The sequence below is a fragment of the Narcine bancroftii genome, chromosome 12, assembly GCF_036971445.1.
Source record: "Narcine bancroftii isolate sNarBan1 chromosome 12, sNarBan1.hap1, whole genome shotgun sequence".
NCBI classification, from domain to species: domain Eukaryota; kingdom Metazoa; phylum Chordata; class Chondrichthyes; order Torpediniformes; family Narcinidae; genus Narcine; species Narcine bancroftii.
The window spans coordinates 41,049,591-41,311,537 of NC_091480.1; the positions used below are offsets into that span (position 1 = coordinate 41,049,591).

Here is a 261,947-nt window from a genome sequence, read left to right on the forward strand (position 1 = left end):
AAATTAGGAGATGGGTCTTATTAGCGTAGTTGGGCACCCACTTCGCATAGTACGAGAACAGCCCCAGGCACCTTTTTAGTGTCTTCAGGGTGTTTGGGACAGGGAGCTCCAAAAGTGGATGCATGCGGTCAGGGGCAATGACACCATGTGCCATGATGCATCCAAGAAGGGCCAGGCGCTCCATGTTGATCATGCATTTGTCCTTGTATGTCAAGTTGAGTAACTTGGCTGTACGCAAGAACTTTGCGAGATTTGCGTTGTGGTCCTGCTGGTCATGGCCGCAGATGGTGACATTGTTCAGGTATGGGAACGTTGCCATCAGCCCGTGTTCCTCCACCATTCGGTCCATTACTCTCTGAAAAGCAGAAACACTGTAAGTAATGCCAGAGTACCCACGGGAAATGGAAGGGTTTCCCGTCGGCTCCGAATCCAGTATGGATTCGATCGCTCGGATGGAGGGGGAGTTGATGATAAGCTGACTTGAGGTCAATAGTCAAAAAAATTCTGTATTTGGTGACCTTATTGACCAAGTCGGCTGTACGGGGGAGTGGGTATGCATCCAGCTGGGTGAAGCGGTTGATGGTTTGACTGTAACCAATTACCATCCGGGGCTTGCCCGCCCCTCTGACCATGAGGATCTGTGCTCTCCAGGGACTGGTACTAGGGGCTATGATCCCCTCCGCCAGAAGTCGCTGAACCTCAGCCCGGATAAATTGCATATCCTCCGAACTATAGCGCCAACTTTTGGTGGCGATAGGTTTGCAATCCGGGTTGAGGTTCGCGAACAGCAACGGAGGGGGCACCCTTAAGGTGGTGAGACCATAGGTCGGTGCTGGGCACTAAGTGCCAGGTCCGCTGGATGGTGCCAGAGATTGGGTGCTGGGGCCATAGGACGGTACCAGGGGCTTGTTATCCGGTCGGGGATGGTCGTCTGAATGCTGTGGGCTGTGGATGGTCAATGGTGGTTGGGGACTTCTGAACGCCATCGTCATGCTCCTAAACTGACTCTGAAAGTCAAGGCCTAGGAGGATTGGCATGGAGAGCCAGGACATAATTAATAACACAAAGTCTTTATAACATTCCCCCCCACCATCAGCGATGCTACACAATACCCCCGGATACTCATCTGTTGGTCCCTTGCTGCCATTGAAACCATCCTGGACTGGGAGGGAGAGTCTCTGGACCATGTCAGGGTGTACAAAACTTTCCATACTGCCGCTGTTGAAAAGACACTTTGTTTTATGCCCATTCACCTCGATCTGCATCATTGAGTTTGAGATCAGGTGAGGACTGGCTTGATTCAGTGTCACTGAAGCAAGGACTGGCGTTTCTTCATCGTCGTCATTGGTGGGGAGGCCCGCTCAAGATAGCGACCTCCATGTTGACCACGCAGCATCGGATGAAGAAGAAGGCGGAAGTGGAGTCGTGGTGGTCAGAAGTGACGTTAATGGAGTGGTAGGCCGAGGTGCCGAGGTTGGGACCGGTGGCTGGTAAGATGGCGCTCCCCTCACCGCACATGTGGTCAGCGCCGGAAGCTCTTCAGGAACGCACACCACGCTGCTCACAGGCTCCGATTGGGACCTGCAGACCTTTTGATAGTGGCCCTTCTTTCCACAGCCCGAGCACGTTGCTCCTTTCGTGGGGCAGAGGTGCCTCACGTGCTTGGCCTGTCCGCAGAAGTTGCATCTCGACGATGTAATCAGTGTGATTGCAGCTGTGGTCGGGTCGCTGATGCCCAACGCTGAGTCCCAGGCCGATGGCCCTCATGGTGGAAGGTACATAGTTGGCCCACTTCTGCCCATGATCGACACCGCGTGGCGCTGGACAAAGTCCAGAGTTCTGATCAAGTCGATAGCCTTTTTGAGCGGGAGAGAGTCCTCCTAGAGGAGTCTTTGCTGGATGTAGTCCGACCTCAACCACGTCTCTGATCAGCTCTTCCACGCACTGGGTCAGCAATATCATGCCCGGGCCCGTGGGATCCCCCAAACAGTCTTTTCCCAGTGTGACCAGGGACTGGACGAACTCTTCAGTGGACTCACCAGGTTGTTGTTTCTGGGACGGCAGCAGGTAACGGGAGTAAACCACGTTCACTTTCGGCTTATACAACACCTCGGTGTAGGTCGCGCAGCCTTGGATGGTCAGGTAGGATCTTAAGCTTCTTTTCGTCCGAGTCAACCACCTCCGCAGCGGCGTCGAGGAAGTTGTTAAAACAGTTCACCCACTGCTCGAAGAGTACCAATGCACCGGGACTTGGGGGTCTACTTCCAGCCGTTCGGGGCGCAGCAATTTCTCCATAACCAGAGAGTTCCAAAATCTAGCTCAATAAATTATTGGGAGCTATCGGTAGCCCCAATAATGACACAGGCAGAAGACTGAGGGGAAACGAAAGGTTTTATTGAGCAAGAGACTGCTGGCCCGGGTTCAGGCTAGGAAAATGAGCGGAAAGGAGAGGGGACTCGACCTTTATGGCCCGGGGTCACATGGGCAGGACTAAGGGAGGAGCTAAGGCAGGGAGACACCCGTAGGGCGAGCCAGCTAATGCATACAATCATATCACCACACCACGAATGCTATATTTTTGCAGACATTTTCTTTCTCATTATAATATAACTTCGCTGAGATTAAAAAAAAACTCCTTAAAGTGTTTTGCTACTGTGCATCTTTCCCTTTAATCCAGTTTTCCTTTTTCTACTTTAGCAACTCTGTTCTCATACTCTTTACATGTTTAAATCAGCAATGATTAATGCAGTAGTTTTCTTACTTATTTCTAGCTTTTTAGCTTGTCCTTCTGGGTAGCTTCTCTTGGAAGATTTGTACACTGCTCCCAGGGATGTCACACCCTTAACATTTCTGTCTCAAGTGATTCTACATCCTGCACTTCTGGCCCAATATCAGGCCTCACCACTATAGTGATCTCATAATTTATTAACAGAGCAGCTGTGGGCCAGGAAGCATCTATTGGAGGGAAATGAACAGTCAACGTTTTGAGTTGAAACCAGGTCAGAGAAAGGTGAGGGAATGCCGGCAGGATTTAGGAGCAGAGGTGGTGGGGAGGGGGAAGGGTAAGTGGAACAAGGAGGGGAGAAGGATAACATTCAGATGGCAGAAGGGGGAAGTAAGAAGGCTGGTTGGGAGCCAGAGGCAGGAGAGTCATTGGTAGCAGCAAACAATGGGGGAGATAAAGCTGGGGGTGGGGTGTGAAGGTGGACAACTACACAGCTGATGAAGGAAGGAGATGGGTGGGTCAATGGCGAGATACAGGAGGAAATGAGATTGTAGGAAGTGGGAGATCAGGTGGAGAAAGTGGTGAAGAGCAAAAGAACTGGGTAACAAGAGCACAGAATCTCTGGAAACTCTTCATTTCTCATGTTTGTTCCCATTGCTACCACATCTCTGTAATGGCGAACAGATCATGGTAATTTATTTCTAAACGTGCCATCAGCCATTCTTCCACCCTTTCGCATTAACTGCCTAAATTCCAACATCTACATTTCTTCCTTCTGATGCTCCCTTCAAAACTGCATTCTGCACCCAAGCTAGTTTAAGTTTCCTCTTGTCAATCCACCACCTCCCCCAGTTTTAAATTTAATTTTAAAAAATTTAAATTGTTTACATTTAGACATGCAACACGGTAACAGGTCCTTTGGGCTCATGAGCTGCCCAATTACATTCTATTATCCTCCAACCATGTTTTTGAATGGTGGGAGGAAACGGGAGCACCCAGAAGAAACCTCGGTAGGTGGCGCTGTAATTTCTCTTTGGCTTGGCTTCGCGGACGAAGATTTATGGAGGGGGTAAAAAGTCCACGTCAGCTGCAGGCTCGTTTGTGGCTGACCAGTCCGATGCGGGACAGGCAGACACGATTGCAGCGGTTGCAAGGGAAAATTGGTTGGTTGGGGTTGGGTGTTGGGTTTTTCCTCCTTTGCCTTTTGTCAGTGAGGTGGGCTCTGCGGTCTTCTTCAAAGGAGGCTGCTGCCCGCCAAACTGTGAGGCGCCAAGATGCACGGTTTGAGGCGTTATCAGCCCACTGGCGGTGGTCAATGTGGCAGGCACCAAGAGATTTCTTTAGGCAGTCCTTGTACCTTTTCTTTGGTGCACCTCTGTCACGGTGGCCAGTGGAGAGCTCGCCATATAATACGATCTTGGGAAGGCGATGGTCCTCCATTCTGGAGACGTGACCCATCCAGCGCAGCTGGATCTTCAGCAGCGTGGACTCGATGCTGTCGACCTCTGCCATCTCGAGTACCTCGACGTTAGGGGTGTGAGCGCTCCAATGGATGTTGAGGATGGAGCGGAGACAACGCTGGTGGAAGCGTTCTAGGAGCCGTAGGTGGTGCCGGTAGAGGACCCATGATTCGGAGCCGAACAGGAGTGTGGGTATGACAACGGCTCTGTATACGCTTATCTTTGTGAGGTTTTTCAGTTGGTTGTTTTTCCAGACTCTTTTGTGTAGTCTTCCAAAGGCGCTATTTGCCTTGGCGAGTCTGTTGTCTATCTCATTGTCGATCCTTGAATCTGATGAAATGGTGCTGTAATAGAGCTTTGCTAACTGCTACGCTAACCGTGCCACAGGAATATTGGTCCATTTTCCGGTGAGTTGCAGCTCCTCTGGTTCACAGAGATCCCACCTTCCCCAGAAACATTCTCACTTCCTCAGGGACCTAAAACCCCATCGAACACTTATCCGGTCAGACATAATACTCACTAGCACATGACACTTGTTGTAATATGGTGATTACTGCCTTACAGCTGGGTTTCAAGCTAATTACATCATTTTTATATAGAATGATAAAAAATATAGAACCATACAAACACAGTAAATCAGTCCATCTCGTCCATGCATACCACAATGGCCATTTATGATCATTCCATTTGCCTCATATCTACGCCTCAATAAAATGGCAGCACAGCTGTAACTGCCTAGTCCAACTGCCAAAGGCTCCCTTAAACGACCTGTCAAAGGAACTGACAGTGTTTTATTTAAAATCCCAAAACCATGGGTTCTGGGCCCAAGGTGGCAATGCCTGTGTTCAGTAGCAGCGTCAAGGGGTTGTAGTCTCCAGGGGAGCAGCAGACTGGTGCAGGGCACCAGTTCCCACATTCCCCTCCACCCCCTCCCCCACATTCCCCTCCACCCCCTCCCCCACAGTGGAGAAGGAGATGCAAAGGAAACAACCATAAGAATGGTCTGGTATGGGGACACTAATACCCCAGAGTGTAAAGCCCTGCAAAAGATAGTAGACACAGCCCAGGACATCACATGCAAATTCCTCCCCACCATTGAGTACATCTACAAGGAATGCTGCCATTGAGCAGCAGCAGAATTGACACCACCCAGCCCATGCTCTGTTTTCACTGCTACCATCAGAAAAGAGGTCTAGGTGCCACATACCAGCAGGTTCAGGAACAGGTGCTCCCCCCTCCACTATTAAACTCCTCCAGAACAAACTCAGTTAGGGACTCATTTATAAGGACTCTTAATTTTGCTCTGATTTTTTTTATTTTGCACAGTTTATTTGTTTACGTGTACATTGAGTACAGTTTTTCTGCACTCCTAATAAATGTTAATTCCGCCTCATCTGCAGGAAAAAGAATCTCAGGGTTGTATGTGATGTCATGTATGTAGTCTGACAATAAATCTGAATTCTGAATCTGACCATGGTGGCGGACCAGCAAGGGGCTTGGCGGATGGAGGACACATGCTGGCTGTGGGCTGTTGGTGACTTGAGGGCAAAGGACTCCCACCAGGCTGCTGGAGACTGGTACATGAGAACCAAGTTTAGGAACTGGGATTGAGAGGCTGCTAAGGGCAAGAAGGGCTCTTGGTGCTGAACCCTTCCTTATCATGTCAGAGGTTTGGAACTGGGCTCGGGTTGCTGATGGTTTGAACTGAACTGGAGTCTTGTGCGGCTGCTCGAGGCAAAAAACCCATGGAGGTTTTGGGCTGCCACAGATTGTGTCCAGAAGACTCGCCCAAGGCTGCAAACAAGCTGATTGGCTCAAAACTGGCTGAAGGGGTATGGAAATGGGATGCGAGAGGGTGCCGAGGACACTGAAGGGTTCCTAATCGTATTGGAGGTTCGGATCTGGAGCTTGGGTTGCTGATGGTTGGACTGATCTCTGTGTAGCTGTGGAAGTGGTGGAGGGGAATCGATGGACACTCGGTGACTTTTGGGGTACTCTCTTTTACTTTTCTTTCTCTGAATGTAAGGGACCCTGGAAAATGCTAATAGTGAATCTTTGCTTGTCTTAAGGCAGTCGGAAGGCAATTTTGTGCAATATTACATTTCTGTTTTATCACTTAACAATAAATTGTATCTGATCTTACACCTTTCCTATCTAAGTACCTGACCAAATGTTTTTAAATGCTGTAATTATACCAGTAATACCTCCTCTAGCAATTTCTTTTCCCAGATAATTACCAGCCTCTGAGTGGGAAAACCTTTCTCTTGGATTTCCTTTAAATTTGTCTCATTTAATCATAAAATTTTTATTCCAGATTCCTCTGCCTTAAGGGGGAAAAACACTATTAACCTTATATAACCTACGATGGCCCCAATAGCTCAGCAGTTAGAGCACTGGTCTTGTAAACAGGGGTCGCAAGTTCGTTCCTTGCTGGAGCCTCATTTCTGGACAAAGTGGAGACACTCAGTCTTCCTTATGGTAGACAAAGTTAAGTATTTCATGTATGTTACATTTTAAATGTAGTGTTACATGACAATAATAGAAACTTTACCTTTACCTGTGTGGCCAGGCACAATTCCAATACTATCTTCTTTGGCTTGGCTTCGCGGACGAAGATTTATGGAGGGGTATGTCCACGTCTGCTGCAGGCTCGTTGGTGACTGACAAGTCCGATGCGGGACAGACAGGCATGGTTGCAGCGGTTGCAAGGGAAAAAATGGTTGGTTGGGGTTGGGTGTTGGGTTTTTCCTCCTTTGTCTTTTGTCAGTGAAGTAGGCTCTGCGGTCTTCTTCAAAGGAGGTTGCAGCCCGCCGAACTGTGAGGCGCCAAGATGCAAGGCTGGAGGCGATATCAGCCCACTGACGGTGGTCAATGTGGCAGGCACCAAGAGATTTCTTTAAGCAGTCCTTGTACCTCTTCTTTGGTACACCTCTGTCTCGGTAGCCAGTGGAGAGCTCGCCATATAACACGATCTTGGGAAGGCGATGGTCCTCCATTCTGGAGATGTGACCCACCCAGCGCAGTTGGGTCTTCAGCAGCGTGGATTCGATGCTTGCGGACTCTGCCAGCTTGAGTACTTACATGTTGGTGATGAAGTCTACACATCTACACATTTGCCGATGACACCACAGTTGTTGGCAGAATCGCAAACGACAATGAGGAAGCATACAGGAGGGAGATAGATCAGCTCATTGAGTGGTGTCACATCAACAACCTTGTGCTCAACATCAGCAAGACCAAGGAGATGATTGTGCACTTCAGGAAGGAGTTAGGGAAACATGACTCAGTCCGCATCGAGGGCTCAGTAGTGGAGAGTGTCAAGAACTTCAAATTCCTGGGTGTCAGCATCTCCAAGGATCTGTCCTGGAGCCTCCACATTGATGCAATCATGAAGAAGGCTCGCCAGCAGCTATATTTTGTGAGGTGTTTGAGGAGATTTGGTTTGTCATTGAAGACTCCCAAAATCTTCTACAGGTGCACCATGGAGAGTATTCTGGCTGGTTGCATCACTGTCTGGTATGGAGGTGCCAACTCTCAGGACAAGGAAAAACTCGACCTGCGACATCACAGGCACCAGACTTCACTCCATCAGGACATTAACATGAGGCGATATCTTAAAAAAAGCAGCCTCTATCCTTAAAGACCCCCACCACCCAGGCCATGCCCTCTTCACTCTGCTACCATCGGGAAAAAGGTGCAGGAGCCTAAAGACAAGCACTCGTGGCAGCTTCTTCCCCACTGCCATCTGATTCCTGAATGATCATTGAACCAAAGACACACTCTTACTTTTAGTGCATTACTTTTTTTATATATATTATTGTTGTAAGATGGTTCATGAGTGTTTGCACAGAGATGCTGTGGCAAAACACCAAATTTTGTGACTTGTTCATGACAATAAATTATTATTATTCTTCGCAACGGACGTTGGTTCACCAACGTGAGATCCCATCCGCGCATGCGCAGTCATTACATCCATGACTTGCAGAGGAGCAGTATGAGTTTTCGTGTGGGAGCGGAAAAAGCACTAAAACATTGTTAGATCGCAGGAAGAGCGATCTACAAATAGAATCAAAACCTCGAACTAGCACTCCAGAGATGGAGGTGAGCGGAAAAAATTCTGGGACGACCGGAGGGGGAGGTGTATAGAAAAAGATCCGGGTCGACCAGCGGGAGATTCCCAGGTCCCAAAGAAAGGCTGGGGTGGAGAGCCAGAGGAGGAAGGCCTCCAAGAAGAGCCCCTGTAGTATTCGACAGTGCCAAAAGTCCAGCAGGGCGCAGTGACCCAGCTGAGGAGCAGCAAGGCCGATCTACCTCTGCTGAGGGTAGGATCAGGCAGCAAAGGGCTACCTTCACTGAAGGTGGGGCCCAAGGCTGGCTGCCCTGACCTGGTGAAGGTGAAGGTGGGGGCTGAAATTGATAGCAGCAAGGCCGATCTACATTTGCTGGGGGTGGGATCAGGCGACAGAGATCTACCTTCACTGAAGGTGGGGTCCAAGTCTGGCTGCACCGACCTGGCTTCGTGGAAGTCGAATTCTCAAAAAACAAGCAGTGATACCATTATGGCACCGCATGAGGCGATTGGATCTCAGTACATCGAGTGGCAGTGAAGGGGAGTACCCCACACAAGAGCAGGTAGAACCTGGTTTTTAAACTTCACTAATTGCGTAGTGAAGCCACCCGCTCAATGGGCGAGATTAACCGACAGCCACAGAAAAAGCCTGAGGAAGGGCATGGTGTCTGCATGACGGGCACCCACTCGATTGGGGTTCAAGAGTAAGGCCTGCCTGAGAGCAGAGCCCTTGACCAGCGACAAAATTGTAAGTTGTCTGGATAAGTAAATGTCATGGTGAGTAAATTTCCAACACCATTGGAGCAGGGGGAGAACCTCTATGATTATACATGGGACGATGATGAAGGGCCAGTAATGGAGGCTGAGTCACCAAAATCCTCAGGCCAGTCAGGATGAGAGCTATATACCAGCGATTGCTGCAAAGTTTGCAGTACCGAAGGATGATATTGCAGGGTCAATAACTTGTATTGTATCAAGTGCTTTTCAGGAGACGGTACTAGGAGTCTATTAAGAAATGGAGCCTAAGGTAAACCCTGCGATATGGGACAATTTGAACGTTCCCACAAGGACAAAAGACATGAAATTGCAAAGATTACAGGGGTCACTGCATTCGCACAAATGCTCTCACATGGTCTATCTGAGACACAAGACACTGGGGCTGTTATCCCATGCAAAATGCCTTAGGGAAGGAGCAGATTAAGCCCAACCTAAATGTAAGATACACTCATTTGTGCTGACCATCTAACCCTGTAATGAAATTTCTATTTGGTGACAATCTCAGCAAACAGATGAAAGATTTGAATGAGCAGCCGAAGGCAGCGGCTGGTGTGGCCAGAGCTTCTAGAGCACAGGTAAGAGAACCTGTGATGTTTCACCACTATTGCAGGTATGCGGGGGAAGTTAAGCGGGCAACCCGAGGTGGCTTCCCGCTCCAAGTAGCCTTTTTTAGGGCAACGCCTTCCGTGGAGACAGCGGCAGTAGAACTTTCCTGCTCAAAGTCCTTCACGGAGGTGGGCCCAGAATGCACCAGCCCACAGACAAGGCGGGTCGAGGAAGTGAATGCTACACAAAAACAGTTGAGTGCCCTTGATAATTACAAGGTTTTAACAGTTGGCGGTCAGTTAACTATTCTATGATAGATGGTGTAATATTACCATTATTCAGCAGACTTTGAAGGGCTATAAAATCGAATTTGATCCCCAGAAACCCCCTCCAATAAGGAGGAAGGGTCTATATACATATACATGCAGCTCGCAACTGACGGAAGCTATATATGCCAAGATCATGGCATTAAAAAAGAAAAATGTTATTGAACGTTGTAGTCATGAAAAACATGAATTTGTATTGAATATCTTCACGTGACCTAAAAGAAGTGGCAGCACTAGAGTGATACTGGATCTATCAGATCTTAATGTCTTGTACAGACATTTTAAAATAGGTAACTTATTTTCGATGATGCCGCTGTTACGTAAGGGCTTTTACATGGCCTCGAGAGATTTGCAAAACGCGTACTATTCGGTCGCAATCTGTCAATTATACAGGAAATTCTTGAAATTTACCTGGAAGCAAGAGCTATGGCAGTATAAGGCTTTGCCGAATGGGCTGAGCTCCGCGCCCAGGGCAATTACCAAGTTATTGAAGCCAGTGTTTGCAAGGCTCAGGAAAGAGGAGTGCATGGTAATGGGTTACCGAAATGATACCCTTATTATTGGCAGGTCGTTCAAGGAAACAAAAAGGGCAGTAGTTGCCACCTCAAGATTATTAAGCCACGTGGGGTGTCTTATTCACTCTGGGAGATCTGTGCTAGTACCTGCTAAGAAGCTAAAATTTCTTGGGTTCATTACTGATACAGAAGCCATGTAAGTTACGCTGCCCAAGGATAAAGTGGCAGTGATTAGGACAGCCTGCAGAGGGCTCATGACAGAGACTCATCCCTCCATAAGAGAGGTGGCCAGGTTGATTTGGAAATTGGTGGTGGCTTTCCCGGAAGTACATTACAGGTTCCTCAAAAGGGGCAAAATATCAGCTCTTAAGGCAGCTAGGGGACATTTTGACAGGCCTGTGAGATTAACCAGAGAGGCCACATCCAATCTTGTATGGCAGATTAACGATATCTCGCTGGCTTATGTGAGGATCGAGCTCAGAAAGGTGGACCTGGAGGTAGGTCAGACACTAGTGGTGAAGTTTGGGGAGCCACAAATCTAAAGGTCTCTGCTGGAGGCAGATGGATGGACAGAGAGCTCAGGGAGGCCTCAAAATCCCATATCAATTATTTGGAAATGCTGACGGGCTTATTAGAACTAAAGTAATTCTGAGCAAGGGAAGCTGACATTCGTGTATTGCTGAGGTTGGATAACACTTCAGCAGTAGCCTACCTCAAATAATATGGGAGGTCTTAAATCCGCCTCCTGTAACAAGCGAGCCATTGAGACTTTGCACTGGTGCATTCAGAGAAATATTTGGGTTACAGCTGGGCCGGATAAACACCCAGGTGGACCTGATATCCAGGAAATTCAATGATAGCACTGAGTGGATTCTGGGGAAGAAATACTTTAAACTGCTAGCAGACACCTTTGGCATGCTGGAGATAGATTTGTTCGCATCCCGGCTGAATGCTCAGGTTCTGAGGTTCATATCCTGGCTGCCGGATCCCCAAGCGGCAGTCATTGATGCCTTTACCCTAGATTGGGCTAAATATAACTTTTATGGGTTCTCCCATTCACCTTGGTGTCGAAATGCCTGAATAAGATACAGGGGATCGGGGCCTCGGGGCTGCTAGTAGTGCCAAATTGGCCTTCCCAATGTTGGTTCCCCATACTCCTAAGGCTTTTGGTGGGGAGTCCATTAGTATTCACAAAAAACAAAGATATTATCTCACTTAAGTCTGTTAGGTTGCAGGATCGGAGAACGAAGATCGACATGAATGCTCTGCAGCCTAGAACTCTGGTCATCCTGTGGGAATCTTGGAGAAAGTCTACTCAGAAACAGTGTGCCTCCTATGTGGGGAAATGGAGAAAGTATTGTGCCTAAAACAGACTGAATGAACAGTCAGCCTCTATTGGAGGTGTATTGAGTTTTCCAAATGATATGTTTTATGTGCAGGGGGCCAGCTACAACTTGGTGAAAACAGCTGGTTGCTTTCTTGATGCTCTAGGACTCTGGGCATGCAATGATGAACCACCCCCTGATCAAAAGATTCATGAAAGGAGTGTTTCACTTGTGCCCTCCAGTACCCAGATATAAAGAAATGTCTACAATTCCTCCAATTTTCATGATCTCTGCACTAAGTCATGGCCTGCAGCGGACCCCTCCTGTAGAACATCCACCGCCGGATCCACGCGTTCAACTCACCTGGCATCCATCAAGGATCGTAAGCTCGCCTTCTGGAGACTGCAGCCTCTGCGACCTTCCACATGGATCTCCATCTCAGCCCCAGTCGCCTGCCGACCAGAGCTCCCACCACCCCGGCCACCTACACTACAGAGCTCCCACCGCCATGGCCACCCACACCATCACCCTACTCATTGGAGCCGCAGACACCATCTCCTACCGGTATCGGGGCCCTGGTCGCTGACCCGACAGAGCTTCCAACGACCCCACTGCCCACACAAACCCAGGCTCTGACCACCCACTCACTGCAGGTCCTGGCATCACTGCTGTCGACTCCAGCACTGGACCTGCAGAAGATGCTGGAGCCTTCTTCGCTGACTCGTCCCATGTGGCTCCAGACACTGACTACATCTGGAGCCCTGATCTCTCTTTACTAACCCCCCCACTCTTCCTTCCCCAACTTCTCACTACTCTACCCTCTGCCCCCCTCTTCCACTCCTACCCTCTATCCACCTATCCTCTTTCTCCTCCCCTCCCTCGGATAACCCCTCCTATCCTTTTCTCCCACCTCTCTCTCCCTCCCCCATGCATTTCCCTACCCCCTTTCTCCCCCTGCCAATCCCCCTACACTCCTCTCCCTCCAACCTCCCTTCTCCATCCTCGGACCTCTCCAACACTCCCTCTCCCCCCCCATCAACACCCTCCACCACACCGAATCCTACTCTGACCCTTTGCCTGGTTTTTACCATCCCCTTGGACCTTCCCCTCTCATAGGTGGACCGCTCTTTCCTCAGCATAGGCCTCACCTTCGTCCCCCTCCGTCCACACCTCAATGAGTTCCATGCACGCAGTGATGCTGAACTCTTCTTCCATCGCCTCCATCTCCAGGCCCATTACTTTGGCCACATCTCTCCAACCCACCCCCACCCCCCCACCAAGAACCTTTCTCCCGCTTCAAGACCTCTTCCTCCTCCTGGCCAGCTCCCCGCTCTGGACCTTTTTTTAATCTCCAACTGCCACCGGGACATCAACCGTCTCAGCTTCACTAACTCCCTCTCCTACTCCAACCTCACCTCTTCAGAACACTCTGCCCTCCACTCTCTCCTCAACTACCCTAACCTCACCATCAAACCTGCAGACAGGGGTGATGTTGTTATAGTCTGCTGAGGCCAGTCGACAGCTCTCAGACACCTCCTCCTATCAACCCCTCCCACAGGACCCCACCATCGCCCATCAAGCCACCATCTCCAACTCCATCTCTCAACTCATCAACTCTGGGAACCTTACCCCCCCCTCCCCCCCCACACCATAGCCACCAACCTCATTGTCTCCCATCCTCACACTGCCTGCTTCTACCTTCTACCCAAGATACATAAACCTAACCATCCAGGCAGACCCATTGTCTTTGCTTGCTCTTGCCCCACTGAACTAATTTCCTTGACCCCATCTTTTTTCCCCTAGTTCAATCCCTCCCCACTTACATCTGCAACACCTCACACACCTTCCTCCTCCTCCAAGACTTCAAATTCCTTGAACCTGGGATGTCCAATCCCTTTACACCTCCATTGCCCACACAGAAGGCTTCAAAGCTCTTCGCTTTTTCCTGGACCTCAGACCTGAGCAGTCTGGAGAACCTGTCCTCACCCTTAACAATTTTTCCTTTAACTCATCCTACTACCTTCATATTAAAGAAGTACCCACATGGGTCCCAGCTATGCCTGCCTGTTTGTGGGTTTTGTGGAACAAAACATGCTACAAGCTCACACAGGCAAGACCCCCCAACTCTTCCTCCGGTATATCGACGACGACATCACTGTGTCCTCATGCACCCACAATGAGCTTGTCAATTTCATCAGTTTCGCGGCTAATTTCCACCCGGACCTCAAACTCACCTGCTCCATCTGTGATCACTCTCTCCCTTTTCCGGAACTCTGTCTCAGGAGACAGACTCTCCACTGACATTTATTACAAACCTTCCAACTCCCACAACTACCTGGACTACTCATTCTCACACCCTGTCCCCTGGATCCCTTTCTCTTAATTTCTCCGTCTCTGCTGCATCTGCTCTCAAGATTAGGTCTTCCAGTCCAGAGCCTCTGAAATGTCTGCCTTCTTCCACAAACATGGCTTCTACTCCATCACTATTAACTCGGCCCTCACCCACATCTCCTCCATTCCCCATTCCTCTGCCCTAGTCCCCATGCCCCCAGAAACAATAAACACAGAATCCCCCTTGTCCTCATCTACCATCCCACCAGTCTCTGCATCCAACACATTATCTGCCATAATTTCCGGCACTTACCACCACGAGACACATTTTTCCTTCTCCTCCCCTCTCAGCCTTCCATAGGGACTGCTCCCTCTGTGACTCCCTTGTGTATTCTTCCCTCCCCACCAATCATGCCCCCCCTGGCCCTTTCCACTGTGGTCATAGGAGGCGTAATACTTTCACCCATACCTCCTCCCTCATCACGGCCCAAAGTCCCAAACAGACCTTTTGGTGAAGCAACACTTCATCTGTATTTCCAAAGAACTCATTTACTGCATCCAGTGCACCCTCTGTGGCCTTCTCTAAATCAGAGAGACCGGTCACAGATTAGGAGATCGCTTCACCCAGCACCTCCTTTCCATCCGCAACAAAAGCGACCTCCCCATAGCCAACCATTTCAATTCTGAGTCATACTCTCAAGCTCACATGTCTGTCCATGGCCTTTCACTCTACCCCACCCTGACCACCCACACATTGGAGGAACAACACCTCATTTTTCATCTGGGCACCCTCCAACCCCAGAGCATGATCACTGAGTTCACTGCATTCCAAGAATCAGCTTACCTCCCCCCCCAACCTTTTATTTAGTTATTCCAGTTCCTACCTCCTTTCTGTCTCCATCTATCATCTCCCACCCTCACCACCCCTCCTCCCCCATTTGTTTGGACAACTCTCATGTTCCCCCACACCTTGATGAAGGGCTCAAGCCCGAAACATTGGTGTTGTATCTTCACCTTTGCCACACTGTTTTGATCTCTGCAGTACATCATTTCTTAGAGAGTTCTCGTCAAACACCCATCAGAATGCACCGAGTGCCTCCGACACCAAGCCAATTTTAGACATGGTTTGCCAAATTCCTCATATCCAAAACTGGCTTGGTGACAGGAGGCAGAGGATGGAAATGGATGGGTATTTCCTAACCTGTTGCAAGTTTTACAAATTTAAAATGTGTCAGACCTGAATCTTCCCAATTCCGACAAAGGGTCTTTTAACCTGAAAAGTTAACTTTCCAGTAATGTTGCCTGACCTGCTGAATGCTTCCATCATTTTATGATATTTTAAAATGTTCCACCATCTGCAGTGCTTTTTTGATTTTCAGTACTTGGAGCTTGAATGAATCATCAGGTGTACTGGGGGCGGATCTGCACCCGCTTCCCACGCCCCATCGAATTCCCACTCTGAACAAATAAGCGGGTTTGTGCATTCCAAAGGCACACAATCATAATCCCTCCCTTGTCAATGAATTAACTTTTCGTCTTGGCCTTACCTTTAAATCAAATGCCGCAAGGAGGGGTAAACGATTGACATCTAAGTTAGCCAATCAAAAGTGGCAGAAGAAGCGTGATAGGCATCACCTCTGTCCAATAGAGACAGAGGCCTGAATCCCAATAACCAATGGAAACCCCGAGAGGGCGAGAACCCCGGGATTGCCATGGCGACTGGGGAAGGATGCCGCCCTCGAGAGGGAGGGAGCGAGCGAGCTGGCTGGGCCGTCCGAAAGATGGTGGAGAGAAGCAGCTGGGCGGACTAATCGGGATTAGGGGTGGACGGCCGAAGGAGAAGTGGAACCTGCCAGCAACACACGCCGTGGCTTGGCGAGGGCGAAGTGGTGGAGGTGGAGGAGAATGAGGCAGAGGCAGGGCGTCGGCCCGGACAGCGGCTGGCAGTCCGCAGGCCGCGGATTTCCAAGGAGCTCCAGTTAAATTTGCTGGCGGGCTGAGGGACTGGCGGTAAAGGGGTGGGGGTGGGGGAGAATCGAGCCTCCACAGGCCAGCACGATTGTGGAGCGATGCCGATCACCGGCCGGCTGAAGGAGCAGGGCCGGGGAATCCAGCGGCGCCCGGTGGATCCGGCACCTCACTGAGGGGGAAAAACGCCGCCTGGAGCGAGCGTCAAGGCCGGGGTCAGCGTGGGGTCAGGCGCGCACGCGTTCTCCGGTCTCCCGCTGCCAGCACCGCGCGCCAGTGCCCATCGCCTCTGGAAAGTTGACACTTACGGTATGGCCTTGCGATCATTGCGATCGGCTGAATTTAAAACCGGGACATTCCTTTTTATTTAAATTTTTTGCGTTTGTGCCATGGTTTGTTACTAATTTTGTCCATAACTTGTTCAAACACTGGGTATGTATCTCTCTTCGCTTGAGTTTCTCCAGCTTTGTGCTTTTACTTCCACCATGGTGTCTGTGGCTCCTGCAACACCTTGCAAAATCTCTTGGCGGGATGCCTACTCCCCTCTCCGAGGGGAGTTCTGCGGGGTTCTCTCTCGCTGCACCCTAACACACCGACCTTGATGAAGGGCCCAAGCCCAAACCATCGGTTCTGTATCTTTATCTTTGTTATATAAAGGACACTGTTTGATCTGCTGAGTTTTTCCAGCATCGAGTTTTTTTACTTCAACCACTGTGTCTGCAGACTTTCCCATTTTATTTCCTTTGCATTTCGCAACTCGCCCTTGTATGTTTAAATGACACAGATTCAACCCGCCGAGTTTCTCCAGCACTTTTGTGTATTGCACAATTACAAATAAAGTTTCCATTTGGAATTATTGCATGAAAATGTTTGTAGCAATTTAAGGAAAACTCATTTACCGTTTTGAGAGGTGTTGATCTTTAAATTCATGTTTTTTTTTGGAGGGAGGCAGCAAGATGTCCAAGTCGGCACCAAAAGAGAAGAAGTCATTCAGCAAGAAACTTTTCAGGCGGGGATCGACGCGCTCAGTTGGGAGTTTCATGAGCCGGGTGTTAAAGACTCTTTCCACCCTTTCACACTTTGGAACCGAGGAATCAGCTGAAGATGAAAAGGACGATGGCGGCTTCAAGAACTTCCGAACAGCAGGAGCTGGCGCAGCCATGGGCATGGGGATTGGATTGGGACCCGGGGTCGGGGTCGTTACTTCGGCCTCCTCCATTATCATGATGATGAGCGGCGTCAACCACCAAGCCGTGGCAGGTCGTAGCTACTCATCCGACAGCTGCTTTTTGCCGGCCTCCGCAGATCGCTGGCAGCCACCCGGCGTGTCCGGCCTCAAAAACCATGGCAACACCTGCTTCATGAACGCCGTGTTACAATGCTTGAGTAACACTGAGCTCTTCGCTGAGTTCCTTGCCCTGGAACAATATCGGGACTTGGCGGTCAGGGGCCTGGACTCTCCCGAGGCAGGTGATTCCCAAGGTCAGGAGCGGGAGGACGAACAGCTGGAGGAAGACAAAACCTCTAAATCGAATGGAGTTTTATACCGATACAAATGCCAATCGGACTCGCGCGGAGAGGTTACCGAGCAGCTAGCTTCCTTGGTTCGAGCGCTGTGGACTTCAGAATACACCCCGCAACTCAGCAGGGAGTTTAAGGTAGGAATGTTATTGCTGGAAATGTCACCGCTTCTGTTGCATCACCTCCCCGTGCCCGGTTACCATTTCTCTCTTAAGCAATGCAGAATGGTAAAGTATGAATGCTTGCTAGAAATCTAACGCTATTCAGTCAAGCAGTATTGAAGAGAAAAGGTAACTTTCTCCTTACAGTGATTTTGTCCTTTTATGATTTCTTACCAGACCAAATGAATAGTGGGATGGTATGAATATTTTTAAGTGTTATCAAAATACTCCTGTCCTCTTGTGAATTCAAGCCCAACTTCAGAGACTTGAATCTCCAGACCTGTTTGTATCTCAGATGAGATGGTGTCTGGATGCAGAAAATCCCAAAGAACTATTTTGAAGATGATCAGGTGTCCTGATTATTGATTTTTTTTTTCTCATTCATATTCTTTTAAGATAACTGTTTGTTCCTGATATGTTATACAAGATGCAAGATTCACGATTCCTTTATTGTCATGTAATTATCAGAACATGTCATATTACACAAAATTGCTTTCTGCCTGCCATTAGTGTTGCCTGGCACCCCTTACAGTAACAGAAAGGGAAGCAAAAGAGTCCCTTCAAAGTCAAAAAGTGTCTGTGGATTCACCTCCAGCACTCGTGCGGTCTCTGCTTCCGCAGTCTCCTATTCGATTCATTAGCAGCCCAAGCTCCAGATCCAAACCTCCTATATGATCAGGAAGCCTTCAGCAGCTGAGGCTCTTTGGGAGCCCTTCTTGCCCTCAGCACCCTTTTGAATTTTGGCTTCGATACCTGGTTCTCATGAGCCTCTCTCTAGCAGCTTGTTGTGGGTCCCTCAGCCACTGAGCCCCTCACTGGTCTGCTGCTGTGGTCCTGTAAGGCCTTCTCAATAGGGGGTGTTTTCCCTGTCTCTTGTAACCTGTCTGCAACACCTTGTGGCCACTGGACTTGGTCACAGACCTGAAGTTGCACGATTTTTACTGACCAATGCAGTTGGCTCCTTTAACAGGCCGTTTAAAACCTATACAGAGCCTTCAACATTAGGTCTGGGCAGTTGAACCCTTCTGCTCTCCCAAGTCTGCACCAGCTTGGATAGAAAAGTTACAACTCTTATGGGAGAATCTAGAATAGGAGGTCCTTGTTTAAAATTAAGAGATAAAAATGTAAAAGTTTATTTTTGTTTTCAGGGTTGAGTGTTTGAAACCTTTTCCTCAAAATGGTGGTGGGGGGAGGGGAAAAGAAAGCCTTCAGTTTTCAGGCAGAGGTAGATATGTTCTTGGTAAACAGAGGGATGAAGGTTACTTGGGATAGAGTTGTGGTTACAGTCAGAAAACCACAAACTTATTTGAATAGCACAGCAGGCTTCTGAATAGCTTCCTCCTGACGCTGTATCAAACTAGTGAGATCCCACCAACAACAATGTGTCGTGGTCAATTCAGCGTTTTGGAATTTATACACAGTTTGAATATATGCAAAGTACTCCATTAGTTGTAAATTGTTTTGTGATAGCCTGAAATTTCTGGATGAATGCAATTTTTTTGAGACTCTCAGATGGGCAAGGTTTTGGATTTATTCAAAAGATATTTACGGTGTGCTCCATTGTATTCCTACTGATTTGATTTTGATTTTTAAATTCTGGCTGGGGCCTTTGGGTGAAATTGGTTTTGCAAGACTATTACATTGAAGAGCAGAGCAGGGTGCAGTTAAGTCTGTACTGCATATTTAAAACAAATCCCATTGCTATTGCAGATCTTGCTATATTGTGACCGAACTTCAGAAATTAAACATTGGTTATAAAATATTCAGAGATGTCTCAAGATATGGATAGTACTGTATGGGATTTAAAATTATTAGTTTGAAACTAACTTCACTTAAATATTCTTTTTTAAAGTTTCTGGTATTTTAAAGCTGTTTTACAGTAATATTTTGCTTGTAATTGCGTGGAGAGGTTGGGGGACTGTTTTCATTTGGACTTTAATGAGTTACAAGAATCTCGCTCAGTCAAGGGCAGTACCAATTAATGACAGATTTGTAGGCTTTTGTCAACATTCAATGTGCCTCTAAGAAATGTCAAAATAAATGATTTCCAGTCTTTGAACTTGTGTGTAGAAGTTAATATGAACATTTTGTGTGACCTGTGAATGTGTTTGAATCACATTCAGAGAATTTGTGGTTTTCCCAATTTTACCCATAACCCAATGTTTGAATCCCACCATTACATTTCTGCACCATTGGAATATTGAAATAATTCTTACCAAAATGAAATTACACCCTCTTTGACTGTGATCATAGGAATCTAACCCTTCTAGTTTTTCATGATCTGTTGCAAGTTTTGATGGTTGACCAAACCGCACTCTTCCAGATGCTCTCTGCTATTAGCTACTGAGGTAGGACTGCCCTTGCCTTTTTTCTTCTTTGAACAGTTAATTAAGTAGCCAGATGTAGTACTGGAGCTGTAGTCGGGACTGAGATCTTTAGAATTTCAGATATTACAAATACAGGAAGGTTTTGCTAATGTATGCAATATGTTGTACAGAATACTTCCCAAGAGTATGAAAGAGGATTTTGATGAATGGAAAAGTTCTGTGCAGTCAGGGGAAGCGATAGTCTGGGACACGTGCTTAGCAATTGTATACATAGAGGTATGACAAAGCACCTTGATCTGTGTCAATACAATGCATGGTCATTTTAGGTCCCGGTCAAGCAGGCTGCTTTGTCCTGAACTGTGATGAATCTCTTAAGAGTTGTTGGAATTGTAAAGCTCCACGCAAGTGGAGAGAATTCCAAGACCTATTTGACATGCCTTGGTGGAATGGCTTTGAATTGTCCGGTGGTGAGGCACTTGCAGCAGGATACCAAGCCTCTGACCTTGTCCAGGTAAGTTTCTGGTTGACGATGAGCCTTGAGGTGTTGATGGTGGGAGACTTGGTGTTGATAATGCTATTGACCAAGTACTATAAACATTGTTGGAGAGTCTTCCTTCTTCCGCAAACATGGCTTCTCCTCCATCAATAGCCCTCACCAGCATATCCTCCATTTCCCACTCATCTGCCCTGGCCCCCTCTGCCCCTATATGCAAAAAACACAGGATTTTGCTTGTCCACCCCATCAGTTTCTGCATCCAATAAATTATCCTCTGGAATCTCTGGTACTTACAACAGGATCCTACCGTCAGACACATCTTCCCCTCTCTGCCTTCTGTAGGGACCACTCCCTCTATAACTCCCTCGTGCACTCATCCTTCCCTAACAATCACTCCCACCCTTCTGGCCCCTTCCCTTGTGGCCACAGGAGATGCCACACTTGCACCTACACCTCTTCCCTCACCACAGTCTGGGTCCCCAAACAGGTCTTTCAAGTGAAGAAACACTTCACTTGTGCATTTGCAGGTCTGATTTACTGCATTCGGTGCTCCCTTTGTGGTCTTCTCCACATCAAAGTTTGGGTGCAGACTGGGAGATCACTTTGTGAACACCTTTGCTCCGACTGCACTCGTGACTGGGACCTCCCAGTGGTCATCCACTTCAGTTCTGTATCCCACTCCCATATTCAAGTGACTGTCCATGGCCTTCTGTACTATCCTACCCCTTGTAAGTTGGAGGAACAACACCAGATTTTCAGTCTGAGCACTCTCCAGCCGGATGCCATTAACATCGACTTCGCCTGTTTCTGCTAACGTGCTTTCCTTTCTCCCTCCCTTCCCTCTGTCTTCTTTCCTTCAGCTCTCCACCCCTATTCACCTAGTTATCCCTCCTGCCCTTGCTGCTGTGCCCTCTCTCCCTTCTCCAACTATTACCTCCTGCCTCGAAAATATTCCCCCCACCTCCCTTACCTTTTTGTTTGGATGCTGACCGACATTTTTCCATACTGTGATGAAGGGCTCAAGCCCGAAACGTTGGTTATCTATCTTTATCTTTATTATATAAAGGACTGTTTGACCTGCTGATTTTCTCCAACATTGTTTTAACTATGGTCATTGCTTGGTGTTCTGGCAGGAATATTTCTTGCCACTTACTAGCTCATGCCTCAGATGTCTAGTCACGCAGAAATGGGTTGCTTCATTTGCTCTGTGGAGCTGGGCATTGTGCAATTAACAATAATGAGTTTATTGTTGTATATATTTCACTTCATCCCTAACATCGAAGTACTTGAGATGGCAGAGGCCGACAGCATTGAATCCACGCTGCTGAAGGTCCAACTGCGCTGGGTAGGTCACGTCTCCAGAATTGAGGACCATCGCCTTCCCAAGATCGTGTTATATGGCGAGCTCTCCACTGGCCACCGTGACAGAGGTGCACCAAAGAACAGGTACAAGGACTGCCTAAAGAAATCTCTTGGTGCCTGCCACATTGACCACCGCCAGTGGGCTGATATCGCCTCAAACCATGCATCTTGGCGCCTCACAGTTCGACGGGCAGCAACCTCCTTTGAAGAAGACCGCAGAGCCCACCTCACTGACAAAAGACAAAGGAGGAAAAACCCAACACCCAACCCCAACCAACCAAATTTCCGCTGTAACCGTGTCTGCCTGTCCCGCATTGGACTTGTCAGCCACAAACGAGCCTGCAGCTGACGTGGACATTTACCCCTCCATTAATCTTCGTCCACGAAGCCAAGCCAAAGAAAAAAGAAAAAAAATATTTCACTATGTACATGTACCTGAAAATTTTACTTGCTGCAACCTATACTTTTAAAGAAAAGCTATAATAGTAAGATAATTGAATTAAATTAAAAAACGAGATAGCAAATCATAAGATGGATAATATACTCGGAGTAATTCCCACTGCAAAAGTGACTTGAAATAGTGCAGACAGTCCATGATTAATGTATTAAGGAGAGGTTCAAGAGATTAATAGCTATTGGAAAGAAATTATCCTTGAACCTAAAAGGTTTAAGTACATTTTGTCCAAAGGTAGCAGCGAGAAGAGGTTAGAATGTTTTACTATGAGAAAATTGCTATGTAATTGAGAATTATTGTTAAAAATCATGGTTGCCTTTCTGATTTTAATGTTCACTGTGTTGCATGTTGAGGATTGCACAATAATGCTATAAAATTGATGTCAATTACTTTGAGCATGTTATCAAGGCATTATAATTTGAGAATATTGTGCTGCGTGCCTTTTGTCTCTCTGTCATAACTGCTTAGTTAAGAATTCTTGACTGCGTATAGTCCAGGTAACCTCTGATCTGCTTGCTGTGCAACACCGAACAGATATTCATGATTATTCTTGCTGTACTACGTATTATTGTGTAGTTCCTTGGCCATTGTGCCTATAGTATCTACCTCTGTATGAATGCTGCACACTTAAACACAGCAAGATGCAGTTCTGGAGTATGGGATTCTTTCATAAAGATAGTTTTGCCTTTGATTAGAATAGACTGAAGGAAGGAAAACAATTGCCTGTAGATTCAGATTTCAAATTTATTGTCAGTACATGCATGACATCATATACAACCCTGAGATTGTTGAGAGAACCATGAGAGAAGTTGCATTCTGAAAAAGTTGAATAAATTTGTATCCAGCAGTTTGGTTTGGGAATAATGGTCGTTTGGCTGTGTATTCTGAATCAACAAACTGGCAAAGAGGGTTCAGCTTTTTGACAAGAGCCTCTTTCAGTATTAGTGTGCAATCCACAAAAGGGCTGGAGAAACTCAGCAGGTTATGCACCATCTGTGGGAAGCAAAGAGTAACCAACATTTCAGGCCTGAGCACTTCATCAAGGTATGAGAAAAAAGTAGTGCCTGAATAAAAAGGAGGGAGGATGGGGTCAAGGAAGGAATACAGGCAAGAGGCCATGGGTAGATATGGGTGGGAGGGTAGAAGAGAAAAAAGCTGCGGTAGGGAAGGGAAATGTGGGAGCTGGAGGAAAGAAGACAGAGGATAGGGAAGGAGAAAGACTCGGGGGAGGAGACAGAGGGATAGGGAAGGAGAGAGACTTGGGGGAGGAGAGAGACTCGGGGGAGGAGTTTAGCAGAAACTAGAGGTCTATGAAAATATGATCTGGTGGAATATTAGGTGTTGTTCCTTCAATTTGCAGGTAGCCTTTGTTTGGCAGTGCATGAGGCCATGGATAGACATATGGAAATGGTGTGCAAAATTAAAATGGTTGGACACTGGGAGGTTCTGGTTATTGTAGCAAACCGAGCAAGGGTGCTCAATGAAACAATCTCCCAGACTGTGTCCAGTCTCTCTGTAAAGACCACAATTAGATCACTGCAAGCAGTATTGTTTTCTCATGCAGCAAAAAACCTATTAAATATAATTTTGTAATACTGCACTACATAGATAATGTGTGTATTGAAGTAATTGTTATCTGCCCTACTTGAATGTGGACCAGTTTTAGTTTCATTTCTGTTAATATTGTCTTCGCCAGGTGTTAAAGGCATTTTTTTTATTCAATAAGGAAATGATTTTCTGCATTGCTATCTACTACTAAAGGGCCCAACCAGATTTATTATTGATCTGATATTAATTGCAAATGCTTTTAGAACAATGATGTTAAGATATAATGTGCTTGGCAAGATGGCGTAGAGGGCAGACGTGCGGTCCTAATCCTCCCCAGCCGGTTTTTTTTAAAATACCTGTTTCTAAACTTTCATCTAAGTATATAAACGTTTTATTTCTGCTTCTAAGTACATTAGTTGTCTATAATGGCAGCTAATATTAAAAAACCTAAGGTTCAACTTTTTTAAAAGTGCTGAAGAACTGAGGCCTACCTGTCCAGCTGGAACCACGGAGCTGCCGTCGGGAGCCTCCAAGCCACAGAGAACTCCAGCCAGGTTGAATATTACGCCGGCACCGGTCTTCTCCCCACAAGATGGTGCTGGCTTGTTGAGGAAATCGACCGACGACCCGCGCGTTCGCGAAGTCGGGCACGCGGCTCATCCGATGGAACAAGGAATCCCTGGGCCCGCGCTGCCGTCGGGGGAGTTGGGGACGCGCAGGAAGGCACTGAAAACCTCCCCTGCGCAGCCCCTTGCTCTGCCGGGCATGCGCGATGCTTCCAGGGTCCGAGATCTGTTAGAACGCAGTGTTGAAGGTTTTTTACGGCAATTATCAGTCTCAATTTTTTGAGAATGATCACGATGCATTGGTTTTCACTAATTCGTTACCGGATTTACGTGGTCAGGGAAGAAGTTCACCGTCGTCACCTAAAAGAAGGGCCAATGGACATGGAAATGGACAGAATGGAAAGAATGGGAAAGATGAGAAAAAGGAGGCTTTGACATATAGACCTAGTGATGTTGAGGATTCGAATCAATCTTTGGGACTGGAGTCCCAGGTTTGAATATATTAATGATGTTGAATTACATTACTATATGTATTGTATTTCTGGCTGGGGGGAGGTGGACGGCACTGATATCTTTGGTAGTCATCTGGCACTGGTGGGGTGATCCACACCCAGTTTTTTCAGGAATTACTACCTTTGGGTGGTTTTTTTTTCTCTTTTTTGGGGGGGGAATTAATTGTATTCCTTTTCATATTAACTTTTTTATAATATTAGGGGAAGGAGAGTAGATTTTGTTTATTAGCAGGAGAGCACTTTTTTATATTATGTGCTTATATTGATAGTTCATTAAAATGTCAAGTTTGAAATTTGCAACTTTCAATGTTCAGGGATTAAATAATCCAATTAAGTGAAAGAGAATCTTATATTAAGAAAATGAAAATTGATATTGCTTTTTTACAAGAAACACATTTGACTGAAAAAGAACATTTGAAATTGAAATGGCATAAGGTGTTGCGATTTTAGTTCATAAGAATTTATCTTTTGAGTTACAGACTGTAGAGGGGAATGCTGGGAGGGTTTTAAAAGTGGACTGTAAAATTTTTTAATGAACTTTGAACTTTACTCAACATGTAGATGATGAATGTTTTATTTCAGACGCTTTTTTGTTTTTAAGTCAAGCTTATGAAAATATTTTAGTTGGGGGAGATTTTAATTGTGTTTTGGATCCATTAATGGATAAATCCCCAAAATGTATCAGAAAATCAAAGATGGCGATGCAAATTGGGGCTTTAATGAAAGACTTAAATTTGGTAGATATTTGGAGAAGGATGATTCCTATAGAGAAAGATTTTTCTTTTTATTCTTCTAGGCATGATTCCTTTTCTAGAATAGATTATTTTTTAATATCGGCACATTTACAGGGAAAGGTATTGCAGGCAGATTATAAAAGTAGAGCAATATCTGATCATTCTTTATTTTTTTCTTATGAAAGTGCGGAGGTGTTGCGTTCATCTTATAGATGGAAGTTTAATACAATGTTGTTGAAAAAACCTGAGTTTGTTGCTTTTGTTAAGAAACAGATTGATTTTTTTCTTAACGGAAAATGTTAACTCTGTTCAAAGTAGATTTGTGGTATGGGATGCATTACAGACTTATCGATTTGAATGTTTACTTAATTGAACTAAACAATGATATTATGGGTGGGGTGAGAAGGCGCATAAAGTACTTGTGTGGCAATTAAAGAAGGAGCAGACCAAGGGTTATTAATGCTGTTAAAAATAATTCAACAGTTACCTATAAACCTCAGGAAATCAATGAACAGTTTTATTCATTTTATAAAAAAATATATACTTCTGAGGGGAGACAGGATAATGGATCTATTGATTTTTTATCTACATTAAAGTTACCAGCATTAGATGAAGAGGATATTATAGATTTGGAAGCTCTGTTCACTGATCTAGAAATTAAGATCGCTATGATGGAAATGCCTAATGGTAAGTCACCAGGAGATGATGGGTTTTCGGTGGAATTTTATAAAGTTTTTATGAAGATTTATCTTTGGTGTTTGGGGAGGTATTACAACAAGTGACTGAACATTGAGTTACCAGAATCTTGTTCTAGTGCTTTAATTACGATAATTCCAAAGAAAGATAGAGATCCGTTAAAGGTGTCTTCGTATAGACCTATTTCTTTATTGAATGTGAACTATAAAATAATAGCTAAATTGTTAGCAAATCGGCTTGCTAATTTTTTACCTAAATTAATACATGTAGATCAAACAGGGTTTACTAAAAATAGAGATGCTTCAGATAATATTCTTTGACTAATTAGTTTGACCAATGCATACTGAAGCGGAAAAAGCTTTTGATAGGGTTGAATAGAATTTTTTATTTAAGGTCTTGGAAAAGTTTAAATTTGGCCCTTTTTTTTAATGGTTGGGTTAAAGCTTTATATACAAACCCGATTGCTGGGGTGGTGACAAATGGACAGATTTCGTTGTCATTTAAATTAGCGCATTCTACTCTACAGGGTTGTCCATTTTCACCAGCCCTATTTGCGTTGGTCATTGAACCGTTAGCTCAATTAATATGGCAAAATGAGCAGATACAAGGAATGAGAGTTTTGGTTGAAGAGCATAAGATTAATTTATTTGCAGTTGATGTTTTGATATACTTAACAAATCCAGAACCGTCTTTGCCGCATTTACGGGAATATTTATTACATCTGGGTATAAAGTTAATTGGGATAAAAGTGAAATTTTACCGGTAGGTGAAGGAGATTATTCAGTATATAAAAATGTTATTAATTTGAAATGGACAGATAAATTTAATTATTTAGGAATAATTGTGAATACTGAGTATCAATCTTTATATAAATTAAATTGTGTTCCATTGTTGAAAAAGATAAAAGCAGGTTTAATTAAGTGGAAAGACCTTCCGTTAACTTTAATTGGCCGGGTTAATTGTATTAAAATGAATATTTTTCCGCGTATTCAATATTTGTTTCAATAAATACTGTGTTTTCTTACAAGGAATTTTTTCCAGGATTTAAATAAAGCTACTAGGGAATTTTTATAGAAAGGTAAATTACCAAGGGAAGCATTAAATAAGCTTGCTTGGAAGTATGCATTAGATGGATTGCATTTACCTCATTTTCAGAATTATTATGAGGCAGCCCAACTTAAATTTATTAGTGGTTTGATGGATTTGGATCAATCTCCAAGTTGGGCTAAAGTTGAGATGGCATGTATTTCTGAAACTGCAGTACATCAATTTATATTTTGGTGGAATATAGATTTATTACGGGAGTATAATGTGCCGATATTAAAACATTTATTGATGCTATGGACAAAAAAGAATAAGATTATAGGATCAAAAGGTAAATTATCTATTTTAATGCCATTATATAATAATCAGCTTATTCCTTTTTCATTGTTTAATAGTCATTTAAAGAATTGGGATTTTAAGGGTATAAAAATATTACAGGATTATTTTGTAGAAGGTCGATTTTTTTTTTTTCTTGTACTCATTTGAAAGAGCGTTTTGATATTGGAGAAGATTCTTTATTTGTTTATTATCAATTTTGGTCACTGGTTAAAAAAAATGTATGGAAGAGAGATGGTTTTACCTGTATTGTCGGAGTTTGAGTCTTTGATTTCTTCTGTGCCTAAAAAGGGTTATATTTCTGTTATGTATCGTATTACAAGATAATATGGACAAGTCGGAATGGGAGAAATCTAAGTTTAAATGGGGAAAATGATTTAACTTTTGTTTTTCCTGAAGACTACTGATGTCATGATAGTGTTACTAGATTGACGAATGCATGATATGGAATGGTTAATTATAATTTTTTGCATCAGTTATATTTAACTTCTGAGAAATTGAAAAAATATGGCTTTAGTAATTTTGATTCCTGTTTTAGATGTGGTTACGTGTGTTGGAACCTTTTTACATGCTGTTTGGTCTTGTATGTATGTACAACCGTTTTGGGAAGAAATTGTCAATTTTGGAAAAATTGTATAAGATTAAGTTACCATTAGATCCATCTTTTTTTTTTTTACTGGGTTATGTGATTCCTTTAAAGGGATTGGGGTTGGATAAATTTCAAATCGCATATATTTAGCGTTGTCCATAGCTCAAAAATTTATAGCGAGTATATGTAAGGATAATGCGATGGCAGAATGAAATGAAAGCTTGTATTATAATGGATAAAATTACTTGTTTTGCCTGAATTTTTTTTGTTAATAAGTGGTCATTATATTTGGAATATATGCATTTAGAGGTACTAATTTATTTTATTTTTTATTTAGGTTTTTTTATATATATATATCTATTTCTTTGGCTCTCCTTAAGAAGGGGTGGGGGTGGTGGGGCTTTTTTAAAAAAATTTTTTATTTTCACATATATAAAAATGTTGTTGTGAAGTGTATTTTGTATGTTAACCAATAATTTTTCAATAAATAAAGTTTGAATAAAAGATATAATGTGCTTCTTTTATGTTGGTGTCAGCCAAGTTAATTTTACTCTATCAATTAATCTGGAAGAGAAATGCATAGTTTGTATTTTGGACACTTTGTGTCAGTTACTGAATTCATGAAATAGGAATTGCATTGGCATTGCCTTGTTTAGACATGGACATACAGCACGGTAACAGGTCCTTTTGGCTCACAAGCCTGTGTTGCCCAATTGCACCCAATTGACCTACAACCCTCAGTACGTTTTGAATGGTGGGAGGAAACCAGAGGAAACCCATACAGACATGGGAGGAACGTACAGACTCCTTACAGGTACCACAGATTTCGAACCCCAGTCGCTGCCTCTGTTGCAGCCGTTACTGCTACGCAAACATAATTTGTTAATTTGTGTGGTTTTATTTGTGTGTGATACTTTTCTAACATCCGCAAGTTGGATATATTACTCTAATATTTGGTGGAAAATGACAATGAGGCCTATTTAACTGACAAAATCTGCGCCCATTGCAGCACATATCAGCAAGTTGATAGCTTTGATTGAATAGATTGTTACAGATTAATTACTCAGCATCAGGATTAGTTATTTAGTTCCCCACAGAATGATGGTATTGCTATCACCATTGTCAGAGATTCTGGGGAAACAGCAGCCTCTTTAACACTTGCAAGTGATCCCAGGAATTAACCACCAATCGGCCTTTTAAAGTGCCAAATATGAAAGCAAAATCAGCTCAACACTGGTGTCAGGTGACATCATCTCATGCCGGGATTGACGGCCTGGACCCCTAGTACGATCTTTGGCATCTGCAGACGTTAGGGTTGCAATCAGGCAAGTGTGAAACAGGTAATTGCATTGTGGGATTGAAATGACCCAAGTTTTTGTGTGAATGCAGGAACTTGAAGGAAGAAAAGTAAAATGAAGGTATAAACTTTGTCATGGGAAAGTTGCTACAGGAGAGAGAGAGGGAGGAAATAAATAGCAATAGCGGACAGTTTTTAAACAGCATGGGAAAATTGGTAGTGCTATAGCACATAATTTATAAAGACAATGAGAAAAAGCAATGGTGGACCTCACTTCCCAGAATGCTGTGCAGCAGAGTAACTCCTCCATAAATGCTCCGTTGCTGTAGCTGGTCATGGACCCTTTTTCTGCTGCATGGAATTCTGGGAGGGCAGATCTGCCATTGCTTTTTCCCCACGGTCTTTATAAATTGTACGTGATAGTGCAAGCAACTTTCCCACGCTATATAAATTGTTTGCTTGTAGCTTCTGCTACTGCTGGAGAGGTTACACTCAAAGAAGAGATATACACTACAGGAGTGAATTTAACACTGGTTTATTTTGCTGGCAGCTCTGCTTAAAAAGGCTCAGAAGCCCATCTCTGATATCATGCCACCTGACTGGTGGCATTATGATCCGCTTCCTGCGATTGGTTGTTTAGTGCTATCAGGGGAGCAGCCAATCAGTGAGCCCCTCTCCTCTCTGAGTGGCTACTTCCCTAGCTCCACCTAATTGGCTGCTGTTGGCCAGCCCATTGGAGTAAGTGCTGCAACCACGTGTTGCTGAGTCGGGCACTGACTTCAAAGATCGTAGCCCGTCTTGGCCGGCTGTATAGGCCGCAGGCTCCTGGTGTCAGGTCGCTACTATTCAGCAGCCCACAACATGCTATAGCACTACAAACTTTCCCACTCAAGATAAATTGTGCGCTATTGCTATAAAGGTCTATATAGGTTGGCACAACAACAACAGGAACTGAAGAGCTCATACTATGTTATAATTAGGCATGATTAATTTTGTTCAAAAATAAGATCATAATACATTGATCAGGATTTAGGGCAGGCCCACCATTGCTTGATGTGTCATGACGTCACTGGTAGAAGGTAGAACAGTCCTAACCCCGGGGATGGCTTCTGGTAAGTGTGAAAGTGTTCAGTGTCCCAGTTAGGAGTGGTCAAGTGTGAAAAGCCAAAACCTCATTCCTATCCTGGGCCACTGAAAAGCCAATTTGGTGGGATGCAAGTGTGAAAGGAAAGGGGAATGTGGTTTCTTAATTGCAGTGTGATTCTTTGTGGACAATGTATTTTTCAGGGTGTTCCACAGGTGTCAGGCAATTGTTCTTCGTATTTTGCTTTTAAATATTGGGCGGTTGTTGGAGGACATTCCAGCAAAAAGCGATCCTGTTCTTTTATATTTAAATATTGATTATGACATTTGTAAATTACATGGTATAATGTGCAGACAATATTGCAAGGACCAATTGGAATGATCTGTGATGAAATGGCAATCTTCCCTACCGATTTTGTGTGTGCACCTTGGGTTCACAGTCAGTATTCCTACAATGCAAGTTAAATTTTAACTTGAACAAGCCAAATTCATGGGAATCGGAATGAAGATGCAGTGAATAAGGCAGAAGATGCACAAGTAGATGCACGGTGTAGCGAGATTGTGAGGAGGGATGGGGCAAAATTGCAAGTGTAAGATTAAGGATTTAACTTGGGGTATTTTGGAAACAAAATTGATGATCCAGTAGTACAGCTGGAAGTTGGCAGGTATGATATTGTGGCCATTTTGGAGTTGTGGCTGAAAGAAGACCACAGCTGGAAGCTAAACATGCATGGATATACAGTGTATCAGAAGCTGGGCAGAGGGGTAAGGTGGCTCTATTGGTTAAAAATGGAATTAAATCTTTGGAGAGAGGAGATATTGGATCAGAAGATGTAGAATCCTTGCAGGTAGAATTAAGAAAGTGTAAGGGTAAAAAGACCCTGATGGGAGTTGTATACTGGCCTCCAAACAGTAGCCAGGATGTGGCATGCAAACAACAGAGGGAGATAGAGAAGGCATGCTTAAAGGGCATTGCTAAAATAGCCATGGGGAATTTCAATAGGCCTTTTCAGGTGGACCCTCTGCCTTGAGGGTGGCGGCAGTAGCAGATCTTAACCTGCAGACTCATCTTTCAGGTGGCAGCCCTAAAAGGCTGCTACATCTTTGTCTGGTCCACATGAAAGGGCCTATTCATATCCAGAGGCGCCTCTGTGTTTCCCACACAGTTCCAGCTGCGTGGGGGATTATGGGTAGGGAAGACCGCCATTACTATGCCGCAGTTTGAGCTGCAGAGAGCGGCCCCAGTGCAGGATGTGACAGCCCCCGCCGGCTGCCCCTGCACCGATGGCCCCTGCTGACCTTACAATGGCTGCACATTCAGGTGCCTTGGCGGAGCCTGGCACTTCGCCGATTATACCTCCCAGAGGAAGGTTGGTGTCAGCGGCTCGGAGGTGCTTTAGAAGCTTTCAGATGAGTACTTCCTTAGCTGCATTGGGGGAGATTATGTGGCTTTACAATGGAGTGTTCAGGCCACCGGAAAGGACCTAATATGAACATTTCCCTTCAAAAATGGCGGTGTTGCTGGAACTGCTGTTAGACAGTGCTGCTGCTGGTGCGGACCTGGGGAGAGCAGGCAGCGGAGACACAGCACTCTTGTGCTGTCATCTGACTGCCGTCAGGTCCATTGGCTTTAAAGGGCCATTTAAAGGATCCAACTGATTTTATTTAAAATCCCAAGATGACAGCGCCTTTGATCGGCAGCAGCCATGAGGGGTTGCAGACTCTGGTAAAGCGGAAGACTGGCAAAGGGAACCAGAAAACAGGAAGACCAACCCCTTTGACAAGAAGCTGAGGAGATGACTCACGTGATGACCATGGCGTGGACCAGTGAGGGGTTCTGCTGCTGAGGAACACTCAGGCGGTGGGCTGTTGGTGACTCTGAGATGAAGCCACGCAGACTGCTGGTGAATGCGGTTAAGGGATTCACACCAGGCGGCACACTGCTGGAGGCTGGCTCGAGACTGGCTGGAAGAGTACCAGGTTGCTGATGGTTTGGACTGGACTCTGTGTGGCTGGAGGTGAATCCACAGACAGTTACTCTGGGGAGAGCTCTCTTTCTCTGACTGTAAGAGGTGCTTCAGGCAACTTCTGCCAATGGTGAATCTGTCTGCCAGACAAAAGGAAATTTTATGTAATATGACACTTTTTATTACATGACAATAAAATTAATCTTGAATCTTCAATATGCAGTTGATTGAGGAAAATAGGTTGGTACTGGATCCTAAAAGAGGGAATTTATCAAATGCTTTCATGATGGCTTCTTAGTGCAGCTTGTGGCTGAGCCGACCAGCGAAATTGCAATTTTGGATTGGATATTGTGTAATGAACCAGAGTTAATAAGGGAGCTGAAGGTAAGGAAACTCCTTGGAGGCAATGGTCATAATATGATAGTATTCACCCTGCAGTTTGAGCAGGAGAAACTAAAGTCAGAGGCATCAGTGTGCTAGTGGAAGAAAGGGAACTACAGAAGTACGAGAGAGGAACTGGCAAAATTTGATTGGAAAGGCACACTAGCAGGGAGAGCGACAGAGCTGCAATGGCTGGAGTTTTGTGAGAATTAAGGTCAGTACAAGACTGGTAGATTCCAAAAAAGAAGAAATATTTGAATGGAAAGATAGAGAAGTGGGAAGCTTTTAAAAGCATACCGAAGGCAACTAAGAAGGTCATTAGGAAGGAAAAGATGAATTTTGAAAGGAAGCTGGTAAATAAATCCAGAAGGATATCAAAAGTTTTTTTTTAAAGTATAGTAAGAGTAAGAAAGAGGCAAGAGCAGGTATAGAACGGATAGAAAATGATGCTGGAGAAATTGTAATGTGAGACAAAGAGCAGGGGAACTGAATGAGTATTTTACATCAGTTTTCACTGTGAAGACATTAGCAGTATACCTGACTGACAGAGAAGAGGGGCGAGTGAGAGAAAAGATGCTTGGGGAGCTGAATAGTCAATAGCTGATAGTCAAGTCTCCTGGACCAGTTGTGTTAACCCCAGCAAACAGACCGCTTTTAAACCAAACAAATCCAATTCGCAAGGAGATCAGGACGTGGCCTGGGGGAAGGGGCGCGAGGGATAGGTGGGGCAGGAACAAAAGCACCACCGGAATGCTTTGAGACTATGGACTGGAGATGTTTCAGGGAACCTATACTGGTCATCTATACTGGTCATATAAACTTTGAGGCATACACAGGTTACATCAGCAGAATGTCACTGAGATCAAATTCTTCACAACCAGGGCTAAACTGAAACCATTGTTGGATGCAGAGATCTGGGCACTTCTCAGAGCTTGTGATGCTGCCTTCAGGACAGGAGACAAGATGGCACTAAGATCAGGCAGGGCTGAACTATCATATGCAATCCAGAAATGGGGGTATGCATAGAAGATCCATAGACAGCTGTGAGACACTGTCTTGGGTAAACTTGTACCTCTCATTTTGTTCATTTTAGATTGGCCACAGTGTTTGAGCTACCGAAAGAAAATAGACACACACACCGAGAGCAGTTCAGTTTATACAAAAGTTTATTACTAATTTAAAAGCTGATTTCACACTACAATATGCAAGCCCTTTCCAACTATACTTATCAACGCTTGGACTGGTCCCAACTGCCAAAGCGAGGCAACGACTGCACACTTGTAGTAGGTTGTCAGGGTGCCGGTAGCAGTTTCTCCACCTCCCCCGACCGGGACGTTGCTCGGACTCTGGCTGTTCTTCCTTCTTGACAAGGGGTGTTCCCACCCCTCGGAGAGTCTAAACTTCAGCAGCAGGACCACAGGCTTATATACCCCAAAAACAATTAATCATGCGCCTACTCCTTCTAATATTTGTCAGTCAAAATCAAAACTGAACATTATATTCTACAGTTTAGAAGATTAATTATTATGGAACCAGGATGTTATGACTTCCTGGTTTATCTCGTAGATACAAAGACTTATTAAAACTTCTCGAGCAAGACAGGTTGTGACCAATTCGTCAATTTCAGAGTGTTGCATTTGACAACTGCTTTCCCTGGGCCTCACAGTGGAATTCCATTTCAAAGTGTATCTTCAGATAAGTCCCCATGGCTGAGTTTAATTACATCTGCTAGTTCTGAAAGTAAGGTGACCTGCGTGTGGACCCAGTGTCGTCAGTTCCACATAAGCAAAAAGCATCTGGGTACATGGTTTTAATCCTCCATTACAGACACGAGATGCATGTGGCAAGGAATCGAAACTATAACAGACCACAAGGCAACCTTGTGGGTCAAAGACAAAGACGCCTCCCTTCCAAACAGACTGAACATCTATGCGGATGCTTGACACGAAGAACAGGCTGATGCCGTAGAAAACCCCTGATGAACATACTCCCTGCATAGCCGCAGCTGAAATGAGGACCGTATCCAAGATAAACCCACACAAGGCAGTGGGGCTGGACAACATGCCTGGTTGGGTACTGAAGGAGGTCCTTATGGACATCTTCCACACGTCACTGCAGCAGTCCACCGTTCACGCAGGTTTCAAGAGTACCACTGTCAATCATCCCAGTATCCAAGAGGGTGACAGTAACAGGCCTCAATGATTACCACTCAGTGAGATTGACTTCTATCATTATGAAATGCTTTGAACGACTTACGATGGAGGTCATAAAAGCACATCTCCCAGAGACACTGAACCCATTTAAATTTGCTTACAGTCGTAACCGTTCCACTGATAATGCTATAACCTTGTCCTGACCCACCTGGAGAATGAAACTTTATATGCCATGCTGCTGTTCATCGACTTCAACTTGGCCTTTAATACGATCATTCCCCAGAGAGTATAGAAAAACTGTGCTAACCGGGACTCAACACCCCTCTAGATTCTCGACATCCTAACAGAAAGACCACAAACTGTCCAGGTCGGCAACAGAATGTTGAACACTGTTACGCTGAGCACTGGCACACCTCAGGGCTGTGTGCTCAGCTCACTCCTATTTAGTCTACTGACCAATGACTGCATCATCAGATCCAGCTTCAACAGAGTCATGAAGTTTGTAGATGACATGACTGCAGTGGGTCTCATCAGCAAGAATGATGAGTTGCACTACAGAGAAGAGATGTAAAATCTAATGAAATGGTGCGAGAATAACAACCTGGTCTCAACGTGGAAATTACAAAGGAGGATCAAGGATCACTACACATCAATAGCTTGGTAGTGGAGAGAGTAGAGAGGACCAAGTTCCTCAGTGTCTACTTAAGTTATGACCAATCCTGAACACACAACATCTCACCTATCAGGAAGGTGTAACAGTGACTGCACTTTCTGAGAAGACTGAGGCGGACAAGGCTACCACCCACCAACCAACCTGTCAACTCTCTATCGAGAGTGTTCAGTTTGGCTGCATCATATTGTGGCATGGTTGCTTTAGAGCATTGGATCACAGGTAAATCCACAAGACCATAAGAGTGGCAGAGAGGGTTGGAGTAAGCGGATCTTTTTCAGGATGGCAGGATGTGACGAGTGGAGTGCCGCAGGGATCGGTATTGGGTCCTTAGTTGTTTGTAATTTATGTAAATGATTTGGATGAGGGGATTATTAATAACATGAGCAAATTTGCAGATGACACTAAACTGGATGGCGGTGTGGGGTGTGAGGAGGATGTCGGGAAAATGCAGAGGGACTTGGACAGGTTGGGGGAGTGGGCTGCTGAATGGAAGATGACGTTCAATGTGAGCAAATGTGAGGTTATCCATTTTGGGGGCAATAATAGGAAAGCTGAGTATTATTTAAATGGAGACAAGCTAGGGAGTGGGGAGGTGCAAATGGATCTGGGTGTACTTGTTCACTGGTCACTGAAGGCTAACATGCAGGTTCAGAAAGCTGTGAAGAAGACAAATAGCATGTTGGCTTTCATAAAGAGGGGATTGGAGTATAGGAACAGAGACGCCCTTCTGCAGTTGTACAGGGCCCTGGTGAGACCCCACCTGGAATATTGCGTCCAGTTCTGGCCTCCAATTTTGAGGAAGGACATACTAGCTATAGAGGGTGTGCAGCGCAGATTTACAAGGTTAGTTCCAGGGATGGCGGGGTTGACATATGCTGAAAGGCTAGAAAAACTGGACTTGTATCCGATGGAGTTTAGAAGGATGAGGGGGGACATGATTGAGGTATACAAAATTATCGGGGATAGACAGGGTGAAGTCGGATTACTTGTTCCCAATGATGGGGGAGACGAGGACTAGAGGGCATAGTTTAAGAATACAGGGTAGGCCCTTTAGGATGGAGATGAGAAAACATTTTTTTACCCAGAGAAGTGTGAATCTGTGGAATGCTCTGCCACAGAGGGTGGTCGAGGCAGATTCGCTGATTATGTTCAAAAGAGAGTTGGATAAGACTCTAGTGGGCAAAGGAGTTAAGGGTTATGGGGATAAGGCTGGAAAGGTGTACTGATAGTAGTGATCAGCCTTGATCTGTAAAATGGCGGTGCTGGCTCGACGGGCCGAAGGGCCTACTCCAGCTCCTATTGTCTATTGTCTATTGAGAGGATGATTGGGGACTTCCCAAAACCCTCCACCCTGCATAGACATGATCTATTCAGATCATTGTTTGAAGAGGGCTCAGAAAATCGTTGGGGACCCTAATCACCCTGCACTCAGCATCTTCCAGCTACTCCCCTCGGGAAAGCGATATAGGAGTATCAGAGCCAGCACCACCAGACTGAGAAACAGTTTCTCATGAGAATGCTGAATAACTGATGAACTGCTCATACAAACACTTTGAAACCTGACTATTTATTTAAGAATATTTATTTATTTTTATATATGTACTGCATATATATCATTTGTATGTGTAATGATGGTGTGTTTGCATGTTTTGCACCGAGGTCTGTTTCATCATGATGTCCTTGACAATAATAAACTTGAATTTAAACTTGAACAGAACATGTTTGAGAAGCCAGACAAGGTTGTTAAATAAAATGAGAGCAAATAAGATTAGGGTCATGTACACCTGTGGCAGGAGGATGGTTTAATGATGAGAAAATGTCATGGAAATTAATGAATGTATGGGTGTTTTCTGTGGTGAAGATAGATGCCGAAAATTGATTTAATGTACATGAAATTTCGTTGTTTCCTGTTATTAATTTATCAGCTTTGTTCTCTTGCATTCCCGCTCTCACCGTGGCCACTTTCTTCCCATTTAAATATCTAAAAATTCTTTGTTTAGATATTAACAAAAGTTTCTTCTCAAAAATCAATTTGCTGTTTTTAAGTAAAATGTGGATGAATTGCTGGGACCAGATGACCTGAACTCAAAGGGTTTAAAGGAAGTGGCCACAGAGACTGTAGGTCTATTGATTGAAATTTTTCAAGAAGGAAGATGCAAGATGTATAACTATAAAGTAATTGTAGTTTACCATCTACTTTTGACAAGATTCTAGAATCAACAATAATATTCTTTCTTTGGCTTGGCTTCGCGGACGAAGATTTATGGAGGGGGTAAAAAGTCCACGTCAGCTGCAGGCTCGTTTGTGGCTGACCAGTCCGATGCGGGACAGGCAGACACGATTGCAGCGGTTGCAAGGGAAAATTGGTTGGTTGGGGTTGGGTGTTGGGTTTTTCCTCCTTTGCCTTTTGTCAGTGAGGTGGGCTCTGCGGTCTTCTTCAAAGGAGGCTGCTGCCCGCCAAACTGTGAGGCGCCAAGATGCACGGTTTGAGGCGTTATCAGCCCACTGGCGGTGGTCAATGTGGCAGGCACCAAGAGATTTCTTTAGGCAGTCCTTGTACCTTTTCTTTGGTGCACCTCTGTCACGGTGGCCAGTGGAGAGCTCGCCATATAATACGATCTTGGGAAGGCGATGGTCCTCCATTCTGGAGACGTGACCCATCCAGCGCAGCTGGATCTTCAGCAGCGTGGACTCGATGCTGTCGACCTCTGCCATCTCGAGTACCTCGACGTTAGGGGTGTGAGCGCTCCAATGGATGTTGAGGATGGAGCGGAGACAACGCTGGTGGAAGCGTTCTAGGAGCCGTAGGTGGTGCCGGTAGAGGACCCATGATTCGGAGCCGAACAGGAGTGTGGGTATGACAACGGCTCTGTATACGCTTATCTTTGTTTACATCCGGTACCGCACGGATGGCAGTCTCTTCAATCTGAGGCGCCTGCAAGCTCACACCAAGACACAAGAGAAACTTGTCCGTGAACTACTCTTTGCAGATGATGCCGCTTTAGTTGCCCATTCAGAGCCAGCTCTTCAGCGCTTGACGTCCTGCTTTGCGGAAACTGCCAAAATGTTTGGCCTGGAAGTCAGCCTGAAGAAAACTGAGGTCCTCCATCAGCCAGCTCCCCACCATGACTACCAGCCCCCCCACATCTCCATCGGGCACACAAAACTCAAAACGGTCAACCAGTTTACCTATCTCGGCTGCACCATTTCATCAGATGCAAGGATCGACAATGAGATAGACAACAGACTCGCCAAGGCAAATAGCGCCTTTGGAAGACTACACAAAAGAGTCTGGAAAAACAACCAACTGAAAAACCTCACAACAATAATATAAAATAATCAATATCATATAATTATCAATATTAACATAATCAGACCTAGTTGTCATAATTTGATGAAAGGTAAATCATGTTTGACAAGTTAACTCTAATTCTTTGACAGTGTGACAAGAGATGGAGGACAGCTTTGTGGATGTGTGTTTTGAGATTTATAGAAGTCATTTTGACAAGGTGCCACAAGAGGCTGATGGACAAATTTGAAGCCCAAGATATTGGAGGAAATGTGCTTGTACTGGATTGGAAACTGGCTATTACGGGAACATAGAAAATAAGGAGTTGGAATAAATGGGTCCTTTTCAGGCTGAAGGGATGTAACCAGTGGAGTACCCCAAGGATTAGTTTCTGGTATTTAATCATTTACCATTCACACAAATTATTGGAAGAGGAAAAATAATGTAAGGTTTTCAAGTTTGCCCAATGATACAGAAATATGTGGAGGGTTATGTTTTGATCAAGACATTGTGATCCTGCAACAGGATGTACATTGAATGAAGATTAATTGAAAGGAAGTATGTGGACATGCACAAGTAAAAGGAAGCAAAAGTCAGAATATTACCCAAATGAAGCGAGATTAGAAGGGAGTGAAATTCAAAAAGACCTAGATGTTCTGAAGCATGAATCATAATGTTAGCAGGCAGTTACACAAATAATTAAAAAAGGCAAGGAGTATTCTTTTTACATTGTATGTTAAGGATTTAAATTATGGAGTGAATGGCTTTGTGGCCAATTTTGTAGATGATACAAAGGTAGGTGGAGGAGCAGGTAGTGTTGATCTGCAGAATGACTTAGATTAGGTGAATTGGCAGAGAACTGGCAAATAAAATACAATGTTGAAAAGTGTACAATTATGCACTTTTGTAGAAAAAATAAACTGGCAGATTATTTTCTAAATGGGGAGAAAATTCAAAACACCCATTTGCAAAAGGACCTGGGAGATCTTGTGCAGGATAGCCTAAAGGTAAACTTGTAGATTAGTCAGTGGTGAAGAAGGCAAATGCAATGCTGGCATTCATTTCAAGAGGAATAGAATATATTACAAGCTCCCATTGTAGTAAAATGGGATTATCACTGTAAGGGATAGTATAGACAGGAGGGACTGAATGGCATTTAACATAAGCACAAGTCACAGCCCAGTGATAATTCGATACATTAGAACTGAGGGAAGGTTTGTCACAGCCTGTTCCAGAATTCGATACATTTGCAAAGACATTGTGATTTTGCAAAGGGAGAACCATGCTGACTCCTGAAGAGAAAACAACCTTTTGAAGCAGCTTTCGTAGCCAGCCATTCTGTGGAATTCAGAGCAAAGCATGCTCTGTGAATGACAAGATATTTTTGGTGGATTGACCTGTGCCAGGAGGGTCTTTTTGGGAAGCAAAGTGTTCATTTTGATTTTGACTAACAGTGGAGGTCACTTGGAGAGACTGCTTAATTCTGTGACTAGCAGTGAAGTCACTTGGAGACTGGGTGCAAAGGTCTTGGAAGCTTTGTGGAGGCTGCCCAGTTCGAGTCTTGCCGACGAAAGGATCAGGAGTGTTATGACCACAGCTTGTGTGGATGGACATTTCTTCAAAGGAGAGACCGAGAGAGGATAGAAGAGTTGGGGATAGATTTAGTGTTAAGGATAGTTTAAAAATTGTCTATAGTTTAAGAGTAGAAATCAAATTAGTTTTTAAAATTAAACATGTCTGGTTTATTGTCTATTGCTGTTCATTACGCATAGTTCGTAACAAATATAAGAGCAGGGATGTGATGAGGATTTATACGACAGTGGTGAGACCTCTCTTGGAGTATTGTAAGTAGCTTTGGGCTCCTCATTTGAGAAAGGATGTGCTGACGTTGGAGAGGGTTTAGAGGAGGCTGACAGATGATTCCAGAAATGGAAGGGTTATTGTATGAGGAGCATTTGACAGCTTTTGCCCTGAACTCATTAGAATTTGGGGGAATGATATGGGGGGGGGGGGGTGTTGGGGAAATCTCATGGAAATATTTTGAGTGTTAAAAGGAATGGACAGAGGAGATGAAGAAAGGTTGTTCCCATTGTGGGAGAGTCTAGGATAAGAGGGCATAACCAGGATTGAATGGCATCTTCTTAAAAAGGAGATGCAGAGGAATTTCTTTAGTCAGAGGGAGTTAAGTCTCTGGAATTGTTGCCACAGGTGGTTGTGGAGACCAGGTAATTGAATATAAATATATTCAAGTTCTGCCTTAAATAAGTTCTTGATTAGCCAGGGAATCAAAGTTTATGGGGAGAAGGCTGGGCAGTGGGGCTATGGAAAAATGGATAAGCTCATGATTAAATGACGGAGCAGATGATGGACTGAATAGCCTATTTCTGCTCCAATGTCGTCTTGTAATTTTGAGCTTTTATTAAGGGTTGGAATTTGAGAATAGTGCAGATGTTGCTGAGGGAGGTCAAACCAGGAAAACTTCTCAGATTTGAGCCCTTAAACTTAAAAAAAAGATATGTATGAGTCAGTCCTTTTGAGATTTACCTGCAATGAAAGTTATCCTATTAAGGGAGGCTTGATGCTTCATGGGAGTTGGGGTGACCTTATTCAAACAGTATCTGGAATCCTGTCACATTGGATGAAGGCCAGATTAGTTAAAGTGCAGGTAGGTAAATATGAAAGATTGAGGATTAAGAGAGATGGGGAGCTAGCACAGAAGAGGAATGAGCTGTTATCATTGAATGATGGGGTAAGGTTGAGGTGCTTGGTGACTTCCTCCTGCTCCTATTTTCTTTGTTTTTGTATGTGAGATGAACAGGAAAGTTACTAAACTCCATGAGGAGCCTTGCAGAGTCTGTGAGGTTTGTTTAGCAGTGCATGGTATGGCTATAGCTGTAAAGTATTGTTCTAGTGAACCCATGGATTGAACATTCTGGAATATTCTATTTGCGTGGTTAATTGGTTTTCATTTTTCATGTTTGATTTGTCTTAAGTATGCTGTTTGATTACAAAGGTATCTTGACTACAGTTGATTCTTGATCCAACTGTCACTCATTTTAAATTTAATTAAAAAAATTAGACATTCAGCATGGCCCATGACTCCATTCTGTCCAGTTTATACCCCCAGTATGTTTTGAATGGTGGGAGGAAACTGGACCACCTGGAGAAAACCCACGTAGACATGGGGAGAATATACAAACTCCTGACAGTCAGTGGTCCGATTCCGATCGCTGGCGTTGTGCTAACTGCTATGCCAACCATGTCGCCCTACATAAGGAAGCTGCATAATCTGCCTTTGTAGTTCCTATTTCTGTGATTTTTAAACCCAGTTGATATAACTAACCAAGTTGAGTGTTTTGCTTTGTTGCTTTCATAAAAGTTATTTAAATTTGTTTTATGACAATTGTATATTATGGGTGAAGAAAGTGATATTTGCTTTGGACTTGTCCTGGAGCATTTTGTGACATAACTTGCACTTTAAGCATCTTGTATTGTGGAATTTAGTTTTGAAAGCTGCTGAGCCCAAGATGTTTTGTGCTGAATTTTCACATTCTGTTTTTGGAGCACTGATAGCTATGGGGTTGGTTAATGCAATAAAACATGACATTTGAAAGGCAGCATTGTATTATCGCTGTGTGCTGAGAGTGGGTGTTTGGATAAAGAAGTTAGTATAATGAAGGTCGGTTTCAATCACCCTTAATTTCAGGATGTGTTAATTCTCTAATTCCATTGCCATAATGTCTAGGATTTGTCCTTCGTTTGCAGGAGTTAAACTCTTTGATGTTATAGACCAGAGCATATTAAAAAAAAATCTTTCTTTTGAAAATAGAGCATTTTTGACACAAATGTTCAGGTGATCTTTAAGGCTTTCTGCATGATATAACCATGCTAGCCATTAATTTGGTCAGTTCTAAAATTATGTGTGTGTATCGTCCTTCTGTGTAGTACTTTATCCTCCTTTTTATTACAGCCAATGACTGCTGTGTAGCTATCATTCTGAATCTGTGTGCATCCTTTTATTTAATGCACAAAATTGCTGGAGAAACACAGCAGGTCCCCTGCAACTTCCATGGGAGGCAAATGTATATAATCAATGTTTCGAGCCTGAGCCCTTTGTCAAGATATGAGCAAAAAGCAGGCAGATCCTGGAATAAAAAGGCTGGGGGAGGAGGAAAGAAAGGGTAGGGGGAGGAACACAGGCTAAACAGAAGAGAAAAGCTGAGAATTGATTGGGGGAAGAGGAGCTCTAAAATCAAAAGCTGGAGCAAAGAAGGCAGAGGGATGGGGAAAGGAAGAGACAATGGGGGAGAGACAGGTAACAGAAACTGGAGGAGTTAATATTAATGCCATCTGGTTGGAGGGTGCCCAGATAGAATATGGGGTGTTATTCCTGCAGTTTGCGGGAGGTTCCAGTTTGGCAGTGCGTGAGACCATGGTCTGACTTGTCAGCATGGGAATAGGGCAGGAATTGAAATAGGATGCCATGAGAGATCCTTGTCCTTGTTGTGTCTGAGGGGTGGAGGGGACCAGGGCATCGTTGGATGCTGTGGGACCTACTGAGTTTCTCCAAACACAATCAGTGTCTGCAGACTTTCTTGTTTCACTTTATTGTTGTCTGATCTTGAAACCTGTTAAGTTATTTAATTGCTGATCATCACCTGGTGCTGACTCATTGAAATCCAGCTCAGAAAGCAATTTGTATGGAATATTTTGTTTGTACTGATGGTAATTATCTGTGACATTGATTGAGATCTGGCCCACTGTTCATTCACGTGGATGGAGCAATATTTTACCTCTTTGTTTGAATTATATTTTTAGAATTTTGTTCACTTAATTTTTAGCAGCCCAAGTCATACAACTCCCCATTCAAATTCTGGGTTCGCACGCATACTTTCCAGTGAATTGTACATTAGTTTCTGCAGAGGCATGATTGTGAAGAGGTTGATCTCTTGCACTACTTGGCCCCTTACTACCTGAACTCTTTCCCAGGACCATGCACATAAATGTGGTAGTTAGTGCAGATTAACAACTGGATGCAGAACTGAAAGTTTGTTTGTGATGCCTCTTGTAGTGGATTGTGTAGCTTTCCATTTACAAAAGTGTGATTTGTTTGGTACATGTTTATTCATAAAGTCTTGCTGGTTAAGGAGTCACGTGATGGAATAGTGGCTGGTCGGGTAAAACCAGCGCTCTCCAGAAAAGAAGTTAAGAAAGGATAAAGTTCAATCATTACAAAATATAAGAAATAAAAGATAAAGTTGTAGAGAAGAGAAAGAAAATGGCACCTAAGAAGGAAAAAGTAAAAACAACGGGAAAAAAAGAAAAGATGCCGGAAAATAAAAGGCCTTACTTGCACGAAGGAACAGGGAGCCGTGGTGGAGAAGTGCGCCTGATCTCCGAGGTTGATTTCGGAGTCGCGACACCCCAACTGCTGGACTGCAAAAATGGCTCTCTGAGCGAAACAAAAGTGCGCAGTGCACACTGCGCAATCTAAGGAAAAGGAAATCACCGACGGGAGGGGGGCTCAGCCGAGGAGTGGGCAACCACGGCGCGACCAGTTGAGGGATGCCCGACACCAGGGCTATCAGCTGGAGGAGGAGGAGGAAAGCGGCAGGAAAGAGAGTGAAGTACCAGGTGAGAAAGAAAGTCGATGGGGTGAAAGGAAAGAAGAGCAGCAGCAGGAGGCTCGACAGATGAACAGTTCAGAAGAGGACCAACGACAAACAACTCATCAGAAAAATCAGAAGAGACACAGATACAAAGAAGAGAAGAAGAAGACACAAACACAGGTACAGATACTGAAGAAGAGGAAGAAGACCAAGATCTTCACAGAGAAATAGAAGGTAAAGAGATGGACAGAATATAGATAAAGCTTTTTTTTGAAGAACAAATGAGATAATTAAAAGAATGGTTTTCATTAGAATTTAGTGCAATTAAAAGAAAAATGCATTTTATCTTCTGTTCTTTTCAAAGATTAGAACTGGTCATAACAGAAATAGGAAAAAGAGTAGAAAATGTGGAAGAATGAGAAATGGCTGTAGAAATGGAAGTAAACAACTTAAGAGGAAAATTGGAAGAAAGTGACAAAAAAAAAATTAGAGACACAAGAGTTGTTAGGCCAGAAAATTGATTTGTTGAAAAATTACAGTAGGCGAAACAACATAAAAATAGTGGGCCTAAAGGAAGATGAATAAGGCACGGATATGAAGGAATTTATAAAAGAATGAATCCCGAAGGTCCTGGGAATGACAGAAATGCAGGAAGGAATGGAAATAGAAAGGGCACACAGAACACTAGCTCCGAAAACACAGACACATCAAAACCAAGATCCATTTTATTAAAATTTTGAGATATACGACAAGAGAAAATATACTGGAGCGGGCAATGAATAAAATTAGAGAAGATAATAAATCATTGGAATACAAGAGTCAAAAAATATTTTTTTATCCAGACATAAGTGTTGAACTCTTAAAGAAGAGGAAGGAATTTAATACAACAAAAAGGTTATAAATTCATGTTAAGACATCCAGCTGTGCTTAAATATTTATACCCGGGGAGCAAAACAGACTGTTCTCGGATCTGGAGGAAGCACAAGAATTTGCAGAACGCTTGCAGGACAGAAAGAGAGCTGAAGAGATGTAACAAGAATGAATAACGGTGATAAAATATAGATAAAGATGTAAAAACAATGTATATGTATAAAGCTAAAGAAGTAAGGGGAAAAAAAGGGAGAACTTTGTTATATGTGTGTATAAAAAAAAAAAGTGTTTTCTGGGGGGGTTGTGGGGGAGAGAATAACCATCACTGCGAAATCAGTTGACGCTTGCGAGCAGGTTCGCAATCCAAATTGAAAGAGGAGTGGTGGTTGCCCGGCAAGGGATAAGGTGGGGGGGGGGGAATATTTGGGGTTAAGCGAATATTGGATGTGGGAGTTGTTGGAATATTTTGTTTTAAATGTGTTGTCATACGTTGAGTTTAAAAAGGGAAAACTGAGAGATGAAAATGGGGATGGTGGTGGTGAGGAAGCGGAGTTGAGGTGTAAACAGGCTATGAGATGGCCACGTTGAATTATATGACTATAAACATTAATGGAATACATAACCAAATTAAAAGGAAGACGCTTTAGCAATAGAACCATTGGCAGAACTGATAAGAACAGAAAATAAAATAAAAGGGATAAAAATAAAGGAGGAGTATAAAATCAGTTTATTTGTAGATGACATCATAGTATACTTAACAGAACCAGAAATATCAATAAAAGAATTACATAAAAAATTGAAGGAGTATGGAGAAATACCGGGGTCCAAGATCAACGCAAATAAAAGTGAAGTGATGCCAATGAGTAATGGGGATTATACAGAATTTAAAAAAGCATTTAAATGGCAAACACAAACAATTCGATACCGAGGTATTAGGTTAGATAATAACTTAAGCCACCTGTACAAATTAAATTGTCGGCCACTAATAAAGAAATTGCAGAAAGACTTAGAACATTGGAAAGAATTACCGCTAATGTTGATAGGGAGGGTAAATTGCATTAAAATGAATATCTTCGTATGGATACAATACTTATTTCAATCGTTACCAATTCCCTTAACAGAAATTCTTTAATGAACTACAGAGAATAATAAGGAAATTCTCGTGGAAAGGGGGGAAACCGAGGATAGCGTTAGATAAATTAAGGTGGTTTGCAGTTATCAAACTTTAAAAATTATTATAGACCAGCACAATTAAGGTATTTATCAGATTTTTACCAGACTGGACTAAGATAGAACTAGATAAAATAGGGGAGAAGATACCGGAACATATACTTTATAAGTGGGATGAAAAGCTGGTACAATATAAAAGCTCACCATTTACTCAATATATGAAAGAAGATCCACTTAGAAAGGAAAAAAACGAACTACCAAATACCAAAATTACTATTGATGCAAAATCCACTAATCCTTTTTACAATAGATAACCTTTCCTTTAGAGAATGGGAGAGAAAAAGAATCAAAAGAATAGAAAATTGATTTTTGGGAAATAATTTATTAACATTTGAACAGTTGAAGTACAAATATGGAATAACTCATGGTACAATGTTTGCATATCATCAATTGAAAGCTTATTTAAAGGATAAATTGGGAAGCAGATTGAGATTACCAGAAGGAAGCAGCTTTGAATATGTGATGACAGACACAATGATAATTAAAAGATTTATAACGAACATGTACGTTGAGCTGCAAGATGAGGAAAATGATGAAATAAGCTATAAACCTAAACAAAAGTGGGAAAAGGATTTAAACATAAAGATAAAAAATGAAATATGGGGAAAGTTGTGTTCTGGAACTATGAAGAATATAATAAACACAATATGATACAGTATAATTGGTTACACAGGTTATATATCACGCCCCAAAAGTTTAAAAAAAATGGGATCCAACATTATCAAATAGATGTTTACGCTGTAAGAAGGAAATGGGAACAATAGTACATGCAATTTGGGCTTATGAGAAAGTGAAAATGTTTTGGGAAGATCTAAATCAGATATTAAATAAAATCACAAAAAATAACATACCAAAAAATCCAGAGATTTTTCTTCTAAGTAATATAAGTAGTAAGGATTTAGGCCTCAAATTGGATAAAGCGCAAAAATGATTTATTATGATAACCTTAGCAGTAGCAAAAACTTGGAAATCAGAAGAGAGTCTGAGAATACAGCAATGGTACATGGAAATGAATAAATGTATTCCATTGGAAAAAAATAACATAATTAAAAAAATAAAGTCACATTATTTGAACAAATTTGGGAACCGTACATGGAACATAACAGAGGGCTTGTCTCGGATCTCCAGCCTCCTAAAATGATAAGAAGACAAAACGACTTGATCCAGTGTGTAAAGATAGATGACACATTTTTCTTGTTTATTTTTCACTGTGTGATGACATGGTTTTATTGTACTATATATGTTGAATATTTATTGGTTTTGGAGGGGGGGAGGGTAGGGGGGGAGGGTAGGGGGGGGAAAAAGGGAGAAAATGCCACTGTGTATATTTAATGAGAAACGTTTGTATATATTTTGGTTGATATGGTTCACAGTGTGAAAAATTTAAAAAAATTATCAAAAAATAGTCTTGCTGGTTAAAGTTATTTTTTAAAAATCTCCATCGAGAAATCTACCTGTCAAATGAATTTGATGCTTGAGTACTTCTGTGCTCCCTCTGTACCTTGGTGATAAATGAGTCATATAGATGATTAATGTATTCAGAGTTAAACAGGAAAATCTGCGGAAGTTGTGATTGTAGTGTAGATCATGCAGAATCCATAGGATGCAAAGGGTAACCAGCATAACAGGACTGAGCCCTTCAACAAGGTATGAGCAAAATTTCTAAATAAAAAGGAGGGAAGAAAGGTGAGCACGGGCCAACAGAGCATGCGTGTATGGGCAGAAGAGGGAAAAAAGATGGTGATGGGGAGGGAGTAGCTCTCTGAATGGAGAGGGAAGGGGGAGGGAGCTGCAGGAAAGGAGACGAAAAGATAAGGTAAAAGAGAAAAAGGGATAGGGGCCTAACAGAAAATGGAGTTGATGTTAAGGTTATCTGGTTAGAGGGCGCTCAGATGAAATGTTAGCTGTTGTTCCTTCAATTTGTGGATGGCCTTGATTTGCTAAGGATGGTTATGTCAGTCTGGGAATGGGAGTAGAATTAAAATGGTTGGCCCCTGGAAGGTCCATAGTTATTGCTGTGGACAGAGTGAAGGTGCTCAATGAAACAATCTCCTAGTCTGTGTCCAGTCTCTCCTATGTGGAGAATGCAGTAGATTACCACTCTAGGTTCCAAAGTGAAGTGCTGTTTTACTTAGAAGCACAGTTTGAGGCCCCAAATGGTGGGGAGGGAGGAAGTGTGGGTACATATGTAGCATTTCTTGCATTCACAGAGATAGGTACTGAAGGGGTGAATAGTGGGAAGGGACGAGTGGATGTTGGAGTCCCGGAGAGAGTGGTCCCTGTATATAAGAAAAAAGCAGAAGGGGAGGAAAATGTCTGGTGATGGAAGTTGCAGCGAATAATGTGTTGGATGTCGAGGCAGATGGGGTGGTAGGAGAGGATAAGGGAATTGGGTCTAGGGGCAGAGGGGGCCAGAACAGATGTGCGGGAAATAGAGGAGATGCAGATAAGGGCTGAGTGACAGCAATATTCAGGAGATTTTAAAAAAATTGATTTTTCAATCTTAAACAGGAAAGTACATCATTGGTTGTTACAGACCATGTCATTTTTATCCAGGGATTTACATGTATACGACATCTCTCCTTTCCCCATTCCCATCCCCCCAACCCTGCCCCCAAGAAAAAAAAGATAGATGTGATATAAAACAGAAAAGTTAGAAAAGGAAGAAAAGAACAAAGAGAAAAAAATGAGAGGTTGAATATGGTGTCAGCATTTCCCATATGTGTCCATGGAGACTATGGGGCCATCCCCTTGTGTCGGCACTTTTTCTTAATTTATATGTTAGCAGTTCTCTATAAACATTTTTGTTGGGGAGTAGCTACAGTTGTGGTCATGTATATTCCAACAAAGGTGCAGTGTCGGTTCCTAAGGTTATCGGTAATCTTTTCCATGGGATACAGCTGTGCATCTCGGTAGCCCATCCGCTGATAAGAAAAGGGGAGTTGGAATTCAAGGTCATCGCTATGCATTTTTTTTTTTGCTATGGCTAGGGACATGAATGTGAATTGAATTTGGTTAATTTGTAGCCTATATCAATAAGATTCCCTAGTAGATACAGTGTTGGGTCTGGCAGGAAGGTTACCTTTGTTATTTTGGCTAGTATGTTGGCCAAATCTTGCCAGAATGGGGCTACTTTTATGCAGGACCAGGTTGCATGAAGAAATGTTCCTTGCTCCACTCCACATCTAAAGCATGTTTCTGGCTGCCCTGGTTTTGTTTTTGTGGATTTTTTTGGGGTGTGAGGTAGAGCTGATGCAAAATATTGTACTGAACCAATCTGTATCTAGAGTTAATGAATGTTGTGATGCTGCCCTTGCACCAGTCTGACCAGCATTTTCATCAATTGTGATGCCCAGGCCTGAATCCGATCTTTCCTTTTATCGAAAGACAACTTTTGTTTTGGGCTTTCAGCTTGGAGTACCGAGTACATTCTTGATATAAATTTAAGTGCATTTCCCTTTTGAAGCAACCTCTCAACCTCACTAGGCACAGGCAGGGTCATTGCAGGGCTCCACCTGTTCCTCAGGAATGATCTTAATTGGAAGAAACCGTGAAAGGTTCTGTAAGATGAATCATATTTGCCCCTTAGCTGCTCAAAGGACACGAGTTGTCTCCCTTCATAGCAGTCCTTAATATATTGGATCCCCTGTCAGTGCCAAATCTCCAAGATTTTGTTGCCCTTGTTCATGGGCATCAACTCATTTTGAATCGGTGTTGCTTTGGGTGATATTTCCACTCCTTTCCCCGTACTTTCGATAATTTTGTACCAAATTTTGATCAGGTGTTTCAGTACAAGATTACCCTTTTTTTATAATTGATTTGGGGTCCCATTTATATATGAAATCCTTCACCGTCTCCTCCCCCATTGCATGCAATCCCATTTGCACCAAGGTTGGTGTCTCCTCCCTTTCTTCAAATAAGGTTGTGAGGAACCTAAACTGGGCTGCTAGATAGCATTTCTTTAAATCAGGTAATTTTAGCCCTCCCAGGCTCTCGTCCCATGTAAATTTATTTAAGGCTATTCTGGGTACTTTCCCATTCCAAATAAATTTCCTTATGTTGCCATTCAACATTAAAAAAAAATACGGGAGTGGAATTGGCACAATTGGAAAAGGTATTGAAGACCTGGCATCACCTTCATCTTTATGCAGTTAACCTTCCCCATTAGAGCATGGGGGGGGGGGGGGTAGTTAAGTTTATATAGGTTTTCCAAATTGTTATCAATCTTTATTCCTCAGTACTTTACTCTATATTGGCCTTGTAGTCCGATATTATGATGTTGTCCTCCAGTGTGGCAAGCAGCTTTGGCAAGGACCTGACCAGGTCTGTCATGTACAACAATGCATCATCTGCCATTAAGTTTATTTTGTGCTCACATTGACCCACTTTGAATCCTTTTATCAATGGATCTTTTCTAATAGTCACTGCCAATGGTTCAATTGCAAGGACAAACAACCCTGGCAATGGGACATCCCTGCCTACTGGATCTACTAAGGGGAAATGTTGATGATGTTTGCCCATTTATACTGATTTTTGCCCATGGGTTGTCATACAGCATTTTTACCCAGTTGACAAATGCTTGTCCCATTCCAAATTTTTCAGGAACTTTAAAAAGGAAAGGCCATTCTAGCTGATCAAAGGCTTTTTCTGCATCCAGTGAGACTACTATACTTGAATCTTGCTTTGTTTGCACCAAATGAATAATGTTGAGCAGTCTTCTTTAAGTTATTGGCGGAGTGCCCTTTCCTGATCAAGCCCACTTGGTCTGGATTTATCAGTTTAGGGGGATATTGACCCAACCTGTTGGCCAGTACCTTGGCTATTATTTTGTCGTCTGTATTTAGTAGTGATGGTGGGGAGCTGGCTAATGGAGGAGCTCAGTTTTCTTCAGGCTGACTTCCAGGCCAAACATTTTGGCAGTTTCCGCAAAACAGGACGTCATGCGCTGGAGAGCTGGCTCTGAATGGGCAACTAAAGCGGCATCGTCTGCAAAGAGTAGTTCACGGACAAGTTGCTCTTGTGTCTTGGTGTGAGCTTGCAATCTCTTTTCAGTGCCAACCGCTCTTTATTCACCAATAGTATCAAAAGAAAACATCCAAGGGACTTAAAGACACTGGAGCAGGAGATCACAAAATTATAAAAAGATATCAAAATTCAGAATGAATGTGAAATATCAGGAATTGGAAAACAAGAAACTTAAATATAATACTCTGCAAGCAAACAGAGTGGAAAAAACACTCCTGAAATCCAAACTAAGATATTATGAATGAGGTGAAAAAGACAAAGGATGACCGTTTTGAGTTTTGTGTGCCCGATGGAGATGTGGGGGGGGCTGGTAGTCATGGTAGGGAGCTGGCTGATGGAGGACCTCAGTTTTCTTCAGGCTGACTTCACATCTCCAACGGGCACACAAAACTCAAAACGGTCATCCTTTGTCTTTTTCACCTCATTCATAATATCTTAGTTTGGATTTCAGGAGTGTTTTTTCCACTCTGTTTGCTTGCAGAGTATTATATTTAAGTTTCTTGTTTTCCAATTCCTGATATTTCACATTCATTCTGAAGGTTTCTCTACTGGCATCACCTACGGCTCCTAGAACGCTTCCACTAGCGTTGTCTCCACTCCATCCTCAACATTCATTGGAGCAACTTCATCCCTAAAAGGAGGAAAAACCCAACCCCAACCAACCAATTTTCCCTTGCAACCGCTGCAACCGTGTCTGCCTGTCCCGCATCGGACTTGTCAGCCACAAACGATTATGCAGCTGACGTTAACATTACCCCTCCATTAATCTTCATCCGCGAAGCCAAGCCAAAGAGAAATATATCCATCAAATTTAATTCTTTCATGAAGGCCAGAGTTGCTTTTGCCACTTTGTCTTTGTTGTCTTATCAAAAATGGGGTCCAGGTAAAAGTTTAGGTCTCCACCCATCAATGTATTCTATTTTCCATCTGCCACCCTCAGGAAAGCATTTTGCATAAATTGCTCCTTATCAAAGTTTGGTGCATAAAGGTTTAGTAGTATCCATGGTTCTGAATAGAGTTGGCAGTGCACCATTACAAATCTCCTGGCTGTGTCTATAACCTCACCACTATCACCCTCAGGATCCTTTTGTGTATTAAAATGGCTACCCCTCTAACTTTGGAGCCAAAGGAGAAGAACATCTGCCCCACCCAGTTCCTTTTAAGTTTGTCATGTTCCTTTTTTGTCAAATGTGTTTCCTGTAAAAATATTATATCTGCTTTCAGTTTTTTTGAGGTGAGCCAGGACCCTCTTCCTTTTTATGGGGCTGTTCAGGCCATTCATGTTAATACTGATAAATTTGATAGCCTTATTCATTGTGCTTCTTTTTCTTATCATTTCACCTTCACCAGCACCCTTGTTTGAGTCATGAGTGATGGTCTCATTGTGCCTTTCCGTCGGCCATGGTCTCTCCGTGCCGACATTCACATCAGCCAGAAAAAAAGAAAAGTGTGAAGATAGACATAAGAGTAACATAAACCCCCCCACCCCCAAACTGAACTAAATAGAATGAAATAAATCTTAAAAACCCCCTGAATATCAAAGAAAACATTCAAAATAATCCTATCTTCTGCTTTGGTGCTGCTTCTCCTTACTCCTGCACCATTTTCCCTTTTACTGTGAGTCTTCTCGCGTGCCATCTTTTTTGCTCGATATACGCTGCAGCCTTGCGCAGTCTCTTCCCCCTTGAGCTCCCATTATTTTTTCCACTTAGAAATTTATAAAACAAGGAGAGATTAAAAATATACATTTCCTCATTCCCTCCAATCAGTTACAGAACTTTGTCCATTCATGTCCATAATTATTTCAATTGTCTTTGTAAGTCAATAATTGTAAAACTGTAGTGAACCCCCATTGTCTTGTAGTTACTTAGACCTTTCGTCCATAGTTCCTTCAAAGAGCTCAGTTTAACCAATGATTTGCAGGTCTACACATTTTCTGGTAGCTTCCATGCACATGGCATAGCTTTCTGTGGCTCCTTAAAATGCTTCCTTTTCTCCTCCAGAGATCACGACTTAAAAGTAGCCGGAACAGCATTGCATATTTGATTTTTTTTGTCAGAACATGGGTCGAGAAAGAACATCGATTTCTCCCCCCACCCCCCACTCCCCCCCGGGGAATTCCACCAGCTCTCCTGTCTCCCTTGACCTGATCATCGCTGTCCTTAACATTGTTTCCCGGTCTCGGCTACTGATGAATCGTATCAGAATTGGTCTGGGTTGTTCATTTGGGGTGGGGCGGGGACCAAATGTCCAATGGACCCTTTGTATGGCTAGGGGACCTCTGAATCGTTCCCTCCACAACACCATGGGAATCCAATGCTGGAAGAACTCCACCGAGTCCTTCCCCTCCTCCCCCTCTTTCAACCCCAGTAGTTTGATATTGTTACGCCAATTATAATTTTCTAAGTATTCCAACTTACCCATCAGTTGTTTTTTCTTGGTGATCCACACGTCAGCTATGTTCTCCAGTTTTTCTTGTCTGTCCTGGATGTCCTTCATCTTGTCTTCTTGGGTCCTGTCTTGATTCGTCAGGGTCCCAATTGAAGCTCACAGGTTGAGCAGGCTTTTGGAGACTTCTTTCAGCCTGTTGTCTAATCGCTGGTCCAGACTGCCAATCTGGGTCACCTGCAACTGCACCGCTGCCAGGATATCTTTGTCGGGTGAACCGACGTTACAGGCTTCGCCTTTGCGCCTTCTTCACTAGCCCCTGCCATTAGTGCGGGAGCCTGCAGGTCGCCAGCATCGAGTGAATTTTCACTCTCTCAGTCACCTGCCTCCTGTTCTTCTTGCCTATATTGCTTCCGTGTTGGTTAGTTGAATCTTTTTATTTGGGCCAATATTTCCTTGTTTTGAAGCTTTTTAACGGGAGCTTTTTAGGGCTTCACGGCATCTTTTTAGGGTTTCACGGCATCATGTGACTCCTATTCAGGATTATTTTGAATGAAGCCCTCCCAAAGTGAAGAAAAATGATAGAACCTTGTTATGCTTAAACAACATAATAAGTGAGTGCATGATTGTATTTGTGGGATGGGTTAGATTAATTCTATCCCTACTTGTCTCTATTTAGGATATTCCAAACGTCTCATTTGCTGTGAGTAATATTCTGCAGAAGTTTAGTCATTGTTTACTTGAGAAAATTTGTTTCCTGCAGTTACTTTACAAAATCAAAATGTTTATTGAAAGATTAATATTAGTTACTTCAGGCGTAGCCCATCCTGCCTGACAGGCCTTGGTAGTTTGATCATAAGAACATAAGAAATAGGAGCAGGAGTCTGCCATCTGGCCCGTTGAGTCTGGACTGCCATTCAGTGAGATCATGGCTGATCTGATAATAGCTAATTTCTTCCTACCTGCTTTTACCCCCCCACATCCCTTAATTCCCCTACTTTGTAAAAATCTATCCAACCTTGTCTTAAATATATTTACTGAGGTAGCCTTCACTGCTCCAATGGGCAGTGAATTCTATAGATTCATCACTCTCTGGGAAAAGCATTTCCTCCTCATCTCTGTCCTAAATCTACTACCATGTATATTGAGGTTATTTCCCCTAGTTCTAGTCTCCCCCACCAGTGGGAACAACTTGCTGTCTCTCTCTGTCTTATCTATGCTTTTCATAATTTTATACATTCCTTTAAGATCCCCTCTCATCCTTCTAAATTCTAGCGAATACAGTCCTAGACCACTCATAGGCTAACCCCCTCATCTCTGGATTCAAACTAATGAACCTCCTCTGGATTGCCTCCAAAGCCAGTAGGTACATCCTTCCTCAAGTAAGGAAACCAAAACTGTACGTAGTACTCCAGATGTAGCCTCACCAGTACCTTGTACCCCCCCCCCTCAATAAAATTCCTCTGGCAATAAAGACCAACATTCTATTTGCCTTCTTAATAGCCAACTGCACCTGCAACCTAACCTTCTGTGATTTATGCACAAGCACTCCCAAGTCCTTCTGCATGGCAGCATACTGCAATTGCTTTCCATTTAAATAATGATCACATGACCATTTCATCAAACAAAGGAAGAAAAATAAAGGTTTATATTTTTGTTACCTCAAACTGAGTTGTCACTCAGATCATGAAGTGCTGAGTAAGAAATCAAGTGCACACTCCTCTAACATGGAACCTACTGTGCTGCAAAGTAATTTTATGTGGCGTGTGGCTATTTAATGTTTGTATAACGATGAATGGGCAATAATCTTTGATTGTCGTATACTGGAGCAGTGCTTGGGGCTGAAATGTCAGTTCTATATCTTTCCCTCCTATGGACGCTGAGTACCTCCAGCATTTCTATGTTTTTATACCGGGGCACTGACAATTGTTGATCAGCTTCAGAATTGTAATTGCAGTGAAACAACTTACTCAAAAAGAATGTGGTATTTATAATGAGCCTGACTGATCATTTCATGGTTTTAGTTCATATGAAAAGCATAAGGGAATGTTTATTTTAAAATATCTTTTTTTGAAAATTTTATTTATAGTTTTACAGACTCCTATTAGCAAGGTATTATAGGGGAACAATTCTCCCCTTTTACAGGTCATTGTTTGTCGAGTCCTCTCCTTTTTCTTTTTTCTCCTCCCTCCCTCCTTCCCCGCTCCCATCCCCCATCTTTCACCCTCCCTCCCACTTCAACCCCAGTAAAAGCATAAAAATCAATTGCTAAGAATGGCAATACAAATACTTGGAAGAAAAAAAATGTGGGGGAGCTGGCAGGACTTCAAAATTGTCTCCTTGTTCTCAGTATTTCAGGGCTTGTGTGGTCCTGTTATTTGCTGTATTCCTATTGAGAAAGGCCTCCCACTCCCTGTCCGGACCGGGGCCTCCGCCTGCCTCACTCGACCGAGGCCGGGGCCGCCGTCTCCCCCTTGCTCCTGCCCGTATCGTGGCCGCCGCCGTCTACCCTTCGCCCGGACCGGGGCCGGGGCCGCTGCTGCTCTCCCTGTGCCTGGACTGGGGCCGCCGCCTCCCACTCCCTGTCCGGACCGGGGCCTCCGCCTGCCTCACTCGACCGAGGCCGGGGCCGCCGTCTCCCCCTTGCTCCTGCCCGTATCGTGGCCGCCGCCGTCTACCCTTCGCCCGGACCGGGGCCGGGGCCGCTGCTGCTCTCCCTGTGCCCGGACTGGGGCCGCCGCTGTTGTTGTTAATGCATGTTGTTAATGAGCATTTTTATGGACCATGAACTGACCTCTTGGACTGTTGTGATAGTACAGATAGTGCCTGTCTAAGAGCCTCTTAAATGCCCCAATGTTTCAGGCTCAACCAAACTGCCTCAGGATCTTCGTGATGCCACCATCATCACCCTGTACAAAAACAAAGGCGAGAAATCAGACTGCTCAAACTACAGGGGAATCACGTTGCTCTCCATTGCAGGCAAAATCTTCGCTAGGATTCTACTAAATAGAATAATACCTAGTGTCGCTGAGAATATTCTCCCAGAATCACAGTGCGGCTTTCGCGCTAACAGAGGAACCACTGACATGGTCTTTGCCCTCAGACAGCTCCAAGAAAAGTGTAGAGAACAAAACAAAGGACTCTACATCACCTTTGTTGACCTCACCAAAGCCTTCGACACCGTGAGCAGGAAAGGGCTTTGGCAAATACTAGAGCGCATCGGATGTCCCCCAAAGTTCCTCAACATGATTATCCAACTGCACGAAAACCAACAAGGTCGGGTCAGATACAGCAATGAGCTCTCTGAACCCTTCTCCATTAACAATGGCGTGAAGCAAGGCTGTGTTCTCGCACCAACCCTCTTTTCAATCTTCTTCAGCATGATGCCAAACCAAGCCATGAAAGACCCCAACAATGAAGACGCTGTTTACATCCGGTACCGCACGGATGGCAGTCTCTTCAATCTGAGGCGCCTGCAAGCTCACACCAAGACACAAGAGAAACTTGTCCGTGAACTACTCTTTGCAGATGATGCCGCTTTAGTTGCCCATTCAGAGCCAGCTCTTCAGCGCTTGACGTCCTGCTTTGCGGAAACTGCCAAAATGTTTGGCCTGGAAGTCAGCCTGAAGAAAACTGAGGTCCTCAATCAGCCAGCTCCCCACCATGACTACCAGCCCCCCCACATCTCCATCGGGCACACAAAACTCAAAACGGTCAACCAGTTTACCTATCTCGGCTGCACCATTTCATCAGATGCAAGGATCGACAATGAGATAGACAACAGACTCGCCAAGGCAAATAGCGCCTTTGGAAGACTACACAAAAGAGTCTGGAAAAACAACCAACTGAAAAACCTCACAAAGATAAGCGTATACAGAGCCGTTGTCATACCCACACTCCTGTTCGGCTCCGAATCATGGGTCCTCTACCGGCACCACCTACGGCTCCTAGAACACTTCCACCAGCGTTGTCTCCGCTCCATCCTCAACATCCATTGGAGCGCTCACACCCCTAACGTCGAGGTACTCGAGATGGCAGAGGTCGACAGCATCGAGTCCACGCTGCTGAAGATCCAGCTGCGCTGGATGGGTCACGTCTCCAGAATGGAGGACCATTGCCTTCCCAAGATCGTATTATATGGCGAGCTCTCCACTGGCCACCGTGACAGAGGTGCACCAAAGAAAAGGTACAAGGACTGCCTAAAGAAATTTCTTGGTGCCTGCCACATTGACCACCGCCAGTGGGCTGATAACGCCTCAAACCGTGCATCTTGGCGCCTCACAGTTTGGCGGGCAGCAGCCTCCTTTGAAGAAGACCGCAGAGCCCACCTCACTGACAAAAGGCAAAGGAGGAAAAACCCAACACCCAACCCCAACCAACCAATTTTCCCTTGCAACCGCTGCAATCGTGTCTGCCTGTCCCGCATCGGACTGGTCAGCCACAAACGAGCCTGCAGCTGACGTGGACTTTTTACCCCCTCCATAAATCTTCGTCCGCGAAGCCAAGCCAAAGAAAGATTGAGAAAGGCCCTGGGAAGGTTAATCACACCTGTATTTCAATGTTAGCCACACCTTAACGAATGTATCATGTCTCTCTCTTAAATTGTAAATAATTTTCTCTGGGGAGCACAGCTCTGCATCTCTGTGCTCTATCTTGCTGTGCTTAGCTGAGAGTCCGTTTTCCAGGTAACCATTATGCATTTCCTGGCCACGGCCAAGGTGACCTTCATGAATTTAATTTGGTGTTTGGACAATCTCTGACTCTTGTCCATAATATCCTCCAGCAGGAACAGCGCTGGATCCTGCAGATACTCCACCCCTGTAATTTTTTTCAAAATGTCCCCTAATTCTATCCAGAAGGGTCTCACCTTGGCGCATAGCCATATTGAATGCACATATGTTCCTGTCTCTACGCCACACCTAAAACGCAATTCAGGGATTTCTGGTTTAACCTCATGGAATTTCTTGTGGCGCAAATTTACACCAGCCTATATTTGGTGTTAATAACCGCCGTCATGCTGTCTCGACAAAAGTCAGACCAACGTCGTTCAGGAATTGCTGTTCCTAGTGTGACAGATATATTATATTTTATATATAAATATGTTTTAAAGGAGAGAGATTGTGGGGGGGGGGGGTTAGATTGTAGATGACAAAGAAACAAACACTTCACAAAACAGATCTCATTTAAAATGCAAGAGCCTTGCAGAAAATGAGACATTGAGGCACTGAGAGCCTTTGCTTGGTGTGTTTGTGTGTGTGTGTGTGTGTGTGTGTGTGTGTGTGTGTGTGTGTGTGTGTGTGTGTGTGTGTGTGTGTGTGTGTGTGTGTGTGTGTGTGTGTGTGTGTGTGAGAGAGAATTCAGTTCGAATTCTGCAGTGGCTTTTGGAAGCTGGCAGCTTGTTTAAACCCCATTTTAAAGATGGGGTGTGAGTTCTGAGTTCAGCCTGTTGAAAACCCTTGTGGTCCATACAAGAGGAAGTGGCTGGCTAGAGTGTTTTACCTGAATAAGGGAAACAAGAGGAACTCTGTGGTGATCTGAAAGAAGAGGTTATCATTTGGAAAATCCTGATGGGGCAAGTTTCTTTGGCAACTGAAGTGACTGATGGAAGTAAATTAGTTTGTGTATGTCCAATGAGCAACGAATCTCTGTCTGAAATCAACAAGAACCTTCCTGAGTGGTAACCACTTAACCTTTAAGCACCAGTGCTTGGTGAAAATTCATAAATGTTAAATTCTGTGCACAGTATAAGAATTGCCTGATACCGGTGACCTTGGAGGAATGAGAAGTGTGATTGCACTGTGAATCAAGGAATTTTTCTGAACATATACACATTACGTACACGTGGGTTTAGAATTAAAAGGGGGTTGTTAGGTTAATAGTAATAAGTTAAAGTTTGATCCTGTTTTTATGTTTAAAGAAAATTAAAAGTAACTTTTGTTGAATTAACTATTTGATTTGGTGAATTTCTGTTGCTGCTGGGTTTTGTGGTCCTCTGGGCCTGTAACAAATTGGGGATTCATCTTTTTGGATTGAAAATTGGAGTTTTGGGATCTTAAACTTGGAGTTTTTGTGATTTATTAGTTAATTTGTTTTCCCCAGCTAATTTAAAGCTTGCGTGTGTTGGAAAACAGCAGCAATGGATGTTAGTACATTTTTGTTAAACCCATCACCTGCAAAGATGCAGAGGGAAAGAAAAGAAGAACTGATGGTCATTGCTAAGGATTTAAAGCTGGCTGAAGTCAATCATTGGATGAGGAAAATATAAATACAGAGGATTATAGTGAAATATATAGGTGAGGGAAAATTTGTTGAGAAAGACAGAGTTTTCTGGAGGATGGATCTTTTGAATTGGAGAAATTGAGGAATGGAAGAAGAGAGTGAAATGGATGGTAGAAGAAAGAGAAACTGAAGTTTGAATTGCAGAAACAACAGTATGAAGCAGAGGGTGAAAAACTGAGGGAGGAGGATGAAAATGGAGGAAGATGAAAGAGACAGATGGTTCCAATTAGAGAAGTTAAAAATTGAGATGGAGGGAGGAAAGAGAATTGAGGCTGTAACTCCTGGGGAGAGGTTTTTGGTGAATAGAGAGGTAAATCTAGTTCCTCCTTTTGATGAGGGAGATGTAGATACATATTTTTAGCTTTTTGAAAAGGTTGCTGAGAGTTCAAGATGGCCAAAAGAAAATGGCTTCTTATGCTCCAAAGTGTATTGAAGGGAAAAGCACAAATTGCATACTCTAATTTGACTGTAGAGGAAGTGGCAAATTATGCTACTGTCTAACAAGCAGTATTGAAAGGTTATGAGTTGGTTCCAGAAGCATATAGGCAAAAATTTAGGTGAAAACATGGAACCAATCTTAAACGGACTTTCCTTGGGCAAAATCCATATGTTTTGACCGTTGGTGCACCTCAAAAGGAATAAATAATGATTTTGACAGATTAAGAGAATTGATATTAATTGAGGAAATTAAAAGGCGTGTTCCAAATGAGATTAAATTATACTTGGATAAGAAAGATCTGGGGATGTTGCAACAAACACCTAGGTTAGCTCTGATTCACAAAAACAAATTTCAGTATAGAAAGCCTTTTCAGAGGGTTAATGTGGAGCAGACGAGTAAGCCTGAAATTAAGTCTGGGGAGAATATTAAGAAAAAAGATGAAGGTAAGGTGGGAAAGGACAGAACTTCTGGATTTGTATGTGATTTTTGTAAGATACCTGGTCATGTTCTTGCAAATTGTTTAGTATTGAAAAAGTGACGAGAAAAGGAGATATTTCCAGAAGCGTGTATTCAGACAATGAGAAAGGATTGAATTTAATGAGAAGAGATGTTCCATACCTGGTAAAGATGTTATTGATGTATTGAAAACTTTTGTGTCAGAGGGCTTAGTTTCAATAGAGGATGGAAAAAATCACAGGTTCCAGTTAAGATTCTTAGAGATACTGGGGCTGCCCAGTCACTGTTGTTGGAGAATGTTTTAACTCTTGATCAATAGGAGAGATGACTCCCATCTTTGCCTCACTTTCTGGAGACCCAGTTCCAGGCTCTCCTTTTGGAACAGGAGATAGAGCTTCCATGTCACTACACAGTGGCATGGCCATAGATGGACCTAATTTGTCCCTCAAAAATGATCTTAATTGAAGGTAGCAGAAGAAGGTCTTGTTTGACAAGTCAAATTTGTTTTTTAATTGCTCAAATGACATGAGCTGCCCCTTCTCATAACAGTCCTCAGTACACATGATCCTTTTCTGGCACCAGGTGTCCAGGATCTTGTAACCCATAGTCATAGGGATTAATTTGTTCTGGATTAGGGGTAGATTCTGGTATGGGCAAAGATTGAGAAGTATTGTAGCCTTGACATCACGTTCATTTTAATGCAATTAACCATGCCCATCAATGTTATAGGCAGGTGTATCCACCTGTGTAGGTCCTCCACAATCTTTCCAAGTTGGGGGAGATAATTCAATTTGTATAAATTTTGTAAATCTATCCTTATTCCCAACTACTTCCCTTTTATAGCCACTTAAATTTACTCTCTCATAATCCCCTTTTGTTAGCAGCATTAATTCACTTTTATCATAATTAATTTTATATCCCAAAATTTTGCCATAGTCCTCCAGTATAGTCTGCAACCTGGCCAATGATCTTACTGGTTCTGTCAAATATATCAACATATCATCTGCAAACAAAATAATTTGTTCTTCCTGGCCCACTCTAAATTCTTTGATGCCTGGATCCTGGAGAATGGCTTCCGCTGACGGTTCAATAGCCAATATAAATAGAGCAGGGGATAGCGGACAACCCTGTCTCCTCGATCTGGTCAGTGGGAAGGCTGGAGATATCTGTCCATTAGTGACAACTTTGGCCCTGGGTTTGTGGTACAGTGCTTTAACCCAATTTATGAATGTCCCAACCTGAATCTTTCCAGCACTTTCACCAAAATATCCCACTCCAGTCTATCAAAGGCTTTCTCAGCGTCTAGAGACATGGCTATACTTGGATCTGGCCTTGACTGTACCAGGTGAATTATATTAAGTAGCCTACTTGTATTGTCTGTTGATTGTCTTTTCTGAACAAATCCCACCTGATCTGGATTTATTAATTTTGGTAGATACCAAGTCAGTTTGTCCATACTCAAAAGTGAGATTGGTCTATAAGAGGACAGCTTTAATGGGTCCCTATCATTTTTAGGAATTACCATAATTATTACTATCGAAAAAGACTTCGGGAGGGTGTGGTACTCAGCTGCCTGTTCTACCATGTTCATAAACAGTGGCACCAACAGGTCCTTGAATTCTAAATAAAAATCAGGAGGGACCCATCCTCCCTGGAGACCTGCTAGGCTGCAGTAAACTCAATGCTTTTACTATTTCTTCCTCTGAGAAGGGAGTATCTAATCCTTCCTGTTCCTCAGATTCTAAATTTGACAATTCCAAGTTGGACAAGAATTCTTCCATTTTGTCCAAGTCTCCCCCCCGCCCCCGCCAACTCTAATTTATATAATTGCATATAGAATTGCAAAAACACTTAATTTATTTCTTTTGGTTTCTAAGAAATCCTTTCTGGCCCAGTTTGGATTGCATTGATGTCCTCGTCGCTTCCTCTGCCCTCAGCTGCCAAGACAATACCTTGAGGGCTCTTTCCCCAAGCTCATAGTACCTTTGCTTAGATGTAATATTGCTTTATCCATTTTGTTTGTTTGCAAAGTATTGTGTGCGTAGAGTGTGCACCCCGAGTAGAGAGACTCAACGTTTGTTGCTTATCAAAGGGTATGTTTGGAAAGTAGTGGCATTGACTAGTTTCTTTAGCTTAACGTCAACTAGCAAGTCGTGGGCTGGTAGGAAATCTGCATCCAATTTGCAGCTTGAAGGGCGAGTCTCTGTTGCTTATGCATCTTTTCAAAGTATGTTGGAGATGCAAACTGAGCTCAGTGCCTTTGTCCACAAGGAATTTGTGCTTATAAGCATCATCATGAAGATAGAGGAGGCTAGGACTTGTGCCAGGTACCGAGGCCTCTACTGGCAGCTGGCTTTGTTGTTTCTTGACAACTTTTCAGGCTTCCCACTGCCGCTGTGGTAGCCACATGGGGGCACGCACCTATGAGCATTTTTCCCCCATCGGCGGTGGTTAAAACCATTCTCGGCCCTGTTGGTACGTCCGTCCCTTTTTGTTTGAACCGCAGCTATGGGTGGTGCGCAGGGCACGGGAGATGTCTCTGCTGAGAACATGGGCTGTATGTGGGTAGACTCATGCCTTGGCGTGTGGTAGTCTGTCAGCCTCCTGGACCACGTCGTGAGGACGGCTGAAATCCATGTTTGCAATTGGTATGGAGACATGACCCGGGAGCTGCACCAGGAATAAAGTCTCAAAAAGAAAGCAATTGGAATGACTGTCTGCTAGCGCATGCATTTCATTCATTAAATCGGATGGATTCCTGTCGCCTAGCCCCTCCATATTCAAAAGCCGCATGCCCCATTCATCCCTAGTTAATTCCAAGGTGTCCAGGAGGAACTGTCGGAATCTGGTGTATTGGTTTTCTGCTGGGGGGTGGCCAATAAATTCACTTACTTTGGCTGTTGTAGCAGTGTCCAGTGCCTCGACGATGTGCCAAAACTTAGTGTCTTCAGCTGATATTCCATGAAGACGGAACTGAGTCTCAACCTGGTTCAGCCACACTTGAGGCTGATGGGCCCTGAAAGGGGGGGAAGTGAACGCCTACTGCGTTAACTTCAGCTGTGTCAGCAATTGCTGCTGCTGTTGTTCCATCCATGTTGATTGTGGATTCAAGCTTCGGCTGAATCTTGCATTCGGGGTCACCAATTGTAGCGACTACCCCAGTAGAGCTACTAAATGAATTCACCAGACACAGTGTTAGTCAGCAAAGACTCTTTATTCAAATTTATCTCCTCTTTTAAATCCCTTCTGGTCCAGACATCCGGGACCAGAAGTAACATCACTCCGTGCCGCAACTCTCATGCCTGCAAGGGCGCATGTCTTAAAGTAAAGATGATGGGAACCCTGCGCCATCTTGTAGGTTCGTTGATAAATGGTGGAGTGCGCCACGACCCTGCCCGCAGCTCCATGTGTCCCCCCTCGGCCAGGTGAGTGAGTGGCAACCAGGCCCACGGTGCTGCGCGGCCACTCAGCCAACCACATGGGTGACAGTTCAGCCCACTGCACTTTGTGGCCGCTTGGCCTGCCCGCTACAAGATTCAAAAGATTAGATAGCGAATATTAGCAGCCTGATAATAAAATCTAAAATTAGCTAAGGCTAACTGCCCTGAATCTAATGGGCTTTGTTACATATTTGGTAATTTTGTATTAGCAATTTCTGATCTTGCTATTTCTGCATCAATAATTTTAATCTGATTTTTAAAAAAATTATTTAAACCCATGTTTTGAATAACTGCAACATGAAGTTTTAAAATTTGATTTTTGTTGCATTAAAACATTGAGTTGAGAAGAAGAATTTCAGCGATCTTGACCAAATTGTCTACGTTTGAAGAGGTCCATCACGGGTGTCTAATTTCCAAGCAACAATTCAAATAAAATTCAAAGAGCCATGACATTTGGATTGTTTTTTTCTCTAAATAAAACATTGAAGGATGACACAATGAATAGTTTTAACATCCAGTCATTTATGTACTGTTACTGTTTCTGTAAAGATAGCCACAGCTGTATATCTTTTACTCCACACTCGAGCAGAAATATGGTTTGATGGCAATTCATTTAAGCCAAGGTATTAGGAAACTTAATTATTTTCAATGTATGATTTGTAATGCACTGTCTCATTAAGAAGCCCAATGATAGAACTATCTAAGTGTGGTAATGATGTAAATTGAATGACCATCTCAATGTAGATACTAATGTAATTTGTTTTTTTTGCTTCCTCATGTGTCTGCTGTGTTACATACAACTTTTCTATTGCGTTGAACTTCATACCACTACAAATAATGATTATAAAAATAAATTCAAGTCAATTTGGTATTTTGTCTGTACTATTACCATACAACCTGCTTGATAAATGGTGGAGTGAAGTATGCTTTAGTGTGATTAAAAACCTGTGTCTCCAAAAATAAAAAAACACTACAGATGCTAAAAATCTGAAACAAAAACAAGAATTGTTGGAAACATTCATTAGATCTGAGTCTTGACCTAGATTGTTAACTTTGTTCCTCTTTCCACAGATGCTGCTGGTGTGTTGAATGTATTGTTACGAGCCCAGAGGACCCCAAAACCCAGCAGCAATAGAAATTCATTCAAGACAAATGGTTACTTAAACAAAAGTCGCTTTTAATTTTCTGTAAACATAAAAACAGGATCAAACTTTAACTTATAACAATTAACTTAACAATCCCCTGCTAATTCTAAGTGCAATTGTATGTAATGCGTATATATTCTGGAAAGTTCTTTGCTTTAATCATCCAATCATTCACTTCTTACTTCTCCAAGTTCACCGGTATCAGGCAATTCTTATACTGTGCACAGAATTTAACATTTATGAATTTTCACCAGGTTCTGGTGCTTAAAGCTAAATAGTTATTGCTCAGGAAGGTTCTCGTAGGTTTCAGAGAGAGATTTGTTGCTCGTTGGACACCCGTAAAAACTGATTTCCTCTGATCAGCCACTTCAGTGTCTTGTTGAAGAAACTCGCCCTTTCATGGGTTTTCCAAATGATAACCTCTTCTTCCAGGTCATCACAAAGTTCCTCTGTTTCCCGTATTTCAGGAGAAACATTCTAGCCAGCCATTTCCTCTTGTTAGGGCTACAACAGTTTTAAACAGGCTGAACTCAAAACTCACAGCCCATCTTCAAAATCAGGTTTTCAACAAGCCTGCCAGCTTGCCATATTGCAGCCTCCAAAAGCTACTGCAGAACTTACCTTTCTTTCTCTCTCGCTCGCTCTCTCTTGCTCTCCTTGTGAAAACCAAACAACCACTCCCAAGACTCTAAGCTCAATCTTTGAAAGATCGTTATCAGCACTTGAGCCTGGACTGTCCAGTTGCACCTTCCAAAGCAATTTCATTGTCTTTGGAAAGGTACTTGGAGCCTGGAAGTCTGGCTTGAGCAAAGCTCTGGCATTTTAAATGAGATGTGTTTTGTAAGTATTGGTTTGTGAAGTGACCTACACTAAATCCCCACAATCTATCTCTTTTAAAGACATATTCATATGTAATATATCCTGCTTTTGTGTAACAAACAATGTGTTGCACTTACCCCGAACACCCAAAGAACCTTTAGGGTTCATTTGAAGATTTTGTAGGGTTTTGAAATTTTGTAGGGTTGATTTTTGCTTACTGCATTCTTTGTTCAGCAAGTTTCAGGATTTTGTCTCTTGGCCTATGCTGAGTTAACCAGAGTTAGCAGTGGGAGACTGTAATTATGATCTGGTGTTCAGAAGAGTGGCATGGTTCGTGTAGCGATTAGCACACCACCTTTACAGTGCCAGTGATTGGGACTGGATGGGAGCTCAAATCCTGTGCTGTCTTTAAGGAGTTTGTACGTTCTTCCCATGTCTGCATGGTTTTCTCCGGGGGCTTCAGTTTCCTCCCACCATTCAAAACATACCAGGGTGAATTTGTAGATTGTGCGGCATGGACGTGTTGGCTGAAATGGCCTGTATCCGTATGTATGTCTTTAAAAAGAAAACTGGGTAAGGCAAAAATAGAGGAGGGATTTCCCTCCCTCCCTCCACTCCCCAGTTCCCACATACAGATCACCAAAACTGAGATTGAATTTCTTTCTGTACATTGTAGTGATGGGCTAGAATTGAAGAGGATGTTAAATTGAAATTTAGTTGTTGCAAGGGATCTATACCAATGAGTGCAAATTCTATGTTCATAAAACTCATTTGGAATCTTCGCTTTTATAACCCTTTAACATCAATTCAGTTTTTAAAGAATGGGGAAATTATTCTTTCTATTTTGTAAATAATTACAAGAAATAGTTGTGTCATAATGTGCTGCATTTGAATTTAGTGACTGTCCTGTGCTATCCATAAGATGAAATTAACTTACTGATAGTTTTTCATCTGAGTTGTTACTGTGTCCAGCAAGTGGCACAAAGAAAGATGTAAATTTCTCACTATTAACAAAAACATTTGAATGTCTCTATGACATAGTGCATTTTATCCAAATTGGAGATACATGTAAGTTAATTTTAACCAGACACATTTTGGAACTATTCTGTTTTGTCTGCCCACATTTTTTGAATCTGACGAATTGAAGTGTGAGAATATTCATGAAGGTCCTCTCTTCTCAGAAGGTAGGGTTTCATCCGTATGAACTTTGGTCCTTGTATGTCTGAAATGGATGTATTTGTTTTGGTGCTATTGATAAGTAGAAGTGTCCTGAACTTGTGTTTGAAATGCAGCATATATTCTGGCAAACATGAAACTGCAATTCTGTGCCAGTGATGTCGCACAGATATCAAAAGGAATAGAAGATCAAAAATCCATAAAGAGATAAAACTGAGTGAAACCATGCTAAAATGGTGAATGACAATAGGGAAACTTGTCAAGAATATGTGATACATCAAGCTCTGAGAAAGAGCTAGTCCTGCAGAGACCATGTGGGAATTAAACTGTGTCAGAGTTGCCTTATGCAATAATTTGATCACTTATCATTTTATTTGCATATGCCAGATCACTGTAGGATGAACAGTATACTTAGGTCCACACAGTTTAATGATGCCTGTTTTTGAAATGTTTATACTTTTCTAGTTTTTATTCAGTATATTTCAAAGCATTTGACCACTAATGCTGCATAGTTTCCCAAATGGTTTGAATCCTTTGGCTTTCACATTGCCACTATTCTTATTAAGTAGAAAGATCAACAGTCTGCAGAAAGCTTGCATTCATTTTTCATTTTCTTGTGTTTAGTAGTAATGCGTGTTGCCAGCTGTTTCAACTCCTTCATCTTATCTGAAAATCTATTCTACTTTTGGATATGAGACCAAAATTTATTTTTAACTGGTTTGTATTTTCCCTCCACACTGAAGGACTTTGAACTTGCTTTCTGGATGGGATATTAACTCGATCCTTTTGCCACTCATTATTTTGATTTTGAAGACAAAAAAGCTAGTTTCTCCCAATGTTTATTCTCTCCCATTTAGTCAAGTCTCTGAAATTTACGCTTGGTTTCTTATTCTGTTCCTGGGTAATTTTGTTTCCAAACTGCCCTGAGTGGAAAATTGACTTCCAAATCCTACATCAATTTGGTAAAGAAAATTATCCTTTTTTTGTTTCTTTTAGTGAAGAAAAGGTGGTCATGAGGAAAAAAGTGTATTCATATTTCTTTGCTTAGTTTCTGTTACACCTGTTTCAAACATTCAGGAGCCAAAGATGCATGTGGTAATCTGCTTAAATGATGACTGACCAGTGGCACTTGCATCCAGTGATGAGGCTTTGAAAGTCTTGTGTTGAAGTATGTCTGCTCCTGTCTGAATGGAGACATACATCCACTCCAGTTTGTCATCTTACTAGCTCTACACAAAGCCCAGGAACACCTGGTCAGCTAAGAAACTTCATCAAGATGCTCTTTATTGACTGCAGATCGGCATTTAATACCATCATCCCCTCAAAAGTGAAAAGCAAACTCAAGACCTGGGCCTCGATACCCCACTGTTTAATTTGATCCTGGATTTTCTCACCTCCAGACCATAATCAGTGAGGATTGGTAAGAACATCTCCATCAATAATGGAGTACCACAGGGCTGCATTTTAATCCCCCTGTTCTACTCACTTTACACATAACTGTGTGGTTTAGTATGACAACAGCACCATCTACAAATTCACTGACAAGTCCACAGTAGTTTGTTGTATAAAAAGGGGTGATGAGTCAGCAAACAAGAGGGCAAATGAAAACATGGCTGAATAGTGTATTAACACAACCTCACTCTCAATGTCACCAAAACCAAGAAGTTGACTGTGGACACTCTATTCTCCCTGCTGCCATCAGGAAGGAGGTCTAGGTGCCACAAGACTTACACCACCAGGTTCAGGAACAGTTGCTACATTTAGTTGGGTTTGCACTTGTTCAGCCTTTACTACCTCCACACTCACTGACATTCACAACGGACTTTGTCATCCAGGAATAACTCAACTGCTGCATTTTGTTAGAGCAAAGAATCTCCCCTTTTCTACAGAAGATGACAAGGAGACTTGTGCTTCATGCAGGCTCTGTGCTGAACTAAAGTCTCAATTCTATCACCCACCAGGAGGGACTCTTATCAAAGCAACAAAACCTATGGAACAGCTTAGTATTGATTTCAAGGGACTCTTGCCTATAGCTTCATGTAATCCATATCTACTTACAGTAGTTGATGAATACTCATGTTTCCCCATTGCCTTTCCATGTTCCAATATGCATACTCCCAACAGTGATCAAATGCCTGGACCTGGATCTTTTGTGTTTAAGGATCTGAAAGATTATCTCCCCCAGAGTGGGGTTGCCATTCTACCCCATACCACCTAATTGGAAATAGACAGGTAGAGAGATTCAACGGCATCATATGACAGGCCCTTAGATCATGCCACCTGCCGAGAAGCATTGGGAACTGGGCCTTGCTGAGGTACTAGACTCCCAAAGATCGCTGTTGTGCACAGCAACAAATACTACACCCCATGAATTTTTTTTGCATTCCAATGCTCATCCAATGGAAATTCACTGCCATCTTGGCTAACGGCCCCTTGATCCCTACTACTAAGAAGGTTTGTGAGGAGTAACAAGAACAAACCACTTGTAGATCAAGTTGAATTCCTGGACAGTGATCCAGCATATCAGGTGCCCAAATGGATTGGAGTCTACTGTGTCTGAGATGTGGCACCTTGTCCAGAAGCACAGGCAATCCTCACATCTCCTATGTGGAACCAATGCTGGAGGAGAAAGAAGATGTGACATGCCATAGTGTGGAGGACGATTAAACAGTAACTCCACAAGAACTAAGGAAATCCAAACCTACCAATCTATATGAATGGGGATAGTTGCGTAAAATGTTGCCTGATACGGGTCATGTTTTTTTTAGGAGGTGTTTTAACCTCTAGATTCCAAATTGTCGGACTCTGGCTTTACCTTACTCTTAATTTAGTCTATGTGTGGTCTGAGTCCAGCGTGTTCTTTGAATGAAGTGATAGGAGAAGGTATTCGGTTCAACAGTCAGTTTATTACACAGCACAAGAATAAAACTTAACAGAGCTCTGGGTCAGTCATTAGTTCATAGGTCACCTGCACAGTGAGCTACTCCCCAAGACTGACCCCTATTGTCCAGTTGGCTCAGTTTATATAGGTCAACCTTATCATACAGAACAAAAGTTGGCTTCCTTTGCTAGATTTCATTATCATATAGAACAAAAGTTGTCTTCCTTTGCTAGATCTTTTTGCATAAGGGTTATCACAAGTCATCTCCTGTTTTGCAGATATCTGGGGTGTAGCACTCCCATCTTAATCCTCCAGGCCAGACTATCCTGTTGTGTTGATCAGAAATTAATTCATCCCCATATATTTCTAATCACCATTCTGTTCCTGTCTGGCCAATTTCTGCTGTTCTCTTTAACACCTCCTCAGTTTGAGCATTCCTCCTAAATCATTTTATGCATTTCCTCTCCCTGTATTTGGGAGCAGACCATTTTGCTCAGCCAACTTTGCTCCATGCTGTGATTGCCACTTAATCACATTCCTCTTTTTCCCTGAACCATGCAGTAAATATAAAATTATTAATTAATCATTTCTTTCATAATGTTTTAACCTCTAGATTCCAACAGTGGGAAGAATGTAATATTACAAGTTATTCTTAATTGTTAATGAGCTTGGATTTCATATTTAGTTGATCCTGGCTGCTGTTGCCCCTTGGGTCACCTGACCTCTCTTACCCAAATCACCTTCTTTCTCCAATCAGCTTCTAGCTGCTGCCTCGCGCCTTTTAAATTCTAACTGTAACTGTATAATTAAGATGAGTAAAGCTTGGAAAGCAGTCACCAAGTTTTTTCATTCTCACAACAATTTTATTTGCATGCCCAGGGATTTGGTAAATAGATGATGATGTGGCAATTTGATTTGCAATGAGGCAATTGTTAGGTTATCTTTGGATGTGCACAAGACCTAAGTAGCTCAATACATAATTCATGCCATGGAAAGATATAGCCCAGGATTAATTCTTGAATTTTGTATTGTTACGAGCCCAAAGGACCCCAAAACCCAGCAGCAATAGACATTCACCAAGACAAGTGGCTTTCAAAATAAAAGTTATTTTTAATCAACTTCAAACATTAAAATAGAATCAAACTTTAACTTATCTTTATACTTATACTAAACTATACTTTATACTAACCCAAATTAAGCGCACATGTATGCAATGTGTGTGTAAATTCAAGAAAAGTTATTTGATTCAAAGTTCAATCTCACTTTTCCTTCTTCCAAGTTCTCTGGTTGCAGGCAATCACCATACTGTGCACAGAATTTAATATGTATAAAATTCACCAGGCTTGTGCTTGAAAGGTAAATGTTTACCACTCAGGAACTTTCTTGTTGGGTTTGCAGGGAGAGATATTTATTGCTCCAGGATTTCCACAACTGAGGTACCACCACTAGTCACCTCAGGGTCTCGCTGATGAAACTTGCCCCATCAGGGTCTTCCAGATGGTAACCTCTTTCTTCAAGCTACCACAGAGTTCCATTCCTTCCTCTATTTCAAGAGAAACATCAGACAGATAGCACTTCCAGCCATCTACTGCTCTGGAACTTGCTTTCATCAATTTCAAAGAGTTTTCCCTAGATAGCACTTTTCAGTTACTTGTCAGTGTCCCACATGATGACTGACTGAGCTGTTAACTCAACTCTCTCTCTTTTCCAACGCCAACTCCAAAGAGAGCATGTGACTCATGTCTTGCAAAACCCCCACCTTCTCTAGCAAACAACAGGAGCTCTTTCTTCTCAAGTTATATTAGGTAAACAATCCAGGAGTGACCTTTCTGTGCACTCTGTCAAAACCTTTGAAAAGAGCTTCCACTAGCCATAGTGGCTCCAGTTCCAAATAATGGTCATTGATTTTATGACATCAGTTCAATTAACACCTACTTGTGAAAGTTGCTTCCATTCTCCAAGAGATCCTGAAATGTGATTCTTCAGTCTTTCAAATAAGATCTCTTTTAAAATGTGTGTATATATGTAACCTACTTTAAATCTTATAAATTCTCCCCAAATATTATTGTTACAGTATGAACAATGAGAAGCTTTAATTGTGATGAAAGGTTTGAAAATCTAATGTCTTTTATATTAGTTAAAATAATTGAATGAGATTTTTATCATTGCTGGTATGATTTGAGATTGATGATTAGATAAACTCCAGTGGCTATTGGTGGAATGAAGAAAGTTGAATTTTCTTTTCCTACATGATTGAAATGAATGTGTGTGTAAATGGTGTACATAGGCATTAACTGAACAAATATTTGAAATGATAAGATGGGGAGAAATGGAATAAAGGCAGGGCATAGAGATCTGACTATTTTGGCTAGTGTGTAGTAGCAACACTGGTGATGGATTTTTTTTCCACACTGGTTTTTTGTTAAAGGAAAAAGGAAATCTTAGAAGTACATTTCCGATTGTTAATTTTTCTGAATCGAAATTGCTCTACATCATGGGTAATTTGTTCCGTCAAGGTTGGGCAGGTGTGAGCCATCTTCTAGAGAGGAATTTGATTCTATCCATTTAAAAGAGTTACATTTTTCTGTGAGTTTTGGAAGCTCTTCTGTTTAAACTCCAGACACCTACTTTGTGTTGAATTGCTTCTTTGCACACAGCATTAATTGTGTCCATTCTGTTATGGAAACGTAGCATTTCCTTTGGGATTTCTTAGTGTAGGTAGTATGAATTTCCTGGAAATAACAACTGCAGATGCTTTGTGATCATTGAATTCATGGAATGTTGTTTTTGTAATGGGATTAAATATCTCCAGATTTCGCATAATAGCAAACTCGGGTGGGGCTTTAGTTTTATGTGAGACCAGTTGATGACTTTGCCTTTTTAGGTACACTGATTTTAAAAAAATCCAGTCACTGGAAAACAAAATCCAAGAAACTTTAGGTTATGAGACAGCTGTTGCAGAACAGGGGATTAAAAATGTACATTTCATTTATTTGCAGTTGAATCTTGTTGCACTAATTTGCCTAATCATTTTCCATTTCACTCTCTTGCAAACCTGCATGTAGTGACTTGGAAAGGAAAAAAATGGTTTACTTGGTATCTTTGGACTTCACACTTCAAATGCTGACTTGTGAATTGAGCATATGACCAAGGCTGAATTTAACTTTTTCTCCTAGATTTTTTTCTCCCCATGCTGAAGGCCAGCTACCTTTTGAGGATGATGCAAAGTAGAATAGAAGTTCAGACCCATTAGATATTTACAGTCTGAACTGTTCCCAGACTTTAGCAGGGGGGCCAATTCATTTGTGGCATGTTTGTGTTCGCTAGTAGAAATGCAACCTATCACACCTTTTAGGTAAGGACTGTTAAAGAATATGATGGAGCAGATTGAGATGGTATTTTCAATAACATCAATTGATCTACATTCCTCTTCACCAAAATGGAAAAGTGCATGAAGTGCGAGCCAACATCATCTTGGTTGGTGTAGATCAACTGGGTCAAAGGGCCTGTTTCTGTGCTGTGACTTTTATCTCAAATTTTATATCATTTAGAGTTCGGGGATTTGGGGATGGTTGTGACAAAGTGGTCAAGAGATAAAATCAGCTATTGCCTTTGGGAATGGTAGTTGGTTTGATGGGCTGTATCCCTGCCACTTGCTTTTGAACCATGCATTTGCCACCTGAGGACAATTTGCAGTGTCCATTTAAACTATCAATCCATTGCCATTATGAAGAAACTGGAACATCTGCAGAAAAGCCAGACATTAACAAGGAGAACAAGCAAATTTAGCACAGGCACCTTTAAACCTGGGTTGTTGGAACTGTGAGGTGGTAGATCTAATATCTGCAACACTTGGCGATTCCTATTGCTCAATCTATCTTGGCTGTTGTGTGTAGATGGAGAAATAAAAGCAGGAGTAGGCCTCTCCCTTGACCCAATATTTGATTTGCTATTCAATAAATAGTCTGATTTTTTTTTTGCCTCTAGGCCATTCCCCTGCCTATAGTAAATAAAAAATATATGAATCATTTGAATTTAATCTCATATGTAAAGAATGCATTGAAAATATATGTGACATATTAAGTACTGCATGTTTGTTTAAGAATGTTTGGGGGAGTATAGGTCTTTCAGTTTGGCTCTTCTCAAACATTAATATTTTTAAAATGTGATTTGTATTTATTAGACCAGATATTGCACAATCCTTTCTTTAAAAAACCCCCACAAATGATGACTCATCAAACCTAAAGACTGGCCTTCTCTCTCTTCCAGATGCTACCTGACTTGAGAATTTACAGAATTGCTTAATTTTTAGCTCATCATATTTGAATGCATCAAATTATTTTAGTATTCATTTTGTGTTGACCATCCCAACCTCCAATAAGTTTAATCCTCTGGTAAACAAGATGGATCGGCATAATGTTTTGCTCTTGGGAAATCTGGGGTATGGTGAGGCAGTGACAAGATGCTTGATACATGAACAATTCTGCAAACTCCATGAGTCACCGCCTTTTTGGCATGACGTATCTTGGTGATAACAATGCAGAATCCCCATGGTTTGTATTTGGTCTTGGCAGTATTGTTCTGTCCTTGCAGTTTGACATCTGTGGGAGTGGTGCTTCCCCTCAGCTCTTGATACCCCAGATGCAATCCTGATCCCTGGTGCTGACTGTGAAATTTCCACATTTAGCCTGAAACTTTGTGAGGTTTCCTCCAGGGGCTCAAGTTTCCTCCCACATTCCAGAGCTAGCTGGCTGGTGGGTTAATTGCCTCCTGTAAAATATTCCTCATGTAGATGGCTGGTAGGAGAATTGGGGTGACGTTGATGGGCATGTGAATGAGAATGCAGGGAAATAAGTAGGGAATGGTGTTAACAGGGTTCTTATGGGAGCTAGCATATCCTTGATAGGAGGCTATTCATCTTCGGGGGGGAAAAAAATGAGAGTTGATGCCCTAATTGGTGGGGATGGGGAGAAGATACCAGTATTGTGAATCTGCACATTACAGACACAATAGAGAATGGTGCTGATATTGGACTGTTTTTCCATTCTGCATGCCTGTGGGTGAGTATTTTAAATGTTTTGATCATTAAGTCTAAGTGATAGAATTTTGCATGGGCTGATGCTGAGTATGGGGTAGGGTTGAGTGAGAGTCAGAACTCCTACATAGTATAACAATGTAGGGGTCTACAAGGAGTCTTTGAACTCTGTTTTATGAATCATTTGTGCATTCAAAAGCTCAGCTTCAAAACAGAAAATGATTTATTCTTTGGACATTGTAGCTTTTTTTTAACATCTGGTAAGGAAAGGACTTGGGCAATTCTCCTGGTCTTGTGGCAGGCCTTTAGTTGAAATTTCACACTTCTGATCTTATTACTGTTTGATTGCTTAAGTGATGAATATTTTTCAGCCTATGAGGCTTTGCCTCTTCACCCACAATGTGGCTTGTTAACTGTTGATGGTTTGATATGGTCCCTGTTACAAAATTGTCTGAAAATTAATTATAGCTGAAGTTTGTGTCTCTTGGATTCTACACCATGAAGCAGTTGGTTTCAAACATGTCCAAACATTTTGTCAGTTATATTTTAGTCATAAAGGTTGCATAGAAGCATACCCATCACCCACCATTATACTTATCTATGCTTATCCCGTTTACCTGCCTTGGGTTCCGTATACAGCCTAGATCTTGGAGATTCAGGTACTTGGTGTTTCTTAAATGATGTGTGTCTGCTTTCATCACCTCTTCAAGTGCCCTTTCTGGAAAACATTTCCCCCCTCTAAAACTTCTACTTTCACCCTTTTGTTTTAGACACCCTCACTATGGGGAAATAGATTTATAATATTTACCACATCTATAACATCATAATTTTGGGTACCTTTATCAGGTGCCCGCTTCCCCTCCATCAGTTCCCGTTCACTCCAGGGAAAGCAAAACCAGGCTATTGTTATAACTAAAATAGTGGGCAGCACGGTTAGGATAGTGGCTAGTGCAACACTATTATAGCAGCAGGGAGCAGGTTCAAATCCAGTGCTGCCTGTGAGGATTTTGTATGTTCTTGTGTTTGCATGGAATTTCCCTGGGTGCTCCAGTTTCCTCCCACTTTTCAATGAGGGTTGTGGGTTGATTGGTGTATTTGGCTGGCTCATGGGTTGGAAGGGTCTGTTAATGTGCTGTATGTCCAATTAAAAGAAGAAATTAAATTCTCCAATTTGATTAAAATGATGTGTTTTTGAAATTCTGTTTTGTAATCTAAATTGTATTTCAAACATTACTTTTTAAAATATTCTTGCTTTCTTTAAGTTTTCCTCCTACATTCTATCTTCTTGGATTTTTTTTGTGTGCTGTTTCCTTCTATTTTCACAGTTAAGTGGCTTAAATAGAACATTGTAGATTTCCAAAAAGTTGCACCTTTACTGTTTCAGGATTCTTCAGGGATCTCTCAGATGTAAAACTTCTTGCTCTCTCAGTTGGTAGTATGTGGTGTAAGGGAAGAGTTTGGGTAGGCTTGGTTCAATTGCTGAACAAGACTTAGAAGAAGTAGGGAATGGACTCTGTGTGGGGCACTTCAGTGTTACAATAGCTGGTCCTGCTATCACCCAATGAATTTGCTAAGTCCTAATGGACATTGTTTTACAGTGCAAACTATTTTTTCCTCCCTTTCCATGTTACGGCTGTTCATTTTTTCCTTACAGAATTCACAAATCACCACCTTTAAAAACTCTGAGGTACGAAATAAAATTTACTCTTGTAGAATTCGTGGGTGCAGGGGCAAAATTACATATGATAAAAATTGTAACTTTTAAAAATGTTGTAAATCTGAATGCTGTTGTATCTTGAGCTATGCCATTAAACTATCTTCCCCATATCTCACGTGTTCAAAAATAATTGCCTCTGTTCAAACTAAGGCTGGAACATCTGATGACCCTTGTCTCCAAATGCAGCTGCTGGCCACTTAGAAATGTGTTTTGGAAATTAACAAGCACAATCTCTTAAGTGGCCTCCCATCATGAACCAACAGCTGCTGCACTCATTACAGTTGAGATAAAATTTCATTTCATAGGAATGCTGTATTTCTACTTATAACTTGCGATACAATGGGAGCCGGGGCTTCATAGTTGGGATGGATTTCTTGGAACACAACTCCTTTGTAAAACAGTGATTGCCTGTATCTACAACAGATATCGAGTGAACCTTCTTCACTGTATGAATATGTCCGTCATCACTTGTCCTTAGATTGCAGTGTCACACAACATGGAAAGTATCCTCAATGATGCTGAATGGAGTAGATTCATAATGTATCTGGTAACTTGAAACTGGAAATTCACCTGGAGGAGCAACACAACAAATTATATAATTTCTCGGTCCATTATAATGTTAGTACTAAAATCACGCCTTCTCAATAATCAGGACCTACGAGTATGCTGAAAACACCACCATAAGGATGATTGCTACCCTAATGAAACTAGCAGAGGATTATGAGTGAGAAACAGAAAAAAAAAGCTATACAGCTAAAATATTGAATCCGATTGAAATTCTGGAATTCTTCCATTTTCGGTTGGCCGTCAATTCAATGGAGACGGCATGTACGTAATCTAAAAGGCAGGACTAAGCACAGCTTGAATGGACTGAAGCATTTGCAAACCTCTTAATAGAGATGCTGCGCAAACAATAATCTCTAGTTCCTTTTGAAGTTGTGACTCTCATTGAAATCGGTCTTCACTTCTTTGCAGCCTGTTTATTGACCGAAGCATTCATTCTTCCAACTGCAGCATATATAGAACATAAAGTGCACTTTGGTTACTGGCGTAAGGCACAATGAGGATGCCACCGCAAGCTTAAAACTCCTGCTGCCGAGAAGACAGTGGCTGCAGATGTGTAGAAATGTCTCTTGTAGTTCCCTTAAAATTGCATGCCATCACGAATTAAATACATTACAACTTCTTCAACACCAAATTCTGGAACACCTATATAACATATCTATTTGAAGGATTGCAGTGTTCAGATGGCTCACTAACACTTTGGGGATGAGAGCTTTGGACACCCCGAAAATAAACTTGTCACTTTCTATGTGTGAAATAAGGCCATTTGGACCTTGTGTAATTGATTATCTCATCCTAATCGATTTGGGAATCTGATGGAAGATTTGTCAGTGTTATCCAGTGAAGGCAGTTGAATCAAATTCCAGCATATCAGGTTTAATCCTACACCCTGCATTACATGTCCTTGAACAGCCGTCTATTCTCTCAACATTCCTATCATCCCACGAAGAATCTTGTTGCGTATCACATGAGGTCATATCTCCTCTGTATTTGCCCTTTAACTTTGTCCTGCAACTAACTAATTTTTATCCAGTTGTAATATTTTTTTCAAAAAGACTTTTGAGCTACTAATTTAGGAGAGTTAAAGTAATGGGGGGTAGAACTATCAGGTTAAAAAGAGGAATCCTGTTTCTAGTTTTTGGATGATTAGCTAAAAGATACAAGATTAAATGAATGACTAAAGCCCCTTTTACATAGCCACTTCAAGGCAGGGATATTGCACCACACCTGTGTAAAAGATACCAACACTGAATGGGGGTGGTGGGGGTGGGGTCATTGCAGTTCTGCCTTTAAGCCTGATGGACTTAGTCATAGCACCGAATCGACATACATGTAAAAAGGGTGAGCCGGCAAGACGGGACCAGGATGGGAAAGGATTTGTTTGTTATACATCACATTTGATGCCACAAGTCCCACCTCTTTTGCTCACGGAATGCCAGCTTGCTGTGTAAAATGACACACTGCCCCAGCATTAAGCCAGTGTAAATGAGCAAAGCCGGCTTAATAACGGGTCTTCGGGATCTCTGTGTAAAAAGATCATTAGTAAAAGCAAGAAGACTTGATACAGTTGTGATGGATGCACACATTATCTACAATCTAGGGATGAGGATGGAGGGGCAGAGGGGGGTCAGGGTTGGGCAGTGGTGAACAAAATGTGGAGAAAGACACAGCACTGTTAAGTGGCACAGCTAGTAGAGCTGCAGGTTCAAAGTGTCAAGGACATGCATTCAGCCCTGAGCTCCAGTATTGCTTCTGCAGGATTTGCACATTCTCTCTGCGACTGTGTAGATTTTTGCCACGTGCTTCTGTTTCCTCCCACGTACCAAAGATCTGTGTGTGGGTTGATAGGTTAAATGCCACTAAATTGCCCTTTGGCACAAGTGAGTGATAGAATCTTGGAGGAGTTGGTGGAAATGTGGGGAGAATAAAATAGGATTAGTGCAGTGTGAATGAGTGCTTGATGGTTAGTGTGGACTCAGTGGGCTAGCTGAGAGACCCATTTTCTAAATCTACAGAACAGTTTGAATGTGGATAGTTAATCCTGAACTAATTAGGCCAAATGCCTGTCTCCAAGCTGAGTATGTGTATGTATGATTTAACTTGTATTCATTAAAGCAGAAAACTTCTTGTTTAGTTGAAAAGCAACTTTTGTTGATCTGCTGGAGTGCTTTGGCACCTGGGTAACTACATATCACGTGTTCTCCATAATTATCATTGTAAGATGGCTCTTGCAATAAATGAAGCTCGTGTTTCTTTTGTTATTGGGAGATGGTTATTGTGAGTGAAGGCTGCAATTTGCTGTGACTTGCACAGTTCAGCCTCAGATACACAGCAAGATGGGGCAGTATGGTTAGCATAGCGGTTAGCGCAACACAATTCCAATGCAAATGATCCGGGTTTATATCCAGTGCTGTCTGTAAGGAGTTTTCACATTCTCCCTGTGGCTGTGTGGGTTTCCTCTGGCTGCTTCAGTTTCCCTTCAAAACATATGGGGATTGGAGGTTAATTTGGGGGACATGGGATTGTGGGCTGGAAGGGCCTGCTTCTATGCTGTACGTCTAAATAAATTTAAGATACAACAACTGGTAAATGAATATAAAGGATTTATTTTGGTTACAGGTTCAGTGTTGGCCACAACAGCATAGTTCTCCCAATATCTCAAATAGTAGTATGTTTATTATTATTACACGTTACGTGTAGTTAATTTAAAAAAAATCTTGCTCTTGAACTTCATCTGCTCAATTCTATTGACATGTACCAAGCAGTGAAAGAAAGTAACCTTGACATTGTTAATCTCGGTTAAATAATTTTTCTGTGTATGATTGCTCTTTATTTTGTCTTGCGCTTAAATTGTCTCCATTTACCTCTGTGTCCTATAAGGATGGCTGGAAGTCTGTGCTATCTTTTCTTCCTTCTCCTTTCAATGTATTCGTTAGAGCAAGCGTTCCCTTAAATAGTTTGGTCAAGGCAAGACGGTTTGGATTTTGCAGGAGTCTGTGGTGAATACGTGGCCCAAGCCATGACTGCATTTAAACTGATTGGGTGTCCCATAGAGCTAGAAATGTGAATACAAGCCCTTTTTTTTTTGTAAACCAGTATCCTTTATTTTGTCTTTCAGAATGTTGTATCCAAGAATGCTTTCCAGTATCGTGGTAATTCTCAACATGATGCCCAAGAATTTCTCCTGTGGCTTCTTGACAGGGTCCATGAAGACCTGAACAATATTGTTTTAACAAATGGGAGGCCTCCTGTCAAGGTATGATTGGCTTATTCATTAGAAAATGAAACCAGAACATCAAATGAATTTATTATTCCAGCTGACTATTTTTGTCAGTCAATGAAGGAGGTCATTTGGCTGAGCAAGCTTTTTGGTAGAGCTGTCAAATTAATCCATCTCTCTGTAACCTATCGAAAAGTTTCTCTTATCCAGTTGTTTTTTTAAAGTTGCTACCTTCTTCCTTTTCAACATTTCATTTAAGATTTTCATCAAATTATTTTTAAGCATAGACCTAGTTTCTTTTGCCAAGCATCTTGTGACTGCCTTCTGCTGATATTTCAATTGCTTTCTCCTTTTTTTTCTATTAATTAAAAGTTTTTGTTTTTTTTTGCTAAATGTTGGAAATGTATCTCCAGAATTCCACATCTCCTATTCATCACTCCTTCCACTCTATTAAGTATACAGGTACACAATCCTTTATCCGGACATCTAAAATCCGGAAAGCTCCAAAATCTGGCAAGTGGGGAGAGAGACAGCAGTGTGAGTCGGGCGGGCGAGGGGGAGTAACCAACGGGGTGAGTCAGGCGGGTGGGGGGGAGACCGGCAGCGTGAGTTGGGTGGTGGGGGGGGGGGGAGACGGCATTCTGAAATTCTGAAATTTGGAACACACTGTCCCCCAAGGGTTCCAGATAAAGGATTGTGTACCTGTACATATAATCTGCCAATTAATTATAACATGACACAAAAATTAGTAGATTTGCAAAAAATTGAAATTATCCCAGATTTGGGACTGAGAATTCTCTACCCATCAGATGCACATGTACAACAAGTGACATAGGTCTAAGTTTTTAGTTAGTACTTGTTGGTTTTAATTTAGAATACTACCGAGATGTTGACAGAAAAGAAAGTGGGAAATATCTTGAACATTATGTTTTGAATGTTTGAGTCTACAGATGGGTTTTTTGCTTGATATTGTTGCTATAATAAAATGGTTGTAAAAGTTATGAAGAAAATAGAGCCCTGTATTAAAATGCAAGTTTGCAAACAGCAAAGAATGTGCTGAGCCGACTTGCGTTTAAAACTTAAGGAATATGGACACAGCATTAATTTAAACTATGGGGTCGTTGAAATGGGCAGATAATTTGCAACAGATCAGGTTTATTAAACCTGCCAAAAAAGCACTAATGCAATTGGAATATTTAGGGCCTGAACACTGATCCTGTGTATGGGTGAGAGTGAAAGGAGGTTGAAATACACAAAGGGCCATGTTGCTGATGCGATGGACAATTGTATAAGGGTACCATTCATTGAGTTAACTTGATGTACAAGGGATACTGGGGAGTAAATCAGTTTGCAAGTGGGACAATAATGAAAAATGTTGTTTTGAAAGGAACAGGGTCAGAAACCTCTGCTAACCACCAACTATCAGAGAACGGGACCTCTGAGGTTGTCAAGAACAGACTAACTTTCTTCTTTTAAGTATTACATTTTTGTACAGGATACAACTTGCATAATAAATCTATTCTGTGTATTACCAAGAAACCTCTACCTGAAGCAATTTTTTGAAGTTGTGAATAAGTCTCGAGTTAAATGGGGAAAAATGTGAATTGGCAAATTTTGCTGTGTGAATTTTCTTGTTTCTTGCCCATCCAATGGACTAATAACATAGGATAGTAAGTTAAAGCTGATGTACAAACTCTCACTGCAGTTAGGGGCCTGAAGTGTGTACTTGATGTGGTGTGGGCATCTTCCATTAGGGTTTGAACCTGGTTTCATTTTCACTCTTATCCGTGCAGGGTCGTGGATTGTTCATTTCTCGTGGATTATTCTGTGCAATTTTGATTTTTATCCTCCTAAAACATGATGGAAAATAAAAAGAAAAGAAGAAAATGCTGGAAACACTCAATAGATCTCAATGACTTTGAAATTTGCAATCACTGACAATGCTTTTATGCTGTATTTCAAGTAATGCCCATGCTCTCCATTTCTGCCCAAAGAAAGAGCATTTAATCTTGATCATTTAATTTTCTCCAGATAATCCATTTATTTTGGTGTTGTGAATTTTAAAAACCAAAATTGCATTCTTCTAGTTAGAACTAGAATGGGGAGGAAGCAGAAGGGAGAAATGTTGTGAGGATAACTTTCTTCCCTTCCCACTTTACTTTGGACTTCATATCTACTCCTCCTTTCCAACAGCACATGAGCTACACGTGCTTTTGCATACAGTTGCACATGGTTGCATGTGGGAGAAATGTGAATTCATAGGGATAGATGGTGTGCCTTTAATGGTATTCCTTTTCAAAGTTTCCACTTTCAAACAGGTTTAGGATCATCTAATTTGGGGAAATATGACTTTACACAAATTTTCCCATAACTTGAAAAACTATTTAAAAATTTGTGTAATTCATTAATGTATGGATATAGAGTGTACTCTACAAGTTTAATTATGGATTGGGTTGGGCTGAATGTTAGATGAAATGAAAGAATTATAGGTAGCATATTTAGAGTTATATACAAATAGAAAACGGAAGTTTTTTTTACAAGAAAAAAAATCAGCTTACTGTTTTCAGGAATGGAACCCAGACATAACCCAGGAACTGCCTATAATTACTTGAAAATAATGCTCTTCTGACCTGAAGACCATAATTTTTTCCAGGTTAATCTGTAAAGTACCTCTAAATGTGGAACAGGGAAGGCTCGCCCACTGAATTGACATTTTCTCCTTGCCTTTGGTTAGAAGTTGGATAATCACAATAAACAAAGACCATATGATGTAATTTATCAGTGGACTTGCAGCAGCATCATTTACTTTTCATTCTGGGCTGGTAACTTGATTGACCTGTAATCCTATGTTATTTGGATTTTTTTTACTCCATTTCTCTTGAGTTTTTTTTAGTCCTGCTTTAGTGCATTTCCAGCATCATTTTTTAGAATAGTTATCGATGTCATTTTTTGTTGACTAAAATTTATCTTCCAGTGCTTTTGCCCCCTTTAAACCTTTAAATGTGCACATTAAAGCATTTACTGGTTTGCTTTATTATTTATTGGTCCTTTCTAATAAAGGATGGAAATTTATTATCACTTAAACCATTAAACCATTTTTTTTCTCATGAGTTCCTAGCAGAACATAAATTCTAATCTGATCTACTGACAATAAACCTGCAGTAAAGTTACCCGAGCATTTGATTTGTTGGTAGTTTTTTTATCTTTGGAGAAAAAATTGTTTTGTGGGACATTGTGCAGTAAGTTTAATTTTATTTTATTTAGCCTCCATTAAATGAGGATGGGCTGAGTGAAGGACCATCTCTCCCAGCAAGGAGCAGTTTTGTACAGGAGCTCTTTCAGGCACAATATAGGTGAGTATCAAGAGTATACTGCGCTCAGTATTTTCTATAACAAAAATATTCCAAAAACTTTTCTGTATTTTGCAGCAGTTGACTGTACCTAAAGGTGTAACATTGGTGTAAAAATACTTTTGGATATTGCAATAGATGCTGCATAATTGGAGTCTGCCTTTTATTTTCAATTGACAAACAGTCCAAAGGAACAGCTTTTTTGTAGGGGTGAAAGCATGACATCACTCTTTAGATCATAACACTCTGCAATTCCATCTTTTGAAATGCCCTTGGACCTCGGCTTGCCTGCTATTTGATATTTTGCTTGTCCTGTATTAACTATGACAGTTGGTTTAAATTCCTATTCTAGTTCTGCCCTGTGTGGTCTGACAAGGTTCAAAAGGCTTTCTCTTCTGAGTTAAATGATTTTGGAATCCAGCCTGAATTTCAATGAAATACTGTGGTGGCATTTAAATGATGGACTAAACTGAGGTCCCTCCTCTCTCATATAATGTAAAATTAGTGATGACCTCATTTGAAAAAGCATGTTTGCATTCATTATCCTAGGTAATATTTCTTAAACAATTACTTTTTTATTGTTTAAGTGTTACAGAGTCCAGAGGACCCAAAGACCAGCAGCAATAGATATGCACTACAACACAGGGTTACTTAAACAAAAGTGATTTTTAATTATATTTGAACAAGAAAACAGAATTAAACTTTAACTTGTTACGTAACTTAACTACTTAATCTCCCCTCTAATACTAAGCATAGGTGTGTGTAATGTATATTTAAGATTAGAAAAGTTATTTGGATCACAATCCAATCTCACTGGTTGCAGGCAATTCTTGTACTGTGCACAGAAGTTAGCATTAACAAAGTTCACCAGTCTTTGGTGCTTAACAGGCAAATGGTTACCACTTAGGAGGGTTCTTGCTGGTTTTCAGAGAGAGATTCCTTTTCCAGGACATCTGCAACTGATTCCTTCTCAATCAGTCTTGCTGACGAAACTTGCCCCCTTCAGGGTTCTCCAGATGATCCTCTTTTTTTCAGGTCACTATTCAGACCACAAGTCTTCTCCTTTGACCAGGCAGCCTTCCAGAGTTTGCCAGCTTGTCCTTCCAGAACTGATTTCTGTGTCCTCTCTCTCTCTCTCTCTCTGTTTCACACCCTCCCTCTCTGAGAGCAAAACTTTTTCCCCTCTGCCTGCAAAGATCACATGCTCTCCCAGGCAAGCTGCTGTCGATACTTTGTTGCCTCCTGCAGAAGCATTCTGCAAAAGTCCTGCAAATATTCTGTTTTAAAATGTGTTTGTGCAAGCTGCTCTAACAATTCCTCCCAAACCACCTCTAAATACTCTGTCACACCTTCCCCCTTTAAAGGGAATTTTAACTCTTGAGTTAAAATTCAGTGCTAACTAAACTGTCTTAAAATTACTAAAGAGATAACAGTACACAATATATAACATGTTATAGTACAGTAATTCAATTTCAAGAGTATTTCTATAAATGATCAATTTTAATTCTTGACAAACAATCGGCAATCATATTATTTACTCTTCTGATATGGTTAATTTGCAGATCACTTGTAATATCAAGCTCTAGTTTAACAATCTTCTGTTTTTATTCTTCATTTTATTCAAAAGCACCAGAGGATTTTGGTCAGTGAATATAATATTTGGTTCATGAGAGGTACCAAGATATACGTCAAAATTCTGCAGAGCAAATATGATAGCTAACAGATCTTTTTCAATAGTGGAATAGTTCTTTTGATGAACATTGAATTTTTTTTGAAAAGTAGGCAACTGGATGGTCAATTTCATTCTGTTTTTCCAATAAAACTGCACCTGCTGCTCCCTCACTGGCGTCCACTGCTACAGAAAATGGTCTGTCAAAATCAGGAGATTTTAACACAGGGCAATGGCATAGCATCTCCTTTAAATTTTCTAAAGCTGTCTGACAATCTTTAGTCCACACCAATTTCTCCCCTTTCTTCAAAAGATTGGTTAAAGGAAGAGCAACCTGACCCAAATTTCCAGTAACATCCTGCCATTCCTCAAATCCTTCTCACTGCTTTCTTGCCATTAGGAGTAGGAAACTAGGTGCAACTTTGCTACGGCCAACTACATAAACCAAGTATGTTACCGTGGCATTTGCAAATGGACTCTTTGGTAAATTAACAGTTAAGTTTGCTTTGGATAATCTTGCAAACAATTTGTCCAATTCTCTTAGATGTTCTTCCCATGTGTCACTTTTTGTGACCAAGTCATCAATATAAGCATCTGCAGGAGTTAATCCTTGGATAACCAAATTAATTATCCTCTGGAATGTTGCAGGGGCATTTTTCTGTTTTTTAAAATGTGTGTGTGCAAGCTGCTCTAACAATTCCTCCCAAACCACCTCTAAATACTTTGTCACATAAGCTAGATGATCTATCATTAGAAAAATGATGGATGATCTCCAACAATTCTAGGATGGTTAACACCATCTTAGACAAAGTAGCCTGTCTGTTTGACCTTCAATCCAACACCCTAAATATGCACCAGCTACACCATGGCGGACTTTGGTTGCATTTGGCACCATCCAGAAGATGCCTGAAGCCACGTTCACATGACGGTACCTCCCTAACCCAAGACTTTTTCTACAGAAATGGAAAAGGCAGCAGTTCCACAAAGTCACTGCTAATACTATGTTCTCCAAGTCTTGGGCAATTCTGAATATTGTTGAACCTGCATTGTCATGGGTCATAATCATAGACCTCTCCATCCAGTAGTTTTATGGGCACACCATCACCAGAAGATCTGCAATTCTTAGAAAGTTCAAAATGAACAATAAGACTGGTTTTAAAAGCTCCCAGATCCGATGAATAAACAGTGTTGATAATTTAGAAATGATTCACAGGTTAACCCCCTTCCAAAGATCATGGTTTTGATGGTCCTGAAAAAATTACAGGGTAGGATGGAGATTCAACTTGGTATACTGAAACTTATTTGACGTTTGTTTCTTTTTTTCTATTTTAGGTCTTCTTTGACCTGCCCCCATTGCCAGAAACAGAGCAACACCTTCGACCCATTTCTCTGTATCTCCCTGCCCATCCCTCCACTTCAGACCCGGTAAGAGTTTGGTTTACAGCTATTTTGGTCAAAATTCAGGGTGTCTTGTTACTATTGCAGAATTGTTGAGTAATGATCCAAAATTTTAGAAATGATATGAAATCAAAGCAGAAATATGGAATTTAAAGTGGTCTTAAGCCAGGGATGGAGTAAGAAAGATAATTTCCTGAAACTGCCTATTACTATCTGCATCAGAGGGGAGAGCACAGTCCCATTTCTGTTGCATCTTCCTTCGTACCCCTGCAAATTTCTTTGTCAAGTATACATCCAAAACCTTTGAAATTTCCTAAGGATCTTTCATCCATTGACTTTTCAAGTAGTCCATTGTAGATTATAATTTGTTATAGATAAATGTTTCTCTTGAATCTATCTTCTTATTTTGTCAGTTATTTTAACCTGTATACTCTGGTATTAATTATCTTTACCACCAAGTAGAGTTTGTACCTATCTAGCCTTGGCTCCTGGGAAAAGATGATTGTCTTAATTTTAGAAGATGATCTAACTGAAACATAAGAATCTGAGGGGATGGTGCTGTGAGGTTGTTTTAAAAACACACGAACTTAGCCGGTCTTGCAACGTCCATAGGAGGTAAAGGTACATAGTAAAATTCCTGTTAGTTGGCACCTACGGGGATTGCGAATGCCAGAAATGCAAATTTTCCAGGTGACTGAAACTTGTCTCCATGCCATTGTCTCTGTCAGGCCCTCAGTGCACCTTCCTCGTGTTGACAACCCAACTCACCTCCACGCAAGTGTCCAAGTCAGGCCTTCGACACAGCCCGACTCACCTCCATACCAGTGTCCTGGTCAGGCCCTCTGTGCACTTTTCTCGCACTGACAACCAGGCTCACCTCCACGCAAATGGCGACAGCGAAAAGAATGTGGGTGCATTGAGGGGCAGAGCTGCACATGTCCAATGGAGTCTCAGTGCTCCCCTGCGGAGTCCATCCGCCCAGTTTTAGTTATTTGAAATATTTAAAATTTATTTATTTCCTCTTTTTTTTGCTTGTTGTTTGAGGTTCTGGTTGATTGAATTACAGATAATGGGGATTTTACTGAAATTTCAGGCATGAGCCCTTCTTCAGGTACAAGAAAAAGAACAGAAAGGCATCTGCATAAAACTAGAAGAATGGTAGGAGGAGGAGTCCAAACCAACAGCAAAAGGTGTTAACCCCTCCCTCCTTCCACCTGTTGCCTTTCCCTCGCTCTCTCCCCCTTTCCCTCTGTCATCATTCACAGAGCCAAAATGAATTCTCACCTTTCCTCTTATCATGTCCCAATTAACACCTTTTGCCTGCCATTCGTCAATCTTTAGTCAGATGCCCTCCTGTTTTTTTTACTTGTACCCTCTAGGTCAGTCCTGAAATGTTGATAATATTATCTTTACCTCTTATGGATGCTGCAAAACTGACTGAGTTCCTCCAGCATTTCTGTGTGGGGTCTTTTCAACAATCACAGCCCTTGCAGACTTTCAAGTTTCACCCTGTTCAGTTGATTCACTGCAAAATTTCTTCAAGGGATCCCTACCCTGAAGAAGCTCTCCTCCTCTCTTGTAAGGAAGTCTCTCTTGCTGCTTCCCATCTGCACTTCCTGCTGCTCTCAAGCTCTACAACCATATTCTCGCCACATGTCCTTCCTGGATACTTGCCTCTGCCGCCATCTGGTGGCATTTGGCTTTGGTGCAGTTCCAGGCCTCCTCATTTAGCCCCCACCAGGGTCTGGGGTACCTGCGCTGCATTGACTCCTGCTTTCTTCGGTTCTCGTGCTGTATCCCAATGAACCACTCTCAGCTCGAGATGCAGGTACTAGCAGACCGTTCTCCTGCAACCACAGCTCCTTACCTTATTCGCCATGGACCTCTACAACACTTCATCCTCTGCCAGATCCACGTATTTAACCACTGGTTCTACACTCACTTGGTGTTCATCAAGGAATGGAAGCTTGCCTCCCTAGAGACTGCCTCTATGACCTCCCCTGGTCCCAGTAGCCTACAGGACCACGCAGGTCTCCACCTTGTGACCTACAGGATTGAGCCACCTTTGTGATTTCCCATCTTGGCCTCAGTAACCTACAGGACCAAGCCTCTGACATGAATTTTCACCTTGGACCCGGCAGTCCACAGAACTGAGCTTTGGACGCAGGTTACTGCCTTGGGCCCCGTGACCTACAGGATCAAACCTCTGACGTGAGCTCTAGCTCTGAAACTGACTTCCCACAGGAGAAAGCTTCAGATGCAGGTCACTGCCTTGGGCCTGGTGACCTACAGGACCAAACCAGACATGAGCTCTCACTCTGAACCTGACGGCCCACAGGACAGAACTTTGGATGGGGGAATTCCACATTGGCCCCTGCAACCTACAGGACTTAGCCTCCATTGCAAACTCCCACCCACAGGATCCTCCCTCTCCACTTTCTGATTTTCCCAACCCTCCTTCCCTCCCTTGGATCCTTCCTATCTTCTAGCTCCTGATCCACGCCATCCTCCTACTCTCTCCAACACCTTCCACCCCGTGACCCTTCCCCCAATCCCTGCCTTTCACTATCCCCTCTGACCTTCCCCTCTCGGAGATGAATCACTGTCTTCAGTAGAGACCTCACTTTAGTCCTCCTTCACCCACACCTCAATGAGTTCCGTGCACACAATGATGCTTCTTCTGTCAGCCTCGTCTCCATGCCCTCTAACACAACAAGATTCTCCCCACCCCCCCCACTACAGACTCTTTCTCCTGCTTTAAACCTTGGTGGTCCTCCTGGACTCTTTTCCAGTCCTCTGTCTGCTCTGGATCTTTATATTTTCCAACTGCTGCTGAGACATTAACCACATCAACTTCACCACCCTCCCTCACTCATTTTAATCTCAACCCCTGAGAATGCTTGGGCCTCCACTCTCTCCACATTAATCCCAACATCACCATCGTACCCGAAGACAAGGGTGGTGCTGTTGTGGTCTAACACACTGACCTCTATCTGACTGAAGCCAGATGACAACTTTCAGACACCTCATCTTACTTGTCCTCCAATAGGACCCTAGCAAAACTCAACAAACCATTGTATTGCACACTATTTCTGATCTCATCACATCTGGTCATCTCCCTAGCACATCTCATTCCCAAGACTCACCAACCCAATTTTCCTGGCAGACCCATTGGTCCATGTGCTCCTGCCCCACCAAATTGGTATCCGCTTTTCTCCCCCCACCCCCCACTCCCGGACCAGTCCCTCCTCACCTACATCCGGGATACTTCACATGCCCTCCATCACTTCAAAAACTTCCAGTTCCAGATCGTCTCATGTTTACCATAGACATCCAATCACTATGCACTATACACCTGCATCCTCCATACCAAACCCCTTTGTTTCTTTCTGGACAATAGACCTAATCTGTTCCCCTCCACCACCACCCTCCTGCAGCTGTCAGAACTTGTCATACCCCTCAATAATTTCTCCTTTGACTCCTCCCACATTCTCCAGATCAAAGGGGTAGCCATGGGTGCCTCCATGGGCCCCAACTATCGCTCCCTTTTTGTTGGTTGTATGGAGCAATCCATGCTACAGGCCTACACAGGCAAGGGACCTCAACTCTTCCTCCACTACATCAATGACGACTTTGGTGCTACCTCATCCACCCATGATGAGTTTGTCGACTTCATCCACTTTGCTGACAACTTGCATCCCGATCTCAAATTTACTTGGTCCATCTCTAGCAACACCCTTTTTTGAAATCTCTGTCTCCATCTTGGGCGGCAAACTCTCACAAACATCTACAAACCCACCAACTGCCACAGCTACCTTGATGACACCTTTTCATGCCCTGTCCCCTGTAAGAATTCCATTCCCTTCTCTCAATTCCACCATCTCTGTCACATGTGCTCCCAGGACAAGGTCTTCCATGCCAGATCATCAGAGATATTATCCTTCTTCAAACAACATGGTGTTCCCTCTACCACTATCAACTTTGCCCTCACCTGCATATCTTCCATTAACTGCACATCTGCCATTGCCTCATGCGCAACAAGCAGATGATTCCCCTGCCATTCCTCTCATCTGTGTTCAACATATCCTCCTCCGCAAGTTCTGCCACTTATTAGATGATCCCACCACTAGACACTTATTCCCCTCTCTGCCTTCTGCAGGGACCGCTCCCTCCATGACTTCCTCGTTCATTCCTCCCTCCCCACCAATTGTCCCCTTGGCACCTACCCCTGTGACCACAGGAGTTGCTCCACTTGTACCCACACCTCCTCCCTCACCACCATAAGGGGCCCCCAAACAGCCCTTCTAAGTGAAGCAACATTTCACTTGTGAATCTGCAGGGGTTATCTACTGCATCCAGTGCTCCCATTGTGGTCTCCTATATATTGGAGAGACTGGACACAGACTGGGAAATTGCTTTGTTGTGCACCTCTGCTCTGTCCGCCGCAATAGCGTGGATCTCCCATTGGCTACCTATTTTGATTTCCCATCCCATTTCCTTTTTTTTTTAAAAACTTTATTTATTTGTTCAAAATACAGATAGTAAATAGCATATACAACAATGAACCAGAAACATGAACGTTATATTTTATAGAAAAAAAGAAAAAACGAAACCCCCCCCCCCCCCTCAATTTTTCTCTATTTCTCCTTTCACAAAGCTAAAAGTAATTCTCACCTTTCCTCTGGTCATACCCAATTAACTTGTTTTGGCTCTTGGTCTGGACTTCTCCCCCTGCCATTCTTCAGTCTTTATTCAGTTACATACGTTCGGCACAGTACAAGTACACAATCCTTTATCCGGACATCTAAAATTCAGAAAGCTCCAAAATCCGGCAAGTGGGGAGAGAGGTGGCAGCGCGAGTTTGGTGGGCGAGGGGGTGGGGGGAGACAGCAGGGTGACTGGAAGGGCGTGGGGGTGGATACGGCAGCACAATTCGGGTGGTTTTAAATCTGGCTTTCCGAAATCTGGAAAAATCTGAAATTCGGAACACACTGTCTCCCAAGGGTTCTGGATAAAGGACTGTGTACCTGAAACAGGCCCTTCCAGCCCACAAGCCCATGCCGCTCAATTGACCTACAACCCAAGTATGTTTTGAAGAGTGGGAGGAAACCAGAGCACCCGGAGGAAATCCATGCAAACTCGGGGAGAATGTACAAACTCTTTACAGAGATTGCCTGATTTGAACCCTGGTCGCTGGCACGATATCATTGTTGTGCTAAACGCTACGCTAACCATGCTACCCTAAGATGCCTTCCTGTTCTTTACTTATCTCTTGAGGAAGGGCTCAGGCCTGAAATGTAGGGAATATATCTATGGATGCTTCAAGACTGGCTGAGTTCCTCCAGCATTTCTTTGTGTTATTACTACAATCACAGCACTTGTAGACCTTCATGATCCACTCTGTGAGGTTGTTTACCTTGACTAATGACTAATGATTCTAGTAAGACGAAGGACATCTTCTTCTGAGGTTTAAGAATCTTCAGAATTTTCTAGCCTAGAGAATGGTGGAATCTAAGTTACTTAGTAAATTCAGAAGAAATTGATTATTGAATTGCAATGTAATTAAAAGTTTTGAGGATCAGGTAGAAAAGTGAGGGCAAAGATGTAGTATGCAAACATTACAAGGCATTAATCTCTGTTTCAGTTGTCTCCTCTTCAAGGTTAAGGTTGGGAACAGAGTGTAGTTGTCATTCAACTGTACAGACAAAATTTTAGTTTGAGAATGAATCTGTTAGAATTTCCTATGGATGAAGGAAACAATGTTGAAGGGGAAGAGCAGAAAAATGCTGATGTCTTGGGACTATTAGATGTCATATCAGAGTATTATGCTTCTAATTTCTTGGACATTATAGACTTCAGGACAACCACACCAACTGGAATAATTTTAAAATGTCCGATAGATGGTTCTCAACATCAGCATAAAATGCTAAAGAATACTTGGGATACTTTGTTGAACTAATACACTGTATTCTCAATTAAATAATTAAAAGAAATTCAGAAAAATCCCTGCATGATGAGGAAAAATGCACAAAATAAACATGCGCAGCACATTTTTGTTTTGTACAGATCAAGGTTGCTTTTCAGGGAAGTACATAGATATATGTGGGAACCTCACTCTAATGCAAGAGACGACAAGGGGGTTGTAAAGGGTCTGGTCAACTATCTTTTTTGGATAGCTGATCCCTAATGCAAATATTTGTGCATAATGTTATCAAACCGGTGTATCTGGGTTTTTTTTAAAACAGTTTGCTTTAAAGTGGAATTGAGAAAATAAATAAGCCAAAGTTCCAGGCATCTTGTTACAACAACATGATTAGCCATTCATTCTTACCCTTGGGCTTGTTTCCTTGTTGCTCAGGTGGTCACCTCTCTCTGGATTCACAATTTTCCATACTATGGCAACAATGTTGCGAGAATAATTATGAAAGCAAGAAAGTGCTGGAGTCTAGATAAGCTTTCTTATGGTTCATGCACTACATGCATACCGATTTGATAATGTTCTGCACAGAGGCACAGAATGATTGGAAAAGGATGTGTAGGAGGATTGGAATATATTGCACTGGGCAGAATAAGACATAGGTGTGAGCATGTGCTACTCCATTCAGATGGGAGATGAGAGTATGTTGAATAGACTGGTGCTGGGGCATCACCTATGGCTCCTAGAACCCTTCCATCAGTGCTGTCTCCGCTCCATCCTCAACATTCATTGGAGTGACTTCATCACCAACATTGAAGTACTCGAGCTGGCGGAGTCCGCAAGCATCGAATCCACGCTGCTGAAGACCCAACTGCGCTGGGTTGGTCACGTCTCCAGAATGGAGGACCATCGCCTTCCCAAGATTGTGTTGTATGGCGAGCTCTCCACTGGCCACCGAGACAGAGGTGCACTAAAGAAAAGGTACAAGGACTGCTTAAAGAAATCTCTTGGTGCCTGCCACATTGACCACCGCCAGTGGGCTGATATCGCCTCCAACCGTGCATTTTGGCGCCTCACAGTTCGGCGGGCAGCAACCTCCTTTGAAGAAGACCGCAGAGCCCACCTCACTGACAAAACACAAAGGAGGAAAAACCCAACACCCAACCCCAACCAACCAATTTTCCCTTGCAACCGCTGCAACCGTGCCTGCCTGGTCAGCTATCCACATTTGTCTTTCCCGTTGCCAGGAGAGAGCTTAGACTTGATTTCAAAGCATGCACAAATCCTGGATGAAATTTGGGTATTGCTAACTGAACGTAACATTAAAATCTTTTTTTTCCAGGCCATTGAATATCACTGTGGTTTATGAAGGAAAATGTTCACATTGCATGAGAATAGGAGTAGCAGTTCCACTGTTGGGTACAATGAGCAGACTTCGGGAAGCAGTATCACAAGAAACCAAAATCCCCACAGATCAGGTAAACCTTTATGCTAATTCCAATAGTCAGTTTAGTGCAATTTGTACTTTTGATCACTATAAACCCTTGTCTTAAGCCAGCATTAGGACATTGTAGCTTTGGGAGCAGATGGGGAATGTGATTGCCTGGGTATTATTTTCTTGCTTGTCCCACATCATTTCACCTTTAAACCACTTTCTAGCTTTGTGGAAAACCCCTTTGTTGAAGTGCTGCTCCATGGGGGTCCTCAGCGAAGTCTTTTTCTATTAACACAGCAAAACTTGGAGGGCACCACGCTTAAAAGGGAACGTCAGTTCCAGTCAGAAGGTAAAATGGACCAACCGCTGCCCTGCCTTTGGGTGTGCTGCACTAGGAGCCTTCAGTGTGATGTCGCCGAGCTGGGTCAGCTTTACTCCGAGGAAATGTCTGCATCCTGGGTTCTCTGGAAGAGCTCTTCAACTAAGGATTTTTCCACAAAGGAAGGAGGCAGTTAATTTCCGCTGTGGGGCACAAAAAGGGGTAAGTGCTTAATGCCAGCAGTACTACCCCTGTAAATACTTCCTGTTCAGGGAAGCACTTGCGCTCCTTTAATCCAAATTTTAGATTTTGTTATGGAAATTTCCTCTCTACTGGCTGTTAGTTGCCATTAGTGGTCTGAATCTGTGCAGCTCAGTGTTCTCCCTAATTTCCCTCTGATTTGCCCAATTTGTGTGAATTGACACAAGATGACTATTGTAGGAACTGGAGGGAGCAGTGGGTGCTAGTGTTGTTCCAACAAATTGTACCAGTTTTATCACTGAGTCTTGTGATGTGATTAAGACAGTAGGATAGACATAGTGTGGTGCCAACCAAGGAACACTCGCAGCTGATGGTGTATTCTATTTGTCGAATTTGTGGAATTTGATCCCCAATCACTCTTGGATTTGAAATCTTGCCGTGATATTTTAAGTCAGTGTGGTGTGTTACTTGCTGTTGGACACAAGTGGTGACATTTCATTGTCCCACCTTTCTTCTGGGTGGTACAGTTTGTGGGCCTTGTGAAAGGGGGCAGTGTGCACTTGAAACAAAAAGATCTAAATTTCAACTGAGATCCCTTGTCTTGCTGTGCTTTGGGTTTCAGTTGAATATTCTATTGAATAAATTAATTTCCCGAGTTTACTTCTGTTGTGATATGGGAGGAGGAAACCTGGATGCTAGATCAAGGAGTCTGGCGTGAATGGTTGGAATTTGAATTTATGATCTCACATTGTAAAATCCAATATGCCAGATAAACGAGCAACTTGAGGTTAGCAAGTCAGGCTGATGCTGAGAAGAGTATCAGGTGGAATAGAATGGATGAAAGACTGCTGTACGAGCTGAGGTGAGTTTAAAGAGAAAGACGGGAACTTTCATCTAGTGTTCAATGTTCAAAGTCCTGCAGACTCAGCGTTCAGACCCAAAAAGACCAATTCAAATTGGCATTCTTCAATCGTGGGGGTCAGAAGGTTAGAGGTTTAGCCAACCTGTTGGATCAGCCTCTCATTGGCTGATGATCTGATATGACTTAAACTGCTAAGTTAAGACTGTGCTTTGCTGTTGATTTAGTAGAACTATTTGGAGAACATTGGAAGTGCAGAACTCCAACACATTGTGTTACCATGACTCTAGCAGGAAAGGCAATCATTTCTAGATGATCCTATGACTTGAGTTTGGATTGTTTGGTGACATTAGCCTAAAACCATTTTTTTTTTCTTTTCTACTTTCATAGATTTACCACAATGTGGATCCTGACCTGAACTGAGTCTGTTTAAAATTTACGATGTGCCTTAGAAACATTTCCCAAAGATATTTGAGCAGGGAAAAGTTTGACCCAATCAGTTACAATGTTTTTGTATAGAGGATACATTTTGGCATTTATTTTCCATTAGCACTAGGGGGCAGAAAATACTACACATAGTCACTGGATTTTCAGCTGACAAAGTACAACGGTCTCCTCAGCATCAAAGTACACTGAGGCCATAAATCTTAAGGCAACATTTTTTTTGTTTTCTTTAAAGAGAAGAGAGGAGAAAAGGTAAATAAAGCCACACCTTATAAAATTTTCAAATGGGGAACGATCTCCCAAACTGATCCACTGCAACTCCAGCCAAACTTACTTGAGTACCTAAACAGGATACTTGATTTATTTTCTCTCTCTTGTAAGATCTTTCCTTCTACCAACTGAGTCCTTTAAACTGCTGTGAGTTGACAAAGGGTTGTGAATTTTCAATGCCTTATCTTGGCTAAAGATGGGAAATTGTTCATTGATCTTCAGGTGTAAGCGTTGTTATTGACTCTGTTCATTTTGCGTAGTTTGTTGTAAAGATAGTCTGATGTTAGTGGGATTGATGATAGAACCTGTGAATTTCCTGACCACTTCTGTGGGCTGATAATGCCTCAAACCGTGCATCTTGGCGCCTCACAGTTTGGCGGGCAGCAACCTCCTTTGAAGAAGACCGCAGAGCCCACCTCACTGATAAAAGGCAAAGGAGGAAAAACCCAACACCCAACCCCAACCAACCAATTTTCCCCTGCAGCCGCTGCAACCGTGTCTGCCTGTCCCGCATCGGACTTGTCAGCCACAAACGAGCCTGCAGCTGACGTGGACTTTTACCCGCTCCATAAATCTTCGTCCGCGAAGCCAAGCCAAAGAAAGAGTCTGATGTTAGTGGGATTGATGATAGAACCTGTGAATTTCCTGACCACTTCTCCATCAGGTGATCTAGATGATGAGATTTGTTCCCCATGCTTGTTGGTTTGTGCATGCATGTTGCTCTATAAGTTGTATATGAATTTCAATCTTAGCTCAAGATTTTACTTGAATACTTTCTTTGTACACCCAGCTTGTTGAGAATTGGATATTGAGGATTTTAGAATCATTCATATTCATGATATATCTTGCCAATTGTCACTGTGCTTTTCAAAAAGCATATGTTTCAGAGTTTCTAAATCTACTGTGATTAGTGAATGAAGTCGATGACTTTTAACACCCAATTGGTAAATAGTCCCAAAGGTGTTCCACTTTGCACGCTTGCTTTCATTCTTTCCCATGGCTTTGCTTGATTTTTTTTATTTTTAAAGGAGTATATCGTTTATTGTGCTTGCTTTCTGGGAGAATTAAAGGCCAAGTCCATGAGCTAGATTTTTAATGAAAAAAGGGAGATGTTTTAGAAAAATGTGTTACAAAATTTGTCACTGGGATTATAGAAAAATAACTGCTAAATTTATCCACAATCCTTTAAGCAAAATGCTTTGTTATACTTATGGGATGTTATGAGGTACAACGTGTGCAATAACTGAAATGTATTGCACTAAAGTGAAGCAGAGCTGGCAAAAGCTAAAGCAAGCCAAGAGAACCAGGGCACAATGGTCAAAATCCCAAGCAAATCAAATGGTGGGATATGAAGAGGAAGAAACACACATACAGGTACACAGTCCTTTATCCGGTTATCTAAAATCGCCAAGGCAAATAGCGCCTTTGGAAGACTACACAAAAGAGTCTGGAAAAACAACCAACTGAAAAACCTCACAAAGATAAGCGTATACAGAGCCGTTGTCATACCCACACTCCTGTTCGGCTCCGAATCATGGGTCCTCTACCGGCACCACCTACGGCTCCTAGAACGCTTCCACCAGCGTTGTCTCCGCTCCATCCTCAACATCCATTGGAGCGCTCACACCCCTAACGTCGAGGTACTCGAGATGGCAGAGGTCGACAGCATCGAGTCCACGCTGCTGAAGATCCAGCTGCGCTGGATGGGTCACGTCTCCAGAATGGAGGACCATCGCCTTCCCAAGATCGTATTATATGGCGAGCTCTCCACTGGCCACCGTGACAGAGGTGCACCAAAGAAAAGGTACAAGGACTGCCTAAAGAAATCTCTTGGTGCCTGCCACATTGACCACCGCCAGTGGGCTGATAACGCCTCAAACCGTGCATCTTGGCGCCTCACAGTTTGGCGGGCAGCAGCCTCCTTTGAAGAAGACCGCAGAGCCCACCTCACTGACAAAAGGCAAAGGAGGAAAAACCCAACACCCAACCCCAACCAACCAATTTTCCCTTGCAACCGCTGCAATCGTGTCTGCCTGTCCCGCATCGGACTGGTCAGCCACAAACGAGCCTGCAGCTGGCGTGGACTTTTTACCCCCTCCATAAATCTTCGTCCGCGAAGCCAAGCCAAAGAAGAAAATCCAGAAGGCTCCAAAATCTGGCAAGTTGGGAGAGAGACAGCAGCGCGAGTTGGGCAGGCGAGGGCGAGAGACTGGCAGTGCGACTCGGGTGGGTGAGGGATCGGCAGCATGACTCGGGCGGGCGAGGGATCGGCAGCATGACTCAGGCGGGCGAGGGGGAGAGACCGGCGGCATGAGTCGGGTGGGCGAGTGGGAGAGACAGGCAGCACGAGTTGGGAGGACGGGCAGGGGTGGGGGGGGTGCTGAAGACAGCAGCGCGACTGGAAGGGTGTGGATATGGCAGTACAATTTGTGTGGGCTTCAATCTGGATTTCTGAAATCCAGAAAAATACAAAATTCGGAACACACTGTTCCCCAAGGGTTCTGGATAAAGGATTGTGTGCCTGCACTCGATAAATATTTACTTTGTCAGCAAGGAATTTAATCTGATTCATTTTTAAGTCAGCAATGAGAAATCAACTGTGCCTTTACTTCAAATGCACGGTCACTGTAGAGGTTACTGCAGCACTATTACGGCTCAAATGACCTGGGTTTGAATCCAGCACTGTCAAGAGTATGTATGTTCTTCCTGTGCCAGTGGGGGATATCTCCAGATGCTCTGGTCTCCACCCACCCTTCAAAATATATGGGGGTTGTGGTTGATTGGGGTATTGGAATAGTACTGGCTCATAGGCCGTCTAAATTTAATTTGAAATGTAAAATTCAACATCCCGAGGGTGGCATATTGGTACAGCTAATGGAATCACTGCTCACTGTGCATGTGTCCCAGATTCAATCCTGACCTCTATGAAGTTTGTATATCCTCCCTTGTGAATGCTTGGGTTTCCCCCAGGTGCACCAGTTCCTCCCATATTCTAAAGATATATGGGCTGGAGAGATTAATAGCTACTAAAGTGTCCCTTGTGTGTAGGCAACTGGAAGAATCTGGACAGTTGATGAGATGGGGGGGTGGGAGATAATAAAAGAAGGATTTAATATAAATGGGTGGTTAATGGTTGGTGTGAACTCTGTGAGCTGAAGGTTCCATTACTGTTCTGTTTGTCTCTGACTTGCATGTCCTTGCAAAATCCTTGGACAAACCAGAAAGGTGTTGTTGCCCTTTTGGTTTTAGTTCCATCTATCACAGTCAATTTGAACAGGCATATCGAGGAATCTTGCTTTCCACTGGATAACTGTAATCTAATTCTATTCTTCAGGGGTGAACTACTCCACAGAGACTATAATTTAGTCTTCATATGCTGGACTGTTTGGGTTGAGGAAACATGAGAGCTTATTGTGTAAATCTGCCCCGAGCACTAATACATCATGCAGTCACTGACGAAGTGGGTTAAATTATTTAGAACTTGTTTGTCATTCAAATATTATGGCTTCATTACTTATTGAATTGTTTGTTTTAGATTGTTTTAACAGAAATCTATTCTGATGGATTCCATCGAACCTTCAGTGATGGTGATGCTTTGGACACTGTTCATGAAAATGACAGCATTTATGCTTTTGAGACACCTGATGTCTATATTGGTCAAAAAGGTACAGTTGTATAAGAGTTAAAGTGTGACTTGCAGTGTTAAATAGTTGAATATATCTTCCAAATATTATTGTTTTGCTCATGAAACATGTGCATTTTTGCAATAACAAAAGAAAAATGCTGAAGATACACAGTCGACCAGGTGGCATCTGTGGAGAAAAAACAATTAACATTTCATGTTTGTGATATTTCATCAGAACTGCTGAAAAAGGCATTGATCTGCAATGTAAACTCTGCTACACAACATCTTTAGAGAATTCCAAAGTTTCTCATACCTCTGAAATGGCTGGCCCCTTGCCCGGTTGCTAAGGCACTGAGTTGTGACCCCCACTAGCTGGGGGATAATACTTGAGATCTATACTAGTATAAATCTTAAGTATTAGATTCTCTCTAAAATACTGCTTTTTGCCTTTTTTCTCCATGTCTCAGGGTATGCTATATGATCAAGAAATTGATTCAGTGGATCTGCACTCTGCCTTCAAACTAAGATTATCCCTCCTGTATATGACATTAATCAAATCTCAATACAATTGTTTTAAGAGTTCCTTGATTTTACAATCCAATCTCTTTGCATTGGATGATCCATTGATCTTCCTTATCTTTGTGTTTTGGTAACTATCAAACCCAGAACTCTCCAACAGCAACATTATGTAGTCTCAACATGGACAAGACAAAATAGATGATCGTGGACTTCAGGAGGACTAGGAGTGACCACCCTCCACTACACATTAATAATTCTCAAGTGGAGAGAACCAAGTTCCTCTGAGTCCACTTAACAAGTGACGTATCCCTGACATACAACATTTCCTTACTTTATCTGGAAGGCGCAACAGTGACTGCACTTCCTGAGAAGACTGAGGTGGGCAAGGCTACTAGTCACCATCCTGTCAACTTTCAATAGGAGTTCTTTTGAGAGTGTCCTGGCCGGCTGCATTACAGTGTGGTATGGTTGGTGCAGAGAATTGGATTGCAGGTCAATACACAGGTCTATAAGAGCAGCAGAGAGGATCACTGGGGTCTCCTTGCTCCCCCGCCCCCCACCCCACCTACCCATTGACCTGATTAATCAGGATCCTTATCTGAAGAGTGCATGCAAAATTGTTGAGGACCTTTACCACCCCACATAGAGCATCTTTCAGCTACTACCTTTAGGAAAGAGAAACCGGAGTATCAGAGACAGAACCACCAGATTAATGATTTGGATGAGGGGATTATAAATAACATGAGCAAATTTGCAGATGACACTAAACTGGGTGGCGGTGTGGGGTGTGAGGAGGATGTAAGGAAAATGCAGAGGGACTTGGACAGGCTGGAGGAGTGGGCGGCTAAATGGAAGATTAATTTCAATGTGAACAAATGTGAGGTTATTCATTTTGGGGGAAGTAATAGGAAAGCTGAGTATTATTTAAATGGAGACAAGCTAGGGAGTGGCGAAGTGCAAATGGATCTGGGTGTACTTGTTCACCAGTCACTGAAGGCTAGCATGCAGGTTCAGAAAGCTGTGAAGAAGGCAAATGGAATGTTGGCTTTCATAAAGAAGGGATTGGAGTATAGGAACAGAGACGCCCTTCTGCAGTTATACAGGGCCCTGGTGAGACCCCACCTGGAGTATTGCGTCCAGTTCTGGTCTCCAAACTTGAGGAAGGACATACTAGCTATAGAGGGTGTGCAGCGCAGATTTACAAGGTTAGTTCCAGGGATGGCAGGGTTGTCAAATTGCAGCAAGGCTAGAAAAACTGGACTTGTATCCATTGGAGTTTAGAAGGATGAGGGGGGATATGATTGAGGTATACAAAATCATCAGGGGGATAGACAAGGTGAAGTCTGATTACTTGTTCCCAATGATGGGGGAGACGAGGACTAGAGGCCATAGTTTAAGAATACAGGGTAGGCCCTTTAGGACGGAGATGAGAAAGCATTTTTTTACCCAGAGAAGTGTGAATCTGTGGAATGCTCTGCCACAGAGGGTGGTAGAGGCGGATTTGCTGACTATGTTCAAAAGAGAGTTAGATAAGACTCTTGTGAGTAACGGAGTTAAGGGTTATGGGGATAAGGCTGGAAAGGGGTACTGATGGTAATGATCAGCCATGATCTAAAATGGTGGTGCTGGCCCGACGGGCCAAATGGCCTGCTCCAGCTCCTATTGTCTATTGTCTATTGTCTAAAAGCTGCTTCTTCCAGCGGGCAGTGAGAATACTGAATGACTGAGTGAACTGCTCATATAAACCCTCTGAGATTCTACAATATATTCAAAAATATTTATTTGTTTTTATATAGCTATATATGTACTGCACATGTTCTATATGTACTTGTCTGTGTGTGCACATGTTCTTTCTATATGTACTTGTCTGTGTGTGTTTATGTCTGATTGTACATTTGCATGTTTTTTTGCACTGAGACTGGATAACTCTGTTTCATTGGGTTGTACTTGTACAATCTGATAATAATGAACTGGAACTTGAACTATCATTTGAAAGTTGTTGCTCTTTTACTTCCTACAAAATTGAATAACTTTGCATTCTTCTCCACCCACTACATTCTTGGTCAAAACAATCTGCTGGAAGAACTCTGGGCACATGAGAGATTGTAGAAGCTGGAACCTGGAGCAAAGAAAAACAATCTGCTGGAGGAACTCAGGGGTTTGAGCAGCAGCAGTCGAGGGAATGGAATTGGCGATGTCTCCGGTTGAGATCCTGCTTCAGGATGGAGAGGGGAGGTTGCCGATATAAAGAGGAGAGGGGAGGGATGAGGCAGGAGCTAGAAGGTGAACTGCAGAGGAGTGAGGAACAATGGGCAGATGAAGAGAAGTAGGGAAGGGAAGGTTGAAAATGGGGACAGAAGGAATGTGATGGGTAGGAGTGCACAGGCGATGTGCTGGATTCTGATAAGGAAGAGATGGACAAAAGGGCAAATGGAACTAGATGGGGGGAGGGGGTGGGAAAGAGATCCAGTGGGTGAAATGTGTAGGAAGTAGGTGGATGGAACCAGGTGGGGAAAGAAAATGAGCGATGGGGGAGGGGATTAGAGGAAAGGTTGGGGGAAAGGAAACAAAAATTGGAGAACTAGTGTAGGATTGGAAGGCAAGCAAGTGGGGAACAGGGGATAAGGGTGACCAGAAACTGGATAATTCAGTGTTCATACCCAGGTGGAATACAAGGAGCTCTTTTAATTTGTGTTTGGAGAAGGCTGAGGACAAACAGATGCGTGTGGGAATTGGGAGAAGAGTTGAAATGGCATGCAACCAGGAGCTTGAGATACACAGTGCAGATGGACCGCGTGCTCTGTAAACTGGTCTCCTGGTTCACATTGACAACTCCTTCCCATCCAAGTGCTGCTCAGTCTGCTGAGTTCTCCAGCAATTTGTATTTTTATTGCTCCAAATACATCTGCAACCTCTTGTGTTGCTGCATTCTTGCTCATCTTTTCAACTTGCCTTTATTACTTTTCAAACTTTTTGGATCATCACAGTCTGGGAAAGTAAACTATATATATTTGGATGTATTGTACCATATTCTTTCACCTAAGTAACTTGTATACCGGTGTAGTGTCTGCTATGGCAGCGCTACAGAATCAAGAGACATCCATATACTACACCCATTTCCAGTGACGTACGCCATCCAGAAGCAGGGATCCCCCCCTGGGCATCGCATGTTGTTAATCGTGGGCTTCTCTTTGGGAGTGAAAGGGGACCTGCGCCATTTTGAGTGTGGCGACTGGGGTGGTGATTCAACCTCTCTAATCGCATGGCCGATCGGCCTGCTACACCACTCCCCCAACATCCCCCCTCCCAGAATCACTGCTGCCCTCTGAGTAGGTTAGCGTACAGTCTTTGGGTGGGCGGCCTCTGTGTCTGACTTGGGGGTCCGGGACAGGTCAGATGCCTGCCAATCTCCAGTATAAAAAAAACACCATCCCACTGCAACACCTTGAATGGGCCTTCATAGGATGCTGTCCCTTGCTGTCTTCTTCTCCACACAAAAGTGTAGTCGATGAACTGTAGATCTATGAGGATGTGGCAGGGTAGAGAGCCGTGCCAGGAATGTGACGGGGGCTTCTGTTTACCCACTTGAATCCTCAATTGCTGGAGCATGTCTAGGGCACTAGGCTGTGGGACCGGGTGGGGTGGGGGGGGGGGAATATTCATTGGGGATGGTAGGTGGGAAGCCGTACACCATCTCGGTGGATGAGGCTGGTAGGTCTTCCTTTGGGGCTGTACGGATGCCTAAGAGCACACATGGGAGTTTGTCCATCTAATTCAGGCCTTGTAGTCTAGCTTTTAGGGCTGTCTTCAGATGGCGGTGGAAACGCTCGACCATGCCGTTTGCCTGAGGATGGTTGGCTGTGGTGCAACTGGGTGCTGCAGAACTTGGTTAGGTTAGCCCAAAGAGAGGAAGTGAACTGGGCCCTTCAGTCTGGGGTGATGTGGGTCAGGACTCTGAAATGAGTGACCCAAGTGGACAAGGAGGCTCTGGCACAAGTCTCTGTGTTGCATGTGGATAAAGGTATGGCTTTTGTCCAATGGGCCAGCTCTTCAGCGCTTGACGTCCTGCTTTGCGGAAACTGCCAAAATGTTTGGCCTGGAAGTCAGCCTGAAGAAAACTGAGGTCCTCCATCAGCCAGCTCCCCACCATGACTACCAGCCCCCCCACATCTCCATCGGGCACACAAAACTCAAAACGGTCAACCAGTTTACCTATCTCGGCTGCACCATTTCATCAGATGCAAGGATCGACAATGAGATAGACAACAGACTCGCCAAGGCAAATAGCGCCTTTGGAAGACTACACAAAAGAGTCTGGAAAAACAACCAACTGAAAAACCTCACAAAGATAAGCGTATACAGAGCCGTTGTCATACCCACACTCCTGTTCGGCTCCGAATCATGGGTCCTCTACCGGCACCACCTACGGCTCCTAGAACGCTTCCACCAGCGTTGTCTCCGCTCCATCCTCAACATCCATTGGAGCGCTCACACCCCTAACGTCGAGGTACTCGAGATGGCAGAGGTCGACAGCATCGAGTCCACGCTGCTGAAGATCCAGCTGCGCTGGATGGGTCACGTCTCCAGAATGGAGGACCATCGCCTTCCCAAGATCGTATTATATGGCGAGCTCTCCACTGGCCACCGTGACAGAGGTGCACCAAAGAAAAGGTACAAGGACTGCCTAAAGAAATCTCTTGGTGCCTGCCACATTGACCACCGCCAGTGGGCTGATAACGCCTCAAACCGTGCATCTTGGCGCCTCACAGTTTGGCGGGCAGCAGCCTCCTTTGAAGAAGACCGCAGAGCCTACCTCACTGACAAAAGGCAAAGGAGGAAAAACCCAACACCCAACCCCAACCAACCAATTTTCCCTTGCAACCGCTGCAATCGTGTCTGCCTGTCCCGCATCGGACTGGTCAGCCACAAACGAGCCTGCAGCTGACGTGGACTTTTTACCCCCTCCATAAATCTTCGTCCGCGAAGCCAAGCCAAAGAAGAATACAATTAATATTGTGAACAGATACCGCATATCTTTGCTCACAGAGTGTGGGCCAATGATGTCCATGTGCACATACTCAAATCAGTGCTGCGTCAGCTTGAAAGTCTGGAGTGGGGCCTTGGTATTTCTGTACACCGCCGCGTTAGCATTGCAAACAGGTTTTAGTCCACAGGGTCACGTCGTGGTGAAGGCTGTGCCACACGTATTTGTTGGATAACAGGCTTTATAGAGGGCCCTTATAGAGGGGTGGGACAGGCTGTGGATTTGGTTGAAAATCTGCCGTCACCAGGTCGTGGGTAGGATGGGTCTGGGGAAGCCTGTGGATACGTCGCACACTAAGGATAGATCCCTGGTGAGGGGCAGAAATTGCTGACCTTCAGGCTGTTGATGGCTGTCAGGTAGTCCTGCATCCTCTGTTTGGTCCTTGGCCAGCTGAGCGATATTGAACCCCTCTGTGGTGGTGACGATTGTGGGTCTTGATAATGGGTCGGCCACCATGTTGGATTTGCCTGTGACATGGCGGATGTCTGTTGTGTACTCCGAAATGTAGGAGAGGTGATGCTGTTGTCTCGCCGACCATGGATCTGAGACCTTGCTGAGGCCATAGGTGAGTGGTTTGTGGTCTGTATAGGCAATGAAAACCGTTCCTTTTAACGTACCAGAAGTGTCGTATTACCAGGGTCATGGCCAACAGCTCGCGGTCGAACATGCTGTATTTGAGCTCTGGTGTTTGGAGATGTTTGCTGAAGGCTAGGGTGCGCCATTGCTCATCGACTCATTAATTCTCCAACACCGTGCCCACTGCTCTGTCCAACACATCCATTGTAAGGACCAGGGGGAAGATAGAAGCTGTCTCGATCAGGAATGTGGCCCGCATTAGTGCCACTTTCGTGGTCTGGAATGCTTCTGTGGTTTCTGGTGTCCACTGGAGCGTCTTGTCACTGAACTTTTTTTTTCCGAAACTTTATTTATTAATTTTAACGTATGAAGAAAGTAAGTAATTCACGTACAGAAAAAATACAAAATAAAGTAATACAAGTACAAAGTAACATAGTTAATACAATACCAATCTTGGCATCTCCCCCTAACAACTAAAAACTAAGACTAAAAAAAAAACTATTTTTAACCCATAAACCCCCCCTCCCCACCCCCACGATAAAGAGTAAAGAATTAATACTATTAGTATAATTTAAAAAATATATATATTTCTTTTAAAAAAATCGATATATATATATAAAAACAAAAAAAATATTAAGTATTAATTATTAATCCAAAAAAAATTTATTATATAAGAATATATATGAAAAAACAAAAACATAAAGAACTTAAATGAAAAAAAAACCAACTAATAATTAAAAAAACAAAAAAAAGAAAAAAAAGAAAGAAAAAAAGAAAACATATATATAGAAAAAATATATAATAAAAAAAAAGTTTTTTAAGAAAAAAATGATTAATTCAAACTTATTTAAATTGTATATGATCAATAAATGGGGTCCACTTTAACTCATAAAAAGACATCTTATCTTGTATAGAAAAAGATATTCTTTCCATAACCAAACAAAACTTCATCTCTGAATATCACCTATCTAAAGACAATACATTTCTATTCTTCCAAGTAATCGCTATTCATTTCTTGGCCACTGCCAACGCTAAGTAAATAGAAGAGATCTGGTAATTATCTAATTCTAAATCAATCAACGGTTGCATATTCCCTAATAAAAATATATCAGGGTCTAATACAATATGAAGATTATATAGATTATTAAATACAGATTGAATACCTTTCCAAAATTGTTGTAACCGATCACACAACCAAACAGCATGTAAAAAAAGTACCAGAAACCTGATCACAACGAAAACAAAGATCTGACTTACTAAAACCAAATTTTTAAAATTTTTCGGGTGTTAAATATAATTGATGTATAAAACTATAATTAATCATCGCCAATCTAGCATTAATCAATTTTCGAACACTATTACGACAGATTTCAGACCAATCTTCTTCAGTTATTGTTAAACTTAAATCTTTTTCCCATTTCATTTTATCTTTATCCCAATCTATTTTACTTTCACTTTCCAACAAAATACGATACAAACCTGATATATAACCCTTTTTTGGAAATGAGAGCACATATTTCTCAAAATCAGTTTCAGACAATAAATTCATTTGACGACCGCATACCTGTTTTACAAAAGATCTTAACTGATAATACACAAATATAGAATAACCACTTATATCAAATCTCTTTTGCAATTCTACAAAAGAACAAAAATGACCTTCTAAAAAACAGTCAGATAAATTATGTATTCCTTTCTCCTCCCATTGTTTCAAAATAGTATTAGATACCGTGAAAGGAACAAGTTGATTATTTATAATGGTAATCTTCCCGACCACTTATTTTTCAATCCCATTTTATGTAATTTTCTTGTCCGTAAATTCATTAAATGTTTCAATATTGGTACATCACAAGTACGTAACAAATTTTTATTCCATCGAAATAAAAATTCATTCGAAAATTTTTCAGAAATAACTGTCAATTCTATCTGTGCCCAACTAGGCGTATCTTGTGTGGCCATTAATGCGCTAAGAAATCTAAATTGAGCTGCTTCATAATAAAATTGAAAGTTAGGTAGCCGTAACCCTCCAAATTGAAAATCCCACATCAATTTTTTCAACGCCACCCTAGGAAATTTTCCTTTCCACAAAAAATCCCTAATTACTTTATATAAATCCTTAAAAAATCTTTTTTGTAAACAACAAGGAATTGATTGAAATAAATATTGTATACGAGGAAAAATATTCATTTTTATAGTATTAATTCTTCCTAATAAACCCAAAGGTAAATCTTTCCATTTAACTAAATCTGCCTTAATTTTCTTCATTAAAGGAAGATAATTAAGTGAATATAAATTTTGGTAGTCAGTATTAACATTAATTCCCAAATATTTAATTTGTTTCGTCCACTTCAAATTCGTAATATTTCTAAACATTGAATAATCATCTTTACTAATTAATAAAATTTCACTTTTAGTCCAATTAACCTTATAACCAGATAATTGACCATAAATCTCTAAGGAATCTTGAAGTGCTGGCAGAGAAACATCAGGATCCACCAAATACAGCAAAACGTCATCCGCAAATAAATTTATTTTATAATCTTCATTCAAGACTCTCATACCTTTGATACTATCATTCTGACGTATTAATTGTGCTAGAGGTTCAATAACTAAAGCAAGCAAGGCGGGTGATAATGGACATCCTTGTCTAGTAGATCTTGTTAAATTAAAGGATTCTGAAGGCAAACCATTAGTAACAACTCTAGCTTTCGGACCATTATACAGAGCCCTAATCGTGCCAATAAATGAGAGACCAAACGAAAACTTTTCAAGTACTTTAAATAAAAACTTCCATTCTACTCTATCGAATGCCTTTTCTGCATCCAATGAAACCACCATATAGGACGGTAAGAAGCTACCTGTAAGGGATCTTTATCTTTTTTTGGTATAACTGTAATTATAGCATTAGAACAGGACTCAGGTAATTGAAAAGTATCATAAAGTTGTTGTATTACATTCTTAAATAAGGAAGATATATCAAAATAAAAAGTCTTGTAAAACTTAATAGAAAAACCATCTCCACCAGGCGCTTTTCCATTTGGCATATCTTTTATAGCCATTTCAATTTCACTATCCGTAAAAGGTTTATCTAACTCTTGTCTGTCTTCTTGAGATAACTGTGGTAAATTAATATTTTTCAAAAAAGAGTCTATTGGATCTTCTTTTATCTCTTTACATTCAGTCAAATAAAGTTTTTTTGTATTGTCACTGAACTTGATGAGGTTGAACAGGGGCTGTATGAAGGTGGCCGCTTCCAGGAGGAAGCAATGATAAAAGTTCACCATCCCCAGGAACTCCTGCAGGCCTTTGATCGTGCTTGGTTTGGGAAGTTTTGGATGGCTTCTACCTTGTCTGGTAGTGGTTTGGCTCCCTCTCGGGTGATATGATGTCTTAGGAAATTGATTGTCTCTAGGCCGAACTAGCACATGGCTGGGTTCACTGTGTCTGAACTGCTGTAACCTATCTAAAAGGGGAGTCATGTGCATCCTGTGTGTGCTGGCGATGAGGATGTAGTCCAGATAGACAAAAATGAGGTCTAGGTCCCTGCTGACCATGTCCATCAGCCGCTGAAATGTCTGGGTTGCACTCTTTAGTCTGAATGGCATCCGCAGGAACTCAAAAAGGCCAAAGGGTGTGATGATGGCCGTTTTTAGGACATCGTTGGGATGCACCGGAATCTGGTGGTACCCCTTGACGAGGTCTACCTTGAAAAAGATCTGGCAGCTGTGGAGTCTCGTGACAAAGTCCCGGACGTGTGGGATAGGGTACCTATCTGGGACTGTAGCATTGTTTAGTTGCCTGTAGTCACTGCATGGGTGGCAGCCGCTGGAGCTCTTCTGTACCATGTACAGTGGGGAGGCCCAGAGGCTGTTTGAATGTGGACAATCCCCAGCTCCTCCATGGCAGTGAACTCAGTCTTGGCTTGCTGAGGTTTGTCTTGTGGGAGGTGCCGTGGCCATGCGTATACTGGAGGCCTGGTGGTCTCGATGTGGTGCTTCATGCCATGTGGTGGTATCATGGTAATTAGGTGCCAATAGGGTTGGGTACTTGGCCAGTAGGTGGGCATACAGGTTTTGGTCCAAAGTGTGGATTCCTAATGGCAGAAAAAGATGTTGCTGCAGAATAAGGGGGTATGACTGGAATGTGGTAGTGTCCACCAAATGGCATCTGGTCACGTCCACCAAAATTTCATGTGCCTGGAGGAAATCTGCTCCAAATAAGGCCTGTCCCACGGCCGCGATTGTGCATTTCCACTGGAAAACCGTGTCCACGGCATGGATTATGACCAGACAGATGCTGTAACTCTGAATGGAGGAGCTGTTGGTTGATTGTAGGGTTGTGTTTGGTCTCAAAATATGTCGGTGGGACGAGGCTCATCTCTGCACCTGTGTCGACTAGGAAGTCCCTCTTTGTCCGCTTGTCCCTGAGATAGAGTAGGCCTTTGAGCGCCAAATGCTGAGGCCACTATCGGTGGACAGCCTGCCTGTTTCCTGTCGCCATGTTTAGTTTAGTGGTGGGGTAGGAGCATGGGGTTGGGATGCACCACTGGGTGTTTTGGCCCCATCTGGTGGTAGAAACAGTATTTGCTCTGTTTGTCTGGGCACTGTGGTTGGGCCATGGCTACTGCTGGGGGTCCCGGTGGAGCTGTTGAAGTGGCGATGGCGTAGATGGGCTGAACATGGATCGAGCTCTGTTGCAGGGTATGGAAAAGTCTATCTGCTTCCTTGGCTGCCATGTGTGGGGCATTGAAATCCATGTCACAAACTGCTGAGGAAGTGTGGACCGGCACCTTGGAGAGGAACAGGGCCTTGAAAAAGAAACAGTTCGTGTGTCCCTCCACTAGGGTCACCCTATCGTGCACGAGCTCGGAGTGGTTTCTATCACCCAGGCTTTGCGTATTTAGGATGCGAATGGCGCATTCGTCCCAGCTGAGTTCCAGGGAATCGAGGAGGAAACGCCGGAATTGCTTTTACTTACACTCCATGGGAGGATTTTCCATGAAGGAGCTTACTTTGGCTTCTGGACCACAAATTAAGGGAAGCCTATCAATGAGGTAGAGAGGGTGCAGAGAAGATTTACTAAAATGTTGTCTGGATTGCAGCATCTAGAATACAAAGGAAGATTGAGTAGACTGGATCTTTATTCATTGAAGAGTAGATGGTTGAGGGCGGATTTGAGGGGGATAGATCGAGTAGATGTGAATAGGCTCTTCCCCATGAAAGTAGGTGAGATTGGTGAGACCAGTTAGCCTGACATCCGTGGTAGGGAAGGTGATAGAATCAGTTATTAAAGATGCAATTGGAAAGTAGTGGTATCATCGCACAGTCTCAGCATGGTTTTGTGAAGGGGAAATCATGTCTGATGAATCTAATAGTTTTTTGAGGATGTAACCAGTAGAGTAGATAGGGGAGAACCAGTGGATGTGGTATATCTGGAAGGCGTTTGGTAAGGTTCCGCATAGAAGACTAGCGTATAAACTTAAAGAGCATGGTATAGGAGATATGGTATAGTGGATAGAAAATTGGTTGAGGGACAGGGAGCAAAGAGTAGCCAGTGACTAGTGGGGTACCGCAGGGCTCAGTGCTGGGGCCGCAGTTGTTTACGATATATATCAACGATTTAGATGTGTGAATAGATAGCAGTATCGCGAAATTTGCAGATGATACGAAGTTGAGTGGCAGGGTTAGCTATGTGAAGGATGCTAGGAGAGTGCAGGATGATTTGGACAAATTAGGCGAGTGGGCCAAGACATGGCAGATGGAATATAATGTGGATAAATGCAAGGATATCCACTTTGGAGGTAAGAACAGGAAAGAGGATTATTATCTAAATGGTATCTGTTTAGGAAAAGGGGAGATGCAGCAAGACTTGGGTGTTGCTGTGCATCAGTCATTGAAAGTGGGTCTGCAGGTGCAGCAGGCGGTGAGGAGGGCGAATGGTATGTTGGCGTTCATTGGGAGAGAATTTGATTCCAGGAGTAGGGAGATCCTGCTGCAGCTGTACAGGGCATTGGTGAGACCACATCTGGAGGACTGTGTGTAGCTTTGGTCTCCTTATCTGAGGAAGGATATCCTTGCCTTGGAGGGTGTGCAGAGAAGGCTCACTAGGCTGATACCAGGGATGGAGGGACTCGCATATGAAAAAAGGTTGGATAGACTAGGCTTGTATTCTCTGGAATTTAGAAGATTTAAAAAAATTTTTTTAATTTTTCACACTGTGAACCATATCAATCAAAATACATACAAACATTTACCTCTCAAATATACACAATGGCATTTTCTCCCCCTTTTTCCCCCCTACCTTCCCTCCCCCCTTCCCACCCCATCCAAACCCATTAAACGTTCAACATATACAATACAATAAAACCATTAAATAATGTCATCACACAATGAAAATAAACAAGAAAATTGTGTCATCTACTTCTTCTCATTCTATCATTTTAGGGGGTAGAGGTCTGCGGTAGGCCCTCTCTGTTGTGTTCCATGTATGGTTCCCAAATTTGTTCAAATAATGTGACTTTATTTTTTAAATTATGTTATTTTTTCCAATGGAATACATTTATTAATTTGCATGTATTATTGCTGTACTCTCAGGCTCTCTTCTGATTTCCTAGTTGACATGATACATTTTTTTGCTAATGCTAAGGCTATCATAATAAATCTTTTTTGCGCCTCATCCAGTTTGAGGCCTAATTCTTTACTTCTTATATTACTTAGAAGAAAGATCTCTGGATTTTTTGGAATGTTGCTTTTTGTGATTTTATTTATTAATACCTGACTTAGATCTTCCCAAAAATTTTCCACTTTCTCACATGCCCAAATTTCATGTACTATTGTTCCCATTTCCTTCTTACAGCGAAAACATCTATCTGATAATGTTGGATCCCATTTATTTAACTTTTGGGGTGTGATATATAACCCGTGTAACCAATTATATTGTATCATGCGTAACCTCGTGTTTATTATATTCTTCATAGTTCCAGAGCATAAATTTCCCCTTATTTTATTTTTTATCTTTGTTTAAATCTTTTTCCCACATTTGTTTAGGTATATAGCTTATTTCATCATTTTCCTTCTCTTGCAGCTTGATGTACATGTTTGTTATAAATCTTTATTATTGTTGTTTCTGTGATCACATATTCAAAGCTGCTTCCTTCTGGTAATCTCAGTCTCCTTCCCAATTTGTCCTTTAAGTAGGCTTTCGGTTGATGGTATGCAAACATTGTACCACGAGTTATTCCATATTTGAACTTCATTTGCAGACAATTTTGTTCTCAAAAAACAATTTTTTATTCTTTTAATTCCTTTTCTCTCCCATTCTCTAAAGGAAAAGTTATCTATTGTGAAAGGGATTAGTTGATTTTGCATCAATAATAACTTTGGTGGTTGGTAATTTGTTTTTTTTTCCTTTCTACGTGAATCTTCCATGTGTTGAGTAAATGATGCAGTACTGGTGAACTTTTATGTGGCACAAGTTTTTCATCCCACTTATAAATTATATGTTCTGGTACCTTCTCCCCTATTTTATCTAGCTCTATCTTGGTCCAATCTGGTTTTTCCCTTGTCTGATAAAAATCTGATAGATACTTTAATTGTGCTGTTCTATAAGAATTTTTAAAGTTTGGTAACTGCAAACCACCTTGTTTGTACCACTGTGTTAATTTATCTAGCGCTATCCTCGGTTTCCCCCCTTTCCATAAGAATTTCCTTATTATTCTCTTTGGTTCATTGAAGAATTTCTCTGTTAAGGGAATTGGTAACGATTGAAATAGGTATTGTATCCTTGGGAAGACATTCATTTTAATGCAGTTTACCCTTTCTATCAATGTTAGTGGCAATTCTTTCCAATATTCTAAGTCATCCTGTAATTTCTTCATTAATGGCTGATAATTTAATTTGTTTAGGTGGCCTAAATTATTATCTAATTTTCCATTTAAATGATGATTCTTTTTTAAACTCTGTGTAATCCGCATTATTCATAGGCATCGCTTCACTTTTATTTGCGTTGATCTTGTACCCTGATATTTCTCCATATTCCTTCAATTTCTTATGTAGTTCTTTTATTGATATTTCTGGTTCTGTTAAGTATACTATGATGTCATCTGCAAAGAGACTGATTTTATACTCCTCCTCCTTTATTTTTATCCCTTTTATTTTATTTTCTGTTCTTATCAGTTCTGCCAATGGTTCTATTGCTAAAGCGAACAGTGAGGGACATCCCTGCCTAGTTGACCTGCTTAATTTAAATTAGTTTGATATATATCCATTTACTGTCACCTTCGCCAATGGTCCCTTATATAATGCTTTAATACAATTAATATATTTTTCTGGTAGATTAAACCTCTGTTTAATCTACCAGACTGCATGAGTTTTTCAAGCTTTGTTGGGACCAAGGTAAACTGCCTCAGGATCTTCGTGATGCCACCATCATCACCCTGTACAAAAACAAAGGCGAGAAATCAGACTGCTCAAACTACAGGGGAATCACGTTGCTCTCCATTGCAGGCAAAATCTTCGCTAGGATTCTACTAAATAGAATAATACCTAGTGTCGCCGAGAATATTCTCCCAGAATCACAGTGCGGCTTTCGCGCAAACAGAGGAACCACTGACATGGTCTTTGCCCTCAGACAGCTCCAAGAAAAGTGCAGAGAACAAAACAAAGGACTCTACATCACCTTTGTTGACCTCACCAAAGCCTTCGACACCGTGAGCAGGAAAGGGCTTTGGCAAATACTAGAGCGCATCGGATGTCCCCCAAAGTTCCTCAACATGATTATCCAACTGCACGAAAACCAACAAGGTCGGGTCAGATACAGCAATGAGCTCTCTGAACCCTTCTCCATTAACAATGGCGTGAAGCAAGGCTGTGTTCTCGCACCAACCCTCTTTTCAATCTTCTTCAGCATGATGCTGAATCAAGCCATGAAAGACCCCAACAATGAAGACGCTGTTTACATCCGGTACCGCACGGATGGCAGTCTCTTCAATCTGAGGCGCCTGCAAGCTCACACCAAGACACAAGAGAAACTTGTCCGTGAACTACTCTTTGCAGATGATGCCGCTTTAGTTGCCCATTCAGAGCCAGCTCTTCAGCGCTTGACGTCCTGCTTTGCGGAAACTGCCAAAATGTTTGGCCTGGAAGTCAGCCTGAAGAAAACTGAGGTCCTCCATCAGCCAGCTCCCCACCATGACTACCAGCCCCCCCACATCTCCATCGGGCACACAAAACTCAAAACGGTCAACCAGTTTACCTATCTCGGCTGCACCATTTCATCAGATGCAAGGATCGACAATGAGATAGACAACAGACTCGCCAAGGCAAATAGCGCCTTGGAAGACTACACAAAAGAGTCTGGAAAAACAACCAACTGAAAAACCTCACAAAGATAAGCGTATACAGAGCCGTTGTCATACCCACACTCCTGTTCGGCTCCGAATCATGGGTCCTCTACCGGCACCACCTACGGCTCCTAGAACGCTTCCACCAGCGTTGTCTCCGCTCCATCCTCAACATCCATTGGAGCGCTCACACCCCTAACGTCGAGGTACTCGAGATGGCAGAGGTCGACAGCATCGAGTCCACGCTGCTGAAGATCCAGCTGCGCTGGATGGGTCACGTCTCCAGAATGGAGGACCATCGCCTTCCCAAGATCGTATTATATGGCGAGCTCTCCACTGGCCACCGTGACAGAGGTGCACCAAAGAAAAGGTACAAGGACTGCCTAAAGAAATCTCTTGGTGCCTGCCACATTGACCACCGCCAGTGGGCTGATAACGCCTCAAACCGTGCATCTTGGCGCCTCACAGTTTGGCGGGCAGCAGCCTCCTTTGAAGAAGACCGCAGAGCCCACCTCACTGACAAAAGGCAAAGGAGGAAAAACCCAACACCCAACCCCAACCAACCAATTTTCCCTTGCAACCGCTGCAATCGTGTCTGCCTGTCCCGCATCGGACTGGTCAGCCACAAACGAGCCTGCAGCTGACGTGGACTTTTTACCCCCTCCATAAATCTTCGTCCGCGAAGCCAAGCCAAAGAAAATACTTTGAATAAATAATTCCATTCTCCCCTGTCAAAGGCTTTTTCTGTGACTAAAGCAACAGCCACTGTTGGTGTCTTATTTCCTTGAACTGCATGGATTAAATTAATGAACTTACAGACATTATCCGCTGTTCGTCTTTTCTTAATAAATCCAGTTTGATCTTGTTTTACTATTTTTGGTACACAGTTGGCCAATCTGTTTGCTAATAGTTTTGCTATTATCTTATAATTTGAATTAAGTAGAGAGCTGGTGTTAGTGGATCCTTCCCCGTCTTTGATATTACTGTAATTATTGCTGTTTTACATGAATCTGGCAAGTTTTGTGTTTCTTCTATCTGGTTCATTACTTCCAGGAGAGGAGGAATTAATAACTCTTTAAATGTTTTATAGAATTCTATTGGGAGTCCATCCTCTCCAGTTGTTTTATTGTTCGACAGCTTTTTTAATATATCCTGTATTTCCTCTATTTCAAATGGTTTTATCAATTTGTTTTGCTCCTCTTCTTGCAATTTCGGCAGTTCAATTTTAGCTAAAAACTCATTTATTTTATCATCTTTCCCCTCGTTCTCAGTTCGGTATAATTGTTCATAGATGGGTTATATGTAATTTGCTTGTCCTTTTTCCTTGATGCCAATACAGTTTTTTTTAGCTTGTTCTGTTTTAAGTTGTCAGGCTAATATTTTGTTCGTTTTTTCTCCTAGCTCGTAATACTTCTGCTTTATTTTCATTATGTTCTTCTCCACCTTATACATTTGTAATCTTTCGTATTTTATTTTTTTGTCCGCCAATTCTCTTCTTTTTGTTGTATCTTCCCTCTCTCCATTTGGATTGCGAACCTGCTTGCAAGCGTCAACTGATTTCGCAGTGACTGTTATTCTCTCCCACCCAATCCCCTTCAGAAAAGACTTTTATCTTCACATTTAACAAGTTCACCCTTTTTTTTTAACCTTTTTTTTGCTCCTCCTTACTTCCCTTTTCTTTCCCTTCTTTAGTTCTTACTTATACATTATTTTTACATCTTTGTATATGTAGTTTGTCGTCGTTCTTGTCTTCATCTCTCCTTCTGACCTGCAGGCGTTCTGCAAATTTTCGTACTTTCTCCGGATCCAAGAACAGTCTGTTTTGCTCCCCCGGGATAAATATTTTAAGCACAGCTGGATATCTTAACATAAATTTATAGCCTTTTTTCCATCGGATCGATTTTGCTGTGTTAAACTCCTTGCTCTCTCCAATATATTTTCTCTTGTCATGTATCTCAGAAATTGTACTAAAACGGATCTTGGTTTTTGTTGTGACTGTGGTTTTGGGGTTGGTGTTCTGTGTGCCCTTTCTATTTCCATTCCTTCCTGTATTTCTGGCATTCCCAGGACCTTTGGGATCCATTCTTTTATAAATTCTTTCATGTTTGTGCCTTCTTCATCTTCCTTTAGGCCCACTATCTTTGTTGTTTCGCATACTATAGTTTTCCATTATATCCATCTTCTGAGCTAACAACTCTTGTGACTCTTTAACCTTTTTGTCACTGTCTTCCAATTTTCTTCTTAAGTCATTGATTTCCATTTCTACAGCCATTTCTCGTTATTCTTCATTTTCTAATCTTTTCCCTATTTCTGTCATGACCAGCTCTGTTCTAGTCCCTTTTTCTTCTGTACTTTTCATTTCACTAAATTCTAATGTCAACCATTCTTTTAATGCTTTCATTTGTTCTTGAAATTTAAAAAAATCTATAAACTGTCCATCTATTTTACCTTCTATTCCTCTGTGCAGAACTTGGACTCCTTCTTCTTCTGTGTCTGCACCTGTGTTTGTGTCTTCTACTTCCTTGTATCTGTGTCTCTTCTGACTTTCTTGTTGAGCTGGTTGCCTCAGTTTGCTGGGTGTTTTTTTGCATAGCTTCTTGTTGTTGGTCCTCTTCTTCTGGGCTAGTTATCTGTTGGGCTTCCTGTTGCTATTTTTCTTTCCTATCACTCCCTTTCCTGTCGCTTTCCTCTTCTTCCAGCTGAGAGCCCTGCTGTTGGGCATCTCTCAGCTGGTCGTGCTGTGTAAGTTCACTCCTCCGCTGGGCCCCCGTCCTATCAGTGTTTTCTTTTTCCTTAGTGTGCGCATTGCGCATGTGCAGTTGCGTACTTCCGTTTGGCTCAGAGAGCCATTTTTGCAGTCCTGCGGTCGGGAGGTCACGATTCTGTGGGGTCGCCACTAACCTCGGGGAGCAGGCTCCTCTATCCACGGCGGCTCCCTGCCTCTTCATGCAGGTAAGGCCTTCTCCTTTCTCTTCCAGCATATTTTCTTATTTTTTTCCTTGTTTTTGCTTTTTCCTTCTTGGGTGCAATTTTCTTTCTTTTCTCCACACCTTTCTCTTTTATTTGTTGTGTTTTGTGTTTCTTGAACTTTGTGTTTTCTTTACTTTATTTCTTCTTTTCTGGAGAGGGCTGGTATTCTCCTACTGGCCACTACTCCATCACGTGACTCCTCCGGAATTTAGAAGATTGAGGGGGGGATCTTATAGAAACTTATAAAATTCTTAAGGGTTTAGACAGATAAGATTCAGGAAGGTTCTTTCCAATGCTGGGATAAACCAGAACCAGGGGCCATAGTTTAAGGATAAGGGGAAGTTTTTTTGGACTGAGATGAGGAAAAATTTATTCTTTCAGAGAGTGGTAAATGTGTGGAATTTTTTTGCCACAGGAAGTAGTTGAGGCCGGTTCCCTGTCAATATTTAAGTGTAGTTAGATTAGGGGGTATGAGGAGAAGGCTGTCACCAGGTACTGATCAGCCATGACCATAATGAATGGCGGTGTAGGCTTGAAGGGCCAAATGGCCTACTCCTACACCTATTTTCTATGTTTCTATGGAACAAGGGGTCATAAGTTAAGGGATAGGGGGCAATACTTTAGAAATAACATGAGAGGAAGCTTCTCTCAGAGAGTGGTGGCTGAGTGCAGTGACCTTCTGGAAGAGGTGGTTGCAGCAGGGTCAATTTTGTCATTTAAGAGAAGGTTGGATGAGTGCATGGATGTGAGGGGATTGGAGGGTTATGGAGGTGGGACTAGTGGAGTTCACTTAAATCAGTGCGGACTAGAGGGGCCGAGATGGCCTGTTTCCATTACTGTAATTGTTATATGGTTATAAAAATACACTAATTGGTGCAGTTTGAATCTCAGATGGCTCTGGGATAGAAACTGTTCTTGAGTCTGTCCATGATTTAATGGACCTATATCGTCTACCCAAGGACAATAGTTCAAACAAATGATAGCCCAGGTGAGTAGAATCCTTGAGAATCCAATAGGCTGCTTTCCTGATACAGCGAGATTGAAATAAATCCTCCAAAGAGGACAAGGAGCACCCAATAATCTTCTGGACCGTATTGATAACCCTCTGAAGATTACTCTTACCTGCTGCTGTACAGCTGGGAAACAACACGGGAAGATAATAACTCAGCACACTTTTAATAGAGCACCAATAGAAGTAACTTCTGTAGATTGATTTTCCTAAACATTCTCAGGAATGTGGGTAAGGTTTAGAAGTGAATCCCTATCGATGTTTTGTTTTACTGGTCCTGCATTGAACTTTGCATTTGGACCACGAGCAGTCGCAGTCCAATGCCTCCATTGGTTTTTGGATCTGCTGGTCTGTTTCAGATTTTTTTTCCCCTCTGCACTAGTTACTAAGAAAATCTAGGTGAAATATGAATGTTTATGTAATGCTGCAATTTATAACCAAGGTTATTTATTAAAGTGTATAAACACATTTTTGTGCTTGAGGTGTGTTTTTATTTGTTATTTCACCCATGTCCTGAACATGCACATCATTGCCACAGCAGTGTATTTTTTTTAAGGCTGTAATAGTGTTTGCAATGACACCTTTTGTGAGCTGCATATTATATGTCAAAGAGCTTCATGAGGCTCAGGAGCTGTGGCTTGGCTACCTCTCCTATATCCCTGGCTTTCAGTTATTCACCCTGCCAGTTATATTTCCAAAAGAAGCCCTTGGGTCTTTAGCTTTCACAATGCAGCTTTCAGAGTCACGCTGGCTTTGCCTAATTGCTTTATCACTTTCTAAGTGTTCCACAGCCGTGTTTTAACTAGGCTAGGTATAAATGCAAGTAAAGTTCTATTTCACATTCACATAGGATGGAAACTATTCCTCACTGTGTTTGGATCAAGTACTAACTGGGCAGAAGGTACAAATGTTTAAGAACATTTTTTTTTCTAACAGCTATCAGGTTCTTGAATATTCCCAAACTACATTGATCATAAACTACTTTGACACCACATGTCTACATAATTGAAGCATTATTCTTGCACTAACTGTAACTGTGAATATTTATTTATCTTTTATGTTCTCTCTGTACTGGAGAAATGTAATGGATACTATTGGAGTTGATTTTTTTAAAAACAAAAGTACCAGTTTGGCTGCAGCAAGTAAAAATTTTGTTACATGTGTAACAATAAACTCATTATCTTTAGTCTATTTTTTATTTTTTCCTTGCATCCCCATCCCTCTGGTTTTCCTTCTTATACAAAGGCCAATTTGAGATGCCTAATGAATCCACATATCTTTGGGTGTGGGAGGGAGCCAAAGTACCTGGGTATGGTTGGAATGTGGGGGTGAGGGGGGGGTGGGGGGAAGGAATAAAGGATGAAGGGTACCAATGTGGTCATGGGGAGAATGTACAAACTCCTCACTGATGCTACCTGGTTAGTATCAAATCTGGGTCCATGGATCTATGAAACAGCAGTGCTAACCCATGCACATTGTGCTGCTCAATGCTTTTCAAAGCATCTATGATGGTGTCCCTTAATGTGACACTAAGGTATCACATGACAATATTTTCCACCTGAGCTGGTGTGGAGAGAGTGATGGATTTGGCTAAACAATTTGCTTTAGTCCTTTTGATTTATTGGTTCATCTCAAATTGTTAAGGTGGAGGCACAAAATTGTGATTCTATGCACTTCTAATCCCCTTCCTGCATTTTTTTTTTCAGCAATGCTTACAAACATAAATCAGAACAATCTCCAGTTCAACACTGGCCACAGGTCTACTGTCTACTCTAATGGAGGAACAAAACAGATCAAACTAGAACGAGTGTACAATAAGGATTCAGGATATGAAAAATCACTGATACTGCTGTGTAATCAATGCTGTACTGGGCAGCAGGGCAAAAGGTGATTATTTCGGGATAAAAGCTAAAAGGTTAACTTGACATCTGAATTGCATTTCTTTATCTTTTACTTGTCTTTGGTTGTGTTCCATACTGGCTATTTAACTCTTGCTCTCCTTCCTTTTGAAGGTGAGTAGAATCAATTTCCACATTGGTTTAATGTATTACTAAAAGTTGAGAAAAGAACATAGGATCAAAAATACGCTGTATAGCCTCATCAGAATATCACAACTGACCTGATCAGGCATTCTGATTTTCATTAATCTTGATTACACCACAGTCACAGTATCGACAGATCTCAACTTTTATTATACTTGGCACCCATAACTTTCTTGGGTGGACAATTCCAAAGGTTCACAGCTTTCTGAAGACATTAGTCCTTCTTTTCGGGTTGAATGATGACCCTTTATGATAAGATTTTGTGGCCTGTTTGTAACACAGATCTCTGTGAATATTTGTTTTATTAAATAATCTCTAATTCATTGGAATCCAGACTGAATTCCGTTTGGTGTGCGAGTTGCTGGGTTGTATAGAAAATGTATAATTTTGTCATGTGACTAATGTCATCCTTGATGTCAAACCCTTCAAAGGTTCAGTGATGCTTCATGCTTGTCTTGGGAATTACCAAGTTTTAACATCCATCAAGTTTAACTTCTTGATTTGAATAGAACTGAAAAATTACTATAATTCATTTGAACACCATTAGATGCCTTTTTTATCAGTATGTTGATTTAATCTCTTGCAATTTTTAACTAAGAAAGAAATTTGGGGTATCTCTTGCTTTCTGTGGACTGAACTGCACAGGCAGCTGAGTTGTTTCTCTTTGTAAGTGTCAGCACCATTTTGCATGAACATAACAAACTTTGATTTGTCAATTCAGAATTTGTATTCTGCAGTTCCACTGGCAGAACGGTAAATTGAACCAGTCTTGTGATTGCATTAACTCATCTAGTGAATTCCTGAATGCAATATGGCAACAGACTTGAGTTTAATGGCTTAAAAATAAATATTGGGGTTACTTTGTTGTACTGAGACATCACAATTCTTGACGTTTTGCAATTAAATATCTGGACTTTTTAAAGGTGTTTTTGTTATCACTTTTCCAATTTTGTATGACATCTGCTCTCTAGGTTTGGTCACCCCTTTGTACTCTTCTTGGATCATAAAATATCATGGGAAGGACTGCAAAAAGCCATTTTGGAAAAGATGCGCCATCTCTTTAGGCCAGGGATGTTCACAGAGGTGAGGCATTTGTTGAACCCATGTAATTTTGAATCCTGTGTGATCGTACAAAATCTGAAATTGTTTTTGCATCATTGAGCAATTGTGCTTTTGTTGTAGTTTAACTGTTTCAGTTAACTGAGAAAAAGGATGAAAGGTAAAACAGGCCCCACTTCCAATCAAGTCTTCCTTCATGTAGAATTCCTTGCTAATACTTATGTTAAATTTCCAACAATTATTCAAGGACTTAGATATAGCAGAAAATATCTCTGGTGACACAGCAAAAGAAATGTGTAAGTAAATAAGCAAGTACAGAAGTGTTAAACAGAAATTCATTGAGCTCCTGGACCCCTTGTGAATCCTAGTTGGTCATTGTATGTTTAAATATAATCTGATACAGCAATGAGCTCTCTGAACCCTTCAACATTAACAATGGTGTGAAGCAAGGCTGTGTTCTCGCACCAACCCTCTTTTCAATCTTCTTCAGCATGATGCTGAACCAAGCCATGAAAGACCCCAACAATGAAGACGCTGTTTACATCCGGTACCGCACGGATGGCAGTCTCTTCAATCTGAGGCGCCTGCAAGCTCACACCAAGACACAAGAGAAACTTGTCCGTGAACTACTCTTTGCAGACGATGCCGCTTTAGTTGCCCATTCAGAGCCAGCTCTGCAGCGCTTGACGTCCTGCTTTGCGGAAACTGCCAAAATGTTTGGCCTGGAAGTCAGCCTGAAGAAAACTGAGGTCCTCCATCAGCCAGCTCCCCACCATGACTACCAGCCCCCCCACATCTCCATCGGGCACACAAAACTCAAAACGGTCAACCAGTTTACCTATCTCGGCTGCACCATTTCATCAGATGCAAGGATCGACAATGAGATAGACAACAGACTCGCCAAGGCAAATAGCGCCTTTGGAAGACTACACAAAAGAGTCTGGAAAAACAACCAACTGAAAAACCTCACAAAGATAAGCGTATACAGAGCCGTTGTCATACCCACACTCCTGTTCGGCTCCGAATCATGGGTCCTCTACCGGCATCACCTACGGCTCCTAGAACGCTTCCACCAGCGTTGTCTCCGCTCCATCCTCAACATCCATTGGAGCGCTTTCATCCCTAACGTCGAAGTACTCGAGATGGCAGAGGTCGACAGCATCGAGTCCACGCTGCCGAAGATCCAGCTGCGCTGGGTGGGTCACGTCTCCAGAATGGAGGACCATCGCCTTCCCAAGATCGTGTTATATGGCGAGCTCTCCACTGGCCACCGTGACAGAGGTGCACCAAAGAAAAGGTACAAGGGCTGCCTAAAGAAATCTCTTGGTGCCTGCCACATTGACCACCGCCAGTGGGCTGATATCACCTCAAACCGTGCATCTTGGCACCTCACAGTTTGGCGGGCAGCAACCTCCTTTGAAGAAGACTGCAGAGCCCACCTCACTGACAAAAGGCAAAGGAGGAAAAACCCAACACCCAACCCCAACCCACCAATTTTCCCCTGCAGCCGCTGCAACCGTGTCTGCCTGTCCCGCATCGGACTTGTCAGCCACAAACGAGCCTGCAGCTGACGTGGACTTTTACCCCCTCCATAAATCTTCGTCCGCGAAGCCAAGCCAAAGAAAAAAAGACTGCCAACAAGAGAGATTGACGTGTACCAGTACATGAGAGCATGTAAATACTTAATGCAGCCTCTCCCTTACTTATGATCTATGTGACTTATGACCATCCATACATACATATGGAAATTAAAAAAAATAAAGAACAAATATATGTAAATGTGCTGCATGCGTATGATAGTGACCGTCAGACGATGTCCTAGCATTGTGTACATCACAGCATCTCTCTGTAAGTGCGCATTATTCAAGTAAATATGACTTGCGTCCATTTCGAGATCTGACCAGTCAGTCAGAATGGAACTTGGAATTATGTCAGGGAATGTCTGTACTACATTTTAGTGGTTGATTCTACCAACCTTCTATGTAAGCATCAGTAAAGTTAGTCGACAGAGTACTGTAGTGTTGAAGTTTATATCCTGTTGCTGTGTACTTGTGTCACTACAGATAGTGACCCATTCTTCTGTTAGTGGTACAAATCATGTGATAACCTGACATTATAATTGTGAAATATGAAAATCAGGAGGGAGATTCTCAATGCCAAGCCTTAGTTGCTGTTATTTAGTTGAATCTTCTCTTTAAAATTGCATTGTGAATCCTGTTGTAAATTGCATGCCTTTTCCTGTTGTGCTATTTGAGACTTTGGAGATTTGAGATGGATTAGTAGCAAGACATTTGTGAGGAAAGGCTGAAAAATCTAAAGGACTTTCAATCATGAAAGAGTATGTCTGAACACTGTCTAGAGGTTTATATGACAGCAAGCATCTACTAAATGCAATTCAGAACAAAGGATAACACTAACCTATTGAAATTAGTTGGAGGCTGAAACTCAAACTGGTGAAACAAATTTAAGATTGATGTCAGGAAGTTCTTCAGGGAGAAATTGAGAAAAGTTACTGGAGGGCACTATTCCTTGTGTTTTTGAGTAGATGTGTTGCCATAAATTCTGGAAACATGAGCTCAATTACTGTGTTTCAAGCACAATTTTGAGAAGAATAAAGGATCAGAAAAATACAGGGACTGAAAGAAGTTTAAAGATGATAATTGTGGCATATCCCTTTGGTATTGATGCTCTCTAACTGATGTTTAACTGACTTCCTATTTGCTTGTGTGGAAAGCTGTGTTGGGAGATCTGTTCATGTATTTATGTTCTATTCATCCTTACCCCAGGTTGCTCCATTTAGTCTGCGAGTACTTGGAGGTGGTGTGGGCAAGTGTTACCTTTCACCCCAGGAAGATTATCCCCTATGCCAGTTGGCAGCAGAAAGGTAATTCCACACTTGACCTTCCATTGTTATAGTAGCTGATTGCTCTGTTGGACCCCGTTATCAAAACATGTGCAGCCTTGTCCAGGAAAGAACATTTGTGGCAGTGATGAAGGAATTACTGAAGAATTAAGTGTGTAATTGTTCATTATATCGTGTGCAATTGGAGTGGGATGTCAGTAAAGATTTTAGAAAGTTGATGATAACATTTAAATTGGACACTTTTTTAGAAAACACTTTCTGACACATCACTGGTCATAATGAGACTTTTTGTTATATAACACGCTGACTGATTCTGCCCTGAATAAAGGTTGTCAGAGATTTTGCGATCTAAGAGATTTAACTATTTTTATGATGTGTTATCGGTTCATTTTTAAAATTTACCGGTGAACTAATAAGAATATAATTTTTTTTCCAATACAACATGTGAATTGTTGTTTGGAATTTATTTGTAAACTCTATTGGAATAACCTCAGGACCCCGGCATGTACAGAGACGTAAATCTTACTGATTTTATACAGTCGTCAACCAACCTTCATTCCTGAAAGTACTTGCATCTTGAAGTCGCTTGAACTAGATGCTCTCTGTTTCAGAGCATGGAAGTCCTGTAGACCTGGTGGACCGCAGCATGTTAAGATCATTGTGGAATGGGACAGAGACACCAAAGAGTAGTAAGCAGTATAAACTTTTGCATTTCAATATCTGCTTTTTTTTCTCTTGCAGTGCTTGGGTGTATAATGGGTTTTGGGAGAGGTTGAGAATGAACTTAGGGTATGGAACTCATTGTTGTCAAGATAACTAGCATTTAACTTGTGACCCAAGTATAGAAACTATGTCAATCACAAAACTGTAAATTTAAAACAATAACAGATTTGGCACATTGGGTTGGGTAGTATCGTTAGAAAGTGAAACAGTTTACATTTCTGGTTGAAGACCCCTGATCACAACTGAGAGAGGAGAGGGGGGAGAAAAACATTAGTATTAAGTTGTTGAGAGAGTTGGGATGAAGGGAATTAATTTTTTTAGCATGAGAAGATAGCTTTGAAGTTCTCGGGTTGATGAAGCAAGTTAGAGAGAATGTTAAATGAGAGGCAATCCGACCCATGAATGGGCACAAGTTTTTGAAGGGTGCTTAACATGAATTACATTATGTTCCCAGTAAGGGTATGATGTATGGTTTCAAGTTTCCATGGGCATTTGGGACATAATAGTTAATGCTGAGGAAAGGATTTAAGATTGATGCACAATAAAAACACTTTTGCCTTATTAATAGTTCTGATTCCAAAGTTATAATGGTCTTGATTTGCAGCTTGTTTGGGAGTGCTGAGGATGAGTATGTCCCAGATTCTGAAAGCGTTCGTCAACAGCAGCAGCTTCATCATCAGCCTCAGACCTACACCTTATCTCAGTGCTTTCATCTCTACACCAAAGAAGAACAGGTGAAGACAATATGGGCACCAGCTCCAACAAAGGACTTGCACTTGCGTGACGGCAGGTTATGTGCATGATGGCATGTTGTATGTCTGTGTATTAATGGACATGGTACAAGAATGCATTGAAATTATATGGCTTTTCTCGTGAAGTTCTTAATGTCTAGTATCTTCAAATTCATACTTTTTGAGGATTGTGACTAATCGACTATTGTTTTTGTTTTTAACAGCTGGCACCAGATGATGCCTGGCGCTGCCCACACTGCAAACAGCTCCAGCAGGGCAGCATCAAACTGAGTTTGTGGACACTTCCAGATGTGCTCATTATCCATTTGAAACGTTTTAAGCAGGTGAATTCTTTCAAGGGGTATGTCTTTAAAGACCTCTAGGCATACACAGCAGGTGAGGGATAGTTGTGCTTCCTGCAATGAATCAGCTGAGATCCGGATTATAGTCTTTCTTCACTGATAATGGCCAGTATTCTGTAGAAATTGCTGATATGTTTTTGGCAATTGGACTAAACCTGATACTTTGTATCAGTGGGTGCTGAACACAATGACTGAATTAATTTGGGCACTGTATGACAGGCACGTGCACCATATTGCATTGATCTGGTATTTGATGTGCTTTGATTTTAAACAATCAGTTACTTTGTCTGCCATCTAATAGGAGGGTGATAAAAGGACCAAGCTACAAAATCTGGTGAAGTTCCCCCTCACAGGCCTGGACATGACACCACATGTGGTAAAACGCAGTCAGAGCAGCTGGAGCCTCCCTTCCCACTGGTCACCATGGAGACGGCCCTATGGACTCGGCAGGGATCCCGAAGACTACCTCTATGATCTGTATGCAGTGTGCAATCACCATGGCACCATGCAAGGAGGCCATTACACTGGTAAGGCCCCCAAAAATTTAACAGGCTTCACCAACCACTCTATGGTTCATCCCAGCCAGAGGGTTGTTTGAATTGTTCATTTTGTGATGTGGGTGTAAATGGCAATGTGTTGCACGCTATTTTTGAATTTTAGAGCATAGGTATGAATTAGCCAGGTTATTGACAGACTGATGCATTCAGCTCAGACTGGGTCAGGATTATAAATTTCCTTCCCAAAAAAAAATTAAATTAACTGGATGGTCTTTTCAGGCATTCTCATAGTTTCACCTTTACTAATGTTAGCTTTGTCTTTTACATTTAAAAAAAAACATGCTTAGCTGCTATCATGGGACTTTTTAAATATACCACTGGATCTTTATAGGTGTACAGTGTTCCATGATCCCACAGAGAATTTGTAAAAACCGAGATTGAATCATTTTAATGGGATACTGTCTATGTTTAACCCTCTAAACTAGCTGGATTGCAGTGCCGCATTTTTCTGTCGAGTCTCAGTTATATCTGGATATGTAAGTTCCAAGTCATTCAGCTGTTGTCCAATACCTGACTGAATAATTCTCTTATTTGTGCCTGTGCAAATGACCTTTTCTACATGTGCTCCTTTCTGACCTGTGAATATGGTTGAGCCTGACTGATCAGTACCTCTGACATTTTTGTAGCTTTTTGCAAGAACTCTGTGGATGGCCTTTGGTACTGTTTCGATGACAGTGATGTTCAGCAGCTCTTAGATGAAGATGTTTGTAAGCAGACTGCATACATCCTGTTCTACCAACGGCGAAGCACCATTCCTTCCTGGTCAGCAAACAGCTCTTTAGCAGGTAACCTCTTGAATGTTTCTATTGTCTGAGCTGGGAGTGAAAAGTTGACAGCTCCTGATTGCAGCCTATTGATTGTACTGGGAAGACCTATTGTGTGGATACAAGAACAGGACAGCCTGCTGTTAAGTTTGCAAGCCAATGAGTGGCACAGCAGAAAAACAAGGCCTTCAGCTCAACTCATCCCTGCTGACCAAGTTGCCTATTCCTGCACCTGTCCAATTGTCTCTTAGATGTTATTTGACCTACCTCTATCTCTGTTTCTTTCTCTGGCACCTTGTTCCATCCACTGCTGTCTGTAGAAAAGGTTTACTCTTTTACACAGCGGAGATGGTGGTGGACTTCAGGAGAGCTTGGGGGTGAGGGGGGGGGGATGTGTGGGAGAACCACTCTCCACTGACCATCAATGGCTCCACTCTCAAGGTAGTCAAGAACACCAAATTCCTTGGCGTGTACCTGGCGGAGGATCTCTCCTGGTTCCCTCACAGCAGATCTGTTGCCAAGCAGGCCCAACAACACTTTTACTTCCTGTATAGGTTGAGAAAAGTCCAGCTTCCACCCCTTCACCTTGCATTCTACGGAGAATTAATTGAGAGCATCCCATGTAACTGCATCTCTGCCTGGTTCAGGAACTGTACCATCTCAGAACTCAAGTCCCTGCAGTGGATAGTAAAGACTGTTGAGGGGATTATTGGGGTCTCTCTCCCTGCCATGATGGACATTTATAATGGCCATTGTTTGCAGAAAGCCATAAACATTGTGAAGGACTCCACACACCCTTCCTGCAATATGTTCTCCCTCCTGTCATCTGGGAAGAGGTACTGAAGTGTTCAGGCCCTCATGACCAGATTACGAGACAGCCTTTTCCCCAAGCCTTAGGCTTCTGAACTCCGGGGGATAGCATATGCAACTGATATTTAATGAGTGATATGTTATTTATGATATGTTTATTTATAAAAATTGTTTCTGAGGTAATTTATCCATGTAAATAACCAGCTACACAGTCCAGAGAAACACTATCTCGTTTTCATTGTACACTACAAGGTTTATGGTATGAATGACAAATAAATGCGACTTGACTTAATCTTTTCCTTCTTACCTTAAATCTGTGCCCTCTTATTTTGCCCTACCCTGGGTAGAAAAAAAAGACAGTTATCTTTAGCCCTCATCTCTTCATATCCGGTCACTCGTCTGAGTGGTACAGGGACTATGCAACCTAGTACTACATGTCACAAGGTCGGGTGGTCGGTGACTAAATTAACTCTCCCACCAGGCTTGCCTAGTGCGGAGGATGGTGAGACATCCTGCAGGATGAAAAACGACCTGTTAAAGGGCGGATGAACCCTCTCATGGGGTCAACAGTCATCTAGCAAACACATGCTGTGAAGCATGGAAAGGGTATTCCTTGCATCGATGCTTGGTCTGGCCATTCACTGCAACAGAACTTCCCCCAGTCATTTTGGACCTCACTGTGCTGCTGGATTTGGGAGGGGATTTTGAGAGGGTGGGTCTGGACCTGTGCAACCCCTACTCAACTAAATCCATTCACACATACGCTGTTCCTTTCTGACGAGTGAGGTATCGTCATATCAAACCCCATAAACTGACTGAAAGGAACCATCATCATCCTATTGGATGGATAGCCAGAAGAATATATCTCTATAAGATCGCTCCTCAGTCTTCAAAGCTCCAAGGGATAAAAATAAGTTCCAGTCTAGTCTCCACTTTTGGTAACATCCTTGCAAATCATTTCTGCACCCTCTCCATTTTAATGACATTCATTCTATAGATTGTTAATATTCTTGGATAGAAGAACCATAATGAATCAGAGTTCTCTTTTTGATGGAACTCTGCCCAGCAAGAGTTGTTACCTATTTGCAGCTTGGCTATAATTTTTACAAAGGACCCTTTGTTCTGTGATGTTGAGTGTGAAATAAGTACAAGTTTAAAAGGTGTTTGTAATTCTTGCAGATAATTTTGGCATCTTCTAATATCTTGTTATCACACTTGGAAATAAATCCACTGTTCTCCATATCCTTTGTTATCATTGATGAGTAAAAATCTCAGATTCAATTGAACCGGCTGTTTGTGGAAACTCTCTCTTTGCATGCAGGGTACATTCTCTCTTCATTCGTGAAAGGCTTACTGAACCTGGCTTTCCTCTCCTTCATTCAGTATCAAAAGGAATTTTCATTGACCTCATCAATTCCCTTTGTTGCTTACAACTTTATTCAAATCACCCTTCACCCATCTAAATTCCAGGAAGTGTGACTCTAATATTAATCATCTCGTTTAATTTAACTTTGTCCAGATAGAATTCTTTTTAAAATTTTTTAAAAACTTTATTTATTTGTTCAAAATACAGATAATAAGTAACATATATATAACAATAAACAAAGCATGAATGTTATATTTTATATATATTAAAAAAAGAAAGAAGAAAAGGAATTTAATGCTGATAAGTGTGAGGTGCTTCATTTTGGTAAGAAGAATCAGAACAGGACATACGTAGTAAATGGGAGAGCATTGATGAATACAGAAGAGCAGAAAGATTTAGGAGTAACGGTACATCGTTCCCTGAAGGTAGAAACTCATGTGAATAGGGTGGAGAAGAAGGCTTTTAGTATGCTGGCCTTTATCAATCATTGCATGGAATATCGGAGTTGGGAAGTGATGTTGAGATTGTATAAGGCGTTGGTGCGGCCTAATTTAGAGTTCTGTGTGCAGTTCTGGTCACCTAATTATAGGAAGGATATAAACAGAGTGGAGAGAGTGCAGAGGAGATTTACCAGAATGTTACCTGGGTTTAAGCATCTAGAGCACAGGGAGAGATTGGGCAGATTAGGTCTTTATTCTTTGGAGCGTAGAAGGTTGAGAGGGGATTTGATAGAGGTATTTAAGATTATGAAAGGGATAGACAGAGTGGATGTGGATAGACTATTTCTGTTAAGAGTAGGAGAGATTGAAACAAGAGGACATGAGTTAAGAGTTAAGGGGCAGAGGTTTAGAGGTAACATGAGGGGGAACTTCTTTACTCAGAGAGTGGTAGCAGTGTGGAATGAGCTTCCGGGAGAAATAGTGGCGGCAGAGTCAATTTTATTATTTAAGAAAAAGTTGGACAGGTATATGGATGAGAAGAAGGTGGAGGGTTATGGTCATTGTGCAGGTAGGTGGGACTAGAGAGGAGTGTTTGGTTCGATGCGGACTAGAAGGGCCTAATGGCCTGTTTCCGTGCTGTAATTGTTATATATGTGTTATATATGAAAGAAACCCCCCCCCTTTCAGCCAACTCTACTAAGGAGAGCCATAAAGAAAAAAGAAAAAAAATAAAGAAAAGTAAAACATACATATTAAAATCTAGTCAATATACATCAAAATGTAAATATTCTGAATATAACAACCACCTATTAATAAAAAAAACTATAGTTATCCACGAAACATATGTAATTTTTTCCATTATTAAACAATATTTCATCTCATTATGCCAAAAGTCTCAAATGTAATCATTTCAGGTAAAATCATATCTCTACCAAACACATGTTTTACCAAAGATCAAACTTGATAAAAATATGCTTACGCTTAATCGGACTGTTTAAACCCCGAACATTAAAAGTAGCAAACTTCAACTTTGACATATCCATTAATATTACTAAAAACTAATAATATCAATATATAAAGACTCAGATCAATGTAAATAGGCCCTCCAATAGGAGAAAAAAAACCACAATTTAAAGTCTAAATAAAATGAAAATAAAAAAAAAGATAAAAAATAAACCCCCCCCCAAAAAAAAACTACCAAAAGGTAGTAATCCCTAAACAAAAGTTGGGTGTGGATCACCCACCAGTGGCTGATGACTAGTAGAACATAGAGCAAATTTCTCCCTCCCCAGCCAAACAAAGAATAACAACAAGATATCATAATGACATAAAAAGAAAATTAAAAAAAAATCTTCTATTCATCCAAGAAATTCCAGACTCGGCGACCCCATTTCAAGGAAACGGACTCTTTCCATTCCCATTTCTCCCATTTCCAGAACAACCAGATTTTTCTTTAGGAGACAATGGTGGGCTACGTCTTTGTCCTCTTACATCTGGCAACGAGTCAGCAAAACTCATTGCTTCACACTCATTCTCAAAAAACCGAGATTGAAAGTCTCCACAAAACACCTTCAACACTGCCAGATAGCGAAAAGTCGATTTATAACCTTTACACCACAAAACTTCTTTAACTGGATTAAATCGACGCCGACGCTTCTTGACTCAAATCAGGATAGAAAAAAACTCTACTATTCTGAATCATTAACGGAGCTTGTCGTTGTCTCGCATTTTGCACTGCTAAATGAAATATTTCTCTGTCCAAATAATTCAAACATCGAATTATCACGGGTCTCGGTGGTTGACCAGGCAGAGGTCTTCTTCTTAAGGCTCTATGAGCTCTTTCCAATACCAGACCTCCAGAGAAAAATTCCTGCCCCAGTATTTGTGGAATCCATTTGGTAAAAAAACGAAGAGAATCTTGTTCTTCCATACCTTCTGGCAAACCAATAATCTTCACATTATTCCTTCTACTTTGATTCTCCAAATAATCTACTTTCCTCTCTAACTCCCTCTCACGTTCTCGCAATTCTTTAATGGATTTTTCCACCTCCAACACTTTTTCTGTATTAGAAGCCAGTTGTTGTTGACATTTCAAAAAAGCAGCCTGAAATTGTTTAAAATCCTCACAAGATGCTTCCACACATATTTTAATGTATCCAGTTCCAAATGAGCCTCTGAGACATTTCATTCTACATAGGCTGAATGAAAAGGCTTAGCTGTTTACATTGTAATTCGGAAAAGCTCAGCCCTGCTTTCTCTAACGTAGTGGCAGAACCAGGTAACTGCAGCTCCTGCTGCATCTCAACAACAGGCAGTTTAACAGTTTTACTGCGGGTCTGGACTCCCAGCGACGGCACCCCGACTCCCTCCGCAACCCGTAGTTGCTTCAAAGACTCACAAAAAAGACCAAAATATTCAGATTGGAGTATATCCTGCGGTATTTCAAGCAATGGAGTTGTCTTCTTGCATGCCCCCTCCGTTAAAGTCGGCAGGCTGCCAGAATCAGGATCCACATCGGGTGCACACGCACCTTCCTCCTGAGAACGGATAATTCCAGTGATGTCCTTCTGGTGAATAGTAGTCATTTTTTCAGCTCCCACAGGCAATCTCTGTGGTTTAGGCTTGAAAGAAAGCAAACCTCAAGTTGTAGGAGACTGATAAGGCTCTAAATCTTCAACACTCCGAAAATGTAGTTTCTTCTGTACTTGAGGTTTAATCATTTTACCATTAATACCCATAACAATTCCTTGATACTTTAAATTAAGTTTTAAAAAATTTAAACCTGAAAACAGAGTTAAAAACGGGTTCTTAAAAGTCTGGCCAGAGAGGTCGAGATTACACGTCAAGACTCTACGGCATCTTGCCACGCCCCCCCAGATAGAATTCTTAAAGGAAGATGGTCCTGGCTCACCTTAAAAATTTGACAGCAGATATAATCTTACAGGAAACACAGAAAGAAAAGGGCGCATGATAAACTTAAAAGGGACTGGGTGGGGTAGCTATTCTCTTCCTCCTTCAGCTCTGAGTTGCGGTGGGGGGGGGGGGGTGGGGGGGTTCCATTTTGATACACAAAAGGGTCCCAGTGCTGGTGAGTGGTGGAGCTACATACCCAGCCGTAAGATTTATAATGGCACATTGCCAGTTATATTCGGAACCATGGACACTGCTAAATCTCTATGCACCAAACTTTGATAACGAGCAGTTTATGCAAAATTCTTTTCTAAGGGCTGAAGAGGGTAAACAGAACATATTAATTGGAGGAGATCTAAATTTTTCTCTGGACCCTATTCTAGATAAGTCAACAAATACACTGATGAGGTCCAAGACGGTGAAAACCCTCTGCCCTTTATGAATTAATTAAATTTGATACACATGGAGGCAGAGGAACCTGCAGGCTAGGGACTACTCCTTTTACTCGGGAAGCCCCATGACTCTCATACCAGAACTGATTATTTTCTGTTGTCTGCCCGGTTGGAAGGCAGATCGCTTGAGTTGGAATATTCACAAGGCTAGTTCAGACCACTCACCTTGGCTCCTCACAGTTTGGCGGGCTGCAACCTCCTTTGAAGAAGACCGCAGAGCCCACCTCACTGACAAAAGACAAAGGAGGAAATACCCAACACTCAACCCCAACCAACCAATTTTCCCTTGCAAACGCTGCAACCATGCCTGCCTGTCCCGCATCGGACTTGTCAGTCACCAACGAGCCTGCAGCAGATGTGGACATACCCCTCCATAAATCTTCGTCCGCGAAGCCAAGCCAAAGACAAAGAAAAAAGTTCAGACCACTCACCGTGGGAGCCGATATTGTGGAATGCATACTGGTTTTGGGGGGGTGGGGGGGAGGCACCATCACAGGATCCCACTTAGCCTGACCCACCACTAATCCTTTAGTAATAGTCCGAATTCCAAATGCAAATCCCCCTTGGCTAGTATTAAGGGCCGTACCGGCCAACATATTAATAATACCCAGGATACACTCATCAGTGGCAGCCACCAGGGCACGTAACCATATAGGGGAAGGGCCAACACCCACCGTGGTGCGGACTTTTATTTCCTTCACCAGGGTGATCGCTCCTTCCATCCCCTCTATTCGAAGTGTTGGTCCAATCCAGAGGTCAGGGTTACCCGAAATCACCGAGTGCTCCTCACCGGTATCGACCAAGGCCTAATATTGGCGGTCATTACCCCCACCCCAATGGACTGTTAATGGTATGTAGGGCGTGGGTCCCCGTGTATCCGCCGTATCTCAATGGAGTAGACACGGGGGCCCTGCCCACACCCTCATGCTTTAGTAGGGTTCAGGAGCTTCCAGGCCCACATGCCACTATTATCCATAAGAGCCTTTTTAACCATTTGTTGTATCTAATCACGGATAACTGGAACAAGAGAGGCTGGCTCAGTGGGAGCAGCAGTGGGAACAGAAGGCACAGCTGGGCCAGGAGGACTCAACAGCTGGGGAAGATGTTCCCCTGCCTTCCTCTTATAAAGGGCATAAAGGACCGCAGTAGGTTTCCCATCAAAATCACTTTCAGGTACGCCTAACTTTATCAAGGTTAGAAAAAGGTCCTTTCTTGTCGGTCCGTTATTAGCAGTAGCCCCTCTCTTTTTATCCTGCTTGTCTGATTTAACCTGGGTTGTACGTGAGTGGATTTGACTTCCCAACTCTGATTCTGTAAGCCCAGATAAGGCGTGCACCGCCTCAGACACAGGGTGCCCAATTAGCGGACTAATTACGGACAGAACCAGTCCCTGTACAGTGGGTTGGGCGGAACGAACCAATCGGGTGTGCATTCCGGCTGTGAATATCTCTTCATCAGGGCTCCCCCCACATACCCACAGCCTCAAACGCCCTGCATACAAGGCAGAGGTCAGGGCCTGCTGACGAATTACTGCTATATCCTCCTCTGGGGTGCCCCAATTGTTCTGCAAATGTAAATCCCAATCTACTGGTGATGGGTATACTCGTAGCAGGGCATCCCCTAGAGTGGCAAGTAAGTAATCCAGCTCTCTTCCTCTACCCCACAGCTCAGCAGTGACCCAGATATCAGTAGTCAATGTTCCTAATCCCAACAATTCCTCAGGGGTTAAATATACATTACCCCCTCCTTGTTCCCAAACATGCAGGAGCCAGGCTGCCAGAGTTTCTCCCGCCTTTTGCCTATATCGATCTCCAATGGCAGCCAGCTCTTTTATAGAGAAGTCACGGATCATTGACGGCTCTTGACCTCTGCTCCCACTTTGGCCCACAGGTCCTTTGCCCAGTGGACGGAACGAGGCCATCCCGTAGAGGGGGTAGGCCATAGAGCATAAGCAGGGGTTCGGGTATTTTCCCCTGAGTCCACTTGGGAGATCGGGGTATCTATCCCTTCAATCTCTACCCTTACATCATCCCCCATTCCGTCTGTTTGGGAAATCTGTCTTATGGGGCGGGCATGAACAGCAGGTGGAGAGGGCACATATTAGGCACTTGCTGAGGATTATTACCATGGTCATCATTCCAGATATTCCCGTCCCATTCATCAATTACATCAGGATCGTCGCCATTCCTTATGATGGCACGTATACGATGTGGATCGGGTTCCACTCCATGCCTTTCTTTATCTGCACAGAGCTGCTGCCAGAGTTTAATATTACGGCACATCTTTTGGACATGCTTATCCTCCCATTCTTTGGCTCGGTCCTGACTGTTGCAAACAGTCTCACTCATCATGGAACAGCGTTGTCGCAGGGCTTCTAACTCCTTCTCTAGTTGCTCTCTCTTACGCTGAGATTCTACTTCTCGCTGAACTGATTCTGCTTCACGCTGAACAGAGTGGTGTAAGGCTGTGGCCAGCAGCCAAAAACCGTCCGTCAGCGTCCCCTTTTTAACAGGAAATTTATTTTCTCGAAGGAGAGTGGCAACCCGCTCTCCCAGAGGCGCACTTGATGGATCTAACTTCTCATCCCAACTGAGGGGTGGTCCCAACAAAGACAGGGTATTGGCCAACATGCCAAACCCATCATCTTTGGAAGTCCATCCCAGAATCAAGAACTGCTCAGGGCTCACCTCTTTCTTTCGGCGAAACATCTTGAGACCAATCCTGCTCGCAGCGCCAATTGTCTTGGGTAAACTTGTGCCTCTCACTTTGTTCGTTTTAGATTGGTCACAGTGTTCGAACTACCGAAAGAAAATAGACACACACACCGAGAGCAGTTCAGTTTATTCAAGTCTTTATTACTAAATCTTTATTACACAACAATATGCAAGCCCTTCCCAATTATACTTATCAACGCCTGGACTGGTCCCAACTGCCGAAGCGAGGCAACAACCGCACACTTGTAGTAGGTTGTCGGTAGCAGCTTCTCTGCCTCCCTCGACCGGGACGTTAGCTGGACTCTTGAAGTTCTTCTTCTTGCTGAGAGATATTGCCACCTCTTGGAGAGTCTCTCTCTTCAGCAGTGGGACCATGGCTTATATTACTACCCAAAAGTTGTTTACTTCAGATCTTATCTCTTTGAACAAATGGTTTAATTATCTTGAGTCTCCTGAGAGTCTGCGGACAAACAAAAGAAAACTGCATCTCTGGGCCTCATAAGTGTAAATTAGATAATGTCTTCCTATTCAATTGCATCCTGGGCCCCATGGTGGGTGTTTACTAAATATGCATCCTGGGCTCATGGTGGAATTTAGATTATGTCTGCTGATTCCAAACAAGTTCTCAGCCTTACAGAATCAAAGACTGCAAAAGACACAGTTTAAATCTTCCATTACAGTTGCCAAGATTGGCCCAGGAGGACTGGACAGAATTAGATGCCCCATTTTCCAGTGAGGAAATCGAATGGGCCTTGGGAACTATACAAACAAGCAATTCTCCGGGAGAGGATGCCTTACCCCCGAGTTTTATAAGGAATTCAAAGACCTATTGACACATTGTTAATGGGTGTTGTGAACCAGGTGGCAGAGATGCAGACTCCTGGAATCTTTTTCAACAGCTATCATTCTGGCGATACCCAAAAAGAACAGGGACCCGTTGAAGCCATCCTCATAAGATCTATCTCACTATTAAATTCAGATTACAAAATAATTGCCAAGCATTGGCCAATAGGCTGGGTTGGTACCTTCCCAAGTTGATAGATCTGGATAAAGTGGGTTTCATCAGGAAGAAGCAATCTGCTAACAACTTGAGCAGACTATTAACATTTGGCATAGCCCTCGGGCCGCCCCAGCCCCGCAGTCCCCCACTGGGGGACTGTCAGGCAGCGAGGGAGGGCTGTCAGGCAGCGAGGAGACGGGCTGTCAGGCAGCGAGGAGACGGGCTGTCAGGCAGCGAGGAGACGGGCTGTCAGGCAGCGAGGAGACGGGCTGTCAGGCAGCGAGGAGACGGGCTGTCAGGCAGCGAGGAGACGGGCTGTCAAATGGCAGCCCCTGCCCGGACTCAGGAGCTGTTGTTTGCTCTGCGGCCCCTCTCCCCGCTTCAGACTTTTTAGATGGCAGAACACCTCCTTCAGCACTGCCACCTGAATGTCCTTTCGCAGACCCCTGTAGTCTGCTCCGAAGCTGCATTCTCCAGGCGATTCCACCTGAAAGCAGCTATTGATGTAGATTTGAAAATGAAAATATTTTTAAAAATAAAAATGTTTAATATACATGAAATCTGATCTAGTCTGGTTCAAAGGTTAGTATTGTGCGCATGACAACCCTCAGCATTTGCTGAATAAGCTCGCGGGTGCTGCAAAGCTGACGAGCTAAATGCAGTTTCTACTGCCAAAAACATGGCAGAAAAAAGAAAGAAAGCTTATAATATTTTATAACTGAAAGAAAACGGTGTGTGTCTCATTTGTGGGGCAACTGTGGCGACGGCAAAGTGGCACAATGTGGAGAGATGCTTCATTTCGTGTCACAAAAGCTACCATGCTAACTACCCACTGGGCGGTGCACTATGGGCATAAAAATCCCACAACTTAAAGGCAACTTTGGGTAAACAGCAGTCTTTCTTCACGAGGCCGGTGAAAATCTCCTGAAAAACAGTCGAAGCCTCATTCAGAGCTACACATTTTTTGATAAAGAAGAAGGCGGCATTTTCAGACGGGGAGGTTTTCAAAGAAGCAATGATGATAATTGCAAACACTGTGTTTAAGGATGAGAAGAATGGAGCCGATGTCCTATCCACTCTCTCCGATGTCCAACTGGGGGCAAGTACGATGGTTAGAAGAGTTTCGGCTATGTCCAGAAACTTGACCGAGCAGCTGGACCGGACCTGGCAAAGTTCAGGTGGTTTAGCATCCAGTACGACAAATCAATGGACAGCAGCAGGACAGCACAGCTGATGATCTTTATCTGGATGGTGTTTGATGATTTCTTCACAAAAGAAGAACTCCTGACACTACTGCCCCTTAAGACAACTATGAGGGGAGTTGACATCTATAACACGGTGAAGAGGTTTTTCGCGGAGAAAAAGGTACCATTGGAAAAGCTGGTATCAGTGACTACAGATGGAGCTCCTGCTATGACCGGCCGACACGCAGGTTTCATTGTGCACTGTAATGGTGACATAGGCTTCCCAACATTTCTACATTACCACTGCATCCTTCACCAGCAGGCAAAATGTGCAAGAGTGACTGGCTTTGAGCATGTGATGACTCCCGTTGTGAAGATCATAAACGCCATCTGCTCCAAAGTGATATTCAAGGTGCTATTGGAGGAGCTGTCAGCTGAATATGGTGACCTGTTACAACACACAGAAATCCGATGACTCAGCAGAGGACGAGTTTTGCAATGTTTTTTGTCACTTTTGGGTGAAATCAAAGAGTTCTTGATCTTGCATTTTTATTGGACATCACTGGGAAACTAAACCACTTGAACTGTGAGCTGCAAGGCAAAGGTAATACTGTTACTGACATGATAAGTGCTCTAAATGCATTTATAGCCAAGATTATAAATGCATTTACAGCGGAAAAAAAAGTGCTACACTTCCCCTCTGTGCATTTGGTGCTGAAAGACAATGCTTCTGCATCTTTTGACAAATTTGCAGAAAAGTACTCTCAAGTCATAAACCGACTTGGGCAAGAGCTTGAGAACAGGTTTTGTGACTTTGATCAGCTTGAGCCATGTGTGTCATTCATTTCCAATCCTTTCATGCAAGTGGACATCACATGCATTGCTGAACAACTAAGTGCAATGTTCAACTTGGATGCTGGACAGGTGGAGATTGAAATTATAACATTGCAAAATGACCTCCACCTCAAAGCCTACCAGGCTGCACCAAACTTTTGGTGCCTTGTGGACACATAAAAATACAATGGTATATGCACGGCAGCTATGAAGGTTGCTAGCCTGTTTGGTTCAACCTATCTCTGTGAATCAGCCTTTTCTGACATGAACTTCATCAAGAACAAACACAGAGCATGCCTCACTGATGCACATCTGCAAGACTCACTCAGAGTTGCAGTGTCAAGATACCCCAGATTATAGTACACTGCAATGCCAGGCTTCCCACTAGCAGACAAAGAAACAGATACCAGTGCCATAGCAAAGTTAAATTCTGTTGGAGTTGATAAGTTTTTATATTAAATTACCCATCTTTTAATGTTTATTTTTACTGACTCCAACAAATTCAAATATTGAAAAATAGTGACAAATGTGTTCGTAAAGTGTGACATAGATGAATATCATTAATAATATTATATAATTAAAGGGAAGCTGTGCAACTTTGTTATTTCAGAAGTGTGTATTAAACTGGTAGCCCTTCGTATTACTCATTACCCTTGAAGTAGCTCGCAGTTTCAAAAAAGTTGGTGACCCCTGAGCTAGATGAAATATTTTTATTGATATTTACATGATGAAAAATTGAACAATACAGTTATATATTGTACAATTCAAAAGATAAGGAAAAACAATTATAATTCAAAACCCCAACCACTAAGCAAGGTTAAAAGCTAACATGTAGGAATCAAATGAAAAACATATATAGATTATATATATATTGTAAATGTTAATAACATTTCAAAGTATATCTAAATGCATATATTTCAAATACAGACCACTTACTAACAAAGAAAGAATAATTATCATGTAAATTATACATTTTTTCCACAACAACACATACTTTCAATTCATTGTGCCAACGTACTATATTAATCTCAGTATCATCTTTCCAAGTACTAACAACACATTTACGCGCTACTGATAACACCAAATGTACAAAAGCAATTTGAATTTTATCCAATCCCATTCCCCTTAACGAATACAAATTTACCAACAAGAAAATCGTTGGATCTAATGGTAGTATAAAATTATATAATTTCTCCAAAACTACTTTAATTCCTTGCCAAAATTATTGAACTTTAACACAATTCCATACAGCATGTAGAAAACTTCCAATACATGAACTACATCTAAAACAAGAATCCGAATTACTAAACCCATATTTTTTTTTTAACTTTTCCAGGGTCAAATATAATTGATGTAAAAAATTATAATTAACCATTCCATATCGTACATTAGTCAATTTAATTACATTGTCCTGACACGTATTCACCCAATCACTTCGGGAAAAATAAATACTAAATCATTCTCCCATTTAAGTTTAGATTTCCCCCAATCTGGTTTATCCATACTATCTTGTAACAAATTATATATAACTGAAATATAACCCTTTTTCGGTATAGAGGAAATCAAAGATTCAAATCTCGACAAAGTAGGTAAAATCATCTCTCTACCATAATTATCTTTTATCGAAGCTCTGTTGATAAGACACAAACAAAGAATTTACAGGTATATCAAATCTTTCTCTCAATTGATTAAAAGAAAGAAATTGCCCCTCTACAAAACAATCTTGTATTGTCTTTATACCTTTAGAGTCCCAAATCTTTAAATGATTATTAAACATTGAAAAAGGAATAAGCTGATTGTTTTCCAATGGAGTTAAAATGGATAATTTATCTTTCGACCATAACATCCTATTTGTTTTAAACCAAAAACAAATGCTTCAATATCGGCATATCATATTGCTGTAACAAAATCAAATTTCAACTAAATATAAATTCATGTATTTAAACCCTAGAAATACACACCATCTCCACTTTAGCCCAGCTTGGAGGCTGATCTAAATTCATCAATCTACTAATAAACTTCAACTGGGCCGCTTCATAATAATTTTGAAAATGTGGTAGTTGTAGTCCGCCCAATGTGTACTTCCATTTAAGTCTATGCAACCCCATTTGAGCTAGTTTACTTTTCCATAAAAACTCTCGCACTGCTTTATTCAAATGATTGATAATTCGTATCCATAAATACACCTAAATATTTAATTTTACTTGTCCACCTTAATTTTGTAATTGTTTTAAATTCAGAATAATCTCCCACTCCAACTAGTAAAATTTCACTTTTATCTCAATTAACTTTGTATCCCGATAATTCTCCAAATTTCAACAATTGTAATTGTTTCAATGACTGTTCAGGTTCCATCAAATATACCAACACATCGTCCGCAAATAAATTAATTTTATATTCTTCATTCTTAACCCTCATCCCTCTAATTTCCTCATTTTGTCTAATAACCTGAGCTAACGGTTCAATAACCAATGCAAATAGGGCTAGTGACAATGGGCAGTCCTGTCGAGTTGAACGAGTAAATTTAAATAGTGAATAAATCTGTCCATTAGTCACCACCCTAGCAATCGGGTGTGTATATAGAGCCTTAACCCAACCAATAAAAAAAGGGCCGAATTTAAATTTCTCTAACACTTTAATTAAAAAATCCCACTCAACCCTATCAAAAGCTTTTTCTACATTGATATGCATTAATCAAAGTAATTAATCAAAATGTATTATTATTTTTTAAATTTTTATTTTTCACACTATAAATCATACTGACCAAAATACATACAGACATTTTTCTCTTGAAAAATAGTGTCATTTTCTCCCCTTTATCCCCCCTCCCTTCCCTCCCTCCCTCCCTCTCCCCCCTTCCCATTTATTCAAAGTTCAATCGATAAGATACATTAAACCCGTTAAACAATGTCGTCACTTAATAAAAATAAACAAGAAATTTTTGTCTTTTACTTTTATATACTGAGTCAGTTCATTTCGTTGACTTCTCCTTCTGTCATTTTAGGTGGTGGAGGTCCACGGTAGGATTTCTCTATTGTATTTCATGTATGGTTCCCATATTTGTTCGAATATTGTGATGTTATTTCTTAAATTATATGTTATTTTTTCTAATGGAATACATTTATTTATTTCTATGTACCATTGTTGTATTCTCAAGTTGTCTTCTAATTTCAAGGTTGACATAATACATTTTTTTGCTCCAGCTAGGGCTATCATAATAAATCTTTTTTGTGCTCCATTCAAATCGAGTCCAAATTCTTTATTTCTTATATTACTTAGAAGGAAGATCTCTGGGTCTTTTGGTATGTTGCTTTTTGTGATTTTATTTAATATTTGGTTTAGATCTTCCCAAATTTTTTTCACTTTCTCACATGTCCAAATTGCATGTATTGTTGTTCCCGTTTCCTTTTTACAGCGAAAACATCTGTCTGATACTGTTGGGTGCCATTTATTTAACTTTTGGGGTGTGATGTATAGCCTGTGTAACCAATTATATTGTATCATGTGTAACCTCGTGTTTATTGTATTTCTCATAGTTCCGGAGCATAGCTTTTTCCATTTTCATTCTTTATCTTTATGTTTAGATCTTGTTCCCATTTTTGTTTAGATTTACAGTTTGTTTCCTCGTTCTCCTTTTCTTGCAGTTTGATGTACATGTTTGTTATAAATTTTTTAATTATCATTGTGTCTGTAATCACATATTCAAAATTGCTTCCTTCTGGTAACCTCAGACTGTTTCCCAATTTGTCCTTCAAGTAGGTTTTCAGTTGGTGGTATGCAAACATGGTATCGTGAGTTATACTATATTTGTCCTTCATTTGTTCAAAAGATAATAATTTATTTCCCGAAAAACAATTTTCTATTCTTTTGATCCCTTTTCTCTCCCATTCTCTGAAGGAAAGGTTATTTATTGTGAAAGGGATTAGTTGATTTTGTGTCAATATTAATTTTGGTACTTGATCATTTATTTTATTCCTTTCTACGTGAATCTTCTTCCAAATGTTGAGCAGATGGTGCAATACTGGTGAATTCCTACGTTGCACCAATTTTTCATCCCACTTATAGAGTATATGCTCAGGTATCTTCTCCCCTATTTTATCTAGCTCTAATCTGGTCCAATCTGGTTTTTCCCTTGTTTGATAAAAAATCTGATAGGTATCTTAATTGTGCTGCTCTATAATAATTCTTAAAGTTTGGTAGTTGTAAGCCTCCTTGTTTGTACCATTCTGTTAATTTATCTAGTGCTATCCTCTGTTTCCCCCCTTTCCATAAGAATTTCCTTATTATTTTCTTTAGCTCCTTGAAGAATTTCTCTGTTAGGTGAATTGGTAATGATTGAAATAGGTATTGTATCTTTGGGATGATGTTCATTTTAATACAGTTTATCCTTCCTATCAGTGTTAGTGGTAAGTCTTTCCAGTGCTCTAAGTCGTCTTGTAATTTTTTCATTATTGGCTGATAATTTAGTTTATATAGATGGCCGAGATTATTATTTAGTTATTAGTTATTATTTATTATCTAAATGGTAGTTCTTTCTTAAACTTTGTGAAATCTGCATTATTCATTGGCATTGCTTCACTTTTATTTGCGTTGATCTTGTATCCCGATACTTCTCCATATTCCTTCAATTTCTTATGTAATTCTTTTATTGATATTTCTGGTTCTGTTTAGTATATTATAACATCATCTGCAGATAGACTGATTTTATATTCCTTCCCTTTTATTTTTATCCTTCGTATTTTATTTTCTGTTCTTATCAGTTCTGCTAGTGGTTCTATAGCTAACATGAACAGTGAGGGAGATAGTGGACATCCCTGCCTTGTTGATCTGCTTAATTTAAATTGGTTTGATATATATCCATTTACTGTCACTTTCGCCAATGGTCCCTTATATAATGCTTTAATTCAATTAATATATTTCTCTGATAGGTTGAATTTTTGTAGTACTTTGAATAAATAATTCCATTCTACTCTGTCAAAGGCTTTCTCTGCGTCTAAAGCAACCGCTACTGTTGGAGTTTTGTTTCCTTGTACTGCATGGATTAAGTTAATGAATTTACAGATATTGTCCGTTGTTCGTCTTTTTTTAATAAATCCAGTTTGGTCTAGTTTTACTATTTTTGGTGCACAGTCAGCCAATCTGTTTGCTAATAGTTTAGCTATTATCTTATAATCTGTGTTAAGTAGAGATATTGGTCTATACGATGCTGGTGTTAGTGGATCTTTCCCCGTCTTTGGTATTACTGTAATTATTGCTGTTTTGCATGAATATGGTATGTTTTGTGCTTTATCAATCTGGTTCATTACTTCCAGGAGAGGAGGAATTATTAAGTCTTTAAATGTTTTATAGAATTCTATTGGGAGTCCATCCTCTCCCGGTGTTTTATTGTTCGGTAGTTTTTTTAGTATCTCCTGTATTTCTTCTATTTCAAATGGTTTTATTAATTTATTTTGTTCCTCTGTTTGTAATTTTGGTAGTTCAATTTTAGTTAGAAATTCATCTATTTTGTCTTCTTTCCCTTAGTTTTCAGTTTGATGTTGTTGTTCGTAGAATTCCCTGAAGTTTTCATTGATCTCCGTTGGGTTATGTGTAATTTGTTTGTCCTTTTTCCTTAATGCCAATGCCGTTCTTTCAGTTTGTTCTGTCTTAAGCTGCCACACTAGTATTTTGTGCGTTTTTTCTCCTAGCTCATAATATTTCTGCTTTGTCTTCATTATGTTCTTCTCCACCTTATATGTTTGTAGTGTTTCATATTTTATTTTCTTGTCTGTCAATTCTCTTTTTTTAGTTGTATCTTCCTTTATTGCTAATTCTTTTTCAGTATTTGTTATTTCCCTTTCCAACTGTTCTATTTCTCGATTGTAGTCCTTCTTCATCTTAGTTACATAACTTATTATCTGTCCTCTGATGAATGCTTTCATTGCGTTCCATAGTATAAATTTTTTTTTTCACTGATTCCGTATTTATTTCAAAGTACATTTTAATTTGTCGCTCAATTAATTCTCTAAAATCCTGTCTTTTAAGTAGCATGGAGTTTAATCTCCATCTATACATTCTTGGTGGGATGTCCTCTAGCTCTGTTGCCAATAACAGGGGTGAGTGATCTGATAACAATCTAGCTTTATATTCCGTTTTCTTAACTCTTCCTTGAATGTGGGCTGATAACAGGAATAGGTCTATCCTTGAGTATGTTTTATGTCTACCCGAATAATATGAATATTCCTTTTCCTTTGGGTGTTGTTTCCTCCATATATCCAAAAGTTGCATTTCCTGCATCGATTTAATTATAAATTTGGTTACTTTGTTCTTTCTGTTAGTCTTTTTTCCAGTTTTATCCATGTTTGAGTCCAAATTAAGGTTAAAATCCCCTCCTATTAGTATATTCCATTGTGTATCTGCGATCTTCAAAAAGATATCTTGCATAAATTTTTGATCTTCATTAGGTGCATATTGCAAATTCCAAAATTCTGAATATATCTGACATTTTAACATTACATACCTCCTTGCTGGATCTATTATTTCCTCTTCTATTTTGATTGGTACATTTTTATTGATTAATATAGCTACTCCTCTGGCTTTTGAATTATCTGATGCTGCTGTTACATGTCCTATCCAATTTCTCTTTAATTTTTTGTGTTCCACTTCAGTTAAATGTGTTTCTTGCACGAATGCTATATCAATTTTTTCTTTCTTCAGTAAATTTAACAGCTTCTTCCTTTTGATTTGGTTATGTATTCCGTTAATATTTAAAGTCATATAGTTCAACATGGCCATTTCATACTTTGTTTATCTTTCCTTTCCGTTTCCTCATCACCACCTTCCCTTCTTATCCATTTCTGTTTTCTTTTTTTGAACACATTGTAAGACATTTCTAAAACATAAAATATTTCCACTATTCCCATATCTAAAATTCCTTCAACCCCAATAGTCCCTCCCCTTTCTGAGTTGCCCTTTGTCCCTTGTCGGGCAACCACATCTCCCCTCTTCATTTGGATTTGCGAACCTGCTCGCAAGCGTCAACTGATTTCGCAGTGACTGTTATTCTTCCCCACCCAGCCCCCCCAGAAAAGATTTTAATCTTCATATATAACAAAGCTCACTCTCTTAATTCCCTCCTTACTTCCTTTCTTCCTTTTCTTTCCCTTCTTAGTTCTTACTTATACTTTATTCTTCTTTATATATAGTTTGTTGTCATTTTTGTTTTTGTTATATCTCATCATCTCTCTGTCTGTTTTGTAGCTGTTCTGCAAATTTTCGTGCTTTTTCTGGATCCGAGAACAGTTTGCTTTGCTGCCCCAGGATAAGTATTTTAAGCACCGCTGGATATTTTAACATAAATTTATAACCTTTTTTCCATAGGGTCGTTTTTGCTGCGTTAAACTCCTTCCTCTTCTTCAGGAGTTCAAAACTTATGCCTGGATAGAAAAAAAAATTTTTGACCTTTGTATTCCAGTGGTTTTTTGTCTTCTCTTATTTTTTTCATTGCCTTCTCTAATATAATTTCTCTTGTTGTATATCTTAGGAATTTTACTAGAATGGATCTTGGTTTTTGTTGTGGGTGTGGTTTAGGGGCTCATGTTCTGTGTGCCCTTTCTATTTCCATTCCTTCCTGTAATTCTGGCCTTAGGACCCTGGGGATCCATTCTTTTATAAATTCTTTCATATTTTTGCCTTCTTCATCTTCCTTAAGGCCCACTATCTTTATATTGTTTCTTCTATTATAGTTTTCCATTATATCTATCTTTTGAGTGAACAGCTCTTGTGTTTCTTTAACTTTTTTATCAGGTTTTTCCAATTTCTTTTTTAAGTCATCTACCTCCATTTCTATGGCTGTTTCTTATTCTTCCACCTCGTCTACTCTTTTCCCTATTTCTGTCATGACCACCTCTAATCTATTCACTTTTTCTTCTGTACCTTTTATTCTTCTTTTTATTTCACTGAATTCTTGTGTCAGCCATTCTTTTAATGTTTCCATGTATTCTTTAAAAAATTTTTTATCCATGTACTTGCCCTTCCTTTCATCTTCCATTTCTCTGTGTAGAGTTTGATGTTCTCCCTCCTCTTCTTCTGAGTCCACTCCAGGATCTGGCAAAGATTTAACAAATCTGTCTCTTCTGATTTTCTTGTTGGGGTTGTTTATTTTAGTTTGTTGGGTATTTTTATTTTTATTATTTTTATTAAAGGTGTCTTGGTGTTGGTCGTCTTCCTCTGGGTTGGTCATCTGTTGTTTCTCTGATTTCCTATTTTTATTCTCTTCCTTCTTGTTCCCGTTATTTTCTATGTTTTCCTGTTGGGAGTCTTACTGTCGTGTTATACTTGTCTGTTTCAGCTGTGGAATTTACTCCTAAGCTGGTCCCCCCTCCCTTCGATGTTGTTTTTGTCTTGTGCATCGCGCATGCACAATGTTTGCCTCCGTGAGCCATCTTTGTAGTCCTGAGTTCGGGGTTTCCACTGACCTCAGGGAGCGGGCTTCTCTCTCCACGGCGGGCCTCCTCGTACAGGTAAGGCCTTCACCTTTCTCTTCCGACGTCTTTCCTTCTTCTTTTCTTCCTGTTGTTTTTGGTTTTTCTTTCTTTGCTGCCATTTTCTCCACACTTTTATTTTTAATTTGTAATGGTTTCTGTGTTTGTGGCTTTGCTTTTTCTTTACTTTTTTTCAAACTTTTCTGGAGAGGGCTGGTATTTTATTACCGGTCATTACTCCATCACGTGACTTCCCCAATCGAAATGTATTATCTGATGCATTTCTATTCTTAATAAAACCTGTTTGATCAATGTGTACCAATTTAGGTAAATATTTAGCAAGTCTCTTAGCTAATACTTTCGCTATAATTTTGTAATCTACATTTAATAAAGAAATAGGTCTATATGAAGACACTTTTAATGGATCTCTAGCTTTTTTTGGAATGAGAGTTATTAAAGCACTTGAACATGATTCTGGTAACTCCTGATCTTCAATAACTTGATTCAACACTTCTCCAAATACATTAGAAAAATCATCATAAAAGAGTTTATAAAATTCCACAGGGAATCCATCATCCCCTGGGGACTTTCCATTAGGCATTTCCTGAATAGCTTCCTTAATTTCAAAATCCGTAAATGGAGATTCCAGTTCCTGAACATAATTTCCATCTAATACCAGTAACTTTAATTTAGATAAGTAAGAATCAATCCCTTACTGTAAGACCATTATCCCTTTTCCCCTCAGAAATATATAATTTCAAATAAAATGAATAAAACTGGTCATTAATTTCCTGAGGTTTGTAAGTAACTTTTGAATTCTTTTTAACAGCAATAATAGTCTGAGATGGCTGTTCAGCTTTCAATTGCCAAGCAAGTACCTTATGAGCTCTTTTCCCCAACTCATAATAACGTTGTTTAAATCGATTAATTAGGCACTCAAACTGATAAGTTTGTAAAGTATTATAATGTACTTTCAACCTCGCTAATGCAACTTTTTTTTTATCTTCTTTTACACCTTTCTGAAAATCCTTCTCTAACTCAGCAATCTTATTTTCTAACTCTAAACTTTCTGCCATATATTGTTTCTTAACTTTCGTAGAATAACTAATGATCTGCCCTCTCAAGTAAGCTTTTAAAGCATCCCATATTACAAAATTACTATCCACAGAATTAACATTTTCAGTCAAAAATAAAGAAATCTGCTCTTTAACAAAAGAAACAAACTCTGGTTTATTCAATAACATTGCGTTAAACCTCCATCTAAACGACGGACGTACTACGTCCGAACTTTCACAGGAAAAAAAAGTAATAATGAATGATCTGATATATCTCTACTTTTATATTCAGCTCGTAATACTCTACCTTGTAAATCTGCAGGTACCAAAAATAAATCAATTAGAGAAAACGAATCATGTCTTGCAATTAAAGGGCAAGGTTCTATTTTTTTTTATCCTCCTCTTTATATAAATTATCTGATAATCTGATAATTGGACATAGTTTGAGATTATGGGCACAATTTAGAAGGTTTTTTAGATTTTGGTTTTTCTCTTGCCAGCCTTATTATATCTAATCATCTTTTTCGCCTTCTTTGCAAGATACTGTCTTTAATGATTGGCACAGATTGGGTATTAAATGTTTTAAAGACCTTTTTATTCAAAACAAATTTGCTTCTTTTGAACAATTGGGGGTAAAATTTAACATACCAAACACTCGTTTTTTTTAGATATTTACAAGTTAGACATTTTGTTTAATCTCAGATCACTGACTTTCTGTGAATTCTCGAGACAAACATTCTTAGTATACTTTTTAATTAACAATTTTCTCATAAAGGTTTAATATCTTATTTATAATAATTTTCTTGATTTAAGGATAGCTTTTTAGTTAAAATTAAGAATGATTGGGAACAGGATTTGAATTTCATTCTCAGATGAGGTTTGAAGTCTGATTAATACGACATCCTTTTGTGCATGACACTGTTTGTTGCAACTTAAAGTGGTCCATAGAGTACATGTCTAAAGTTAAATTATCTCATTTTTTATTCAGATGTAAATCCTCTATGTCACCAATGTAAAATTGATGAAGCTTCTTTGGTTCACATGTTCTGTATTTCCCCTAGTTTAGAAAAAATTTGGAAAGCTATCTTTCAAATGTCCAAATAGGTTAATCTCTGCTGCAGTGTTTGCCAGATCAAGTAGTGTGTTGTGGAAGATGGGACCCCTTGACTAAAATAAAAACAGAAATTGTGGTAAATATTCAGCATATCTGCAAGCATCTTTGGAGAGAAAGAAGTAGAATAATAATTTTGATTGATGATTTTTCATCAGTATTTGTTCCAGCATTATATACCGGCTCTCAAAGCCAACCCACAAACACTCCGTATTCTTGGACTTGAAATTGTCAATGTAAGCATTTTAGCTGGCCTGCTTACTGTATTTATCCTTGTACTCACAGGTAAAACTATAGAAAATAAGTGGTTTTGTAACGGTAGCTATGAAGGAGAAATGAGAACAGTAGCCATGAGTCGGAGTCAGTTTTGTTTCCAACTGTTTTATTTAAAAAGCCCGCGCTGCGCCTTCTAAGGCAGCCATCAAGTCCCGCCCCCCCCCCCCGTGTCGGCTGTGACGTGATGACGCAAACGAGAGCGCATGTGTGGTCCCTCTGGCCACGAGGGAGCCCAAACCCAGAGGCACCATCTCGACGAGGTTGCTCTGCTGCCGTGGCTGTCACAACATGGAGCCTGTATGCCTGCGTTGCGATGTGGACCGCCAGTTTATTGAATTTGTATTTCTTCATGTTTCCAAAAATATCCGAGTCTGAGCAAACTGGATGAAACAAGACTATAAGACAAAGAAACAGGCCATTCGGCCCATCAAGTCTTCCCCACCAGTTAATTATGAGTTGATCTGTTTTCTCACTCAGTTGCACTATGACAGCTTCTATATCTGCCTGTGGCAACAAATTCCACAGTTACCACACTATACCTAAATACATTTTTCTGCTTCTCTTTTTAAGTGGATGCCCTTCAATCCTGCATTTGTGCATCATGGAAAACAACCTTTGTATATCTACCTTGATGAAGGGCTCAATTAAGTACACTGTTTGACCTGCTGAATTTCTCCAGCATTACTTTCTACATTTACTTCGTACATGCCTTTGAACATTAAACATGTTTCAATGAGATTCCCCCCATTCTCCTAAATTTCAACAAGTACAGGCCAAGAGCTGCCAAACGCTCCTCACATGATAACCCTTTAATTCCCAGAATCATCCTTGTGAACCTCATCTGAACCCTCTCCAATGTCAGCACATCCTTTACTTAAATGAGGAGCCTAAAACTGCTCACAGTCCTCCTGTGAGGTCTTCCCAGTGCCCTATAAAGCCCCAACATCACATCCCTGCTCTTGTCTACTATTGCTCTTGAAATGAATGCAAATATTGCATTTGTTTTTTTCACTACTGACACGTGCGTTTACCTTCAGACCATCCTGTGCAAGGATTCCCAGGTCCCATTGCATCATTTTCTCCCCATTGAGAAAATAGTCTGCCCATTTATTTTTTTCTAATAAAGTGCATGACCATACACTTTCTGACATTGTATTTAATTTCCCCATTTTCCTAATTGTCTAGGTTCTTATGCAGTCCTCTTATTTCCTCAACTCTTCTACATACCTTCATATCATCTCCAAACTTGGCCACAAAACCATTATCTAAATTATTAATATACCACATAAAAAGAAGTGACCCCAACACCCCGTGGAACATCACTAGCAACTGATCCCTGTATTCTGACTGTCCACTTCCTGTTAATTGGCCAATGCTCTACCCATATTAGTATGTTTCCCTTTTATACCATGAGCTCTTATCTTGTTAGGTAGCCTCATGTCCAGCACCTTGTCAAAGGGCTTCTGAGAATCCAAATGCACGCATCCACTGCCTCTCCCTTATCCAGCCGGCTTGTCACTTCTTCAAAGATTTTGTTTTACGCAAAGGGTGGTAGGGATGTGGAATGAGCTTCCGGCCGACGTAGTTGAGGCGGGATCATTGGTTACATTTAAGGAAAGACTGGATAGTTACATGGATAGGAGGGGACTAGAGGGGTATGGACCGGGTGCTGGTCAGTGGGACTAGGAGGGTGGGGATTTGTTACGACATGGACTAGTAGGGCTGAACTGGCCTGTTCTGTGCTGTAAGTGGTTATATGGTTATTTATAATAGGTTTGCCAAGCAAGATTTCCCTGAAGGAAGCCATGCTGGCTTTGGCCTGTCGTGTGTCTCCCACCACTCCGTAACCTCATCCTTCACTATTGACTTCCCAACCACTGATATCAGGCTAACTGGTCTATAGTTTTCTTTCTGCTGCCTCCCTCCTTTCTTGAATAGTGGGGTGACATTTGTGATTTTCCATTCCTTCTTTGACCATGCCAGAACCTTTGATTCCTGAAAGATCATTACCAATACCTCCACAATCTCTACAGCTACTTCTTTCAGAACCTAAGGTTGCATCCATCTGGTCTAGCAGACTTGTCCACCCTTAGACTATTCAGCTTTCTGAGCATCTTCTCCCTTGAAATGGTAACTGGACTTGCTTTCCTTCCCTGATGCCCCGACACACTGCTAATGAAGACTGATGCAAAATACTCATTTAGTTCTTCTACCATCATCTTATCTCCCATCTTTATTTCTCCAGTGTCATTTTCTAGTGGTCCTTTACCTACTTGCCTCTTTTTTTACTCTTTATATACATGAAAAAGCTTTTTGTATCCTCTTCAATATTATTTGCTAGTCAATTTTCATACTTCTACTTTTCCCTCGTATGTTTTTTTAGTTACCTTCTGTAAGTTTTTAAAAACTTTCCAATCCTCTATCTTCCCACTATTTTTTGCTTCCTTGTATGCCCTCTCTTTTGCTTTAACGTTGGCTTTGACTTCCTTTATCAGTCACAGTTGTGACATTTTTCATTCTATCTTTATTCTTTTTTGGTATGTATTTATCCTGCACCTTCCTTGTTTCTTGCAGAAACTCCATCCAAGTGCCCCCTTCCAATCTACTTTGGCCAGTTCCTCTCTCATGCCACTGTAATTTCCCTTTACTCCATTGATATTCAGACACATCTGACTTAAGTTTCTTCGCTGCCACTTGTGCAGTCCCGGGGACAGTAGGGAGTGGAGACACACCCTTCCCCGCCCCCATCTCACAGCTCCAATGTCCCAATTCGACTATCAACGGCTCCATACAGGCTTTAAAAGGTTGTTAACCTACGGGAAGGCCCATTTGGTGTAGCCAGAAATCAGAACTGGGTTTGAATCCTGTGCTTTCTGTAAGAAGTTTGTACATTCTCCCCGTGTCCATGTGGGTTATCCCCAGGGCTCTGGTTTCCTCCCGTCGTTGAAACATACCAGAGGTGTAGGTTAATTGGGTGTAAATTGGAGGCACGGATTCATGGGTAGAAATGGCCTGTTACCACGCTGTATGTCTCTATAAGTTAGTTAAAGGAACTGATGGTTTTATTTTAAAAATCCTGTGACCACGAAGTCTAGGCCCAAGATGGAGGTGCCTGTGCTGGCAGAGCCTTAGAGTGATTGTAGACTCGGGGGAAGCAAAGGACCAGCACAGGGGACCAGAAAATGGGGAGAACATCCCCATTTTGAGAAAGAAAAGCAGAGGAGAAGACCCTATGGGACGGTGAACACAGCAGCGGATCAGAAAGGGGTTCTGTAGCTGAAGAGCACACAGGCGGTGGGCTGTTGGTGACTCAAGGCAGGGAACCCATACAAGCTGCGGGCTGCTGGCAACTGGCTCGAGACTGACTGAAGGGGTACCAAGTATCAGGACTGGGATGTGAGGGGGTGCTGAAGGTGGGAGAGGCACCAAGGGGGCCTCGGGCACTGAAGTCTTTCTGATCGTGTTGAGTGTGGATCTGGTCCTTGGGTTGTTAATGGTTTGGACTGAAGTCTATGTGTGAGTGTTGAAGGCAAATCCACGGACTCAGTGACTCTAAAGGGACTCTCTTTGACTTCTCTTTCTCTGAATGTAAAGAGCGTAATTTAGGCTGATGGCAAATCTTTGCCTGCGTCTGGCAAACTAAATGCAATTTTGAGTAATTTTACATCTTTTTATTACATGACAATAAAAAATCTTGAATCCTTGTTAAATCTCAAATTGATCACTGCCCACTAATGGTTTCTTCACTCTAAGCTCTCTAATCACGTCAGGTACATTACACGTCACAGAAACCATCTCGTAGGAGGCATTCTACAAATTTTCTCCCTTGAGATCCTCTCCCAACCAGATTTTCCCCATTTACTTGCATGGTAAAATCCCCAGTGACATAACATTTCCCTTCTGAAATGCTTTTTCTATTTGATGTTGTAATTTGTTGTTCACATCCCAGCTACTGTTTTCACCCTTGTTCAACATTTTCCAATCCTATGTTACCTTTTTTTAATGATTCTAATAATAATGTTAGTCCTTACCAACAGAGCCACACCACCTCTCTGCTTACCTGCCTTTCTTTACGATACACTGTGTATCCTTAGATATTCAGCTCCCAATGACATCCATTTTTTGTCCACAGCATCATACCTGCCAATGTACTACAAGGCCGTCTACTTTATTTCTTGTGCTGCATGCACTTTAATACAACCTTTCAGCCCTTTATTTGTTACTTTTATGTTAATTCTGTATTTATGTTGCTTTGAAACTCATCCCAATGGCTGCAATTTTGCCCCGTCTGCCTGTCCTTCCATGCAAATTCCCTACCAGCTGTCTCTACTTGTGTTGCAACTGTCTCTTCCTCTGCCTCTTCACTTTGGTCCCTGCAAATCTTGTTTAACCTCTTCCCCCCCCCCCCCCCCCCCCCCCACACCACCCGCCCACAACAGGATTAGCAAACCTCCCCTCCAGTCCAGGTGCAATCCCTCCAACTTGTGAAGGTTTCTTCACCCCTTCCCAGAACAGGTTCCAATGATCCAAGAACATGAAACCCTGCCCCCTGCACTATCTCTTCAGCCACTTGTTTAAGCACCTTTTTCCCAAATGTAAATCATAGTTATGGCAATCTACAGGGGCCCATGTGGTGCTCAACTCCATCAGAAGAATAGAATGGTTTTTGGTTCAAACCTTCTCTGTCACTTTTTATAGTACATTGACAACTGTTTTGGTACCTATACTAAATTCTTGTCCAGAACTTGTAAGTTTCATCACTTTTTGCTGTCAGCTTCCATTTCTGATAATGAGAATCAGTTTATTGTTAAATTTATCATACAATGAACATATGCACTGAATTTCTTGCTTGCTGCAACTGAACAAGTACTTTGTCTTATAAAAGCTACAATAGTACAGTACATAAGAGAGATTTCCACAAAATATAAATATTCACAGTTATCCTAGAATTGAAAAAAAAAGGACTTTGCAGTGGTACAGATGTTCACTTTGTACCGTTGGACCAGATCATAGTTTTTGTTGCATGGGGAGGTTCAAGAACGTTATAGCTGTTGGATCAAAGCTGTTCTTGAACCTCGAGGTGCTGCTCTTCAGGTTTCTGTACCTTCTGAATGAAGATAACAGTGAAAGGAGGTTGTGACCAAGGGTCTTTTATAATGATGACATAGGCAGACAAATATACACATCTAAAAATAAGTATATATTTTGTTTAGTAAATATGAGAGTCTCGGAGGGTCAGTGTGACCAGTTCCTTTGGTTGTTTAGCATCCATGGGAAGAAGCTGTTTCTCAGCCTGGTGGTGCTGGCTCTGATCCTCCTGTATCTCTTCCCCAACGGGAGTGGTTGAAAGATGCTGGGTGTGGGGTAGTAGGCATCCTCAATGATTTTACACGCCATCTTCAGGTGACGATCTTGGTAGATCATGTTGATGGGGGGAGGGAGACCCTAGTGATCTTCTCTGTCACTCTTTTGGTCCTCAAATATCAAATTTATTGTCAGAGTACATACATGACATCACATACAACTTTGAGATTCTTTTTTCTGCAGGTGAGGCACAATTACCACTTATTGGTAGTGCAAAGAAAGCTACTCAACATACACATGTAAACAAAATGTAATCAAACTGACTGTGCAATACAGAGAGAGAAAAAATCAATAAAGTGAAAAATAAGACATTTAGAGTCTCTGATTGAGTTTGATGTTGAGGAGTCTGATGGTGGAGGGGGAGCAGCTGTTCCTGAACCTAGTGGTGTGAATCTTGTGGCACTTGTACTTCTTTCCTAATGGTAGCAGCGAGAACTGGGTGGTGTGGATCCTTGATTGCTGCCGCTCTACCCTGTAGATGTTCTTGGTGGTGGGGAAGATTTTGCCTGTGATTACCTCGGTTGATTTCCCCTACCTTTAGCAGGGCTTTATTTTTAAAATATTTTATTGATTTTATACATTTTTTTTAAAAAAAACCAAGCAAGTACATAGTTTATGTGGAATGCAAAAAGTAAGTAAGAAATGCATCACATACATAATAAAGATAATATACAAAGACAAAAAAAAACCCCAAAAATCAAAAGTTAATCCAAACCCCATCCTTCTAACAATGTTGCACTGCAGAAAGAAACAAGGCTTCTGGTGACACTGCATCTCGAAGAAGGGTGGGAAGATTTTAGCCAGGAATGTCAGCATTTCCAGTTATTTGCTTGGTAATCTCTGTTACATCCCAATTGAGGACGAATGAGGATTAGTACCTTTTTATTGAGCAACCTATCAATTTGTATAACTATCTCTTTCTGTGGTACCACATTGGCAGCATAATTTAATGTGAAAGCAGATGCAAAATATTTGATATCTCCAATCAGCTGGAAATTTTTGAGAGATCTGATTTTTTGATGTCTGAAAATTCTGTGTGATAATTTGTATGAAATACATTTTGCTTCAGTATAGTGATTTAATTTTTGTCTGTCTATTTATCTCAAGGTTCTACTAGCTCATCTCTCTGTGAGCACTGGATAAATCGCCTCACAGGCAGCAAACAACCGAGCATCACGTCCACTGCATCTTCTCGCCGGACATCACTCGTTTCACTTTCTGAATCTGTGGAATTTACACAGGATCGTAGCGATCAAGATGATGGTATGCTTTCTTAGAATTCTCTGCAGTTCCCACTCTTCTGCACCCATACTTGTGTAACTTGTGTAATCTTTAATGTTTCTGGGAATTAAAGAATTGGAGCAGCAAGGTTTCCTGAAGCAACGCGGAAGTTTAAAAAAAATCTCTGCCCCTCAGTTGCTCCTCCACACTTGCCCTCCACAGCCCCCCCCCCCCTGCAAAACACCCCCTGCCTCCTCTGGCCAATGCCCAACTGTACATCACCTATCCCCAAATTTAATTACCCTAGAAGAGGAACAACTCTTCCATGATTCAGATGTGACTGTGACAGAAGAGTGAACTTGAAATGATGTGGGTATTGAAGTTCACTAGCAATCTTTAGTTTGTGAGCATGGATAATGAGTATCAATGTATTCCAAGTGTTTAATGAAAGGTTACTTTCTCAAATACAAATAGCAAATGCAGTTTTCAGTGGACCAGTGGTGAGAGCAATCTTGATCCAATGATATCATGTCATGCAAATGTTGCTTTCTTCTCATGCTTTTTTTTTGTCTTCGAGATCAGAATCTTGTGAATCTGAACAGTTATTGAAATTGAAAAGTGAAAGTTAATTTGTATTTGGGCAATGCAGCTTTTTTCACACCAATTCAGAGTGCCTTCCATGAAAATGCAAATAAACCATATTAAAAATTTTAAATTTAGACATACAGCACAGTAACAGGCCCTTTCAGCCCACGAGCCCATGCCACCTGGGAGAAAACCAGAGCACCAGGAGAAAACTTGCACAGTCACAGGGAGAACATATAAACTTGTAGCAGACAGTGAGGGTCCAGTCGCATGTGCTATAGCAGCATTGCGCTAACTGCTAACCTAACCGTGCCACCCAAGCCATTAAAGGTTTGAATATTATTAGAGGAACTAATTGGGAGGGAACAAATTCCAGGAACATGGGAATGCCTGGGGGAATGTGTCTAATTTGGTCAGCTCTTTGAAAGATGAGATGAATGACTTGCTTTATCATTCAGTGATTCGTGATTGATGTAATATGTAGTGAGTTTGTGAGGAGGGGCAAGCAGTGGAAGGAGCATAAATATAGTTACTTGAAGGGTTTGAAATGTGTCTTTCAATGCAAGGAGTTTTAGGAATAGAGATCAGAGCATGGATCAGGACGTGAAATTAAGATGTTGTGGCCGTTACAGAGACTTGGCTGAGTGAAGGAAGGACAGGATTGGCTGATACAGGTGCCAGGGATAGGATCAGAGGTAAAAATGGGGGGTGGGTAGCATATCTGGTCAGGAATAGTATCACAGCTGCAGAAAGGGGAGGGAGTCACGTGATGGAGTAGTGGCCGGACGGTGAACTCCAGCCCTCTCCAGAAAAGTCGGAAAAAACAAAGGAAAACACAAAGGCACAGAAATAAAAGTTAAAGAAAAGTGAGTATAAAGGTGGAAAGAAGATGGCGACAAAAAAAGAAAAATCGAAATCAACGGTAAGAAGAGAGGAAGAGAAGACAACGGAGGAAGAAGGATAAGGCCTTACCTGTTCGAAGAGGCCCGCGGTGGAGAGAGAAACCCGCTCCCTCAGGTCGGTAGAAAGTGGACTACAAAAATGGCTCGCTGAGCTGAGTAAAAGTGTGCAACCGCACATGCAAAAAAACACACCGACGGGAGGGGTGACCAGCTGGGGAGTCGATCTCCACAGCCAGCAACGACAGCTGCAGAACAGCAGCAGCAAGAAGAGAACACAGAAGACAATGAAAACAAGAAAGAAGAGAAGAAAAGGGCAACAAAGAAACAACAGATGGCCAATCCAGAGGAAGAAGAAGAGGAAGAGTACAGTGAAATAGAAGAAGAAGGGAAAGGCAAGATAAAGGATATACTTTCTCTTGTTAAAGAATACATGGAGTCATTTAAAGAATGGCAAACACAGGAATTTAATGATTTAAGAAGAAGAATAAACAACACAGAAGAGAAAATGAATAAAATAGATATGACCTTAACAGAAATGGGAAAGAAAATGGACAAGATGGAAGAGCGGGAAGCAGCAGTAGAAATGGAGGTAGAGGACTTAAAAAAAGAAATTAGAGGAATCTAATAAAAAAGTTATAGAGACACAAGAACTGTTAGCTCAGAAAATAGATATAATGGAAAATTATAACAGAAGAAATAACATAAAGATAGTGGGCCTTAAGGAAGATGAAGAAGGCAAGAATATGAGAGAGTTTATAAAAGATTGGATCCCTAGGATCCTAGGATGTCCAGAACTACAGCAAGAAATGGAAATAGAAAGGGCACATAGAGCATTGGCCTTTAAACCACAACCACAACAAAAACCAAGATCTATTTTAGTAAAATTCCTAAGATATACTACAAGAGAAAAGGTACTGGGGAAGACAATGGAAAAAGTAAGAGAGGGCAACAAGCCACTGGAGTACAAAGGGCAAAAAATCTTCATTTATCCAGATATAAGTTTTGAACTCCTAAAGAAGAGAAAGGAGTTCAATACAGCAAAGGCGATTTTATGGAAGAAAGGGTATAAATTTATACTAAAGCATCCAGCGGTATTGAAAATATTTATTCCAGGACAACAAAACAGACAATTCTCGGATCCAGAAGAAGCGCGAAAATTTGCAGAACAATTACAAAATAGACTGAGGGATGAAGACGTGTAATGAGAGTAAAAATGACCACGATTTATATGTATGTGGGTAAAGAGGTATAAGTGTGTAGATGTATAATGTGCATACGTGAATGTATCCGTATTTAGAGGAAAATATAGATAGTATAGACAAGAATTAATAAGGGAAGGAAATGGAATAGAGGGAATAAGGAGGGAACTAAAAGAGTGACCTTTGTTACATATGAAAAGTGAAATCTTTTCTGGGGGGGCTGGGTGGGGAGGAGTTGCGGTCACTGCAAAATCAGCTGACGCTTGCGAGTGAATTTGCAAACCCAAATGGAGAGGGGAGATGTGGTTGTCCGACAAGGGATAAAGGACAACTCAGGAGGGGAAGGGGAGATTGGGGCTAAAGAAGTTTTAAATAGGAGAATAAGGAAAATGATTGATGTTTTAGGAATGTTGTCTTATAAAGGGTTTAAAATAAGAAAACAGAAATGGAAAAGGAGGAAAGGTAATGATGGAAAAACGGAAAGGGAAGATAAACAAAGTATAAAATGGCTACGTTGAACTATATGATTTTAAATATTAATGGAATACATAACCAAATTAAAAGGAAGAAACTGCTAAATTTACTGAAAAAAGAAAAAATTGATATAGCATTTGTGCAAGAAACACACTTAACTGAATTGGAGCACAAGAAATTAAAGAGAGATTGGGTAGGACATGTAACAGCAGCATCGTATAATTCAAAAGCAAGAGGAGTGGCTATATTAATTAGTAAAAATGTGCCATTTAAAATAGAAGAGGAAATAATAGATCCAGCAGGGAGATATGTAATGATAAAATGTCAGATATATTCGGAGTTTTGGAATCTACTCAATGTATATTCACCTAATGAAGAAGATCAAAAGTTTATGCAAGATATCTTTTTGAAGGTAGCAAATGCGCAAGGGAACATATTAATAGGAGGGGATTTCAACCTGAATTTGGATTCAAATATGGATAAAACTGGGAAAAAAATTAACACAAAGAACAAAGTAACCAAATTTATAATTAAATCAATGGAAGAAATGCAACTTTTGGATATATGGAGGAAACAACACCCAAAAGAAAAGGAATATTCATATTACTCGGCTAGACATAAAACATACTCAAGAATAGACCTATTTTTGTTATCAGCTAGTATGCAAGATAGAGTAAGAAAAACAGAATATAAAGCTAGAATACTATCGGACCATTCACCCTTAATATTGACAGTAAAGCTAGAGGACATCCCTCCAAGAATGTATAGATGGAGATTAAACCCCATGTTACTTAAAAGGCAGGATTTTAGAGAATTTATTGAAAAACAAATAAAAATATATTTTGAAATAAATACGGAATCAGTGGAAGATAAGTTTATACTATGGGATGCAATGAAAGCATTCATTAGAGGGCAAATAATAAGTTATGTAACCAAGATGAAGAAGGACTATAATCAGGAAACAGAGCAGTTGGAAAGGGAAATAGTAAATATCGAAAAAAAATTAGCAATGAAGGAAGATACAACTAAAAGAAGAGAATTGGCGGATAAAAAAATAAAATATGAAACACTACAAACATATAAGGTGGAGAAGAATATAATGAAGACAAAACAGAAATATTATGAACTGGGTGAAAAAACGCACAAAATCCTAGCATGGCAGCTTAAGACAGAACAAGCTAAGAAAATGGTATTGGCATCAAGGAAAAAGGACAAACAAATTACATATAATCCAAAAGAAATTAAGGAAAACTTTAGAGAATTCTATGAACAATTATACCGAACTGAAAACGAAGGGAAAGAAGGGAAAATAGATGAATTTCTGACTAAAATTGAACTACCAAAACTACAAATAGAGGAACAAAATAAATTAACAGAGCCATTTGGAATAGTAGAAATACAAGAGATAATAAAAAAATTACCAAATAATAAGACACCAGGAGAGGATGGATTCCCAATAGAATTCTACTAAACATTTAAAGACTTATTAATTCCGCCCCTCCTGAATGTAATCAACCAGATTGATGAAACACAAAGCTTACCAGATTCATGTAAAACAGCAATAATTACAGTAATACTAAAGCAAGGGAAAGATCCACTCTCACCAGCGTCATATAGACCAATATCTTTACTAAACACAGATTATAAGATAATAGCTAAACTATTAGCAAACAGATTAGCAGAGCATGTACCGAAAATGGTAAATTTAGACCAAACTGGATTTATTAAAAAAAGACGCACAACAGACAATATTTGTAAATTTATTAACTTAATTCATGCAGTAGAAGGAAATAAAGCACCTGCAGTAGCAGTTGCTTTAGACGCAGAGAAGGCCTTTGACAGAGTAGAATGGAATTATTTGTTCAAAGTATTGCAAAAATTCAGTTTACCGGAGAAGTATATTAATTGGATTAAAGCGTTATATAAGGGACCATTAGCGAAAGTGACAGTAAATGGACATGTATCAAAGCAATTTAACTTAAGCAGGTCAACACGGCAGGGATGCCCACTATCACCTTTATTGTTTGCGTAAGCTATAGAACCACTAGCAGAATTGATAAGAATAGATAATAATATAAAAGGAATAAAAATAAAAGACAAGGAATATAAAATCAGTCTATTTGCGGATGATGTTATAGTGTACTTGACAGAACCAGAACTATCAATAAAAGAATTATATAAGACATTGAAGGAATATGGAGAAGTGTCGGGTTACAAGATAAATGTAAATAAAAGTGAAGCAATGCCTATGAATAATGCGGATTTCTCAAAATTTAAGAAGGAATCTCCATTTAGATGGCAAATTCAGGTGTACAAATAAACAAAAATCTCGGCCAACTATATAAACTCAATTATTATCCACTAATGAAAAAATTACAGGACGATTTAGAGCATTGGAAACATTTACCACTAACACTAATAGGAAGGATAAACTGTATTAAAATGAACATTTTTCCAAGGATATTATACTTATTTCAGGCATTGCCAATACAACTGACAGAAAAATTCTTCAAGGAGTTAAAGAAAATAATAAGGAAATTTTTATGGAGAGGGGGGAAACCGAGGATAGCACTGGATAAATTAACAGAATGGTATAAACAAGGAGGCTTACAACTGCCAAACTTTAAAAATTATTATAGAGCCGCACAATTAAGATACCTATCAGATTTTTATCAAACAAGGGAAAAACCAGACTGGACGAGATTAGAATTAGATAAAATAGGGGAAAAGATACCTGAACACATATTATATAAATGGGATGAAAAATTGGTACAACATAGAAGTTCTCCAGTATTACATCATCTCCTCAATATTTGGAAGAAGATTCATGTAGAAAGAATTAAAACAAATTATCAATTACCAAAACTAATATTGACGCAAAACAAGTTACTCCCTTTTACAATAGATAACCTTTCCTTTAGAGAATGGGGAAAAAAAAGGGATTAAAAGAATAGAAAATTGTTTTTCAGGAAATAGATTCTTATCCTTTGAACAAATGAATGATAAGTACAATATAACTCAAGATACAGCGCTGGCATATTATCAATTGAGATCCTACTTGAAGGATAAATTAGGAAGCAGTTTGAGTTTGCCAGAGGCAAGTAACCTTGAATATGTGATTACAGATACAATGATAATCAAAAGATTTATAACAAATATGTATATTAAACTGCAAGAAAAGGAGAATGAGGAAACAAATGGTAAAACTAAACAAAAATGGGAACAAGATTTAAACATAAAGATAAAAAGGGAAACATGGGAGAAATTATGTTCTGGAACGATGAGAAATACAATAAATACGAGGTTACGTATGATACAATATAACTGGATACACAGGCTATACATTACACCTCAAAAGTTAAATAAATGGGACCCAACAGTATCTGATAGATGTTTTCGATGTAAAAAAGAAATGGGAACAACAATTCATGCAATCTGGACAAGTGAGAAAGTAGAAAAATTTTGGGAAGATCTCAATCAGATATTAAATAAAATAACAGAAAACAATATACCAAAGAATCCAGAGATCTTTCTCCTAAGTAACATAAAAAACAAAGAATTTGGAATTGATTTGGAGTATGCACAAAAAAGATTTGTTAAGATAGCTCTAGCCGTAGCAAAAAAATGTATTATGTCAACCTGGAAATTGGAAGATAATTTGAAAATACAACAATGGTATATAGAAATGAATAAATGTATTCCATTAGAAAAAATAACATATAGTTTAAGAAATAATATTGAAATATTCGAACAAATATGGGAGCCTTACATTAAATACAATAGCGAAAACCTACCGGGGACAATCAATACCTAAGTTGATGGAAGGAGAAGGAAAGAAAAGAATGGACTCAGTAGAATTTCTGGTGTATTTTTGTTGAGTGACAACATTGTCTGACTGGTTTAATGTATCCTAGATTGTATACCTTAAATGGATGGGAGGGGGGGGTGGGGGGGGTGGGTTGGGAGGAGGGGGGGGGAGAAAATGTCACTGTATATGTGTGAAAAGGAAAAAGTGTGTATCACGACTAATGTGATTTATGGTGTGAAAAATCAAAAATTAAAAAAAAAAACAGCTGCAGAAAGGGAGGATATTGTGGAGGGAGTTTTGGTGTGGGTGGAAGTCAGAAATGGGAAGGGAGCAACCATTGTACTTGGGAGTAGTCTATAGAACTCGGGAGCAGATAAGTAGACAAATTTAGGAATGGTGCAGGAATTACAGGGTTGTTGTTATGGGAGACTTCCAAATATTGACTGGCACCTCCTGACTGCAAGAGGGATAGATAGGGCAGAATTTGTCAGGTGTGTCCAAGAAGGATTCTTGACATAGTATGTGGACCAACCGACTGGAGGAGAGGCCAGACTGGGTAATGAACCTGGTCAGGTGATGGACCTTTTCGGTGATGGTGACTGCAACTCCCTGAGCTTTCGCATAGCTATGGATAGGGATAAAAGCAGACAAAATAGGAAAGTGTTTATTTGGGGAAGAGCTAATTACAATGGGATGAGGCAAGAACTAGGGAGAGTAAATTGGAAATGGATGTTCATGGGCGAGAGCACAGAGGTTATGTGGAGAATGTTAGAGACCATTTATGCAATGGTCTGGATTGGTTTGTCCCACTGAGACAAAGATGGTAGAAAAAGAGTACCATGATTAACAAAACAGGAGAGGCAGCTCGTTAAAGGAAAAATGGAAGCATACATTAGATTTAGGAATCAAAAAACAGGGAAGGGCTCATGAGATTTATATGGTAGCCAGGAAGGAACTTAAAGGACAGGAGAGCTTGAAGTGGACATGGGAAGGACTTGGCAAGTAGGATTAAAGAGAACTCCAAGGTTTTCTTGCATATGTGAAGAAGGATTGTGAGAGTGTAGATAGGGCCGCTTGAGGATAAAGGAGGCAATGTGCCTGGAGGCGGAGGAGGTCCTCAGTGAACTGGAGTTATGGGTGCCCTGAACGCCTTGCCAGGGATGGTGGTGAAGGCTGGAACATTAGGGGCATTTAAGAGACTCTTAGGTGCATGGATGAAAGAAAAATAGGGATTACGAGGTAGAACGGCTTAGTTTTTTTTGGTAGGAGTATATAGGTTGGCACACATCGAGGGCTGAAGGGCCTGTGTTTTACATTCTAAACAAAATCTGTCGGAGGAACCCAGTAGGCTGAGCAACATCAGTGGAAGAAAAACAATGGTAATGTTTCAAGCCAAAACTTTTTATTGGGACTAGAGATGCATGGAAGAGAGGTTGGTGTACAGAGGACGGAGTGGTTCACCAATCCTCCTTGGGCTAAGTCCTACTCCTCCTACCTTTCCTCTAGCCTTCTCCTCCCTATTCCCAGTCTTGATAAACGGCAGTCATTCTTTTTCTCCCACTGATGCTGCTCGACCCATGGAGATTGAATTTTGCTGGACAAATTGTGCAGAATACGTCCCAGGAGCTAATGAGGTAATGGGCCACGAATTTGTTTCCATGATGTTGACTGAGGAATTGAATAATTATTGGCCTGGAAACTGGAGAGGGAGCATCCTGACTTCCCTTTAAAACAGCCGAGGAATCTTTTATACCACCAGAGAACAGACAAGGCTGTTTTTCTTGAAAGATTGAAATATTCTGCCAAACAGAATTGCTCCAATACATGAAGGTGCTGCTAATTGCTTGCCAGAGTTTTTTTTTAAAGTAATATTTAAAAACTGCTTAATTCCAAGACCTTGCCTTATGATGTCTGATGCATTGGAGCAGTTAATATGACATTGTAAAGAGATTTGTACTCTCTGATACAATTGCTGTACACAATTTTTAACAGTTTGACAGTCACTTTAATTTTTCTTGTTGTGCAGGTGGATTTTCGACACGCCCTTTTGTGAGGAGTGTCCAGCGCCAGAGTCTTTCATCCAGATCCTCATTTGCTAGCCCCTTGGTGCTCAATGAGAATGGAACTAAATCTCAGAGGACATTATCTAGTAAGCTGCAAATGCGGTCCAACTCTCCATCACTGTTCTCTTTTGAGTCTCCCACTCATAGCCTGTCTCCACCGGCAGACCTACTGGGACACAAGAGTGTCAGCATGGGCACTTCCTCACTTCAGGATCTGGGGGCAACTGCTGCTGGACTCTCTGGAAGGGCACCCCTTGCTGTCATGGAAGGTGTGGTCCGAGAGGAAGAGTTTAGAGTCACAGGGAAGTCAGTGGGACAGAGACCCTCTTTAGCCTATAGTAGACTGCTTGACCAGTGTGGCAATGGGACAGGAGTCTTGGACAAGCTGACCCCACCAATCAATGTTGTGGACAAGAAAAGCACACCCATTTTGGGAATTTCTCGGTCTGCAAACGTGAGTGCTGCTGCTTTGGTTGAAGAGCACAAACACAGGCAGGGCCTTGTGACAGGAGCAGCTAACACAGAGAGTGAACAGAAGAGGCCCAGTTCCAGAGTGCCTTCTGAACAGGCTAAAGGCTCTTTAGCCAAAGCTCAACTAACTCTGTCTTCTTCTCTCAAGAACCCCCAGAAGACTTCGTCCACATGTGATAAAGTTGACGCAAGAGTCAGAGCTCGGCGTTCTATGTCGCACTCTGTTCCCCGAAAGGAGCCGGATAAAAATCCGCAGCTGGTCGGTTTGCCTGCAGCTCAACACAAATCAAAGGTGCCCCCGTCTTCCCCACAGCCAACTTCCCCAACAAGGAAAAAACTGCCGGGAAGGTCCAAGACTGCCGAGGGCCACTCCAAACGCAGTCCTTCTCCTGAAAAAGGCAAGTTGACATCTTCCAAAGCCAGCAGCACAGGCAAGCTGTCACACACTAAGTCAGGGAGCCGACTGGAGAACAGGAGACTGAGGAATTCAAGCAGCAGCTCCTCCATGACTGAAGCAAAGTCCTTGGATGCCCACTCGAGAACTGATTTGAGACGAGACAGCAGCAAGTCCGATGACAAAGGCATGTCATTCTTTCGGGCAGCACTGAGGCAGAAAGAAAGTCGGAGGTCAGCCGATTTGGGGAAGAGCAACATTCTTTCCAAGAAGTCAGCAGATGGACCTCCTAGGACAACAAGCAAAAAAGTCTCCAGTGAAGTCCCAACCAAGGAAGGCAGGCGAATGACAAGAGACCAACCACCTTGTGTATCTTCCTCTGACTCGACGCTGGCTAGTAAAACAGTGTCAAGGGGGAAGCAGTCGAGCAAGGATGCCACTCCCACAAAGTGTTCATTACTTCCTGCTGTCAAATCCAAGTCGTCCTTGCCGGAGGTAGATTCTCAATCCCCATCAAACAAAAAGACGTACAAATCCAGAAAGATTGTCACTAGCAGCCTGCAGACATCTGGCCGCCATAACAAAAAGTGAAAATCAGATCAGAAAGAAAAACACTCCCCAGAAATGCTCGTCTGGTGTTGTTTTTGTCACACTTTATTTTCTCGTTCCTTCCTTCTCGCCTTTCCTCCTGTTCCTCATTTTTTAAACAAGCTTTTTACTGGAGGATGTTTTTATTTTGCAGTTATTGTGCCGACATTGGTGACAAAAGCTATCGATTTAAGCGCCTTTTGTTGTGCCATCAAACCAAATGATTACGGTGTGAGGGTCATCAGTGCCACCCTCCTCTTTCCCACCAACCCTGGAGGTTGCCTTTCTATGGTGGGTTTTAATGCAGCACTTTGTATCGACCTTCAGAACATGCTTTTGTTGCAGAATAGCACTACTGTTCAATGAATGATTTGAATTTTAATTATTTTTAAAAAATGTTTTACCAGACTAAGAACTACTGCACATTCTGACAAAGCCATTGAATTCAGTAATCAATTTTATTCTCTCCAATAAGCTTTTGGTGGATGCTATGTTAACACCTTGCTGTCCAATACTGAAAATACAGCAAATCTCAGGTTAACATGCAAGGAATAAATGGGAGCAATAACTATTTCAATTGGAATATGCCAACTTTGTGAAATGGTCACAGCCCCCATTTGGTCGCAGGATATGCTTTTGCTGCGGGGAGAAGAGGAAGAGAGATGGAATGTTATAATGTCATTGTCTTTTGGTTCAGTCCCTGACCAGTCTATCCCACATGAGTGACTTCCAATTGAGATACTACAAATCTTTCAAATTGCCACCTTTTTACAGCCTGAAATGATATGTTGACACCTGCCAGTTATAATTCAATTACTTGGAAAAAGAATTCAGCTGAAATGCTGATGGTCAGGAATAAATAATTTCTACTCATATATTCGTGTCTATGGGAAGAAATGTATGAAAGACCACACTAGAGGTAAAAGAAAGCTGCCTGTGGTTTCAAAGCAACAAATTTAACCAGAAAGAAGTTTCCAGATGCTTCTTAACCCAATGATGTCAAGGCTCGGCTAACTGAGGTTCTTTCTGTCTTAATAAGTATCAAAAAAATGGCTTTAGAAAGAAACAAAGCTCTTGTTTACATTTTGAGATGTGCATGATTCTTTTCAGTTTCTGATTTCCTGGACTCACTTCCACCGTGGCTATTTGGCTAATCCTGCCTGTGCCCGCTCTTTGAAAGTACTATCCAACTGATTTTATTCTCTAAATCTCTCCTCATGACCTTCCAGGCTTGTCTTTTTCAAGAATTCTTCCAATGCTCTTTCAAAAGTTCTGATTGAATATGTGTTCCAGATCATTTTGCTTCATGCATCGTCTGTTTTTCCATTGTAATAATGCTAACCCATGAGATGCAGCTTGCCAATGAGCAGTCCTGTTGATAGCATTTGCCAGTTACTGTATATATTATGTGGTATAATTCATCATAGACTTTACCCACCCAGTGAAATGTTCCCATGTACAGTCTATCCTGTCATGGACTCTGGCCATACATTGAGTCACCTTCCATGTCTCAGGGGCAAATTTTCTGTAAATATTGTGATTCAGTCCCTGAATTGATCTATTAACTCTTTCTGATCAATGCCAATTTACTCTTGTAACGTCAGCAGAGTTGTTGTTACAAGGAGCATGAAAACCAGTGCTTTGATTTCAAACATCACCACTTTTGCATACACCCATGTGAACAAGCTTCTGCCTGCCTTGGTCTGGGCTCATGTGCTGTAGTAACATTCTGCTCCTCTCAAATGTGTGGGGAACACAAACTGCCTGTTCACAGTAGTTCACGATATGTTACTAGTTCCCAAAGGATGTAAAGACCTTTTTTGTTTTGCTGTGTTTTCTGCTGTGGATATCCTCAATAAAATTTGAATCTGACTGAACATAGCAAAACAAACGTATTTGCAGCCTTTCAAGACCTTTTCTCCTCCCTACCTGTGTACCTGCTGAGCTGTCCCAATGGGAAAAGCATCATCTGGTGCAGAACTGGACCAAGGGCATATAATGATCCCGTTCTCCTCCCCAAAGTGTGTCTGCTGAGGTATCTGGCCTTAGCTGGTGCATTGGAAGCCATGCTTCACTTGCCAACATAGCCTTGTGAGCAGGGAAGGTGAGAGTAGGAGCAGAGGGAGCCAAAATCTACTTGGAACAGTGAATCAGTGAAAGGTGAGTTGTTCACTGCTAGATCCTGTGAAGGACTGGGTTCATTATAGTGCAGGTGTTGACTCCTTTCTGAATGTCAAGCCTCTAGTTACACTTTTACTGAAGTGTAAATGGGGCTCCCCAATTATGCACAAAAGAAAAACTTTGTTCTTCCCCTTGTCCCCTTGTACATCTTCTTGTCTGCGTGCACTTAAGGAAGCGCATTACTATGCAAGTGCCAAGGCTTTGGTTGCACTGAGGTTCTTTAGAGTAGGGTTATTCATTTTAATGTTGCAGTTCTGTATTTGAGAATGGAGGCCTGGCTGATCTCATTGCTTTGTTTGCACAACTTGATTCACCTCTCTCGATGTGTGTGATCAGTGCGAGTTTTTGTAAAATAATTTATCAAGAGCAGAATCATGTAACTGGAAGCAGTAAACAAGTAGATTTAAACCTGACATTTACTATTTTGTTAATATTGGCTGTAACAAAAAAAAAAGTTTTGGTAACAGTTCAAATTATTCAGCACTGACATTTTTCTTTTGCTGAGTACTCCATTGTAAAGGGTCGTTTCCGCACTTGGCTTCCTCCCCTGATTTTTAGCAGTGGTATTTGCTTTAAAAGAAGTTCATTGTTTTTATTGTTTCTAATTAGATTTGTAAAGATTCAAAAGGCGATAAAATGTAATCACATGGATATACAAAAAAAAGTAGTTCAAGCTTCTTGAGGAAAGTATCTTGCATCCCAGTCCCAACCTGTGGAGTCCAGTCCGTGAATAGACCTTTAACATAAATGCAATTGCTTGTATAAAAGATGTGTTGCAGAGATGTAGTTGTGTCTGACTTCCCAAATTCACAGTTGACCTTGTGAGAACATTGTATAGAGTGGGATTTTTGTTACTTCTGGACTGGACTTTACAGGTATTAAGTTGATGGTGGAATGACATAAATTCTTTCTAGTAATGCCCATCAGGTTCAAGGGGTTTAAACCTACATTTCATAGGGTGGTTGACAGCATATTGGTTGTGTAAATGGATCTATAAAATCATGTTTCTGAGTTATAAAGACTAACTGTGCATAAAATTAATGACTGAAATAAGTTTGACAAACCAACTTGAGCATACATCATTTCTTAATTGTTGAAATTGTTCCCATGCCTAATCCCTTACAGTACCACGTTGAATGCAATTCCTGGACTTGGTTACTCATAATTCCAAGCCAGTAGACCTGGAATTTTAGACTTTTGATTAAAAAAAACGAACACTGCCTCCTTGCTGCTTGGTTTGTAGCTCCCAGACTTTGATGTGAATGTACTGTGATCAGTAAAGAATGGGAACTTTTGAATCTTTAACCAGAAGCTGACCATGAATACCTTCACAGTTTGCAAATTGAAACTTGTTTTTTTTCTTTTTTTTAAAAAATAATTTGGTATTTGGCTCCCAGAGTTAGGCCTACTTAATTTCTATTTTCATTCCATTGAAGGGAACACTGGAAAAAAAAGAATAAGGGACCATATTGTCCATTTTCAGGTAGATCACCAAGTACTGGAAATTTGAAATTGAACTATAAAGTTAATTGGTGTTGGAACCAATTAGAGATAGTATTCTCTATTGATAGGATTGGCATCCTTTGTTTCAAATTACATGTATTACATTTTATGAAGTTTTTGCCACATTTTATGCCTCTTCCCATGTAAAGATTGCATCAAGGGAAGGAAATGAGCTGTTAACCTCTGGCTGATGGTTAGCCTCTGTCCCTGGTGAGGGCAAGTTTGAGCCATTGATCTTCCGATAACCCTGACACCCCACATACACCACAACTTAAAAACGAAATAGAGGGATATGAACAATATGGGCCTGTCGCTGACTCCTGTATTGTGTGACTTTCTCCTTGTAAATTAGGACATCAACTTGGTGTTGCTGAAATCTTTTTAAGTTATTTTGGGCAGATGCATGAGAATGTATTGCCGCCTTTCAATAATTTATTTGTATGTTTTATTAACAGGAGGTGTATGCACTTTTTTATATGCAGAATCTGTATTGTTTTCTATGTTTTAAAAGAATGTTTCTTTGAGAATCGTTTGTACAAAGTCCATGTTAGAACAACTGTACATGAGCAAGAATTATAAAAATTAAAAAGTCAAATACATACTGTCTTGTTGTGCGAGTTAATTTCTCCAGCTTATCGAAGCAAAAAACCTGTCCTTTCAGGGTAAAGGCCCAACCATTCAAGTTCAGTGTCACTTGTACCAAGATGCAGTGATAGGAGTTGTGTACAGACCAGTAGACCATAGTACAATAATTAAGATAGTATAAAAGTGCAGTTACAGAGAGAGAGAGAGAGAGAGATCAGTTGGTATCAATTGGAGCAAAGACTTGATTTTACTCTTGTGCTTGGGGAAGTGGTAGTGAGTGATCTCACACACGTGCATCTTCTTCCTGATGAGAGGGGGATGAAATGAGTATGGCTGAGGTGAGATGAGACTTTTAAAATGTTGCTCCCAAGGCAGAGGGTACTCCAGATTGAGTCATTGGTAGAAAGAAGGGTGAGTGTGATGTTCTGAGCTACATTCTCTGGTGTTTCTTGCAGTTTTGGATATACCAATTCTTGTAGCATAATGATGTATCTTAATTAAATGCTTTCAAAGGCGCACCTGTTAAGGCATTTAAAAAGCTAACATAGAACATGCAGTAGAACATAGAAAACTGCAGCGCGGTACAGGCCCTTCGGCCCTTAAAGTTGTGCTAACCCATATACTATATCTCTAAAAACGAAGTACTAAACCCACCCTACCCCATAACCCTCTATTTTACCTTTAACCTTGTGCCTAAGAGTTTCTTAAATGCCCTAAGGTTTCAGCCTCCACCACTATCCTAGGCAAGGATTTCCGGGCACCCACAACTCTGGGTTTAAAATAAAACTTGCCCCTGATGCCTCCCCTAAATTTCCCTCCCTTCACTTTGTACATATGCCCTCCTGTGTTTGCTGACCCTGCCCTAGGAAACAGATGCTGGCTGTCCACCCTATCTGTGCTTCTCATAATCTTGTAGACCTCTATCAAGTCTCCTCTCATCCTTTTACACTCCAAACTTTGCCTCATAAAACTTGTTTTTCCATCCAGGCAACATCCTGGTAAATCTCTGCACCCTCTCCATAGCTTCCGCATCCTTCCTATAATGAGGTGACCAGAACGGAGGTGCTTATGTGCTTTCTTGCCCATTGCATCTACTTGGCTGGACCAGGACCAATCACTGGAGATGTTTATCCTTCAAAAATTAAAACTACTTAATACTTCCACCTCAAACTATAGATATGGATTGGGGATTGAGCTCCAACCCTTTTCTGGAAGTCTATAACTAGTTCCTCATTCTTGCTGTCGGTGAGGGAGAGGTGGTTGTCCTGACATCAGGCTGCAAGATGTAAAATTCTTGTAGCTCGGATTGTAGATCACTGCATGCCATACAGCTGAGGTTGCTTAAGCATTGAGTAAATTCAATGCTGAGGTAAGTAGATCTATTTTGATTCCTATCATTTATAGAGTGAAGGGAAGTGGGGATTGGGCATGGAAAGTGGTGAGTTGCAGAATCAGCCCTGAATTTATCAAACAGATAAGAGGCTTATGACCCATGCCTATTTTTAGACGTACAGCACAGAAACAGGCCCTTTCACCCCACGGGTCCGTGCTGCCCAATTGACCTACGTCCCCCAGTATGTTTTTGAAGGGTGGGAGGAAACTGGATCCCTGGCGAAATCTCACACAGACATGGGGAGAACGTACAAACTCGGAGACAGCGTGGGATTCTGACCTCTGACCCGATTGGTGCCGCTGTAACAGCATTGCGCTAACCGTGCCATGCAGTTCTGGTTTGTTTAATGCTTAAGGGATCTTAAGGTAAGTGGGCTTGAGCTAATTCGGAGTCGAGAACCTGCTGCTGACTAAAATGCATTGCACCAGGTGGCAGAATCAATCTCAGTCGTAACTTTTACTGAAGGGAACTGGCGAATATAGGAATGACTAATTCCTAGGGTTTGGATGGAGACTGAGGGAACTGCAGAATGGTGCAATGAAGTGAAAACCAGTTCAGAGCCAGCACTTTCATGCCATCTTGAATGGCAGCATGTTGTTAATTCCAAACTGGTGACAGCAGATGGTGATGTGGCACTGTGAACTATAGAATTTCTTTTATCCAAGTTACAAGTCCGACAAGTCGAACAACTTGGAAATGATCCAATCAAAAATTGATAAGACAAATCTATCAAATGATGAGCTTTCAGATTCAGCACAGGTCGACGAAGCAACGTTATTCCCCCCTTGTCTATTGTCTCTAAGGAGTTTGCACATTCTCTTCCCATATCTGTGGGTTTCCCCAGGGGCTCCGGTTTCCTCCCACCCTTCAAAAGCGTGCTGGGGTGTACGTCAATAAAGGCTTGTGGGCTGAAAAGGAGCAGCAAATTGGAATATAGGGATCCTATTCTGGTTTGGCTGCCAGTAGTTTCTAATGATGATTTCGGTGATGGAATGAATGGCCTTGTGATCACATTTGCAGATGATGCTAAGGAAGGTGGAGGAGCAGGTAGCGTTGAGGAAACGGAGGCTGCGGAAGGACTTGGGCAAATTAAGAGGATGGGCGGAGACGTTGCAAATTAAATAGAGTGTCAGAAAGTTTACGTTCATGCACTTCAGTTGAAAAAAACACAACTGGGTGGGCTATGTTCTAAATGGCGAGAAAAAAATTGAAAATAACCAGATGCAAAGGGACCAGGGAGTCTTCGTGCAGGGGAGCCTGAAGGTAAACTTGCTGGTTGAGTCGGTGGTGAGGGCAAGTTTGAGCATTGATAAATGCTGACATTTATTCAAAGAGGAATAGAATATAAGAACAGGGATGTGATGTGGAGGATTTATAAGTCACTGGTGAGACCTCACTTGGAGAATTGTGAGTGGTTTTTGGGCCTTCATGTTGGAGAGGGTTCAGTGGAGGTTCACCAGGATGATTCCAGGAATGAAAAGGTTATGAGGGATGTTTGACAGCTCTTCAGCTGTACTCATTGAAATTTTTGGAGAATGAGGAGGCATCTCATTGAAACATTCTGAATGTTGAAAGGTATGGACAGAGTAGATGGAGAAAGGTTGTTTACCGTGATGTTGTTCACTAGGAGAAAGATTGTTCACTCAGACAAGAGGGCACAACTTCAGGATTGAAGGGTGTCCTCTTAGAAAGAGATGCAGAGGAATTTCTTGTCAGAGGGTGGCAAATTTGTAGAATTTGTTGGCACAGGTGGAGGCCAGGTCATTGGGTGTATTTAAGACCGAGATTTCTAAGTTATGGGGAGAAGGCCAGGCAGTGGAGCGGAGTGGGAAAATAGATCAGCTCATAATCATAGCAGGTCAGACTTGATGGGCTGAATTGCCTCCTGCTGCTTTTATGTCTCATGTTATAAATAGTTAATACACCACATTTGCTTATACTGTTTAACTTGCGTTTTATTGTCTCTCAAATTTACCAGCATGGGAACCCTTCAAAATAGAGATATTTCAATGCAATCCAGATGTGTTCTCATGAGGGAACTGGATATGCAAATTAAATCAAAAGCACCATACATGACCAAAAAGATCAGGCAAACAGCAGGATAAGAGCATGCAATGGGTGGCAGGTTGCTTACACGTTGAGAACGCAACTGATGACAGAATAGGAAATAGAAAAAAAGTAACAAGTTGCTTTAAAAGAAAAACGAGAAAAGACTGCAAACAGAAAAGGGAATTCATAGATATTCTTTAGGCACTTGAGCAGGAAAAGGGTGGGGCTAAGCAGATAGAAACGGCAAAATATAGAAATGATTGAGCCTCTAAATAACAACTTTACATCAGTCTTCATCAGGGTAACCACTTGCTCACAGAAATTTGTCCTAAAATTTACAAATTACTTTTCAAGTAGTTTGTTTGGAAAACTATTTTTCCCAAATTGCAAATAACACGTGTCCCACAAAGCCCAATACACTGTTTCCTCAGAATACAACGTGGAGAGTTGTACGTCTGGGTCTCTGCAACAAAATATATCCTTGAGAATCATGATCGAATAAAAATGAATGGATGAAGTTCTGGGAAGACGGACTGAACTAAATGGATAGATCGCTTGGTCCAGCTGGGACTTGTGTTGCAGAAGCGTTAGAAGATAAGGAATTATCGAGGCCTTAATTCACAAAGTTGATAGAGGAGTGGGGGGAATACCCAAGGACTGAATGTAGAGTGTGTTGAAAGAATCAAAGGCTTGTTGATCCATACCAAGGCTTTTATGAACTAGAAAACTAGAGCATATCACATGTAGGTTGCCAGTCCAGAATGATCTGGTCTGGCTCGGAGCAACCCTTTTAAGACCTGCCAGTAGGTGTGGCTATGCTCTCAGCCAATCACAGTCATCCTACACTACAATCTGTAGATAGACACATTGGTGATAGAATCTGTACTATCACATTCACCCCTTCTTTGAGAACTGACCCCGGGGTGGATGGAGGGCTGTAAAAAAAAAAAAGAAAAAAAGGGCCTGGTGGAGGTTAGGAGCTGTACCAGTCAGGGGGCTTGACCATTTGGCATGACCGCTGTGGTGCCGGGATTGGGGCCGCCGGAGTCGTGTTGCCGGCAGGCTCGTCAGGTGCGGCCACTGCTTCGCTCAATTCCCCAATGGCGATGTCGACAGTCTGGCCTGAGGCTGGTGGGGTGGTGCTGGTCCCTCTATTCAAGCTCATGACCTGGGGGAGAAGGATTTGGGTGAGGTTGCGTTGGAAGCACTGCTGGGCCTGATCCGACTTGGGCTAGGTCCCTTACCGAGACTGTGTCCTCCCACCTATCCGGGCACTCAATGTAGGCATAATGCGGGTTCACATGGAGCAGAGTCACTTGGTCAATCAAGGGGTCGTTCTTTGAGTACCGGACGTGGCGTCATAAGAGGACTGGCCCGGGAACCTTGAGCCATGCCGGTATGGTTGTTCCCGATTCGGATTTCCTCAGGAAAGAGAGCATCCTTTCATAGGGCTGGTATTGGTTGCGGTGCATAGGAGGGAGTGGATGGAGTGTAGGGCACTAGTGAGCATGTCCTGCCAGTGAGAGTTGGGGAGACTTTTGGACCAGAGGGCAAGCGTAACCGCTTTCCAGACAGTGGCATTCTCTCTTTCGACTTGCCCATTACTGCATGGGTTATAGCTGGTGGTCCTGCTTGAAGCAATACCATGCTCCAGAAGGTACTGCCGCAGCTCTGCGCTCATAAATGAGGACCTTCTGTCACTGTGGATGTAACTGGGGTACCTTAAGATGGCGAAGATGCTGCGCAGGGCCTCTACGACTGAGGAGGTGGTCATGTCCAAGTAGGGCACAGCGAACGGGAAGCGGGAGTTCTCGTCGATGGCCGTAAGGATGTAGGTATTACGGTTGGTCAACAGTAGGGGCCTCTTGAAGTCCACGCTAAGATGCTCAAAGAGGCGGGAGGCTTTAATGAGGTGGGTGTTCTCCAGATGGAAAAAGTGGGGCTTGTACTCCACGCAGACCGGACAGGCTCAGGTCATGGAGTGAATCTCCTCAACTGTGTAGGGCAGGTTGCGAGCTTTGACAAAGTGCATGAACCTAGTGACCCCTGGATGACACAGCTCCTCGTGGAGTCTCTGCAGCCTGTCCAGTTGTATGTTGGCACAAGTCCCCCTGGAGAGTACATCTGGTGGGTTGTTGAGTTTACCAGGCCGATACAGTATGTCATAATTAAAGGTGGAGAGTTCGATTCTCCACCTGGCGATTTTGTCATTCTTGATCTTACCTCGCTGGGTATTGCTAAACATGAAGGAGACTGCATGTTGGTTGGTCAGCAGTGTAAAGCGCCTGCCAGTGAGTTAGTCTCTAACGACGTACTGCTTCGACTATGGCCTGGGCCTCCTTCTCAACAGAGGAGTGTTAGGTTTCAGGACCCTGGAGGGTTCTGGAGAAGAAGGCTACCGGCCGGCTGCCCTGGTTCAAAGTGGCTGCCAGTGCAAAGTCAGACGCATCGCTCTCGAGTTGGAACAGGATGAACTCATCGATGGCGTGCAGTGTTGCAGCAGCAATATCCGATTTGATGCAATCGAAGGCCGCTCTGGCTTTGGTTGACAGGTGGAAGGAGGTGGTCTTGATGAGTGGCCATGCCTTGTCGGCATAGAGTGGAACCCATTGGGCATAGTAGGAGAAGAAGCCCAGGCAGTGTCTGGGTAACTTCTGGGTGTGGGGGGGGAGGTGTCCATGAGGGGGCGCATGTGGTCAGGGTCTGGCATTACCACCCTGTTCTCCACCATGCAACCTAGATTTGCGAGCCGAGTGATCCAGAAGACACACTTGTCGAAATTGTAGGTCAAGTTCAGCCGAATTGCAGTCTGAAAAAAATTCTCAAGGTTGGCATCGTGAGCCTCCATGACATGGCCGCAGATGGTGACATTGTCCAGATACGGGAAAGTAGCTGTCAGCCTGTTCTGGTCCACCATTTCCCGCTGCAAGACCGCGATGCCATTCGTAACCCCAAAGGGTACCCTGAGGAATTGATACAGCCGCCCATTAACTTCGAAGGCTGTGAAAGGTCGGTCTTCTCGGCAGATCAGGAGCTGGTGTAGACCGAACGCAAGTCAATGGTGGAGAACGCGGTATTGGGCGATCTGATTCACCACATCCATGATCCGTGGGAGGGGGTATGCATCCAGAAGCATGAAGCGGTTGATTGTCTGGCTGTAGTCAACCACCATCCGCTGCTTCTCCCCCATTTTTAACAACCACCACCTGGGCCCTCCAGGGACTCGAGCTAGGTTCGATAGTGCCCTCATCCAGCAGTCTGCACACCTCGCTTGTGAAGTATTTCCTGTTTTCAAAACTATATTGCCGGCTTTTGGTGGCCACAGGCTTCCAGCCAGGGATGATGTTTGCGAAGAGCGCTGGCAGAGCAACTCGGAGGGTGGAGAGGCTACAGGTGAGGCACAGGGGCGGGTGGCTTGGGCTGCCGCTGGCAGGAGGCTTCCAGGGTGGAGAGATTACAGACAGAGAGTGGAGCGTGAGGCCCCCCCAAAGTGCAGGGAAACGGTTCGGAACTGGCACTGAAAATCCAGTCCCAGCAATACAGGAACGCACAGTTGGGGAAGGACTAATAGTTTGAAGTATGTGAACATGATGCTCTGGACTTTCAGGGTCACCACACATTACCTCTTTACCCCGGTCAAGTGCGATCTGGTCGCCAATTAGATCCTCTGGGTAGTGGGGAGAATAGCCAGTCTGCAACGGTGGGCCAGGTCTGGGCGGATAAAACTGTCAGCTGACCCAGAGTCAAATAAGCAATTGGTGCGGTGTCCATGCACTTTAATCAGTTCCATAGCTTTTGTGAGGGGATGGGAGCAGTCCTGGTCTAGGTTTACTAATGCAGTGACTTGTAATGGGGACAGTGGAGTCCTACGTGATGATGTCATGCAACGTGTGCATGGTGACATGACAGAAACAATCGGGCTGGAGCAGTCAGCGTCGAGGAGTTGGTTTTGCTGCCTGCAGCCTGCTGGGGGTATCGGCCAGCCAATGGTAAGTGCTGGGGGTCACTGCTTGCTGTCGGTAGTCAGTGGTCATGGTGGTGAATACTGGGTCGGTTGTGGTGGCGTGTCCCTGGTCGGCAGCGTCAGTAGCGGCGGTGGGTGCTGGGTCAGTAGCATCAGTTGCAGCAGCGGGTACCTGGTCGGCTGCCTCAGTGGTGGTGTGTCCCCGGTCGGCAGCATTGGTAGGGGCGATGGCGGGTCCCTGGTCGGCAGCGGCGGCCGTTGAAGTCGGCAGCGTTGATAGAAGTGGTGGCGGGTCCCTGGAAGGCAGCGGCGGCCGTTGAAGTCGGCAGCGTTGATAGAAGTGGTGGCGGGTCCCTGGAAGGCAGCGGCGGCCGTTGAAGTTGGGGCTAGGGCCTGGTCGGACGTTGCTTCGTGAGGGAGGGTGAAGCAGGCCAACGTCATTGCGGCAAGGGTGGGTTGTACCTTCCACGCTCGGCGTCTGCCCTGTGACATCAGGCGCTGCCATGCGGTGGAGCCCTCACTTTAATTGGATGAGAGTTCTGAGGAAGAAATGTTCAAATGGAAGGGTAGTGGTTGGGCTTCACAAGAGGCACTGTGTTTGACGGTGGTCATTTTGGAGTGACAGACAACAGCAAAGTGGCTGTTTTTATGGCACTTCTGGCACCTGGCTTTTCTTGCCGGGCACTGGGACCTGCTGTGCTTGTCCCTCCTGCAGAAATAACACTTCGGGATTGCATCGGGCAGCATAGTGGCAGCCGACAAGCTGTCGGTGTGCCGCGGGATAGTAGGGTTGAGGGAGGGCATTCTACTCACATCAGAATGTGGGGTCCAGCCCTGAGAGTACACGTCCATACTTAAGACCACATCCTCCATTGTCTCTGTGATCCGGATCACCGTGCTCCCCCGTGCTCTAGCAGCCGCTGCCTCACCTCATTCGATCGGATCCCGGACACGGAGGCATCCCGAATGAGATCGTCTGTGGTCTCCGCAGCAGTTCTGTCTGTGCAGGCACAGTCCCTGCCCATTGACCTTAGTGCTTGAATATAAGCTCTACAGGACTTCTTGTCACTAGTTTGTACTGAGCATAGACCCTGTTCACTGGTCACTCGTAGAGCCCTTTCAGCACCTCATGGCTGGGGCGTAAGTGGTCGCGTCCTGGATGCTCTGGTAGATTCTCGGGGACACCATATTCATCAATATTAGTAGTCGATGGCTGTCCTCTATCACGGCAGGATCAGAGAGTTGTAAGTATGTTTCGAAGCACCTCACCCAGTGCTTAAAGTCATTCGAGGCCGTAGCTGACTGTGGATCGATGTCGAGGAGTTCCAGCTGTAGCATACGCTCCATCCCTTTAAAACGTTGTAGTTAATAAAATAGTAGAGCGCATCGAAAGAATCAAAGACTTGTTGATCCAAACCAAGGCTTTTATTAACTAGAAGACTGGAGCATATCACATGTAGGCCGACCAGTCCAGAATGACCTGGTCTGGGTAGGAGCAATCCTTTAAGACCTGCCAGTAGGTGTGACTACACTCTCAGCCAATCAGTCATCCTACACTACAATCTATACATATACATATTGGTGATCAAATCTGTACTATCACACTGAACAATGGCAAAAATTGAATCTTCATTCAAAGAAAAGTGTAGAAATAAATCTTAAAATACAGAGCAGTCAGATTGATCTGAGTCGTGTTGAGTGTAGTTAAGACTCTCAGCTTTATTGGGCTCACAGCCCTGCTTTTATTCTCAAGCTGAGGGGCGTGGTCAAAACCTTCTCAGCACTGATTGGTGTGTTTGTGATCCGCTTTCCCTGATAGGCCACTGTGATAGTACAGACCTATCACCAATGTATATAGTTACAGTATCTAGAGTATGTAATGACTGTGCTTACAGCAATTGGCTGAGAGCTTAGCCAAACCTACTGTCTGGGCCTTAAAGGGTTGTGTCCCTAGCCAGGTTGGATCATTCCGGACTGGTCGGCCACCTGTGAAGAGCTCCTGTCTTTTGCTAATAAAATTGTAGAGCTCGTCGAAAGAACCAAAGACTTGTTGATCCAAACCAAGGCTTTTATTAGCAAAAGACAGGAGCTCTAAACGACAAAATCACCAGATGGAGAATAGAACTCTCCACCTTTAACTATGACATCCTGTACCGGCCTGGTAAGCTCAACGACCTGCCTGACGCGCTCTCCAGGGGGACGTGCGCAAGCGTACAGATGGACAGACTACAGAAACTCCATGAGGCCCTCTGTCATCCAGGGGTCACTAGGTTTGCCCACTTTGTGAAGGCGCGCAACCTACCCTACACAGTCGAGGAGATTCGCTCCTTGACCCGAGCCTGTTCGGTGTGCGCTGAATGCAAGCCCCACTTCTTCCGTCCGGGGAACTCCCACGTTATCAAAGCCACCCGCCCCGTTGAGCGTTTTAGTGTAGACTTTAAGGGGCCCCTACCGTCGACCAACCGTAATAACTACATCCTTACGGCCATCGACGAGTACTCCCGCTTCCCGTTCACTGTGCCCTGCCCAGACACCACCGCCACCTCAGTGATACAGGCCCTTCACAGTATCTTCGCCATTTTCGGGTACCCCAATTCCATCCACAGTGATAGGGGGTCCTCACTCATGAACGCAGAGCTGCAACAGTACCTTCTGGAGTGTGGTATCGCTTATAGCAGGACCACCAGCTATAACCCACGCGGGTAACGGCCAGGTCGTGAGGGAGAATGCCACCATCTGGAGAGCAGTTACACTGGCTCTCCGGTCTAAAGGTCTCCCCACCTCCCACTGGCAGGAGGTTCTCACTAGTGCCTTACACTCCATCCGCTCCCTCCTATGTACCGCAACAAATGCCACCCCCAACGAAAGGATGTTCCTTTTCCCAAGGAAATCCGAATCAGGAACCACTGTACCGGCATGGCTCACCGTCCCTGGCCCCGTCCTTTTGCGACGCCACGTCCGGCACTCAAAGAACGACCCCTTGGTCGACCGAGTGACTCTACTCCACGCGAACCCGCATTACGCCTACGTTGAGTTCCCAGACGGGCGGGAGGACACTGTTTTGGTGCGGGACCTAGCTCAGGATGCAGTAGGCCCAACAACCCCCCCCCCCAACTCAACCTTCCCCAACTCTTTATTCCCCAGGCCCCGTGCCGGAACAGAATGACCAACAGCACCCCAACGACCTGGGCCACCCTGCCGACAACACAGCTGGGGATTTGAGCGAAGAGCGGTCGCACCCGACAAGCCCGCTGGCGACACCACTCCCGCGACCCCAATCCCGGCACCACGGCGGTCATGCCGGATGGTCAGACCCCCTGACCGCTACAGTCCTTAACCTACCTCTTCAGTCCTTCCACCCCAGGGTCAGTTCTCCAAGAAGGGGTGAATGTGATAGTACAGACCTATCACCAATGTATATAGTTACAGTATCTAGAGTATGTAATGACTGTGCTGAGAGCTTAGCCACACCTACTGTCTGGGCCTTAAAGGGTTGTGTCCCTAGCCAGGTCGGATCATTCCGGACTGGTCAGCCACCTGTGAAAAGCTCCTGCCTTTTGTTAATAAAAGCTTTGGTTTGGATCAACAAGTCTTTGGTTCTTTCAACGAGCTCTACAGCCAGTTAAGCTCATGGTTGTGGCCAATTGGAGGGCAGTGCTGCGGGCCTTGTGCAGCCTGCTGAATCGTCATGTTCGTCCTTCATTTTGTGAGGCCTCATGGGGGAGCTGAGAAGGGCCGCCACAACATTGTCATCATTGCCCATATGCCCAGCTCAGAGCAGGATAAAACATCAGCATGTCACATTTCTCCCACTCTGCCTCTTGATCCAAGTCCCAGACATCACTCCACGCCAGGTCACTAGAGTGGACATCACTGGAGGAGTTGAGGATAAGGTGTGCACTACAGTGAGTTGAGTCGTAGTATTGCGATAGATCATTGCTTGCAGAGTGCTGCACCCCTGTTAGTCCAGGAAAGCGGGAGTGTGTTTGAATGTCCTGTCTCTCAAGTGCATACACATGCGGGAGAGTGTGGTAGGGGAAGCAGCCTTTAGTATCGGAGTCCCTTGTGCCCAAGGTGGCTGCTTGCACCATTATAGTTTTTGTCTCCTACCGTGTGGAAGATAGGTGGCCACTGGTGTCGGAGTCCAACCTGAGTCCGATGTGAATGTCTATATTGTTACTTAGTAGTAGAATAATTAATGGAGAAGGGTTCAGAGAGCTCATTGCTGTATCTGACCCGACCTTGTTGGTTTTCGTGCAGTTGGATAACCATGTTGAGGAACTTGGGGGGGCATCCGAGGCGCTCTAGTATTTGCCAAAGCCCTTTCCTGCTCACAGTGTCAAAGGCTTTGGTGAGGTCAACAAAGGTGATGTAGAGTCCTTTGTTTTGTTCTCTGCACTTTCCTTGGAGCTGTCTGAGGGCAAAGACCATGTCAGTAGTTCCTCTGTTTGCGCAAAAGCCGCTCTATGATTCTGGGAGAACATTCTCGGCGACACTAGGTATTATTCTATTTAGGAGAATCCTAGCAAAGATTTTGCCTGCAATGGAGAGCAGCGTGATTCCCCTGTAGTTTAAGCAGTCTGATTTCTCGCCTTTGTTTTTGTACAGGGTGACGATGATGGCATCACGAAGGTCCTGAGGCAGCTTTCCTTGGTCCCAGCAGAGCTTGAAAAACTCATGCAGTTTGGCATGCAGAGTTTTGCCGCCAGCCTTCCAGACCTCTGGGGGGGATTCCATCCATACCTGCTGCTTTGCCACTTTTCAGTTGTTCGATTGCCTTATATGTCTCTTCCCGGGTGAGGACCTCATCCAGCTCTAGCCTTAGGGGCTTTTGAGGGAGCTGGAGCAGGCCGGATTCTTGGACCAAGCGGTTGGCACTGAAAAGAGATTGGAAGTGTTCTGACCATCGGTTGAGGATGGAGACCTTGTCGCTGAGGAGGACTTTGCCGTCTGAGCTGCGCAGTGGGCTTTGGACTTGGGGTGAGGGGCCATACACAGCCTTTAGAGCCTCATAAAAACCCCTGAAGTTGCCAATATCCGTGCTGAGCTGGGTTCGTTTAGCGAGGCTAGTCCACCACTCATTTTGGATCTCCCGGAATTTGCGCTGAAGATGGCTGCATGCGCGAAGGAAGGTTCGTTTCTTCTCTGGCCAGGACGGCTTTGCAAGGTGAGCCTGGTGGGCTGCTCGCTTCTTTGCCAGCAGCTCCTGGATTTCCTGGTTGTTTTCGTCGAACCAGTGCTTGTTTTTCCTGGAGGAGAAGCCCAGTACCTCTTCAGTGGATTGCAGTATGGTAGTCTTCAGCTGATCCCAGAGGGTTTCAGGGGACAAGTCCGGGAGGCAGATTGCATCCCTTCTCCATTAACAATGGCGTGAAGCAAGGCTGCGTTCTCGCACCAACCCTCTTTTCAATCTTCTTCAGCATGATGCTGAAACAAGCCATGAAAGACCTCAACAATGAAGACGCTGTTTACATCCGGTACTGCACGGATGGCAGCCTGCAAGCTCACACCAAGACACAAGAGCAACTTGTCCGTGAACTACTCTTTGCAGATGATGCCGCTTTAGTTGCCCATTCAGAGCCAGCTCTTCAGTGCTTGACGTCCTGTTTTGCGGAAACTGCCAAAATGTTTGGCCTGGAAGCCAGCCTGAAGAAAACTGAGGTCCTCCATCAGCCAGCTCCCCACCATGACTACCAGCCCCCCCACATCTCCATCGGGCACACAAAACTCAAAACGGTCAACTATCTCGGCTGCACCATTTCATCGGATGCAAGGATCGACAACGAGATAGACAACAGATTCGCCAAGGCAAATAGTGCCTTTGGAAGACTATACAAAAGAGTCTGGAAAAACAACCAACTGAAAAACCTCACAAAGATTAGCGTATACAGCGTTGTCATACCCACACTCCTGTTCGGCTCCGAATCATGGGTCCTCTACCGGCATCACCTACGGCTCCTAGAACGCTTCCACCAGCGTTGTCTCCGCTCCATCCTCAACATTCATTGGAGCGACTTCATCTCTAACATCGAAGTACTCGAGATGGCAGAGGCCGACAGCATCGAGTCCACGCTGCTGAAGATCCAACTGTGCTGGGTAGGTCACGTCTCCAGAATGGAGGACCATCGCCTTCCCAAGATCGTGTTATATGGCGAGCTCTCCACTGGCCACCGTGACAGAGGTGCACCAAAGAAGAGGTACAAGGACTGCCTAAAGAAATCTCTTGGTGCCTGCCACATTGACCACCGCCAGTGGGCTGATATTGCCTCAAACCGTGCATCTTGGCGCCTCACAGTTCGGCGGGCAGCAACCTCCTTTGAAGAAGACCACAGAGCCCACCTCACTGACAAAAGACAAAAGAGGAAAAACCCAACACCCAACCCCAACCAACCAATTTTCCCTTGCAAACGCTGCAACCGTGTCTGCCTGTCCCGCATCAGACTTGTCAGCCACAAACGAGCCTGCAGCTGACATGGACATTACCCTTCCATAAAACTTCGTCCGCGAAGCCAAGCCAAAGAAGAAGAGTAGAATAATTAAATATCATTTGACGACTTCCCCTGTTTGTTTCCTGTGTATTCAATAAAGTTACCTTTGATTGTAACACTTGTGTCCAGACTCATCTCTGTGACCCCATCAAACCTGATACTTTTCCAAACAAAACAATTGGCACTGTGAGCAGGGTTCAATGAGTTTCGGTTGGACACATGTGGAGTACTAATCATGTGGGAGATTGTGCTAATGAGTGTGTGTGTGGGTTTCCTGTCAGGTGCATTCGTTGTTGTGTATCAGCTCATCAACGGGGCAGCAGGAGGCAAATCCACAGCTATTAAAGGAACCCCACAGTTGGAATATAAAATCCTTGGATGGACCGATGACTGCCAGAGGTTCAGCTGTCTGGCAGCATGGCTGGCAAGCCACATCATGCTGGTTGAGTGGATCGACAGGCTGGAGCCCTGTGGAGAAAAGATGGGGAACTTTGCGCCATCCCTCCTTGAGAAATCGGGATTTCCAGAAACTTAAGGGGTCTCTCCTGAAGGAGAATTAGGCCATCAGGGTGCACAGAAGATGAGGAGATAGAATCCCTGCAGCATCACTTGTTCACTACAGGAGGCAACACAAACTGCACAAGTTCTTACCAATCCTTACTGATTGTGGTGTGGAGGTGAGGAAATCCATCATCCAGTTACGCAGCAGGGTGTTAACTCCCATGTCTTGAAGTTTTATGATCAGTTTTTAGAGGATGATGGTCTTAAATGTGGAACTGTAGTTGACAAAGAGCATCCTGATGTATGCATCTTTGCTGTCCAGGTGTTCCAGGTGTTTGTGTAGAGTCAGTGAGATGGCATCTGCCGTAGACCTGTTGCTACGATAGGCAAATTGGAACGGATCCATGTCGCCGCTCAGAGAGGAGCTGATATGCATATCATAACCAGCTTTTCAAAACAATTCATCACTGTTGATGCAAGTTCTAATGGATGATAGTCATTAAGGCATAGATTCTTGATGCGTTGCATCACTTGCCAAACCGCAATCTCTATCAATCATTGCTGGTAGCAGGCATTTATAGGTTCCATATCCTCCTGACACAATAAGCACTTCTACAAGTCTCAGTGCCAACCTTTGTGGTCACGTCACGTGTGACGCGCTCTGTGTGGTGAATGCCACACAAGGAGCTGCACGTGTGTGATTTTAATATTGAAACCACATGCAAGGATCCTTCAGTAAGACCAGATTGATAGCCCACAGGGTCTGCAACTGAGTTCTTCTGTCTTCATTGCTGTTCTCCAAAGTAATTAATCCTGTCTCTGTGATCATGTTGCTAATTGGTTACAATTTATACTTGACATGAAGTACATTGCAAACTCCAGCAGTACAGTGTTAACTGGAGTGGCTGGAGCAGAGATACAGCAATTCACCGCAGACTTTAAATGGCTTGTCAAAGGAACCAAAGCTGGTTTATTTTAAAATCCTACAGGATCTAGGCCCAAGATGGTGTAGCCAATGTTTGGTAGCGGTGTCAAGGGGTTGCAGACTCTGGGGAAAGAGAAGACAGGAGCAGGGCACCAGAAAATGGGGAGACCATCCTCCACTTGAGAATGTGAAGCAGAGGAGCTGACCCATGGTGGTGGACCAGCGAGGGGCTCTGAGGCTGAAGAACATGCAGGTGGTGGGCAGTTAAGGACTCAAGGCAATAAACCCATGGAGGCTGTGGGCTGCTGGTGACTGTGGCCAAGGGACTTGCTCCAGGCTGCAGACTGCTGGTGACTGGCTCGAGACTGGCTGAAGGGGTACCGGGTATTGGAACTAAGATGCGAGAGGGTGCAGAGGGCTTAGGGGCCTGGATCTGGAGCTCTGGTTACCGATAATTTGGACTGAAGACTCTGTGGCTGTGGAGCCTGTGGGAACGTTGCAGGTACTCAGTGATTCAGAGGGTGCGGGGGGGGGGGGGGGAAATGACTCTCTTTTGATTTTCTTTCTCTGTCAGGGGCTCCCAGGCAACTTCTGCTGATGGCAAATCTTTGTCTCACAGTCGACTAAAGAAAATTTCTTGTAATATTTTTTCTGTTTTATTTGATGACAATAAAAGAATCTTGAATCTTAAAAGGACCTAATATCTCATGAAACACAAAGGAAGAATGTTAAGGAAACAGGCTGCTTGCAAAAGAATCAGAAGCTACCATATTTGATGGCATAGAAGACCCACTTTTCCCCCCAAAAATGGCTCAAATATATTAGGCTGATAATGGTGAGTAATGTCATCAGTGATCATCGTTGCTGTGTGGCTCACTAGCATCACCGTCATCTATCGTTGGGAGCTGGTGGTGGGCTGTCAGCAACAGAACAACTTTCCAAACCTTCCGCCTCAGAAATTCAAGTTACCCACCTTGCACTTGCACACCCTCGAATGTATGGAGAACAAATTTGCCAGAATGTTCGAAGACTTTGCTGAAGTCATCACACCCCAGTTCTCCACTGCTCCTTTTTTTTTAAACTTTATTTATTCATTCAAAATACAGATAATAAGTAACATATATAACAATAAACAAAGAATGAACGATATATTTTATATATATATATATATATAAAAGGAAAAAAAAGAAAAAAAAGGAAACCGCCCCCCCAAGGAGAGCCATAAAGAGAAGAAAAAAAATTAAAGAAAAATGAAGCATACATATTAAGATCTAATCAATGTAAATCAAAATGTAAATATTTTGAATATAACAACCACTTATTAATAAAAAAACTATAATTATCATGTGAAACATATGTAATTTTTTCCATTTTTAAACAATATTTCATCTCATTATGCCATCTATTAATATCAATCATATTCGTATCTTTCCATGTACTAGCAATACATTTTTTCTCTACAGATAATGATAAATATACAAAAGCAAGTTGATATTTATCTAATCCCAGACCTTTCAGAGGTTGCAAACTACCCAATAAAAATACTGTGAGATCTAAAGGTATTTTAATCTTATACAGGTATTCCAGAAACAATTGTACTTTCTTCCAAAAAGATTGTATATATATACATGACCAAACCACATGAAAAGAGTTCCAACAGAGTTACCGCATCTAAAACACAAATCTGATTCATGAAAACCATATTTTTTTAGCTTTTCAGGTATTAAGTATAATTGATGTAAAAAAATTAGAATTAATCATTGCATAGCGTGCATTTATCAGTCCAGTTACACTATCATAACAAATATCTGACCAATCATCCTCGGAAAAAATAAAACCAATTTCTGCTTCCCATTTACCTTTGGATTTATCCCAACCCTTTTTTATCCATACCATCCTGTAATATTTGATACATAACTGAAATATAACCCTTCTCTGGTACCTTCATAAGAAAAGTATCAAATTTAGTCATTTCAGGTAAAGTCATATCTCTACCAAACACATGCTTTACCAAAGATCGAATTTGATAATAAAGAAACAAAGAGTTCTTAACAATATCATAACTGTCCCTCATCTGATCAAAAGATAAAAATTTACCTTCTTTAAAACAATTTCCCAAATTTTCCACACCTTTAAATCTCCAATGTAATAAACTTCAATTATGTATTGAGAAAGAAATAAATTGATTATTATACAACAGAGTCAAGGCCGACAATTCACCACTTGAACCTATCATTTTCTTTTTCTTTGTCCATAACTTCATCAAATGTTTTAGTATAGGCACATTATGTTGCTGTAACAAATTTACATTCCATCTAAGCAAAAATTGATGTATTTCAAATGCAAAAATATTTGCCATCTCAATTTTGGCCCAACTAGGGGTCCGTTCCAGATCCATCAATGAACTAATAAATTTAAGTTGGGCTGCTTCATAATAATTTCAAAAATGTGGTAAACGTAATCCCCCAGGTTCATATTTCCAAGTTAATTTATTCAAAGCTACTCTTGAAAATTTACCTCTCCATAAAAACTCCCTAACCATTTTATTCAAATCTCGAAAAAAAATTATCAAATAAATATGGAATAGATTGAAATAAATATTGTATACGTGGAAAAATGTTCATCTTAATTGTATTTATTCTACCCAATAAATTAATAGGTAAATCTTTCCATTTAATCAAATCAGTTTTAATTTTTTTATTAATGGAACATAATTTAATTTATATAAAGATTGATAATTGACATCCATAATTATACCCAAATACTTAATTTGATCCATCCATTTCAAGTTAAGAATGTTCTTATAAGCTGAATAATCTCCTTCACTCACCGGTAATATTTCACTTTTTTCCCAATTAACTTTATATCCAGAAAGACGTCCATATTGCATCAAACACTCCTTCAAATGCAAAAGTGATTGAGCTGGATTTGTCAAGTACACCAATACATCAGCAGCAAATAAATTAATTTTATATTCCTCATCTAAAACTTTCATACCCTGTATCTGTGTATTCTGTCTTATCAACTGTGCTAAAGATTCGATCACTAACGCAAACAAATAAAGGACAACCTTGATGAGTAGATCGGGTCAGTTTAAACGGTTCTGAAATCAAACCATTCGTCAATACTTACTCTGGCTACCGGTTTACCATATAAACCCTTAACCCAACCAGTAAAAAAAGGACCAAACTTAAATTTCTCCAAAACTTTGAACAAAAAATTCCACTCAACTCTATCAAACGCTTTTTCGGCATCTAAAGATATCACCATCGGATGATCTGAAGATTGTTGAAATCTATTAATCAAACTAATCACACATAAAATATTATCCGAGGCATATCTATTCTTTATGAAACCTGTTTGATCCATATGGATCAACTTAGGTAAAAACTTAGGTAATCTATTCGCCAAAATTTTAGCTATAATTTTATATTCTACATTCAACAACAAAATCGGTCTATATGAAGATACTTTCAAAGGATCTCTATCTTTCTTTGGAATTACCATAATTAAAGCATTAGAACAAGACTCGGGCAATTCATAATGTTCTCCAACCTGGCGTAGTACATCTCCAAACACTGTAGAGAGGCCATCATAAAAAAACTTTATAAAATTCGACCTAGAATCCATCATCACCAGGCGATTTACCATTCGGCATTTACATCATAGCCATTTTAATTTCCGAGTCAGTAAATGGTGCTTCCAACTCCTGTATATCTACATCCTCTAATGTTGGTAAGTTCAATTGTGATAGAAAAAGATCAATCGATCTGTTTTCTTTTTTCCATCAGAGGTATATAATTTTTTATAAAATGAACAAAATTCATCATTAATCTCGCAAAGTTTATACATAATAAACAAATTCCGTCTAACAGCATTAATAGTCCTCGAAACCTGTTGTTTCTTTAATTGCCATGCCAATACCTTATGTGCTTTCTCTCCCCATTCATAATATCGTTGTTTACTCCTATTAATCATACACTCAAATTGATAAGATTGCAAAGTATTATATTCCAATTTCAACCTGGACAATTCTATTTTCTGATCTTCTGTAACGTCTCTCTGAAATTCCTTTTCTAACTCACTAATCCATTTCTCTAACTCAAGACTCTGATTTAATCAATTCTTTTTTATTTTAGAAGTATAACTAATTATTTGTCCTCTCAAATAAGCTTTCATAGCATCCTATACTACAAATTTACTTTGAACAGAATTAGAATTTTCTTTAAAAAAAATTAATTTGTTCTTTCAAAAAATTAATAAATTCTGCATTTTTTAACTGCATTATATTAACATAACATAACATAACAATTACAGCTCGGAAACAGGCCATTAGGCCCTTCTAGTCCGCACCGAACCAAACACCCCTTTCTAGTCCCACCTCCCTGCACAATGCACAACCTCCAACGATAAGCCACGAACTTTTTCAGAAGTTATATATGTAAAGTATAATCACCATACTTTTATATTCCGCTTGTTGTATTTCCCCTGTAGATGTGCTGATACTAAAAAAAGTCAATCCTTGAAAACGATTCATGTCTAGCTGAATAAAAGGAGAAATCCATTTTTGTCGGGTTAAGATGTCTCCAAATATCCACTAAATTGAGATCTTTCATCAAAGCTTGAACCTGAACTGCCATTTTAGATTTCTTAACTTTCTTCGGAGACTTATCCAATAAAGGTTCCAAAACACAATTAAAATCACCACCAACTAAAACATTCTCATTAGCCTGACCCAGATATAGAAATGCATCCGAAATAAATGTTTCATCATCTTCATTTGGGGCATAAATATTAAGTAAAGTCCAAAATTCACTAAAAATCTTACAATTTAATTTATGAATACATCCTGCCTTTTCCTCCATTGATTGTAATTCAAAAGATAAATTATTATGCATCAAAATTGCCTCACCTTTAGCCCTGGAATTAAATGAAGAAGAATATATATGTTCTACCCAATCCCTCTTCAATTTCATACTTTCTTTGACATTCATATGTGTTTCTTGTAAAAAAAGCGACATCAATTTTCATTTTCTTAATATACGCCAAAATACGCTTACGCTTAATCGGACTATTTAAACCTCAAACATTAAAAGTAGCAAACTTCAACTTTGACATATCCACTAATATTACTAAAAACTAATAATATCGATATATAAAGATTCAAATCAACATAAATAGGCCCTCCAATAGGAGAAAAATAAACCACAAATTAGAAAATAAATAAAATAAAATTAAAACAATTTTTTAAAATTAAGCAAAAAAAAACCCCAAAAGAAAACTACCAAGAGGTAGTAATCCCCAAACAAAACTTGGGTGTAGATCACCCACCAGTGGCTGATGACTAATAGAACATAGAGCAAATCTCTTCCTCCCCAGCCAAACAAAGAATGACAACAAAATATCATAATGACATAAAAATAAAGTAAGAATAAGAAAGTTCTTCTATTCATCCAAGAGATTCCAAACTCGGCGACCCCATTTCAAGAGGAATGGGACTCTTTCCATTCCCATTTCTCCCATTTTTACCATTTCTTCCATTTCCAGAACAACCAGATTTTTCTTTAGGAGACAATGGTGGGCTAAGTCTTTGTCCTCTTACATCTGGCAACGAATCAGCAAAAATCATTGCTTCACGCTCATTCTCAAAAAACTGAGATTGAAAGTCTCCACAAAACACCTTCAACACTGCCAGATAGCGAAAAGTAGACTTATAGCCTTTATGCCACAAAACTTCTTTAACTATATTAAATCGATGCCGACGCTGAATAACCTCTTGACTCAAATCAGGATAGAAAAAAACTCTACTATTCTGAATCATTAACGGAGCTTGTCGTTGTCTCGCGTTTTGCACTGCTAAATGAAATATAATTTCTCTGTCCAAATAATTCAAACATCGAATTATCACGGGTCTCGATGGTTGACCAGGTAGAGGTCTTCTTCTTAAGGCTCTATGAGCTCTTTCCAATACCAGACCTCCAGAGAAAAATTCCTGCCCCAGTATTTGTGGAATCCATTTGGTAAAAAAACGAAGAGGATCTTGTTCTTCCATACCTTCTGGCAAACCAACAATCTTCACATTATTCCTTCTACTTTGATTCTCCAAATAATCTACTTTCTTCTCTAACTCCTTCTCACGTTCTCGCAATTTTTCCACCTCCAACACTTTTTCTGTATTAGAAGCCACTTGTGGTTGACATTCCAAAAAAGCAGCCTGAAATTTTTTAAAATCTTCACAAGATGCTTCCACACGTATTTTAACTGTATTCAGGTCTAAACTGAGCTTTTGAGTAATTTCATTCAACATAGGTTGAATGATAGCGTTTAACTGTTTACATTGTAAGTCAGAAAAGCTCAGCCCTGCTTTCTCTAATGTAGTGGCAGAACCAGGTAACTGCAGCTCCTGTTGCATCTCAACAACAGGCAGTTTAACAGTTTTACTACGGGTCTGGACTCCCAGAGACGGCGCCCCGACTTCCTCAGGAGGTCGACGCTGGTCTCCCCCCACAACCCGTTGTTGTTTCAAAAACTCATGGAAGAGATCAAGATATTCAGATTGGAGTACTTCTTGAGGCATTTCAAGCAATGGAGTCGTCTTCTTGCGTGCTCCCTCCATTAAAGTCAGCAGGCTGCCAGAATCAGGATCCACTTCGGGGGCACACGCACCTTCCTCCTGAGAACGGGTAATTCTAGCGATCTCCTTCTCCTGGTGAGTAGTAGTCATTTTTTTCAGCTCCCACAGGCAATCTTTGTGGCTTAGGCATGGAAAAAAGTAAACCTGAAACAGTAGCAGGCTGTTTAGGTCCTAAATCTTCAGCACTCCGAAAATGTAGTTTCTTCTGCACTTGAGGTTTAATCTTTTTACCATTAATGGCCATAACAGTTCCTTGATACTTTAAACTAAGTTTAAAAAAATTTAAACTTGAAAACAAAGAGTTAAAAACGGGTTCTTAAAAGTCTGGTCAGAGAGGTCGAGATTACATGTCTAGACTCTACGCCATCTTGCCATGCCCCCCACTGCTCCTGTGAAACATGGTGTAAGCCACAATATTTTGACCCAAGCACCACCTGTATATGCCAGAGCCCATCGGCTGCCGTCTGAAAAGTTGGACCCTGCGAAGCAGGAGTTTGCTAAAATGGAGGAGTTAGGCATTATACGCAGGTCAGAGAGCCCATGGGTGCCACCGTTGCATATGGTATCCAAAGACATAGGAGGCTGGAGACCCTGCAGTGATTATAGACGCTTATATAAGAGCTTTGTTGGAATTTTCAACTGCGACTCGTTGCTCTCTCCGCTCAAGTTACCCCCCCCCACCACCTCCACCCCACCCCCGCGACATCAGTGGCTACACCAGCACAGATTTATTTCATTTCAGGCGATTTGACAGAATATTTGGATGAGAGAACAAATAGAATTGGTAAGGATGTTGAATGGCTTCTACCTGGCCATCCCGAAGCCTTTTGATGCGATCCATAACAGGCTAAGCTGCAAAGTTGAAGCATGTTGGAGAAAAAACATGGGTATGAAGTTGGCTCAGTAACAGGCCATTAGGAATGGTTGCTGTTTAAAGTAAGGGGGGGGGGTGAATGGTGGAGATTCCCAAGGATTGGTGTTGGGGCCATTCCTTGATCCATTAATGACCTAGACTAGGGGATGCAAGGCACAGTTTCTACATTTGTGGATGACAATGCTGTAAGCTGCGAAGAGGACCGAGTCCCGGGGATAATAGTGAGCCATGTCTCGGCTGGTGGATGGGCAGCTACATAGGGGGGATAAAGTGAAATGCAAGGTGATGCATTTTTGGGAGGAGGCATGAGGAGAGGCAATAGAGAATAAAGGATACTGATCCAGAAGAAGTGCAAGAGCTGAGGGGCCAGGGGACAATGTAGCTGTGGGAGAGAGAATTAAAACAGCAGTAGTCAGCAGAAGCTCAAGGTTGCTCCTACCGTTTGAATCAATCTCCGCTGACTTCTTTGTGGCCTCCAGCACTGATGCAATGATTTTCCATACAATCTAGAGCAGCCATTCTCAATGGGGGATAGAGCACATTTAGTGGGGGGGGGGGGGGTGGGCGGGTGGTGCACAGACTGAAATCATGAAAAATTTATATATTTTTTACATAGTAGAAGAGATATATGGAAAAAGCCAACTAAATGACTGCTTCACTGGGAAGGGGGGCCATAAACTTTGTGCAGAGTCCGAAGGGGCCATAGCTTTAAAAAAAGGTTGCGACTGTCTGATCTAGGGGAACGCCACCTTGTCTGCCATTTGGGTACAATGCAGCCCTTTGGATTCAATATCGAGTTTTCTAACTTTAGGTCATTTGTTCTTTCTGTCTGTTTCGAAGTTGCCAGATTTCTGTCTGTGATGCTATTCCATTTTCTCACTCTCTCTCTCTTTGTACAGCCTGGTCTGCTCGACGTGTCCATAGCTCTGCCATTGACACCGCAAAGCACAGAAAAAAGTGCACCATCCATTTGTAATAGGCACATTGATCTCTTTCTGTCTGAGAGAGTCCTGTTATTTTTTTCTCTTCTCTGCCCCACCTTCTCTCCAATTGAACAGTGTGTCCAATCTGACACGCTAACCCGGTTTCTTGTTCCAGGGTTGCTGCCTGGACCTGCCGAGTGACTCCAGCAGTTTTCTGCTTGGCTTCCAGTAATCACTGAAGATCCACTCTCACAAAGGTCAGTCGACTGGAATGGCAATAAGGATTTGACTGAGTTCTGGATCTTTAATCTGGAAAGTAGCCAAATAAATCAGTTTGAATTTTTACCTTCAGGCTCTGAACATTTGATAAATGCAGGGAGTTGCCCACTAAATGTAGCAACGTGGATCACAAACCCATCACTTTCCTATCTCTGGATTAGAGTTAAGAGGGAAATACTCCTTGAATTTTTTGGAGAGATGATTTTAGATGGGATGGATGCTACTCTATTTGCTATGAAGCGTGAGATTAACCATGTTACTGTCATCTGTAGCCATCCTAGCAAAAGGTACATTGGACTCTTTCTTTCCAGACTTTAAGCTTTTAAAAGCTATGTTCAGATCTGCCATTTCAAATGGTCTGGATACAATTCCCTGCACAGGCAGATTTAGATGATTGAAGTGATGTCAGGCGGGCCAGCTTAGTGAGTCATTGTAAATCCTGAAAGTGTTCCATCACAGTTGCAGATTTGAGCCCTGGTTCAGTGTTTAGGAACATAGGAACCTAGGAAGTAGGAACAGGAGTAGGCCAAAAATAGCCCATCGAGCCTGCTCCGCCATTCAATACGATCATGGCTGATCTAATTTATGACCTAACTCCACCTGCCTTCTCCCCATATCCCCTAATTCCTCTATCATGTAAAAATTTATCTAACCGAATTTTAAAAATGTTTAATGAAGCAGCCTCAACCACTTTCCTGGTTAGAGAATTCCAAACATTCACCATTCTCTGGGAAAAACTATTTTTCCTCATCTCTGTCCAAAATCTACTCCCCCAAATCTTGAGACTGTATCCTCTCATTTTAGTTTCCCCGGCCAGCTCAAAAACCTTCCTACATCTATCCTATCCATACCCTTCATAATCCTATATGTTTCTATAAGATCTCCTCTCATTCTTCTGAACTCGAGCGAATACAATCCTAGACGATTTAATCTTTCATCATAAGGGATCCCAGGGATCAACCTAATAAACCTCCTCTGGACCGTCTCCAAAGCCAGTTTATCCTTCCTCAAATATGGAGACCAGAACTGGACACAGTACTCCAGGTGCGGTCTCACCAGTACCTTATACAGTTGCAACTTTACCTCCCTACTCCTGAATTCAATTCCTCTAGCGATGAAGGCCAACATTCATTTGCCTTCTTAATAACCTGCTGCACCTGCAACCTAACTTTTTGTGATTCATGCACAAGCACTCCCAAGTCCCTCTGCACCACAGCATGCTGTAGTTTTTCACCCTTTAAATAATATTCAGCTCTTTTATTTTTCTTGCCAAAGTGGATAACCTCACACTTACTAACATTGTACTCCATCTGCCAGACCTTTGCCCACTCATCCAGCTTAACTATATCCCTCTGCAGACTCTCCACATCCTCATTACAATTTGCTCTTCCACTCAATTTGGTGTCATCCGCAAACTTGGCTACACCACATTTTGTCCCCTCCTCCAAGTCATCAATGTAAATGATGAACAGTTGTGGGCCTAACACTGACCCCTGCGGCACCCCACTTACCACTCTCTGCCAACCTGAAAAAACTCCCATTTATCCCGACTCTCTGCCTCCTGTCAGACAACCAATTTTCAATCCAGGCCAATATACTTCCCCAGACTCCACTTTCCTGTAACTTACTGATAAGTTTCTTGTGCGGAACCTTATCAAATGCTTTCTGGAAATCCAAATATACAACATCAACCTGTTCCCCTCTATCCACCGCACCCATTATATCCTCAAAGAATCCTAACAAGTTTGTCAAACAAGATGTTCCCTTTCTAAAACCATGCTGTGTCTGCCTGATTGAACCCTTACGTTCCAAAAGTTTCACTATTTCATCTTTAATGACGACTTCAAGCATTTTTCCAACTACAGACATCAAGCTAATTGTCCGATAATTTCCAGTCTTCTGCCTACATCCCTTCTTAAAAAGGGGCGTGACATTTGCTGTCTTCCAGTCTGCCGGGACTTGCCCAGAATCCAAGGAATTTTGGTATATGACCACCAATGCATCAACTATAACTTCTGCCATTTCCTTCAGAACCCGTAGATGCATGTCATCAGGACCAGGTGATTTGTCTGGCTTTAGTCCCATTAGTTTCTCCATCACTACTTCCTTTGTACAACTATTTTATCAAGGCCCTCCCCAACATTCGCATCCTTAACTCTGCACTTGGGCATGCTGGACGTGTCTTCCACCATGAAGACTGACACAAAATATTTGTTCAATGCCTCGGCCATTTCCTCATTTTTTGCTACCAGTTTTCCTTTCTCATCCTCCAAGGGTCCTATGTTAACTCTGGCCACCCTCTTCCGTTTTATATATTTATAAAATTTTTTGCTTTCTGTTTTTATATTTTGTGCCAGTTTACTTTCATAATCCTTTTTCCCATTTCTTATTACCCGCTTTGTAACCCTTTGTGGTCTCTTAAAGTTTTCCCAATCTTCCAGTTTCCCACTACTCTTTGCAGCTTTGTACAGCTGCGCCTTCAATTTTATACTCTCCTTTATTTCCTTTGTTAACCACGGTTGATTTTTCCCTCTCTTGCTGCCATTTTTCCTGACCAGAATATATTTTTGTTGAGCATTACAAAATATTTCTTTGAAAATCTTCCACTGTTCCTCAACTGTTTCATCAATTAGCTTGTGCTCCCAGTCCACTCTGCCCAATTCCTCCTTCATCCTATGGTAGTCACCCATGTTTAAGCATAATATATTAGTTTTAGATCTAACTATTTCCCCTTCCATCTGAATGAGAAATTCAATCATACTATGATCGCTATTTCCCAGATGGTCTCTGACTATTACATCATTTACTCTACCTATCTCATTGCACAACACTAGATCCAGGAGAGCAAGAAAGCTATCACAGATGCATTCTATGAAGTCCTCTTCCAGACTCCCATGACCAACTTGATTTTCCCAATCTATGTGGAAGTTAAAGTCCCTTATGACTACTGCCGTATCATTATTACATGCCTCGCTTATCTCTCTATTTATTTCCTGTGCCACTAAACAATTGTTATTTGGTGGGCGATAGATAACACCCACCAATAATTTTTTTCCCTTTGTTATTCTTTATCTCTACCCAAATGGACTCAACATTATGCTCTTTAGATCTTATATCATTCCTCACTACTGCCTGGAGCTCATCTTTGATTAAGAGTGCAACTCCACCTCCCTTACCATCCTGTCTATCTCTTTGCATCACCTGATACCCTTGAAAGTTTAATTCCCATTTAGGGTCACCTTGTAGCCATGTTTCCATGATGGCTACCAAATCATAGGCATGGGTACCGATTTGCGCCTCAAGTTCACTAACCTTATTTCTAATACTGCGGGCATTCAGATAAAGTGTCCTTATGCTCTTTGTCCTTTTAATTTCTAGTGACTTCTGTAACCTTTTCTTTTGATTTTTCTGCCCACAATTTTTCTTTGTAATTTTCTTAATACTATCGTTGACCCAAAAACTCACTGCACCATCTGATTTTTTACTTTCTCCTCCCAATATTACTTTTCCTATTTTACTTTTCCTGGCCATTACTTTATCTTCCCTACCCTTTTCCCTATCACTCTGGTTCCCATACCCCAGCCAAATTAGTTTAAACCTTGCCCCACTGCTGTACCAAACATACTTGCCAAAATGTTGACACCTTTTGGATTTTGGTGCAACCCGTCCCTCTTGTAAAGATCATGCCTTCCCCAAAAGAGATCCCAATGATCCAAGAAGCCAAATCCTTGCCTTGTACACCAGCACCTCAGCCACACGTTCATTTTCCTTATCCTTACAGGTCGACAGCATCGAGTCCACGCTGCTGAAGATCCAGCTGCGCTGGATGGGTCACGTCTCCTGAATGGAGGACCATCACCTTCCCAAGATCGTGTTATATGGCGAGCTCTCCACTGGCCACCGTGACAGAGGTGCACCAAAGAAAAGGTACAAGGACTGCCTAAAGAAATCTCTTGGTGCCTGCCACATTGACCACCGCCAGTGGGCTGATAACGCCTCAAACCGTGCATCTTGGCGCCTCACAGTTTGGCGGGCAGCAACCTCCTTTGAAGAAGACCGCAGAGCCCACCTCACTGACAAAAGGCAAAGGAGGAAAAACCCAACACCCAACCCCAACCAACCAATTTTCCCTTGCAACCGCTGCAATCGTGTCTGCCTGTCCCGCATCGGACTTGTCAGCCACAAACGAGCCTGCAGCTGACGTGCACTTTTTACCCCCTCCATAAATCTTCGTCCGCGAAGCCAAGCCAAAGAAGAAGACATTCTTTTCATCACTTGCATTTGGAACAGGTAGTAATCCCGAGATCACCACCCTAGCATTCCTGTCTTTCAGCTTTCGTCCCAGCTCGCTGTAATCCCTTTTCATTACCTCCTCCCTTTTCTTGTCAATGTCGTTTGTACCCACATGTACCAAGACATCAGGCTGCTCTCCGTCTCCTCTCAGAATATTTTGGACCTGATTTATGATATCTCGTACCCTTGCACCAGGGAGGCAGCACAACATGCGGGTATACTTATCTGGCTCACAAAACCTCCTGTCTGTACCCCTGACAATGGAGTCCCCAATAACTACTGCATTTCTCCTTTTCCTTTTCTTTTGCACTACTCTGCCAGGCTCATTGCCATTGACCTGGTGCCCGTGGCCATCTTCTGTCCGGTCATTTCCCTCAGCAGAATCCAACACAACATAATTGTTGCTGAGTGGGATAGTCACTGGTGTGCTCTCTGTTTTTCTTGCTTTTTTCTTTCCCCCCCTGACAGTTTCCCACTTACCTGACACGGATTCTGGAGTATTTATCGCCCTGAAAGTTGAGTCGATTAACTCCTCACTCTCCCTTACAAGCTGCAGGTCATCAATCTGCAACTAACTGCATCTCTGTACATCTGGTGCAGATGTGGCCATTTGGGAGGGTGGAGGTCACCCATTGTTCCCACATCTGACACCCAGTACAGAGCACTAACCCCATTGGCATGACTCTGAATATGAAGGCAAATAACTCAGCTTACCTTGTCTCCTTGCCTGCTTTCGCTGAAGCCTGATAAGCCAAAGCCAGGAAGTCTCACTCCATCACTTCTCCACTCTCTCATTGAGCCGCTCCTCGCTGGCCGCTCCCTCCCCTTTCACTCTTTTTATTGGCCCCTTGACCAATTAACCCCGTCACTTTCAGCAAGCTCCTCCTCCTCTGACTCACAGCCCGACTCTCTCCAAACTCCTCCTCTGACTCCCAGCCGAACCAAGTAGGCCCAAGCCCCAGGGGATAGTCACCACATCTGTGGGAGAAGTCACCACACCTGTGGCCAGCACAGTTACCGTGGCAGTTATCCTTTACAGCGCCAGCGATTGGGACTGGGGTTCAAATTCCACACTGTCTGTAAGGAGTTTGTAAATTCTCCCCGTGTCTGTGTGGGTTTTCCCGGGGGGCTCCAGTTTCCTCCCACCCTTCAAAACGTAGCGGGGATTGTAGGTTAATTGAGTGTAATTGGCGTGCCAGGGGCTGGGGGCCAAAATGGCCTGTTACCATGCTGTCTGTCTAAATTTAAAAAAATTTAAATGGCTGATAGTGTTCAGACTCAGTTCTTCACACAATAGCACAGGTAGAAGAGTGGAAAACATTAGTCCCTAACGTGAGGACATCTCTGAAGAGAATTTGTTGGCTGTTGCTCCCTCTCCATGAAGGGTCCAATGTGTTGTATGAGCAGACCATAAGACACAGGAGTGGTATTTGGCCCACTGAGTCCACCCCCAATCGCATCAGGGCTGACTTATTATTCTTTTCAACCTATACTTCCCCGTAACCTTGGATACCTTTCCTGATCAAAAATCTATTTACCTCTGCTGTAAATATCCATAATGGTGATGAGGGAGGAGGTGTGGTGGATGCAAGGGAAGATGCCAAGGCCCCCTCTGCCCCCATACACAACAAAAATAGGATTCCCCTTGTCCTCACCCACCACCCCACCAGCCTCTGCATCCAACACATTTTCCTCCTTAATTTCCGTCACCTGCAACATGATCTCATTATGAGACACTTCTTCCCCTTTCCACTTTCCGCAGGGACTGCTCCCTCCATGTCTATCACCTTCACATCGCTTCCCACCAATTGACCTCCTGGCACCTACCCCTGCATCCACAGGAAGTGCCCACACCTCCTCCCTCACCAACATTTGGGGATTCAAACAGTCCTTCCAAGTGAAGCAACACTTCATGTGAATCTGCAGGGGTCATCTACTGCAACTGCTATTCCCTTTGTGGGCTTCTCTACATGGGAGAGATGGGGTGCAGACTGGGAGAGACAGGGTGCAGACTGGGAGAGGCGGGATGCCGACTGGGAGAGACTGCATGCTGACTGGGAGAGGTGGGATGCCGACTGCGAGAGACTGGACGCCGACTGGGAGAGGCGGGGTGCAGACTGGGAGAGGCAGGATGCCGACTGGGAGAAGCGGAATGCCGACTGGGAGAGACTGGATGCCGACTGGGAGAGACTGGATGCTGACTGGGAGAGGCGGGATGCCGACTGGGAGAGACTGGATGCCGACTGGGAGAGACTGGATGCCGACTGGGAGAGACTGGGTGCCGACTGAGACTGGATGCCGACTGGGAGAGACTGGATGCACCTCACTCCTGTGCCAACATGTCTGTCCATGGCCTCGTGCACTGACGAACCAAGGCCACCAGTCAATTAGAGGAAAACACCTAATATTGTGTTTGACCAGTGTCGTGTTTTTATTTCAGTCACGGTGTCTGCAGACTGTCCTGTCTTACTCTCGAAATATTGTGTTCAGTTCTGGTCATCTCATTGCAGGAAGAATGGGGAAGCAAAAGTGAGGGTGTAGAAGAGATTTCCTGTTCTGTTGCCTGGATTCGAGAACGTGTCCTCTGAGGCGAGGTCAGGAGAGCTGGGGCTTTACTCTTTGGAGTGAAGAAGGATGAGAGGTGACTTAATAATTGTCTCCAAAATTATTAGAGGCAGAGATAGGATGGACAGCTTTATCCCAGGCTGAGTGCAGCAAACCACACAGGATATAAAGTCTAAAATGAGGGGAGGAAAGTTCAGGGGTAAGTTTTTTTCCACATGAGTTGTGGATGCCTGGAATGCATTGTCGGGGTGGTGGAGGAGGCTGGATAAATAGGGTTATTTAAATGAGTCTTAGATGGGCATGTGGATGGACGATAAATTATGGATGAGAGGCCGGGAAAGTTTAATTTTTTTGAGTAGGTTTATATAGGTCAGCACAACATTGTGGGCTGAAGGGCCTATACTGTGCTGGAATGTTTAAAATTTAAATTTAGACACACAGCACAGTAACAGGACATTTCAGCCCCACAAGTCTGTGCTGCCCAATTTACACCCAATTAACCTACAACCCTGGTATGTTTCAAATGATGGGAGGAATCTGGAGACCCCAGGGAAAACCCACACAGACGCAGGGAGAACATGAAAACTCCTTTCAGACAGCGCGGGATTCAAACCCCGGTCCTGACTGCCGGCGCTGCAAAGGCATTGCACTAACCACTACGCCAACCGGCCGCCCTAGTTGTGTTCTATGAAGCGATGACGTGCTGCAGCCAAATAGGAACTCGAAAAGAAAAGCTATAATAGTGAATTGGCAATAGGTAGATAAAAACTATTCACAGTGATCCGAGTGCAAGAAAAGATGACAAGGGTGAAGACAGCCCTTTTGTGCTGTTCGAGGCATAGATAGGGTAGACAGGCTGAATAATTTTCCCAGGGTAAAAATGTCAAAGGACGTGCATTGATGGTGAGATGGGTGGAGAGTTTAAAGGAGATAAGTGGGCAAGTTTTTGCACAGTTCAAGGTGCCTGCAACAGGCTTTTGGGGATGGAAGTGGAAGCAAATACAATGGTGGTGTTTAAGAAGTTTGTCGGCACATGGATAGGGGAGGTGTTTAATCATATGCAGGCAAAAGAGAATTAGTAACTTGGGCAGTCCATTCATGGACTGAAGGGTCTAATCCTGTGCTGTAATGGTCTATATTCTTTTCAAGGATTTATCCCATTGACTTTCATCATGTCGTCACCATGCTCACGTGGTAAAGACGAGATAGCGTTTCTCCAGGATCAGGGAGCACGTGATAGGAAAGCAGTTAACACCTTAAAATATTAAGGTGCTAAGACATATACACTGAAAGTCCATGCCACACTATCCACATTTGTACTGTCGGACGGCATTCAAGGGTGCAACAAGAGCTATCTGCTCCATGCGCCATCCTTCAATGGGTTCTTTCTGCTTACACTGCAGAGGAACATCCCAGCACTAAGTGCACAACTAGCACAGATTTACAGTAAATGGACACACAATTTAAGCATCAGTGAAGCAGAATTAAAATTGCATCTCCCCTGAAACAGCTATTCTCCCACTGATAAAATATTAAATATATCCCGCGCTGTCTGTAAGGAGTTTTCATGTTCTCCCCGTGTCTGCGTGGGTTTTCCCTGGGGTCTCCAGATTCCTCCCATCATTTGAAACATACCAGGGTTGTAGGTTAATTGGGTGTAAATTGGGCAGCACAGACTTGTGGGGCTGAAATGTCCTGTTACTGTGCTGTGTGTCTAAGTTTAAATTTTAAACATTCCAGCACAGTATAGGCCCTTCAGCCCACAATTTTGTGCTGACCTATATAAACCTACTCAAAAAAATAAATAAATAATGGTCAGGAGTCTGATGGCTTGGGGGACAAAGCTGTTTCCCACTCTGGATGTAAGGGCCTGAGAGCTACGGTGCCTCCTGCCAGATGGCAGAAGGGAGAACAGTTTACATGCTGGATGTGTGGAGTCTTTTACAATGTTTGTTGCTTTCCACCCGCATCGAGATGTCCTTCATGTTAAGAAGAGGTCAATGATCTTTTCCGCTGACTTCACTATCCTCTGCAGGGTCTTACGGTCCGAGGTAGTACAGCTTCCAAACCAGGTGGTGATGCAGTTGCACAGGATGCTCTCAATACATCCTCTGTAGAATGTAATGAGGATGGAGGGTGGGAGATGAACTTTCCTCAGCCTTGGCAGGAAGTAGAGGCACTGCTTGGCTTTCTTAGCTATGGGGCTTGTGTTAAGCGACCAGATGAGATTCTCCACCAGGTGCACTCCTATGAACTTGACACTCTTGACAATCTCAGTGGTAAAGCCGTCAGTGGTCAGGGGAGTGAGATCTCCCCAGGCCCTCCTAAAGTCGATAACCACCTCTTTTGTTTTTTTTTTAATGTTCAGATACAGGTTGTTAGCTCTGCGCCAATTCATTAGTGCCAAGTTACCATGCCAAGTTACCATGGAAGTTACCATGGAACCAGCCTTTCAGATGACTTTAATAATGGTATAACCAGTGAAAGAGAAATCCACTCTGCAAATTGATAAATGCTTATGCAGCACTAAAAAGGGCCTTTTGGCCCACCACATCCATGCTGTTAAATGTACCTAGCCACATCTGTCCCAGTTCCTGCATAATTCCATGTCTTGGATATATTTAATATTTTATCAGTGGGAGAATAGCTGTTTCAGGGGAGATGCAACTTTTTTTTTTTTTTTTTAATTTTTTTATTTTTCACACCATAAATCACATTAGCCATGATATACACTATTTCTTTTTCACACATATACAGTGACTTTTTCTCCCCCCCACCCTTTCCTCCCAAACCACCCCCCCACCCCCCCCTCTCATCCATTTTAGGTATACAATCTAGGTTGCATTAAGCCAGTCAGACAATGTTGTCATTCATCAAAATTACACCAGAAATTCTACTGAGTCCATTCTTTTCTTTCCTTCTCCTTCCATCAACTTAGGTAATGTTTGTCCCCGGTAGGTTTTCGCTATTGTATTTAATGTAAGGCTCCTATACTTGTTCGAATATTTCAATATTATTTCTTAACCAATATGTTATTTTTTCTAATGGAATACATTTATTCATTTAAATTTGGTAGTTTCTTCCTTTTAATTTGGTTATGTATTCCATTAATATTTAAAGACATAGTTCAGCGTAGCCCTTTTATATTTTGTTTATCTTCTCTTTCCGTTTTTCCATCATTACCTTTCCTCCTTTTCCATTTCTGTTTTCTTATTTTCAACTCTTTATAAGACAACATTCCTACAACATCTAACATTTTCCTTATTCTCCTATTTCTATCTTATTTATCCCCAATCTCCCCTTCACCTCCTGAGTTGTCCTTTATCCCTTGTCGGACAACCACATCTCCCCTCTCCATTTGGATTTGCGAATCCACTCCCAAGCGTCAACTGATTTTGCAGTGACCGCTATTTCCCCCCACCCCGCCTCCCCCAGAAAAGATTTCACTTTTCATATGTCACAAAGGTCCCTCTTTTAATTCCCTCCTTATTTCTCTCTATTCCATTACCTTCCCTTATTAATTCTTGTCTATACTATCTATATTTTCCTCTAAGTACAGATACATTCATGTATGCTCATTGTCTCTATTCACTCTTATACCTCTTTACCTGCATACATATCAATCGTGATCATTTTTACTCTCATTACCCGTCTTCATCCCTCAGTCTATTTTTGTCTTTACCCACATACATATCAGTCGTGATCATTTTAACTCTCATTACCCGTCTTCCTCCCTCAGTCTATTTTTGTAATTGTTCTGCAAATTTTCGTGCTTCTTCTGGATCCGAGAATAGTCTGTTTTGTTGTCCTGGAATAAATATTTTCAATACCGCTGGATGCTTTAGTATAAATTTATACCCTTTCTTCCATAAAATCGCCTTTGCTGTATTGAACTCTTTTCTCTTCTTTAGGAGTTCAAAACTTATATCTGGATAAATGAAGATTTTTTGCCCTTTATACTCCAGTGGTTTGTTGCCCTCTCTTACTTTTTCCATTGTCTTCTCCAGTACCTTTTCTCTTGTAGTATATCTTAGGAATTTTACTACAATAGATCTTGGTTTTTGTTGTGGTTGTGGTTTAGAGGCCAATACTCTATGTGCCCTTTCTATTTCCATTTCTTGCTGTAGTTCTGGACATCCTAGGGTCTTAGGGATCCACTCTTTTATAAACTCCCTCATATTCTTGCCTTCTTCATCTTCCTTAAGGCCCACTATCTTTATGTTATTTCTTCTGTTATGGTTTTCCATTGTATCTATTTTTTGAGCTAGTAGTTCTTGTGTCTCTTTAGTTTTTTTATTAGATTTCTCCAATTTCTTTTTTAAGTCTTCTACCTCCATTTCTGCTGCTACTGCCCGCTCTTCCATCTTGTCCATTTTTTTTCCCATTTCTGTTAAGGTCATCTCCATTTTAATTATTTTCTCTTCTGTGTTGTTTATTCTTTTTCTTAAATCCTTAAATTCCTGTGTTTGCCATTCTTTAAATGACTCCATGTATCCTTTAATAAGAGCAAGTATATCCTTTACCTTGCCTATCTTTTCTTCTTCTATTTCACCATACTCTTCCTCTTCCTCTTCTTCTTCCTCTGGGTTGACCATCTGTTGTTTCTTTGTTGCCCTTTCCTCCTCTTCTTTCTTGTTTCTATTGTCTTCTGTGGTCTCTTCTTGCTGCAGGTGTTCTGCAGCTGTCGTTGCCGGCTGTGGAGATCGACTCCCCAGCTGGTCCCCCCTCCCGTCGGTGTGTTTTTTTTCATTCGCATCGCGCATGCGCGAAACTTCGCGCATGCGCGGTTGCGCACTTTTGCTCGGCTCTGTGAGCCATTTTTGTAGTCCATTATTTACCGACCTGAGGGAGCGGGTTTCTCTCTCCGCAGCGGGCCTCTTCGGACAGGTAAGGCCTTCACCTTTTTCCTCCTTTGTCTTCTCTTCCTCTCTTCTTACCGTTGCTTTCGACTTTTCTTTTTTTGTCGCCATCTTCTTTCCACCTTTATACTCACTTTTCTGTAACTTTTATTTCTGTGCCTTTGTGTTTTCTCTTGTTTTTCCCGACTTTTCTGGAGAGGGCTGGAGTTCACCGTCCGGCCACTACTCCATCACGTGACTCCTCCCGGAGATGCAACTTTAATTCTGCTTCACTGATGCTTAAACTGTGTGTCCATTTACTGTAAATCTGTGCTAGTTGTGCACTTAGTGCTGGGATGTTCCTCTGCAGTGTAAGCAGAAAGAACCCATTGAAGGATGGCGCATGGAGCAGATAGCTCTTGTTGCACCCTCGAATGCCGTCCGGGAACAGACTGGTAGGCAGTGTGTGGGTGGAGGGATATTGTATCTGACAGGTCGAATTGGGTTGCCTGCTCTCATTAAACATCTGCCTTTTTTCCAAGGATGGGAGCCGATTCCTAGTCGCTTGTCGCAGTCCTACAGTGACCGTTCAGCCAATTGGTTGTCAACCAGTAGGTCTTGCAAGGAAAGGCTTTCATTGTTAAAAAAAGACACGGCTGTCAGGAATATAAATAAATTTCCTGTCTTCCTCTCTCACTTCCTTTTTCTGTTCATCTCTTGTGTCTTCTTTTTACTCACTTCTGTCGTTCTCTTTCCATCACTCACTCACTTTACTTTTGCTGTGTTTTCCCCTCCCTCACATCTTTGCCTCTATCTACCCTTCTCTCCCACCTTGTTCTCTCTCATCTGCATCACTTCCTCTCTCTCATTCACATCCTAGATCTCTTCCTCTCTCCTATTTTGTCTTTTTCTGATGAAATGCTCTGCTGACCTGTTTCTTTCTGTTTTTTTTCCCTCTCCCTCTGCTTCTACATTGGTGACCCCAATGGTCCAAAAGGTATTTTGGACCCAACATCATGGATACAGAAGCAGTGAACGCTGTTGCATTAAAACTTTCTACCTTCTGGACACTGCGGCCCCGCACTTGGTTCAGTCAAGCGGAGGCACAGTTCCAAATTAGACAAATAACATTGGACTCCATAAAGTATTTCCACATGGTGAGCTCCTTGGACCAAGAAACCACTGCCTGGGTCGATGACTTCATCCATGCCCCATGAGAAGAAGGAAAATATACAGCACTGAAAGCGCTGAAACCAGGAGAGAATGGATTTCCACCTGAGTTTTATAGACAATTCAAATAATTATTAATGCCCCTTTTAATGGATGTCCTGGACCAAAAAATGGAAACACAGACCCTCCCCCTTGAAATAATTCTCAACTGCAATTATTACAGTGTTACCAAAAAAAGTAGGGACCCACTAAAACCTTCATCATACAAACCAATATCCCTGTTAAATGCTGATTATAAGGTACTAGTAGAAGCATAGGTTAGGGCAATACTTGCCCAACTGATACATATGGACCAAGCAGGATTTCTTCAAGGAAGGCATTCCTTAAATAGTCTAGAAAGATTATTTAATATAATACAAATGGTAAAATCTGAACAAAATCCAAGTATTACAGTCTCCCTAGATGCAGAAAAAGCATTCAACTGTTTGGAATGGCCCTTTTTATTTAAAACACATGAAAAATTTGGTCTAGGCAAAACATTTATAAATTGGATAAAAATTTTATACCACAAACCATGTTAAAATAATAACAAATAATCAGATGTTGGTGGTGTTCCCCTTGAGTAGATCAAGTAGACCAGGAAGCCCCTGACCCCAGCACTTTGTATTTTAATAATTGAACCACTGGCAGAGATAATAAGAGGGGATCTGGATTTAAAGGGCTTCAAAGTTGGGCAAGAAGAACACAAAATCAGTATGTCCACCGATGATGTGCTGTTGTACCTATCAGAACAGGCTAAATCTTTGGGAAAAATTACAAGTAACACTAGAAAAATATGGAAGTATATAAGGCTACAAAATAAATATAGATAAAAGTGAGATAATCCCATTAACACATTTTGAATATGAAAGATACCAAAGAGGAAGTAAATAAATGGTAAACGGATGGAATAAAATACCTTGGAATAGCAACTGGCAATAACTTGCAAATTCTGCACAAACTAAATATTGTCCCTCTTCTTGGGAAGGTAGAAAGAGACCAACAGAAATGGAGAGACTTCCCAACCAAGCTGCAATACCTTTTTCAATTGCTCCCTATTCCGTTGCCTAAAACTGTTTTTTAAACTACTAAACTATATTAGACAGTTCCGATAGAATAATATGGTACCAAGAATTGTTATGGAAAAACTGACAAAGGACTATGGGCTGGGAGGTCTTAGACTCCCAGATTTAAAAAAAAAACTTTGTTGCACAGGTTAGATTTCTCGCAACCTCCTGCACTGAAGACAACCCCCCATCTTGGGTTTAAATGGGAATGTACTCAATGGAGGAGGGGGAAGCAAAGGACTTTATCTATAAATGGAGTGTCAAATCACTAAAGAAAGAGAAGGATAACCCCATTCTAATACATATGGTTAGAACGTAAGAAATTAATGAATGTATAGGGGAAAAAAAAAGTAGGGATATCAATAAAACCACCTTTGTGTAAAAATGTGTCATTGCCTATGAACATGGACAATAGAATATTAAATCTGTGGTATGACCATGGTTTAAGATATTAAGGACTGTAATATGGAAGGAACTTGTGTCCTTTAAATAATTATACCACAAATTTGGAGTGGCCATTGGGACTGTCTGTTTTCTCCAGCTTAGATTGTTCTTAAGAGAAAGATGGGGACCACTGTTGACCCCACCTGAAATTAGTGAAAGTGAATGAATGGTCTGGATGGGGAATACATCCAACTTTATAACAAAAATGTATCATGCTCTCTAGAGTGAAAGTTCAAATCCAGGATTGCAGAGGTCAAGGGAAAGATGGGAATCAGACTTGGGTGTGGTGATTACAGAAAGAAGCTGGTCAGATTGGTGTAAGGACAGCAGGACATCATTTATAAATGCAAGATATGGACTGGTTCAGTATAATTTTTTACACCAATTATATCTTACCCCACCCCCAAAAGTTGCACAGATCAAAAGCCAAAATCTCAGAGATGTTTCAGGTGTGCAACTGAGACAGGAATTTTTGTACATACCACGTGGTCATGCATGAAAGTGAGGCCATTTTGGCAAGAAATAGCAGAAAAATTAACTAGGATAATGGGAGTGGCTTTGATGTGCAACGCAGAGCTCTATCTATTAGGTAATTTCATGGAAATAAGTGACATATTGACCAAATATCAAATCTCATTCATAAAAGTAGCACTGGCAGTAGCAAAAAAATGTATAGTGATCACTTGGAAGTCAACTGTCCTCTACTTATAGCACGATGGGCTGCAGAAATGAGCACCTGTTACCTACAGGGAAAAAAAATTATATAACTTAAAGAATAAATATGACACTTTTGTAAAGGTCTGGCAGCCATACCTGGACCTTAAAGGGGTCCAGATATAGTAATAAAAAGGAACAAAAAAGGGTATAAAAGTAACTATTATGTAGTTTCCCGAACTGTACTCTATATACTTAAAAATGTATTTAAGCTCTGGTGAACAGATCTCTTTGTATGGAAGAGGAGAGGGAGGGAGAGGAGGGATTGTTTTGTATTTTATGTGAGAAAAAGTTTAATATATTGTATATTTAAAATGTTACTATGTATATTTTTTGATAAAAACAAAAATAAAATATTTTTTAAAATGAATAAAAGCCTATTCGTTTCTCAACAATAGTCTTTCAAGAAATTGATGGTGCATCAGGGTCATATTACACGGAATTGCTTTGCCTGCTGTAAGGCAGATGGATTCGCCATCAGCAGAAATTGCCTGAAGTGCATCTTACAGTCAGAGAGAGAGAAGCAAAAGAGATTCCACCCCCCCCCCCCCCCCCACCCCAGAGTCACCGAGTGTCCGTGCATTAGCCTCCAGTGCTTCAGCAGCCTCACAGGTCCAAACCAGTGGCACCCCGAGCTCCAGATCCGAATCTCCGACATGGTCAGGAACACTTCAGTGCCTTTGGCACCCCCTCGTATCCTGGCTCTGATACTTGGTGCCCCTTCATCCGGTTTCAAGCCAGCCTTTAGCAGTGCACAGCTCAGTGTGAGTCAACAGACAGCAGTTTCTAGCAGCCCACACCCTCCATGAGTTCTTCGCCTTGAGCCATCAGCAGCCCGCCGCATGCGAGGGTCTTCCAACCGCAGAGCCCCCTCACTGATCCGCCGCCGTGGTCACCATCCCATCTCCTCTGCTTCTCCTTCTCAGATGGGGGGATGGTCTCCCCGTTTTCTGGTGCCCTGTGCAAGTCCTTCGCTCCCATGGAGTCTGTAACCCCTCGTGGCTGCTGCAGATCAGAGGTGCCGCCATCTTGGGTGCAGACCCCATGGTCGCGGGATTTTAAATAAAACTACCGTCGACTCATTGAACTCATCCCTGAGTTTGTCTTTTCATGTACATCTCCAACTGTACTCTCTCTCCATGCCTTCATTTATCTTCTCTATATCCCACCTTGCACTCTCCCTCCCTCAGATTTCTCTCACCAGCTCTCCCTACTCATACTTCTTCAGTCTTTGGGAATATTCTTGTCACGTTGGGTTAAGTATTTGGGTAGAGGACCTTTGGACCCATGATATTAGGAAAAAACCCAGTCCACATTGGATTGGGGTTTGGGCTTCAGGTCCAAGTGCCCTTAAGGGAAAGGAACCTGCCATTCTCAACCATAATGATATTGATATAATCTTGAAGAAGGCACACCAATGCTTCTATCTTCTAAAGGTCTGAAAAATGTTTGGCATGTCATGGAATTCTTTTTTTTTTTTTTTTTTTTCACACCATAAATCACATTAGCCATGATATACACTATTTCTTTTCACACATATACAGTGACTTTTTCTCCCCCCCCCCCTTTCCTCCCAAACCACCCCCCCACCCCCCCCTCTCATCCATTTTAGGTATACAATCTAGGTTGCATTAAGCCAGTCAGACAATGTTGTCATTCAACAAAATTACACCAGAAATTCTACTGAGTCCATTCTTTTCTTTCCTTCTCCTTCCATCAACTTAGGTAATGTTTGTCCCCGGTAGGTTTTCGCTATTGTATTTAATGTAAGGCTCCTATACTTGTTCGAATATTTCAATGTTATTTCTTAACCAATATGTTATTTTTTCTAATGGAATACATTTATTCATTTAAATTTGGTAGTTTCTTCCTTTTAATTTGGTTATGTATTCCATTAATATTTAAAGACATATAGTTCAGCGTAGCCCTTTTATATTTTGTTTATCTTCTCTTTCCGTTTTTCCATCATTACCTTTCCTCCTTTTCCATTTCTGTTTTCTTATTTTCAACTCTTTATAAGACAACATTCCTACAACATCTAACATTTTCCTTATTCTCCTATTTCTATCTTCTTTATCCCCAATCTCCCCTTCCCCTCCTGAGTTGTCCTTTATCCCTTGTCGGACAACCACATCTCCCCTCTCCATTTGGATTTGCGAATCCACTCGCAAGCGTCAACTGATTTTGCAGTGACCGCTATTTCCCCCCACCCCGCCTCCCCCAGAAAAGATTTCACTTTTCATATGTCATAAAGGTCCCTCTTTTAATTCCCTCCTTATTCTCTCTATTCCATTACCTTCCCTTATTAATTCTTGTCTATACTATCTATATTTTCCTCTAAGTACAGATACATTCATGTATGCTCATTGTCTCTATTCACTCTTATACCTCTTTACCTGCATACATATCAATCGTGATCATTTTTACTCTCATTACCCGTCTTCATCCCTCAGTCTATTTTTGTCTTTACCCACATACATATCAGTCGTGATCATTTTAACTCTCATTACCCGTCTTCCTCCCTCAGTCTATTTTTGTAATTGTTCTGCAAATTTTCGTGCTTCTTCTGGATCCGAGAATAGTCTGTTTTGTTGTCCTGGAATAAATATTTTCAATACCGCTGGATGCTTTAGTATAAATTTATACCCTTTCTTCCATAAAATCGCCTTTGCTGTATTGAACTCTTTTCTCTTCTTTAGGAGTTCAAAACTTATATCTGGATAAATGAAGATTTTTTGCCCTTTATACTCCAGTGGTTTGTTGCCCTCTCTTACTTTTTCCATTGTCTTCTCCAGTACCTTTTCTCTTGTAGTATATCTTAGGAATTTTACTACAATAGATCTTGGTTTTTGTTGTGGTTGTGGTTTAGAGGCCAATACTCTATGTGCCCTTTCTATTTCCATTTCATGCTGTAGTTCTGGACATCCTAGGGTCTTAGGGATCCACTCTTTTATAAACTCCCTCATATTCTTGCCTTCTTCATCTTCCTTAAGGCCCACTATCTTTATGTTATTTCTTCTGTTATGGTTTTCCATTGTATCTATTTTTTGAGCTAGTAGTTCTTGTGTCTCTTTAGTTTTTTTATTAGATTTCTCCAATTTCTTTTTTAAGTCTTCTACCTCCATTTCTGCTGCTACTGCCCGCTCTTCCATCTTGTCCATTTTTTTTCCCATTTCTGTTAAGGTCATCTCCATTTTAATTATTTTCTCCTCTGTGTTGTTTATTCTTTTTCTTAAATCCTTAAATTCCTGTGTTTGCCATTCTTTAAATGACTCCATGTATCCTTTAATAAGAGCAAGTATATCCTTTACCTTGCCTATCTTTTCTTCTTCTATTTCACCATACTCTTCCTCTTCTTCTTCCTCTGGGTTGACCATCTGTTGTTTCTTTGTTGCCCTTTCCTTCTCTTCTATCTTGTTTCTATTGTCTTCTGTGGTCTCTTCTTGCTGCAGGTGTTCTGCAGCTGTCGTTGCCGGCTGTGGAGATCGACTCCCCAGCTGGTCCCCCCTCCCGTCAGTGTGTTTTTTTTCATTCGCATCGCGCATGCGCGAAGTTTCGCGCATGCGCGGTTGCGCACTTTTGCTCGGCTCTGCGAGCCATTTTTGTAGTCCATTATTTACCGACCTGAGGGAGCGGGTTTCTCTCTCCGCAGCGGGCCTCTTCGGACAGGTAAGGCCTTCACCTTTTTCCTCCTTTGTCTTCTCTTCCTCTCTTCTTACCGTTGCTTTCGACTTTTCTTTTTTTGTCGCCATCTTCTTTCCACCTTTATACTCACTTTTCTGTAACTTTTATTTCTGTGCCTTTGTGTTTTCTCTTGTTTTTCCCGACTTTTCTGGAGAGGGCTGGAGTTCACCGTCCGGCCACTACTCCATCGCGTGACTCCTCCCTTGTCATGGAATTCTTTATCCAGCTTCTTCAGGTGTACTGCGGAAAGTACACTGACTGGTTTCATCACAGCCAGGTCTGGTAATCCGAGTTCCCTGCAGAAGGTAGGGAACATAGCCAAGATAGGGTTGGATATTAAAGACATCAAGAACATCATAAAGGACTTCAATCACCCTGGTTACAACCTCTTCTCCCTGCTACCATCAGGCAGAAGGTGCAGAAGCCTCGAGACCAAACCATCCGGACAGTTTCTTTCCAACGGCTATCAGATTCTTGTATCTCCCCTTACCACATTAATCTTAAAATACGCTGGCACCATTAAAGGGCATGTCTGCACTACTGTAGTAAAACAATAGGAACTCAGAGTCCAGAAAATGTCAAAGATATGTTGCTGACGGTTCGGGCCTTTGCCCTTCTTCAAGGATTAAGCAGAATAAGCCAGAAGCAGGAAATCTCAGAATTCAATGCTGGGGGATGAATCCAGACCAACAACATCTGGGAGGGTGCTCTCCATACAAATCTCTGCAGGGTCAGTTTTGTGTGGAGGAACGTTCAGAGATCCGTCGATGCTGAGAGGTGTCACCATGGACTTAACAGCCCAATGCAGCTGAGACAGAGTGTTACAAGAAAGGCTGCAAATGGTCATGGCAGAGCTGGCAGCTTTGGAAAAAAATCAGGGAATGAGAGGAGATGACTGGGACTTCAAAAGGGAGAAACTGAAAGTCTTAGTGTGTTTAAAGAACCAGGATAGAAGTCAAAGCACAAAAATGGAGTTTCAGTAAACAACATAATCGTGTCCCAAATGTAGGGTATAATTGGAGCTACTGTGTGGTTGACAAATGTAATTAGCCTGTTTTTTTTTAACACTAACAATTGATGTTTAGAAAATGTAACATGCAATTGTATAGTTATGCATTGTTATGGAAACTATTACTGTATTTGACAGCATATAAGACCTACTTTTTCCAAAAAATTGGAAAATTGGATCAAAAGTATCCTCTGGGGCTTGTATGTGACATTAAAATTGAGCAAGTCACTGGCTACTCACCCAGCTTCAAGACACTCATGGAGTTGCTGCAGCTCTCCAGGAAGCTGACCTACAGCCTCGTGGCCCACCTTCCTTTGGGTGGCCTGTACTTTCCAGAGCCGCTGCCACCACTCACTTCCCCTGGTGAGAAGGCCAACCACGGTGGTCCCCGCCAGCAGCACTAGGGCTGTGTTTGTAGTACATGCCGATGATACGATCGATTGCTTGCTTTGAGGAGAGCGTTGGGCATCGGTGATTAGGCTCCACACTGAGTCTTTGTTAAGCGAGCATATCCCCCCCCACCCCCGAGCAAATTGAATGAGACGCAGGAGTGAGTGGCAGTGAGCAAGCGGCCTGTGGAGTATGGAACCGGATCATTGAGGCCCAGCACTCCCCTAAAGCAAGTGATTGATTGTCTGCTCCCCACAACAGTGGACCTAAGCCCTGCCCGTTGCCCTGGTGACTGGCTTCTCCCCCTCCCACTCTTGTGGGTCACGGTGCACCTGTCAATCAATTACCATTTTCATAGTTGGGGGGTGAAGTGGCCTGAGCCTCGGCGGGCAGGAAGACATGTTGCTGATATTGGCCGTGTGCAAGGAGGCTGGCAGTGGGCCACAAGCAAGAATGGGTGTCTATCTGTCTCAGCCCAACATGATGAAGCGCTTTAGTGAGCAATGTACCAACAAATTCAGCTTCACATCTCGGCCATTGTACTATCACATTCACCCCTTCTTGGAGAACTGGCCCTGGAAAAAAAACCAAAAAAACGAGGGAGAGAATGAAAGGAAGGGGTGGGTTAAAGACTGTAGCGGTTAGGGGGTCTGACCATCCGGCGTGATCGCCGTGGTGCCGGGATTGGGGTCGCTGGAGTGGTGTTGCCAGCGGGCTCGTCGGGTGCGACCGCTCCTTTGCTCAATTCCCCAATTGTTTTGTTGGCAGGGTAGCCCGAGTCGTTGGGGTGCTGTTGGTCTTTCTGTTGCGGCACGGGGCCTGGAGAATAAAGAGTTGGGGAAGGTTGGGTTGGGGGGTTTGCTGGGTCTACCGCATCCTGAGCTAGGTCCCGCACCGAAACAGTGTCCTCCCGCCCGTCTGGGAACTCAACGTAGGCGTAATGCGGGTTCGCGTGGAGTAGAGTCACTCGGTCGACCAAGGGGTCGTTCTTTGAGTGCTGGACGTGGCGTCGCAAAAGGACGGGACCAGGGACGGTGAGCCATGCTGGTACAGTGGTTCCTGATTTGGATTTCCTCGGGAAAAGGAACATCCTTTCGTGGGGGGGGGGTGGCATTTGTTGCGGTACATAGGAGGGAGCAGATGGAGTGTAAGGCACTAGTGAGAACCTCCTGCCAGTGAGAGGTGGGGAGACCTTTAGACTGGAGAGCCGGTGTATCTGCTCTCCATATGGTGGCATTCTCCCTCTTGACCTGGCCGTTACCGCATGGGTTATAGCTGGTGGTCCTGCTTGAAGCGATACCACACTCCAGAAGGTACTGTTGCAGCTCTGCGCTCATGAATGAGGACTCCTTATCACTGTGGATGGAATTGGGGTACCCGAAAATGGCGAAAATACTGTGAAGGGCCTGTATCACTGAGGTGGCGGTGGTGTCTGGGCAGGGCACAGCAAACGGGAAGCGGGAGTACTCGTCGATGGCCGTAAGGATGTAGTTATTATGGTTGGTTGACGGTAGGGGCTCCTTAAAGTCTATGCTAAGACGCTGGAAGGGGCGGGTGGCTTTGATAACGTGGGAGTTATCCGGACGGAAGAAGTGGGGCTTGCATTCAGCGCACACCGAACAGGCTCGGGTCATGGAGCGGATCTCCTCGACTGTGTAGGGTAGGTTGCGCGCCTTCACAAAGTTGGCAAACCTAGTGACGCCTGGATGACAGAGCGCTTCATGGAGTTTCTGTAGTCTGTCCATCTGTATGCTGGCGCACGTCCCCCTGGAGAGCGCATCAGGCGGGTTGTTGAGCTTACCAGGCCGGTAAAGGATGTCATAGTTAAAGGTGGAGAGTTCGATTCTCCATCTGGCGATTTTGTCGTTTTTTTATCTTACTATGCTGGGTGTTGCTGTTGTTGTGGCGTCGGTGGATGAAAGGTAAGTAGTGGGGTTTGTAGTTGCTCGTGGTTGGCGGTGGGTAGGTAGTCGGACGCGGTGGTCGGGCCCCGTTGGTCATCAGCGATGGACGCTAGGGTGAGTACCTGGTTGGCCGCAGCGGGTCCCCAGTCGGTCATGGTGGCCGCACCGGCGGCAGTGTAGGCGGCGGCAGCAGGGGATCGGGCAGCAGCAGCAGTAGCATTGGCCGCGGCGGGTCCCTAGTCGGTCATGGTGGCCGTATCGGCGGCAGCGTAGGCAGCAGTAGACGGGGAGCGGGCAGCAGTAGCGGTTGCCACAGTCGGGATCGAGGCCGGGTCGAGTGTTCCGCACGGGGGCGAGAGGCGGGCCAACACCCTGGTTGTGCGTGTGGGCTGCCCCTTCCGGGTTCGGCATCTCTGTGACGTCAGGCGTTGCCGTGCAGGAGAGCCCTCGCTCTCATTGGATGAGAGCTCTGGGGAAGAAGAGTTTGAATGGGATAGTGGCGGTTGGGCTTCACACGAGGCACTGTGTTTGCTGGCAGCCATTTTAGACCTACAGACTGCAGCAAAGTGGCCTTTTTTTTTAAATTTTTTATTTTTCACACCATAAATCACATTAGCCATGATATACACTTTTTCTTTTTCACACATATACAGTGACTTTTTCTCCCCCCCCCCCTCCCTCCTCCCAAGCCACCCCCTCTCATCCATTTTAGGTATACAATCTAGGTTGCATTAAACCAGTCAGACAATGTTGTCATTCAACAAAAATACACCAGAAATTCTACTGAGTCCATTCTTTTCTTTCCTTCTCCTTCCATCAACTTAGGTAATGTTTGTCCCCGGTAGGTTTTCGCTATTGTATTTAATGTAAGGCTCCCATACTTGTTCGAATATTTCAATATTATTTCTTAAACTATATGTTATTTTTTCTAATGGAATACATTTATTCATTTCTATATACCATTGTTGTATTTTCAAATTATCTTCCAATTTCCAGGTTGACATAATACATTTTTTTGAAAGTGGCCTTTTTTAAGGCACTTCTGGTACCTGGCTTTTCTTGCTGGGCACTGGGACCTGCTGTGCTTGTCCCTCCCGCAGAAATAACATTTTGGGTTTGCAGGGGGCAGTGTAGCAGCAGCCGACAGGCCGTCAGTATCTCGGGGGGTGGTAGGGTAGAAGGGCACTCTACTCACATCAGAACGAGGGGTCCAGTCCCTAGAGAACTCGTTGGACTTTAAGGCTGCATCCTCCATTGCGATCGCAATCCGGGCCACATCCTCTAGTTTTTCTATGCCTTGCTCGAGCAAGCGCAGCCTCACTTCGTTCGATCGGAGCCCGGCCACATAGGCATTCCGGATGAGGTCGCTAGTGATCTCGGCAGCAGTTTTGTCAACACAGTTACAGTCCTTGCCCTACGCCTTTAATACTTGTAAATATGCCCTGCTGGACACGCCGGGCTGTTGCTTCCTCGACACAAGCACGAGCCTGGCATGAACTCTGTTCACCGGTTGATCGTACAGTTCTTTCAGTACCTTTATGGCTGCGGTGTAAGTGGTCTCATCCTGGATGTTCTCATAGACTCTCAAGGACACCATAGACAGCAATGCTGTTAGACGCTGGTTATCCTCCTCCACCTGAATGAATCTCAGGAAGTTTTCAAAGTTCAGCAGCCAGAACTTAAAGGCTTTGAAGGCTGTAGCTGACTGTGGGTTGATATCAAGTTTTTCTGGCCAAGTCAAACGCTCCATCCCTTTCAAAAAAAATCTTTTTTCTTTTTGCTAATAAAATTGTAGAGCTCGTCGAAAGAATCAAAGACTTGTTGATCCAAAACAAGGCTTTTATTAGCAAAAGACAGGAGCTCTTCACAGGTGGCCGACCAGTCCAGAATGATCCGACCTGGCTAGGGACACAACCCTTTAAGGCCCAGACAGTAGGCATGGCTAAGCTCTCAGCCAATCGCTGTAAGCACAGTCTAGATACTGTAACTATATACACTATATACATTGGTGATAGATCTGTACTATCACAGCTATCTCAAACCTTTTTGCTAGAGTGTTTCCATTGAGCTGAGCAAAGGGGCACACACACACACACACACACACACACACACACACACACACACACACACACACACACACACACACACACACACACACACACACACACACACACACACACACACATTATCTACAAGGGGTTTTGCAGGAGGAACCTGTTCGCCAACTTAACTGTAAATACACTAAAAATATTTCTTAATAATCCCTGCTGAAATGGAGGGGGGTGAGTTTTATATGCCTGTGGGTCTTATATGCTGTCAAATATGGTATATTGAAATAACATTGACATTATATAGAACCAATCTGGCCCCTTGTATCTGCTCCATTATTTAGTAAGGTCGTGGCTGATTTCCCACCTCAGCATGACTTTCCAGCACTAACCCATATTCCTTCACACCCCTTGTGTCAAAGAATCTATGGATCTACCTTGATTGTGTGAGTTGAGAATCCCAAACGTTCACTCTTGGCTGAGTGGTTGAAACATTACCATCTCCATCCTTTAATTCATGTGATTTTACAAGTGGGCGTGTTTCTGTTAATTTATTTGTGTGTATACGTGCAAATGTTGATACATCTGTGTTTGGGCGCTGGTGAGTGTGTCTCATTGTGTATGCTGTGCATCTGTGTGAAAAAGTCTGAATGTGGGTGTCAATGTGTCTGCGTATTTTCACCTATAAAATATGTCCCTGTTTCAGTGTTGGTGGGGTTGATGACTAGACTGGGGACTGGGGTGGAAGCACAAGGCTGGCCTGGCCCTTCCTCATTACCCAGGGACTCTGGGATCGGAGGCGAGGGAATGTTTTCCAGGTTCTCATGTTTTAAAAAAAATTTAGATATCCAGCACGGTAATAGGACCTTTCGGCCCACGAGCCCGTGCTGCCCAATTACACCCAATTAACCTACATCCCCAGTACATTTTGAACAGTGGGAGGAAACCGGAGCGCCAGGAGAAAATCCAGGCAGAAACAGGGAGAACATACAATCTCCTTACAGACAGTGTGGGATTCAAACCCCGGACCTGATCGCTGGCGCTGTAACCGCTGTAATGGATCTGTGCTAATGGTAATATTTAGGTTAAGGTTAAGCTATATTTCTTATAAATATGTCTTAAATAATGTAGTGGGTTTGGAACAGGGTTACAGTAACTTTGCAAAGACAGCATTGCACTCAGAGTAATGTGTCAGTTTGATGTCACAGTGCTTAGAAGAATAATGGCACAAGAAATGTTCTTAATTGAACCAGATGTGTTTCTTAAAAGCAATCAAGGCCTCTTGAACAAGAGAAATGAAACTCAGAACCTTTTGAAAGGGAAGTTGGGATGTTTACAAGCCAGAGTTTAGAAGATCTTATCGTTGACAAGAAACTGGGGTTGGCAATTGTTTAAAATTCCAATAATGTTTTCCAGGAATTAAGACTGACCTCATTGGTGATGTCATTTCATATGATTATATCCGAAAGCAGAGGGACCTTGAGCCCAGAAGCCCACAAGAAGAAGAAACCTGAAGGAAAAGAAGATTGACAGTATTCTCTGGAGAAGGAGGAGGTGTGGTTCTAAATGGCTTTGAAGTAAGCCAGACCACTTCTGATTGTCTCTTTTTGTTATTAGAAGGCAGCCACATCATGGAAAGAAACTCTAGAACTCTTAAGAAGCTAAGAGGGAGTTGAAGATCACCAATGTGAGAGTTAAAGAAGAAATCTCTTCCTGGGGAAAAAAATCAACAAGGTTTGCGAGTTGGAACAGACAAAGGACTGAATCAGTGTTAACAAACACTTCATTACAGCTTTAAACAACAATTTAAAAGAACTTGATGTTTCATAATCACTTCTGAGCAACAATTTAATAGACCTTCAAGTTCAACACATCTTTAAAATACTGGGCCTTAAAACCAACTTTTCAGACTTGAGTTTAAACTGAAATAGTTTGGACTTTAATCCACATACACATTTTTACAATTACATTCGCACGTAGTGGGGTTTTAAAGTTAGAGTTAAGTAAGTTTCGAGTTAAGTGAGAAGTGTTATGTGGTTAATAGTTTAATAAAAATGATAATTATGAATTTACCACTGTCTGGTGAATCTTCCCTGTGTTAGTACTAACGGGGGTCAGTTAGTTCGTAACGCGGTGTTGTGCTAACCACTACATTAAATGTGCCACCCTGTTTGCGAACATTAAAAATCTCAGCTGGCCTTGTCTAAAAGGTGATTAGTGGCTCTGGGCCTGAACGTGGATGAAGGGTCTGGATATGTGATATTTGAGCAGATGATGTCAGGATTCCCAGCAGATTAGTTTCGATGAGTTGCTGTTCTTGACTCGAATATGCCAGCTTGCACCTTTGTTCTGGAGAAGCTCTGTTCCCGTGAGCTTTCAGCTGCAAACCAAGGAGCAAGTGGATCAGTCCTCTGGCGTTCTCAGGGGATTGCAGTGTGTTCAACAACCAGTGCAGTCAGTTAGAAAAGTAGGCACTGTTGTGGGAATCTTCCCCATGTGGAGCTTCAGGGCAGCAGTGGTGAGGGGCTGCTTCAAGAATGTTCTTCATGGTGACGGGAAGGATCAATGCCAGTCAGCAAGGGTTTCAACAGGGAATGAGATGGGCATTGTACAAGAATGATGACGTGGAATATGGGTAGACTAGAAGTGGGACTGATCGGATAAGTCCACAAAATCCCCAGGATCTTTACTGTGCCGTATGCTCTGGTCTCTGTGTTGGATCCTATGCATTCACAATTCACACTGACTAAATGAAGGATTCAAATCTGGCTGGGACTGGGTCTGTGTCTATGTCAGCTCCTGTATACAACACCAAAAAGATGGCAGTGAAGTGCATGTGCATGCTTGTGTACATGCGAGTTCAAGTGTGTTAGTGTTCAGATCCCCACAGGACACAGTGACTAAAAGGAAGGGGTCAGTGCTGTCCAGGACAATACAGCTGGTGTGCGTCACTGCCAGTTGCACTAGAGGTTGCGATCTGCTCTCTAACCTCTCTATTCTACCTGGAATTGATTTAAATTTTTCTTTTACAGGATAATTAAATATAACAATCCAATCCATCTGTTATTGTACATAGTCTATCAATTTATTATAAATCAATTACAATAATGTGGAGAGGTGTTTTCACACATGGAGTGAAAGCCCCGTAACTGTCCAAATAACAGAGGAGCAGGAGTTTGCATCAGATGATTAGGTTGTTAGTTCAGCAGAAATCAATTAGGAGAAGGCAGTGTGGCATAACTGTCTCTCTTCGCCCCAAACTGTCAGTTCCACAGCTTACCTCTGCTGGTGGAAGATGACTTCATTGCAGACATTTTTACTGCCCTGTCCAAAATTAGCTATCAGCAGGCTGATGAGCCTGCTTCACTCTGCATTCCATCTCTCAGCTGCTGGAATCTGAAGCCGCAGGAACTCAGCAGGTCAAGCAGCATCTCCGGGAAAGGAGGAGTGGTCGATGTTTCGAGCCAAAGCCCTTCAGCAGGACTGGGCAAAGTTAGTACAGGAGCAGTACAGAGAGAATGGGGTGGAGGGTTGATACGGCATCCCCCCGCCTTGTTGTCCGATCCCTTGTGGGAACCCTATCTCACTCCTCTGACCCTGTGTTGCCTTCTTGGCCAATCCCATGTGGGAACCCCTCCATCCCTGTCCTCTTTCCTCAGTCCCGATGAAGAATTTCCATCAAAATGTCATCCATTCTTTTTCTCTCTCTGATGCTGCTCGACCTGCCAGCCGAGTGTGTTTAGCTTCTAACCTGCTAGGTTTGTTCTCTGATCAATGTCAGCCGTTGTCAGCTGTGGTTAATGGGCCAACGTGGAGATGCTCTGCATCTGATGTGTGCTGTTCCTGTCCCGTGGTGCTTAATGGAAACATTACTCTGTATCTAACCTTACTTTTACTCCCTGTCTTACTCATGGTAATCCTGCCCTGGGAGTGTTTACTGGGACAGTGCAGAGGGAGCTTGGCTCTGAATTGCACCCATTCCATGTTTCTCCTGAAGGTATTACTGGAATAGCAACTTTTATGATCAGATAATTTTCCAGTCATGACTTCACTTTCCTGAGCTGATGATCGCAAATAACAGAAACAAGTTGTCAAGTAACTGTTAACACTCAGAAGCCATGGTAGGGTGAAGCCATAATTGCTCCTTCCAGGGAGTGGAAGAAAATTAAACCTTTCATACAATTTTTAATTGTGTGAACTTTCTGCTGCCTGTAAGTTAATGAGAAGCATAGATAGAGTGGACAGCCAGCTGTTTGCCAGGGCAGGAATAGGAAACACCAGAAGATATGTACAAAGTGAAGGGAAGGAGAGACATTAGGGGTAATTTTTTTTACGCAGAGTTGTGGGTGCCTGGAATGGTGGTGGAGACTGAAACACTAGGGGGATTTAAGAGACTCTTAGACAGGTACATGGATAGAAGAAAAATGGAGGTTTACGGGGTCGGAAGGTTTAGTATTTTTTAAGGAATATATGGGTTAGCACAACACTGAGGGCCAAAGGGCCTGTACTCTGCTGTACACTCATGAGAGCTAGCAGCATCTGTGAAGAAAGAAACTGACTTAAGCTTACAGATGGATGACCTGGCATCAGAACTCGACTGTTCTAAAATGAACCGGAAATGTTTCTTGAATTCAATATCAAGTCCCCTCGGCTGCAACCTGGAAGATGAGGCGCTGTTTCTTAAGCTTCTGTTGGGCATCAGTGGAACGGTGCAGGAAACCAAGGGCAGATGGTAGAGTGGGATGAAGATTCGGACAAGTAGAAATTCAGGGTTGTCCATGCAGACTGAATGGAGGTGTTCTGGTGAGCAGCCTGGTGTATATTTACAGATGTGGCCTCTGTTGGATCCTTTAATGGAAAACTGGACAGGTTCACCACCTCATCATCTCAGTCTTACGCATCTCAGTCTGAAAAGGAAGGGAATTCATACAGTGAGTGGTAGATACCTGGAATGCGGTGCCAGGAGTGGTGGTGGAGGCTGGTACAACGGGGACATTTAAAAGAACTCTGAGTAAGTCATGTGGATTATGTGGTAGTTGTATGAGGAAGGGAAGGGGTAGATTGATGTAGGTCATGCTGAACTATCCGGCCTGTAACCTGTGACTGTGACCCACTACTTTAGTGACTCTCCAGTCTGAGTAAGCATTTCCCTGCATCCTATACTTCTTCTTTGGTTTGGCTTTGCAGACGAAGATTTATGGAGGGGTATGTCCACGTCTGCTGCAGGCTCGTTGGTGACTGACAAGTCCGATGCGGGACAGGCAGGCACGGTTGCAGTGGTTGCAAGGGAAAATTGGTTGGTTGGGGTTGGGTGTTGGGTTTTTCCTCCTTTTTCTTTTGACAGTGAGGTGGGCTCTGCGGTCTTCTTCAAAGGAGGTTGCTGCCCGCCGAACTGTGAGGCGCCAAGATGCACGGTTGGAGGCGATATCAGCCCACTGGCGGTGGTCAATGTGGCAGGCACCAAAAGATTTCTTTAAGCAGTCCTTGTACCTCTTCTTTGGTGCACCTCTGTCTCGGTGGCCAGTGGAGAGCTCGCCATAGAACACGATCTTGGGAAGGCGATGGTCCTCCATTCTGGAGATGTGACCCACCCAGCGCAGTTGGGTCTTCAGCAGCATGGATTCGATGCTTGCGGACTCTGCCATCTCGAGTACTTCGATGTTGGTGATGAAGTCATTCCAATGAATGTTGAGGATGGAGCAGAAACAGCGGTGATGGAAGCGTTCTAGGAGCCGTAGGTGATGCCGGTAGAGGACCCATGATTCGGAGCCAACCAGGAGCGTGGGTATGACAATGGCTCTGTACACGCTGATCTTTGTGTGTTTCTTCACATGGTTGTTTTTCCAGACTCTTTTGTGTAGTCTTCCAAAGGCGCTATTTGCCTTGGCGAGTCTGTTGTCTATCTCTTTGTCGATCCTTGCATCAGATGAAATGGTGCAGCCGAGGTAGGTAAACTGGTTGACCGTTTCGAGTTCAGTGTGCCCGATGGAGATGTGGGGTGGGCGGGGGGGGGGGCTGGTGGTCATGGTGGGGAACTGGCTGATGGAGGACCTCAGTTTTCTTCAGGCTGACTTCCAGGCCAAACATTTTGGCAGTTTCTGCAAAACAGGACGTCATGCGCTGGAGAGCTGGCTCTGAATGGGCAACTAAAGCGGCATCATCTGCAAAGAGTAGTTCACGGACAAGTTGCTCTTGTGTCTTGGTGTGAGCTTGCAGGCACCTCAGATTGAAGAGACTGCCATCCGTGTGGTACCGGATGTAAACCATTGTTGAGGTCTTTCATGGCTTGTTTCAGCATCATGCTGAAGAAGATAGTAAAGAGGGTTGGTGCGAGGACGCAGCCTTGCTTCACGTCGTTGTCAATGGAGAAGGGTTCGGAGAGCTCATTGCTGTATCTGACCCGACCTTGTTGGTTTTCGTGCATTTGGATAACCATGTTGAGGAACTTGGGGGGGCATCCGAGGTGCTCTAGTATTTTCCAAAGCCCTTTCCTGCTCACGGTGTCAAAGGCTTTGGTGAGGTCAACAAAGGTGATGTAGAGTCCTTTGTTTTGTTCTCTGCACTTTTCTTGGAGTTGTCTGAGGGCAAAGACCATGTCAGTAGTTCCTCGGTTTGCGCGAAAGCCACACTGTGATTCAAGGAGGACATTTTCGGTGACACTAGGTATTAGTCTATTAAGGAGAATCCTAGCGATGATTTTGCCTGAATTGGAGAGCAGTGTGATTCCCCTGTAGTTTGAGCAGTCTGATTTCTCCCCTTTGTTTTTGTACAGGGCGATGATGATGGCATCACAAAGGTCCTGAGGCAGCTTTCCTTGGTCCCAGTAGTCTATTAAGGAGAATCCTAGCGATGATTTTGCCTGAATTGGAGAGCAGCGTGATTCCCCTGTAGTTTGAGCAGACTGATTTCTCGCCTTTGTTTTTGTACAGGGTGATGATGATGGCATCACAAAGGTCCTGCAGCTTTCCTTGGTCCCAGTAGAGCTTGAAAAACTCATGCAGTTTGGTATGCAGAGCTTTGCCACCAGCCTTCCAGACCTCTGGGGGGGGGGATTCCATCCATACCTGCTGCTTTGCCACTTTTCAGTTGTTCAATTGCCTTTTATGTCTCTTCCCGGGTAAGGACCTCATCCAGCTCTAGACTCAAGGGTTGTTGAGGGAGCTGGAGCAGGGCAGATTCTTGGACTGAGCAGTTGGCACTGAAAAGAGATTGGAAGTGTTCTGACCATCGATTGAGGATGGAGATCTTGTCGCTGAGGAGGATTTCGCCGTCTGTGCTGCGCAGCGGGCTTTGGACTTGGGGTCAGGGGCCGTACACAGCCTTTAGTGTCTCATAAAAACCCCTGAAGTCGCCAATGTCGGCGCTAAGCTGGGTTCGCTTGGCGAGGCTAGTCCACCACTCATTTTGGATCTCCTGGAGTTTGCACTGAAGGAGGCTACATGCGAGACGGAAGGCTCGTTTTTTCTCTGGCCAGGACGGCTTTGCAAGGTGAGCTTGGTGGGCAGATCGCTTCTTTGCCAGCAGCTCCTGGATTTCCTGGTTGTTTTCGTCAAACCAGTCCTTGTTTTTCCTGGAGGAGAAGCCCAGTACCTCTTCAGTGGATTGCAGTATGGCCGTTTTCAGCTGATCCCAGAGGGTTTCAGGAGACGTGTCCGTCAGGCATCCTATACAAAGCAAAGGGAAATCACACGTTTATACACCTTGGAAACAGGTCCTTCAGCCTCAGGTCTACACCACCATTGATCCCCTATTTACACTCCTTGTGTTCCCAATCACTCCCCTTTCCACCACTAATCTAAACATTAGGGGTGAATTGCTGGGGTGAATTAATCTATCACCTTTGCATCAGGCGTCCACATTTCTCGTTGTTCCTGATGAAAGGCCGAGGCCTGACATGTTGGTTACCGTGTACTTCAGATGGAATCTGTGTAACCTGCTGAGTTTCTCCAGCACATTTGTATATTGACATTGGGAGTGGCCAGAGATATATTCTCAGGGAACCATGTGATCACTGGAAGTGAATCCATTGCAGCGGAGGTAACATAAGAACAGGAATTTTGAATCTTGAGCAAACAAGGAGGAGCTGGAGGGACTCGGGGTTGTAATGGTATGGATTATATGTACTCATTGTCCGGTAAAGGCTTGGGCTGGCCCGCCCCCTGATGACACTCTCAACTGGACTCCTCCCCGGGACCCAGGCCATAAAGGTCGGGCCACCTCTCCCTTCCCAGCACTTCCCTAGTTTGGATTCGGGCCAGCTCAAGTCTTCTGTACAATAAAGCCTATAGTTTCCCTCAGTCTTTGTCCTTATGATTATTGGGGCAACTGGTAGTGCCCAACAATTTATTGTACATAAAATTTTAACGTCTCCAGTAATAGAGAAGTTGCTGTGCCCCAATCAGCTAGAGGTGGATCCACAAGTCCTGGGTGCATCAGAACTCTTCGAGCAGTGGATCAATTACTTCAACTACTTTCTGGAGGCCGCTGCTGGAGTGGTCGACTCGGATGAGAAGAGGCTGAAGGTTCTACAGGCAAGAGTCGGCCAGAGGGCTTTACCAGGCCATCAGGAGCTGCATGACCTACACCGAGGTGACGGCTGAGCTATGGGCGCTATACAAGCCCAAGATCAATGAAATCTATTCCCGTTACCTCCTGGCATCTAGAAAACAGCAGTCTGGTGAGTCGGTAGAAGAGTTCCTCCGAGCCCTGATCACACTGGGAAATGACTGTTTGGGGAACTCCATGGTCCCTGTGCCAGGGGCCCAGTGCATAGAAGACCTGGTCTGGGACACGTGTGTCGGGGTTGAGGTCGGATTATATTCGACAATGTCTCCTTGAGGAGGATCAAATCCCATTGAAGCGGGTGATCCAACTGGCCAAAATCTTAGACTCGGCCCAGCGCCACACAGAGTTGATCACGGGCATAAGTGGGCCTACCCCAGTACGTGCCACCACGAGGGCCGCCATCCTGGGAGTCGGCATCGGGGACGGCCAACCCGACTGTGGCTGCAGTAGTACCGGGATCGTCAAGGTGCAACTTCTGTGGGCAGGCAAGATCCACAAAAACTCTGGCCCGCAGAAGGAGCTACCTGCTCGGGCTGCAGGAAAAAGGGCCGCTCTCAATGTATCTGCCCCATCCCAAAACAGCGTGGTGTGTATAGCCAAGGAGCTTCCGGTGCCGGCCACGTGCGTGGTAAGGCAAGTGCCATTTTACCCACTCCCGCCTCCATCCTCTACGCAGCGGCAGCTCTCACCAACGACGTCACTTCCACCTTCTTCATCAACGTTGACAGCGTGGTCAATATGGAGGCCGCCATCTTGGACATTGGGCCTCCCCACCGATGACGAAGATGAAGACGAAGCACCCATCCTGACATCGATCAACCAAGCCAGTCCTCACCCGATCATGAACTCCATGATGCAGATCGAGGTGAATGGGCACAAATTGAACTGCCTCTTCGATAGTGGCAGTACCAAACGTTTTATCCACCCCAAGGTGGCCCATAGGCTCTCGATACCCATTTGGCCGATGACCGGATCGGTGCCGATGGCGGCAAAAGACCAGCAGTCTTGTATCCGGGGGTACTGTGTGGCGTCTCTGAGGGAATGTTATAATGTTTTAATGCCTTTCTGTTGTTGGTCATGCCCCAGCTCTGTGCGCCGATCCTCTTGGACCTCAACTTCCAAAGTCATTTCAGGATCATGACGATGGCGTTCGGGGTTCCAACCGCAGCTCACCATTTGCAACCCTCAGCTTACGGACCTCCCCCCAATCGAGCACCCAGCCTCCAGCATCGACCTGCAGCCTCACCACCCTGCGGGAGGCCCCTCCGTCACTATTTGCGAACCTCACCCTCGACCGATCGCCACCAAGAGCAGGCGCTACAGCAGTGAGGATATGGCATTCACGGCGTTCATCTGGGTCGAGGTTCAGCGACTCTTGGTGGAGGGGATCATCGCCCCTAGCTCCAGCCCTTGGAGAGCACAGGTCCTTGTGGTCAGAGGAGCAGGCAATCCCCAGATGGTGATTGATAATAGTCAAACCATCAACCGCTTCACCCAATTGGATGCATACTCTCCACCCCGGATAGCCGACTTGGTCAAGAAGGTCACACAATACAGAGTCTTCTCGACCATTGATTTCAAGTCGGCCTATCATCAACTCCCCCTTCACCCGGGTGACCGGCTCTACTCGGGTTTCGAGGCCGATGGCAGACTTTTTCACTTCCTGCGGGTGCCTTTCGGTGTTACTAACGGTGCCTCTGCTTTTCAGTGGGTCATGGATTGGATGGTGGAGGAGAACAAGCTGATGACGACATTCCCATATCTCGACGATTTCACCATCTGCGGCCACGACCAACGAGACCACGATGCGAACCTCGCAAAGTTCTTACATATGGCCAAGTCTCTCAACTTGACGTACAATAAGGACAAGTGTGTGTTCAATACAGACCGTCTGGCCCTTCTCGATTGTGTCGTGGCACATAGTGACATTGCCCCTGACCCCGACCGCATGCAACCCCTTATGGAGCTCCCAGTCCCAAACACCCTAAAGAGGTGAAGAGGTGAAGAGGTGCCTGGGGCTGTTTTCCCATTATGCACAATGGATGCCCAATTACGCCGATAAAGCCTGATTAAGTCCACAACTTTCCCATTATCGCCGGAAGTCCAAGTTGCATTCTATCAGATCCGAGGAGACATGGCAAAGGCCACGATGCATGCCGTGGACGAGTCCATCCCCTTTCAGGTGGAGAGCGATGCCTCTGATTTCGCACTGGCAGGCAGGCAGGCCAGTGGCGTTTTTCTCCCGCACTCTGCACAGTCCTGAGGTCGAGAAGGAGGCACAAGCGATCATTGAGGCAGTGTACCACTGGCGACATTAACTGGCCGGTAAACGTTTTACCCTGCTGACAGACCCGAGGGCCATGGGCTTCATGTTTAATACTAAATAGAGGAGTAAAATCAAGAATGACAAGATTCTTAGGTGGAGGATCGAGCTCTCCACCTATAATTATGACATCTTGTGCTGACTAGACAAACTCAACAATCACCCAGACGCCCTATCCCGGGGGACGTACACCAGCATGCATCTTGACCATCTCCAGACCCTCCACAACAGTCTGTGCCACCCCGGAGTCACAAAGTTATACCACTTCATCAAAACAGAACCTTCCGTACTCTATTGAGGACGTCCAGTCCATGACCAGACGCTGCCAGATCTGCGCTAAATGAAAGCTGCAGTTCTACCAGCCCAAAAAGGCATACCTCATTAAGGCCACACACCCTTTTGAATGGCTGAGTGTTGATTTCAAGGGCCCTCTACACACTACAAATAGGAATGCCTACTAGGAATGCCTACTTCCTGATGGTGGTGGATGAGTTCTCCAGGTTCCCCTTTGCTATTCCCTACCTGGATATGACCTCGGCGATGGTAATCAAGGCGCTGCGCAGTATCTTCACTCTGTTCGGGTACCCTGAGTACATCCACAGTGATCGGAGGACCTCGTTCATGAGTGAGGAACTGCAACAGTACTTTCTGGCCAGAGGCATAGCCACCAGCAGGATCACCAGCTATAGCCCCAGGGGTAATGGCCAGGTGGAAAGCGAGAATGCCACCGTCTGGAAGGCGGTCCTCTTGGCCCTTGGGTCCAAAAATATGCTGGTGTCCCGCTGCCAGGACGATTTGCCTGAAGCGCTCCACGCCATCCGATCGCCTCTGTGCACCGTGACTAATACCACCCCACATGAACACTTGTTTGCTTTCCTTAGATCAGTAAATGGTGCCTCCATTCCTCCTTGGCTGGAAACCCCGGGGCCGGTCCTGCTATGGAAACATGCGAGGGGCCATAAAATGGATGCACTGGTGGAAGAGGTACACCTCATGCACGCCAACCCGCAATACGCATTTGTGAGGTATCCTGATGGCCACAAGAACTCTGTACCTATCTGAGACCTGGGAGCGCAATACTGGAGGCCGAGCCACCCAGCCCTCCTCTCCAGGGGTCGGTCTTCCGTGAGACATCAAACCCCCCTTCCTCCCGGGATCCCGCAATCATCACCCCGACCCAGAATGTTCCCTCACCTGCCCCCCGGATCGCTTCCCCTCCCAAACAGCAGAGCACAGACACGCCTGCCCCACCCCCCCCCCCCCGTTGATCTCACAGAAGGAGGAAGTCGCCGGTGCTTCTAAACCGCTAGTTAGATTAAAAAAAATTCTCTCTTGTGTCGAAAAGAGGGGTGGGGTTTCTGTTTAAAAAGAGGGGGTGAATGTAATGGTATGGATTATATGTACAAATTGGCCGGTAAAGGCTCGGGCTAGCCCGCCCCCTGATGACACTCTTACCTGCACTCCTCCCCTGGGACCCAAGCCGTAAAGGTCAGGCCACCTCTCCCTTCCCTGCACTTCCCTAGTTTGGATCCGGGCCAGCTCGTCTTCTGTACAATAAAACCTATCGTTCCCCTCAGTCTTTGTCCTTGTGATTATTGGGGCAAATGGTAGTGCCCAACAGGGGGGGGGGGGTCAACATATGTGGACCCTCTGAGTTCCCCTAACTCCTCCCTGTGCTCAGGCCATCCCAGCTGCTGCCCTGGCTGAAATAGGAGAAACAGGAGTTGGAGCAGCTGGGGAAGGAGGCCTGACTGCAGTGGCTCCATCAATATATTGGCCAAACCTCCAGAGAACAGAGCAATGCTGGGACAAGCATGGGGAACTTGGGCTGAGGGGTAGGTGTAGTGTTTGCACTCTTGATATCTTATTGGTTAATCATGCTCTTTAAGGAAGCACATCCCTCCCTGTACAATGAGAACCAAAACAATTGACATGCTCCTATCTTTTCTCATGAAGTTGTCAGATTATTTGGAAACGTAACTGGTTCTCTCAGGATAGGAAAGCAGCTGCACTAATCCTGTATGTGTCTGTGTGATTTCAACACCACACAAGGCAGTGTCTTAATAAAGCAGCCTCAATCCTCAAGGACCCCACCACCCAGGCCATGCCCTCTTCACTCTGCTACCATTGGGGAAAAGATACGGAGGCTGAAGATGGGCACTCAGCAGCACAAGGACAGCTTCTTCCCCACTGGCATCAGATTCCTGAATGATCAATGAACCACAAACACTGCCTCACTTTGACTTTTTGTGCACTCATTTTAGTTATTTATCTGTAAGGTGGTTTATATGAAGGTTTGCCCTGTGACGCTGCCGCAAAACAACAAACTTCGTGACTTGTTCATGACAATAAATTCCGATTCTGGTGTGGGCATCACTTAAGAGCTCAAGACAAATCCCTCCACCATTTCCCAAGGCAATCTAAGGTGGGCACTGAGAACCTTTGGGGAAAAACATGGTGCAATTTGGAGATTGGCTGCATCACATCTCCTGTCATCTGGTGTTGACTCTTTGTCGTCGAATTAAACAAGAAAATCTGCCTGACTCTGCCTTCAGGTGACGTCACTGTTCTTCCTGTCACTGTGGGGGGGGGGGGGGGGTTTCTACCAGTTGCCCAGTTTCCTCCCACATTCCCACGACGTGCAGTTTGGAAGGTCAATTGGCTGCTGTAAAACTTCCATGAACGTGAAGGAGAGTAGTAGGACTTGGGGGAGTTGATGGGAATGTGGGAAGAGAAGATGGTTGGGGTAGGGTCAGTGTAAAAAATAGGAGAGTGACATTCACTTTGTAAAACAGTGGTTGGACCTCAGTTGATGCATGCCCAAGGACTCCCAGGTCTCTATGCATCTGGGAATTTTCAATTTTCTCCCCATTTAGAAAATAGTCTGCTCAATTAGTTTTGTTCCCGAAGTGCCTGACCGTGCACTTTCCAGCATTTTATTTCATTTGCCACTTCCCTGCTCATTCTCCTAATCTGTCTGAGTCCTTCTGCACCTTTCCTATTTCCTAATAGTTCTGGTTCTTCCACCTACCTTCATATCATCGGCAATCTTGGCCACAAAGACATTCATTCCAGAATCCTACATTGAGTTAGTTTTTTTTTGCACTAAGTGGTAATTCTGCCTTGCCCGCAGGTGAAAGAATCTCAGGGTTGTAGGTGATGTCATGTATGTGCTCTGACAATAAATCTGAATCCTAAATCAAATCTAAATCATTAATGTACAAAATAAAAGAAGCAGCCCCAACACTGACTGCCCTGAAACATCACTAGCATCCGGCAGCTAACCACAAAGATTCTATATCTTTTGATGCTATGTCACCTCTTTCTAATGATTTAATGTTGTTCCTTACCGACAGAGCCGCACCACCCCCTCTTGCCTGCCTATCCTTTCAATACGTTGTGTGTATCCTTGGTGTTCAGCTCCCAGTGGCATCCATCTTTTAGCCATGACTCCATGATGGCCACAACATCAGACCTGCCAACCTGTATTTCTTATGCTGCAGGGAATGAAAATCAAAACCTTGAGTCCTGTATTTGTTACTTTTGTTTGTCTCTGTGTCCCTGTTGCATTGCAACTCATCCCCCATGCCTGCAATTTTACCCCATCTGCCTGTCTGTCCACACAAACTCCCTACCGGCTGTCCCTACTTGTGTGCTAACTGCCTCTTCACTTTTGTTCCCACCCCCCTGCAAATCTAGTTTCACCCTCCCCCCCCCCACCTCCCGACTCCCCCAGCAGCCTCAGCAAACCTCCCTGCCAGGATATTGGTTCCCCTCTGGTGTGGCAACCCATTTTCCTTGTACAGGTCACCCCTTCCCCAGAAAAGATTTCAATCATCCAAGAACGTGAAACCCTGTACCATCTCTTCAGCCACACATTTATCTGCACTATCTTCCTGTTCATGGCACCAGGAGTAATCCAGAGATGTCCACCTTGGAGGTCTTGCTCTCCAGCCTCTTTCCTAACCTCTGAAACTTACTTTTCAGGACCTCTACCCCACTCCTGCCGATGTCATTGGTACCAATATATATCACAAACTCTGGCTGTTCACCCTTCCCATTTAAGAATGTTCTGCACCCACTCATATACATGCTAGACCCAACAACTGAGGGTCAAATGGTGGAAGATAAGATTAATGTGATGGGTGTCCACTGCCTGGCATAGATCTGATGGGATGAATGGCTTGTTTCCATGCTGCAAGACTCCATTTGTCATGGGTTGAGGGTCTTGTTTCTGTGACCCTTTCCATCTCTCTTCAACCATCAGTGATGTTTGGATCCCAAGACTGAATGGAACTCTTGTAAACGCAGAGTTGGATTTTCCCTAAACAATATTTGATGGAGAGCAGGTCAGATGGTCAAACTAATGCTTCATAGCCATCAGCAATCACTTCCAACAGCCATTGAGTTGGTTCAATGATTTTGTCTATAAGGATCAGATTAACAACTTCTTACCCCACAGTACAGTGCCCAATGTTTTTGATAACACCTCCCCGTCAGAAATTGGCAAAGAACAGCCAACTTTGGGAAGGAAATGCTGCTCTCAGGAATAACTAAGAGGAATTGATTGCACACCAAAGTACATTAATTGATTCAAGGACCTTATGGTGAAGATGTGAATGTCAGGGAGGTGGAGCTGAGAGGGTGAATAATTCAGATTTATTTGGTCCAAACTTTTAAACCATAAAATATAGAAGGAGAAGTAAGCCATTTGGCCCACTGAGTCTGCACCATCATTCCATCTTGAACCGATCCATTCTCCCACTCAGATTTAGGAGGGTTCCTTATGCTCAGGGTGGGTATATGCAATGCTGCCATACAAAGTGGTAGAGGTGGGAACAACTGGAGCATTCAAAAGGCACTTAGGCAGGTACAGGGATAGGAATGGATACGAGGTGAAAGCAGGCAAAAAGGATTATCTTAAGTAGCCAATGTGGCCAGCATGGATATGTTGGGCTGTTTCCATGCTCTAAAACATTACAATGCAAGGATTTCTGTCAGATTTCAGATGTATTGTCAGAGGACATACAAGACATCACATTTAGCTGTGGGTGTGGCAGAATTACCACTAATTGATAAAAAACTGTACTCAGCGTATACATGTAAAACAAATAAAAGAACTGTGACAGATAATGAATGTAAACAAACTGACTGTGCAATACAAATAAAATCAATAACGTGCACAAGGGCTACTTGTTCTCAATCTGAAATACAAACCCAGCACATGGTTTCCCTGGAGATTCTGGAGGGAGCTGCAAAAGGCTAAATCAGTCACTCCTCACCACAGAGAGGGGGGATGCTGTTCCCAGGGAAGCTGGAGGGTAATTTCTGGATGGGAACTGATGGCTTTTATTATTTGTTTTAAACAAAAGAGAAACATGCCTGCTGGTGTAAATATTTATTCAATGCCTTCAGGGATGATAAGGGAATGTAATTTAAATTTACTAGCATCTGATTGGGACAGTATGATTATTTTCAATTTGAACCTTTAATATACTTAGGAAATTTCCATTCTCTTAGTGGGATAACAGAAAGAGAGAGAGAGAGAGAGTGTTGATGAAATCTGAGGTCCTCCATCAGCCAGCTCCCCACCATGACTACCAGCCCCCCCACATCTCCATCGGGCACACAAAACTCCAAACGGTCAACCAGTTTACCTATCTCGGCTGCACCATTTCATCGGATGCAAGGATCGACAACGAGATAGACAACAGACTTGCCAAGGCAAATAGCGCCTTTGGAAGACTAGTCCGGAAAAACAACCAACTGAAAAACCTCACAAAGATTAGCGTATACAGAGCCGTTGTCATACCCACACTCCTGTTCGGCTCCAAATCATGGGTCTTCTACCGGCATCACCTACGGCTCCTAGAACGCTTCCACCAGCGTTGTCTCCGCTCCATCCTCAACATTCATTGGAGCGACTTCATCCCTAACATCGAAGTACTTGAGATGGCAGAGGCCGACAGCATCGAATCCACGCTGCTGAAGATCCAACTGCGCTGGGCAGGTCACGTCTCCAGAATGGAGGTCCATCGCCTTCCCAAGATCGTGTTATATGGCGAGCTCTCCACTGGCCACCGTGACAGAGGTGCACCAAAGAAGAGGTACAAGGACTGCCTAAAGAAATCTCTTGGTGCCTGCCACATTGACCACCGCCAGTGGGCTGATATCGCCTCAAACCGTGCATCTTGGCGCCTCACAGTTCGGCGGGCAGCAACCTCCTTTGAAGAAGACTGCAGAGCCCACCTCACTGACAAAAGACAAAGGAGGAAAAACCCAACATCGAACCCCAACCAACCAATTTTCCCCTGCAACCGCTGGAACTGTGTCTGCCTGTCCCGCATCGGACTTGTCAGCCACAAACGAGCCTGCAGCTGACGTGGACATTACCCCTCCATAAATCTTCATCCGCGAAGCCAAGCCAAAGAAGAAGAAGATTTTACCTATGCTTTCCCTGCCCTGGGAGCACTTCATGGGACACTGTTAAAGGGATACTGGAGCTCTGGAATTTGAAGGGGGACAAACAGAGGTTTTTAAATCATGAGGGGCATAAGTAAGGTAGAGGGTCACTGTATTTTTTGAAGGATAGTCCAAAGTGAGAGGGTTTATGGTGAGAGGGGAAAGATTTAAAGGGGGCCTGAGGGATAACTTTTTCACACCGAGGGTGATGGGTATATGGAATGAGCTTCCAGAGGAAGAGATAGAGATAGGTATAATTACAACATTCAATTTTTAAAGAATTATATATTAATTTTAGACATACAGCACAGTTATATGCCCTTTCAGCCCATGCTGCCCAATTTACATCCGATTGTCATACAACCTCTGGTACGTTTTGAACGGAGGGAGGAATCCAGAGTCCCTGGTGAAAGCCCACGCAGAAAGGGGGAGAGTGTATCAACTCTTTACAGACAAGTGGGATTTGAATCCTAGTCCAAAATCGCTGGTGCTGTAACAACATTGCACTAACCACTACGCTAAAGATAATTAGATAGGTGGATGGATAGGAAAAGTTTTGAGGTTTATGAACCAAATACAGACAAGTAGGATGAGCTCAATGACATGAATGGGCCTGTACTCAAACCCCTGTTGCACATCTGAAACCCTGCAGAAGGCAGTGAGTGCAGCTCCCTTGCCCTCCATGAACTCCATCTACATTTCCCGCTGCCTGGGAAAGGCAGATGACTGAATGAAAGACCCATCACACCCGTCTTCTTCTCCCATTAGGGAGAAGGGTAAGGAATGTGAAACGAATACACCGACAGGCTTAGAGACATTTTTGTCCGAACAACCATCAGGCTCCTGAGTGAATTTCATAACCACACTCTCATACTGCCCTTTCTTGGGAATAATTGATCCGCCTTTTCATTGTCTCCCTGTTCCCTATTTCTAAGTTCTTCACACAGCTGTATGAATGTTCGAGGCAACCTGTTCATCTGTTGGCAGAAAAATCCTTCTCATCATAATTGGTATTTTGTGACAAGTAAGCTGAAACCTGTCCTGGGAGTGTTTCGTGGGATGGTGGGCATTGAACATGGTAGGAATGGACGATAATTGACATGTTTTACAGTATATTCCACAACAATAAAAAGAACTTCAAATGTGTGCAGCTGGTTTTGAAGAAATGTTGACAGCCCTGACGTAGTGAAAGGCACAACTTTCTCCCTGTGTGCATCTTGCGGATCTCTTTCCAAAAGGTGGGCAGAGGATGAAGGGACATAATGTTTGATGTGTTTTGATTAGATGGCAAAGTGACCAAATTTAATGTCAGCAAAAGAAGGGAGAAAAATTGTCACTGCTGTTTACATGGGAGGAATTAAAGGCAAGCAATGGTTCTGTAAACACAAAATTGTATGTGTAGCTGAGAGGAAGGAGCAAGGATTAAGTAATGAGGTGGGTATCACAATGTTGGAGGGGCAGTACTGAAGGGGGTCACACTCTGGGAGGGGTAGTACTGAGGGGGGTTCACACTGTGGGAGGGGAAGTGCTGAGGGGGGGTCACACTGTGGGAGGGGCAGTACTGAGGGGATGTCATACCATGGGAGGGGTAGTACTGAGGGAGGATCACTGTGGGAGGGGCAGTCACACTGTAAAAGTGTTGTGCTCACCGCTATGCCAACCATGCCGCCCTGAGAAGTAAATAAGGGAGGGCAAAGTTTTAATAGAGGGGAGGAGGGTGACGGAGAGATTGAGAGAGGTAAATAGTGAATAATGAAGTGAGGTAGAGTGGAGTGGAGAGGGGTGTGTGTTGATTCGGACAGAGGAGGGAGAATGGGAGAGGAAAGCAGTGGGGCTAACAAGGAAGGTGGAGAGCGAGAGATGAGATTGAGCCCTAATGTGTGGAGATGGAGAATGAAAGAGCACTGAGGCATGAGGAAGAGTGAGAGGAGAAAGTGCTGGGTGATGGAGCGAGACAATGAAGAGGTCAGAGTGATGGAGAGATCAGTGGAGCAATCACATTTTCTTGGCAGCAATGGTTCCATGCAACTGGTGATAACAAATATTCCACCGGTGTGAAGAAGGGAGCACCACCCCCCCACAACTCTCTGAGGATTTAATTACCAAGAGCAACAAAAAGATTCATTGGAAATTCCAGTAGGAAGCAGCTGGCCAGTGAGAGATAGAAATTCAGGTGTCTCCCTTCAGTGGTTTCCAGAGAAGGCATCAGTGTATTCCATCCTTTCATACCAGGTATGTCTCCTGTGGCAGCTGGGCCCTTGGGAGCTTGGTGGGGGGAGGGTGGTTCTCCCTACAGGATGCCATGTCTGCTTGTGTGTCAGATCTTGTGTGAACCTTGGTTATTGGTGCAGATCCTGACTGCTACGTCCTGGATGTCTTGCGCTTTTTAATACTATTTCTGGTATATCTCTGAAACATTACTGGTAAACCGTAAGGGCTGTTTCTAAATTTAAATTTAAACACACAGCATTGTGGGAGGGGAAGTGCTGAGGGGGGGTCACACTGTGGGAGGGGCAGTACTGAGGGGATGTCATACCATGGGAGGGGTAGTACTGAGGCCCCACAAGCCTGTGCCGCCCAATTACACTCCATTGACCTACAATCCCTGAAAATTTTCAATGGTAGGAGGAAACTGGAGTCTCTGGGGAAAACCCACACAGACATGGGGAGAACATAGAGCCTCCTTAAAGACAGCATACGATTGGAACCCTGGTCCTGGTTGCTGGCGCTATAACATTGCACTAACTGTGCAGCCAGACAAGGGCAATTGAGACCCCTGGGTGTGACTGGAAAGTGTGACTGATACATTAGAATGTAGCCCATGCTCCAATCACCTTTCCAAACCATCTCAATGCTCACGCAGTGGAGAATAGGTCCCCTGCTCCCACTGTGAATGGAAGCTCATGGACAAGTTTACCATTGTTACACTATACCCTTCTTGATCAACAGTGTCAGTCCTCTCACCAATAGTCTTTGGGTTAAAAAAAGACACTCGTCTGTAACAGGAGGCTGAAATAACAAGTGGAATCATGTCATGACTGGCCTTGTTTAACTTTTAATCTTGGACCAAGAACTCTACAATAAGAGTACCTAGGTATATATTAACACCGATCTATAACAACACACATGAAGGCCATAGGGTCCATGATGTCTCCTGACCCTATCCCATCAGGCCCCTCTCCCTACCTATTTTCCTGTGTGAATGCAGGTTATTCTTCCTCTCCCATGCCCATCAATTCCCCTTTGATTGTCTTTCTATCTCCCTCCACCGGGGACAATTAATTGTGGCCAATTGACCTAAGCGTGAAACGGAAATCCCTGAGGGAAGCCCACCAGGTCAGGGGTCGAAGGCTCCACAAAGGCAGCACCTGAGGTTGAGATGAACCTGGGCCACCCTCTCAATGCTGGGATGTTTGGTCACTGGAATTCTGTACAGTGGAAAGAACAACAGGTTCATTGGATTTAGTATTGAAGGGAGGAGTAGGATGAGGTTTGGAGAGGAGGGATTTAATCTAGGTGGGATTGTGTACAATGAGAGTGAATAGGATTAGATGGATTAAAAGCAGGGGTTAACATCAGAATTTAAGAAACAGGAGCAGGAGTCAGTCTGTAGAGCCTGTTCAAATAGATCATGGCAGATCTGGCCATGGACTCATCTCCACCTACTGGCCCCTTTTTCTCCATGACCCTTAATTCCTCTACTGCACAAACATTGATCTGGTCTACCCCTTTCATAATTTAATGTGTTTCAATGAGATTCCCACTTATTATTCTGAATTCCAGTGAGTAGAGTCCAAGGCGATTCAATCTCTCCTCATCAGCTACATCTACATCTCGAACCTCCTTGCACCGTCTCTGCTGCTGTCAGTCCCTCTGACCTTGTTCCTCACCAGCAGCTTTACAAACACCAATATTAGTTGGAGTTTATTGACCTCAGTTCGGCTGGGTCTAAACATCTTCCCCTACAATTGGATTCTCAACTTCCTGATGGGGAGACCTCAGGCAGTCCGGGATGGAAACAGCACCTCCAAGACTATCTCACTGCACATGGCCCCCCCACCCAGGGATGTGTGCTTAGTCCACTGCTGTTCTCTCTGCTCACCAAAAGCAGCTAGAACCACATCATCGTTCACTGACGGCACGGCCGTGGTGGGCCATTTCAGTAGGAATGAGGAGTCAGTGTACAGAGATGGGGTGCAGACATAAACAGACTGGTGCAGAACCAACAGCCTGTATCTGAACATTGAGGTTGTCAAGAGAATCAAATACATTGGAGTGCACTTGGCGGAGAATCTCTCCTGGTCCCTTAACACCAGCCCCATAGCCAAGAAAGCCCAGCAGTGTCTCTACTTCCTGTGAAGTGTAATGGATAAATATTTTGGGAGAATTTGGTAATATTTAGGAATTTGGTAAGATTTAGAGTAGGTTACATAAATACACACATTTTAAAACAGATCTTATTTGAAAGACTAAAGAAATTTGAAGATCTCTGGAGAATGTAAACACATTTCACAAGTAGGTGTTAATTGAACTGACATCATAAAATGAATGACCATTGTTTGGAACTGGAGCCAAGATAGTTACTACCATTCTACAGCTTACAAGAAGGTCACTCCTGGGTTTTGTTTATCTAACAACAGCTTGAGCAGAAGAAAGAACTGTTGTTTGCTGAAGAAGGTGGGGGTTTTGCAAGTGAGTCACATGGGGCTTTCTGGAAGCAAGTTGGAGAGAGAGGGAGGGAGAGAAGAGAAGCCCTCTCAGCTTGTGTGGGTGTGATACTGAAAAGTAGTTGAACAGGGCAAGCCAGGAAGAGCTGGTTGAAACTAATGAAAAGTTCCAGAGTGGCAGATGGCTGGAAGTGCTATCTGTCTGATGTTACTCTTGGAATAAGAGGAACAGAAAGGAACTCTGGTGGCCTGAAAGAAAAAAGTTGCCATCTGGAGAACCCTGATGGGGCAAGTTTTATCAGCGAGACATTGAGGTGACTAATGGTGGTACCTCCTGCAACAACAACAACAAATCTCTCTTTGCAAACCCTACAAGAACCTTCCTGAGCGGTAAACATTTACCTTTCAAGCACTAAAGCCTGGTGAACTTTCTATGCACAGTATAAGAATTGCCTGCATCCAGAGAACTCGGAAGAAGTGAGATTGAATTGTGAACCAAAGAACCTTTCTTAAATTTACACACACATCATACACGTGCGCTTAGAATTAGAAGGGGGTTAATTTGGGTTAGTTAAGTATAGAGTTAAGTTAAAGTGATTCTGTTTTCATGTTTAAAGTTGATTAAAAATAACTTTTGTTTTAAAAACCACTTGTCTTGGTGAATGTCTATTGCTGCTGGGTTTTGGGATCCTTTGGGCTCATAACAGAAGGCTGAGGAAAGTCCATCACCCACCCTCCATCCTCACTACATTCTCCAGAATTCTACATTCAACAGTATCACTGTCTGGTTTGGAAGCTTTAACACCTCAGACCGCAAGACCCTGCAGAGGACAGTGAAGTCAGCGGAAAAGACCATTGGGGAACCTTTCCCTAGCATGAAGGACATCTACTACACTCGATCCAGACAAAAGGCAATAAAGATTGTGAAAGACTCCACACATCCCACATGTAAACCGTTCTCCCTTCTTTCTGCCACCTGGGAGGAGGTTCCATAGCTCTCAGGCCCTTACGTCCAGAGTGGGAAACAGCTTTTTCCCCCAAGTCACTGGGTTCCTCAACTCCCAGATGTGGAGAGTGCACCATGGACTTTCAGTGTAGACATCTTAATAACTTAGTATTTTAATGTGTTAACTACTTTCCCAACTTGTATATATGTAAATATGGTCCTGGAGAAACATTATCTTGTCCTACTGAGTGAGCATGGTAGAACGATAAATAAAGTTGACTTGACTTGAGTTTGCCACCTCGAGGATGGCCTGTTCTTGTATATTTGTGTGTGTGTGTGCAAATCCCCACATCAACAATCTCCCAGAGCTGATCCTTGCCCCCTGCTGCAGCCCCCTGTATTTTGAGTTAGGTTAGAGGTCATGTATCTCCATGCTTTGTAATGCGTAGCTGGAGTAAAAAGGAAAAATAATTTGTGCTCTCTTCCCGTGTTAATAAATTGTCTGTTGGAGGCTGAGTGTTTTCTGGATGGGGGGGTGGTGGTTAGGGTAAAACAAATGGGAGCAGTGGAAGAAGCAGCTGCCACACATCATTCCTGTCAAAGCAGTTTCCCTTTGCTGAGCTTGTGATTGCACATCCTGTTTCCTGTGACTCCAGTTCCAGTTCTACTCAGTGATAACTGCCACCTTGCAGGGAGCCACTGGTTTTCCATTGCAACCATTCTACCAAATGCTCAATACGCTCAAGGTGTGGCCTTCTCTACTATGGGGAAACTAAACTAAAATTGTGTCGCTGCTTTGCAGAAGGCCTCCACTCAGATCTCAAAGGTGACCTGGGAAGGTGGATCAGGGAGTTGCAAAGGTAACAATTCCATCAAAATGTTGGAAGAGGAAGGGAATGGAGGGGAAGCTGTGTCTGGTGGTGAATCATCTTCTCCGCATGCCGTCACTTCCCTCCATTAACAAGTCTCCATGAGCCAGCCAACACTTGTGTTCTTCACTCTCTCTTGGTCTTCATCATATCAAAGATGTTCCTTTTCAATGTTCAAGGATCCTTTTATTGTCACGTAATAATAAATATGTAATATACAGTACAACTCCGATTATCCTAAATGGTCGGGATCAGGCCTATTTCAGAAAAACTGTAGCATGCGTGCTACTGCAAAGTGTGGGAAAAGCAATACACACACAAGACGTTGAAGTCTAAGACTGATTTATTGCACTGGAAGCTCAGTTTATATTTTCTTTCCGCTGCTGACGACAAGAGTGATGTCACAGTTGAGCTGGCTTTGAATTTGTCGGTGTTCCCGCTGTTGCTTGTTGTTTCCTGCCGAGCAGATTGTCATCTGGAATGAAGACCATTGGCTCCCATGGGGTGTGCGGTCACCACGTTCGCCAGCCATCTTGTGTGTTGGGTCATATCCAAGTTAGCGGGCCTCCTCCCAACCCAGAACCGGCGATCAGAGTGCTGATCACCGCCTTCGGTGGCCTACGTCTGGATCTTGGGAGCTGACTAGAGATTGGTTAGCTAATGTCCAGATGTGCTGGCTTGAGGTGGTTGATGGTGAAAGTCTCTTCCTTACTGCCGATATCCAGCTCACTTGTTGACCTGCTGTGTTTGACTATTTTATACAGCCCCTTGTGTGGCTGTTGCAGAGGTGTCCAGTGTGCCCCCCTCTGAGCAAAAACATACTCACAGGCCTCTAAATCTTTGGGGACATAGGTTTTAGTCTGGCCGTGTGGTGGAGGCTGTGGAGGGTACCCAGTTTTCCCTCAGCTGAGTCAACGAGGCCAAGAACTGCCCTGGTATCATCAACGGCATGGCGTACACCATCTTGGCTGCTTAGGCATTGAAATCTTCCTTTGGCACAGTGCGAATCCCCAGGAGGAGCCAGAGTAACTCGTCTACCCAGTCAGCTTCTTGAGTCGAGCCATCAAGGCTACCTTAAGGTGCCAGTGGAACCACTCCACCAACCTGGAGGGTGGTAAGCCATGGTGGGGTGGAGCTAAGTTCCCAGCAGATTGGCCAGCGCCGCCCAGAGTCCCGAAGTGAACTATGTACGTCTATCGGAGTACATATGCTCCAGGTCTCCGAACCTCAACATCCAGGTGTTAATCAGTGCCCTGGCGCAGGTCTCGGTGGTTGTGTCAGCCAGATGGACCGCCTCCGTCCACCCCGTGGAGTGGTCAATCACAGTGAGGATTCGGAGCAGTGGCTCTATAAATTCAATATGTTTGTGGCTGAACCGATTTTGAACTGGCTCGAAAGTCTGGGGTAGGGGTGGTCCTTGATGTGTGTCTGCAATTTGGACGTCTGGCAGAGTATGCAGGTCTTGGCCCACTGACTGACCTGTTTCTGAAGGCCGTGCTAGATGAACCTACTGGCCACCATTTTGACAAAAGTTCTGAAGCTGGGTGTTTCAGGTTGTGCACTATGTCGAACACCTGCCATCCTCAAGCTGCCAGCACGATGGGGGCGGCATTTACCAATGGAAATGTCACAGAGGAGCGTCTGGTTACCAGGGCCAATGGCAACATCCTCCATCCTGAGCCCAGAAACTGCTGTTCTGTTTGCCAGGATCTCAGGGTCCTCCTGCTGTGCCCTGACTAGGGTGGAATAGTCTATTCCCTGGGACAGGGCCTGGATGGACTCGATCGCAGGGCAGGTCAGTGCGTCGGCCACCACATTGGTCTTACCTGCGATGTGTTGGATGTCCATGGTGAACTTAGACACGCAACAGAGTTGTCGTTGCTGCCTGGGCAACCACAAGTTCGACACTTTGTGGAAGGTAAAGGTTAACGGTTTATGGACGGTGAAGACCCTGAATTGTTTACCTTCCAAAAAGCCTGACTGCCAGGTACAGCACCAATAGCTCCTGGTCAATGGCACTGGATTTGAGTTTGGGTGGCCGGAAGTGCCTGCTAAAGAAGGCCAGGGGCTACCATTGCCCGTCGGTGAATTGCTCCAGTATGTCCCCTACCGCAGTGCTGGAGGTATCTATGGTGAGGGTGGTTGGCTCCTCTGGCCTGTGTGAACCAGATGGGTGGCATTGGCCAGTGTAACTTTGGCCCTCTGGAACACCTCTGAGGCCTCATTGTCCCAGGTAATGTCCTTACCCTTCCCCGCCTCAAGTGTGGAAAGAGGGCACACGATGCGGGTCACTGCTGATATGAATCAGTGATAAAAGTTAATCATATAGCAAATTTTTGCAGACCCTTCAGAGTGCGGGGCTTGGTGTTGTTTGAAAAGTCCTGGCATGCACCAATTGCTGCCCTTTAAAGTCCACCAGCAGACAGTGGCTCGCAGGAGTTCTGCTCCTAGGAGCAGTTGCGCCACAGCCTCAATCAAGAATGTTCAGATGCAAACCTTTGACATGATCGGAAGGCCTTCAGGACCTGAGGGCCTTTGGGAGCTCTTCTTGCCCTCAGCACCCTCCTGAATCCTGGTTCTGATACCTGCTTCCTATGAGCCAGTCTCCAGCAGTCCACAGCCCGGGCAGTCCTTCAGCCCCTGCCACTTGCTGGTCTGCTGCCATGGTCACCTTCCCTGTAGGTTTGTCTCCTGTGCTTCTCCTTCTCCATGAGGGGGGTGGTGTTCTCTCAATTTAGGTCCCCTGCACCAGTCCAGTGCTTCTCCAGAATTCTGAAACCCCTTGTGGCCACTCCCAGTAAAGGGGCCACCATCTTGGGCCCAGACCTGTGGTCGTAAGATTAAAAAAAAACATTGGCTCCTTTAACAGGACGTTAAAAGCCTGTACACAGCTATCGGCATTAAGACTGGGCAGTTTTTTTTTTTTTTCTTTGGCTTGGCTTCGCGGACGAAGATTTATGGAGGGGGTAAAAAGTCCACGTCAGCTGCAGGCTCGTTTGTGGCTGACAAGTCCGATGCGGGACAGGCAGACACGATTGCAGCGGTTGCAAGGGAAAATTGGTTGGTTGGGGTTGGGTGTTGGGTTTTTCCTCCTTTGCCTTTTGTCAGTGAGGTGGGCTCTGCGGTCTTCTTCAAAGGAGGCTGCTGCCCGCCAAACTGTGAGGCGCCAAGATGCACGGTTTGAGGCGTTATCAGCCCACTGGCGGTGGTCAATGTGGCAGGCACCAAGAGATTTCTTTAGGCAGTCCTTGTACCTTTTCTTTGGTGCACCTCTGTCACGGTGGCCAGTGGAGAGCTCGCCATATAATACGATCTTGGGAAGGCGATGGTCCTCCATTCTGGAGACGTGACCCATCCAGCGCAGCTGGATCTTCAGCAGCGTGGACTCGATGCTGTCGACCTCTGCCATCTCGAGTACCTCGACGTTAGGGGTGTAAGCGCTCCAATGGATGTTGAGGATGGAGCGGAGACAACGCTGGTGGAAGCGTTCTCGGAGCCGTAGGTGGTGCCGGTAGAGGACCCATGATTCGGAGCCGAACAGGAGTGTGGGTATGACAACGGCTCTGTATACGCTTATCTTTGTGAGGTTTTTCAGTTGGTTGTTTTTCCAGACTCTTTTGTGTAGTCTTCCAAAGGCGCTATTTGCCTTGGCGAGTCTGTTGTCTATCTCATTGTCGATCCTTGCATCTGATGAAATGGTGCAGCCGAGATAGGTAAACTGGTTGACCGTTTTGAGTTTTGTGTGCCCGATGGAGATGTGGGGGGGCTGGTAGTCATGGTGGGGAGCTGGCTGATGGAGGACCTCAGTTTTCTTCAGGCTGACTTCCAGGCCAAACATTTTGGCAGTTTCCGCAAAGCAGGACGTCAAGCGCTGAAGAGCTGGCTCTGAATGGGCAACTAAAGCGGCATCATCTGCAAAGAGTAGTTCACGGACAAGTTTCTCTTGTGTCTTGGTGTGAGCTTGCAGGCGCCTCAGATTGAAGAGACTGCCATCCGTGCGGTACCGGATGTAAACAGCGTCTTCATTGTTGGGGTCTTTCAGCTGGGCAGTAGGGCCCTGTGGAGCAGCACTGTGTCTCTGCTCCCCACCCTCCCGGGTCTGTTAGAGCAGCTCCACAGCGCCTCTGGCCTTTTTGCAACTTAATACATATTTGATCTCTAGTTTTCCCTAGTCCTGATGAAAGACGTCTGACCCTAACCCCAACTCTGCCCAACCTGTTGAGCATTTCTACAATTCTCAATGCTGCCCCAAGCTGTAGAAAACTTTCACCAGCTCACTTCCCAATGGCTACAAATGTTAATCATTTAAATTTAATCTTGATTAATCCGGCATATGTCACAGAATATCTGGATGCCTTCCTGCCACCGGTGGTGGCAACCAGTGAAATGAAAAAAATCGAGGCTGCCAGAGGTGCACAGCAAGATCCCTCAAAGAGCAACATGTTGAAGAGCAAATGGTTCACTTTAAAGAACCATTTTCTCTTAACAGAACACCCCACCTCTTCTTTGAATTGTGCAAGAGGATTGTTTGAGCCCAGTGGAGCCTTGGTTAAACACCACATCTTGTATTGAGGAGCTGGAGTCGGCTATTCAGCCCTTTGCCAGAGCCAGAAGGTTGACCATTCCATTGTGACTGATCATCCTTCTCCCTCTATTCTGTAGCATTGAGGAATATATCGACCTGCTCCTTTCAAAACTTGGCCTCCTCTCTTTTGGGTGGGGTGGAAAACAGCATAGATTTGCCACCCTGTGCGTTCACCCGTCTGCCCTGCACATAATCCTTCTGATACCTTCCGCCATTGTCTCCACCTTCCTCACCCTAGTTGAATCTTGCTCCTCCAAACCTTGTCCCTTCACCCAAATTTCACTGTGGAAACATATTGTTCGAGCCCTTTCCACCACTGACAACTTTGTGCTGGGTTGCATTGACTGTGGATAATACACTGACAGATGATATGAAGTAGATTTCATTATACGCTGACTCTCTTTCATCAATCAATAAGCTTAAGTAAATCTGTTCCAAGGGTAATAAAATGTCACTATTGACACAGCGCTACCGAGAATATAAGGTTACTTGACTGCAAAAACTGGTTACGTCAAATGTTGAGTTTTTGACCTTTGAATATTGGAGACTGATCCATGGGCTCAATGTAATTTGAGAGAGTTATCTATTTGAATTAAATCTCATTATCTGCATTTATCTCTGGTTACTGCTTTTGTGACATTATTTAATGCAGACTTGGAGGGGTGGGGTGGGGGGGGGGAGGTGGGGGAGAGTCTGAGACTGATGTGAGCTCTTCCCATTTTCCCCCTGGAATTGGAATGGATCGGCAAACTGGATACAAGCAGGAACTAACAGACAATTTGTGTCCAATGGGGATTCAGTCGTTACATCAACAGCAGCTAGTATTCATGATGAAAATAAAATTAAACACAATCTTGCAGATGCAAGTCAGTCAGTATCAGTGGAAAGACAACAGTTAAAGCTTTAGGTCTGAGATCCCTTATCAGATTCGAATGGTAGAAGATGTTGGTTGGTGCATTATGGTGTGCATAAGGTAGTAATGAAGAATATTGTCCTGAAATGTTGGCTGTTCCTCTTTCTACAGAAACAACCTGCTGAGTGTTTACTGTGTGTTATTAACATTATGTGAGTACAAGCCTTTAATGTTGAAAAACCCTCAAGGCCAATTTATAGGATGTTTATCAAATAAAATCAGACACTGAGCCACATATAGTGAAAGCTGGTCAAAGAGATATGTCTTAAGGAGTTTTTTAGAGGAGGTAGATGGAAGTTTGGACCAAGGAAGTGCAAGAATATCCATCAATGGTGAGTGATCATTGAGAGATCAGAAGTAATTTCACTGATGGGCATCGGCACAGATTAGAGTGCTGTATATGCTTGATTCATATACCTCTCCTATGTTCCCACAAGTTGGTGGGGCATAATTGGAGATAGGGAGGGATAAGCCAAAGGGGAGGGATTTGAAACCAAGGGTGACATTTTCAAATTTTGAGACAATATGTTGACCCGGAAGGAAGGTGGGCCAGAAAGAACCAGGGTGAAAGGTGATCAGACTTTGGAGAGTGCCAGCACACTCAAAGATCTCTGGATTCTGGATTTCAAAGTGAGAGAATGGCCAGAGACAAAAGCTCAATTATCAGCGAATATTAAGTTCAATAGATTTTGTGAGCTCAGGCTCACAATGGAGATCAGGCCTTGGATGGGTGGATTTAGTTAAATAGAGGTTTGAGATGATCGCATTGAATTGTATATAAAATTGGATGAATGGTCTGTATATATGGTCTCTCCTCCTGCTCCATTCTGTCGTCTTGGGCAGCAATGAAGATAAATCTAAAAAGAGTTTCACTGATCCAAATGCTTTCCTCACACTTGCAACTCAAGCAGTTATAGATTTGAATAATAACCTAATATGACACCTGCTGCTAATTCCTTTGAGAAGCCAAACAGAGATGAGGGGAAATTTCTTCAGCCAGAAGGTTGTGGATTTGTGGAATTCATTGCCACATACAACTGTTGAGGCCAGATATTTGGGGGAGTTTAAGGGGGAGATTGACAGGTATCTAATTAGTCAAAGGTTCAAGGGATATGGAGAAAAGGCCAGAACTTCGAACCTGATGTGAGAACAGTTTAGCTCAGGGTGGAGTTGCTGAGCAGACTCAATGGGCCAAATGGCCTATTTCTGTTCCTTTATCTTGTGATCTTATTGCAAAGCATGCAAGCGTCATTATTTATCAACGTATCATGCTGAATTTCCCAGTATTACTTCCCTGTGCCTACTTTCAACAAAAAGGCAATAAATATTTCAGATGTTTAGATGTACTGTATGTGGGCTGAGTGCAGACACATGAGTTTGGTTTGCATAGACAAGATGGGCTGAAGGGTTCCTTTCCGTGCTGTAGCATTTGATGGGTCTAAGGTTAGCACAGGAATCTCTGAAGGAAGTCAGTGCACAAAGGGATTTGGTTAAGTGCTGCTTAGGTATATTTGCAGCTTCCAGCTCTTGTGATGAGCGGACAAAATGAGGAGTATTTCAGAATCTTCAGAATCAGAATTTATTGTCGTGAACATGGCAGCTTTTCAAATGACATCCAGTCATTGACAAAACTGAAACTTCTTCCAAGCAAACTTGGGAAGTCTAAAGTCATTCAAGGTAGATACCTTGAAGAAAGGCCCAAAATGTCAGTTATATATCTTTGCCTCCTATGGACGCTGCAAGACCTGCTGAGTTCCTCCAGCGTCGCTGTGTTTTTACTACAACCACAGAGTCTGCAGACTTTTGTGTTTCACTCCATGCCTTTGTTAATTCTTATATTTCCAATTCTTCTGTCTTCCTTCTGTAATCATCTGGCCATCTTGAACTCCACTCCCACCTTCAAGCCTCATTCATCGCACCTTCTCTTGAGTTTCACCATCTCTCCTGGCTCCTGTTCTACTAGTGCTCGAATTCACAAATGTCTCCACTTGCTTTCAAAACATAACCTGACCTTTCCCTCCATATCTTGGTACCCTACTTGCTTTAAATGTCCTTTAACAAATGTTACTCCTCCATATCATACCACTTTAATTCCCCCAGTTTCAATTATGCCATCAATAGCCATTCCTGTCATTGCCAAAGTCTAGAATTCTCATCTTCTATCCCTACATCCCGCACTGTCTGTAAGCAATTTGTATGTTCTCCTTTTGTCTGCGTGGGTCTCCTCCGGGGGCTCCGGTTTCCTCCCACTGTTCGAAACGTACTGGGGGTTGTAGGTTAATTGGGTGTAATTAGGCCGCATAGGCTCGTGGGCAAAAATGCCTGTTACCATCTGTATGTCTACATTTACATTTAAATCTTCCTTAAGTTTCTCCTTAAAACTCATTCCTTTGATCAAGATTTTGGCTGTCTGCCCGATTATCTCAATTATAAAATTTTCTTTCACAATGATCCCATGAAGCACCTCAAGCCATTATCATTCCCAGATTGGAGGGGTTGAATGGGGGACCGGTTCCAGTACTGATCATTTCTGGGTGAAAATGTAACAAGGATGCGTGCTGAGCCCACTGGTCTACTCATTATACACCCATGACTGTGTGGCCAGGCACAATTCCACTGCTATCTACACAATTGCCGATGACACCACAGTTGTCAGCAGAATTACAAACATCTATGAGGAAGCGAACAGGAGGGAGATAGATCAGCTCGTTGAATGGTGTAACAACAACCTTGTGCTCAATGTTAGCAAAATCAAGGAGATGATTGTGGACATCAGGAGGGAGTCAGGGGAACATGGCCCAGTCCTCATCGAGGGCTCAGTAGTGGAGAGGGTCAAGAACTTCAAATTCCTAGGTGTCAACATTTCCGAGAAGCTGTCCTGGAGTCTGCATGTTGATGCAATCGCAAGTGGCTATACTTTGTGAGCTGTCTGAGGAGATCCTGTACATCACCAAAGACTCTCGGTACTGTAGAGAGCATTCCTGCTGGTTGCATCACTGCCTGGTATGGAGGCTCCAACTCTTAGAACAAGAATAAACTCGAGAGGGTGGTTAACTCGGTCTGCGATATCACAGGCATCAGACTTCACTCCATCGATGACATCTACAAGAGGCAGTGTCTTAAAAAATGCAGCCTTTGTCCTCAAAGACCCCCACCACCCAGGCCATATCCTCTTCACTCTGCTACCATCGGGGAAAAGGTACAGGAGCCTAAAGATGAGCACTCAGCGGCACAGATTCCTGAATCATCAATGAACTACAGACACTGCCTTACTTTTCCTGCAATATTATTTTAATTTTTTTTCTAGTAATGTCATAAGATGGTTATAATATGATGTTTGCTACAAAACACCGAATTTCACGACTTGCTCATGACAATAAATCCTGATTCTGATTCCGGTTTTCTGATTCCTCTCAAATTTGGACCATGCATGTCTACACTGCCACAGCTGCTACTTGAGATGTGCATGCAATAATATTGTGAAGTTAGATCTTACTGACACAAACTAAGTGGCCCACATGTGACTGAGACTCGCAAAAATACCAGGAGCACATCCAAATGAAGATCATCCTGTCATAGGAATCAAAAGCTCCCCGTTTACTGCATCTATAAAGGTCACTTTGCACTGTTTAAGATGTGTATAAGCTCATTATTATTTGAGTCTAATTATTTCAGCTGTTCATGTCGTGCACCTCAGGCGAACCTTCCACACCTTGCAATGGTGCGGGGCTCTCGTGGCTGAAGACTCTGTCAGGGCGAACACTTGCAGGGGAGTCAGTCACGCACACGGAGGTGCACTGAGGCCATCCTCTCCTGCAGGTCAAGCAGCAGCTGTTGTGAGAGAAAATGTCAATGTGCATTTATTCTAGTTTAAATTAAAATGAAACAAAGTGTTGACAAAAGTATTCCCGACACTGGTGAATTGTCACATAAAAGCTTTGCTGATTCACTAATATCCTTTATGACTATAAATGTTCTGACCTGGTCTTGGCCTTGATGTATCTCTGGTCAAAAGTGAATGCGTTTGACTCATACCTTCTCTCTGAAACAGGATACTCTGTATAAGAAGGCACACGAGCTATAATTGCAATCCTCCATGCCAAAAATATATAAAAGATGTACAGTGGTGTCATGTAGCAATAGATTCTAACTAACATCTGGGGCAACTGCTGATAAACCCAAGATAATTAAACCTCTGACAACTGAATCACCCACAGGGAGTAGAATGGAGAGGTCAATAGTCACTGACAAATAATCCATGAAGGTAAAAAACATCAATAATGCAAGAGAAGGAGAGGCCTTCACACTCAATCACTGACTTTCTGTGGGAATAGTGCCATGTTGGAGTGGGGAAATGCCTGTATGTCTTCAAGTGCAGGTGGATTCTGGAAGTCACCATGTTAATCTCAACAATATCGGTTGGATACAATATACCTTATTTCAAGAGTTGTTTAGATGCCACTGGCGTTACACGTTGAGGCAGCCAAGTAGTTTGGCTTTGTTGGCTGACTGTTCCACATGGTCCCATGGATGGCCCTGCTTTCCTTTGTGGTTGCCTTAACACTTCCCACTGCTGTTGCCCCAGTGATTATCCCCACGAGTGACCTTGTATTCTTCAGTGGCGGACTTTAGTTGAAGCCTCTGTGGTTGTTGTGGAAGAGGAAATGAACAGTTAGCTGGAGGAACTCAGCACTGGGAAGCGTCCACAGGACAAAAAGAATAGTGGACCTTTAGGGGCGGAATCTGTCAAGATTTTTCTCCCATTGATGCTGCTCAACCTGTTGTGTTGGTCCAGCAGATGGTTTATTGGCCCAGATTCCTCTATCTATAGTGTCCTATGTGTGTTCCAGACGTTTCCCCGTTGCCTCCAGGAAAATTGCCCCTCACTAATGATAATGGGTTTTTGAGGAATTTCAGTTGCTAACCCCATTACAAGAAGGACATGAGGCTTTTTTAAAGGGCACGGAGGAGATTTAGCAGGAGGCTGCCTGGATTAGAGGGCATGCACTATGAAGGGTTGGACAAACTTGGGGGGTTTTCTCTGCAGCACCACAAGCTCAGAGGAAATTGGATAGAAGTCATGAGAGGCAGGGACATATAGTTGGGTTTTTGTACACAGCTTAGAAATGTGAAACATGAGAAGAAGAAACGCTATGATTGCAGTGTTTCCACATGGGCGGTGGGCTGCTGGTGACTCAAGGCGAGGAGCCCACGCAGACTCTCGGCAGCTGGAGACTGCGATCAAGTGACTCGTACTAGGCTTTGGACTACTGGAGTCTGAGTTGAAACTGGCTGAAGGGGTACCAGGTATTGGAACCGGAATGTGAGAGGGTGTCGAGGGTGCTGAAGGGTTCCTAATCATATCGTAGGTTCGGGTCTGGAGCTTGGGCTGACGATGGTTTGCACTGGACTCTGTGTGGCTGCGGAAGCTGGAGGTGACTCCACGGACACTCGGTGACTCGGGGTGGGGGGGAACTCCCTTTTGCTTCTCTTTCTCTGATTGTAAGAGGCACTTCAGGCAATTTCTACCGATGGCGAATCTGTCTGCCTTACAGCAGGCTAAAGCAATTCCGTGTAATACGACCCTGTTTTATTACATGATTTAAATTGAATCTTGAATTTTGAATCCTTCAGAGGCTTCTAGATAGATCCATGAGTATACAGGGATATAAATCATGTGCAAACAGCAGAGATTTAATTTAATTCAGCATCATGCTCAGTACTGACATTGTGGGCCAAAGGGCCTGTTCCTGTGCTTTATTGTTCTGCGTTCTATGTTAAGGGCCTTCAGGAGTTGAATTATAGGGAACGATTAAACAGGTTAGGACTTTATTCCTTGGAGCATAGAAGAATGAGGAGAGATTTGATAGAAGTTTACAGAAGTATGAGGGGTATAAACAGAGTAAATGTGAGTAGGTTCTTTCCACTTAGATTAGGAGAGATAAATAAATACAAGAGAACATGGCTTCAAGGTGAAAGGGGAAAGGTTTAGGGGGAACATTAGGGGAACTTCTTCACTCAGAGAGTGGTGGGAGTGTGGAACGAGCTGCCATCTGACATGGTAAATGCGGACACTCTTAAGTTTTAAAAATTGGATAGATACATGGATGGGAGAGGTCTGGAGGGTTATGAAACAGGTCAATGGGACTAGTGGTATGATGTTTTTGCACAGACTAGAAGGGCCAAATGGCCTGTTTTCTGTGCTGTAGTGTTTTATGGTTCTATGTACAGGGAAGGTTGATGTTAGCATTGTGGTTACTTTTATGTGTTCATGGCATTTGATTGAAGTACCATATAATATGTTTGTCATTAAGATTTAAACTGAAGGAGTTGTAGTAGTGTGGATAGAACATTGACCGATCAACGGGGAACAAAATGTATTGGTCAAGGATCGTATTTCTGGACTGGAAAACGTTTCCAGCAGAGTCCTCTGCTTTCCTTAGTGTACATTAATCATTTGTGCATGTGACAACATTTCCAAAGATGCAGAAATATAATGACAGGTATCAAGGAGCAAGGACAGGCTGGTGGAATGGGTGGGTAGGTGACGGCTGGAGTAACGGGTTGTCGCAATGCCGTTACAGTGCCAGCGGCAGGTTTGAATCCCATGCTGTCTGTAAGGAGACTGTATGTTCCGTCCGTTTCTGCGTGGGTTTTCCCCGGGGGCTCTGGTTTCCTCCCACCATTCGAAATGTACCATGGGTTGTAGGTTAATTGGGTGTAATTGAGTGGCAGGAGCTCGTGGGCCAAAATGGCCTGTCACTGTGCTGTCTAAATTTTTAAAAAACTAAAATAAATTGAAAATAAGAAGAGTTACATTTTGAAGTAAGCATGAGAATAGTTAATCTAACTTAGAGGAACAATTTTAAATGTGGCACAAGAACAGGGAAATCTGGGTGTGCATATGTATGAAACGGGTGGGCAGCTTGAGAAGCTGATTAACAATGCAGCTGAGTTCCTAGGACTGCAAATAGTGGCAGAGAGTCCAAGGGCAAAAAAGTCCGAATGATTGTTATAAAATACTAGTCTGGCAACAATCAGCATCCAGCTCTGGGGAAAACATTGTAGGAAAGAAGGGAAGGGTTTTGGGACATGGGTGGGTGTAAAGGTTTTCTAAAACAATTCCAGGGATAGGCATTCAGTAATGTTCCTCCCAATAGGCTACTCTGGAAGGTTGAAACATGGAACATAGAAAACTTAGAGCACAATAAAGACCCTTCGGCCAATCATGCCCCTACCATAGAAATTACTAGGCTTTCCTATTGCCCTCTATTTTTCTATGTTCCATGCATCTATCCAAAAGTCTCTAAAGGACCCTAGCATATCAGTCTCCATTACCATTGCCAGCAGCCCATTCCACGCTCCCACCACCCTCTGTGTAAAAAACTTACCCCTGACATCTCCTCTGTACCTACTCCCCAGCACCTTAAACCTGTCTCCTCTTGTGGCGACCATTTCAGCCCTGGGAAAAAGCCTTCCAACATCTTATGCACCTCCATCAGGTCACCTCTCATCCTCCATCATTTCAAGGAGAAAGGCCGCGTTCACTCAACCTGTTTTCATAAGACATGCTCCCTAAACCAGGCAACATCCTGGTAAATCTCCTCAGCACCCTTTCTCTGGATTCCACATCCTTCTGGTAGTGAGGCAACCAGAACTGAGCACAGTACTCCATGTGGGGGTCTGACCTATATAGCGGCACCATTATCTCTCGACCCCTAAATTCAATTCCACGATTAATGAAGGCCAATACATCACATTCCTTCTTAACCACAGAATCAACCTGTGTAGCTGCTTTGAGTGTCCTATGGACTCGGACCACAGGACCCCTTTGATCTTCCCCACTACCAAGGGTCCAACCATTAATACTATATTCTGCCATTGTGGTGGCCCGCTGTGGCAGCGAACAAGCTAAAGGCCAGCATCTCGCGCTGCGGCACTGGCCCCAACAAGCAAACCGGCGGGCGGATGGCAAGGGCAGCTTAAAGGCCAGTGACTCCAAAATGCCACTGGCCCCGCTGTGCAGCCAACAGACAGGGACAGTGCGCGGGGGAGAAGGGATTGCTATACAAGAAGGTATAGCGGGAAACATGCTTTTGTTATGTGGGTTGTGACGTGAGTAAAAGGGGGAAACAATGGGAATGCGGTGAGTATAAAAGTCAGGTCTGAGCCCTAATAAAATGCAGAGCTTAATCTAACTACACTAAGTGTGTGTTCTTCCTTCGAGCAGAGCGTGACTACACCATCATATTTAACCTACCAAAATGAACCACTTCACATTTATCTGCATTGAACTCCATCTGCCACTTCTTAGCCCATCCTATCAATGTCCCGCTGTAACCCCTGACAACCCTCCACACTATCCACAATGTCCCAACCCTTTGTGTGATCAGCACACTACTAATCCATCCTTCCACTTCCTCACCCAGGTCATTTATAAAAATCATGAACAGTAAGGGTCCCAGAATAGATCCCTGAGAAACATCATTGGTCGCCAATCTCCATGCAGAATATGACCTGATTACAACCACTCTTTGCCATCTGAAGGCAGGCCAGTTCCTGATCCACGAAAGTAATGTCCCCTTGGATCCCCTGCCTCCTTACTTTCTCAATAAGCCATGCCTGGGGAACCTTATCGAATACCTTGCTGAAATCCATCTACACAACATCAACTGCTCTTCCTTCATCAACGTGTTTCGTCACATCCTCAAAAAAATTCAATCAGGTTCATAAGACATGACCTGCCCTTGACAAAGCCATGTTAACTATTCCTAATCATATTATACCTCTCCAAATATTCATAAATCCTGCTTCTCAGGATCTTCTCCATCAATTTACCAACCACTGAAGTAAGACTCACTGGTCTATAATTTCCTGGGCTACTCTACTCCCTTTCTTGAATAAAGGAACAATATCCACAACCCTCCAATCCTCCGGTACCTCTCCCCTCCCCATTGATGATTCAAAGATCATGGCCAGAGGTTCAGCCATCTCCTCCTTCACCTCCCACAGTATCCTGGGGTACATCTCATCTGGTCCTGGTGACTTATCCAACGATGTTTTCCAAAAGCTCCAGCATATCCTCTCTCTTAATATCTCCATGCTCAAGCTTTTCAGTCTGCTGCAAGACTTCACGACAATCACCAAGATCCTTTTCCATGGTGAATACTGAACGAAAATATTCATTGTCCCTCTGCCATTTCCTCAGGTCCCATCCACATTTTCCCACTGTCACACTTGATAGGTCCTATTCTCTCACGTCTTATCCTCTTGCTCTTCACATACTCGTAGAATGCCTTGGGGTTTTCCTTAATCCTGCCCACCAAGGCCTTCTCATGGTCCCTTCTGGCTCTCCTAATTTCCTTTCAAGATTCTTCCTATTAGCCATATATTCTTCTAGATCTCTAACATTACCCAGGTCTCTGAACTTTTTGGAAGCTTTTCATTTCTACTTGACTAGATGTTTTACAGCCTTTGTACACCTTGGTTCCCGTACCCAACCATAACTTCCCTGTCTCATTGGAATGTACCTATGAATAACTTCACACAAACATGGGATCCAAAATGAGTTAGCAGAAACTATAGAAAATTGGTATTGTGTAAGTAGAGGGTGATGGTGAAAGGTTGATTTTGATCTGGAGGCTTGAAATTAGTGGTGTGTCACTGGTCTCAATGCTGGGGCATTGCTCTTTGTCATCTACATCAATGATGCAGATGAATAAATACATGGCTTGATTAGCAAGTTTGCGGATGATGCCAAAGTGTCTGGTATTGTTGATAGTGATGACGGTTGCCAAAGATTGCAGCAGCATCTTGATTGATTAGGCAGGTGGACAAAGTTGATGGAATTTAAAACAGAAAATTGTGAAATATTGAATTTTAGGAATTCCATCATGGTAAGACCGATGCAGTGATTGGTAGGGATCTGGGGAATGTTGTAGAGCAGAGGGATCGAGTAGTACAATTACATAGAACCTTGAATATGCTGTTGCAGGTAAGATAGGGTGGTCAAAAAGGCTTTTGGCACATTGGGTTTGATCAGTCAGAGTATTGAGTGTAGAGCTTGGGCAGTTGTACAAGATGTTGGCCAGGCCCCTTTAGGAGTATTATCTTCCATTTTGGTCACTGTGCTGCAGGATGTTGTCAAGCTAGTGAGGGTGTGGAAAAGATTTATGCAGATGTTGCCAGGACTCAGGGGTCCCGACCTAAATCAAGAAGTTCAGCAGGTCAGGGCTTTATTCCTGAGAGCGCAAGAAGAAGGAGGGGCAACTAGAGGTGCACAAAATTATAAGACGAATGGATCAGGTGAATGCAGAGAGTCTTTCGCCCAGATATGGGAATTAGTAACCAGAGGACATAGGTTTAAGGTGAGAGGGGAGAGATTTAACATTAACCTGCACCCAGTCCATCACCCTCCAGACCTCTCCCGTCCGTGTATCTATCCAATTTTCAGAGCTTAAGAGTGAGCTCGCATTTACCATGTCAGATGGCAGCTCGTTTCACACTCCCACCACTCTCTGAGTGAAGAAGTTCCCCTTAATGTTCCCCCTAAACCTTTCCTCTTTCATCCTAAGGCCATGTCCTCTCTTATTTATCTCTCCTAATCTAAGTGGAAAGAGCCTACTCGCATTTTCTCTGTCTATACCCCTCATAATTTTATAAATATCTATCAAATCTCTTCTTCGCTCCAAAGAATAAAGTTCTAATCTGTTTAATCTTTCCCTGTAACTCAACTCCTGAAGACCTGGCAACATCCTAGTAAATCTTCTCTGCACTCTTTCAATCTTACTGATATCCTTCCTATAGTTTGGTGACCAGAACTGCACATAATGCTCCAAATTTGGCCTCACCAATGTCTTTCTTATACAACCTCATCATAACATCGCAACTCCTGTACCCA

General features: G+C 43.0%; 2 protein-coding genes across 4 annotated transcripts; both read left to right on the plus strand.

Annotated features, from left to right (window-relative positions):
• The first annotated feature begins 15,785 nt into the window (after positions 1-15,785).
• Positions 15,786-173,536, plus strand: usp31 (ubiquitin specific peptidase 31). Of its 3 annotated transcripts, none has more exons than XM_069906522.1 (17): positions 15,786-16,351; positions 16,987-17,700; positions 81,423-81,560; positions 84,789-84,877; positions 87,876-87,968; positions 95,201-95,336; positions 100,922-101,051; positions 122,176-122,356; positions 123,483-123,594; positions 126,357-126,454; positions 127,045-127,122; positions 127,761-127,890; positions 128,112-128,231; positions 128,551-128,776; positions 129,433-129,591; positions 158,656-158,811; positions 167,764-173,536. In XM_069906522.1, the coding sequence occupies exons 2-17, from the start codon at positions 16,999-17,001 to the stop codon at positions 169,254-169,256; spliced, it is 4,041 nt and encodes a 1,346-aa protein (XP_069762623.1). In that variant the 5' UTR covers positions 15,786-16,351; positions 16,987-16,998; the 3' UTR covers positions 169,257-173,536. The 3 variants fall into 3 exon arrangements, with proteins under 3 accessions (XP_069762623.1, XP_069762624.1, XP_069762625.1); XM_069906523.1 differs by having other exon boundaries at positions 16,991-17,700; XM_069906524.1 differs by having other exon boundaries at positions 16,995-17,700.
• Positions 173,537-195,849: 22,313 nt separating this feature from the next.
• On the plus strand, positions 195,850-204,134 carry LOC138746606 (calcium-binding and coiled-coil domain-containing protein 2-like). The gene is made up of 2 exons (XM_069904898.1): positions 195,850-196,038; positions 203,772-204,134. Exons 1-2 carry the CDS (start codon positions 195,850-195,852, stop codon positions 204,132-204,134), a joined length of 552 nt encoding a protein of 183 aa, XP_069760999.1.
• The last annotated feature ends 57,813 nt before the right edge of the window (positions 204,135-261,947 follow it).

What these genes read in the sequence shown, in the direction of transcription:
- usp31 (XM_069906522.1), top strand. Translation starts at nt 16,999, where the DNA reads ATGTCCAAGTCGGCACCAAAAGAGAAGAAGTCATTCAGCAAGAAACTT. An exon ending in GCAAGGAGGCCATTACACTG is followed by an intron (nt 128,777 to 129,432) that starts GTAAGGCCCCCA and finishes ACATTTTTGTAG; the next exon opens with CTTTTTGCAAGAACTCTGTG. An exon ending in TCGTAGCGATCAAGATGATG is followed by an intron (nt 158,812 to 167,763) that starts GTATGCTTTCTT and finishes CTTGTTGTGCAG; the next exon opens with GTGGATTTTCGACACGCCCT.
- LOC138746606 (XM_069904898.1), top strand. Translation starts at nt 195,850, where the DNA reads ATGCCCCCCACTGCTCCTGTGAAACATGGTGTAAGCCACAATATTTTG. An exon ending in GGGTGCCACCGTTGCATATG is followed by an intron (nt 196,039 to 203,771) that starts GTATCCAAAGAC and finishes GTGAATCTGCAG; the next exon opens with GGGTCATCTACTGCAACTGC.